Source organism: Muntiacus reevesi, chromosome 3 (assembly GCF_963930625.1).
Source record: "Muntiacus reevesi chromosome 3, mMunRee1.1, whole genome shotgun sequence".
Taxonomy (NCBI): Eukaryota; Metazoa; Chordata; class Mammalia; order Artiodactyla; family Cervidae; genus Muntiacus; species Muntiacus reevesi.
The window spans coordinates 172,770,100-172,990,426 of NC_089251.1; the positions used below are offsets into that span (position 1 = coordinate 172,770,100).

Here is a 220,327-nt window from a genome sequence, read left to right on the forward strand (position 1 = left end):
GAATGCTGTTAGCACCCTTCTCAATTTCCAGCAGTAATGTAAATAATTTCTCTTGATTGTTATAGTAAATAATCGGTAGAGGGAGCAAACCAGGCTTATAGGCTTAGCATACTAGCTTGGACTGGAAACAAGTTTGAAGTTTGAAGCTTTGATTTGATTTAAGGGTATTTGTAACCATAAGTAAAAGAAAGTACATTTGAATAGTGTTACATTTTCTATCAGTTGATGAGTTCTGCCAGATGTAATAAGAAACATAAGCTTTATGTAGTATAAATAAAACCCTTATTTATGAATTTGTTCATTCTCACTGCTTTCATTCATGCAAGCTATCAAATAGTTTCTTTTGAGGGCTCTAGGATCTCCAAGGTGAACGATATCTCTGAAGGCATCTCCAACCTAAATTTAATCATCACATCCACAGATTCCCAATGAAAAATTTTCATCCAGCCTCTACTTGAAAATACATGATGATAAAGTCTCCCATTTCCCAGTGTAGCCTCCTCGTTTGGACAGCTGTAAGTGATATAGCACATGGCAAGGTTTTAATGTGTGAGTGGGGTCCTAAACAATCCTATAAAAAAGGTAGAATCATTATTGTGTGTTAATGAAATGATCATGTGAACCTACTACATAGTAGTAGGAACTACTACATAGTAGGTTCACTATGAGACAGTCAACCACCAGTCATTTGATGGAATTTCCATTGTGTTGGAGTACTTTACTGTAAGTTTCCACTAAATAAATGAATTTTCACATACTGAACTGAAATTTGCTTCCATTTGTCGTCTTTACTCGGGAGCCACAGAAAGCAAATTTAATTTCTTTCAGCATATATTCAGATATTCAAAACTACATATTGTAGCTGCTTTGGGGTAAACTTTTAAAATCTCTTTAGTGGTTTCTTGTGGGCAGGTTCCCTGTCCCACCTTTTCTGCCCTTTTTGGCTAAATCCGGCTTACCTTTCTGAACTCCTTTTAGGTGTCATTTTCTCGAGAAACCCTTCGCTGGCCTCTTAACAATCTGGGCTAAATTGTACTGTGCATCAAAAGCCCATTGTGCAGAGCTTGTACTGTGCTTACTGCCATCTGCTGAGCAGCCTGTCTCCCTCTACTGGACCATAAGCCCAAGAACAGGGCCCATCTCTGAGTTAACACAATATCTGATAATAGTAAGCCCTGAATCAGTCTGAACTAAATTAAATTCACAATTATGTTCTCCCTTTTTTAAAAAAATGCCTCGTTTGCCAAAGACCACCATTAAAGTGTGACTTCCAAAATTAATACTTTCTCAGTGGAATCTGCCTTGACTTGCTAAGAGTATGACAGAACTCTATCTTGGTTCTGGGTACAATATTCCTTTGTAGTGGCTGTCTCAGCCTTTTCTAACTATTTTGACACTTGTTCGATTAGACTGCTAATTTAACTTACACCTTTAATTTTTCACACCTGATACTCCCTAAACCATACTTCCCTATTCTAAAGTTGATGCCAATGGTTTTGATTCTTGGAATGGGTACATCCTTTCTGGTTAATAAGACATGTGTTATATCACTTTACAAAAGAGCTAATGATCACCTTTCAGTCCTTTCTGCAGAAGCTGATCATTTTAGAATTGCCCAGCATGTTTGTTGCACCTTCATCCCCTTGGGTTAAATGGACTATAATGCTTACGCACACTCCTAGAGTCTTCCCAAGTATCAGTGACACGCAAGTCATTAGTATTCGGCTACAGTTGTTGTTGATTTTTGACATTTGGCCCCATTCATTTATCTTGTTCACAAGGCTACTGTGAGAAAAACACCTGTGCTGTAGCCATCATCCCAGCCAAATTTTGGCATAATTGAAAAATTCCTTGTCCCTTGAGAATAACACTTCTATTTCACAGTAGTGTGGAAACGTCATCCATTTAATAATCCATTCTAGAATTTTGTCTAAGAAGCATACTAAGTTCACTAGTGTATAATTTATATCAAGCCTTCATTTAAGCTTATGGTGTCAAGATATCTAGCTCAGGCTAGTTAGATGATCTGAAGCAGTAGATGTGCTCTTGTTTTACAGATAATGAAATCTGGGTAGAGCCAAATTATGATATGCAACTGTTAAACTATTTCATTGGTGTCATTCTGAACCATAATGTTAAGTGGCAATACAGAATAAAATAACTGAGACTAACAGTCTCAGTAGTAAAGAATCCACCTGCCAATGCAGGAGACACAGGAGACTCAGGTTTGATCCCTAGGTTGGGAAGATCCTCTGGAGGAGGAAATGGCACCCACTTCAGTATTCTTGCCTGGAAAAATCCCATGGACAGAGGAGCCTGGCGGGCTATAGTCCATAGAGTCGAAGAAAGTCAGACAACTGAGTAACTGAGCATGTACACACATACTTGACTACAGTCATCTTAACATCAAAACATTTTCAACACTTCACTATATTAGAAGAGAAAGCCACAAAGGAGGGGGTGGTGAGAAGACGGAATTAGGGAGAAGAGACTAAAATCTAGCTGATCAGGTAAAAAAATTTAATTATAAACAAACTCATGACTGGACTTGGGGGGAAGAACAGTTGACAGCCCAACATAGCCATCAGATATGCATCAGTTTTCAAAACAATTTTTGTACAGACCATGGAAATAAGCTAAACTGTAATTAATACCAAACTAAAATACTAGCTGCAACAAATCAAAATACACTATACTTACTCCTGTATAGTATGGAATCAAAATTTCTTAGCTAGAGATCCTACAAGCAAGGATACCTCAGTAGTAAGGAGCACAACTCGAACCCAGATTTGGTTTCTAACAACATTCTCCCAATAAAAGGAACCAAGACTCCTTGGAGGGCAAGAAATAAATCAGGTAGTTTAGAGCATTTTGCAGTGCCAGAAAGTGAGAAAGGTTTTTTGTTATTGTTTTTGTTTTTTTAAGCCCACAATGATGGGAGTATGTCACAGGGACACAGAAGCTAACTGGAAGAGCTCTTAACAGCCAAAGCTGGAAAAATTTGATCAATTTTAAAAACTCCCAAACTATTACAGAAATATCCATGAGTCCACACTAATAATGTTTGAAAAAAACTGGAGAGACAAATCTGCTCAGAATTCCAAATAATTTATGTAGATTCTCTGCTCTCAAAAAGGTGGAACACAATTCTCCACTCCTAAGTGGAGAATACGACTACTCAGTTTAGAACCTTCCCCTAAGATATTCTGAACTGGGAAGGCCTGTGTTCTCAGGACCACAGTGCTCTGCAGACTTCTTCCACGTGTGCTGCCTCTGTTCCTACAATCCCAAGCATGACATTTGACCCCTTACATCTGTTGATAAAAACAAAATGAGACAACTTACTCTACATAAAATAAATAAGCAACAAGGATTTGCTGTATAACACATGGAATTACATTCAGTATCTTGTAAAAACCTATAATGGAAAATAATCTGAAAAACATACACATTTAGAACTGAGTCACTGCCGTACACCTGAAACTAGCACAATATTGTAAATCAACTAGACTTAACAACAACAAAAGCAAAATAACCTTCTTCCATGAAGCACTGAAGAGCTGAATAGGCCAAAGCTGGACCCAGGGTTTTCCATCACAGCGACACAAAGACCTTCAAACACAATGGCGTGTATTGTCATTCTTAAGACATCCAGCACTCCTGGTAGGTATTTCCCTTGTCTTTCGCTTCCACCCCCTCCCAGTCTCTGCCACTTTTCATGTTGTTGGTTAGTTCTTCTCTTCTGAGCACTCCCTCTCTCCTTCCCCTGCTCTTTTCTCCCTTGGCTTCACAGGAGTAAACCTCTTAATATATAGTGAAATTTCCTGAGCTCCTTGAATTATCCTGGAGTTTTCCCAAAGACAGTAGTTTTTGGAGATATCCACCTTTAGGTTTAGAGAGATGAAGAGCTTAAGTTCTGAGGGTTGGTGACAGAGGTGACAAGGTTTAGAGAGCAGTCTGCTCTTTCAGATACATAATCCTTCTAGAAAGGGCAAGCAGGCCCGTGAACATATTAGATTGACAGAAGTCATAGAATGTTGAGGCTGAGATAACCTGCAGGTTACCTAGTTCTCCAGTTGAAGACAGTTAAGACCTAGGGCCACTTTGGCTCATATTTTCTACAGACTCTGTGATTGTGGAATATACATTTTCAACCAACCTCTCCTGGAATGTAATCTTTTAACAGAGGGTTTCACATTTGAACTTCTGCATACAGTAGCCAACAACGAATTCAACATCAGAAAAAAAGTCTTAAAAACAAATAGTCTCCTCTAGTTAAAAAAGGATGAGATATTTGAAAATACTAACTGTATATATTTTTTAGAGGCAGAATCGGCAAAGAGTCTCTGTACAATGGGTGGAAAGGACCTTTAAACATCATAAACTCAATGATCCTATCTGAAACTTTTAATTCAGTCTAACAAGAAATAAAGCCTCTTCTCGCGGTCATCATTGTCCCAATTACGGCAATAATGACTTCCTCTTCTACCGATTCGGTTGGCCGATCAAAATTTCTAAACTCCCTAGTCTGTCCTGGTTCGAGAATATATTAATCCGGCTGATTCAGCAAATTCTTAAACTCAAGAATTCACTCGGGGATAGTGCTAAGCAAAAATCTACTTATTTCAAAGTCTCTAGAAATCCCGAATCCCAAATGTCCACAGCTAGGTTTCAGAGCTCACTGCTGTTTCCTTTTGAGAATTAAACTCCTTCAGATACGCATCTTTTGTTCTATATTCGGCCTCAGAAAGAGCTCAAATTAAAAAAAAAGAGAGACACTGAAATACATGAGTGGGCTTGGGAGGAGGGAGCCTGACGCCACCAGACTGGGCGAGTCACCTGGGCAGCGCGAGGCGGGGGCGACGCAGCTGGCGGACACGCAGACTAGCGGGCGACCGCAGAAGGAGGGAGGCCGCAGGCGGCGCGCTCGCTCCTCGCCGCCAGGCGGGCAGAAGCCCCCAGTCCTCGGCCCCCGCGCAAGCGACGCCGGGAAATGCCCACATCCGGGAAACCTGCAAGGGAGTGCGGCGGCGGCGACACCGAGTGAAAGGCAAAATGGCGGCGGCGGCGGTGGCCTGGTGCTGAGGGGAGAGCCAGGTCCCCGCGACCTCCGCGACGGGCCGCGCTGGCCCGCGGCAGCCCCCCGGCGCCTCTGTCCGCCCTGCCCCCTCGGGGATACTTGGGATCCCCGGGAAGGGCTCCGGCCGCCTCGGCGCCCGCCCTCGGGCCCGTGGCCGCTGTCCAGGAGCCCCGCTGTCCCCCTGCAGGTAGGTCCGAGGCTGGCGTAGCGGGTGGGGCGCACTGTCTCCTCCAGAACCTGAGTTGGCGGGGCGGTGGCCGTGGGGGCCCACGCCCATCCCCGCTGGCGGGGGTCCAGGGGCTGCTGTGGACGGGCGGGCCGCGGTGGCCCAGTGCGGGCCCGATTTGGCTGGTTGCACGGACCTGAGAGGAGCCCTGCCCTGGGGAAGCGAGGCTTGGCCGCACCCGGGTCTGCAGGAAGAGCCCCGGGCTTTGAGGCCTTGGAGGTTCAGGTTAGGCTGGGAGGGACCTGCGCCGCTGGAGGCCTTGCGCGAACTGTCTTCTCTCACTCCACCCTTATCCCCAGCGCGCTCGGGTCAGCGGTATTTAGGAAGGAGGGAAAAGCGAAAAGTGGTTCTGAAAGAAATGTGCAGCAAAAGAGCCACGGTTCTTTCATCCCGGAGGAACCAGATGCTATATACCTTGAACAAATTTCTGTTTACAGTCCTCTGTAAATAAGGTACTGTACATAGTTGGAAGGGGTAGGAGAGCTGGAGAGATTATTACGGAGGAGTGTATATATAAACACAGAAAAGGAAGGAAAGGAAATTAAGGGGACACTGTTTATTATAACTGCAAAAAGAATTTGTATCACAAAGAATGACTTTCAGGTGACTTGATTTCACCCCATTCTCTCCGATTGAAAGTTGTTTTCTTCAGTTGAAAGGACTTCTCTAAGGGAGCAAAATTTAATGTCTGTTGACCCATATGTTCATATTACTCAAAATATATCGTCGGGTAGAAGTTATTCATAAATCTGGTGAGAAATAAGTATAATCTCACACACAAATAATATTGTTTCAGTCCAGTTTGGGAAATGGATTTGAATCAGAAGCTTGTCAGGCCTTTATGGATTATATATTGGAGATTAAGAATTTTTTTTGTCAAATTAACTCCATGTGGAAGAAGAGGTAGGACTCATCGTTGGAATGAATATTCTCTGCTAAGGTGTCTACACTTGTGATTTAATAAGTTGACAGACAGGTAAAATGAGCTTGTTGATTCCCTAAGGCAGTGGAGGAATTTGACTGATTTAACAGTAAAACAAGTAGCATTGTGTTCCCTCGATCAGCTGCTACTGCAAGAAAGTAGATCATGGTACACGCCAGGGAAGGCACACTTTCTTTGTGCTTGAATATTTATTGAATGTGACTCAGCACTCTTCAAAAGCAAATCATAAATGCTTCTGCTACATATTTTTGATATGATATATAGATTTCCTTCTGTAGGTTCTTCGGTTTTCTTTTTTTTAAGTTTTCGTTTGTTTGCTTTTATATTTCTGGTTGTGCACGCGGGCTTTCTCTAGTTGTGGAGAGCGGGGGCTACTCTCTAGTTGTGCTGTGCGGGCTTCTCATTGTGGTGGCTTCTCTTGCTGAGATTCTAGAGCATGGGCTTCAGTAGTTGTGGCGCTCAGGCTTAGTTGCTCTGCAGCATTTGGAATCTTCCTGGACCAGGGATCGAACCTGTGTCCTCTGTGTTGGCAGGCGGATTCTTATCCACTGTACCACCAGGGAAGTCCCTTTGTTTTTGTTTTTAATGCTTCTCCTTGTTACTCTGCATAAATGTATTATTGGAATAGTTTCCACTCTGATGATTTAGTTTTCCTTCTAGATATTATATTTAGATTAATGGGGGATTTTTGTTGACTGCAAAAGTAATTTAGTCATTGGTCAACATTTTTATCAAGTATAAATGGCAATCCTTTTTCAGCATGAAGATAAAATATAGTGATTGTTTTCCCTTTTAATAAGTTAGTTCTCAGAAAGTGAGTTGGAGAAAACGTCATCAGTATGCAGAGATTCTTGAATATTGCTGTGTGAGCAGCTAAGGCTTTGCTGCTAAGATGGTACATGTTACTGTTTCTGTTCTCATAGCTGATTTAGTCAAAGTATGGAGACATGCTGTCTTTTTATAAAACTAATCCCACCTAAGGTAACACTTTGAAATCTCCTACTGTAATGGGATCTGTTCGTCTTTAAAGCTGGACAAGATATCAGTGATATTTTTTGAGACTTACATTTGTACTTTTTTTAAAATAAATGTGATAATTTATTGTAAAAGGAAGAAATCTAGGGCACATTATTGTAATGCAGCCCTTTTATCCCTGGAAAATGGAACTCATACTAAGCTTTGAATCTCAAGGGGAAAGGTATGGGGGAAGGGTATGGAAGGAGCTCATTTTGTTCTCTGTGTACATCAGAAAACTCTCTTAGCAAGCTGGACTTCCAAGTGTTGAATAATGGGATAGTAGGAACAGTTATGATCCACAAGTTTTTTTTTTTTTTTTTTTTTTTTAAAGAAAAACCTTCTAATTTTGTATTGGGGTATAGCCAGTCACCAGTGTTGTGATAGTTTCAGGTGAACATGGAAGGGACTCAACCATTCATAAAATGTATCCATTCTCCCCCAAACTCCCCTCCCATCCAGGCTGCCACCTAACATTGAGCAGAGCTCCATGTGCTACACAGTAGGTCCTTGCACATTTGATCAAGGTCTGGACTTCCTAAGAAATGGAGGTTTTGTCTGTCCAGTCTAACAAATTGAAGATTTCCTTCAGAGAAAGAATCATAATCCCTTAGGAAGACTCAAGATGTAGGTATGATAAAAAGAGCCTTGGACTGGTTAAGGTTATGGTGAGTCCATTTCTAGCATGACCTCCAGCTGGCTGTATGATCTTAGGCAGGCCACTTTACCTCTCTGATCTTATATATATATCCCCAAGACATCTTATGCTCTTGTGATTTAGCAGGAAAAATAAATTTTATTTGACTGTGCAAAGTGCGTTTGGATAGGATAACAACTAACATTTCAATAATAACTTCATGAAGGAAGCATTTGAATGGTACCTTAAAAACTGGGTATCATTTCTACAAGAAATACGGCAGAGGTTTTCCCAAGAAGAGTGAACAGGAAGAGTAAGAACGTGAAAGTAGAAAAGCACAAGGTACATTAGCTGAGAGCAAGTAATTTGGTTCGATTAGAGTGTCTGTTACATCCAGGAGTATCTGGGTGGGTAAGATGGTGAAAAGAGTAAGAAGATAATAACATTTATTGAGTCAGGCACTTATTCTAAACATTTGACGTGTATTAAACTTATTTAATGCTTAAAATAACCCTATTTAAATAGGACTGTTGCTCACGTTTGAAGATCACAAAGCTAGTTACTAGTAGAACTGGGATTTGTACCCTGCTCTTTGACCCAGATCTCTGGCTTTAATTACTAAGCTAAAGGAATCATTGAGGGCTCTGGAGTAGTGAGGTAACATGGTCAGAACTATATATTAGAAAGACTCATCTGGCACCATTGTGGTATGGGTTAAAGAGGTAAGCTGTTTAGTGTTGAAGAGTTGTTTTAAAATTTTTCTCTACTTCTTGAGTTTTCACATATCAGTTTCACATTTGTTAATGCCAGGGTCAACTATACATTGTTGGAGGGTTTGTAAATTAGTATAGCTTTCTGGAAGGCAACCTAAATAATAAGTATCAGAATTTTAAATACGCATTCTCTTTGACCCAGCAATTCCTTCCACTTCTAGGTATTCATCTTAAAGGAAAATGCTCAATAACTGGCACACAAAGTGTTTTTTATTTTTTTTAAATGGATTGTTTCAGTGGTTACAATTCTGTAAATTTACTTAAAATGATTGAATTATGCACTTCATTATTTATTTATTTTTGGCTATACGACCTCATGGCATATGGAATCTTAGTTCCCTGACCAGGGATCTAACCCGTGCCCCATTGCAGTGGAGGTCCCAACACAAGAATTTTTATTGCCACAATTTTTATTAACTTTTATATGTACAAAGAACATGTGTATACATGTAAGCTATGAAACATAATAAAATGAATACCCATGAACTCATCACCCATCCTCAGAACTGGAATATTACCAATACAGTTGAAGTTACCAGTGTTTAAAACATTATAATAGCACAATATTGGAAATAACCTAAAGGATCATCAGTAGGGGATAGGTAAGTTATGATACATCTACATGATGTAATTCAATATGGTTATTTTAAAAGATGAGGTTGAATTGTCAGTTTCCTCCATTCCATGATACCGTTAATAAGTCTAAAACAAGCAGTCTTTTTAGTAAGTTTTTAAGGGCAAAGAAAATAAACATGGTTTTTTTAACTAACCTTCAATGGCATACATTTATCCCTTCTATGCCTTTCAATTTTTTGAGCTTCAGCCTTATTCACATTCAGAATCTAGAATTCCTCTCATTTACTTTGGGCTTCATATAACATCATGATGGTGTGTTACTTTTTATAACCCCAGCTAATAATCTTCAACCTCTTTATTGTCTTTATGATTGAGATATAATTTGAGGCATATTGAAGAATACTGGAGTTTTGTCTTCCTTTTCTCTTTTCTTAAACTCTTAGTTTTTTTTTTAATCTGAGTTGAGTGAGTTATTGCTAGAAATTAAACAACTTCTGAAGGTAACTCAAAAGGTTTTAACAGATATTTCATGTCTGAGTGCTTGTCCTTCATAAAAGACTCTTTCCTTTGAAAATTCTGTGATATCACTGAAATTTGACAGCTGTTTATGCCTTTAATTGCATTGCATATTGCATGACAGTTTCTGAATACATAATGCTACATCATAATGAAATGTCTTCAAAGACATTTTGAGCATTAATCAAAGGTCTAGATTCAACCACATGTGGTGCTGCCAGTGAAAATAATGCAATTGAAGTGACAAGGAAATTTGACCTTTTACTAATGGTCAAGTTACATGTGTTCTCTGCTGTTCTAGATCTTCTCTGCTTTGGGGCTGGCAAATTCCTTTTAATATTGATTTTAAGATATGCTCAATTTCAAAAGTGTTAAAATGTGGAAAAGCATCTATCTTGGAATCAAGAAAACACTATACTTTCTATCCTAGAAAGACATTCATAGTACTGTGTTACTCTGTTGCTAGCAAGCTGGGCCCTAAGCAGCAGTAGTTAGATTCACACACAGGTCCTGTGTTCTGTATGTCCAGTAATCTCTCCATCAGGTCCAGATATAGCTCTTCTGGGTCCAGAGATTTGTGAAATTATCCTCACTCTTGTTGTCTGTCATCCCCTCTGTTACCCTTCACTCACCGTGTACACAGTGGTAGAACAAGGACAGGAGGGCCATAATAAGCACTATTAGAAAAGAAGAATGGGGGACTTCACTGGTGGTCTGGTGGTTAAGAATCTGCCTTGCAGTGCAAGGGACACCAGTTCGATCCCTGGTCTGGGAAGATCCCATATGCCAGGGAGCAACTGAGCCCGAGCTCTAGAGCCCACATGCTGCAACTACTGAAGCTATGTGCCTGGAGCCCTTGCTCCACAGCAGAGGAGCCACTGCAGTGAGAAGCCCTTGCAGAGAGTAGCCCCTGCTTGCCACGACTAGAGAAAGCGCGAGTACAGCAATGAAGACCCACCATAGCTATAAATAAATAAATCTTTTTTAAAAAGAAAAGAAGAATGGGAAATAGCAGTTTCTGATAAAATAATTTTAAAACCTCCACAGGCAGATCTTGTGAAAGCAACCAGCCCTGGAGGAAGAGGAGATACCTGGGAGGAACTGCCTCATCCTTTGTTCTCTGTTACTGTTGGCCATTGTTCTCCAAGAGCCAGGGAGTTCTTTTTCATTTTCCATCCTTGGTCACCTGTGAAGCGTGAGCTTTGGGGAAATATTCCTCTTTGGAAGGTGCAGATCTTTTTTTACTAAGTTATTGCTCAAAGAAGTTAAGAGCCCAAGGGTTTTTGTTTTGTTGCCCAAGAGCTGAAAGTTTTTTTCATTTGAGCTTGAATGGTTAACAAAACAGTTTCCTCAAAGTTAGAAAGCCTCTGATGTGTTTAGTTCTAGTCAGTTCCATGTGTCAGTAACCATACAAAAGTTCACATGTGTTAGGAACCTCATCCAAAGATTTAAGAACTCTCGTTTCTCTTCTCAACTGGTTATTTGAGTGAAGACCATACCCTTAATGTTTGTTTTTTGTTGTTGTTGTTGTTGTTGTTTGTTTGTTCTAAGCCACTGAGGTACTTTAGGTAGCTAAGAGGTTTCAGAGAGCATCTGTGTTCAAAATCTTTCACTTCTATCCCTTCGTGTTTCAAACTAGAAGCAAGCTGCTTTTCCAGTTCTGCAAGACTTTAAATTTCTGGACTCTTATCCCTTTCTATTTTTGTTTACAAATAAGCTGCTGCTTTCATGGCATTATCCTTTATTTATAATGCTTTCCCAGATAGCCAATAGCAGCCTACATATATTTCTAAGATTCTCTTTTCCAAACTCATTTCGTGGAACTACAAGTTCAGTAGGGCTCCTTGTTACCTTGTAAGTTATAACAGGCAAATCACTTTGTCAAATATTTTGCTACTGTGAAACATGGTTCTCCATTTGTCCAGCCTCCAGTATCAGTTCCCTTGAAGCCCTCAGCCTGACCACTCAGCCAGTACCGTATTATGTTTATGTTATAGCAGCACCTCACTTCTAGGTACCAACTTCTGTATGAGGATAATGAGAGACTAGGTGTACAGATACACAGTGGCCAGACCATATGTGAGAACAGAACTGGGACGCACAGTCTTAGTGGGGGTAGTCCCAAAGCGTCAAGTCTCGATCAGTAGTTGCCACCTTGCCTCAGGACCAAGCAGAGAAAACCAAATATGCTCCCCAAAGCAATCAGGATGCTATACTTCTAGGTAGCTGGCCCCCGACTTCCCTGCGGTAGAGCATACCTGAAGTCTTCTCTCTTTTTTCAGTATAAAGTTTTTTCACTCCCATGCCTGCCTTTGAGTCTCTGCTAAACACAAGTGATAGTGGCTAACTGCCTTCCTGTAGTAAGCTCTGAATAAATAGACCTGCTTGTTTTGGATGGTCTTTATTGCCACATAATACTAAACTGTTTTGTGGTAACAAATCCCAAAATAATCAATGACTTAACACATCAGAAATCCTATCTTGCTCACACAGAGCCCCATGGGGGTCAGTTCTAAGTCATTCAGTGGCTTAGGGACCTACAGTGCCTCCATAAATAGGAAGCTACCGTCTCAAAGTGTCACCTAGATTGTCACTGAAGCAGAAAAATGACAGATGGAGAACCTCACCAGCTTTCAACTGCCTCGGCCCAGAATTGACTCACAGACATCTACTTGCAAGGCTTTGGCAACTAATCTGGGAAATAGAGGGCAGTATGTCAGTATAGTCTCTGCCACAGAGATTAATAAACAATGATTGGAAATAAACATATGCCATATTTCCTCCATTTCACCATTTCTGAAGTCAGGTGATGCACATCATCTTGTGGTTGAAATGAACATTTAAATACAGAAAGTTTGTAAAGCAATTATATTCCAGTTTCTGTTATTCTCCTTGAAAAGCTAATGTTCTAATGTTGAAACAATATTGTTACATGAAATCGATAGGTTCTTTAAAGAAATCCTGTGTGTTTTAGTGTACTTTGTATTTGAATAAGAATAATTTGTATCAGAATCATTCCAAGATCCAGAGTCATTTCCTTTTCTTTATTTTTTAACTTTCTGTTTTGGAAAATTCAAGTGTATACAAAAGTAGAGGAAATAGTACAGTGAACTCTCGGGTACCTGTCACCCAGCTACAACAATCATCAGTTTATCACTACTTTTGTTTCACCCAAATCATCATAAAATCAGATTATTTTGAAGTTCCAGGCATCATATTTATTCACAAGTATAATATTTCAATGTGTATATGAAAAAGTGTAAACTAATTATTCATTTATGTAAACCTAAAACACATTATTACACATATCCCAGAACTCAGCCATTTCTATGACTATTGTGCACTCACTTGGATGTTAGGAATGTTAGTGACTACATTTGAGTAATTGTCAAAGTACAGAGTTAAATATCAGTTCAGTTCAGTCACTCAGCTGTGTCCGACTCCTTGGAATCCCATGGACTGCAGCACGCCAGGCCTCCCTGTCCATCACCAACTCCCGAAGCTTGCTCAAACTCATGTCCATTGAGTCGGTGATGCCATCCAACCATCCCATCCTCTGTTGTTCCTATCTCCTCCTGCCCTCAATCTTTCCCAGCATCAGGGTCTTTTCCAAGGAGTCAGTTCTTTACATCAGATGGCCAAAGCTTTGGAATTTCAGCCTCAGCATCAGTCCTTCAGTGAACGTCCAGGACTGATTTCCCTTTGACTGGTTTGATCTCCCTGCAGTCCAAGGGACTCCCAAGAGTCCTCTCCAACCCCACAGTTCAAAAGCATCCATTCTTTGGCACTCAGCCCTCTTCATAGTCCCAACACTCACATCTGTACATGACCACTGGAAAAACCATAGCCTTGATTAGACACACCTTTAAATATAGTCCTTCATAAATAAAAGACTAGAATGAATCTCTCTGGTTCAGCATTTTCTAAAGTATAGTACACAAAGCACCAATTTCATAAAATGCTGTGGAGGAAAGAGTTCTTTGGTCATTTCAGTTTGGTCAATATGATGTTCTTTTCTTGTAAATTCACACGATAAGGTAAAAGAATAATGTATTTTGCGTGTTGTGATCCCATTTTGATTAAGAGTAAAAATATTATAATATGCAGTATTATTAATAATAGTGATTTTTAAAAATAGTGATTGTGTTAGTTTCCTTTGCCTTATATACTGGATTGGCCCAAAAGTTTGTTTGGGTTTGGGCCAACCCAATCACATTACTATAAAACTGAAAGCTTAAAACAGCATGCTTTTACAGTTCTAGAGGCACGAATTCCAAAATCAGTATCACTGGCCCAAAATTAAATCATCGGTGAGGCCACTGTTCCTCAGAGGTTCTAGGAGAAAAGCAGTTCCTTGTCATTTCCATCTCCATTTGGCTGCCGGCATTCCTTGGCTTCTGGCTGCACCCTCTAGTCCCTGCCTCTGTGGTCACATTGCCTCCATCTCTTCTGTGTATCAAATCTCCCCCTGCCTCTCATGCGTGTACTTGCTCAACCGGATAATCTGTGATAATCTTCCCATTTGAAGATCCTTTAATGATATCTGCAAAGTCCCTTTTTCCAATTAAGATAACATTTGCAGATTCCAGGGATTAGGAAGTGGTTAGCTTTTGGGATGTTATTATTCAGCCTACTACAGCAATTCTCTGTTGAGGGAGGGAATTATGAGGGACTTCTACCTTACATAATTACATGATATTTGGATTTTTTCAGTAGGGTGCATTTTTTTTTTTATAACTGAAAGAAACAAAATTATATTTTCTTAAGAGTAAAAAGGAGTAAATCACTTGCATTTGTTAGTTTAACTGATATTTATGCACTGCCTATATTTACCAATTTCTGTGTTAGGGGAGTGGAAGGCAAATGTATCTTGACATAGAGAAGCAAAACTATTCCTATTTTGTTTTTTTCCTCTCTATTAAGGACAACCATCTTTGGAATGGTAAATAATAATAAAATGATGGCTAACTTGGAGTTGAAACCCAAACTAAAGGAATGCCTAGATGGCTGTAAGTCAAGTGCACCTAGATACTGAGAGAACTTAATAATGGCCCCAAAGCACAAGAGTAGTGATGCTGGCAATTCAGATATGCCAAAGAAAAGCCATCAAGCACTTGTTTAATGTGAAAGTTCTCAGTTTAATAAGAAAAAAAATATGTGCTGAGACTTTAAGATCTACCATAAGAACAAATCTTCTATATGCAAAATTGTGATTGTGCAGAAGAAAAACAGAAATGTGTACTAGTTTTGCTGTTGCACCTCAAACTGTGAAAGTTATCACCACAGTATATGATATGTGCTTAGTTAAGACATAACATTTATACAGTAAGGTATTTTGAGAGAGAAACTACATTCATGTTGTATGTTGTTGTTGTTATAAATATATGTTATTATAAATCTTTTTGGAGGGAGTGGGGGGCCACATGGCTTGTGGGATGTTAGTTCCCTGACCCGGTATTGAACTTGAGGCATCTGGGGAATGAGAATACAGAATCCTAACCACCGGACTGCCAAGGAATTCCCATAGTTGTTCTATTGTATTATTAGTTGTTAGTTTTTTTGCTGTGCCTAATTACTAAATTAAACTTTATCATAGTTATGTATGTATAGAAGAAAATGTAGTACAGTTGACTCTTGAACAGCTCAGGGGCTGGGGTGCCGACCCTTCGTGCCATCGAAAATTTGAGTATAACTCTACAGTCAGCCCTCCGTCTGGCATCCTTGGAATCAACCAACCACCAGATTGTGTTGTACTTTAATACCTATTTGTTGAAAAAAATCCACATGAGTGGACCCATGTGGTTCAAACCCATGTTGTTCAGAGGTCTACTGTATATATAGGGTTGGGTACTATCTGAAGTTTCAGACATCTACTTGTGGTCTTAAAACGTATACCCCTTGGATAAAGGGATACCTACTGTGCATGGCACTGCTTTATCAGTCAGTCACTTTATAGCTTTGTTTATTTTTTTCTTTTATTTAGATTGTAAAGAATTATAACATTCCTGGGGACTTCTGCAAAAGATTTTTTTAAGTTTTGCTCAAGGGAAAGCTCTGAATCCAGTAGCTGTTACAGAAGTCTTTTGTGTGGGTTATACGTATAGATGTTTTCATGAAGAGAAGTGAAAAGCCGGAAGGATATAGACAAATGAGGCCTAAGACCTTTCCTGCCAGTAACTACACTGGCAGCAGTCGGCAGATGCTGCAAGAAATTCGGGAATCCCTTAGGAACTTATCCAAACCATCAGATGCTGCTAAGGCTGAGCAAAACATGGGTAAAATGTCAGCTGAAGATCCTCGGCAAGTCAGAAATCCCCCCAAGTTTGGGATGCATCATAAAGCCTTGCTGGAAATTCGAAACTCTCTACAACCATTTGCAAATGAAACAAGTCGAAGTCCTTCAGAAGTTAATCCACAGATGCTTCAAGACTTGCAAGCTGCTGGATTTGATGAGGTAAGCACTGTTAAAAACAAAAGAATTTTTCTTACCTTACACTGTGTAGCTCTTTAGGTGATCTCCTACCTAAATGTTGCCTTTGAGAATTTATGTTATGTATACAAATATGTAGGGCTTCCCTGGTAGCTCAGTCCCTAAAGAATCTGCCTGCAATGCAGGAGATGCAGGTTCGATTCCTGGGTCGGGAAGATCCCCTGGAGAAGGAAATGGCAACCCACTCCAGTATTATTGCCTGGAGAATCCCATGGACAGAGTAACCTGGCAGGCTACAGTCCATGGGGTCGCAAGAGTTGGACACAACTTAGCGACTGAACCACCAATTACCATCAGTTCAGTTCAGTCGCTCAGTCATGTCCGACTCTTTGTGAGCCCTTGGACTGCAGCACACCAGGCTTCCCTGTCCATCACCAACTCCCAGAGCTTGCTCAAACTCATGCCCACCAAATTAGTGATGCCATCCAACCATCTCATCCTCTGTCGTCCCCTTCTCCTCCTGCCTTCAATCTTTCCCAGCATCAGGGTCTTTTCCAGTGAGTCATACAAATATGTACCTTCTACAAGCAAAGAATGTTGTTCACAATTTCATTAGTTATTGAAGCAAAATAATTAATATGTCTTTATTTTTTTCTGTGGTTCTGAGATTTAAAAGGTTATGAAGTCAGAGCCAAAGTGCAGGTGAGGAAAGCCACAGGTGGGGTCAGGGTAAGGACATCTGCTCGTGTGTCATAGCTGCTATGGTGAGCTGAGTGGCTGTTGAAGTAATGATAGCCCTCAGGATGTGAAGTTTAAGCTTATGTTACAGAGAAGGAAGTACAGTCAGAGATATCATTAAGCAGTTATGTTCACATAACTCTCAGACCTTAAATTCACAGAAACTAAAAATTTACTTATTGATCAATCTCCAAGAATTTCAGTTTTTTGATGAAATTTCAGTTCATGTTAATTATACTAACTTTAATATTTTTACCTTTAGAAGTCATTTTGAAAGTTTTCATAGCCATTATTATTTAATCATATTTTGTTTTAAGTTACTAATAAAATTTCTTTTCTGTGATTATATTCTTGAGATGAGTATTTTAAATGGCAGAAATCATTCTAGGTAAAAACTGGCCATGGAAATTATAACTAAATGTGAATAATAAGGCATTGATTACATTTTCTTTAAAAATTATAGTAACTTTTTTCCTGATTTTAAAAGTATTATCTATTCCATGTTAAAAATTAAACTACATAAGGAAAAAACTAAAAATTACCTTTAGCTTCACCACACAAAATTAATTACCCTTAAAATTTCTTTACCTTGTTAATATTCTAGTGACCACATTTTCAACTATCTCTATGTTTAATTTTAAAAATGAGAACCTAAGTATGCATTATAGTAATGGATTTGAAACAGGAAATTTACAACAAAACTAGGAAGAAAAAAGATTCTTTCTGGCCCATTCTCTTCATTTGATTAATCTTATTTCCTATTAATTTTGTATTTAAATATTTTAAAAATATTGAATTTGCACCAGAAAATATATGTAGAGGAGAGGACCTGGTTAATAGTTGGAGGATTAAAGAAATGGTTTGAATGGAGATTTTTTAGAGTACTTTCTTCCTAACCCTTTAGTCACAAGGCAGAGAATAAAGAGAAGGCTGAATCATTGATCTTTTACTTTCCTCTTACATAGTACTAGGAAGAGGAAGTTTAGGAAAGCACATGGCTATATGATAAAGGCCTTTGAGTGATAATGTGTGTGTCAGATTAAGTCACATCATTAAATATGTATTTATGGAACTCTTACTATGTGTGAACCCATCAGTTGAGATAGGGAATCATAACAAAAATGCTCCATACCCTTAGTGTGAAAGTTGCTCAGTCGAGTCCGACCCTTTGTGACCCCGTGGACTATACAATCCATGGAATTCTCCAGGCCAGAATACTGGAGTGGTTAGCCTTTCCCTTCTCCAGGGAATCTTCCCAACCCACGGATCGAACCCAGGTCTCCCACTTTGCAGGCGGATTCTTTACCAGCTGAGCCACAAGGGAAGCCACCATACCTTTAAGGAACTTAAAATTTTTTTCTAACGTAGACAGTTTTAAGAATTGTAAGAAAAAAAAAAGAATTGTAAGGCATTAGTCAGTGCCCTATTCTTTATCTGTTGGCAATAATAACAAGAATTGCTTTGCATTACAAAGATGTTAGCTTTACTGCAATCACACATTTCAAAATTGTTTACCTTATGACATTAGTATCCCCTTAAGCAAGGTTGCTTTACTAAAAACATTTAGACATTTATCAATTCTCATTTATTCAAATAAGGAAGTAATGGTATTATTTATATTTGCAGTGATACAAAGAGTATGGCTGTTTACTTCTTCTGCCTCCTGAATCATTCTTTCTGATAGCTTCCCATTGTATTGCAGAATTTGTTCAAGATCCTAACTTGGTACTTCAAAATTCTGATTCAGTTTTCACTTACTCTTTTTTTTTTTTTTTGCCTTAAATATTTCAAGATTAATTTCCTCATAGGAATAAATATTAAATAGGATCACTGTGTTCTTGGGTCACATATGGCTATAATCACTGGAATATATTTTTGCTTCTAAGCATGAAAAACCAAAGCACAGCAATATGGACATAATGTTTTTGTATCATACAGGACTTCTGTTCCAAAGTTACTGATTTGAGGGTGCTCTTTTTCACACGGGCACTAACACCCCCACATAAGGAGTACTTGGTTGATATTGTTACAGATGTAACAAATATTTTAACATATAGCAATAAAATTCAAAAATAAAGGCCAGCATAATTATTAATCTTGAAAATCACAGGCTGAAATTCTAATGCGCTTAAGGATATGGTTTCCACAGTGTTGAAAGAGAATGGTGGGCATCAGTGTTCTTACAACTGAGATGGCACTGCCATGTGATAACAGCATAAATACAGTTTGCAGTTCACTTGGTTTAACCAGTTTTAAAGTTAAGCCCTCCCTGATGAATTTTAATTTGAATGATTTGTATTATTTAAAATTCGCACATAAAGTGAGACTTACTAATCCTTTGTATCTCACTACAAATTTGCAAAGTCTGATCACATAAAATGTGACCACACTGTACCTTTTTATCTGTTGTCTAAGAAACAGGATACAACAAGGACCAGTACCTAAATCAGGGATAGCAGTGTTCCTCCAGAAATCCTTGTGTTTTTGTCTCATTGGTCAGAATTGTCACATGGCCACTGTAGGTATAAGGAAAACTTCAGTCAAAATCCTTTTTAAACTTTTTAAAGAGCTTTTTAAAGAAAGACTAGGTCTTGAGTAAGCAGCAAGTCTCTGCCACAGCCTTTTTTACTTGGCCTCACAGTCATCTCTAGTCCTTTTGTGTAAGACGATTGCCTAACTGTCTGTTCAACCCATTAGTCTTACTAAGCCGTTTTTCATTTAAAAATAGTTTTTGAAATAGTAAATCCTATGGGACAAGTAAGTAGCTGCCTCCCTCTTGAAAAATGCGTATCAGTATACTTTCTGCATGTTAGTGTATAATTTATGTTTACATAACATAAAGGATAAAGAACAGAGCAGGAGAACAACCCATATCTGAGCTCCAGGCACTGTGCTTCTGTGCTTTTACATACTTTCTTGTGTAATCCTCATGTCAATTCTGAGTGAATTACAGATAAAGAAATTGAGCTCTGAGATGTTAAATTAAGTTGCCAAAGTTTGCTCAGTTCTAAAGTGAGGCTCATAAATCTCCAGTCACTGGAGTGTATTTTTGCTTCTAAGGATGAGAAAATAATGCAGGGCTGCTGGAACTCAGACTCTTTGGTTCCAGTTGATCTCAAATTCCTTTTTTTTCTGTCATACCACCTAGTCTCCTAAAGTCTTTCGTGACATAATCATATAAAGTATGAGTGTTTTCCCTCTACCATTTGTCCTGTATTTGTGTCCTTAAACGCTTACGAAGGTAGGAACCAGAACAACATAGCTCTTTTACTAATAAACACAACAGAGATGTTTAATAAAGTACTTCCCATGATGCAAAAGAGTGGTTTCCAGTATGTTGATTGATACTGTTTTTAATAATCTGATAATCTCTGTTTATATAAAATGAAATTAAGAATGAGAAGTTCAGAAGCATGTTATTATGACTGTATCTGGGAAAACCCCTAGAAGAAAACAGAATACATAAAGGTGAAAATATTAAAGAAACATTTGAAGGATTTGAGGGTTTGTTTTGTTTTCTTCAGTAATCTGAGATTGTATGGATTTTTATAGTTTTACTCTGCTATACCTTGTAGCTTATTTATTTTATCTCTGGTAGTTTGTATCTCTTAATACCCTACCCTTATCTTGCCCCTCCGCCTCATAGTAGTTTTACAAACAGGACATTAGTATTATGGCTTGAGGCCTTGTTCCTCAAAATTATGAACTTCTCTAGTGGAAATTATAGTATTCTTTCCTTATTAATGATATGATTTAAATTTTATTAAACTTCATGTCAGGATATGGTTATACAAGCTCTTCAGAAAACTAATAACAGAAGTATAGAAGCTGCAATTGAATTCATCAGTAAAATGAGTTATCAGGATCCTCGACGGGAACAGATGGCCGCAGCAGCTGCCAGACCTGTTAATGCCAACTTGAAGCCAGGTGATTAATCATTTTTTTTCCTAATCTCTTATTTTATAATATTTATTTATTTATTTATTTTTTATATTGTAGTGGTTTTTGCCATACATTGACATGAATCAGCCATGGATTTACATGTGTTCTCCATCCCAATCCCCCCTCCTGCCTCACTCCTCATCCCATCCCTCTGGGTCTTCCCAGTGCACCAGCCCTGAGCACTTGTCTCATGCATCCACCCTGGGCTGTATTTAAAAATATTTAAGTATATAAAATGTTTTGTCTTAGGAACTGTTAAAAACATCACAGTAAGTGAGAGTCTCAAGCCAGAATAATAACATTATAGTTGTTATACCAAAATGAATTTGCTGGGGCCCTAAAGTTCCGTAGTTAATTCTGATAAGCAGCAATCTAGGTTGAGAACTGCTTGATTGGTTATAATGCAACTGAAATATTTTTCTTTTTAACCATAAATATCATCATTCAAACTATTCCTTTTTCATGTATATAATTTTCTCTTATTGTGAAACATGTTCGTCATAGATTTAGAAAGTAAACGAAATAAAGCACCACTATAAATACCCACCAGACTTTGGTGTGTTTTATTTCTTAGTCTTTTTTTCCTGTGGATTTATATGTCTGTATTTTGTTTATTGTTTAAGTGAAAGCAGGGGGCATATTAAAACCTGCTTTTTTCACTTACTTCACTATGTAAAACTTTCATTGTTATTAAATGGCCTACAAAACCCTTAGCTACAGTGAGGTGGATATATCACATATGTTATTTAGCCAGCCTCTCATTTTTTGACATTTGCCTGGCTTCTTTTTTTTTTTTTTGCCATTACAGACATACTGAAGTAAATGCCCTTTTACCTAAATCTTTGTAAATTTCTAATGATTGGGTAAAAGTAGATTTTCAAAGACTTACGGAGAGTTTTTCTTATGGGCATACTTCATGTTGTTGTGCTTCACTTCATTGCATTTTGCAGATACTGCATTTTTTTACAAACTGAAGGTATGTGGCAGCCCTGCACCAAGCAAATCTGTTGGTGCCATTTTGCAAGCAGCGTTTGGTCAGTTCGTGTCTCTGTGTCATATTTTCGTAATTCTCAAAATGTTTCAAACCTTCCACCAGTAAAGAATATGATTCTCTGAAGGCTCAGATGATGGTTAACCTTTTTTTTTAGCAATAAAGTATTTTTAATAAGATATGTACATTGTTTTTTAGATGTAATGCTATTACCCACTTACTATAGTGTGTGTGTGTGTGTGTGTGTGTGTGTATATTCATATATTCACGTGTGTGTGCGTGAATAAGGTAAACATAACCTTTCTATGCACAGAGAAATGAAAAAGTCTGTATGACTCACTTTATCAAATTATTCACCTTCCTGACCTGGTCTGGAACTGAAGCCACAACCTTCTCCATCCAAGATATGCCTGTATTGCTGTCCAGAAAGGTGTTACCAACTTATACTGTCCCAATCAGTTTAATATGATAATGCCTGTATTTGTAAATGCTAGGTATTATCCTTTTCATATGTTTAATGGTTATGAAAATGCTATCAGTTTACATCCACATTTCTTTGATCACTGGTCAGCTTGAGCATTTGTTTATTGCTTATCTTTAAATTGACATTTTAATTTTTTCTTAATCTTGTGTTTATCTTTTTAAATTGATTTGTAAGAGGCCTAATTTTTTCATTCTTTCACTCAACAAATTTTTATTGGCCAACTTCTGTTTCAGGCCCTTTGCTTGGCACTGGGTATAAAGTTGTTGCCCTTTTTTGGAGCCGAGATTCTAGTAAGGGAGATCAAATACAGAAATACATGTAGAATTACAAGTGCGAATGAAGAGAGGAGAGTTATGTGATTCTGTGGACTTACACGATAGAGGGGTTTTTGACCTGATCAAGGACATCAGAGAAAATCTTCCTGTTAAACTGATAATAGAGCTGATATCTGAAGAAAGAAAAGGGTTAGTGGGGATGGGTTTCAGTGAGGAAGTTTGTTCCTATGCCTGGCTTGTTTGGCAACGCGGGAGACCTGGGTTCAGTCCCTGGCTTGGGAAGATCCCCTGGAGAAGAGAAAGGCTATCCACTCCAATATTCTGGCCTAGAGAATTCCATGGACTGTATAATCCATGGGGTCACAAAGAGTCGGACACAACTGAGCGACTTTTGCTTTGACTTTTCTTTCAGTAAGGTATGTACATTAGAAGAAATGAAAGTGGCTCAAACGCTGAAAACAAGAGTATAGAAAGTGCATGAATGGAGAAGTGCATAGGGGCCCGACTATGCAGGACTGTCTACTGATTTTATCCTAAGTGCAATAGGAGGTTGCAGACACATTTCAAGCGGGGTAATGACATGATTAACTTTGTGTTTCAGAAAGATAGGTGCAATGGATGAGAATGAATTAGAGCAAAGGAGGGTGTAGACTTGATAAGAAATACAGAATACAGGAAATGAAGGTAATTTGAACTAGGGAGATGGTGTTGGAGAAAATGGAATGAATTAAGAAAGAGATAGGAGGAATAAAATTGATAAGAACATAGATACAGATTGCATGTGGTGGGTGATAACAGAGTAGGGTGACTCTTAGGCTTTTAGTGTATAAAAATGGGTGGTGATGCCTCACGTTATGGAAGGGAATGCTCAGAGGACAGAATTTGGTGGAGAAAAATCATAAGTCTGGTCTTTCACATAAGGTTTAGTTAGGTTCATTGAGTTATCCAAGTGAAAGTATCCCATTATATTGTAGAATTTGTTGAAGATCCTAGCCTGATACTTCAGAATTCTTATCCAGTTTTCTTTTGTGGGGGGGTGGGGCTGTGCCACACCACTTTCAGGGTCTTAGTTCCTTGACCAGGGATTGAACCTGGAACCAGGGTGATTCATGGTTTGTGTATGTGGATGTTGAAGTTATAGAATGTCATGGCTTAGCGGAGAGCATCAAAGTTAGAATTGATGGGTGAATGAAGGTGAGCAAGTAGGTGTTCATTAAGCGAACATTAAAAGAATGAATGTGACCTCCCACAGATAGCATGAGCTTCTAAAGAACTGGCTTTTTAAAAGAGAATGCAGAAATAACCATGATCTAGAAACATAAATGGAGAGCAAAGAAGTGGAGCTCCACCTTTTAACCCAGTTTATTTTTTAAAGAAAACCTTAATTGTAAAGGGCTGAAACGGAAGTAATGTCAGCAGATGATAATATGCTTTAAGAAGGTGGGGGAGAGCTTGGAGCAGAGGTTAGTAACGGAGGAACATTTGCTCGTCATAGAATAAAGTGTGTCTAGAGGGCAGTAGTGGGGGGTTTGGGAAGTAGAAGAACACAGAGGTCTTCATGGGCGGTTCAGAGCAATAAGGGTCGCAGTGTACTTGGGCCTTCCTGGTGGCTCAAGATGGTAAAGAATCCGCCCGCACCGCGGAAGATCTGGGTTCAGTCCCTGGATTGGGAAGATTCCCTTGAAGGAGGGCGTGGGAACCCACTCCAGTATTCTTGCCTGGAGAATCCCCATGGACAGAGGAGCCTGGGAGGCCAGTCCATGGGGTCGTAAGGAGCTGGACATGACTGAGCAGCTAGGCACGGCTAAGCACAGTGTACTCGAGGGTTGCAGGGATTTCGTCTTAACTGGTAGAAGTGGGAGAGTGGCTTGGTGCATTTGGCTTCTGCTGGTAGAAGTGGGAGAGTGGCATGGTGCATTTGGCCTCTGCTGGTAGAAGTGGGAGAGTGGCGTGGTGCATTTGGCCTCTGCTGGTAGAAGTGGGAGAGTGGCGTGGTGCATTTGGCCTCTGCTGGTAGAAGTGGGAGCGTGGCGTGGTGCATTTGGCCTCTGCTGGTAGAAGTGGGAGCGTGGCGTGGTGCATTTGGCCTCTGCTGGTAGAAGTGGGAGCGTGGCTTGGTGCATTTGGCCTTTGCTAGTAGAAGTGGGAGCGTGGCGTGGTGCATCTGGCCTCTGCTGGCTCTCCAAGGAAGCTAAGAGTCCTCTGGTCAGAGGAGTTGTGTAACTTGCCCAGAGTGATTACTGTCCCAGAAGTCATAGCCCCAGGATGCTGCCAAGCCTCGATAAAATAGAGTGTTAAACTGCACGTTCTGAATACTTACCAGTTTCTTTTTTCATGTGTTTTTTCCCCAATTATTTTTATTAGTTGGAGGCTAATTACTTTACAATATTGTGGTGGTTTTTGCCATACATTGACATGAATCAGCCATGGGTTTACATGTGTTCCCCATCAGGGTGATGTGGTGTTGACCTTTCAAATTTATGGGTGTTTCTTATTTGTTTTGTTTTGAATGGTGCGAAGTGTTTTATGTACTTAAATCTATCAGTCTTTTACTGTATTGTTCTCTATGTTTGTCATACTTGGGAAGACCTTCCCAGGAGGTGCAAAGAGGTACCCCAATGTTAACAAATGTTCCCTGCTTTTTTCCTAGTATACTTGTATGGTATCATCTCTAACATTTAAATGTTAATCCTTCTGGAATATATTATTTATGTATATTGTATTTTATACAAATGTATTTTACATATATTTAAAATACATTATATCTGCACTTTTCTAAGTGACAAAACTATTTTGAACACATCATTTTTTTTTCCCTTGGTAGCATCTGTTTTCTTGCCTGTTTATTTGGAAATTGCATTAAATAGAGACTTTGTAAAATCTCTACCTTATTTAGTGTCCAGCTAGTTATCCCTTACTTTTTTTGTTTTAAAAACCATACTGAACTATATTTAAAATTAGTGTTATATTTATCAAAACTACAAATGGACACATCCTTTGGCTCAATAATGCCATTTCCAATAATTTACCCACCTAACTTATCTATGAAATGATATCTGTACAAAATTCTTCATTGTTTTTGGAGGGGAGGGGTAAACCAAAAGATTCGAAACCACTTTAATAGCCATCAGGGAAACTAATTAAATAAATCTGGGTACAACCATATAGTGAAAAACTATAATAACCTTTTTTTCTTAAGTAAAAAACTGCTTTATGTACTAATACATGTACTAACTGCTTTATGTACTAATACAGAATCTTCGGTTTTTTAAAATGAAAAGACCCAGGCACAATAGTATATATAGGGGGTATATTGTTTTTTTAATTGAAGTATAGTTGATTTACATTGTTTCTGATGTACAACAAAGTGATTCAGTTTTATATATATATATTCATTTTCATTTTTTTTTCCATTATGGTTTATTGCCATAATGGATATTGAATATAGTTCCCTATGCTATACAATAGGACCTTGTTGTTTATACACCCTATATATAATAGTTTACATCTGCTAGCCCCAAACTTCCAATCCAACCTCCCCCACCTCTACGCTCACCCCCTTGACAACCAGAAATCTGTTCTCTATATCTGTGAGTCTGTTTCTCAGATAAGTTCATTTGTGTCATATTTTAAATTCCACATATAAGTGATATAAGGTATTTGTCTTTCTCCTTCTGACTTACTTTGCTGTATCTCTGGTTGCATCCATGTAGCTACAAATAACATTATTTCATTCTTTTTTTGTGACTAATATTCCTGTGGTGGGGTGTGTGTGTGTACAGTTCAGTTCAGTTACTCAGTCATGTCCGACTCTTTGCGACCCCATGAACTGCAGCACACCCAGGCCTCCCTGTCCATCACCAACTCCCGGAGTCCACCCAAACCCATGTCCATCAAGTCGATGATGCCATCCAACCACCTCATCCTCTGTCATCCCCTTCTCCTCCTACCCTCAATCTTTCCCAGCATCAGGGTCTTTTCAAATGAGTCAGCTCTTCACATCAGGTGGCCAAAATACTGGAGTTTCAGCTTCAACATCAGTCCTTCCAATGAACACCCAGGACTGATCTCCTTTAGGATGGACTGGTTGGATCTCCTTGCAGTCCAAGGGATTCTTCAAGAGTCTTCTCCAACACCACAAAAAGCATCAATTCTTTGGCGCTCAACTTTCTTTATAGTCCAACTCTCACATCCATACATGACCACTGGAAAAACCATAGCCTTGACTAGAAGGACCTTTGTTGGCAAAGTAATGTCTCTGCTTTTTAATATGGTGTCTCAGTTGGTCATAACATTCCTTCCAAGGAGAAAGCGTCTTTTAATTTCACGGCTGCAGTCACCATCTGCAGTGATTTTGGAGCCCAGAAAAATAAAGTCAGCCACTGCTTCCACTGTTTCCCCATCTATCTGCCGTGAAGTGATGGGACCAGATGCCATGATCTTAGTTTTCTGAATGTTAAGTTTTAAGCCAACTTTTTCACTCTCCTCTTTCACTTTCATCAAGAGGCTTTTTAGTTCCTCTTCACTCTGCCATAAGTGTGGTGTCATCGGCATATCTGAGGTTATTGATATTTCTCCCGGCAATCTTGATTCCAGCTTGTGCTTCCTCCAGCCCAGTGTTTCTCATGATGTACTCTACATATAAGTTAAATATGCAGGGTGACAATATACAGCCTTGACATACACCTTTTCCTATAGGGAACCAGTCTGTTGTTCCACGTCCTGTTCTAACTGCTGCTTCCTGACCTGCATGCAGGTTTCTCAAGAGGAAGGTCAGGTAGTCTGGTATACCCATCTCTTTCAGAATTTTCCACAGTTTATTGTGATCCACACAGTCAAAGGCTTTGGCATAGTCAATAAAGCAGAAATATATGTTTTTCTGGAACTCTCTTGCTTTTTCGATGATGCAGCGGATGTTGGCAATTTGATCTCTGGTTCCTCTGGCTTGGAGAATTTTAAGCATTACTTTACTAGTGTGTGAGATGAGTGCAATTGTGCGGTAGTTTGAGCATTCTTTGGCATTGCCTTTCTTCAGGATTGGAATGAAAACTGACCTTTTCCAGTCCTGTGGCCACTGCTGAGTTTTCGTTATTTGCTGGCATATTGAGTGCAACACTTTCTTAGTGTCATCTTTCAAGATTTGAAATAGCTCAACTGGAATTCCATCACCTCCACTAACTTTGTTCATAGTGATGATTTCTAAGGCCCACTTGACTTCACATTCCAGGATATCTGACTCTAGGTGAGTGATCACACCATCGTGATTATCTGGATCATGAAGATCTTTTTTGAACAGTTCTTCTGTGTATTCTTGCCACCTCTTCTTAATATCTTCTGCTTCTATTAGGTCCCTACAATTTCTGTCCTTTATTGAGTCCATCTTTGCCTGAAATGTTCCCTTGGTATCTCTAATTTTCTTGAAGAGATCTCTAGTCTTTCCCATTCTATTGTTTTCCTCTATTTCTTTGCATTGATCACTGAAGGAAGGCTTTCTTATCTCTCCTTGCTATTCTTTGGAACTCTGCATTCAAATGGGTATATCTTTCCTTTTCTCCTTTGCTTTTCGCTTCCCTTCTTTTTACAGCTATTTGTAAGATCTCCTCAGACAGCCATTTTGTTTTTTTTGCCATTTCTTTTTCTTGGGGATGGTCTTGATTCCTGTCTCCTGTACAATGTCACGAACCTCCATCCATAGTTTATCAGGCACTCTGTCTATCAGATCTAGTCCCTTAAACCTATTTCTCACTTCCACTGTATAGTCATAAGGGATTTGATTTAGGTCATACCTGAATGGTCTAGTGGTTTTCTCCACTTTCTTCAATTTCAGTCTGAATTTGGCAGTAAGGAGTTCATGATCTGAGCCACAGTCAGCTCCCGGTCTTGTTTTTACTGACTGTATAGAGCTTCTCCATCTTTGACTGCAAAGAATATAATGAATCTGATTTTGCTGTCGACCATTTGGTGATGTCCATGTGTAGAGTCTTCTGTTGTGTTGTTGGAAGAGGGTGTTTGCTATGACCAGTGCATTCTCTTAGCAGAACTCTATTAGCCTTTGCCCTGCTTCATTCTGTACTCCAAGGCAAATTTGCCTGTTACTCCAGGTGTTTCTTGACTTCCTACTTTTGCATTCCAGTCCCCTCTAATGAAAAGGACATCTTTTGGGGGTGTTAGTTCTGGAAGGTCTTGTAGGTCTTCATAGAACTGTTCAACTTCAGCTTATTTGGTGTTACTGGTCGGGGCATAGACTTGAATTACCGTGATATTGAGTGGTTTGCCCTGGAAACGAACAGAGATCATTCTGTCGTTTTTGAGATTACATCCAAGTACTGCATTTTGGACTCTCTTGTTGACTATGATGGCTACTCCATTTCTTCTAAGGGATTCCTGCCCACAGTAGTAGATATAATGATCATCTGAGTTAAATTCACCCATTCCAGTCCATCTTAGTTCGCTGATTTCTAGAATGTCCATGTTCACTCTTGTCATCTCCTGTTTGACCACTTCCAATTTGCCTTCATTCATAGACCTAACATTCCAGGTTCCTATGCAATATTGCTCTTGACAGCATTGAATCATGCTTCTATCACCAGTCCCATTCACAACTGGGTGTTTTTGCTTTGGCTCCATCCTTTCATTCTTTCTGGAGTTGTTTCTCCACTGATCTCCAGTAGCATGTTGGGCACCTACTGACCCGGGAAGTTCCTCTTTCATTGTCCTATCTTTTTGCCTTTTTATACTGTTCATGGGGTTCTCGAGGCAAGAATACTGAAATGGTTTGCCATTCCCTTCTCCAGTGGACCACATTCTGTCAGACCTTTCCACCATGATCGGTCTATCTTGGGTGGCCCCACATGGCATGGCTTAGTTTCATTGAGTTAGACATGACTGTGGTCCTGTGATCAGATTGACTTGTTGTCTGTGATTGTGGTTTCAGTCTGTCTGCCCACTGAACCCCTCTTTCAGTGCCTACCGTCTTACCTGGGTTTCTCTTACCTCGGACGCGGGGTGTCTCTTCCCGGCTGCTCCAGCAAAGCGCAGCCACTGCTACTTACGTCTGATGTGGGGGAGCTCCTCTCGGTCACCGCCCCTTCCCTCGGGTGCGGGGTAGCCTGTCTCGGCCATGGGGTGGCCCCTCTCGGCTGCTTCCCCTTCCCTCGGGTGCAGGATAGCTCCTCTTGGCCGGCGCCCGGACCTCTGGCCATGGGTAGCTCCTCTTGGCTGCTGCCCCTTCCCTCGGGTGCAGGGTAGCTCCTCTTGGCTGCCTCCCCTGACCTTGGGCGTGGGGTGCCCCTCTTGGCCGCCGCCCCTGACCTCTGGCTAGGGGAGCTCCTCTGTGCACTATGTTATTTATTCACTTGTTAGTGGACACTTAAGTTTCCTTATTGTATTTGCTGTTGTAAATAGCACTGCTGTGAACACTTGGGTACACATCTTTTCAGATTACAGTTTTGTCTAAATACGTACCCAGCAGTGATGTTGATGGATCATGTGGCAACTCTTAGTTGTTAGATTTTTGATGAATCTCCACAGTGACTGTACCAGTTTACATTCCCACCAACAGTGTAGGAGCATTTCCTTTCCCCTTTCTAGTACTGTTTACTTGTGTATTCCTGAAATATCTTACTGATGACCTTGGTTACCTCCAGTGACATTGGTTGCCTAAGGGACAGAGATCAGTGTCCTTTTGTACTGCCTGAATTTTAAGCTCTGAGAAAGTATTACCTAGTCAAAAATGTATAAAATTTTAAAATATAAAACCACAAGCTGAAATTTTATTTTTGTAATTCTTGAAAGAGTATTATCTTTTAGTAGCCTTAGAATTCCAAGCTAAATTTTTCAAAAGTAGGGGGTTAAAAAGCATGTTTTTTTGTTTTGTTTTGTTTTATTCCCATAGGGAGTGTGCAACAATCAATTAACCGCAAACAAAGCTGGAAGGGTTCTAAAGAATCCTTAGTTCCTCAGAGACATGGTCCACCACTAGGAGAAAGTGTAGCGTACCGTTCTGAAAGTCCCAACTCACAGACAGATGTAGGAAGACCTTTGTCAGGATCTGGTATCACAGCGTTTACTCAAGCTCATCCTAGCAATGGACAGAGAGTGAACCCCCCGCCGCCTCCTCAAGTAAGGAGTGTCACTCCCCCGCCACCTCCAAGAGGCCAGACTCCCCCTCCAAGAGGTACAACGCCGCCTCCCCCATCATGGGAACCAAACTCTCAAACAAAGCGCTACTCTGGGAACATGGACTACGTCATCTCCCGAATCTCTCCCGTTCCACCTGGAGCCTGGCAGGAGGGCTATCCTCCACCACCTCTTAACACGTCCCCGATGAATCCGCCTAATCAGGGACAGAGAGGCATTAATGCTGTTCCTGTTGGCAGACAGCCAATCATCATGCAGAGTTCTAACAAATTTAATTTTCCACCCGGGAGACCTGGAATTCAGAATGGTAGCGGTCAGACTGATTTCATGATGCACCAGAATGTTGTCCCTGCTGGTGCTGTCAATCGGCAGCCACCCCCTCCATATCCTCTGACGCCAACTAATGGACAAAGCCCCTCTGCTTTACAAGCAGGGGGTTCTGCTGCTCCGTCGTCATACACAAATGGGAACATTCCTCAAGCTATGATGGTGCCAAACAGAAATAGTCATAACATGGAACTTTATAACATTAATGTACCTGGACTGCAAACAACTTGGCCTCAGTCATCATCTGCTCCTGCCCAGTCATCCCCAAGCAGTGGACATGAAATCCCTCCTTGGCAACCTAACATACCAGTGAGGTCAAATTCGTTTAATAACCCATTAGGAAACAGAACAAGTCATTCTGCTAATTCTCAGCCTTCGGCTACAACAGTCACTGCTATTACACCAGCTCCCATTCAACAGCCTGTGAAAAGTATACGTGTATTGAAACCAGAGCTGCAGACTGCTTTAGCACCTACACACCCTTCTTGGATACCACAGCCCGTTCAGAGTGTTCAACCTAGTCCTTTTCCTGAGAGTACCTCTTCAAATATGACCGTTATGCCACCTGTTGCTGAAGCTCCAAACTATCAAGGTCCGCCACCACCTTATCCCAAGCATCTGCTACACCAAAACCCATCTGTTCCTCCATATGAATCAGTCAGTAAGTCTAGCAAAGAGGATCAGCCAAACTTGCCTAAGGAAGATGAGAGTGAAAAAAGTTATGACAGTGTTGATACTGGAGATAAAGAAAAGAAACAGATTACCACTTCACCTATCACTGTTAGGAAAAACAAGAAAGATGAAGAGCGGAGGGAATCTCGTATTCAAAGTTATTCTCCTCAGGCATTTAAATTCTTCATGGAGCAACATGTAGAAAATGTGCTCAAATCTCATCAGCAACGTCTACATCGTAAAAAACAGTTAGAGAACGAAATGATGCGGGTAAAACTTTTTTATATTATTATTTTTTATTTTTATTGGAATGCAGTTGATTTACAATGTTGTGTTAGTTTCAGTTGTACAACAGAGTGAGTCAGTTATTCACATACATACGCCCACTCGTTTTTAGACTCTTTCCCCATGTAGGCCCTTGTGGAATATTGAGTCGAGGTCCATGTGCCCCACAGTAGGCCCTTTTTGGTTCTCTGTGTAAAATGTAGAGTGTGTCTATGTCAGTTCCAGTCTCCCGGTTTATTCCTTACCCTGCTGGTAACCGTAGGTTTGTTTTCCACATCTATAACTCTAGATCTGTTTTGTAAATGAGTCCATTTGTAGCATTTTTTTTTTTATTCCACATATAAGCAGCATTATATTTGTCTTTCTTTTTCTAACTGACTTCACTCTGTATGACAGTCTCTAGGTCCATCCATGTTGCTGCAAATGGCACTGTTTCATTCCTTTTATGGCTGAGTATAAAACATTTTAAATTTTCTGTTTTTATACTTGATCATGCATTTGCTTGGTGTTTATTTTAAAATACTGTGGTCTAGTATTTTTCTTTTTATGCTAAATGTATTATCATTTAAAAATCAGTAAACAGTACTTTAGATTATACCATTTTATTTTAGCATTTCAGGATTTACTCAGAATTTTCTATAATAAAATTGTAATAAATTAAGTAAAGTATAATTTGCAGTATGCAGTTTAGGTATACATGATCCCTTTAATGGAAACCGAAGCAAGAGTTATTTTCTAGAGTTTATATATTATCTTACATTTTAAAATAAACCAGAAATATTTGAGCCCTATTTCTTGATAAAGTTATGAAACATTTATTTTTACTTACAGTTGTTTTGGGGCTTAGGGGTTTATTCATCAGGCTGGTCTTATAAAAAGTGTCAGAGACATCTCCTTTCAGTTATTTCCCCTTCTAATTTTATTTTTTTAATGTACTAGAAAAATGTCCTGAAATTATTAAAATCTACTAAAAAGGAGATCAGAATAATTAGACACTTTAGATTAATATCTGTTGTGATTCCATGTAACTCTCTTCATTAGATTCTACGGTGGTACTGTTGTTACTTTTATCACATGTTTAAAGTCAGAGGTTTGACTCCCAGTCTTACATCTACTGCCCCAAATCCAAGAGGCTCATTTGTGTTAAAGTTTCTCATGACATTTGAGAGAGCTGTTCTTTTAAAATGATTTTTCTAGATCTGACTTCACGGTATAGTTACTCTTGCTATAAACTGAATTTTATTGTGAGAAATACCATAGTAACCTATATGACTTATCCGTATTTAGCTCTTAGGATTTCTTACTAAAGTCTGTCTGTATGTATTTTCTTAGTTTATTTTTCCTTTTTCCTCTTCACTTTCACTAATAGCTGATTTAAACTTTTATGGTGTTGGAAGCTTTGCTGACTTCTGTAGCCTCCATTACTGTGTAGGCAAGTAAGATTTTAAGAGAAACAGTTGTTTACTAAGTCTGGCATGCCACCCTTCTTAAAAGATTTTGCATGCAAATGCTTATTCTAACAGAAGCATGAGGTTGCTGTATTTTAATTAGTCTTGTGTTTCTAGAGTTATCTACTTTTCAAAACAAATTCCTTTTCTATTTAGATTCTTAAATTAATCCTTTATTAACTAGTCATAAATAGACTGTTCTTTCCTTCTAAATCCAGGTATTCCGTGTCTACTTAGATATTGGTTTTTGGTTTTTGTTTTTATCTGGGGTTTGTTTTGGTATCTTCATAAGTCATACTGACTCTTCTTTGAAATGTTCCAAAATATCTAAAAGATACCTTATAATCAAACAAGTAGTCCCTTTGAATTAAGGTAGGACATACTGTGCATTTTGTGTTAGTGATGGCTGTGAGTCCTACCCTTTCTCTAATGCCCTGAAAAAGATAAAAGACTGACTTATTAGTGAGTGGGTAGATTAGAGAAGATATTCTTTTGTTCTTAATACATCAGTTTTTTAGAATAAATGAACCTGGAGTGAAGAATTTCTTTTCATGAAGACCAAAATGAGAATATTTGAGACATAGGCATTCCACAAGTAGATGCATATAATAAAAGCAATCTGATTATGTAGTTTGGGATGAATGTGCAGGGAGAGATAGATGAGGGTGCATGTTAACGTGTTTGGTGATTGCACATTGGGAGCTTTCTTAGTGCATTAGAGAGGAGTAGAAAGTTGACTATTGATAGCATCTTCTCTTTGCTCTCCACAGCAGACTCTGCATATGTATTCACCTTGTGGATCTGTTAACTATCCCTTATGCTGCACTTTTGATAATTAATTTTCTCTGAAATATATTCTAGATTTCTAACATGCTTTATTAAAAATTATTATGCATATAACCTTTAAATATATGCCTGAACTTTTTCCAAGCAATTTCTTAATATTTAGTATAGAAGATAATTCCTCATTTAATATTTAGTTTATTTGCCTAGGTTGGATTATCTCAAGATGCCCAAGATCAAATGAGAAAGATGCTTTGCCAAAAAGAGTCTAATTACATCCGTCTTAAGAGGGCTAAAATGGACAAGTCTATGTTTGTGAAGATAAAGACATTAGGAATAGGAGCATTTGGTGAAGTCTGTCTAGCAAGAAAAGTAGATACCAAGGCTTTGTATGCAACAAAAACTCTTCGAAAGAAAGATGTTCTCCTTCGAAATCAAGTTGCTCATGTCAAAGCTGAGAGAGATATCCTGGCTGAAGCTGACAATGAATGGGTAGTTCGTCTTTATTATTCATTCCAAGACAAAGACAATTTATACTTTGTAATGGACTATATTCCTGGGGGTGATATGATGAGCCTATTAATTAGAATGGGCATCTTTCCAGAAAATCTGGCACGATTCTACATAGCAGAACTTACCTGTGCAGTTGAAAGTGTTCATAAAATGGGTTTTATTCATAGAGATATTAAACCTGATAACATTTTGATTGATCGTGATGGTCATATTAAATTGACTGACTTCGGCCTCTGCACTGGCTTCAGATGGACACATGACTCTAAGTACTACCAGAGTGGTGAGTAAAATCATAAAATTTGTACATTGTACATATGACTTATTAGTGTAATAAAATATAAGATGATATTATCCCTGGATGGGAGCCAGAAGTCCTGGGTCAGGTCTTAACTCCATTGGATAAATGTGAGTGAATCCTTTAGATACTTAGATTTATAAAATGAAAGTGTGTGTTAGAATTAATTATTTCTAAATGTCATTAACATTTTTGAGTTAATCTCCTTACATTTTGTTAATGTGAAATGTGTCAGACAAATAACTATTTGAAAATAATTTTTAAAAAATTTTTAATTGAAGGATAATTGCTTTACAGAATTTTGTGGTTTTCTGTCATACACAATTTGAAAATAATTTTTAAATGAAGCCCCCTACACACCACTCAGCTTAAGAACTAGATTATTAGTATTTTTGAAGTCCCTAAACAATCACTTCACTTTCTTTCCTCCATAGAGTTAACCTTTATTTCAAAACTCCATAATCAGTTCTTTCCTTTTCTGTATACTTTTATGCATATCCCTGAACAACATATTACTTCATTTTGCCTACTCTTGGACCTTTATTTAAATGACTGCAGTCATTCTTTATGCTGACTTCCTGTATTTGTGTGAGGTTCATCTGTGTTCCTGCGTATAACATTTATTTTCACAGCTCTTTAGGATTCCATTGTATGACTGTTAGAGTTGTTTAAACACTTTATGTACATGATACTCTTCAATCCTCACAATGTCATTGTGAGGCAGAGTGAAGAACCTGAGGCTAAGTTAGAAATTTGCCCATGGTCGGACAGAAAATAAGTGTAAGGGCTAGGCTTTGAACCCAGGTTTGTCTGCTTACAGGGCCCATGTTATTTCTGCTATACCACACTGCCTCACCAAGACCCCTCCAAGCACTAATGGAAGTGTAAGTCAATCTAACATTTGTTGAATACTTACCATGATTAGGTGCTGTATATATATTCTGATTTAATGTTCACAGCAATCCTCTGAGGTAAGTATTATTGCCTCCAGTGTTTCTTGTGAACACAAGCAGATTGACATTAAATGGATACAACTTAAGATAGCTGAACCTACTTTAATGTTCAGGTTAGCGTAATTTAATATCTTCCCAGATTTACCTGAATCTTATCTGGGGCTTATCTTAAAAATATGATTCTTAGGCTCTATTCCAGTCTTCTGATTGAAAAATCTCCACTGGAGGGTAGAAATTATATTTTAATCAAACATCCCAGTTGTTTATTACAGTTAGGTTAATTTCAGATTTTTTTCCCCTAGGTGATTTCATCCAGTCGTAGCTTTAATTACTATCTCTGCATCAATGACTTCCAAATCTCTCTTCAGAAATGTCCTCCCCCTTTCACAAGGATTCCTAATAGGCCTTTCAAACTTAGCACTGCTAATAAAAGAGTCTTAATTCCTCCCCTCCCTGTTTGCTCCCCTCCCTTTTGGTAAATTGTACTACCACCACCCATCCTTGATTCTGAATGTGTTCACTTTTCTCCATCTGCACTATTATCATAGTCCAAACTTAACTGTAACAGCCTCTTACCTGGTCTCTTTTTCACCTTTGTCCTCCCTATAATCTATTCTCTATATAGCAGTTAAAAGTTTTCTTTTTAAAACATATATCAGACCTTTTCATCACTTCCAAGAGAATGAAAAGGTCTGATATGTGTTTAAAAAGAAATGCCTTCATTTAATACTTATGTATATATGTAAGTATATTCATATGTATAAATACATATATATATATTCCAGTATCTTCACTGTACTTGGGAGTAAAAGGCAAACTGTTTCTTTTGCTTGTAAAACCCATGTGCACTGTCTCCTGCTCCATTTCGTTCCATTCTCCCCTTTACTAACCATACTGGTCCTCTCTAGTACTGTTGTGTATAGAATGCCTTGTCTGGTTTTCATATTGTTGAGTTCCTCTTTTTTTTTTCTTTTAAACAAATGTCACCTCAGCACATTTGCCATAGCAGTGCATGTTGATTCTCCGTACGGGACGCATCACTGTTTCTTACATATATATTTGTTATATTTTTCCCCTACAGATAACCTGTCTGAGAGAAGAATATTGTCTTTATTGTTATTGTTGTCATTTGCTGAATAAATGAAACACAAATCTAATTTGTTTGAAACTTTGTCCAGCATACTATTGGAGAGCAGCCTGAATAACAAATTCTCAGTCCTGCCTACTCAATAACTTTCATTGTCATCATTTATCGTTGAGTAAATTACTGCATCTTAGGCTAATTTTTCCTAGTGTAAGACCTTGTCCTCTTGGTATTTCAAGAGTACAGTCTCTAGTTATTAATAAGCACACCATCAGTGGTTTGGCATACATTGTGTCTTAGCTTGTCAACACGGGGAAGTGTTGTTAACTCTAAACTACGATGTCTAAAGATTAAACAGAGAGGTTTACTCTTGTTGTTTTTATTTATGTATTTACTTTACTGTACAGGTGACCATCCACGGCAAGATAGCATGGATTTCAGTAATGAATGGGGTGACCCCTCTAACTGTCGATGTGGCGACAGACTGAAACCGCTGGAGCGGAGAGCTGCACGCCAGCACCAGCGGTGTCTCGCACATTCTTTGGTTGGGACTCCTAATTATATTGCGCCTGAAGTCTTGTTACGAACAGGTAGAACATTTGTCTTATAAAGAATCTCAGTGTGCCTGTAGACCAGCAGACACTTACAGGAGAATATGGCTAATGGTTCAGGTTTACAATAAAAGTATTAGTTCTATAGTATAAATTGGTGATTTAATATTAATTTTGATTGTATTCATTCTGAGCAGTTTTTTCAAAAGTGCTTATGAATAACCATAAATTTGGTGTCTAATTTTAGGCTATACACAGTTGTGTGACTGGTGGAGTGTTGGTGTCATTCTTTTTGAAATGTTGGTGGGACAGCCTCCTTTCTTGGCACAGACACCATTTGAAACACAAGTGAAGGTAAGGTGTAGAATCTGTACCAAAATAATTGTTATGAAGCCCCATTACCATACACCTTTATCAGTCCTTTATTTAGAGCATCTTAATTTATAATTAAAGAATGAGCTTGTAAGGATATAGGAACCCAGTAAAATTCCACGTGTGATTTCCACCATGTGACTGTTTACCACCCTTCCTCATTCATACACTACATTCATGGTTCTTCCTCATACAAGTTTTTAGTACCTTTTGAAGATGTATTCCAATTTATTCTTTCTACTGACTACTCGCTTTGTTTCCTTTCACGTACATTCTTGCCCCAAACTACTAACAAATGTCTGTATCTCCCTAGCACTTAAATGAAAAGGTGCTCGCAATTTTGATCACAAATTATCCCATTTAAGAAACCTTTTAGTGGCCTTGTCTATAAAGTCCAAGTCTTTTCTCTGTTTCTTTGTTCATACCATTCCCTCTGTATGGAATGCCCTTCTTTCTCTCCCATGTTTCACAAGTTTCCCTCCTTTCTGTTTCACTTCTGGTCATTTTTAATCATTCTTTGAGCATGTCTTGACATACTGTCTTTTCTGTGACACTCTCTTCAAGTTATAACTTCTGTCTGTTACTTCATTTAATAAATTATATTTAAAACTTCCTTCAGAATTTCTTTTGTTAAAGGTTTACTGGTAATACATTCTCTCAGGTTTGCGTCAGATTTTTCTGAAATTATCTTTATTTTGCCTTCATTTTAATACATATGTATATATGTAAGTAAATGCATAGGTAGAAATATATATATGTTTGTGTGGGTGCTGTGTGTGTGAAAAATTGGATGCTTGATTAAGAACAGGCAAGGATGTCTGGTCTGAGTCTTATTCAGCATAGTTCTGGATGTCTTAGCCAGTGTAATACAGCAATGAAAGAAAAAGCATAAAGGTTAGAAAAAAATAAAACTTGCTTTATTCACAGGTGGCATAATTTTCTATATTGAAAATCTCAGGCAATCTGTGAAAACCTCCATAGAACTAATAAGTGAGTTTAGCACGGTTGTAGGGTATGAGAGTAATATGTAAAAATCAGTCGAATAGGTGAGCCAATTCTAAAATTCATTTGGGTGGACAAAGAAACTGATAACAAAAGCAAGTTTTTAAAAGAACAGAGTCTGAGGAATCAGTTACTTGATTTTAAGACGTACGAGGAAGTTACACTAATCCACATGGTATGGTATTGGCAAGAGGACAGAATCAGTGAACTTAAAGAAAAATCGATAGAAATTATGAAGTCTCAACAGCAGAGAGAAGAAAAGAGTTTGCAGTACGATAACTTCAGGGACTTCCCTGGCAGTCCAGTGGTTAAGACTGCACTCTCAATGCATGGGTTTGATCCCTGGTCAGGGACCTAAGACCCCATAAGCTGTGTGGCGTGGCCAAAAAACAAACCAAAAAAATAAAGGTAAGGAATGTGAAATACCATGCAATTTATTTAAAAACACACAAGCACAAATAGTCGAGTAAGACTTCTTCACATAAAACTTGGAGGAAATTTTTCTTACCTCTTTCCTTCTAACTTTTAAAAATCTCCTTTAAAGGTTATCAACTGGCAAACATCTCTTCACATCCCACCGCAAGCTAAACTGAGTCCTGAAGCCTCTGATCTTATTATTAAACTCTGTCGAGGACCAGAAGATCGCTTAGGCAAGAATGGTGCTGATGAAATAAAAGCTCATCCATTTTTTAAAACAATTGATTTTTCCAGTGACCTGAGACAGCAATCTGCTTCATACATTCCTAAAATCACACACCCAACAGATACATCAAATTTTGATCCAGTTGATCCTGACAAGTTACGGAGTGATGATAATGAGGAAGAAAATGTAAACGACACTCTCAATGGATGGTATAAAAATGGAAAGCACCCTGAACATGCTTTCTATGAATTTACCTTTCGGAGGTTTTTTGATGACAATGGCTACCCTTATAATTATCCAAAACCTATTGAATATGAATATATTAATTCACAAGGCTCAGAGCAGCAGTCAGATGAAGATGATCAGCACACAGGCTCAGAGATGAAAAATCGTGATCTAGTGTATGTCTGACATGCTAGGAAATAATTGTAATGAGGATTTGCAAAAAGGCCTGAAACGCAGGGTTTTTTGAAGCTCTGAGAGTAAAATTATGCAAATGTGACAGAGCTATGTATGTTTGCTCTGTGTACAATATTTTATGTTCCTAAATTATGGGAAATCCTTTTAAATATTAATTTATTCCAGCCTTTTTAATCAGTAATTTAGAAAAAATTTGTTATAAAGAAAGTAAATTATGAGCTGAATATTATAGTCAGTTCTTGGTACTTAAAGTACTTAAAATAAAAAATAGTGCTTTGTTTAAAAAGAGAAGCCTGTTATCTATTTGTACATAATGCTAAATAATTTTAAAAAACAAGAATTTTTGAAAATTTTTTGAAAGACAGTTTTAGTTTTATCTTGCTTTAACCAAATATGAAATATACCCCACATTTACAGAGCTGGTGTTTTGTTTTTTTTTTCCCCTTTCCCCGTAACGTTATTCTTGGAAAAAATAAGCTATAGAAATGAAGGCATCATGGTGGTGAGTGTTCCTAGGCTAATGATAATCTGTATAATTCACATTTGATAAATAAGAAATACAAAGTTGAATATGAATACAAATATGAAATACAAAAATGAAATATAGTATGCTCATCCAAATGAAAAATAGTGCAGCTTATCTTTTTCCCCTTCTATAGAATATTTAATTTTTTAACATATCTCAAAAATTAATGACTTTGAAAGAAGCAAATCACTACATTTTTCTTTCTATACTGGTATTTGTAATGCTGCTTTCAGTTTTTAAAGGGAATAAAGCTGCCATAAATTAGAAGTTTCAGTACTAAAAGCTAAGATCTTTCATATTTTGACTCAAATTAGAAAAGAAATAATTCCACATGTTAAGCAGAGAGATTATTTTCAACTTCATATAAAACTTTGATTAGAACTTACTTGTGGGCACTTTTTCTATATAGTGATAGTTTGGATTATGTCATCAATAATGTTATAGATTTCCTCTTTCAAAACAGTGCTGCACACATGGACTCTTACTGGCAAAGGAAAGTCTGGCTATTTGGCAGGATTTTACCTATGGTCAGATTAATTGGTGAAAAAAATTATTATTATGTAACTCCTAATTAAGGTGGCCATTAGTAATTAGGAAAAAATACATAGTGGTCATAGTAGAAAATTCAAAACCTCATAACTTATTTAAAATTAAATAATATGTTGTTCAGCATTACTATTATATGTAATACTTAGGTTTTAAGGACAACTTGTTGTTTCATACCAAAATACATTTAGCTTATCTTTTAGGAAGGGGAAAAGGGCTCTATTCTAACATTAGTAAAATTTATATTTTATTTGCTTTTCTTAAGCTCCACTGGTAGGGAAGTTTTTTTTATCAAAACTTAGTATCTGTGGATAAGAGGCATAATTTTAGTGATTTTCAAACTTATAAAAGCTAATGGAATCATATATGTAAGTAAAATTAAAGGCAAAAAAAGAAGGCAAAGCTGTTCCAGTTGAATTGGGGAGGACAAAGATTAATTAACTCACACTTAAAATGTTTTCATAGGTGGCCTTCTCAGAGCACTGCATAACCCACTATGTAATGGTGGGTCTTTGGCAATTATTGATCATTTCGAGAGTCTGATGAAAATTTGCTCTCTTCCCAGGAAAATGCACATCAATAAACATGCCTAAGATGTCGCATGCAGTTGGATGTGTTGAAACCTGTCACAAACTCTTGGTTATGGACCTCTGTCCTGTAAGAACACTGATATATTAAATTAAGAACTTTGCTTTAAATTTACTGATTAGTGCTCAGATTAGCACATCTTGTATAAACACTGATAATTTATGATGAGAAAGGTCTGTACCGTGTGATAAGATATCCTTATGAATGCCTCTCTTTCTGGAACAGCGCTCCACTTTAAACACACACCCTTTTAAGGGCACTAACAAACATGTTTGACTTGTTACAGGCTTAATATAGAAATATTTTGAAGGACCTCTACTCAGAATTGTGAGAAAATGCACTGTGTAAGATGGCAGTCTTCACTTCATGGAGCATTTGATTAGTCCTATAAAATTCTATGCAAAACAAATTAGTTCAAGAACTTTTGTTGTTACTCCCTTGCTCTTCAGGCTTTCTCAGACTTATTGAAATTTCCATTTAGTTTTTATTTCTGGACTATGGTGCAATACAGTACAGAACCAACTTTGTTACAGTTACATTGCAGAAAAACTAAGGTGCTGTCTTCTCCCTCTCCCCACAAAATCTGTGTTGCCCTTATTCCTCAAATGTAACAGACACTACAAATATTGTATCCTTTTAAATTTTCTCTGACAGTATAAACTTTTTGTATTTAAATGAAACAGTGTACAAGCTTTTAGTATCTGCATTTTTTTTAACAGTTTGGATATACTGTCATATTCCCAAACTATTAAAACTACATTGAGCTGACTTATTCCCAAACTATATCCAGTCTTCCAGTAGGAATCTGGTGCTTCCTGCCAAAAAGATGAGAACAATGTCAAAAATCTATATGCTCTCAGTTGAAATAGAGTGAAAACACTGATGAATCATGTTTTCTTTTTAAAATAATTTTGCCACTCATTAAAAAAAAAAAACTTGCTGTCTTTCTTATACTTCCCCTTTTATGCATATCAATGGTATTTATGAAATGTGTTCTGTAATTATGTAATTGTAGATACAGTTATGTATTGTCCAGTGATGTCTGAAGGCAGGCCCTGTTGCTATATCTTTTCTACCTTATTTGTAATAGAAACTATAGAATGTATGACTAAGAAGTCACTTTGAAATTGACTTTTTTAAAAAGTTATAACCTTCTGCTGTTGCAAAGTGCAAAACTGTGAGAGGAAATGATTTATTCTGACTTAATAATATGTTGAAATTAGAGAATACAGTGGGAGGATTTTTAGATATTGCTGCTGCTGTTACCTAAGGTACTTTAGACATTTTTCTTTAATAAACAAAAATAAACAAAAATCCCTTTGGTATTTAAAGTAAAACATTTAGCCTGTTTGTTTTAATCTAAAACAAAAAGTAATTTTGGTCAATATAATGGTATATTTGTAAAGCGCCTTAATAGATCCCTTGTGAAGGCACTATATACCACAGTTTACTTTTATATTGTATTATGTATATAAGTATTTTGTATTAAAATTGAATCAGTACAACACTACAGTTTTATAAAGTAATGCTTTGTTAGGAAAAGGAATTACAGCTTTGCAATATAACTGAATTGTTTTGCATACTTATGAATGTAGTAGAAATGAATAATCAGCCTGTGTTTTTAATGAATCTATTTGTATTTTCCCAATCATTTTCTCTAGTGTAACATTTGCTGGGATCATAATAAAAAAAAAAGCAAAATTCAAATCTTTAAATTATGTGTGGAAAGCTTTTAGGGTAAGTTGACTTTTTTAATTCAAATATTTAATCTTTTTATTCTCAGAAAGTTTATGGTCAAAAATCTGATACTTTGGAATTAAAATATATATATATATAGCTAATGATAATTCCTACTTAGATTAAGGCAAACTGAATGGAGTTAGTGTTAGTAAAATGTTTTCATTTTGTCCAATATAAGTACAATAAATAGTTCATGTTAAAGGCTTCCTTTAGGTCAGTACAGGTTTAAAAAATTAATAATCTTCAATTATTAAACTCTGCTTCTAGTATCATTTGAGTCCAGTTTATGATTTTTAAAATGTGAAGTTATTGGCTAATATCTTTTTCTTTATTTACAGTCTTTTACTTTATCACATGAACTGCCTACCAAATATATATGTTGATGTTATACCTTAAATCCATTTTACATGGATGAACAAATATTTAGGGTTTGTTCCCCCACTTTTTTCAAGTATTACTATCATTCTTAGGTCTCCTTTTATCCTCTTGTCTGCACACACTTTAAATTATATTTGGTCTGTATGAGACTGTTGTGTAGCTGATGGAAACTACATTATGCTTATGATTCATTTTACTACTATTTTTTAAAATTTCCTATTAATTATTTGTCCTTTTAGTTACCTAGCATATTTTTTTGGTGGGTGAGAGGTGATAAGGATTCCATGCAACCCATTTTCCCTTTTAATTCTGTTAATTCTTGTATACAGTGTGTTTGCCCTCATATGTCATTACCATCATCATCCAACAGCTCTCCACCAGGCTGGCTGTGGTTTCAGCAGGCCTGCATCATAGTTTAATTTCTCTTTACCCAAGCTTATTTCCCCTGACTCCCACACCATCTTGCTGACAACTGAATGGGAGACATACACTGCTGGTCTTGGAGAGTCTCCCATTGAGGTGGGGGGCAGCTACAGCCATTGACACTGTGGCAGCCCTTCTTGGGAGCTCCTTCTACCACATGAACCGTGGAGCTGGCCAGTGCCATTGTGGAACCCTCCTTCTAGTTAGTTCATTAGCTTCGTCATTTTAATACATTTTGGATCCATGTTTGGCATGGTTAAATTGTGACCATACCTTGTTATGCCAGATGCAAGTACACAGACAGTGTATCCGCTTATGTGTATGAAGGCTGAAGGGAGGATGTCAAATTTATGTTTGGAACACAGGCAGTTATTGTTCTAACAAGTAGCCAGTCTTCTCCCTTCTGTAAAGTCACCCAGAGATCCTGAAATCTTGGTGGATTCAGAATCTGGGTGGGACTTTGAGTTGCATTCCCTGGAGAAGGGTTAAATCTGTTCTGTTGAGGAAAGGGGGATTCTTGAGGGTACCTAGCTTCCAGAGGGGCTGACGTAGGCTGCTCTTGTTCTCCAACTTCCATTCTCACTTTTCCTTTTACTAACACAGCACGCCCCAGCCCCTGTTCATGTTTCAACTGTGTCACTAACGCACGTGTTTCTCATATTCCCTTCTAATTAGTTGTGCCACGTGACTAGGTTTTGACCAGTGGGGTATGAACAGAAGTGATATATGCAATTCTACTTCATACCCTTAAAATTAATATTGCTAGCCTGCTGCTCATTCCTTCCTGTTGCTGAATTCATAGCCTAATATAATGTACACTTCATGTTAGTATATAATCTGATTTCCAAAATAAGCAGGTCATTTTATCCTTTGACTATTTCCCATGTAATGACTCATGAAATTCAGTTACTTAACTAGTACATTTTCTGATTCATCATCTTCACCCCTCGTTGTTTGGCTAAACTAATTTGGTTGAGACCCCCATCAACTCACCTGAATTATTGTAAGAACTTTCTAACTGGAGTCTTTAACTTCATTCAGGTGCTTCAAGTTTATTATCCAACTGTCAACCAAATGACATACTTGAAAGATAGTTCTAGATTCTGCTAGTATGACCAAGTAAGCTCCTGATGGCTTGACTATCACACAACTACAAACTTGGGGGCAGAATAAAAATCTACCTAAAGATACTGAGGTGGAACAGAGAACTGGCAGATTCTGGGTGGAAGGCATCCTGTCTCACAACTAAACTAATCTGAGATGCTGCCCGACAGAGAATCAAACCAAGTTAACTGCCTGGCACTTGTTCAGTCGCTAAGTCATGTCTGACTCCTTGCGACCCCAGGCAGTGTGCCCGGCTTCCCTGTCTTTCACTATCTCACGGAGTTTGCTCACATTCATGTCCATTGAGCTGGTGATGCTATCTAACCATCTCATCCTCTGCCACCCTCTTTTGCCTTCAGTCTTTCCCAGCATCAAGGTCTTTTCCAATGAGTCGGCTCTTCACATCAGGTGGCTTCCCACTATGTAATCTTTTATACATTTGAATTTGAACCATGTGAATGCATTGCCTATCCGAATATAAATACATAAAATGGAAATAAAAAATAAAATCTTGGGGATTCCCTGGTGACTCAGTGATAAAGAATCTGCCTGCCAATGCAGAAGACATGGGTTCAATTCCTGATCCAGGAAGATCCCACATGCCAGGGATCAACTGAAGCCATGCACCACAACTATTGAGCCTGTTCTCTCTAGAGACTTGGAGCTGCAACTGCTGAAGGCCACATACCCTAGAGCCCGTGCTCTGCAATAAGAGAAGCCACCACAATGAGAAGCCTGCACACTACAACTAGAGAGGAGCTCCCGCCTGCTGCAGCTTGAGAAGAGCCTGCACAGCAACAAAGACCCAGCACAGTCAAAAATAATTAAAATTTTAAAAATAGGATCTTTAAGTCCAAGTGGAGGACCTGGGCTTAGACTAAGCAAGATATACTTTCCATGAGACAGGCCAAATGAAAGAGCAAGTGCGAAATAGAGACGTTTGTATGTTGGCCAGAGTATTAGGATTAGGTTATGTGGCATAAGAAACCCAAAACAAGGACTGTGTAGACACATAGTATCGGTTCAATTCCCAGGAAGATCCCCTGGAGTAGGAAAGGGCAACCCACTCCAGTATTCTTGCCTTCTAAATTCCATGGACAGAGGGGTCTGGCGGGCTACAGTCCATGGGGTCACAAAGACTCGAACGCAACTGAGCGTGCACACATACACACACACAAAATCCAAAACAACAATTGCTTAGACTGACTAGAGCTGGCAGTCATCACCTGGTATTGCAGCTCCACAGCGCCAGTCCACACTTCTCTGTACAGTTCTGCTATCTTCACATGGCTTACATCCTAAAGGTCATTTATGATCAGAGTTGACTGCTCATACTCTATCCAGTTTTTTCGATGTTCTAACCTTCTGAAAAGAGGGGATGGTGTGACTGGAAGGGGGATTTTCAGGGCCTCTCCCTGTAAGGTACCTTCCTAAAAGTTCTACATGACACTTCCACCGGCCAGAAGTTAGATCCATGGCCACACCTAGCTGCATGAGAGTCTTGGAAAATGTAGTCCTTATTCCAAGCAGCCCAACTTAATCAAGGAAGACTTTGTTACTTAGGAAAATGAGGACTTGGTGGGCAGATGGTAGTCTCTGTCTCAGTGAGCAAGTTGAGGGAATTTCAATCTGATAGCTCCCATTTTCTCTAATAAACATGGACATCACTTTGCCAACAAAAATCCATATAGTCAAACCTGTGGTTTTTCCAGTAGTCATATATAGATGTGAAATCTGGACCATGAAGGCTGAGCGCCGAAGAATTGATGTTTTCGAATTGTGTGCTGGAGAAGACTCTTGAGAGTCCCTTGAACTGCTAGGAGACCAATCCAGTCAATCCTAAGGGAAATCAATCCTGAATATTCATTAGAAGGGCTGTTACTGAAGTTGAAGCTCCAATACTTTGGCCACGTGATGCAAAGAGCTGACTCACTAGAAAAGACCCTGATGCTGGGAAAGATTGAGGACAACAGCAGAAGGGGACGACAGAGGATAAGATGGTAGAATAGCATCACTGACTCAGTAGATATAAGTTTGAGCAAACTCTGGGAGATAGTAAAGGACAGAGTAGACTGGTGTGCTGCATGCAGTCCATAGGGTCACAAAGAATCAGACAGGACTTTTCTCTGAAGGTGGAGATAAAGTGATCTGCTGAAAGGTCAGAAAGGGGTACGTGGCTGGCTTGAGGACAGTGGTGCAAATCTGAAATAAGTGAAGAGTAAGAGAGAACTGAGCACATGCAGAAAACTGTGTGTCAGGTGGGGGAGATAGGCAATTGTGCATCAGCCTTCAAGGTGGTGTGATTGGTTTTTCCTATGGCATTCAGCAACCTGGGAGTAGCCAGTCTGTGATGGAAGCTATTATTTAGGAAGGAAGAAGCTATTATTTAGGAAGAATATTACTTAGGAAGAATGGAAGCTATTATTTAGGAAGAACATTCTTATCACTAGTGAGATAGTGATATCTCACTATCCTCAGATAGCACTAAGGATCTATCTCAGTTTGTTCCTTCAAATACTGTGACATAATCTAGTAATAAAAATTCAGCAGATTCTTTGTGTGTGTGTGGCTGCACTGTGTGGCATGTGGGATCTGTTTCCCAACCAGGGACTGAATCCAGAATCCTAACCAGTAGGCTACCAAGGAACTCTTTTTTTTTTTTTTTTTCTTTTTTCTTTTTGGAGATTCTTAATCATGGTTACACTTTTCTAGTCTTATACATATTCTGTACCTGAAGAGATGGCTCAAATTTTTGAAGGAGAACAGCCAGATGCAATAGACCAGATGAGTGAAACTAGTCCTGACAGTCCTTTAGATTTCTCTGATGAAATGTAAAAAGTGTCTCCAAATTCTTTTTTTTTTTTAATGACAATGTATTTATCCTGCAAGTATCTAAGTAATGCCTACCATAAGCCAGACATTGCCCTAGCCAAATGGAGGAAATATGTAACTTTATATCATTTACCTACTGGGGCAAAATGAAAGTGAAAGTCGCTCAGTAGTGTTCAACTCTTTGCGACCCCATGAACTATACAGTTCATGGAATTCTCCAGGCCAGAATACTGGAGTGAGTAGCCTATCCCTTCTCCAGGGGATCTTCCCAACCCAGGAATTGAACCAGGATCTCCTATGTTGGAGGTGGATTCTTTACCAGCTGAGCCATCAGGGAAGCCCAACAGAGGGCAAAGAGACAGCAAATACATAATGTTGAGAAGTAGTCTTCATGTTGTCCCCTTCTGTGTAATTCTCTCTCCCCTCCAAACCTTTCTACTCACAGTTATCAAATTAATCTTCCTATTCCTTTATAAAGTATGCCTTCATCTGAACTTTCAATGGTTCCTTGATACCTACTGAATAAAATTTAAACTCTTCACTGGCACCTACTTTTTAACCTAATTTTTGTTAACTTCCCTGTATGTATCTTATGATCCTACCAAATCTATGTCACCATACACCAGGGAAAAACTCATCTCCGTTTCTCTGAGCCCCAGTTTGGATATAATCATTTTAGAGGGGTGGTGGTTGTAGAAGCCACACTGTAAAAGAAGAAATGACTAGTGTAGTACTCATGAAAGTGGTACACAAATACGTTTCTCAATGTCCCATCACTTTGAAGACAGGTTTGGCCACATGACCTGCTCTGGCCAATGAAATGTGGGCAGAGGTGGTACCTCTCATACCCAGGCAGAAGTTGGACAAATCACTCGTTTTCTTTTTTCAACTGTTCCCAAGTGCCTGTTTCCACTTTACATGAACATATAGAGGAAATAAGAAGAAAAAATTCCTAGTGTTTGAAACCTCTTCAATGTAGAGGTTACTACAGAATACCCTTAGTGACTAAGACAACAACAGAAAACCCTAATCTCCCTAGAATAGTACAACCAATAAGAAACAGTAGTGTAAGCCACTATTTGGATTTTTTTTTTTGACTTTTTTATTAACTTCATTGAGGGACAAATTATGTACAGTAAAATGTATCCATCTTATGTGTACTGTTCAATGAGTTTTAATGAACATACACACCTACTTAACCACTATACTAATTGAGATACAGAACATTTCCATCACCTCAAAAACATTTCCTCAAGCTTTCTGGTAATATAATCTTTTCCCTCATTTCTCCCAGCCCCCAGTCCAGCCTCTTTCTATTAATGTAGGCTAGTTTTGCCTGTTTTAGAATTTCATATAAATGAAATCATGTAATATGTATTCATTTTGTGCCCTCTGAGAAGTTTTAAAACTAAATTATAAATTGCCTGTATAATTCAACATATCTTTTCACTCTTAGAAAAATTAAAGTTTAATTCAGTCTAACTAAGGTAATTAATCTGTACCTTCTTGAATATTTTTTCATTTCAAAAAGATACACTGTATTTTCTTATACTAATTATACTTTAACATTATAATAGAGTTTACATGCATCATAGCAAAACTGTTATTTTCTACTTAGTTGAGAATTTTACAAGACTTTAAGCTTCATGAAACATCCTATTTTGTTGACCATGTATATACTGAATGCCTACAATGCCACCTGGCACGTAAGTACTCGATTAATAAACACCTGTGGACTGAATGGATGTATTTCCCTTGAATTGCCTTTATATAAGTCTGTGTTAAATTAGGGGATTTAAAGTCAGTATGTTAAATATTTTTAAAACAGGGATGCTTTAAAATCAGAATTTTAATTACCAAGCCCTTCTAGAGGAAATCGCGTCTTAAGTGCGTCTATTTCACCTCAGGTGAAGGAAAAGGCTGGAGATTTAGACTGGAGGAAGCCTGTCCACAAGTACTAACTGTCCATTACGTGTATTTCTAAACATCGTGGAACATCATAAACTGTATTTGTAGTTTGGTTGCATTAAAACGTTGACTAAAAAAAGAAAATAAAATTTCACCAGCATTGTGTCCGAATATCTTTGGTCACTTATTCTCTATTTTACAGTATTCATGTTATATCGCTAGAAGCGCCGCAGCCAAATTCTGAGTGGTTCTAAAACCGGATCTGTCATAAACGAACTCTATGACCCTTGGCGGTCACCTGTAAAATAGAAACTATAATTCTCCTAACCTCTGAGCAGCGTGATGAAAATCAAGTAGGAGGAAAAGTGAGCAAAGCACTTCGGAAAACATCGAGGAACTGGAAGGCGTCGTGCTTATTTTACTCATTACCACCTCTCGGCCAGACCTGTCCGCAGGGAAGGCGGCTGCCCGGGACTGCGCAGCCGCGCCCGTCGGCCCCGCCCACGCCGTCGGTCCCGCCCGCCTCCGTCGGCCCCGCCCAGTTGGCGCCCGGCGCGCGCACGCCGCCTGGCGTCCTCGCTCCCGGGGCGTCACCCCGCGTGCGCTGGAGTCACCGAGGCCACCCTTGGCACCGGAAGTGACCCTGGCGGGTCCGCTTTCAAATTGTGGACTACTTGAAACAACATCTGGGGCTCGTGACGGTTGGACCAGGCAGTGCTGGGTCCGTGAGCACAGAGCAGGGTGGCTGGGGCAGGACAGGGCAGGGCCCTCCTTCCTCGCTGCCCGGAGCCCCGCTCGGCCCTCCCCCTGCGCCCGGCAGTGGGCGGTTTCCCGAGAGCCTCTGCGCCACAGGTGAGTGTCGCGGGGATCCCGGACCCCCGTGATCAGGGCTCGGAGGGACTCGGGAGCCTGTGATGCGATCCCGCTGCGCATTCCGCTTGTGAGCCTGCCGGTGCCTGCGCCGAGGTTCTAGGTCCTCGCTGTTGTCGCTGACACCTGTGGCTCGGGTGGCGGTCCTCCTACCTGAGGAATCCTGTCTGGCCGGAGACTTTTGGGGGCCCCTGCCGATCCCGTTCTAGGCCTATGTCGTTAGAGACGTCTCCGGTCGACGAACCTGTTTTTATTTCTTCGCTTTTTTGACACGTTCTCCGCCCGAAACCCTCTCTCCTGGGTTGGGGGGTGGGGGGGGGGAGCAAAAGCCTTGACTTTGGGGATTACATTTTGTTAGGTCGCTGTGATATTGTTGAGGATGTTATTTCTTATTTTGGAGCTGGGCATCCTCCAGGAGGCTAACGACTCTTTTTGTTTCAAGTTGGTACCTTTTAGAAAAAGTATCCCTCGAAACTTTGTTTCATATTGTGTATTATGTGGTGATAAAAGTTAGAGATGGACGTGGATCCTTAATGCCTTGTTGGGGGATAGACTCAAGCCCTCGTTTACTCAAAAATAATTTTCTCTTTTAAGTGCCAAGTGCCATTTTTATATCAGTTACCAACTTCTGACAACACACTGTTCCACCTCTCTCTTTTGAAAGCACTCATGTGTGTCTTCCTCTTTGAAACCAGACCCTTAGGTACTGCTGAGGACATTCTTAATGTTTTAGAATGTGCGCGATGTATCTTTGCCACATAGTCACAATGCTAGAACACCAAGGTATCAAGAAAAATTCTTGTGATGTTCATACAGGCCAAAATATCTCAGTGTGCAGTCCTGTTTTCTTTTCCAAAGGCTATGGTTTTTGTAATCAGTGAGTTCACACACAAAGAAACAGTGGCAAAACTCTTTGTCTTGCATTATTAATACAAGTATTAACTTGTGACTTGTTTCATGCCTTAAAAAAAAAAAAAGAGGTAGTGCCAATCAATGTTTTTTTATTCACGTTTTCCTTTTTCTTATTTTCCTTTCAATGCCAGTCAACTTTCCAACATTCTTAGACTATGAAAAGCTATATAAAGGTCCTTCATGGCATTAGTTACTCAAGTAGCTTTTACATTTTGAAGATTCCGTGCTAGGCCCATAGTCTGCAATGGATTCTGCATCTTATTTTGAAACTGGTATCCCGGTTCTGACAAATACAAATACTTGTAGAATTTACTGTGTTAACAACAGTGTTGAATTTTGGTTTACAACAATGGTCTGGGCTTGTTTGGTTTTTAGTGCTTGACTAGTTTAAAAGATAGTGTGTCAAATCAGTATGGTCAATATTGATAACATGCTAAATAGGTTCAACTTGTTGTGTTTATTGATATGGCTTGAATATGGCTTTTAAGTTACATTTTAATTGTTATATTCACTGATTTGTTTTGTTCGAGGTAAACTGAAAGTTTACCAAATACATATATATGTTTTTGTTTTCTTGACCGGGTATCTCTTGGTGCTTTTTTTGTACTGATAACATTTTTTTGCTTCTTGAGTATTTATCATATGATGATTAGAAAGGTATGAATGTATGCCATGCTATAATTGGTCATTGGTCACTATTTACTGTACTTATTTGTAATCATCAGTGACTGATTATAAATTAGCATTATGGTTGCTTTCATATTCCAGAGATGAACATTCTGAAAATTGCTTCACAGTGTATTGTCACTGCTGAAGTTACACACACTCAGCTAACTGAAATGCCCGCAGGAAAATGCGTAATTGAGCCTCATCTGTTTTTAATTTAGGACATTAGTTTTGCAGGTAAATATTTTTTAACATTGTTACTGATTTTTTAGCGTGTGCTTAATAATGTTCTGTGCTTGTTTCCTCCTACTTAGCAAAGAAAAAAAAAACACTGAGGATAAATAAAATGATATCCCACTAAACTTCAAGGATTTCAAAGTCTGTCTTATTTTCCTTGCACCTCTGTGTGTGTTCCGTAATATTTCTTGAATGAATGACCTTTGCACATTACAGTAAAAAAACTGTAGTGAGAGTGGAACCCTGTCTGAGATTCCTTTAAAATTTAAGTGGACATGGTATCCTGTTTAGGTGTGGAATTGGGAAGGCCCAGTATTTGTTCTGGGCAGAGAACAGAAATCTTAGAACTCAGATATTTGGGTCTGTAACCTTTTTCAGTCTCTTTGAATGCTTCTTTCCCTAATCCTGGAGGAGTAAAGATACCTTGTCTCTTTATAGAGATACTATGGAGAAGGAAATGATAACCCACTCCAGTATTCTTGCCTGGAGAATCCTGTGGACAGATGAGCCTGGAGGGCTGCTGTCTATGGGGTCACACAGAGTCAGACTTGACTGAAGTGACTTAGCATGCATGCACTGGAGAAGGAAATTGCAACCCACCCCAGTATTCTTGCCTGGAGAATCCCAGGGACAGAGGAGCCTGGTGGGCTGCCGTCTGTGGGGTCGCACAGAGTCGAACTTGACTGAAGCAGCTTAGCAGCAGCAGCAGCAAAAATACTACACAGCATCGCATCAAGTTTGCTAGAAATTTTGTTGTAATACTGAGTTTTTACTGTTTAAAATAATTTGACTCTATTGTTCAGTTGCTAAGTTACGTTTGACTCTTTGTGACCCCATGGACTACAGCACGTCAGGCTTCCCTGTCCTTCACTATCTCCCGGAGTTTGCTCAGACTCATATCTTTTAAGTTGATGATGCCATCCAATCATCTAATCCTCTGTCGTCCCCTTCTCCTCAGTTCAGTTCAGTTGCTCAGCCGTGTCTGACTCTTTGCGGTCTCATGAAGTGCAGCATGCCAGGCTTTCCTGTCCATCACCAGTTCAGGGATCTCGTGTCCATTGCATCGGTAATGCCATCCAGCCATCTCATCCTCTGTCATCCCCTTCTCCCACCTTCACTCTTTCCCAGTATCAGGGTCTTTTCCAGTGAGTCGGTTCTTGGCATCAGGTGGCCAAAGTATTGGAGTTTCAGCTTCAGCATCAGTCCTTCCAATGAATATTCAGGGTTGATCTCCTTTAGGATGGACTGGTTTGATCTCCCTGCTGTCCTAGGGCCTGTCAAGAGTCTTCTCCAGCACTGCAGTTCAAAAGCCTCAATTCTTCAGGACTTAGCCTTCTTTATGATACAACTCTCACATCCATACAGGAAGACTGGAAAAAATCATAGCTTTGACTACACAGACTATATGACAAGCTAATGACTGCTTTTTAATATGCAGTCTAGGTTTGTCATGGCTTTTCTTCCAAGGAGCAAGTGTCTTTTAATTTCATGGCTTTAGTCACAGTCTGTAGTGATATTGGAACCCAAGAAAATAAAATCTGTCACTGTTTCTACTTTTCCCATCTATTCGCCATGAAGTGAATGGGACCAGATGCCATGATCTTAGTTTTCTGGATGTTGAGTTAAAGGCAGCTTTTTCACTCTCCTCTTTCAGGAACCCTCATCAGGAGGCTCTGTTACTTGAATTAAAATTTCATGTTGCATCTTACTTAGGTTAAATGAATGGATTTCATCATAAACTAAAATAAATACTCAGGACATTTAAGCAAAAGGGTGGTTCTGACAGGAAGGATCATATAAAGGAAAAACTTACATTTTTTATCCAGATAAGGCATGCATAACCTATACTTTGGTTATTTTTCTTTTTAATAATCTCTCTTTAAAAACCAGCAGTGTGTTTTTGGACAATCTCATTTTTATAATTTTACAATCTCATTTGGTATTAATTGAATCAATAGGTAGTGTTTTCAGTTGATTGTGGTTAAAATTTGGTTTAAGGGCTTTTCTTCATATATATTCATTTCTTCAAGTATTCCCAGACACTGTGTCAGGTAGACCCAAATTCTGTCTTCCTGAAGTGTAATTTTGGCAATGGTAAGGATATATTGTTGTTGTTTCTTTGCTAAGTCATTTTCGACTCTCTGTGACCCCGTGGACTGTAGCCTGCCAGGCTCCTCGGTCCATGGGATTTCCCAGGCAAGAATGCTGGCGTGGGTTGCCATTTCCTCCTCCAGGGGATCTTTCTGACCCAGGGATTGAACTTGTATCTCCTGCATTGACAGATGGATAGGATTCTTTAACCATTGAGCCACCAGGGCTTCCCAGGGGCTCAGCGGTAAAGAATCTGCCTGCCAGCACAGGCTCGGACATGACTGAGAATGCAGGCACTAACTAAGGATGTATTCTTGGGAATTGAAGATTCCTGTAAACTTAACAATGTTGACATTCATTTGAGAAGAGTGTCTTTGACTTAGAGATGGTAAAAGAATTGGAAAATTTATTTTTTGTCTGACATTAAGATTTTGAGTGGTATTTTGATACATTTTCAGTAAATCCATCTTTTCTTTGATAACCAAGGATTTTTAGGTCATTTTTAATGTGGCCTTGGGTTGACTTTACATTTGTTAGGAAATGCCCATTCATTGACTCCTTAGGAATTTTATCTGAGTAGAAAGAAGTATCCATAACACAGAACCTTCATAACAAAGAAGGCCTGGAGTGACGTCTTTGAGTTTTGGGACAGTGAACCCTGGCCCTCAGAAAAACAAAAGGGCAGCAATTTAGATTTTTTTTAAGTGGGGGGTGGGGTGGGGGCGATCAAAGAGCCGAAAGGAGTGTGTTAAAGAAAGGAAAAGACGTGCGAGGTTGGCTGTCCTTGCTTGTCCAGATCAGGGATGTACTGCTGCTGCAAGCAGTATGGCCTTGAACAGCTTCTAACAGGCCCCAGCTGTGGTTACATTGTTCCCAGACTGGGTGTCACTCTAGGGCATGTGTAGCTTCAGAGCCAGCAGTCACACAGTTTGTAGTAGGGATGAGTTGAGGATCAGGGAATGTGAGTGGCTGTGGGTAAGAAACTGGACAAAGGTAAGAAATCTTAGTAGTTAGACAAACCCTGGCAGCACTCATTCTTCCAAAGATTGCTGAGTGTCTGCTGAGTGAGAGGCTGCATGGTGCTGGGGATTTATCCATAAAATAACAGAGAGCCATGTCCCTGACCCAGAGCTTTCATTCAGGTGGAATATTACCCATGGTCATGACTCCAGAAAGCCATGGGATTTTTTTTTCCCCTTTTCTTTTGGACCTCAGATGATCAGTCTTGAATTACTTATAGACCCAGTTCATAGCTGTACTGCTTCAAAACAAATTAACCGAAAACTAAATGCCTTAAAACGGCAAGCATTTATTATCTCACAGTTTCTTCGGTTAGGCTCTGGGCATATCTTAGCTGGGCGCTTCTGATTCAGTCTTTCACAGGCTGTAGTCAAGGTACCAGTCAAGGCTGCAGTTATCTCAAGTTTCGGCTGAGATCCACTTCCCTGCTCCCTCATGGCATCGTTGGCAGGATTCAGTGTCTCTGAACCATTGGACTGAGGCCCTCAGTTCCTCACTGTTGCCCTTGGGCTTCCGTCAGATCTCTGCCACATGAGCCTCTGCATGGCCAACTCACAGCATGGTAGCTGGGCTTCCTTTGGAGTGGTCCCACCAGAGAGCAGAAGACGGTGAGCAAGGCGGAAGTCACAGTGTAATCTCAGAAGTGACATTTCGTTATTTTCGTGCATTCTGTTTGTTACAAGCTCACATTCAGGGGGAGAATGGACACCAGGCGGCAGAGGTCATTGAGAGCCATCTTACAGGCTCTCGGTGATTATTGCTGGATATAAGGCACTTCTTTTGTTGTAGTTCTTTAACCCTGACACTACCCTTCATCCTCTTTCTCCACTCATATTTCCCTATCTTACCCTCCATAGACACTGTAATATATTTAATATATGTTCTTGGATGTGTATGTATCCTTTGAAAAAGAGTGTTTTATATACCACATATATAGCATATTTTTAAGTTTATAAAATGGTATTGGGGATTTAGACCTTGTTCTGTGTCTAAGTTTTTTGGTTTTTGTTTTTTTTTTCACCCAACCCTGTATTTTTTGTTTTTTGGCCGAGCAGCTTGTGGGATCCTAACTCCCTAACGAGGGACTGAATCCCCAGCCCCTCGGCAGCTAAGTGTCAAGTCCTAACCACTGGACTCCCAGGAAAGCTCCTTAACCCTGTATCTTGACAATATATCCATGTTGCTATTTGTACATCTTCATTGCTTCCATCTGTTACACAGTATTCGTTAGTGCAGGCACCATACTTCCTTATCTTTTCTCTAGCAGGAAATAGATAGGTTGCCCCCAACTGCTGGATATCTCTGACAGTCTTGTCATTAACATCTGAAAACAAGTTCTTTTGTGGATCTGTGTGAAACTTTGTTTGGACTATTTATAGAAAAGTAGGGTGGCAGCATCATAGGATAGCTGTGTACATGATTTCTCTAAGTACTACCAGATCGCTCTCCAAAATGATTGTAGGAGTTTATGCCCACAAATTTATGTGAGGGGTTTTTTTTCCCCAAATTCTTGCCAGTAGTGATTTTTTTTTTTTTAATCTAGTTAATGTAAAAGAGGTCTCACACTTTATTTGCATTCTTCTGTTACTAGTATCTGTACTTGTTAACCATTTGGGTTTCCCCTTCATAAATTGCCGTTCATGTGCTACTCGTTTTTGTATGAAGTTCTCTTGTCTGTTAGTGTGAGGAATTATAAGGTGGATTTTCTGATCTTAGGTTATCCTTACATTCCTGAGATAAACCTTCTTGATCGTGGAGTGTATGTGTGTGTGTGTGTGTGCGCGCACACGCACGTGCATGGGTCTCCTTGCTGATACATTGTTAATTAGCTAATCTTTTATTTAAGATTACCACATCGTGGTCCTCAGTGAAGTAGGCTTTGTATTGTTCTTAATGAGTTCTGAAAATTGAGATGGTGGCTCCCTGGAGGCTCAGCAGGTAAAGAATCCACCCGCAATGCAGGAGACACAGGAGATGTGGGTTCAATCCCTAGGTCAAGAGGATCCCCTGGAGAAGGTAAAGGCAACCCACTCCAGTATTCTTGCCCGGAGAATTCCATGAACAGAGGAGCCTGGCGGGCTACAGTCCATGGGGTCGCAAAGAGTCGGTCACGACTAACACTTTCACTTTCTACCTCATAAAAAGTTGATCAGTTTTCCCTTATTTTCTGGACCAATTTTTATGTCATTGAAATTATCTGCTGTCTGGAGGGTAGGTAAAAGCCCACCTTTGAAAACCCCATATCCATATATCCACATGCTACTAAGTGCAAAGACTGTGCTTGGTTTTGCATGTGGAAAGTTTCAGGGAAGGTGCAGTTAGCGTTTATTAAGACCTACTCTTTGCCAAGCAGTGTGCTGGCTATTTTAAACAGTCATGTATTCCTTATAGTGCAACTCTTGGAAGTATGGTTACTTGGGCAGTCCCTGGCGGTCCAGTGGTTAGGACTCTGCATTTTCACTGCTGAGAGCCTAGGAGCTCAGTCCCTGTTGGAGGAACTAAGATCCCTCCCACAAATTGTGTGACGTGGTTAAAAACAAAAAGAAGTAGTAACTACCCAATTTACAGATTTAAAAACTAAGGCTCAGAAAAGATAAAGGGCTTGACAAAGGTGGCAAAATTAGAATTCTACCAAGATTTTTCTAACATCAAAACGTGTGTTTTCTCTGTTTCACACTGCCTTCCAAGAAAAGCATCTAACATTCTGCATTTGTTCTGCAGATATTCCATAAGACTTGTATTTCATGCACTGAAGTTACTAACTCAGATCTTTTCCTGCTCTCAGAGATTCACGGTAGACAAGTGCCTTGAGATGAAGGCCCCCAGTCAAGTACCAGGGGCCTTTAGAAGGGGGAGGGCTTTTTCTGAACTGCAAGTTTGGAAGGTAGACATACTGGGATAATTGCTACTTATCTGAGTGGGACTTTGACACATAGGTAGGGTTTGACTGTGGGAACTAAGAAATTTCTCTGAAGGAGTGGAAATTATCATAAGCAAATGTACGGAATGGAAAATGCAGTGTGTGTAAAAGCGAGCTTCTTCAGGGATCCTTGAAACGTATGCTTTTAAAGAAAAACTCTTTGTACTTATTTTTAAAAGACTTAATATGAAACTTTTCTTTTTTAGCTTGTAATTGAGCATGAGTCTTCTTATGATTAGTGAGAATGTAAAGTTGGCCCGTGAATATGCGTTGCTGGGAAATTACGACTCTGCAATGGTCTATTATCAGGGAGTTCTTGACCAAATGAACAAGTATCTGTACTCAGTCAAAGATACATACCTCCAGCAGAAATGGCAACAGGTAAGATTCATGACTGTTGTTTGTTTCAGTGGTTTAAAATACTCAGATTTAAATAGATAGTGCTTTTGCAGTTATGCATTAAGACTGTATAATTTATTATATGGATTTGTATATAAGGTTACTTAAAATGATGTGTCATATTCACCATCATCAGTATGATGAGTTCTACTCAGTTATTCTAATTTTTGGAATCTAATAGGAATGGTTTTGAAATTTTCTTCTAGACCACATTTTGACCTGGTAAAATTAGAATTGACTTTATTAAGCTGATGACACCTGAACCTCACATGTACTGTATTCCCTATAGGACATCATAAATCAGACCACACTTGAATCCCATGTGAGGAATCTTAGCCACTGAGGAGCAGTAGAAATTTCTGTGCTTGCTAAGTTGCTTCAGTCGTGTCTGACTCTTTGCGACCTCATGGACTGTAGCTCACCAGGCTTCTCTGTCCATGGAATTCTCCAGGCAGGAATACTGGAGCGGATTGCCATGCCCTCTTCCAGGGGATCTTCCCAACCTAGGGACGGAACCCAGGTCTTCTGTGGCTCCTACATTGCAAGCCGATTCTTTATTTTTGTTTTGTTTTGTTTTAATTAATTAATTTATTTTTATTAGTTGGAGGCTAATTACTTCACAACATTTCAGTGGGTTTTGTCATACATTGATATGAATCAGCCATAGAATTACACGTATTCCCCATCCCGATCCCCCCTCCCACCTCCCTCTCCACCCGATTCCTCTGGGTCTTCCCAGTGCACCAGGCCCGAGCACTTGTCTCATGCATCCCACCTGGGCTGGTGATCTGTTTCACCATAGATAATATACATGCTGTTCTTTCGAAACATCCCACCCTCACCTTCTCCCACAGAGTTCAAAAGTCTGTTCTGTACTTCTGTGTCTCTTTTTCTGTTTTGCATATAGGGTTATCGTTACCATCTTTCTAAATTCCATATATATGTGTTAGTATGCTGTAATGTTCTTTATCTTTCTGGCTTACTTCACTCTGTATAATGGGCTCCAGTTTCATCCATCTCATTAGAACTGATTCAAATGAATTCTTTTTAACGGCTGAGTAACAAGCCGATTCTTTACCACTGAGCCATGAGGGAAAAAATTTATAGGTAGAAACTATAGAACTTACATGTTCAGTTGGATGTGTCACTTATAATAAGGTTCAACAATGTCCCAGGAGAGAAATGTTATAGAAATTAATAGTCTTTTTGAGCTGATCTTCTAGATAGACTATTACCTCCAAGTTTTACTAAACTGCTTTTTAAATAATATTCCATATTTGTCCTTAATTTCTTTAACAGAGAAATGATCTACCTCTGTGAATTTAACCTTTCCTTAAATCTGCCTCTTCATATTTTACATTAGAAAGGGAAAATATTTCGTAAAGTGTCTTAAATTTGCCACTGAAAGACTTTTAAGACCTTTTGTTCTTAGGTCAGCAACTTTTACTTAAGAAGTCTAAACTTTTTTATAAGACTATTTAAATTGGAAACTCCCTAGCTGTCCAGTAGTTAATATTCCACCTTTCCACTGAAGGGGACACAAGTTCAATCCCTATTGTGGGAGTCTGCAGGGTACGTGCTGTGGCCAAAAATAAATAAAAGATTGACTGTATTTTTAAAAATCTTTATTGAATTTGTTACAACATTGCTTCTGTTTTATGTTTTGATTTTTGGCCCCAAAGCATGTTGGATCTTAGCTCCCCAACCAGAGGCTGAACCTGCACCCCTGCACCCCCTGCTTTAGAAAGTAAAGTCTTAACCACTGGACTACCAGGGAAATGCCATGATTAAATGTGTGGTTTTTTTTTTTAAAGTAGAGAAAAAAAAAGGATATTTAAATCATTTAGTTTTAAAACCAAACATTGCTAGCTTCATTTCTTTCACACACACACACACACACACACACACACACACACACACATATATATGAAATATATATCATTTTGAAGTTGAGTCAAGGCAGCTTTTTAAAAAAAATATACAGGTTGTATGTGAATTGAGCCATTTATCTTCTGAAGCTTTATTTTTCCAACTGTGGGATGCATTCCATTAGTGAATTGTGAAATTAGTCAATTCTGATGAGCATGTTTAAAGTCAGTTAAGTAATATAAGAACCATCAAAGCACAACTTGCAGAAGTAATATTTTTTACCAAACTTTAAAGATACAGGTAACTTTTAAACTTGTTATGCACTTTTAATAAGAACTATAAGTAACGATGGCCTAATTAGTCAGAACACATAATTCATTTTCTCAGAATTAATTTTGTACTTAAAAATAAAGAATTTATGATCTGTTATTAAAATTTCAACAAAACATTCTGATATGGTTTCCTGGATATCTGATGTCAAAATAGAGGCTTCTAGCATTCTTAATAAATGGCCCAACTTAATTTGGCAGTGATTTATTAGTTACAGAAATTTAAAGAACCATATTCTCCTTTGAAATCAGGTTTGGCAGGAAATAAACGTGGAAGCCAAACACGTTAAGGATATCATGAAAACACTAGAGAGCTTTAAACTAGACAGCACTCCATTAAAAGCTGCACAGCACGAGCTTCCAGCATCTGAGGGAGAAGTCTGGTCCTTGCCCGTACCTGCCGAACGAAGGTGAGTGGAGACCCTTTAAGAAACAAACCGACACAGAACTGGTAGCATTGGTCCTGTCTAGGAGGAGGACTGAGGGGCTGAGAGACAGGAATGGGAGAGGGGGTTGTTTTTTTTTTTTTTAAATACCATTTATAAATTAAATTGTGTATTGTGTGATTCTGTGACTCATTTCAGTAAATTAAATTTAGGTAGACATATTGTTCTGTGAATGAGCTCAAAGCAGTAGAGATACACCTTATGGAAGGAACATGGGGATGGAGACTGAAATATCTGGACTGTAAGTCTGTCTTTGCCACAATCTGTAGCTTTCGGAAAAGCATATAACCATTCTAGACTTCAGATTTTGTTATATAAAGTGAGGGAATTAGACTAAAACAGTAGTTCTCAAAAAGCTATCACAGAACACTGCTGTTTATCAAGCTACACTGCTGCTAAAATTGAAAAAGTGGGCTTTTTAGTTAACAGGGAAAAAAGATAAAATATTCTCAATTATAGGTTTTATTCTGACATTTTTTTTTCCAGATTCCTATTACCTGGTGCCAGCAAGTGAACGATTAGTGAAAGTTTATATTTACTGAAATGCTCAAAACAGCCAATTATGCTTAGTTCCATTGCATGTTTTTTTAACTGACAGGAGTGCAAGTGGATGTCATTTATCTGTTTTACTCACACAATAGATTTCCTAGTTTGTATTGTGTGTTTAGATATATTAATGTATAATAGCATTCTACAAAGAACAGTGACTTCCAGTTTCTTTGCCCCTTAACCAGTTTGAGAGCCTTGCATTAAAACATTGCTCAGGTGCTTTTTAGGTGTTTAAGATTCTATCATTGAAACTGTTACTCCTTGACTATATTTTATGACAGGTGCTAGATATTGAGTACTCATGTGGTTCTGAGCACTAATACAGAATACACACGCTATTTATTTTTCACAATAAGCCTTCCAAATAATTGGTTATATTTCCTCTGTGTTTCAGGTAAGATAGTTGAGATGCAGTGAAGTTAAGTAACTTCTCCCCATTATCACAAAACTCGTAACTGGTGGAGTTGAGATTTGAACCCAGATGTGTTTGGTTACGAAGCTGGCATACTCTGCCATACTGGTCATTCTCAAACTCTAGCACACAAGGATCTCTTGGGGCGCTCACTCAGAGTGTGGGTTCTGGGGTCTCACTCCCAGAGAGTCTGGTGTAACAGTAGGGGAGCCCAGGAATCTGCAGGCAATTCTAATCCAAGTGGTTGGTAGATCACACTTTAAGAAGTACTGTACCAAAGTGTTTTCCCTCCAGTTTAGGATTGACTAATGGGCATTGACTGTTTCTTAGCCACTTTCATTTTTTCAGCTCCAGATAAAAGTACGAATATTCTGTTATTGACTGTGATACTTTCTGAATATTTACTACATTTTACCATGACTCTTAAGTACTTTTATATATGTGTGTGTGTGTGTGTGTGTGTGTGTGTATTCTGTTTTATTTTAGAATTCACCAAAAAGAAAAAAAACCCCTCAAAACTACAGCAATAGGCTCATTAAAGAAAAACAGGAAAATGCATAAAAGTAGAGGAGAAATCATATAGTCATCCAAGTACAACTTCTAGTGCTTTATACATTGTTTATTTTCATAGTTGTAGTTGTGCTATACCCATAATATTTAACTTTGTATTATATTTTTTAAAAAAAATCCTAATAGTAGACAATTGCTATACATTTACTGTGTTGCCGAGTACCATGTCAGTCGCTTTACACATATTATTTAATCCTCAAAACAGACTTAGAAGATAGGTACTAAACTGTTAGCCCCAATTTCTGATGAGAAAATTTAAGCTTAGATAGGTAAAGTAACTTGCTGTTTATAGTGTAAACATTGGTAATTTATAAGCCATCTTAGATCCTCTTTGCTGCTTTTAAAGGATTGTTTGCTGCACTTTTAAGGGATATAACCTACAATAGTTAACCCCTTTTTTCTTATTATAAATAAATTGAAAAATTTTCCACATCTCTGTTTACTTTTTCTTAATTTCCAAAGTAGAACTAATAAAAGATGAGTGAAGTTGTGTTTTTATTTTATCTTGCCTGTAAATATGTTTTACTCCTGCTTAACTTTCTTTTAATCCCTCCTTCTTCAGAATCATCATTTGGCCCTTGTATTGGTCTGCTCTGTAACAAAATCTCTGGCTGCTGTAACAAAATCCCACAGACCGGGTGACTTAAACAACAGAAACTTATTTCTCACAGTTCTAAAGCTAGAAAGTACAAGCTTAAGGTGTGAGCCAGTTTGGCTTCTGGCGAGGAGTCTTGAGCAGCTGACCTCTTCTCTGCGTCCTCACATGGCAGAGGAAACCACAAGCTCTCTGGTGTATCTTAATAAGGACACTATTTTTTAGATCAGGACCCCACCCTTAGGACCTTATTTAACTTGAATTACTTCCTTACTCCAAATGATCACACTGGGGTTTAGGAATTCAGCATAATGAGTTTTGGAGGAATACAAAAATTGTCTGTAACAGCACCATAACTCCTTTCTCAAGTTACTGATAAGAACTTTCCAGTGAATAGATGTGCCCAGTGATTATTCAGGTGATTTCAGATTTAATGAACTGTTTGATTGACATAGTCTTAACAAGAGGAGGGAGGAGGTTTCTCTCTTTAGGGTAATAGAAAGTTGTTAATTGAGCTTTTCATCTTGAAAAGTCTATAATGATGAGCTGTAGGGTCCCTCCTTACTGCTTCTGGCTTTCTTCCATATTTTGTTCTGTCTCTGATTTTAAATGCCCTGATAGCTATTAGCTACAAAGTCCTCCTCTTTGACTTTATTTGCTACATCTTTCTATTTCTTCCTGTAATTTATTTAACTTAACTTCCTCAGCTGAATATCCCTCAAAACTCTTTATTTTTCTGTTAGTCTTAATCTGTACCCATACTTAAGAAAGCTTGTTCTTTCACCTCTATTGGGGATTGTAACCGTGACATCACCTAAGTTTTAATCCCATATAAAGAACGGAGTCAGCCGATCCTGCATTCTCTTCTAGTGCTGTGCACAAACATGTTTGTACAACGAGGTTCATTGAAGGCTTTCAGAGGAACGATGAAAAATAGCATAAAGCCATTAGGTATAATTCTTTTAAAATGTCTTTTAAAAGTCAGCTGGAGTCCCTCAAACATCTCATCTCGCTGAACAAAACCCAATGCTTTCAGCATGCCTCTCAGTGCCACGCAGTGAGATCCGGTCCCCCGCTACCTCTGTGACCTCAGTGCTCACGGTTCTACCCCTCAGCCTTCTTGAACAAGTCAGATGCAAATGCCTCAGTTCTCTGCACTCACCTTTCCTTCAGCTCAGGTGTGTGATGGCTTGTTCTCTCATTTCTTTCAAGTCTCAACTTAAATGTTGCCTCAGAAAGGCCTGCTCTGATCAGCCTACCTGTATTAGTCCATAACCCCTACCCTTCTTTGTTATATTTTCTTAGGTGGCACTTAGCATCGTCTGATGTACTGTTTGTTTCTTCATTGAAACCCCGTCTGCCCCCCACACACACTGATGTGTAAACTTGTGAGAGTAAAGGCTTTTATTAAAGTTATTTTCTTTTTAATTTTTATCTTGAATTCAGAGTAGTGCCTGTCAGTAGTAATAGTTCAGTAAATTATTTCTCGGATGGATGAATAGCAGTAAGAAGTGGATAGAGGGACTTTACTGGTGGTCCAGTGATTTGGACTCTGCTTCCACTGTAGGTGGCACAGGTTCCATCCCTGGTCAGGAAATTAAGTTTCTGCAAGCCACGTGGTTTGGCCCCTCCCCAAAAAGTAGATTAAGTGTGGCACATTTTATGTGACTGACTGCCATCTAGCCATTAAAAGTCATGTATGGGATAATGATAGAGGAAAGGATATTGAAAATGCTTCATGATATAATGAGGAGAGAAAAATATGAGTGTATGTATGTGTGTGTCTATCAGTCACTTAGTTGTGTCCGACTCTTTGTGACCCCATGGGTTATAGCCCGGCAGACTCCTCTGTCCATGGGATTCTCAGGCAAGAATACTGGAGTGGGTTGCCATTTCCTCCTCCAGGGAATATGTATGTATAATGGTTCCAGTTTTGTTTAAATGAAAAGCAACCACAAGAAAATAGCATGTTAAGTGGTTAACTCTGGATAGTGGGGATACAGGTGACTTTTACCATTTGAGCTACTCAAGCGGTAAAGAATCTGCCTGCGAGGCAGGAGACCAGGGTTCTAACTCTGGGTTGGGAAGTTCCTCTGGAGAAGGGAATGACAATCCACTCCAGTATTCTTGCCTGGAGAATCCCCATGGACAGAAGATCCTGATGGGCTCTAATCCATGGGATTGCAGAGTCGGACACGACTAAGCGACTCACACACACAAACACAGAGGTGACGTTTTCATATTCTTTATTACTGAAATATATTTCAGTGTGTTGTTTTTTTTTAAGGGGAAAAATATATATTTTAAAACAGTATCCCTACTTGGCTACCCAAGTTTCTAAATTCAAAGTTGAACCCCCATCATTCCTTTCACAAAAATCAGTACATTGGTTTGGCTTTATCATCCTCCCAAATTCTCATTTCTCAATATGAAAGATATCTAGGGGTGTCTGTTTTCACAGTGTGTCTTTTAGACTTTTATCATCACTCTGTAAGCTAGGCTCTCATCTTATGCCTTGATAGTGCCTCCCTGCTTTTTGTAATTCTTTCATCAGTATATCTTATTCATTGTGAGACTGGTCTTTGTAAAACCTTTTCAGTGACAGTCAGCTAACAACCAAGCCTCTTGAACTGGTGATATTTAGATCTACTTACTGAACCAGCTTATCTGTTCAGTATCATCTTTTTTTGTTGTTGTTTTTAGTTCATTTTTCACTTTTCAAAAAAGATTTATTTTTTTGGCCGTGCTGAGTCTTCGTTGCTGCGCGAGGGCTTTCTCTGGCTGTGGTGGTGGGGGCTGCTCTTCGCTGTGGAGTGCGGGCTTCTCTTCGTGGTGGCTTCTCTTGTTGCAGAGCATGGGCTTAGTTGCCCCGTGTCATGTGGAATCTTCCTGGACCAGGAATTGAGCCTATGTCTCTGCATTGGCAGGCGGATTCTTAACCACTGGACCACCAGGGAAGCTCCAGTATCATCCTTTAGTGTTTATCATTGTATCTTTACAATTTGTGTCTTTATGACCTTTATGTAGATTAAGCTCATCTTGCTTTCTTTGCTTTTACCCACTCATTTTCTTATCTGAAGTTGTACCATCTTACTTAGGTCGACTCCTAAATTAGGAGGGTATTTCCAGATCCAGTTTGCTTTCTGTCTTCAAGAGGCCATTCCCATTGCCACAGCACTAGGTCTCTTTCATACTTTCTAGTATATTTGCCTAATCTTGTGTATCTTGTTTCTTAACTCTACCTGTGGCATTTGAGTACAGGACTCGAGTACTATTTTTATTGCTCATCTTACCCCAACCAAGTCTAGAAGCATAACAGTAGAATCCTAATAAATATTTGAGAGCTCTAAATTCTGCCACAGAAATAAAGATGAAGTGATCTACATAAAGGCAAAGTACCATACATGAGTTCTTGTAACTATCCGTAGCCAGTGCTTGTGTCAGTTTTTTTTTTAATGGGAAAATGATTAAATTTTATTAATTAAAGCGTGAGAACTATGATACATTCTAAATAAAATGGTACCAAACTGTGTGTATGTTTGTACATAAATGTGATTCATGCCTGTGTTCTTTATCTTTTGATAAAACTCCCTTCTCTGATTATTTTGCTCTCTTTTCAGTTTTCAAGAATCAGCCTACTTTTTCATTTATCCTTGATATACAGCAGGTATTTCATTTCAAAAGAGAGGTGATGATCACTTGTCTTCTGTGTTTCTGCCATATAACCACACTGCACCACAGACAGTTATGTCCAGTTTCAACGCTAGACCTTAGATTTCAGTGAGCTGCAGTTCTACCTTGTGTTCAGTCATTGCCGTCGCTGCAAGTCACAGATTGATTCACACAGTGTGTGTTCATCCATGTTTGTACCAACTCCAAGCGCTGATTATGGTTTTCCTGATCTTGTCTTTGATTAGACCATCACCAGGACCTAGAAAACGCCAGTCTTCTCAGTACAGCGACCCTAAACCACAGGGTAACCGCCCAAGTACAGCTGTCAGAGCTCACCGTCCATCCACACACAGTCTTCACAATGACAGAGGGAAAGCTGTTCGTAGTCGGGAAAAGAAAGACCAGAATAAAGGAAGAGAGGAAAAGGTAAATGTTACTGATTTTTATAAATCTAAAAGTTATTTATTAACCCTAAAAGTGAAGAATTAAATCTGCTACTATAATAAAACCATAGTCACACTGCACCTAGGCTAGGATTTTTCCTACTCAGTATTCAACAAATATTTTTGGTTGCTTTTTGTAAGTTTCTATCTTGGTAATAAAGAACTTATGTATATTCTTTACCTGTTTTTACCAGTTATTAATATTTTACCCTTTTTGCTTTATCATTTACTCTCTGTGTATACTTGATTTTTCCTGAAGTGTTGAGGGTAAGTTGTAGAAATCATGCCCTGTTACCCTTAAATATTTTAGTGTCAGTTTCCTAAATACTGGGACATTCTTTCACACAAACACAAAGCAGTGATCAAAAATCATTAATTTTGCATTGATACAGTACTGTTATCTAATGCACAGACTTTTATAAAATTTTGCCAATCTCACTAATAATCTCAGTTGTAGCTTTCCCCCCCCCACCCCCATTCCATGCCAGGACCCAATATAGAAGCATTTGTTGCATTTGGTTATCCCATTTCTTTAGTCTCTTTTAATGTGAACATTTCCTCAGCCTTTACCTTTTTTGGCCTTTTTAAAGAGTTATTTTGTAGAATATTCCTAGGTTTGGGTTCACCTCATGTTTCCTTGTGATTAGATTATGGTTGTGCATTCTTGGCAGGAGTGCCACTGAAGTGAAGTTTTGTTCTGCTCAGCGTATCATATAAGGCACACAGGATGTTTATTGCTCTGTTACTCGTGATACATTGGATCACTTGGTTAGGGTGGCGTCTGCCAAGTCTCTCCACTATAAAGTTACTCTTTTTCCCTTTATAGTCGTTTGTGGGGAGATACTTTTGAGATTACATAAATATCCTGTTTCTCATCAAAATTTTATTTGTTTCAGCATCCAGGAGTTCTTGCCTGAATCAGTTACTCCTCTGACAATTGAAAAATCATTTTCTAATGCTATTATCTCTTCTTTAATAAATTGACTTTGAATTGTAAGAAAATGGTATATCTCTTCCCCTTTATTTAATTTTATCTGTATGAACTCATGGATAATTTTATTCAATGAGTTAAAATGTGTTACTATCTTTCTGATGCTTAAATTGTCCAGGATTTGAGGAGTGGGAGATCCTTGAAGCTGGATCTTAAGTCTTTTTAACATATACTCACCAACCTCTGACAAAATAGAGTGTTCTAGGCTCCTCCTGTATTTACTCTTGTTTCTCCAGGAAACCCTGGTTCCTGTTAGTGAGGAATGAGCTTTATAAACCAAGATTTCAGTGCTAGTTAATATTATTTGAGTGCTTATGCTCCCTTGCAGGAGCATATATAGGACTCTAGGAGTTTAGGTTCAGTCCTAGGAGTTTAGGTTCAGTTTTGTTCCACCTTCCCACTCTCTTGACTGAGGCACATGAACATTATTAGTCTAAGAAACATAAATAGTCTATGAAATGGTAAAGCACTGGATCATTTTTTGGCTCATTGTACCAAAAGGCCCCTCCACACCACCTGGGCAACGTAAAAACTGGGTTATAGCAAATGTAAAGTCCCCAGTGCTGTTCTTTTCAACAGTCTAACAGTCTATGCTGACTTAGTCTATTCTTCTAAATAGTAGCTGTACAAGCTGACTTAAAAGGAAATAACAGCACAGAACCAAGTCTCTTCAGAGAAACGTCTCTTCTATAATGGGCAGGTCTGTTGCCCATTATACAAATGACGTTTTTTTGTTACTGTTAAGTTTTAAGAGTTCTTTATATATTCTAGAGATTAGTTCTTTGTCAGATATGTGTTCTGCAAATTTTTTTTTAAGTATGTAGTTTGTCTTGTCATTGTTTTAGCAGGATCTTTCACAAGGAAAACGATTTTAGTTTTGGGTAAAGTCCAATATTTCCTTGTATATTCTTGTTGTCAAGTTCTTAACTCTTTGCCTATCCCTAGATCCCAATTTTTAAACATTTTTTTTCTTAAAAGTTTTATAATTTTATGTTTTACATGTAAGTCCATGATCTGCTTTGAGTTGATTTTTATGTAAAGTGTGAGGCTTAGGTCAAGGTTCAGTTTTTGCCCATACATATTCAGTTGTTCCAACACCATTTGTTGAAAAGGATTTATTATAGCTCAGGGAACTATATTCAGTATCCTGTGATAAACTATAATGGAAAAGAAAATGAAAAATAATATATATATGTATAACTGAGTTACTAGGCTGTGCAGCAGAAATTAATACATTATAAATAATATATACGTCAATAAAATTTTTATACCATTCTCAAAAATTTGGGGGGAATATTCGTGTGGGTCTGTTTATGGGCTCTCTGTTAGGTTTCATTGAGTTGGCAGTTCACCCAATGTTCAAATAGATGTTTTTGTGTTTCTCTCAAAAGTTTGAAATATCCTGCAGTGTGCTGTGAGTTTGTCATTGTGCCTTGGAGTGCTTTAGCATGCAGCTTTGTGGCCCTAATGACTGACATCACAGAGGATGGGAGGAAATCTCTTCTAAGGGCTGAGGTGTCTCTTGGGGGAATAGGGGAATAATCAAAAGGTGTTTTTGGAGCATCAGTAGGAACTGAGTAGGTGTTAAGGATTGACCTGTTATCTTACCTAAAGAAACCATCTGTCTTTAACCTTACCTCTTCTAAAGCTTTGATATAAATATACATATCTAATATTCACTAGTGACCACAATTTATCTCAATATTAATTTTTTCTGTTGTGAGTTCATATGCATAATATTTTGTTTAACACCATTGTCATACTTTTTATGTAAAAATAAAAATTCAGTATGAAACTCTGATGTTGATACAGAATGGTGACTTACAGTCTTTGATTCTGTCGTTATTACTTGTACTATTACATTAGCTTTTATAAAAATGTCACTTGAGTCCAATCTTTGTTTCTGATTCATAGAAATGAAATACAATGTTTGAGTTAATCATAAGCTCATGTTTTTTTTCCCTCTATTTGTGTAGAACAAATCACCTGCTGCAGCTACAGAACCAGAGACAAATAAATTTGATAGTACCGGGTATGATAAGGACTTAGTAGAAGCTTTGGAAAGGGATATAATTTCTCAGAATCCCAATGTTCGATGGTAAGTTATAGCACAACAAAATGATTGGATGTTGCTTTTTGGAACAGAAATGGGCATGTGCTGAAGATCAGTCTTTGAGGACAGAACTGGAAGACATAAAATCTGAGCAAGACACATAATGAAAAACTTCACTTTGATTCAGGCTATACCAGTTTTTGTTTAAAATTTTTAAATTTAATGAAATAAATAATAATAAAATTTTTATTAAATAAAAAAATCCTATGTACAGAATGTGAACAAGATCACAAAAATTTCATCTTCTTTTTGGGACATTCTTTAAAGGTAAAATAGCAGTCATTCTTATGCATATGTATTGCTGGTTAGGTTTATACAATACATATTGCTCCTATATCCTAGTACTTAAAGCAGTGATTCTCAACTTTATTAATATTAAGAAATTAGAAGTTTGGGATTAACTTATTACACACTGATATATATAAAATACATAACCAACAAGGACCTACTATATATTTCACAGGGAACCATACTTAATATTTTGTACTAATCTATAAGGGGAAAGAATCTAAAAAAAAAAAGGATACTCTATGTATGTTTAACTAGATCACCCTGCTGTACACGTGAAACTAACATAACATTGTAAATCAATTATACTTCAATAAATTATTAAAAAATAGTCATTATATCTAATCAAAGAACTATAATGTATCACAAGTTCTAAAGCTCCATTTCCCACAAAGTTAGGCACATTCAGTTATGTATTTTTTGTTAAAACTTAGGTATAGTTTTGGTATATATATATATTTTTAATTGGTATATATATTTTAATATATTTTAAAATATATTATCATGTTATATATCATAATTATTATTGTGCCATGTGTACTAGTAGTTGTAGAAGTGGTGGTGGTCTCGTGGTTGATGATGATTTTGTGGCAATCTCTATGATACTTTTTAACCTTGCTGTCCACCTCTTGGTAGAGTAGGGGGCAAAGCAGCTGAATTACAACCTGTGTCTGCTTTATGCTGTGTTTATTCTTATGTATGTTTGTTTGTTTGTTTGTTTTAGTGGGCTCATTATTTCTCAGCCATGGAATTTATGGAATGAACATTTTAAGAACAGAAATTTAAAATAAGATGGCATAATAATACTTAAAGAGTAGGCCTATAGACCTGTGTTCTCATCCACCAAGCTGAAAATCATTACTGCCAAGACTTGAAGATTCAGATTGTGCCCTTTCTATATACTGGCTGGTGTGGCAGAAACCTCCTCACAATGTGTTAGGTCACTCGTGCCTAGGAAGAAACTTCACATTCTGTCAGCAACATAATATCATGTGCTTTCAGTGACTCTCAAGAATGAATACACTGAATTAAATATGTGATCTAAGGTTTTAATCAAATATCTTCTCTTTCAGGGATGATATTGCTGATTTAGTAGAAGCTAAAAAGTTGCTTAAGGAAGCTGTGGTGTTACCAATGTGGATGCCAGAATTCTTTAAAGGCATTAGGAGGCCATGGAAAGTAAGTTTCTTACTGTAACAGCGTTGTCAAAGCAAAGGGCAAATGCATTGTGTAGAGAGCCAGTATTTACCTGTGTTGAGGGAAGGGGGAATAGAACGTAGAGCAGGTACAGAAAAACTTAAATATGTTGTGTTATTCAGACCAAAACCTGCTGCAAGGTTTCCAGAATAGGAAACAGATGCAGTGTGATCTTTGAAAAGGTATACGCATAGTAGATTTATAGTGAACTTAGATTTGCAAATATGAACAAGTTGCCTAAATACTAAAATACTCCATTTTACATGTTGTGTTGCAAAACTTGTGTATTTCTTGGAATTGTTCTTAAGAAATTAACAAGGCATATCTGCATCTAATGAGTACTCCTTTTTTTAAAAAATGTGTTTATATGTGGCTTCACTGGGTCTTCATTTCTGCACGTGGGCTTTCCCTAGAGAGGCAGGCGGGGGGCTGCTCTCTGGTTTCGGTGCACGGGCTTCTCGTTGCAGTGGTTTCCCTTGTTGCAGAGCACGGGCTGTAGGTAGGTGCTGAGGCTTCATTCGTTGCAGCCCTCAGGCTCAGTTGTTGCGACGCCCGGGCTCTGGAGCACAGACTTGGTAGTTGTGGTACGTGGGCTTAGCTGCCCTGCGGCATGTGGGATCTTTCCAGAGCAGGAATTGAACTCATGTCCCCTGCATTGGGAGGCGGATTCTTTACAACTGAACCATCAGGGATTCCTAATGAGTACTTCGTAAAAGTCACGTGCTGATCTGAAAAGTGTCCAGAAAACTCTTGGATTTGGGAAATGTGCTAATGGCTCACTCTGTACTTGTTTTTTGGAATTCTTGAAATGTAAAGTGATAAGCAAGATACAAACTTCTAGACATACCTTGAGTACAACCATGTTAAAAAAAAAATAATAATAATTTGTTTGAGCAAAAGGATTAGCAGGAAATATATCTAGATCCTAATGGTATAGGATATCAGTACTATAATATTGATTATATTTTTTCTCATCTCTTAGTTCCAAATTTTTAATAGTGTGTAATTACCTTACTTTTGTAATGTAAAAAGTAAATTTGTGATAAAATATCCTTCTGTTTGTCTTTTACATATCTCAATATTATGTATAAGTTGGTTGAAGATTGATTCTTAGTAATGGAATTCTTGTGAATTAGAACAAAGGCAGATAAACCCTTTACTGACATTGTTATATTCCCAACAGGGAGTGTTAATGGTGGGCCCCCCTGGCACAGGAAAGACCCTCCTTGCTAAAGCAGTAGCAACGGAATGTAAGACAACATTCTTCAATGTCTCTTCATCAACTCTGACTTCCAAATACAGAGGAGAGTCTGAGAAGCTTGTTCGTCTTCTGTTCGAAATGGTGAATGTTTGAGACAACTCTAATGTTTCTTTACTTCTAGAAGGGAAGAAAATGAGTTGTAACTAACTCCATGGTGTAGAATCGCCAGGCAGGATGCACTTGTGCCCAGGGTGTGGTTTCTGTGCCCTTGAAAGAAAGTGGAAAAAGAAAAAGTAAAGTCGCTCAGTCATGTCCGACTCTTTGCAACCCCATGGACTGTAGCCTACCAGGCTCCTTCATCCATAGAAACTTTTTACTAACATGAATTACTTGTGTTTCTTGTTAACTCCTTTTCTCTGGAGGACTGACTATCTGTTAGCTTATGGACATGCTCATGCTATGGGATCCGCATTACTGATCTGCTGTTATAGGAATGTGAAATTATTATGTTTTTTAAGCCAGGCTTTCTTATAGTAAATTCAGTATAGGTAAATAATAGGGAAAGGTGAAAATCACAAGTAAATATGGAACTGAGATTACCTCCGATCTATTCACTGTATCAAATACCTGGAGTTTAATATCATAATCTTTGAACCCAGTTCTTTGCTTCTTTCTTTGAGTTTCTTTTTCTTTCATCCACTGCCACAATTTGAGTATCAGTAGAAGAAATATAATTCAACAAGTTCTGATTGAGTGGGTTGAATTCAATAGCTTTTAGACTTTTAAGTTTCCCTTAACTGTTTCTATCTTAACTCATTTAAGAAATTGTGTAGTTATATGCATGAAGACAGAGTTGCATTTATTATATAAGTAGTAACAAAGATTTATATTCTTAGTCATGGTGGCCAAAATCTTAGATGATCATGCTAACATTATATCACATCTTTCTTCCTAGGCTCAGGATAAGACAAAACAAAAACCCTCATAATTTCATGTTATCCATTTCTGTAAAGGCTTCTTCCTGTTTCAGTTCCCTTTTTTTTTTCCTTCAACTGCGATAATTTATAAGGCAGAATGTAAATTCTGACAGGTTCTTATGGACTATTAATAGTCCGTTCCACAGTAGGTGTCTAATGGAGAACCTCTTAGATCATCTTGAAAAAATTTTTTGCCATTTGCTTCAGGGGTAAAAATTACCAGTATTCCAGAATAACTTGGTGTTTTAAAAATGTAAGTTCAGTAGAATGAATGGCTAAGTATGGGGTCATTAGAGTCAGATGGCCTGACTTAGATCCCACTTCTTGTCACTTTCCCAGCTAACTCCCTATGGGAGAATTCCTCTCCTGTTGCTAAGTTGCTTTATCTGTAAGAGGAGGACAGTAATTTAGGACCTACCTCTAATGTTTAAGTACAAGCTGAAATCAAGATTGCAGGGAGAAATATCAATAACCTTAGACATGCACATGACACCACCCTTATGGCAGAAAGTGAAGAGGAACTAAAGAGCCTCTTGATGAAATTGAAAGAGGAGAGTGAAAAAGCTGGCTTAAAAGTCAATATTAAAAAAACTAAGATCATGGCATCTGGTCCCATCACTTAATGTCAAATAGATGGGAAACAATGAAAACAGTGACAGACTTTATTTTCTTGGGCTGCAAATTCACAGCATGTGGTGACTGCAGCCATGAAATTAAAAGACACTTGCTCCTTGGAAGAAAAGCTATGACCAACCGAGACAGCATATTAAAAAGCAGAGACATTACTTTGCCTACAAAGGTCTGTCTAGTCAAAGCTATGGTTTTTCCAATAGTCATGTATGGATGTGAGAGTAGGACCATAAACAAAGCTGAGTGCCGAAGCATTGATGCTTTTGAACTGTGGTGTTGGAGAAGACTCATTTGAGAGTCCCTTGGGCAGCAAGGAGATCAAACCAATCAGTCCTAAAGGAAATCAACCCTGAATTTTCATTGGAAGGACTGATGCTAAAGCTGAAGCTCCAGTACTTTGGCCACCTGATGTGAAGAACTGACTCACTGGAAAAGACCCTGATGCTGGGAAAGATTGAAGGCAGGAAGAGAAGGGGACAGCAGATGAGATGGCTGGATGGCATCCCTGACTCGACGGACATGAGTTTGCGCATGCTCTGGGAGTTCGAGATGGACAGGGAAGCCTGGCGTGCTGCAATCGGTGGGGTCGCAAAGAGTCAGACACGACTGAGCGACTAAACTGAGCTGACCTAATGTTTGGAGGGTGAAATCAGCCAGTACACTTCAGCTGCTTAATATACAGCCTGACATAAATATTTACTATTACTTTCTAAGAATTATTTGATTATTTTTTAATATAGGGAGTTTTTTAACTTATTTTTTTAAATTGGAGGATAATTACTTTGTAACACTGTGTTGACTTCTCCCATACATCAGCATGAATCAGCCATAGGTACATAAGGTAGGGTTTTGTATTGAGGAAAAAGGACTGCTTTCTTCTACGAGGGAAAGCCTCTTACAAAGTGCTAATATGTAATTTTTTTTTTATAGTGCAGTTTATAAAGACATATCAAACAACTTATTTTTTACTGGCTTCCCTGGTTTGCCTAGGAAAATCTTAACCATCTTTAAATCTTATCCAGAGGGTGCTACCTTGAGCTGCTTACTTGAGCACAGGCTCAATCACAAAGCAGTGCCTGTAGTTTTGGAGCTCCTGCCTCTCTGAACTTTGTTTATGGCTCCTTTGAAACCAGCTTGATTTTCTCCTTTTCATCATGTGGCCTCTCTCAAGGAGTAAAATTGTACTACTGCCTCTTAAGTCATGGTTTTGACTGCTCTGCAGATGACTGCCTCTTATGCACCTGGCCCCACCAGAATCTTTCAAAGGGAGCATGGCTTAAGGCCTATATTATGAATAAGGCCACTTAAATATTACCATTACTATTTTTAATTAATTTATTTTAAATTGAAGGATGATTGTGTTACAGTATTATGTTGATTTCTGCCATACATCGACAAATACTGTTTTTAAATTATTTATTTTCAGCTGCACTGGGTCCTTTTTGCTGTTCCGGGCTTTCTCTGGGTGCTGTGAGGGGGCTACTCTCTAGTTACATTGGGCAGGCTTCTGGTTTCACTGGCTTCTCTTGCTGTGGAGCACTGGCTCTGAGGCTCAGTAGTTGTGACTCGCAGGTTTAGTTGCTCCATGAGCATGTGAAATCTTCCCAGACCAGGGATCGACCCAGTGTCCCCTACACTGGCAGGCAGATTCTTACCCACTGTAGCACCAGGGTAGTCCCACCTAAATATTATTAAAATCTGTCCAGAAGTTTTCACATGACTTGGTACAGACATTTAAAAATTTAACTGTATATTTTTTTGCTATATTGTCAAGAACTTTCATTTTCAGGTGTCAGAAATCTAATCATGGGACTTCCCTGGTGATCCAGTGGTTAAGACTCTGCACTCATAATGCAGGGGTCATGGGTTCCATCCCTGGTCTGGGACTATCAGCCCACATGCCACAGGTGCAGCCAATAAGGAAAACAAAAGTCTAATCAAATCAGTTTAAACAAAAAGAATAATATGTTGGGTGACATAACAGAATTATCAGGTTACATTTTATATTTTTAGGTCTAGCAGGATCCAGCAATTCAGATGTCCTTGGGAATTGTTTCTGTCTAAACATTTGGCTCTTTTTACGTCTGGGTTGACTTTGACGTTGGCAGATCCATATGGTGACTAAGATAGCTGTTAGAAGTTTAAATCTTATTTTTGTTGTCCTTATGGTAATCCCTAAGAATTAGTCCTCATTTCTCAGTTGTTCCAGCAAAACTCCAGAGATTAATGTTTGGCCTTACTTGAGTCACACTCTTGTGCCTGGACTCTCCTGGAACTCCAGCAGAGGTTGGCCTCATTTGAAGTAGTGGAGTAAGAATGAGAAAGAAAATTTATGTACAAATGAAAAGGAGAGCTTCTCTTATCAGAAGAAGGGGTGCTGTGCAGGCAGAAACAGTTGGTGTCCTCTTCCACATCTATGATACTTTCCCAGGTCATCCAAACCAAATTTTAAATGTGCCACATAGCCTCTGCTTTAATTTAGACCTTTCTATGTACCCGTAGTATGGGGGTAAACTCAAATCTAGTAGTTTTTGCTTGAAAGTTGATTTTTGTCATTGGTTCTGATGGTTGCTAGCTAGAATTTCAATTACAAATTTTCTTTTATGTTTGCTTTTTTCTTTCTTTCCCTCCATCCAATTTACTTTCCCCCTCTGTTTCTTGAAAAGAAAGCAGAAAAATGTACATAGTGCCTAAAATCCAAGTAAAAGGATACCTTAATTAAAAATGGTATTATCCTTTTGGAGGGAATAGATGACTTAGAATTCAGGTTTTTAACTAGAAAAGAAAGTGAGATTTAATATTAGGATTTTCCAAGTGAACAGACTAAAAGTACATCTGTACTTTGGAGGCAGTCTTTCAGCACAGTTAATCGCGTTTTAGAGGGGAATGGATTGTAACCTCATGGTCAGAATTGATGGACCTAGTACAATTGCATGTTCAAGTCTGTTGTGTTCATTTGCCATTGTGGACTTCTATTTTTAGCAGAACTTTAAAATGCTGTTTGTTCACTTAAGCTCTGTTTTGAGAAATCTTTGCCATCATTTAGTTTCAAGCTTTCTTGTGATGGTGATTCTGTAAGTTTGGATATTTCATTTAAAAAATGATTAACAGTAAATATTAATTACTATAATAATATCATTCTTATCAACTATACTCCGGTAAAAAAATAAAGTATACTAAAAACAAAAAAATAAAAATAAATAGATAAAATGCTGCTTCTGTCTCCTTAAGAAAACGGTGATACTACTACTGAGTCTTAGACAGCTGTTTATTAGACTAATACTTGACTGGTGGATCAATCTTCCCTGTCCTTTGATTTGAGGAAGAAGAAATGCATTTGAGGTACAAAAATAAACTTGGGGGATATTATTCAGCCATAAAAGAGAATGAAGTACTGTACATTGCTATAATATAGATAAACATGGAAAACATGCTGAGTGGAAGGAAGCAGACACAAAGTCCACGTATTGTTTGATGCCATTAATTTGAAATGTTCAGAACAGGCAGATGCTTAGGGACAGAAAATAGATCAGTAATCACCAGGGGCTGGGGGAAGAGAAGTGTGGGTTACTGGGCGGGGGGAGGCACTGAAATGTTCTGGAATTGACAGTGATGATGATTGCGTAATAGTATTAATATGCTGAATGCTGAATTGTATACCTTAAAATGGTTTAAATGGTGAATTTTTTGTTATATGAATTTTATCTTTAAAAAAAAGGCCATTTTAATTGACTCTTCTAATTGACCCTTGAACAATGTGAAGATTAATCTGCATGTAACTTATAGTTAGCCCTCTGTATCCATAATTCCTCTACACCCTCAGATTCAACCAACTTAGGTAGTAGTATAGTATTTATTACTGAAAAATATCTACATGTAAGTAGAGCCATGCAGTTCATACCCGAATTATTCGGGGGTCAGCTGTACTTGTATTAGTCAAATGAAAAATGGCAATTTAATTAGAATTCCTTAGAATTTATATTTATAAAATATATTTATATTTATAAAATATAAATATAAATATATTTATACATTATATATATTGTGTATATTTACATTAAAATAAATTTACATATAAATGAAATATTAAAATTTAAATATACTTTTAAATATTTATAAAAATCTATGTGATATTATTAATAAATAAGGTAATGGTTCTCTTTAACAAAATTTTTTTGAAACTTTAGAACACTTATCAGAATCTATAAATGTCTTCCCATTATTGTTATCTATACCATTGTAATGTACAGGATAATCCTGTATTTATATGACTTATGTATAGCCCATTAGAGTATTGAATAATATAGAAATTGCCATATAATATTTAAGTATACAATAAGTCTGTGTTAGAAGCTGTATTTTAGCTCTTCCAGTTCTCTCCTCAGGACAAGAGGGAGCGATGCGCAGTGTGGGCAGGCTCCTCCACTCTTTTCTAATTGCTTAACTGTAGATTACTTTTAAATGGAATTAAAAACCTGGTTGCCTGGTTTCTTCCTGCAGGCTCGATTTTACTCTCCAGCTACTATATTTATTGATGAGATAGACTCCATCTGCAGCCGCAGAGGGACTTCTGAAGAGCACGAGGCAAGCAGAAGGGTGAAGGCCGAGCTGCTGGTTCAGATGGATGGTACGCGTGTGTCTAAGCGTGAACTAAGCTCCACTCAGTGCTCACCCCAGCTCCAGTGACCAGGGCTGGCGAGTAGGTCCTGGAGATCGACAGCAGTAAATGGGGGATGCTGACAGTGGTGACACATCGGAAATAATGGCTATTCCTTCACTGGACACCTTTTGTCATACACACTGATCTCATTCTTACCCAGGAAACTGAAACAAATGCAGATCAATTGGCCTTAGAGGGGGATATGTATGGTTTTGAAGAATTTTTAAAATTGTTACACTGTTTTGCTGAACTAGTCTTTTTATTAAATCTGTTTTTGAGTCATATTTTCTGCATGCTACAAAAACTCGTTTTTCTTGAGCTGCAAACTCACACATGTACCAGTTTGCTTTGTAAGTCTTAAGGAGGCTTGATGATTACATTTCTTTTAATGTTGTGCTAAATATTTGAGGATCTTTTAAGTATTTGAGCTTTGCTTTGCCTTTTTTTTCACTATGTTCTTACCCTTCCTCAAGGTGTTGGAGGTGCTTCTGAAAATGATGACCCTTCCAAAATGGTTATGGTTCTGGCAGCTACTAATTTTCCCTGGGATATTGATGAGGCTTTAAGACGACGTCTTGAGAAAAGAATCTATATTCCATTACCATCAGGTATCTTCATTTGAATCAGGAAGCTCATGTTAACTTTTTAAAAAAACATTTTTATTTTATTTATTTGGCTGAACCAGGTCTTAGTTGCAGCATGTGAACTGTTAGTTGCCGTCATGTGGGACATAGTTTCCTGACCAGGGATTAAACCCAGGCTGCTTGAATTGGGAGCCAGAGTCTTAGCCACTGGACCACCAGTAAAATCCCTCATGTTAACTCTTAAGTAGTTTTGCTAAATTTTGAAGTTTGGTATTAATTAACTTTACTTTAAAAGACAAACCAGAGACCCAGAGGGATGGGATGGAGAGGGAGGCGGGAGGGGGAATCGGGATAGGGAACACATGTAAATCCATGGCTGATTCATGTCAATGTATGGCAAAAACCACTACAATATTGTAAAGTAATTAGCCTCCAACTAATAAAAATAAATGGGGGGAAAAAAAAGACCAGTTCAATTAAAAATGTAAAAACTAAAAAAAATTCAATTAAAAATTATTTTTCAATTAAAAAAATTTAAAAATAAAAATCCAATGAGGAATAGCTCTTAAATTGTTTAAGCAAATGAGCTCTAAGAATTGAAAAACAACTTCTTAAAGTAGACTGGAGAAAAATAAAACATTGTTTATGTTGGTATTTATATGTATGTTTATATTTGTTTATATTTATATGTTTATTTTTTTATATATGTTATATTTATATATATTCATTTATATTTTGTTTCTCCTGATAGCAAAAGGCAGGGAGGAGCTATTACGAATAAGTCTCCGTGAGCTGGAATTGGCTGATGATGTTGACCTTGCAAGTATAGCAGAAAACATGGAGGGTTATTCAGGTGCAGACATTACCAACGTGTGCAGGTATGAATTATTTTGAAAGTATGTCAGTAGTTCTCCTCTCTTTGATGTGAAAAGGGCAGCACAGTCATTTAAATTTGATCCACACTCTTTGCATCTTACAAAGTTAAACAGCTAAAAGAAGTAAAATAAGAAGGCAGAGCTTGTGGAATGCTTATTGGCGTCACATACCTTATAAAAACTTGCCTGCTTCTGTTCAGTCATTTGTTTTGAAAGCAATGGATTTGTCTCTTCCATTTGTTTCTGTCTTCAATTTTGACTTACCAAATTTGATAATCTCAGCCACTTTGGATGTGTCAGACATGGTTGCAGAGGAAGCCCAGCAAGGCGAGACTGAGCGGAGTTGTCTGCACGGTGACTGCTGCCAAGTGCCTGGGTTAGAAAAAGTAATGTCGGCGCATTCATTCGGCGTGTGGTTCCATAGGAGACGTAATCTGACGTAGATTGATTTGGCACATCAGAAGGAAATACAGTCTCATTTTCAGTGAAGTGTCATAAATGTGATAGGAATATCAGTAACAAGAAAAGAGGTCTCTTCTTCACGTGACTGAAGTAGGTTTGTCCTAATCTTGGTGTTAGTTTGGACATTTATTAGGAAGGTCCTTGACTGCACTGGTTTACTCACCTCCAAAGTAAGCATTCCGTGCAGGGCTGACGTGAGGATTAGCAGTAATGTGTGTATGAAACAGCTTTGTAGCTGTCGCTCTGCACGTGTGGTGGCTGCTGGTAAGGATCAAATGGGGTGAAAGCAAGGAGGTAGTTGAATCTTAGGTTTCTCCTTAAAAAATATAGCACTAATACAGAGGAGGGGAAAGGAGAGACCACTTGATTGTTTAGCTTTTCTTACACATGCAGTAGAAAATATTTAATTTTCCAGCTAACAAGTTCTCTCCTGTCCCTGTGATGCTTATTCTTTATTTTATGGTACACTTTAAAAAAAATTCAGTTGCCCTCATGTTATATCCTTCTACTTCTTGGGCTTTTTGCTCAGATTTAACTGCTAACAAAACAGCTCCAAAACAGGCCTTGTAGTTCAATACTAGATTCTGCGCAGTACTACTTCTGTATATATAATAAAATAATTGCAGAATAACACATGCAATGAAAAAAACCTTCTGTTCACAGTTTTTTATTTGACTAGCACATCACTTTGTGTGTCTTTTTAATTTAAAACCTAGGGATGCATCCTTGATGGCAATGAGAAGGCGTATTGAAGGTTTGACCCCAGAAGAAATCAGAAATCTTTCAAGAGAAGAAATGCACATGCCTACAACTATGGAGGATTTTGAAATGGCTTTAAAAAAGGTTTCAAAGTCAGTGTCTGCTGCAGACATTGAAAGATATGAGAAATGGATATTTGAGTTTGGATCATGCTAAATTCTCACATGTAAACTGTGAGCAACCTTGCATTAAGTGTTTGAATAATTAAAATAGTTATTTCATTGCACCAAGCGCTATATTTTTTTAAACTTTCGTTATGGTAAGAGTGAAAAAAAGTATGATTCTGAATAAAGGCAATTTTTTCAAGTTACAAGCAAACTTGTTTTGCTTTAGCATTACTGTATTTCACTGACAAATGTTATAGCACAAGTGCTATTACTTGGCTTGGAAAACTGTCTTTATGTGCACTTCTGAGTGTATCCTTTTCTCTTCCACTGCCTGTGGCTGCTGTTGCTTCTGAAGAATGAGACTGGCTCTAGCTCTGTAGGTGCCAGAGGATAACTGAAAATTCCTGAACATTTTTACTCAAGTAGCCAATTGAGTGACGCCCGAACCACACCCACTGTGCTTTCCTTCCTGCCTGGTGTTATGGCCGGTTTCCCTTCTGGTTCTGAGAGAGCTTTAAAGGCCCCTTCATTTTACTGTGCAGTTTAAAAGGAAAAAAATGTATATATACACATCTGAACAGTCCTGCCTGCCTGACTTTATTCTGCCCACATGGAAAAGGCTGCACTGTAGGCAAGAAGCTGCCTTTACGTTCGTGCTGCTCACTGTTCTCTAATGAGTCACTAACCCATCACTCATGGATGCACAGTGTAATTAAAATAATTAACAGTACAAATATAAATTAATGAAATAAACAGTAATGGTATAAAACTTTAGGTAAGATTTCTACTTATAATTCCTTGTAAAGTAATACTTACTGTATCACCCCAACCATAGAACACAGAGCCTCAGGAAGACCACATGACTTGCTATGGTCTCAAGTATCACAGGTAAGGAGAGAAGGCAGGCGAGGAGCTGCTGACTGCAGGGCCTGCACCCTCCAGTGAAAGCCTCCTGCATTGTTCTCACAAGAGGCTACAAGCTTATGCTTAAAGGATGAAATAAGACCCTGTCATTGTTTAAAGTTAGAACTGGTGATTTCTAGCAACTTAGTGAAGGACATAAAGTGTTAATTGCTGAGTGACTTTGGGATCAAATTGTATTATTATTTGTCTAGAAGATGGACACAGTACATTACACAGGGCTGTTATTCCTTATTAAAAACAAATAAGCAGAATGAATGACTCCTTTACTACCTATCATCCTTCCACTACACGTACCTTTTTAGTCAAAATTGAAGGTGGTTTTAAAATCCAGTCATTTCCCTCTAAAGTATTTTATTTTTTTTCCTCTAAAGTATTTTAAATGATGCTTGCTAAATCACTTCAGTCGTGTCCAACTCTTTGCAACCTATGGACTGTAGCCTGCCAGGCTCCTCTGTCCATGGAATTCTCCAAGCAGGAATACTGGAGTGGGTTGCCATTCCCTTCTCCAGGGGATCTTCCCAACTCAGGGATCGAACCCGTGTTTCCTGTGGCTCCTGCATTGCAGGTGGATCCTATACTACTGAGCCACCGAAGAAGCCGTTTAAATGATGGGTTACAATTAAAAAACTTAAAGAATTTTAATAGAACAGAAAGTATCACATGGAGTAAAGGTATGAATTATATGTCCTAGATCATATTGTAAAATATACGTCAATATGGGTGATGGTTAAAAAAAGACCAAACACTATTGTGGGGTAAACAGGATTATACTTAGAACCATGAGAGCAAAGGCACATTCTAATTAGACAACATTGATGGACTTATTAACTGATGTGACCCTTGGTTTTAGCCAGTGTTATGTGAAAGGAGCTATTATAAGTAACTCACATGGGCAAAGATTTTATTCCAAAAACATTGTACTTTTATCTTCAAAAAAAAAAAGTTTATTTTTAGAGTGAGAACATGTCACTATTTTAAAATCCTGGTTCATCCAAGGTAAGTAGTCTTGGTACAGGATACAATCAAATCATAATACACACTTCAGTGATTTTTATACTGAGTCACATACTTAATATTAAGGCACATTTTACTGAATAAAAAAATAAGTGTTAAGTTCTTGAGCTTTTAAATTAGAATTTCATAAAGTGCTTTTCATAAAGTCTTATATATTATAGTAATTAAATGTATATAATTTCCTTAACAAAGGCACCTTGAAAAGGATTGGCACGTGGCATTTTGTCTTGCCCCTTTTTTTTTTCTTTTTGGTAGTTTCAGTTTCTTCACATGTCTTCTCTTCCATTGCATTTAAATTTTCTTTAATAATTCACCACCAGAACAGGCAGCCCTATTATAGAATAAGGTGAACTTTAACTGTCACTTTAAAGATCAAGTTTTAGACAGCTTTAGGAGTTTAGCAATTTCTCAAGTGTACAAACTGATTCTTAATGGCTTAAAGAAAATTATATTTGAGTGGCAAATTTGAACCATTAAGCTAACTCAGAGTCCATGATTTGAGAGGGTGTTCTAAACACATATTTTATCTCCAGGGTTTTCTGCTGTTTTCTCAGGTCCATCTGGATATAAGTTGACAGCTGTCACAGGTATAACATTCACTTTATCCAACTGAAGAATTCCTCTGAAATACAAAAGTTAAAACTAAAGTAAGACAGGGCTACTTTGAGGTTGTAATTAAATGTATACCTGGGATTAGGTATTTTTGCTTCATTTTATTTATGATGGTTAGTTCACTTTAACCAAACTAATTGGTTTGGAGGAGTAAGAGGAAGTTCCTTAGCTGGTACTGTAAGAGATGACAAGGTAAATTACAGATCCCCATGGCATACACAGTCCTAGATTTGCACAAAGTGGGCAAGAAGACTAGGCCTGAGCAGCTTTCTAATCAGTAGTCCACTGGCATGCAACCACAGATCTTTAGACAGCATTTCTCCTGTTACTCATAGCTCACTTGGTAAAGAATCCACCTGCAAGATTCACTGGAGGAGGGATAGGCTACCCACTCCAGTATTCTCGGGCTTCCCTTGTGGCTCAGCTGGTAAAGAGTTCGCCTGCAATGCAGAAGACCTGGGTTCGATCCCTGGGTTGGGAAGATCCCCTAGAGAAGGGAAAGGCTACCCACTCAGTATTGTGGCCTGGAGAATTCTATATAGTCCATGGGATCCCAAAGAGTTGGACACGACCAAGCAACTTTCACTTTTACTTTCTTTTACTTTCTCGTGTTACTAAAATACCTTGCTAGTCTTCAAAAATTTACTGCATTTTAAATTGATACTTTGCGGTTGAAGATACATAGTGAAGCCCTCGTTTCATTTATTTCTTATTATACACAATGCATTTTCCATTATAGACACTTGTTTCCTTTCTCTCCAATACACTAAGTTCTTACAGAGCAGAGTTTGTCCTATCCACATATGAATTCCCAAGACAGGTGTCTTGAGCACAAAGGTATCCAATAAATGTCTTTTAATTTTGCTAAAGCTGAAAGATGGACTAGAAAAAAAGAGATATATTATTTTTCCCCCCACTTGTCTTATTCTTCCTAATTTTTATATTTTCTACTCTATAGTAAATACAACTACTTCTTAATCATTAAAAATACTAAAGTTGATAAAAAATGACAAATACTTACTTGTATTCACAAACTGGGAAAAGCACCTTTAAGATGGTTATTACTATAATTGCTCCTATAATTCCAACCACCATGACATTCAAAAACATAAAGAATATCGGGAAAATACTGTTCCAGAACCTGCATAGATCTTTTCTGAACTTTTCCATCCACTGACACATCACCTAAAAAAAAAAGTTTTTATTAGATATGCAAGTTTCATTTGAGCTCTAAGAAACTTTAAAAATTATGTTCTAGTTTTAGGTGATGGTAACATTTATACATCTTGACTGTAATGGTGGTAACATGGGTATCTACACTTGTCAAAACTTACCGAACTGCACATTTTAAATGGGTGCATTTTATTTTTTAAATGTACCTCAAAGTTATTTACAATTTAAAAATTATTTTCTAGCAAAAGAGGCATAAATGTTTGTTACATTACTATCCTTTACAGTTATTCATACGTGTTGTCTAATATAAAGGGCTTCCCAAGTGGCACTGGTGGTAAACGATCCGCCTGCCAGTGCAGGAGATGTAAGAGACACTGGTTTGATCCTTAGGTCAGGAAGAGCCCTGAAGAGGAAATGGAAACCCACTCCACTCTTCCTGCCTAGAAAATCCCATGGACAGAGGGGCCTGGCAGGCTACAGTCCCTGGGATCCCAAAGAGTCAGACATGACTGAGTATCTAAGCACACATGACAAGAAGGCTAGTCCACTTATACAGAATGGACCTGTCAGCTATGTGTTTCCAGTATTTGGGAGACAACAGAAGGAAAGCGTGACAGACATTCTGGAACCCTATGGGGAGTTCAGTTCAGCTGCTCAGTCATGTCCGACTCTCTACGACCCCATGGACTGCAGCATGCCAGGCTTCCCTGTCCGTCAGCAACTCGCGGAGCCTGCCCAAACTCATGTCCGTCAAGTCGGTGATGCCCGTTGGTGATGGGAGTTCACTGCGTACTTCAACAGTGACAGATGAAACTTGGGCATGCTTTGATGGCAAAGACTTTGAAGAGTCTGTTCTTCCTTGCTCTGACAGATATGGAGTAAGATTAGTAAGGGCACCAGAGTTCAGGCATTCAAAAAATGACCAAAGTTTCTCCAGTAACCCAAAGCAAGCAATCCTAACCTTCAGTGAGAACCTCTTCAAAGAAGCATCCCTGGAATCTTTTGTTACTAAGCACATATCCTGCTCACTTAAATGTAAATTATTTTGAGTAAGGGGCCGAGCTAGCATAGAGATTTCACCATACTCTCTGAACCCTGTCTTCCCAGTCAGCAGTATACTATTATTAATCATATGTGAGTACTTAACAGGTGCCAATGTATACTTACATTTGCACCCATCTTATTTAAATGCTTACAACAACCTCATAGAAAAGGCATCACTTATGGACCGTTGCTGTACACATAAAGAAAAAGGTTAGAGAGGCTAGGAACCTGCCCCAGCTGACACAGCTAGTCAGCGGCAGAACCAGGATTCAAACCTAGGCAGTCTGATTTCGGAAAGTGCACTCCACCAAGGGTGCCAAGTCACTGTACAAGGTCTTGAGGGGACTGTGTGTATGTGTCCATGTATGCATGCATGAAGTCACAGAATAAACAGACCAATGGGGATATGAGAAAGACCCCCAAACAAACTGAAATCTATACCTCCACCATCATCATCTGACCTACATTACTAAGAAGGAAGACAGGAATACCTAAAAATGTCACATTAAAGCAGTGATGAGTTCATTATTAACAACGTCCCATGGATGAAATTCTCATGGTTTCCACCTCATTTAAAACGCTAGCACTTATTTTCTTTGCCATAACCATCAATGCTTGTAACACATATAAAGATAATCCCAGATACCCGGTTTACCTTATATGAAGATGGAGGCTCAGCTCTGAGAGGAGTTTCGGGTAATTTGCCAGGGAGAGCGTCATTTACAGTGGTTTCCACATTCCTGATAAGATACTGGCTGCTGGTCTGCAGTGAACTAACACTGTCTGCTGAGAAGGAAGAGCCAGGTCAGCACAGTGCTAAGCACGTGCTGGTGACTCTCCCACCAGTTCTAGGGCTCTACCCCAGCAACAATTAGGATGCTGAGAACATCCATTTTTTCCGTGGGAGAAAAACAAACATTTGATTATTTAGATTTAAATGCCAGAAAGGAACCTCAAAATAAGACAGTAAGAAGGGAGCTACAGCAGTTACAATTCTGTCACATAGAAAGTCAAATTTTTTAAGTTCTTTGTTTCAGTGGAAAAAATGATATTTCCTCTTCTAAATGAACTTAAGTGAATGAAATTCTTATTATGTATTTTTAGATGATTTCAGCAAAATGTCCCTCTGTCGTCAGCAGAGACCACATTTTACAAAGTGGATACATAAAGCAATACATGTTATAAAGCATTTTTAAAAGAAGCTTACTTCCAAACTATGATGATAAAGTTACCAATTAAAGAAATCATTTCCTTAATACTTTAAATAATGGTCTTTGAAAGTACCTTTTTTGGAGAGGTTGGGAAGGGTGAATAGAATGTCACTGTCTCGGGAAATCGAGTAGAGCATGCTTTCTTCTAAAGGCAGGGTGTAGTTTGAACGTCTGACTATTCCCTGATTCTTAATTAAAATATCAATTTCAGTAACGTCTTTTTGTTGAGCCTATGAAAAAATAGATGCAATTACTCTTTATTTTGAATAATGACACAACCTGGTAAGAATCTAAAACTGAATTTTCTTCCCTGATTTCTGAAACTAAAAAACTTGTCCTATTCACAGAATTCCTCTTTAAGACAATTAATTTGCAACTTTAATCACACACAGTGTGCTTCAGCACTCACTATTAGAGGTTTGCTCTCAGTTTCGTTTCATTGACTTAAGAGAGACTTGGCCATAAGAAACAGCAGCAGAGTTACGAACCAAATTCAGTCTCTTCACTTACTTGCTCTGCTTAATAATGATCATAATTTTAAGGGATATAAACATGTATGAATATGATCATTTTTCAAATTAAGACTTCAAATTCTAAACAAGTAAATGCTAAAACAAGTAGACAATTCTAAATGATTGGATACATGCAACATTAATGTAGCTTCTTTCCTTATCAAGTCAGAAATAAATAACTGAACGTGTGCATAACACTGAACACAAATCTTTACAATTAATTCCCAGACAGTAAGTGTACTATCTTACCTGTTTCCCATCTATCTCTACTACCTCTTCTTGAATGACAATCAGTTGTAAACTGGAACCAGATGTCATAGGCCACTCATGAACTAAAATCCTTACACTGACAATTCCAAAATATTCTTTTTCCTCCAAGTTTTCCAGATTTTCATTCTTCACTGTTTAAAAAAAAAAAAAGTAGTGATAGCTTTGAACAAAAAATGCCACCAAATCAGTTACTGAATTTGATCATTCTGTTGACATTTATATGGAACAAGACAGTTGTATACCATTATCTTTACCTTTATTTCTGACCTCATTGATGTTTCAGATCGATGAAAACAAAGACAACTTGACAAATTCCTACAATTCTTATATTCATTTAAAGGGGAAAATGCCTGATGACTTTCAGATTTTGTATGGAATTTCACACTTGCCACATCTTTCCTATTCTTTTACAAAGATTGGCTATGAGGAACCAGTAGGTGCAACTGTTTACAAAACAAGGTGGAAGACACAGACAATCCCACGTGTTAGAGAGGTGAGCACATCCATTCATTCATTCATCCATTCATTCATTCACAAAATCCGTGATTAGAAAGGACACTAGCAGTATGGACACTTGAGGGTTTTTGTCAATTCTTTTCCCAGCAGGCAACCTGTTAATCGCTGGGGAGGGTGGGAATAGGGATGAGGGAGGGACAGCCCGTAATTACTCCCCACTAACAAACGACGGAGTGGGACCGGCTACTGGCCCTGTTCCTTCTGGCTGAGAAGCCCTACCCGCACCCCAGCAGCGATGGAGGGTGGCAGTCACAACTGGTTTATAAAGCTGAGCAGCGCTATAGAAAAAGATAACAGAAACCAATGAAACTGCTGCAAAAGCAGCATTTCGTTTCTGTTCCTCAGATGTTATTGGCTGAGAATCATCTGCCAAAAAGGAACCCAGATGGATATCCTGCATGCAGGCCCAGCTGCTTAAGCCGACACTGTGCCTTTACAGAGCTGTTCTCTTGATCCAGCATGCTCTCCATTACTCACTCTCCTCCCCTAAGTTTTTAAATTTTGTTATTTTTTGATGTGGACCATTTTCAAAGTCTTTATTCAATTTGTTACAATATTGCTTCTGTTTTGTGTTTTGGTTTTTTGGCCGTGAGGCATGTGGGATCTTAGACCCCCGCTAGAGATTGAACCAGTACCCCCTTTATTGGAAGGCAAAGTCAACCACTGGATCTCCAGAGAAGTCCCCTTCCATACATTTTTAATAAACTCCTACTTAATAGTTCTAGATACCGTATCCTTACAATGCTGAGTTCATGCCTTTTCTAAAAAAAATTTAAAGCACTAACAGTGTAGTTCTTAGTTTACAAATCTGTTTCAACTGGGCCGAGTTCCTTGAGAGGATGCATTAAGTTCTTATTCTATAGCCTATGTGAAGTAGTGATTCCACCCAGAATTATAAATACATAATTTAAAACAAATACCTGGTCTAGTGGTTCTAAACCCTAACTATGTATCAGAACCAACTGGGAACAGTACAGATGCTAAAGCTTCACTCTAGTCTTAAAATCTCAAGGGGTACAGACTAACATTTGTAATTTTTAAACAGGTACATACATTTTTATTGAGAAACAAGAGGCCTAACCCCTGGTCTCAATCTAAGTTCACAAACCTGTTCCTCCTTGACTTCTCTGTTTCTGTTAAGAAACCCCTCCCGTTCTCCAAACTACCAAGGACAAGAATGACTAGGTTACCTTTGACTGATTCACTCTCATCCTCTGTATCCAGTCAGTTGTTCCCTTTGGACCATTCCAGATCCAAAGTATCTCTTCCATGTGTCCTTTCCGGCTCCACCAAACCTCCCCACCCAACACCTAGTTCATTAGCTACTTACTCTTAACATATTTACCTAACTGTTCTCCCCTTCTGTTATCCCTCCCTCTTCCACCATGCACATGGTGCCAGATTAATCTCACCATCACATGGTTTTGAGTACACAGCGTCCTTGTTAGACGCCTTCAGCAGCACCCTGTGACCTCTCTGGTGGTTCTCTGCCGGGTCCTCCTTCTTCAGGCTCATTACGATGCCCTCTCTCTCGTCTGCCTAACCTCCCTCACATCCTCGAGACTTCTAACTGGAAAACTTCCCTTCTCTCGTGGTCCATTTCAGTGTTTTCACTGTTTACCCAGTGGTCTCCTGGCTAACAGAGTTTTGCCAAGAGAACACACTGGTCATAGCAAACACCCTCTTCCAACAATACAACAGAAGACTCTATACATGGACATCACCAGATAGTCAATACCGAAATCAGATTGATTATATTCTTTGCAGCCAAAGATGGAGAAGCTCTATACAGTCAGCAAAACCAAGACCAGGAGCTGACTGTGGCTCAGATCATGAACTCCTTATTGCCAAATTAAGAGTTAAACTGAAGAAAGTAAGGAAAACCACTAGACCATTCAGGTATGACCTAAATCAAATCCCTTATGACTATACAGTGGAAGTGAGAAATAGATTTAAGGGACTAGATCTGATAGACAGAGAGCCTGATGAACTATGGATGGAGGTTTGGAGGTTCATGATATTGCACAGGAGACAGGGATCAAGACCATCCCCATGGAAAAGAAATGCAAAAAGGCAAAATGGTTGTCTGAGGAGGCCTTACAAATAGTTGTGAAAAGAAGAGAAGCAAAAAGCAAAGGAGAGAAGGAAAGATATTCCCATTTGAATGCAGAGTTCCAAAGAAAAGCCAGGAGAGATAAGAAAGCCCTTCTCAGTGATGAATGCAAAGAAATAGAGGAAAACACTAGAATGGGAAAGACTAGAGATCTCTTCAAGAAAAATTAAGAGATACCAAGGGAACATTTCAGGCAAAGATGGGCTCAGTAAAGGACAAAAATGGTAGGGACCTCACAGAAGCAGAAGATATTAAGAAGAGGTAGCAATACACAGAAGAACTGTACAAAAAAGATCTTCATGATCCAGACAATCACGATGGTGTGATCACTCACCTAGAGCCAGACATCCTGGAATGTGAAGTCAAGTGGGCCTTAGAAAGCATCACTATGAACAAAGCTAGTGGATGTGATGGAATTACAGTTGAACTATTTCAAATCCTGAAAGATGATGCTGTGAAAGTGCTGCACTCAATATGCCAGCAAATCTGGAAAACTCAGCAGTGGCCACAAGACTGGAAAAGGTCAGTTTTCATTCCAATCCCTAAGAAAGGCAATCCCAAAGAATGCTCAAACCACCGCACAATTGCACTCATCTCACACGCTAGTAAAGTAATGCTCAAAATTCTCCAAGCCAGGCTTCAGCAATACATGAACCAAGAACTTCCAGATGTTCTAGCTGGTTTTAGGAAAGGCAGAGGAACCAGAGATCAAATTGCCAATATCCGCTGGATCATTTTAAAAAGCAAGAGAGTTCCAGAAAAACATCTATTTCTGCTTTATTGACTACGCCAAAGCCTTCGACTATGTGGATCACAATAAACTGTGAAAAATTCTGAAAGAGATGTGAATACCAGATCACATGAACTGCCTCTTGAGAAACCTGTATGCAGGTCAGGACGCAACAGTTAGAACTGGACATGGAACAACAGACTGGTTCCAAATAGGAAAAGGAGTACGTCAAGGCTGTATATTGTCACCCTGTTTATTTAACTCATATGCAGAGTACATCATGAGAAACGCTGAGCTGGAAGAAGCACAAGCTGGAATCAAGATTGCCAGGAGAAATATCAATAACCTCAGATATGCAGATGACACCACCCTTATGGCAGAAAGTGAAGAGGAACTGAAAAGCCTCTTGATGAAAGTGAAAGAGGAGAGTGAAAAAGTTGGCTTAAAGCTTAACATTCAAAAAACTAAGATCATGGCATCTGGTCCCATCACCTCATGGGAAATAGATGGGGAGACAGTGGAAACAGTGTCAGACTATTTTGGGGGGCTCCAAAATCACTGCAGATGGTGACTACAGCCATGAAATTAAAAGACGCTTACTCCTTGGAAGGAAAGTCATGACCAACCTAGACAGCATATTAAAAACCAGAGACATTACTTTGCCAACAAAGGTCCGTCTGGTCAAGGCTATGGTTTTTCCAGTGGTCATGTATGGATGTGAGAGTTGGACTGTGAAGAAAGCTGAGCACCGAAAAATTGATGCTTCTGAACTGTGGTGTTGGAGAAGACTCTTGAGAGCCCCTTGGACTGCAAGGAGATGCAACCAGTCCATCCTGAAGGAGATCAGTCCTGGGTGTTTATTGGAAGGACTGATGCTGAAGCTGAAACTCCCATACTTTGGCCACCTCATGCGACGAGTCGACTCATTGGAAAAGACCCTGATGCTGGGAGGGATTGGGGGCAGGAGGAGAAGAGGACGACAGAGGATGAGATGGCTGGATGGCATCACCGACTTGATGGGCATGAGTTTGAGTAAACTCCGGGAGTTGGTGATGGACAGGGAGGCCTGGCGTGCTGTGATTCATGGGGTCGCAAAGAGTTGGGCACGACTGAGGGACTGAACTGAACTGAACTCCCTCAGCGAAGGGCAGGCTCCTCATTAGCCTACTCGTATGCCCAAAGGCCAGTCACTAGAACAGAGATTCAATAGATGAGAAAATGCAGTCACATCAATACATCAAAGAGTACTGATGTATATGACTCTTCCTCCAAATCTGTAATGGCTGCTATAGACTAAAACTAGTAACAACAAGAGCCCTCTATATTCTGACTTTCTCTACTGAGGGAGACCACTTTCCAAAATGGTTCTCAATGAATCTTGCCCCTCCAGCCTTCATGCCCCTTTGGAACTGCCTTCTACGGAGGACAAGCTGCACCTAGACACTTGTTTCAAACAGACAGAATACAGCGAAAGTGCTGGAATGTCACCTGTGTGATTAGATTATGAAGACTGTGACCTGTGTCTCGCTGGTACACTCTCTCTTGTTCTGTGATAAAGCCAGCTGCCACATTGTGAGGCGCTCTACAGAGAGGCCCACGTGGAAGAACATGGAGGGACTCCAGCTAACATCCTGTGAGGAACAATTCACAAGGAAATGAATCCTGTCAAGAACCACGAGTGCTAGGAAGCAGACCTTTCCCAGCTGAGCCAGTCAGAGCACCCAGCTAAGCCAAGCTCAAATTTATGACCTACAGGAACTAGGAGATAACAGTGTCACAGGCTACAACATTTGGGTTCAACTGTTAAACAGCAATACAACTAATACATCTACAAAGAAGAATTTTTTTAAAGAATTAAGGATAGGAGACTCTTGTTGTAGTTACATTTAATGTTTTAAAGATTCCTGTGAAATGGCAAGACAGGCTTTTACTTCAGCTTTCAAGGAAATAAACTCAACGCAACTGGGATGACTAGAAAGATGACTATAGTAAATAAAGCAGGCAGACTGTGCCCCACGTCAAATTCCTAATACATATAACATCAGTGGAATGTTATTCAAGCCAGTAACAGCACTTCTTTTCCCCGCTATGAAGGATTAACTTGCAGTACACCAACTCTCTCACTGAGAACCATAGGAAACACGTAAAAACATGAACACAAACACAGACACTGAAATCTGCACTGAATAGATACTAAGCTGAATTCTTTAGGTAGAGGGAAAATAACTCCAGAGGGGAATACAGATATTCAGGAAGGAATGAAAAGCAATAGAAAGAGTAAATGTGAGGGTAAGCACAAAGAACATTGGACTACAGGAAAACACCAAGAACAACTTATGGTGCTCAGGGTTTAAGAATCCAAAGAGTTAAAATTCATGAAAATAGCAATGCAAAAGCAGCAAGGGGGGGAATTCCCTGGTGGTCTGGTGGTTAGGACCCGGGCTTTCACTGCCATGGCCCAGATTCAATCCCTGGTCAGGGAGCTAAGATCCCTCAAGGCTCAAGGCTAAAAAAATAAAAATTAAATTAAAAAATTTAAAAGCAAAAAGAGAATAAACAGAGTTTAAGTGTTCTAAGATTTCTGCAGTGGTTGGGAAATGATAAAAGTATGAGTTTACTGATCTCAAGGGTAACCATTAAAAGAACATAAAACAATATAAAGAACGTAAAATAATATAAAAACCAACAAGATAGAAGGGGACAATGAAACAAAAAGTAAATAATCCAGAAGAGGACAAAAAAGAAAAAAAAGAAACAGAACAGGTAAGACACAGAAAACAAATAATCAAGATAGACTATCTAAATCTAAATATGTCTTTTATTACATTAATATAAGTAAACTAAAATTCCAATTAAAGACAGAATGATAGCCTGAATTAAAAAAAAGAAAGAAAAAAGAAACCACAAGTATATGCTGCTTGTAAGACATGCACCTTAATTATAACGACCCAGGAAGACTGAAAAAAAATGGAAACATACCACAAAACCATCTACCACCCTCCTCCATGTCCAGCCAAAAAGCAGTTACTGGGAAAATAATATATTTAGATAAAGCTGATTTTAAGGCAAGAACATCACTAGAGATAAATAAGGACATATTATAATGACAAAAGAGTGGATTTACCAGAAGACATAACAGTTCTAAATCTGCATGGATTTAGTAATACTGTATGTCAAAATATACAAAGCAAAAACTGACAAAACTGAAAGAACAAATGTTCTTAGTGCAGATTTTAACATACCATTCTCAGTAATTCAAAGGGCAAGCAAACAAACAAAAAAAATCAGTAAATCAAAAAAAGACTGAATGTGGTTAACAAATTTGACCTAACAGATATAGAACATAATATCCAACTAATTAAATGGTTAATGTTCTTTTCAAATACAAATGGAAAGCAACATTTATTAAAACTGACCATATGTTAAGCTATACAGCAAGTCTCTAAATTCAAAGGGTTAAAATTATACAGCTACATCTCTGATGATAGAGATGGAATCAGTAAAAAGAGAAAAAAAATCCCTCAGTGTTTGAAACTTAAGCAATATACTTCAAAATGACTCCTAGGACAAGGAAATATCACAATAAATAACTGGAAAACACTATGAATGGAATGATAATAAAGACACATAATGAATTAAGTAAAGGACACAAGTGGTCAGAGAAATACTTACTGCCTTAAATCTGTATATTAAAATAGGTAACAGGAATATTATACAAATTTCTCATATTCTTTATCTCATTCAAACAATGGGTATATTCTAATGTAACATGTTTGCTTGTCTTTAAACAACTCAAGATTCTAAAAGGTTAAAAAGGAAAATGTAATATAGACATAAAGGTAGAAGAATCAGAAAGACAATTCACTTCTCTTTGCTTTTTACAAATGTGAAGAGATTCTGCCTTGCTTGTAAATCCCTATTTACTACCTCGAGGCACATTCTTACATTGTTATTAACCTACCAGACATGCAGTTCTTTTTTTTACCCCCAGACATGCAGTTCTGAGTAATATCAATGCCATGATAGAAGAAAATGCCAGAAATAACCAATATTAAGTAGGAAAAGAGTTTTAAATCCATTAGTGTTATCATATACTGTAGTAATGATGTATTTTATTAATTTAAAATGGAAATAAATAACATCAAAGAATTGTGTTTCACTTAATGTTATTAAACACAGAACAATAATGGAAATAATTTAGCAGTACTCACCTATCAAAGTCTGACAGCTTATTCGGGTTACACCACTATTTACAGGGAAGTCATTTACATGTACCTGTCCACTCTCATAGGTTATGTTAAGAACAACCTTAAAATAAAGCAGCATATACATTAATTCCAATGGTTTACAAATGATGACAAACTCTTCATGTCAAAAATACTTTATCTAACTAAATGGGCTGTATAGATAAAAAATAAAATAGTCTGCATGATACTTAGCTAAGTGATATAATGAAAGCATAACAAAGACACACCTGTTCTTTAGACACCTTCCCATCCTCCAGGGTGGTTACATTAATTCTGATGCTGTCCTGCAAAATAAATACACAAATCAGGTAGGTATGCATTTGCTGAACTGAGAATAACTCAGTTCATTCTCTTCTCCCTCAGTTATACTTACTGTATGATCGCTTATGACTACAATAAAAGAACACTGTTAAAAAACTCATCAGGAAAAAAAAAGAAAACACGACTCATCAGTTTCATTTTTACAGCTCTTTTGTGTGTGTTGGGGGGGGGGTGGCTTTCAGGATCTTAGTTCCCCAACCAGGGATGGAACCCAGGGTCCCAGCAGTGAAAACACTGAATCTTAACTGCCTATAAAGGGAATTCCCTTTATAGACTTTTAAATGCCATTATTCACAATTTCAATTTTTCATAATCTATACACTTATCCATTTAATGTGAAATATATAATGTATCTGAGCATGTAATATGCAAATACAGAGTTTAAAAGAAAAGATAAACACTCATATATCTCCTACCCAGGAGCAAAGCTAAAATGTCATTCAGATCTTCTAAGTCCCCTGCATGATCCTTTCTGTCACATTTCCCACTGCCCCTCAGAAGGAACCCCTATACTGTCTTCCATGTTCACATTTCTTGCTTTCCTCTAGTTTAACTCCCCGTGTGCGCTCTCTCTCTAAACAACCTATTGTTTAGTTTCATCTGTGCCTGAACTTTATAAGTGGAATGATATTGCATGTATTCTTCTGGAACTTCTTTCATTTAAAACAGTTATGTGGGTAGACGTAGACACTTTTTTTTTAACAGCATTGTTTAATATACCATCAACTTATTTATTTGTTCCATGAGAGCAGACATCCATGAGAGCAGACATCAAATGTTTCCAACTTTATTGTTTTCACATACAAACTTGCTCTTATCCTTCTTAGAGGTGTCTTCTAATGCCCACGGACAAGGACTTGGGGTGCAGAGTTTCAGTGCCTCTCACGGGATGCTCAAAGACACTCTACTCAAATATTTAAGCTTATTCATGAGATGCTCACTACACAGAAGAAAGCACTATTTTAAGTGTTCAGGGTCACAGGAACTATAATTTATTATCTGTAAATGAAATTCCTTCTTAAGTGTATTCACAGACGTTGTTATCCTAGAACAAAAAGAAGACTCCTCTTAAATACCTTTGGGGGGGTATTCTTAATTTTCAAAGAGAAAAATTATTCACTTGTTCAGTCGCGCTGCGGGGAGGGCGGGGCGCTGCAGGCAGGTATCGCTGTGTGTGGGGAGACTCACGGGGTTCCGGCCACACTGGGTTTGCCCCGGCTCACGGGTGTGTGCTCTCCCCGTCTACGCTGCTCAGGCTCCCGGCTGCTCTATATGGAGCGGGCCCTGCGTTGCGTGCGGTTCGTTTTCGGGTACTCCACAAAAGCGTGGACTCAGCTTCGCCTGCGTCTTGTGCCTTCCCCGGCCGAGAAGCTCAGGCAGCCAGAAGCCTGACGGGCGCACTCTCCCCGGGTGCGGTGCGCCTTCTCCCCACCGTGGTTCCAGCCTCAGTTTCCGCCCGCGCCTTCTGCAGTTTGGTAGGGGATGCCGACTCTGGGGCCGAGTTTGCCCCTTTCCCCTCCCCCCTGCCTCCTGCTAGCTCTTCTCCGGAATTGCTCAGTCCCTTTGTTCTGTGAATGGCTGGCAGGTTAATTTTCTCTCTCTCTCTTGCTATCCCACAGTTTAAGTTGCTGTCTCACGTTAGCTCCCTCCGATTGCCCTCAGGGCAATCGGGCCCTGGTCCTTACCCTAAGCAATGCCTCCTGCTCCCCTCCGTTCTGCCCCCACTTGCTGGTGGCGGATGTGGGCGTCTGGGGTACTTTTCTGCTGGGAGTTGCTTTTAGGCATGTAATCTGTGAGTTTTATTTATTTTTCCTCCCAGTTAGGTTGCCCTTCAAGATTCGAAAACTTCCCCCAGACCCGCCCGTGAGAAGGTTTCCTGGTGTTTGGAAACTTCCTCTATTATGACTCCCTTCCGGGCATGGGTCTCTGTCCCTAGCTCTTTTGTCTCTCTTTTTATCTTTTATATTTTGTCCTACCTCCTTTTGAAGATGATGGTCTGCTTTTCTGGGCACCTGATGTCTTCTGTTAGCAATTAGAAGTTGTTTCGTGAAGTTTGCTCAGCGTTCAAATGTTCTTTCGATGAATTTGTAGGGGAGAAAGTGGTCTCCCCGTCCTAATCCTCCACCATCTTAGCTCCTCCCCAAGAAAAATTATTCATAAACATCAAACTAACACATCAGTGTATTTCTTGGCACCATGAGCAACCCCAATACTTTATATATTTCTAAAGAATGAGAGAATAAGAGTAATTTTATGGGCTGAGTTTATTGATTCCTGGGACAACTTGATAAAGAGGATACAAACATGTAAGTTCGTACCATCTATTCACGATGACTTTGGTCCACTTCCCAACTCCCAAAGGAGCCCAGAAAGCTTTAGGACTAGTGATTCCTCAGCTCCAGCCCAGTTTTCTTCTGGCCCATCCTTATCTAGAATTAAGTGTGGGTTAGAACAAGTGAACTCATCTCTTAGAACAAACTAACGTTCAATAAACCATCAAGTTGCTGGCTGTACTGTTTTATGCCCAAATTTCAGTCAAGAATTCATTCTTTCCAAACTAGACGATCTATTTGAAAACTGTAGAGCACTGTTCTTCTAACAGCCTGGAGATAAGTCTCCAGTGATGCTCTTCTGAGAAACCTTTTTATAGCTTCTGCCTTTCAGTAGAGAACATACCCTATATTGTGAGTAATTTACTGCACTTACATACATCACTTGCCCAGCAGAACTGGGCCCATTGTCTTTGGAAAAGACAGTGAATAGACACGAGCACACTATATTTTCCAGAGGGCCAACTTCAATTACATTCTTTGGGATCCTCTTGAATGACTTCACATCAGGAGAAACTCTCATCCCTTCCTGCCTCCTAACCCAAAGTTCAGAGCCAGGTCATATTTCTTGCTCTTTCCGAGAGCTTCTGACGGAACTGGAAGTACAGGCTTGTCAGCCAGGGCAGTGTACACTTAGAAATGGGTGGCAGAACTGAAGTCTCTCCCCACTCATTTTCAATTCTCCTCTGATTCCGTCACTCACAAATGCCCACCTGGGACAAAATGACTTCCTAAGAACAAAAGTGATAGATACCTGGTTTAAAGTAAATCTGAGGGAAATAAATGAAATAAATATTTACACACATAAGAAAAAAATATTTACACATATAAGAAAATAAGCGTCTTCTGGCTGCCCTCCTCTCTTTGGTCACCAAGTCATTTTAATATTAGAAAAATAAACTGTAAAAAAAATTTTATTACTTCACAATCTGTGTAACCTCAACAGCTGACAACTTACATATGTAAACAAAACAGAAAAATGCTTATAATCCAATAAATGAGTGACTGAAGAGATAGAGAATTTTCCTAACTTCAACCAAATTTCTTACATTTAGGTCAGGCGGGATATGAAGATAAACAGATGAAAACATGTGTGATAAAGCAAGTATAAAGTGTAAAGTGAAGTCGCTCAGTCGTGTCTGATTCTTTTCGACCCCATGGACAGTAGCCTATCAGGCTCCTTCGTCCATAGGATTTCTCCAGGCAAGAATACTGGAGTGGGTTGCCATTTCCTTCTCCAGGAGATCTACGCAATCCAGGGATTGAACCCGGGTCTCCCACATTGTAGGCAAACACTTTACCGTCTGAGCCACCAGGGAAGTAGATTAAAATACAAATGGCAGGCTGAGTTGGTATTATTCAACAGGGTATCCACTAACCACATGTGACTATTTACATTTAATTAAAACTAAACAACATATTAAAAACTCAGTTCCTCAGTCACACTGGCCACATTTCAAACACTCAATAACCACAGTAGTCCAGTGGTTACCATGATGCAGAGTTCAAACACACCATTGCTGCACAACAGTCAACAGAACAACTCCTATCAAATATGCATGACCACTCTAAAACTCTTTCAAACGTTCTGTACCTTTGAATTTTTCACAATAAAACTTTGAAAAATGTTTCGATTCAGAGGCCTCAGCTTCCCACATACACCTTCCAAGGAATGAGATTCTCCTCCTAGCTGCAGAGCATTCATTTAACCAATGAAATGAGTGTAGATCTGGACTTCCCAAAAGCAGACAGAAATCATAAGAAGAACTGAAATGAACAACTCACTAAGAACCCACAGTATGGTGTATTATCAGCCTGCAGTCTAAAGGCAAGCATATAACAGGAATAGACTCAAAGGTCTTTGGGGTTGATAAATAACTATGATAAGTCTCTAAAGTCTGGAAAAGGGGTAACCAATGACTCTATTTCCAGGACCCTAGGAATTACTTCATTTTAATTTGGTCTCGATCTCATATTCATATTTTCGAACAGCTGCAACTGTGGTCCACTTTGGATATAAGTGATTCTTAGAGCTTGGGATGGTGTGGCTTCTTGGAAAATCCCAAGAGAACTGAAACCGAGTTACGCTATTATTTTTGTAGCCAGGAAGGGTAACGCCATAACTCTTAAAACAGTGAAAGTAAAACAGTGACATCTATGGTGTCAGTCACCCCTAAATGCGGGGTATTCAGGTCTTGATTAGTAAGAAAAGGTGCACCTATGTCGTTTCTTCTCATTCTGGGAAAATCGCATTGTGAAGTCTTCAGACTTTTCCCCCATCACACATTCAACGACTGAGAAGCAAATACTGGTTAAGGGCAGCGAGAGTCCCCCCACCCGGGCAAAAGCGGTAAGAACCAGTCACCCTTCAGTAGAAGCACGCGGTGATGCGCAAACTTCAGTCCACCTCGGGATCACCTGAATGGAGAGCTTGCTGCAACGCTCTGCTGGGTCCTCACCCTCGAGCTTTTGATTGGAGCCTTTCTACCAGGTTCCCAGCTGATGCTGGCGCGCCTGGCCCCATCGCGCTTAGAGACCGGCTCCTCTAACACCGCCCGCTAAAGGCAGGCCGGCAGGGTCTGCGCGGGGTCTTCCCCGTCTCTCTGCCTCTGCGGACCCCGGGCACCCGGCTTGCGCGCACCCGGAGCCCCGCGCGCCGGGGGCAGGCATTCCTTCCCGCCACCCGCTGCAGCAGACAGGTGGCCTGGAAACGCCCTCGCTCTCTCTCGTTGAGCAACTTCCACGTTTCCCTAGCACATAAACACTGCCTCGCCCCAGAGACCGGCTCTACCCCAAGAAGGCGCCATTACAAAAGGCGGTGATCGGCGACTTTCGACGGCAAACGCCCGTCAAGACGACAACAGCCGAGACTACCCAAACAAGCAGTTTCGCTGCGCCGGGCTTAACCACACGTTAAAGATTCCCTTTCACTCTCTCGCCTCCCCCGTCCCCTGCCGCCCCCGTTTCCTTGGGTGCTTCTCCCCACCACTCCCCGCCCTTTGGGAGCCCGGCCCCCAGTCCCCGGCCTGCCGGCGGGGAGGTGGGAAGCGTCGATGCGGGCGCTGCCGTCCCAAGTCCCCGGTCCGGGCTTCTCCCCGAGAATCCCGGCCGAGTCGCGTCCGCCTAGCCCTACCTTTGGGGCTGGCAGCAGGAGCGGCGGCTCCAGGGTGCCGGTCGTCAGCCACCCGGTGGCTGGCAAGGCCGCGAAGACGAAAAGCCGGAGAGCGAGGGGCGCCCTCGGAGCGCCCTCCATCTTGGACAGGCCGGGGGCGGGCGGCGGGCGTGGGCCTGCGGGCGGGAGGCCGGGGCCTAGCCGGCCTGAGGGGCGGGGCTTTTCGTGGGGCGGGGTGGGGTGGGGAGCCTTTGTGGGGGCGGGGCGGGGCGAGGGCGGGGCGAGGGGAGGGCGGGGCGAGGGCGGGGCGAGGGCGGGGCGGGACCCGGAAGTCCGAGATCAGCCCCGGGTCTAAGGCTCTAGGCCACAGCACGACGTTCGGGGGCGGGGTCAAGTCACAGAAGGTCCGATTTCGTCATTAGACCCGCTCTCTGATTTGAGGAGAATTTCCTCACCTGAATGAGTGTAAACATTCTCCTTGCCGTTGTTTTTGATTTAGTATATACTGTATGTGTACATCAGTATGTCTCTATGTGTATATATTTACATATATCTACAAAGTGAACATGTGTTTGAGTAAACTCCGGGAGTTGGTGATGGACCCGGAGGCCTGGCGTGCTGCGATTCATGGGGTCGCAAAGAGTCGGACACGACTGAGCGACTGAACTGAACTGACAAAGTGAAAATAATGGTAATTTATCAGAACACTCTTGTACGTATCACATTTGGATAATCAACCCTAAAGGAAATCAATCCTGAATATTCATTGGAAGGACTGATGTTGAAGCTGAAACTCCCAATACTTTGACCACTTGATGCGAAGAACTGACTTATTGGAAAAGACCCTGATTCTGGGAAAGATTGAAGGCAGGAGGACAAGGGGACGACAGAGGATTAGACGGTTGGATGGCATCACCGACTGCATGAACATGAGTTTGAGTAAGCTCTGGGAGTTGGTGGGGGGGTGGTGGTGCTGGCGTGATCCAGTCCATGGGGTCGCAAAGAGTCGGACACGACTGAGCGACTGAACTAAATATCACATTTGGGGTATATCACCTAGCGTGCCCTGCTAGGTCGCTTCACTCCTTATGGCGTCTATGTAGCCCCCGCGGATCTTTCCTCCATGAGGGTTCTCCAGGCAATAATACTGGAGTGGGTTTCCGTGCCCTTCTCCAGGGGATCTTCTCAACTGAGGGATCCAACCGCTGTCTCTTCTGTCTCCGGCACTGGCAGGCGAGTTTTTTTACCTCATGCGCCACCTAGAGGAGGGGTTTATTAAATCGGGACTTTTCACCTTGGTTTGCACTTGGGAATTGTCTGAGCACTTTTAAAAATTGCTGTTTCTGGGGTCTTCCGGGGAACCTGAGTTTCTGTTTAATACGTCTGGGCAGCAGCTTGGGTATTCAAAGTTTTTAAAGTTCCCCAGGGATTTATTGTGCCAAGGCAAAAGACCAACCGCGCATTAAGTTCAACATTCATCTGATCACTGGAGAGGCGAGGGAGCAGCACTCTTCTGGAAGCCGGGTCACCTGGGCTCTCAGGGCTTTTCTAGTCAGTTTCTTAACCTATAAATTGACAATGACAGATTTTTCTTCCCCACTTCAGGTTAAAAAAACTTTTGGTTAAAAAAAAACGAAACCTTTGGTGAAACCCTCTAAAGCAAATGTGAAAATAAATTAAAGAAACCCTATTTAAAATAAAGTCCGGGAGGCAGTGGGAGGGGGGAAGTGGATGAAGGCAGTTAAAAGGTACAAACATCCAGTTGTAACATAAATACTAGGATGTAATGTAAAACACGATAAATATAAGCAACACTGATGTATGTTATATTATGCAATATATGAAAATTGTTAAGAAAATAAATCCTAAAAGTTCTCATCACAAGAAAACTTTTTTCTATTTTCTTAATTTTATGTACATATGAGATGATGGATATTCACAAAACTTATTGTGATAATAACTTCATTATGTTGTATACCTTAAAGTGAACTGAAGTGAAAGTTGCTCAGTCACGTCCAACTCTTTGAGACTCCATGGACTATACAGCCCATGGAACTCTTCAGGCCAGAATACTGAAGTGGGTAGCCTTTCCCTTCTCCAGGGGATCTTCTCAACCCAGGGATCAAACCCAGGTCTCCGGCATTGCAGGTGGATTCTTTACCAGCTGAGCCACAAGGGAAGCCCTGCATACCTTAAACATATACATAAACTTATATGTCAATTATATCTCAATAAAGCTGGAAGAAAAATTGATAAAAGCTTTTAAAAAGCAAATAAGTTAAAAAAAAAAAAAGTAGGGACTCCTCCGGCGGCCCAGTGGTTAAGACTCCAAACTTCCATTGCAGGGGGCTCGGAGTTCATCCTAGTTGGGAACTATGATCCCACATGCCACCCAGAACAACCAAAAACATAACAGAAAAAACAACTTAAAAAAATAAAATAAAATGATGGATGTCCGGAAGCCCCGACAGGGGAGCTCTCATGCCTTATCATTCCCTGTGCTGCAGAACCCCAAAACAAGAAGAGAGAGGCACCATGCATTTCCAAAAGGAAGAGGCTTACTGTACTGCTCCAGCATAAGGAAGGTTTTCTCCTTACCCAGCAATAGCCTGCCAATGAGAAACCACCACATTCAGTCAATGAGAAGTTTGAACTCCAGCTCTCTCCCCAGAGGTCCTGGTGAATCAGATGGTAAAGAGTCTGCCTGCAATGCAGGAGATTCAGGTTCAGTCCCTGAATCCCCTGGAGAAGGGAATGACAACCCACTGCAGTATTCTTGCCTGGAGAATTTCATGGACAGCGGAGCCTGACAGGCTACAGTTCGTGGAGTTGCAAAGAGTTGGACATGATTGAGTGACTAACACTTTCACACTTCTCTTCCAATGGATTTCTACTCAAAACCGTCCCTCCCAATAACCCCCTTTTCTCTATAAAACTATGTCCCTCTCCTTTGGTCTTCAGCTTAACCTAGTTTCAGTTCAGTTCAGTTCAGTTGCTCAGTCTTGTCCAACTCTTTGTGACCCCCTGGACTGCAGCACGCCACGCTTCCCTGTCCATCATCAACTCCCAGAGCTTACTCAAACTCATGTCCATCACATCGGTGATGCCATCCAACCATCTCATCCCCTTCTCCTCCTGCCTTCAATCTTTCCCAGCATCAGGGTCTTTTCCAAGGAGTCAGTTCTTCACATCAGGTGGCCAAACTATTGCAGCTTCAGCATCAGTCCTTCCAATGAATATTCAGGACTGATTTCCTTTAGGATGGCCTGGTTGGATCTCCTTGCAGTCCAAGGGGCTCTCAAGAGTCTCCTCCAACATCACAGTTTAAAACCATCAATTCTTCGGTGCTCAGCTTTCTTTATGGTCCTACTCTCACATTCATACATGACTACTGGAAAAATCATAGCTTTGACTAGACAGACCTTTGTCAGCAAAGTAATATCTCTGCTTTTTAATATGCTATCTAGGTTGGTCATAGCTTTTCTTCCAAGAAGCAAGTGTCTTTTAATTTCATGGCAGCAGTCACCATCTGCAGTGACTTTGGAGCCCCCAAAAATAAAGTCTGTCACTGTTTCTATTGTTTCCCCATCTATTAGCCATGAAATGATGGGACTGGATGCCATGATTTTTGTTTTCTGAATGTTGAGTTTTAAGCCAACTTTTTCACTCTCCTCTTTCACTTTCATCAAGAGGCTCTCTAGTTCTTTGCTTTCTGCCATAAGGGTGGTGTCATGTGCATGACTGAGGTTATTGATATTCCTCCTGGCAATATTGATTCCAGCCTGTGCTTCACTGAGCCCAGCATTTCTCATGATGTACTCTGCATATAAGTTAAATAACCAGGGTGACAATATACGGCTTTGATGTACTCCTTTCCCGATTTGGAACAAGTCTGTTGTTCCATGTCCAGTTCTAACTGTTGCTTCTTGACCCACATACAGATTTCTCAGGAGGGAGGTCAGGTGGTCTGGTATTCCTATCTCTTTAAGAATTTTCCACAGTTTATTGTGATCCACACAATCAAAGGCTTTGGTGTAGTTAATAAAGCAAAAGTAGATGTTTTTCTGGAACTCTCTTGCTTTTTCGATGATCCAGTGGATGTTGGCAATTTGATCTCTGGTTCCTCTAAAGCATTTTCTAAATCCAGCTTGAAGATCTGGAAATTCACAGTTCACGTACTGTTGACGTCTGGCTTGGAGAATTTTGAGCATTACTTGCTAGCATGTGAGATGAGTGCAACTGTGCAGTAGTTTGAACATTCTTCGCATTGCCTTTCTTTGGGACTGAAATGAAAACTGACCTTTTCCAGTCCAGGGGCCACTGATGAGTTTTCCAGATTTGCTGGCATATTGAGTGCAGCACTTTCACAACATCATCTTTTAGGATTTGAAATAGCTCAACTGGAATTCCATCACCTCCACTAACTTTGTTAATAGCGATGTTTCCTAAGGCCCACTCAACTTTGCCAGGATGTCTGGCTATAGGTGAGTGATCACACCATCGTGGTTATCTGGGTCATGAAGATCTTTCTTGTATAGTTCTTCTGTGTATTCTTCCCACCTCTTAATATCTTCTGCTTCTGTTAGGACCATTTCTGTCCTTTATTGTGCTCACCTTTGCATGAAATGTTCCCTTGGTATCTCTAATTTTCTGGAGATCTCTAGTCTTTCCCATTCTATTGTTTTCTTCTATGTCTTTGTGCTGATCACTGAAGAAGGCTTTCTTATCTCTCCTTGCTATTCTTTGGAACTCTGCCTTCAAATAGATATATCTTTCCTTTTCTCCTTTGCTTTTTGCTTCTCTTCTTTTCTCAGCTATTTGTAAGGCCTCCTCAGACAACCATTTTGCCTTTTTGCATTTCTTTTTCTTGGGGATGTTCTTGATCCCTGCCTCCTGTACAATGTCACAAATCTCCATCCATAGTTCTTCAGGCACTCTTGTCTATCAGAGCTAATCCCTTGAATCTATTTGTCACTTTCACTGTATTATCATAAGGAATTTGATTTAGGTCATACCTGAATGATCTAGTGGTTTTCCCTACTTTCTTCAACTTAAGTCTGAATGTAGCAATAAGGAGTTCATGATCTGAGCCATTTGCTGACTGTATAGAGCTTCTACATCTTTGGCTGCAAAGAATATAATCAATCTGATTTCAGTATTGACCATCTGGCGATGTCCATGTGTAGAGTCTTCTCTTGTGTTGTTGGAAGAGGGTGTTTGCTATGACTAGGTGTTCTCTTGGCAAAACTCTGTTTGCATGTCCCTTATTGCAGTTCCTCTGTTATTCCTGAATAAACTCATTCTGCTGGTAAAATAACTGGCTGTTTTATTTTTTAAGGTTGACACAGAAATGCTAAGAAATTTAGTTCTTTCAGGTTAACAAGATTGTATATTGATTAAGAAGAACTTGGAGATGTTGTCATTCAGACAGAGTAAAAAAAAGTCTTTTTTTTTTTTTAATGAAACTTTTGACACAAAAAAGAAATAGGTTTCTCTCTTAATCCTCTTCCTCTTTTATCAACCCTTCCCCCCATGCCTGTGTTTTTAGCTAGGGTAAACTATAAAATCTTTGGCCAAGATTGTTGTAGAGTAAACTAGTCATTGAACTAATTCCTTGCCTACTATGAGATACCCAACAACAATATTAACTGGCACACGGTTTCTGCAGTGATATCTCACCCACTGGAGGGGTCCAATGGCAACCATTGGCCTTTTCACTCTGTTTCAGACCACTGAGATTAAAAACAAATCAAATCTAACGATCAGGATGTAGGATATATGTAGATTTGTGTAATTTGAATAAATATTATGAGTATCCATACATTTGAAAGAAAAAGTAGTTGGGGAAGGTGAGCAACATAGTCTGTATTTCCCAACAGAGCCCACCCCATTTCCTGACCAGACATTATTCTTTCATTTATTTGTCTCCAAAGGGGTTAAATTTGCTGATAGAAACCCATTCTACTTCTGTGCACGTTAGACACTTTATGTTCCTTGAAGATAATCCTTCATATAGCAGAAGATAGCCTTGAAAAACTTTAATACAGGGACTTCCCTGGTGACCCAGTGGCTACGTCTCTGCCCTCCCAATGTAGGGGGACGGGGTTCGATCCTTGGTCAGGGAACTAGACCCCACATGTCGCAACTAACCAGAGTTCGCATATGGCAAATAAGAGTTTCCATGTCTCAACTCAACTAAGAGTTCACATGTTGCACCTAAAGATCCCGCATGTCACAACTAAAGATCCCACATGGCACAACTAAGACCCAAGCAGCCAAGTAAATAATAAATTTAATACATAGAAAACAAATTATATATGAGGTATAAAAAATACATCTTTATTCTCATGCAAGATAGTACTCTTTGACCCCAAACTTTAATAAGTTTTCTTTTCCAATGACTGATTCCATTATTTTTATTTTTCTCCCAATCAGAACTTGAATTCTGCTTTTTCTGTAATCCAAAAGCAGTCTTGGCACCAAAGGAAAGTCTGGGACATAATCTATGTCTGTTTCCAATTTCTGGGAGAGAGTGAGTCACTACATTTCTATTGCAACACAGTTCCACTCCATTATTTTCCAGAGTTACACAACCACACATTTTCAAACTTCTTGACGACCCCCAGGAGATGATAAAAAAGAAATAAAGAAAGGAAGATCTTCCTTTTACATCTCCAAAACCATTCACACATTTTACCTTATTTTTCCCCTAAGATGTTTTAAAACTGCTTTTACAGTATCATCCTTTTCTGTGTATAGAGATGAAGACTTTTGCCATGAGTTACGGGATAATAAGGGCTTCCCACGTGGCATAGTGGTAAAGAATCTGCCTGCCAATGCAGAAAATGCAAGCAACCTAGGTTTGATCCCTGGGTTGGGAAGATCCTCTGGTCTAAGGCATGGCAACCCACTCCAGTATTTTTGCCTGAAGAATCCCATTGACCGAGAAGCCTGGTAGGCTACACAGTCCATAGGGTTGCAAAGAGTCAGACTGAAGTGACTTAGCATGCATGCACAGGATAGTAAGTGATGGAGCTATGGTTTTTAACCTTGATGTACAGAATTAGTACATTCTGAAGTGCAGTGAAGCATACGTTGCTCAGTCGTGTCCAACTCTTTGCAACCCCATGGATCCAGGCCAGAATACTGAAGAGGGTTGCCGTTCCCTTCTCCAGGGGAAAAAGAATAGAATACATTCTATTGGGTCATAAAATATTTTAAACAAAATCATACTTTAACTTGTTTTTGTTTGTTTATAGAGATGATTACAAAATGTTCTGTTCAGCTGACCTTCTAAGGACATAAGCTGGGTTGAGAGAAGTAAAGAAACAGGAAAGTGTGGGAGATCTTTGCTTCCTTCTCCACCACAACTATAGTCAGAGGGGCCCCAGAGTCAAGAGACTGGCTCTGCTGTCTGCTCCCCGAGCTAACTGATGCCAGCAACCTGAACACATGCAGAGACATCTGTATCCAAGGATGTTAAATGAGATGTAAATGAGCATTTGATTGGTACTCTGACAAAAATTTTGGAGATAAAAGATTATAAAAACATCCAAAACATTTAAAAATACTATCCAATTTTGAAATTAGGACATCTGTGACAAATATTGCAAGAAAAATTCAATGGTGGAGGTAGTAATCTTTTTGAGTCTATTTAGGGATTTCACATTTAGTAACACAGATAAGCAGGTATTATTTTGCTGTAAGTCCCCATTTTTATTTGTCTTTTTCGACCTTTTAAGACTATTTTTTAGGAAATGAAGGGGCCTCCATGTGGAAGCAGAAGCCAGATTGCGGGATTTCTTTGCTCTGCCTTCATTGGGCTTCCAGTATTTGGCAGTGGGTTTTCTTCTTTTGAGTCAAGCTTCACTTTATTCGATTCATTAGAAAACAGGAGCCTCACTTTCTCATCCTCTGCCTCATTTGATGCCAAAATGATGGGCAACTTCATCATCTTTATGTATTAACCATATTTTCTCATTCTCTGTATGTTTGTTGTCCGGGGCCTGGCTGACCCTAGAGAGACTCCCAGGGCTGAGCTAACTTGTGTTGCTGTTGTTTAGTTGCTAAGTCTGACTCTTTACCACTGAGCCACCAGGGAAGCTTCGGGATAATTTCTAGAGCAAGTAAATTTCTCCTCTGTGAGCCTGCCTTTCATATGTAATCCAATCAATCCAGTGTCTGTACTCCAAATCACCTCCTCTATCAGGCCTTTAGGTCCTGGTGGCTCAGAAGTAAAGAATCCGCCTGCAATGCACGGGACATGGGTTTGATCCCTGGGTCGGGAAGATCCCCTGGAGGAGGAAATGGCAACCCACTCCAGTATTCTTGCCTGGGAAGTCCCATAGACAGAGGAGCCTGGTGGGCTACAGTCCATGGTGTTCAAAATGTTTGGACATGACTTAGTGACTAAACAACAACATCAGGCTTTTACTAAACTCCAAGAGGCAGTATTTCTCTGCCCTAATCATCCTAGGGCAGGCATCAGACAACTAAAGATAGCGTCCGTACCTCAAAGTCCGCTGAAATTATTCAAAGCAGCCAATGCTAGACCTACTTGTGTCTCGCCCATCTCTGTAAACCACAGTAAAGACTTCTTCCTGAGGACTTCCCTAGGGGTCCAGTGATTAAGAATCTATCTTGCAATGAAGGGGACTTGGGTTCGATTCTTGGTGGGAGAACTAAGATCCTCCATGCTGTGGAGCCACTAACATAAGACTGTGCCACAATTAGAGTCTCTGCACAGCAAAGAAAGACCCTGTGACCCTGTGTACCACAACTAAGATCGGATGCAACCAAATAATAGGTATTTATAGGTACAGATGGGCTTCCCAGGTGGTGCTAGTGGTAAAGAACCTGTCTGTCAATGCAGGAGACATAGGAGATACAAGTTCAATCCCTGGGTTGGAAAGATCCCCTGGAGGAGGGCATGGCAACCCACTCCAGTATTCTTGCCTGGAGAATCCCATGGACAGAGGAGACTGGTGGGCTACAGTCCATAGTGTTGCAAAGAGCTGAACATGACTGAAGTGACTTAGCATGCATGCATAGGTATAGATATTATAGGAGTTGGCGCGTGTGCTTATAGAAGCTAAGAAATCTTGTGATCTTCTGTCTGTGGGAACCAAGAAAGCCTCTGGAGTGAAAGTGAAAGTCAAGTTGCTCAGTCGTGTGTTCGACTCTTTGCTACCCCATGGACTGTAGCCTACCAGGTTTCTCCGTCCATGGGATTTTCCAGGCAAGAATACTGGAGTGGGTTGCCATTTCCTTCTCCAGGAGATCTTCCCAACCCAGGGACTGAACCCGGGTCTCCCACATTGTAGGCAGACGCTTTACCATCTGAGCCACCAGAGAAGTCTGAAGAACTGCCCCCTCTGAAGTAATTTAGTCCAAATCCGAAGCCCTGAGAACTGGAAGGCCAATGATGTCTTAAGTCTTGGACTGAGTCTGAAAGCCAAAGAACCAGCTATGCTGATGGTCTGTGGGCAGAAGATGAATATCCTAGGTCAAGCAGAGAGATCAAATGTGTGCCTTTTCTGCCTATTCTAGTCTAGTCCTCAAGGAATTGAATGATGCCCAAATAAAATGGTGATTGTAATCTTCTTTACTCAGTATGCTGATTAAAATGCCAGTCTCTTCCAAAAATAGCTTCACAGACACACCAAAAACAATACCTTACTAACTATCTGGGTATCCATTAGCCCAGTCAAGTGGACATAAAGTTAACCATCACAGGTATCTTTGGCAAAACATCATTCAGTATAATGCAGCAAAGCACTAGATTTTGGAAAGAAAAAATAAATGAAACCTCTTTTATTTTAAAGATTCTGCTACACTAAGGTTAAGATTTTTATATGAGTGAGGTTGGAGAGGAGTGGAAGGTTACTATCTTTGGGGACTCCATATTTAGAGGTAATTATGGAAAATATAACCATAAGGCCATAGAATATGTTAAGTGCTATATATTTAAATTTAACATTTAGGACTGTTTATCTTCTGAATCACTTAAGGTAAAAGATGGAAAATGGTAAATCTTTTTTTCTGTATACACACTTTTTAGAGCAATTTAAGGTTTAAAGTTAAGTTGAATGTAAAGTACAAGGAGTTCCTATATACCAGGGTTCCCCAACCTTTTTGGCACTAGGGACAGGTTTTGTGGAAGAAAAATTTTCCATGGATTGGAGGGGTGGAGGATGGTTTCAGTATGATTCAAACACATTACCTTTTCTGTGCATTTTATTTCTATTATTACTATATCAGCTGCACCTCAGATCATCAGACACTAGATCCCAGAGGTTGGGATCTCTCCACCCTTTCCACCACCTCCCAGCTTCCCCTATTATTAACATATTGAATTAGTCTGGTGCATTTGTTACAACTGATGAACCAATACTGGTACACTATTATTAACTAAAGCTCATAGGTTTATGTTAGGGTTCTTTTTTTTTTTTTTTTTTCATTTATTTTTATTAGTTGGAGGCTAATTACTTTACGGTATTGTAGCGGTTTTTGCCATACATTGACATGAATCAGCCATGGATTTACATGTGTTCCCCATCGCGATCCCCTCTCCCACCTCCCTCCCCACCCGATCCTCTGGGTCTTCCCAGTGCACCAGGCCCGAGCACTTGTCTCATGCATCCAGCCTGGGCTGGTGATCCATTTCACCCTTGATAATATACATGTTTCGATGCTGTTCTCTCAAAACATCCCACCCTCGCCTTCTCCCACAGAGTCCAAAAGTCTGTTCTGTACATCTGTGTCTTTTTCTGTTTTGCATATAGGGTTATCGTTACCATCTTTCTAAATTCCATATATATGCGTTAGTAAACTGTATTGGTCTTTATCTTTCTGGCTTACTTCACTCTGTATAACAGGCTCCGGTTTCATCCGTCTCATTAGAACTGATTCAAATGAATTCTTTTTAATGGCTGAGTAATATTCCATGGTGTATATGTACCACAGCTTCCTTATCCATTCGTCTGCTGATGGGCATCTAGGTTGCTTCCATGTACTGGCTGTTATAAACAGTGCTGCGATGAACATTGGGGTGCCCATGTCTCTTTCAGATCTGGTTTCTTTGGTGTGTATGCCCATAGGGTTCACTTTTTGTGTCCTAGTTTTACAGAGTTCTGCAAACATTGATACGTAATGTCATGTATCCACTAATACACTGCTGTTAAGTTGATTCAGTCATTCAGAGCCTTTGGGACCGTAGGGGCCATAGCCCACCAGGCTCCTCCAGGCAAGAACACTGGAGTGGGTTGCCAATTCTTCCTTCAGGGGATCTTCCTGATCCAGGAGTCAAACCTGCATCTCTTAAGTCTCCTGCATTGGCAGGCGGGTTCTTTACCACTAGTGCCACCTGGGAACCCACCAATACAGACAGCATCATACAAAATATGATGAGGCATAAGGGACATGGGTTTGATCCCTGGGTCGGCAAGATCCCCTGGAGTGGGGCATGGCAATCCACTCCAGTATTCTCTGGGGTTTCCCTGGTGGCTCAGATGGTAAAGAATCTGCCTGCAATGCAGGAGACCCAAGTTCAATCCCTGGGCCAGGAGGATCCCCTGGAGAAGGGAATGCAACCCACTCTAGTATCCTTGCCTGGAGAATTCCATGGACAGCGGAGCCCGGTGGGCTACAGTCCGTGGGGTCACAAAGAATCAGATATAACTGAGCAGCTAACAAATTTACTTTCACAAGGTGTGAAACAGGGCAAGTTTAGAAGGCTTCCCTTGTGGCTCAGCTGGTAAAGAATCTGTCCGCAATGCGGGAGACCTGGGTTCGATCCCTGGGTTGGGAAGATTCCCTGGAGAAAGGTAAAGCTACCCACTTCAGTATTCTGGCCTGGAGAATTCCATGGACTGTATAGTCCATGGGGCTGCAAAGAGTCGGACATGACCGAGCGACTTTCATTTTCGCTTGCCCCACCAGCTGTAGTGCAGTGGGTAATTTTATGGGCTCCATGATCAGCTCTCACAGGTTCAAATCTCAGCCCTGCCCCTACTGGTACTTGTGCTGTGGGTGGTGGTAGTTTAGAGCAGACCCAGTGAGAGCAGAAGCCCCATACATGGTAATAAACACAGCCATAGGGGCTTCCCTGATAGTTCAGTTGGTAAAGAATTCATCTGCAGTGCAGGAGGCCCCGGTTCGATTCCTGGGTTAGGAAGATCCGCTGGAGAAGGGAACGGCTACTCACTCCAGTATTCAGGTTGGAGAATTCCATGGACTGTATATAGTCCATGTGGTCGCAGAGTCAGATACGACTGAACTACTTTCACTTTCACTCATACAAGTAGTTTCTCTGCCCTAAAAATCCCTGTGCTTCAACTATTCATTTCTCCCTCAATTTGCCAGAAAATTGGCAACTACCAATGTTTCTACTATCTACATAATTTCCCTTTATCAAAAAGTTATATGATTGAAATTACACAGTATGTAGCTTTTTCAGTCTGGCTTCTTTCACTTACTTATATGTATTTAAGGTCTGCCATATCTTTTCATGGCCTGCTAACTCATTTCTCTTGATCTTTAAATAATATTCCATTACATGGATGTTTATCCCAGTTTTTTAAACCAGTTTGCATATTCATTAACCTATTTAAAATGTCTTGGTTGCTTCTAAATTTTGAGAAATATGAATTAAGCTGCTATAAACATTTGTGCACAGGTTTTTGTTTTAAAAGATTTATTTATTTATTGGATGTGCCAGGTCTTAGTTGCACAGGGATCCTTAGTTTCCTGACCAGGGATCAAACCCAGGCCCCCTGCATTGGGAGCACCGTCTTCACTGGACCCCAGGAAAGTCCCTTGTATGATGGTTTTTACATGAACCTGTCTCAGCTTCTTTGGGTAAATACCTAACTGTGTGATTTCTTGATATCAAGGTAAGATTATATTTAGCTTTGTACAGGGAAGAAACTGCCAATCTGTCTTCCAAAGTGACTGTATTATTTTACTTTCCCATTAACAATTTCATTGTTATTTTAATTTGCATTTCTTTAATTAATTGCCAATATTCATTCATTTAATAAATATTCACTTATTATGTGGCAGGCAGTCAGTCACTAAGGATACAGCAGTAAACAAAACAGACAAAACTGGCTTTCCCTCTGGAACTGACATTCTGGTGACAACATACAAATTTCCTAAATAGCACGTTAGATTGTAAAAAGTACTATGAAGAAAAATAGAAGTGTATGCTTGTGGGTTTAACTTGAACTGTAGCGGTCAGGGAAGGTCTCACTGAGGGGTGACTATGAGGAAGAGACCTACAGGAGGTAAAAGAGAGCCATGTGATAACTGGAAAAGAAGAGCTTCAACAAGATGGGATGGCCCTGCGGCAGAACCCTTCCTCCACAAGTAGTGTTTAAAGAACAGCAAAAGTTCAGTGTGACTTTTGGTCTAGTAGCCCAGATCTACTAGATTTGGCCTAGTAGCCTAAATCTCTAGACCGCCTGTCTTACTAGTCTATTATGGTTCAGGAAATGGTTCCCTCTTGTTGCTGCTTCTCATAGCTAGAGTTACTCCGTTATAAGCATTGATCTTCTAGCACTATATATTTGGTCAATCACTTCAAGTTGACTAGTCATCATAATTTTTATTGGTGGCTCTGTCACACATTTGATAATACAAGGTGCAATAACCTTGTAAAATAGGCAGAATACAAGTAATACAGCTAGTTACATTAATATGGTCTTAAGTAAGCACTTAAGCTAAGAACTTCCTTTAGATGCAACCCAGTATCTCCCCAGGTCATCTTACCAGTCTGTTCTGTACCAAAAATTAACTCTGATGGAAATGATACACTTGCATTGTACATAAAAGTTCACCAGATGTCTGCACACCTTAACCTTAAGGGGACCCCTTACAGGACTGAGAAAGCAATGTTATCTTCTAAGGAGTTACATGGTTGTCACCAGAAGGAGAAAAACTGATCTTTAGGATTTGAGCAGGTATTTTTCCCATTGGGGAGGAGGTCTGGGTGATGCACAACACAGCTGCACAATGCACATTAGAGGGAAGGGAGGAGGCCAAAGAGCAGAGAAAACTTTTTCAGTTTAAATTGTCCTCTTGCCTCAAAATAGTTTTCTCTTATTTCATCAAGAGTATTGATAAAACCAGTAGAGATATGAGCTGAAACCTACGATTTTTAGCTACTTGCACTAAGGACGCACCCACCATCAGCTGTACCTGTAAAAGGTACAGCCCTTGACACAACTGAGCTTCCCTTGCGGCTCAGCTGGTAAAGAATCCGCCAGCAATGAGAGAGGCCTGGGTTCGATCCCCGGGTTGGGAAAATGCCCTGGAGAACGGAAAGGCTACCCATTCCAGTATTCCAGCCTGGAGAATTGCATGGGGTCGGACACAACTAAGTGACTTTTACTTCGCTTCACTTGACACAATTAGCCAGGAAAGAACTACCTGTTAACTGTCTTTCCGAGTAGCAAATCCTACCTTTAAGGGCTAAAATTTCTGATTCGAGGCGATAAGAAGAGACCGACTAGGAAACTCGGCGTAGTTGTCCCAACAGAGCGGGGGAAGGTGGCGCCCCACATTCGCCTTCGAGCGACGAAACAGAGGGCCTACGGAGCATTAAAGAAAGGTTCGCGTCATTTTTGAGATGAACACAAAATGGACCACAGACCCTTCACAGAAGCCACTTTGAGTGACAGCCTTCCGCGCCAGTCCCCAGGGGCTTTGGAAGAGTCTTCAAAACGGCCGCGCAAGGGCCGGAAACCCACAGACGGCTTGGCTTGTCACCGATCAGACCCGCCCAACGAACCTCCCCCAGAGGGGGCGGTGTCGCCGGAGGGATGACGCAAAAGGCGTCGCGTCGAGGGTGACGCGTGGCGTAGATGACGTAGGGCTGCGCCTGTCACCCCAGGGGCTGGTTGCGAGGAGGAGCGGGCGCCATGGCGGTTCTGCTGGAGACCACTTTGGGCGACGTCGTCATCGACCTGTACACCGAGGAGCGGCCGCGCGGTGAGGCCCCGGCCCTGCTCACCTTTCGGCGGGCCGCGCTCTTTTCTTTCCCCCGCTTTGCCTTTTCTGCCCAGTCCCCGGCGTGGACTGGCTGGAGCTTCTGGTGCCCGCGACCGCGCAGTTTATCAGCGGGCCTTGGTTGAAAAGTTTGTTTCTGAGAAGCAACCCTTCTCCGCCTCTGGTGCTGGCCAGTCGGGTGGCGGGTGCTTGTGGTTATTAAATCCCTGTGTGTGTGTGTGTGTGTGTAATGCAGGCTGCATATTCAGTGCCTATAGCTCTTGTGGCTTTACTGCTTTTTACTAGTCAGACGAACATAGCGTGTAATCAGTAAATCTTGATGACAGCAAGGACGAAGGGCTTGGAGCAGTGAGTGTGGGCATCCCTTCCAGGTAGAGGGAGGGCTGTCCGGAGGTGTGCGCTCAGCCTTAGCAAACACTCGTTGATCGTACACTACGTGAGACTTTGTGCCAAGCCGTGGGATGGGCGTCTTGCCCTCGAAGGTCTAATTTTCCATTGGGGGAAGTAGGCGCCGCAACCCATTTAATTTCTTAAGCGATACAGTGGAAGAATGTGTAAGTTGCCATGGAAACCAGAGGAGGGAGTAATTCTTCCTGGCTGGGGGTGGGGAGAAGCAGAATGCTGAGCACTTGAACTCGCTCTTTTAAAAATGAGTGGGAGTGAGGGTGTTCTTGTTTGCTTGGAATTTTCTGGAAGTAGATCGGAGTGGCTTGACAGTGAAATGGCAGACCGTGAGTCTGGTCATATACGGTTTTTAGGTTAGGTCTGGTCCTGAATAGCCTTGTGTGCCCTACTGAAAACCATAATCTTTGAAGGGTTTGAAAGCAGGATTGAGAGAGGCGTTAACAAACTTGTTTTAGGACGATAATAGGCAGCAATATGGAGAATGCTTCAGAGTGGGGAGAAACTGTAACTAAACAGGAGAGTTTAGTTACAATCAGGGTCCTGCCCCCAAGGAATGCAGTTTGTCAAAGATGAAACAAACTATACAGTATGGTAACCATGAGTGCCTGCAGAGGTGCTAAGCTTTATCCCACACTGAGTTATCACCCCCATCCCAGCAACTCTCAACGAAACATCCGTTCCTTTCTTAGACTGATGCCTGTGCCCCACATTTCTCCCACTATTGTCCTTTTGGCAAACTTCCTGTTTGTTAATCAGTTCTCAGGTCAAGCATGATCTCTTCTGTGAAGCTCCCTGTGTCCCTAAGCAGAGTTAGATTGGTTTCTTTTGCTCTGCCTCAGGTCTTTTATAAATCACATAGTACATATTTTGTTATACATTTTCCTGTTGGCCTGGAATTATTTTCAAGTCTTGGTCTCCTCTTAAGAATGTAAACTTTAAGAGAGCAGGGACTATTCCTTAATTATCTCTATCTTGAGCACCTAGTGCCCCGCCTGACACTTTGAAGGTGCACACCAAAGTAATGGATAATATGTGTTGTAGTCAGACTCTTTGTTCAAGTGATAGAAACTCAACTGAAACTGCCTTAAAGAAAATAATGGATTGTCTTATGTTACTGGTGTAAGCTTTGGGCTTCCCTCAAAGCTCAGTTGGTAAAGAATCCGCATGCAGTGCTGGAGACCCCAGTTCGATTCCTGGGTCCAGAAGACTGCTAGAGAAGGGATAGGCTACCCACTCCAGTATTCTTGGGCTTCCCTTGTTGCTCAGCTGGTAAAGAATCTGCCTGCAATGTGGGAGACCTGGGTTCGATCCCTGGGTTGGGAAGATCCCCTGGAGAAGGGAAAGGCAACCCACTCCAGTATTCTGGCCTGGAGAATTCCATGGACTGTATAGTCCATGGTGTTGCAGAGTCAGACAGGAATGAGTGACTTTCACTTTCACTGGGGGTAAGCTTTGAGCATGACAGGATCCAGGGGTTCACAGATTCTTATAGGGAATTGTAGTTTTCATCTTTCGGTTGTGTTTTTCTTTGAGTTTGACACTCTCCATGTGGAGCAGCATTTGGCAAGGAATGGGCCTTTTTCCCTAGAATTATGAGGAACTGAAAGAGAGGTAGGATTATCTCACCTATTTAACACAGAATGTTTTTTTGTGTGTTTTTGCAGTGTTTCTGCAACGATAGCTTGGAAACACTTAAAACATAAATCCACGCTGTTTGTATGTATTTGTAATGTGTAAGTAGTTGTGATTGGATATCTATTTGTATGTATAACTACTTATCAATCTATAGTAAATATATCCAGACTTATTTTTTTTTCCTCACTCCCTCTCTCCCTTTTCCTTTTTATAAAAACTTTTTATTATAGAAAACTTTAAACATATACAAAAGTAGAGTCATGTGACTGAACTCTCCCATGTTGATGATCAGCTTCATGTAACAGCTGTTAATATATGTTTCATTTATTTTGCCACGTCCACTGAATTTTTTGTTTTTGGTTGTGCCGCGTAGCCTGTGGGATCTTAGTTCTCCGACCAATGATTGAACCCCAGGCCATGGAAGTGTAAGTGCTGAGTCCTAACCACTGCACTGACAGGGAATTTCTTTACATGACATTAAAGGGCTTCACTGGTAGTTCAGATGGTAAAGAATCCACCTGCAATGCTGGAGACCTTGGTTCGATCCCTGGGTTGGGAAGATCCCCTGCAGAAGGAAATGGCAATCCACTCCAGTATTCTTGCCTGGAGAATTCCATGGACAGAGGAACCTGGCGGGCTACAGTCCATGGGGTGGCAAAGAGTCGGACATGACTGAGTGACTAACACATGACATTTATTTAATCTGTAATTAATTAAAAGATGCTTGTTCCTTGGAAGAAAAGCTATCACAAACCTAGGCAGCGTATTAAAAAGCAGAACTCTTTTTAACGCTTTACTTTGCCAACAAAGGTCTGTATAGTCAAAGCTATGGTTTTTCCAGTAGTCATGTACGGATGTGAGAGTTGGACCATAAAGAAGGTTGAGCCACGAAAAACTGATGCTTTTGAATTGTGGTATTGGAAAAGACTCTTGAGAGTTCCCTGGACTACAAGGAGATCCAGACACTCCATCCTAAAGGAAGTTAACCCTGTATACTCATTGGAAAAACTGATGCTGAAGCTGAAGCTCCAGTACTTTGGCCAGCTGATGTGAAGAGCCGACCCTGATGCTGGGAAAGATTGAAGGCAGGAGAAGGGAACAACAGAGGATGAGATGGTTGGATGGCATCACTGACTCAATGGACATGAGTTTGAGCAAGACATGAGTTTGAGCAAGTTCTGGGAGACGCTGAAGGACAGGAAAGCCTGGCGTACTGCAGTCCATGGGGTCACAAAGAGTCGGACACGACTAAGCAACTGAACAACAACAAAAGATATTTTTTAAAAAAGATAACATAACCATAAGCGATGGCCACATCTAGAGAAATAAGCAATAATTCCTCTTTGTTGTTTAGTTGTTCAGTCCTGTCCGACTCTTTTGTGACCCAATGGGCTGTAAGCCTGCCAGGCTCCTCTGTCCATGGGATTTACCAGGCAAGAATACTGGAGTGGGTTGCCATTTCCTTTTCCAGGGGATCTTCCCAATCCAGATATTGAACCTGTGTCTCCTACATTTGTAGGCAGATTCTTTACCACTGAGCCACCAGGGAGCCCCAATAATTCTTTAGTATCATTCATGTTTATCTGCTGTCTCATAAACATTTAAAAGAATATTTCATCATTTGAAATAGGATCCAAACAAAGACCATGTATTGTATTGGTTGATATAGCTCTTAAATGGGGCTTCCCAGGTGGTATAGTGGTAAAGAATCTGCCCTCAATGGACGACACTCAAGAGACACAGGTTCAATTCCTGGGTCAGGAAGATCCCCTGGAGAGGGCAGGCTGTTCCACAATGTCTTCCCACCTTGAAATGGCTCCTCTCTACTCTCTGCCAGTCCAATTCTTTTAGTGTTTATTTTCAGCCTCCAGGAAGTTTTCTCTTTTCCCCAGGCAGAAACAATCTCTTTTTTCAATTCTTGTGGCATATTTATTAACAAAACCATACTATTTAAGTGCACCAATGGTATTATCAGGTATGCTCAGTATTATAACTGTTCAGATGTAAGGACCCTCATTTAGTGTAAGCTCCTTGAGGGGTAGGGATCCCTCATGTATCTTTCTGTCTGTCTGGTTTCTAGCTTAGTGCCTTGAAAACTTGCTAGAATGTTACTCTACACCTAGACTATGAACTTGTTAACAGCAGAGATTTACTGGCATTTGACCTTACAGAGTGCCAAATGCCTAGAAGATACTCAGTGTTTATTGGGCAAATGAGTGAACTTATTTTAAAAAGGTGGTACATGATTAGTGTATGGATATTTGTGAAGGGAATGGCTACCCCCTCCAGTACTCTTTGGGCTTCCCTCATGGCTCTGACGGTAAAGAATATGCCTGTAGTACAGGAGACCTGGATTCAATCCTGGGTTGGGAAGATCCCCTGGACTAGGGTAACAATTCCCTTCTCCAGAGGTACATGGTGAGTGTATGGATTTTAGTGAAGGGGTATTTAATCATTGTAAAAAAATTTGATCCCGGATTAATCTAATGTACATAAGCTGTACCCATTTTCAGATACTCTGCTAGATCCTTTCCCATTACAGTGCTCTGTTTAGTTTTTCTTTTTTCTCTTAATAAAATCAATTCATCAATAGATGGTTGCTGACTCAGGGAGCTCTAACTGGTGCTCTGTGACAACCTACAGAGGTGGGTTGGGCTGGGAGGTGGGAGGGAGTTTCAAGAGGGAGGGGATATATGTATACCTATGGCTGATTCATGCTGATACATGGCAGAAACCAACATAATATTGTAAAGCAATTATCCTTCAATTAAAAATAAATTACAAAATAGAAAAAAAAAGATGATTGCTTATCCCAGATAAGTTTTAGTTTCCTGTATAGCTCAGATGCTCAAAAAACCCAAAGAAAAAGAGAATAAAAGATAACTTAAAATAGATTGCATTTTTCTAGGCTTGCTGTGGTGGTTTAGTTGCTAAGTCGTGTCTGACTCATGACGTCATGGACTGTAGTCTGCTAGGCTTCTCTGTCCATTGATTCTCCAGGCGAGAATACTGGAATGGGTTGTTGCCGTTTCCTTTGCCAGGGGATCTTCCTGACCCATGAATCAAACCCCAATCTCCTGCACTGCAGTCTGATTCTTTACCAACCAAGTTACGAGGGAAACTTACTTATCTTTTTAAAATGACTTTGGACGTTTGACCATTTGGGGAGGTTTTTATATGGTAGCTTAGAACTTAAATTATACTAGCTGTGCCTTTACTTGATTGAAAATGTATTTGTGAACTGCTGTGGTAAATTTAGTATTTACTTTTTTTCAGCTTGCTTGAATTTCCTGAAGTTGTGCAAAATAAAATATTACAATTATTGCCTTATTCACAATGTCCAGGTGAGTTGGTAGATATTAGTCATGTTCTTTGTTATTGGAACTGTCTAACAAACTCTGAATTAACGAAGTCTCCTATATATTACAGAGGGATTTTATCATACAGACTGGTGATCCTACAGGGACTGGACGTGGAGGAGAATCAGTTTTTGGGTAAGTTTCTGTATTTTCAGATGGATAAAAATAGAAATTCCTCTTAAAAATGTTAAGTAGTGTATCTCAATCTGCATTTTTAAATATGGTTCAAATATAGATTTTTCCCAAGTTCCATAAATGTCTATAGCAAAAAAAGGAATATTCTGAATAATGGTGCCATTTCTATAAAGAAATGGTAACCTTATATGCTAACTCTAGTCCCCTTTATTTATAATCCTAGTATGTCTGTATTTCATGTTGAGTGTACTTATATTTTATAACCTTATTATATGTATTTTTAGTCAGCTGTATGGTGATCAAGCAAGCTTTTTCGAGGCTGAAAAAGTGCCAAGAATTAAGCACAAGAAGAAAGGCACTGTGTCCATGGTGAACAATGGCAGTGATCAGCATGGATCTCAGGTTAGGAACTGCGTGAGGAGATGAGTTTTGCTGGAGGGCACCCATGAAATTAACTATCTAGTAAGGAGAGAATTTCAACCAAAGATATTTGTTAGAATTTAAAAATGACAGTTTTTTCCTATGTTAAAAAAAAATCCTTATTATTTTGTTCTTTTGAATGTAAGGCATATCCTTTGGGAGGAATTTAGAAAATACAGGAAACTCGTAAAAAAAACACCAGAAAGTACAAAGAAGAAAATAGCATTATCTATAACCACAATTCATAGATCATCACTATTCAGAGACAGAAAGGCCTGTCCTTGCAGTATTTATTACTTATTTCAAAACAGGTCATGTTGAGCACATTTCATTCACTGTCACAATGTTCCCATTGGAGTAGATGCTTTTTTTCCGCAGAGTTTACTTGTGAAAAAACTTGAGATTTGATTTGTTCAAGTATTTTTTAAACAATCAAGCATCTGTGTATTTATTAATATCTTATATTTAAACTTTGTGCCTTTCACTTAGTACTAGTACCAAGTGGGTGAGAAATACTAGTAGCAAGTACTAAATGCAGTTAATGTAGAGTCTTTTGTAACTAATACCAGTTTGAATTATATATATATAGGTATATATTTGTATTTATTAAATGTCTTTTTATATAGTTTCTTATTACAACAGGAGAGAATCTGGATTACCTTGATGGCGTTCATACAGTGTTTGGTGAAGTGACAGAAGGCATGGACATAATTAAGAAAATTAATGAGACCTTTGTTGATAAGGACTTTGTACCATATCAAGATATCAGGTATGGTTACTATTTATTATTGGAATGGACTACAGTGTTTTCATATGTGATGTTTGCTAGATAATAGGGATGGTATACATAGGACTGGTTTTTGGATAATTCTAAAGTGTGAATTAATTGGAGACAATAAGAATCTTTTGGAGAAGGCAATGGTACCCCACTCCAGTACTCTTGCCTGGATAATCCCTGGACGGAGGAGTCTGGTAGGCTGTGGTCCATGGGGTCGCTAAGAGTCGGACACGACTGAGCGACTTGACTTTCACGCTTTCATGCACTGGAGAAGAAAATGGCAACCCACTCCAGTATTCTTGCCTGGAGAATCCCAGGGACAGGGGAGCCTGGTGGGCTGCCATCTATGGGGTCGCACAGAGACGGACACGACTGAAGTGACTTAGCAGCAAGAATCTTTATAACAGAGAAGACCATTACTGTACTAATTATAATTGCTTACATTGGGAGGAATTACTAATTTTTTAGTTTTTTTTAAAAAATTCAGATTATTGAGAGAGATGACAAGATTACTAAGATATTCATATTACATCTTAGCATAATGCAGAGAATTAATATATAATATCAAGCACTCAAAAGCAATAACACTCTCAAAGTATATCCTAGTGCAATAAAATTTAAGAGCTTATGGATTTTTCTTTTTTTTTTGGCATTAGGAATACTTAAGATACTTGTTATAATTTTTAAAAAATGAAACATGGATTCTGAAATATGAATGTAACATTTGACTTGGATTTATTTTATAAGGATAAATCATACAGTGATTTTAGATGATCCATTTGATGATCCTCCTGATTTATTAATTCCTGATCGATCACCAGAACCTACAAGAGAACAACTAGATGTGAGTCGAGTCTTCTTATGATTGAATGTACATACATATTAATGTTTTGCATAGATTTTGCTTTTTACCTTTTTGAAACTTATTTCTCCAGAATGATTATCTTACTTGATCAGTAATACTAAGCAAAGTTTGCAGTTCTTTTTCTCTTCCATGGAGACACTCATTTTTCTACTTGTCTTTTCCCTAATATTCTTTCTTCAGTTTCTGTTCTACCAGAACAGTCTTAGCTCTGGATACAAATACCTTGATAAAATGTTTCTCTTACCTCTTAACTCTAGATAGAGTATAGCTTTAAGACTAAATTACGTTGTCAGCTTGTGAGGGAACTTTTCAACTGGGGACACTTTTGAGCCAGGATGGAATGCAGAAATTTCTGTGACTTAGTGGAGACTTCCCCTCAGATCTTTTAAGGTATAAATTTCTGCTTAATGAGACTTCCTCAAAGCTGAGTTTATTTCTCTAGTTAGGATTTAATCCTTAATTTCTAAGATCATTTATCTTCTGTATTCAGCACTTACTTGGATACTGAATGTTCTTATATAAATGTTTATTTTTATTTAAAAACAGATTAGAAGCCTAGTTTAGCCCATATTAATGAATTAGCTTAAATCAGTTTTCAGAGGTTTATAAGTTTGTTTCACATTTGTGAAACAAATGTTTTAACAAATTTGATGAAACTAAGAATAAAGCATAATGTCTCACGTTTCTTAGATTTTTTTTTATATATATATATGTATATATATATGAGTAACTTCTGCCTTACAGAGTGGTCGAATTGGAGCAGATGAAGAAATTGATGATTTTAAAGGGAGGTCAGCTGAAGAAGTAGAAGAAATAAAGGCTGAAAAAGAGGCCAAAACTCAAGCTATTCTACTAGAAATGGTAAAGTAATTAATTTGTTCAAATAGTTGTTCAGCAGTGTGTTCAGTACATACTCATTGTGAGTTTATTCCTGACTTATTGATAGTATTAAAATATTGAAAATTTAGCTCAGAGTTCTTTTCTGGGTTAAATTTGATATGACATAATAACACACATGAAAGTAAGCAGTTTGGTTGTACTGTCAGTGTAGTGTCAAATGCATTTTAAGCAAGTGGGAAATGGGTATCTAGTTTATAAATATTAATTGGATTTCAGTTGCTTATACTTATCTCAGTTTTAAAGAGTTTCTTGGACTGAATTTTAAAAATAATAGAGAATAATGTTTTGTATATCTCTAGTATTGAGATTAAATAATAGAATAGTAATTATAGGATAAAATAAACCTGGGCAGAAATTGAACACTCTAAAATGTACTCCTTTTCTCTTTTACTAGCAATATGAAATTATTTGGGGAACAGTTATTCAGTACATGGTTATTTCACCTACTAGGCTTTTTTTTCCCATTTCTTATTTCTGTGGAATAGGTATACCTTTTATATAGTAGAGCTTTCAGATTCGTTATCTGTTTTAAAATTTGTATTAGCATCACTAGTCTGAAGGAACAAATATTAGAGTATAATTCAAGAAAACTTTACTGAATTAAAAAAGTTAAAAATGCACAGTTGAATGAACATACTGTGTTACCTGAGAATTCTGACCCAGAACAGTCAACACTAAGACAAACTCTAAGAAAATTATGGACTTAAAAATCTTTTGAACACCTGGCAGCAAGAGTAAGTGACTTAAAAGGGAGTGAACATTAGATTATCATTAGAGTGTTCAACAACAAATAATAGAAAGTTTATGCCAGAATTAAAGGGTTTAACATATTCCGTAAACTTTTTTTATTTTCAGAGAATTTCAAATTTACAGGAAAAAAAAAATAATGCAGAGAACTTCTATATACCTTTTACCAAGGTTCATCCTTTTTTTCTTTTTTTTGGCCACACCACACAGCAAGTGAAACTATGAGCCATGCCATGTAGGGCCAGCCAAAATTGACAGGTCATGGTGGAGAGTTCTGACAAAACATGATCCAATGGAGAAGGGAATGGCAAACCACTTGAGTATTCTTGCGTTGAGAATCCCATGAACAGTATGAAAAGGAAAAAACATGTGACACTGAAAGATGAACTCCTCAGGTCAGTAGGTACCCAGTATGCTTCTGGAGAAGAGTGGAAAAATAGCTCCAGAAAGAATGAAGAGGCTGAGCCAAAGCAAAAACAGTGCCCAGTGGTGGATGTGACTGGTGATAGGAAGTCAAGTCAGATGCTGTAAAGAACAATATTGCTTAGGAACCTGGAATGTTAGGTCTATGAATCAGGGTAAATTTAAAGTGGTCAAACAGGATGGCAAGAATGAACATTGATATTTTAGGAATTAGTGAACTGAAATGGACAGGAATGGGTGAATTTAATTCAGGTGACTATTGTATCTACTACTGTGGGCAAGAATCCCTTAGAAGAAATAGAGTAGCCATCATATTCAACAAAAGAGTCCGAAATGCAGTACTTGGACACAATCTCAAAAACGACAGAATGATCTCTTGTTCATTTCCAAGGCAAACCATTATCATAGTAATCGAAGTCTATGCCCCAACCACTAATGCTGAGGAAGCTGAAGTTGAACGGTTCTATGAAGACCTATAAGACTTTCTACAACTAACATCAAAAAAAGATGTCCTTTTCATCATAGGGGACTGGAATGCAAAAGTAGGAACTCAAGATATACCTGGAGTAACAGGCAAGTTTGACCTTGAAGTAAAATATGAAGCAGATCAAAGGCTAACAGAGTTTTGCCAAGAGAACGCGCTGGTCAGAGCAAACACCCTCTTGCAACAACACAGGAGACAACTCTGCACACGGATATCACTAGATGGTCAATACTGAAATCAGTTTGTTTCTTTGCAGCCAAAGATGGAGAAACTATATACGGTCAGCGAAAACAAGATTGGGAACTGACTGTGGCTCAGATCATAAACTCCTTATTGTGAAATTCAGACTTAAATTGTATGAGGAGGCCTTATAAATAACTGAGAAAAGAGAAGTGAAAGGCAAAGTGAAAAGGAAAGATATATCTGTTTGAAGGCAGAGTTCCAAAGAATAGCAAGGAGAAATAAGAAAGCCTTCCTCAGTGATCCATGCAAAGAGATAGAGGAAAATAATAGAATGGGAAAGACTAGAGATCTCTTCAAGAAAATTAGAGATAACAAGGGAACATTTCATGCAAAGATGGGCACAAGAAAGGACAAATAGCATGGACCTGACAGAAGCAGAAGATATTAAGAAGAGGTGACAAGAATACGCAGAGCTATACAAAAAAGATCTTCATGATCCATATAACCACAATGGTGTGATCACTCACCTAGAGCCAGACATCCTGGAATGCAAAGTCAAGTGGGCCTTAGGAAGCATCACTGCGGACAAAGCTAATGGAGGTGCTGGAATTCCAGTTGAGCTATTTCCAATCCTAAAAGATGATGCTGTGAAAGTGCTGCACTCAATATGCCAGAAAATTTGGAAAACTCAGCAGTGGACCCTGGACTGGATGGAAAAGGTCAGTTTTCATTCCAGTCCAAAGAAAGGCAATGCCAAGAATGTTCAAACTACCACACAACTGCACTCATCTCAGTGCTAGCAGAGTAATGCTCAAAATTCTTCAAGCGAGGCTTCAACAGCATGTGAACTGAGAACTTCCAGATGTTCACGCTGGATTTAGAAAAGGCAGATGAACCAGAGATCAAATTGCCAACATCTGTTGGATCATCAAAAAAGCAAGAGAGTTCCAGAAGAACATCTGCTTCTTTGACTATGTTAAAGCCTTTGACTATGTGGATCACAACAAGCTGTGGAAAATTCTGAAAGAGATGGGAATACAAGACCACCTGACCTGCCTCCTGAGAAATCTGTAAGCAGGTCAAGAAGCAACAGTTAGAACTGGGCATGGAACAACGGACTGGTTCCAAATTGGGAAAGGAGTTCGTCAAGGCTGTATATTGTCACCTTGCTTATTTAGCTTATATTTAGAGTATGTCATGTGAAATGCCGGAATGGGTGTAGCACAAGCGGCAATCAAGGTTGCTGGGAGAAATATCAATAACCTCAGATATGCAGATGTTACCACTCTTATGGGAGAAAGTGAAGAACTGATGAGCCTCTTGATAAAAGTGAAAGAGGAGAGTGAAAAAGCTGGCTTAAAATTCAGCATTCAAAAAATTAAGATTATGGCATCCGGTCCCATCACTTCATGGCAAATAGATGGAGAAACAATGGAAACAGTGAGAGACTTAATTTTCTTGGGCTCCAAAATCACTGCAGTTGGTGGCTATAGCAATGAAATTAAAAGATGCTTTCTCCTTGGAAGAAAATCTATGACAAACCTAGATAGCGTATTAAAAAAGCAGAGACATTAATTTGCCAACAGAGGTCCGTCTAGTCAAAGCTATGGTTTTTTCATTAGTCATGTATGGATGTGAGAGCTGGACCATAAAGAAAGCTGAGTGCTGAAGAATTGATGCTTTTGAATTGTGGTGTTGGAGAAGACTCTTGAGAATCCCTTGGGTTGCAAGGAGATCAAACCAGTCAATCCTAAAGGAAATCAGTTCTGAATTGGAAGGATTGATGATGAAGCTGCAATAGTTTGGTTGGCCACCTGATGTGAAGAACTGACTCATTGGATAAGACCCTGATGCTGGGAAAGATTTAAGGCACGAGGAGAAGGGGATGACAGGATGAATTGGTTGGCTGACATCAATAGCTCAATGGACTTGAGTTTGAGCAAGCTCCAGGAGTTGGTGAAGGACAGGGAAGCCTGGCGTGCTGTAGTCCATGGGGTTGTCAAGAGTCAGACATGACTGAGTGACTGAACTGAACTGAACATGGCAAGTATTTTCCCTGACCAGGGTCAAACCTTTACCCACTGTGTTGGGAGCACAGTATCTTAGCTACTGGACCACGAGGGAAGTCCCTCCCCCCCACCTTTTTTAAAGTGTGTTTATCCAAGAGAAGACATGTCACATGATAATCTTGCCTGAACTCATCTCTGAGAATTTTTTAATATATGTATGAAGGAATATTGTTTCCCCATCTAAAGGCTCATGGTAAATATATTTTTTTCACAATGAAAACAACACCATCATTAAATCATGGTTTTATCTTACTGTCACCCTCTCGAGTTCTTCAGCAGAATGTGGTTTGCTTGGTTCATTGTGGTAGTTGACTATGAAGTTGACTTTGGTTTGCCTGAAGTAGAAGATGATAATGTGAGGTTAAAAAGCTCAAAACTGTATCCAGGAATTGGTGTTCCATACTGCACAATACTGTGGAAGAGAATTGGGCATTATTTACTTAAAAGGCTAGATTCAATGTAATAATGTTTCAAAAGTTTAAAAACAAGCAAAACTAAACACTATGTTAGGGATATATACCTATGTGGTAAAACTAAATCTGTAAGGGAATGGCCAGGAATGAAAATCGAAGGCTCATTTGTGGTGAGAGAGGAAGAAGGATAATGGAATCAGGGAACATTTTACTGGTAGTTCTTAGGCTGGTTGGCATCATGGGGTCTTTTTATTTTCATGCTACTTAATTTAGATATACTTTTTGTAAATTCTTTAAAAAATAGATCAAGTACTTGAAAAAAGAAAAAATAGAGATAAAACTGGGAGTTTAAAGCCAGTAGACAGCCTGTTACTGTTACTGCCAGGAAGAGTGGAGTTTTGAATTTTGAAATCTGTTTAGATCTCTTTCCCAGAGCCCACAGTTAATAATGTAAATTTAGATATTTTAGGGAATCAGCAATGGGAGCTAACTTCATGGTATTTATGTTGGAAATTAAATAAAAGAGTTAATTTATATTCTTGTTTATCATTTAGGTGGGAGACCTACCTGATGCAGATATTAAACCTCCAGAAAATGTGCTGTTTGTTTGTAAATTGAATCCAGTGACCACAGATGAAGATCTGGAGATAATATTCTCAAGATTTGGGCCAATAAGAAGGTAGTCTCTAGAATTAGTGAAAGATTTAGAGAAACTAGGTATTGGTGGTTTTCTAATGACATTTATGATGAATCTCTGAACTATAGATGAAATTTATATTAGTGAGTTTTACAGGTGAGTGTGTTGAACAGTAGGGAAGAAAAACACGTGTGTATGCTTATGTGTAGATATGTGTGTGTGTGTGTGTGTTATAAATTGAGTGATTTTCTTACAACACATACATTTCAACTGTAAAACAGGAAGTGAATGAAACAGTTTAAGTGTAATTCTATAGTATTTTCAAAAACCTTCTTTAATATTTTAAATGTCTGTCTCATTTAAATTCTCCCTAGAATTTCCAGCAACCTCTTCCAAAATTAATTTTAATCTAAATTTTCTAAAATTTTTCTTTTGGTTAATTATGCCTGTGTTATTAATGCAAAAATTTTGAAGCTAGTATTTCTTTGAGAAAGGGAAGTATTTTATAATTGATTAAAAGTATTATGTTTAGAATTTCCTTTTATTTCATGTTTTTTCTTCTGTGAAGCCATTCTTTATTATTCCTATTGAAAGAAAAATTTTTCTTTAAAAGACTTCCTGACTTTATTCTTCCACTCACTGATAGTATATCATCTTTATAAAAAAAATTCTTATGCTGTTACATCTTATTTTTAAATTGGACGTTATATACTCATTTGTTCTCCCTGCCTGCTCCTTTGGTTGTATCGTAACTTTGGTTAAGTCTTTGTTCAATATTTACATTTTAATGTGTACTTAAATATTGCAACAGCTGAACCATGTGCTGCAATGTGATTGCTTTTCCTTTCACAATTTTTTTTTCCTCTCGCAATGTTTTATATTCTTGTTTCATATCATGTTTTTAAAATGAGTCTTAAGATATATGAACAAAAAGGGTTAAACCAAGTTCGTCAAATTCCACCTTACTGGCTATTTCACTTGGTTATTAAGATGGATTGGTTCTATGTAATAGCTGTACTTATGGGATTAAATTTGAGCCTTGTTTATATTAAAAAAAACCCCAATCATAAGTTTACTAATAAGCATGCATATATATATGAATATGTGTGCATTATTCTGTAGTGACATTAGATAATCTATAATTCATTTGTATTTGACTAAAAATAAATTATGATTTAAAAGAATTTCTGGCAGTAATTTCCCTTTGCTAAAGAAAAATTAAATGTTTTTATTTTGTTCTCCGTGTTTTAGGAATTTAGCATTATAGGCCTGTATGGGGCATTTATAGTAGAATCTAGAAAACTTAGTTACTAGACAGGTCAGTTATTTTTAAAAAATAATTATTATTGAAGATATTTGGAGGAATATAACTCTGTGAATTTAACTTTGCCTTTTAATAATTGGCTTATTTTGTTTTTTACTTTTGAGAAGTAACAGTGAATGCTCTTTCTTTCTTTCTTTTTCCACACTTACTTTCAAGTTGTGAAGTTATCCGGGATTGGAAGACTGGAGAATCCCTGTGTTATGCTTTTATTGAATTTGAAAAAGTAAGTCATAGTATAGCTATCTTAAATTTGTATTTTTTTTTGTTCTATGGTGCGAAACACTTTTTTTGTTCTAAAGTGCGAAAATGTAGAGAACTTTTTCTAGTCTGAAAGATTAGGAAATTAGTTTGCCTTTTCTTTAGCACCTAAGAAAAATAACTTTAATTATATTCAAATAGAGAATAAGTTAATATCTGTTAACGTTAGTATATGTACTTTTACTTACATTGGGTTCAAGACCAACCTGTGTGAATGTATCTAAAACTTTTTTAAAGTTTTAGGTAAAGTCCTTCACATTCTATAAGTAAGTTTTCAGTGTTATTTAGGTAGATATAACAATTGAGTAGTAGAAAGAAAACCAGTTTGAGTGTTATTATGATCTAGATACTAATTTGAACTCTGTCACTGACCAACTATTTCTTTGATATTTGGCAGTTTATTTATAATTCTTTTTTCTAGGCATTATTTTTCTTATAAATAAAATTTGAGGTTTGGATTAGATGGTACTTTCTAGATCTATAATAGGAATGATAGCTTATATTACTCAAGTAATTTTCTTTAAGCAAGTGTTATGCTCACATTTAGGTCTCATAACTCTGAGATAGGTACTATCCTCCTTTTCTAAATAAGTAAACTGGGACACACAATGGTAGCATGACTTGTTTAAAATCGTGCACCTAGGTAATGTCATAGCCTTCTGTCCTGCTGTTTTATTTTCAAAGAAATAGGTAATAACTCAGTTAACACTCTTTGTTACAAGTATTAATTACCACCCATATTTGTATAATTGTTCAGATTCAAAGCATTGTAAATACTCATATATTTAGTGTAATTCTTTTAAAAAAATCATCAAATTTAAATGTGACTTATACAGTGGCTAGAAATATTTGTATTCTAGTTCTTCTCTGTACTTTTCTTCATCTGATAAATACAAAAGCTGTTACTTACCCTTAGGATTTGAACTTAGATTTGTCTAGTGCTGTTCCTGCTACTTTTGGCCATTTAGCTAGGCTGTGTTATTTCTTTTTGTAACTTTGGACTGATGTATGTCCAATAGTAGCTCATTCTGAATTATAATTGTTCCGAAGTATTTGTCATATACCTTCTGTGTTTCAGGCAATAGGCACTGCAGTAGGCCCTAGGGGTTCAAAATGTATACTGGAGGGTTGAGGAACACAGACACATAACAGATTATACCTAGACACTGTGTCAAGTGTACCAGAAATAATATTTACAAGGTACATCACTGTCAGCAGAAAGGAGATCTCGCCTACCTTTAGTTTGCTATGAATGTTTTTCTCATAGGGTTGTTATCAGAGTTAATTGAGGTAATAGATGCAAAGCATTTAGTACATAAGTATTCAAATTTTAGTTTTAGTAACAAGGAACTTTTTATATTTTCAGTATTTATTCTAGCTGCAGAAATCTTTTCCATAAAGATTTATGCTTGAGTTTTTATGATTACTCTCAGGAAGAAGATTGTGAGAAAGCATTCTTCAAAATGGACAATGTGCTTATAGATGACAGAAGAATACATGTGGACTTTAGCCAGTCTGTTGCAAAGGTTAAATGGAAAGGAAAAGGTATGTTGTTCATCTTCATTTGTTTCTGTTCAGCTTTGCATTCTTGTGTGCGTGTGTGTCTCCTTTGACAGTGCTATTAATTAGAAATGTTCAGAGATGTAACTCCTGCTGTTTGATTTTATGTAGCTGCTTTCTAGCATCTAAGGTGGGTAGGGTGGGTGTGTGGGGGTGTGTGTGGTGTGTGTGTGGGTGTGGGGGTGTGTATTTTAAACTAATGATGAATGTATTTTCTACATTTGACTGTACTATAAATTACTTATAATTACCCATTGCAGACATGACATGTTTCCAAAGTAATTATTATGACTTTGGTGGTTTGGCTCTTCTAGATGCAAAACTTTCTTTTGGCCACACCGTGCGGTGTGCAGGATCTTAGTTCCCTGACCAGGGATCAATCCTGTGCCCTCTGCAGTGGAAGCAGAGTCTTAATCACTGTACTGCCAGGGAAGTCGATGATGCAAACGCTTAATTCTTCCTTCTAAAATTTGTTTTACTTGTTATATGTATATAGCTCAGATGGTAAAGAATCTGCCTGCAATGCAGGAAACCTGGGTTTGGTCCGTGGGTTGGGAAGATCCCCTGAAGAAAGAAATGGCAATCCACTCCAGTATTCGTGCCTGGAGAATCCCATGGACAGAGGAGCCTGGTGGGCTATAGTCCATGGGGTCACAGAAAGTCGGACACAGCTAAGTGACTAACACACACATACGGTGCAAAATTGAAAAGATCAATGAAAAGGTGCTAGAACAAAGTCTCTTCCACTCCTGCCTCTCATCCACCCAGTTTCCCTTACCAGAGGTAACCGCTATCTGAGGAGGCCTTACAAATAGCTGTGAAAAGAAGAGAAGCGAAAAGCAAAGGAGAAAAGGAAACATATTCCCATTTGAATGCAGAGTTCCAAAGAATAGCTAGGAGAGATAAAGCCTTCCTCAGTGATCAATGCGAAGAAATAGAGGAAAACAACAGAATGGGAAAGACTAGAGATCTCTTCAAGAAAATTAGAGATAACAAGGGAACATTTCATGCAAAGATGGGCTCAAGAAAGGACAGAAATGGTGTGGACCTAACAGAAGCAGAAAATACTAAGAAGAGGTGACAAGAATACACAGAAGAAGTGTACAAAAAAGATCTTCATGACCCAGATAATCAAGATGGTTTGAGCACTCACCTAAAGCCAGACATCCTGGAATGTAAAGTCAAGTGGGCCTTAGGAAGCATCACTATGAACAAAGCTAGTGGAGGTGATGGAATTCCAGTTGAGCTATTTCAAATCCTGTAAGATGATGCTGTGAAAGTGCTGCGCTCAATATGCCAGCAAATTTGGAAAACTCATCAGTGGCCACAGGACTGGAGAAGGTCAGTTTTCATTCCAATCCCAAAGAAAGGCAATCCCAAAGAATGCTCAAACTACCGCACAATTGCACTCATCTCACACGCTAGTAAAGTAACACTCAAAATTCTCCAAGCCAGGCTTCAGCAATATGTGAACCAGGAACTTCCAGATGCTCAAGCTGGTTTTAGAAAAGGCAGAGGAACCAGAGATCAAATTGCCAGCATCTGCTGGATCATCGAAAAAGCAAGAGAGTTCTAGAAAAACGTCTATTTCTACTTTATTGACTATGCCAAAGCCTTCGCCTGTGTGGATCCCAATAAACTGTGAAAAATTCTGAAAGAGATGCGAATACCAGACCACATGACCTGCCTCTTAAGAAACCTGTATGCACTTCAGGAAAGAAGCAACTTGGAATAAAATCTGGCACGCCTCAGGTGTCTGAGGAAAGGGGGTGTTCATTTCCTTTGCCTGCCTTTGGCTGCCTACATGTATGCTTAATCCTGGATAGGCTTGTGCTTTCTCATTCGCACACTGAAACTGCCTTCTTTCTTTACATAGGCCAGAGGCATTGATGTACAGCAAGTTTCCTTAGTCATCAACTATGACCTCCCCACCAGTAGGGAAAACTATATCCACAGAATCGGTCGTGGCGGACGTTTCGGCCGTAAGGGTGTGGCTATTAACATGGTGACAGAAGAAGACAAGAGGACTCTTCGAGACATCGAGACCTTCTACAACACCTCCGTTGAGGAAATGCCCCTCAATGTTACTGACCTCATCTGAGGGGGGCTGTTGTGCTACCTAGCACCAGCCAGGGACAAAACCTTGGAGGGGGATGAGGAGCAGCAGGAGGGGGGAGGGAAGGGAGCCAAGGGATGGACATCTTGTCATTTTTTTCTTTTTTTTTTCTTTGACTCTTTGAATAAATGTCACTTTTTGAGGCAAAAAAAAAAAAAAGAAAGAAACCTGTATGCAGGTCAGGACGCAACAGTTAGAACTGGACATGGAACAAGAGACTGGTTCCAAATAGGAAAAGGAGTATGTCAAGGCTTTATATTGTCACCCTGCTTATTTAACTTATATGCAGAGTACATCATGAGAAACGCTGGGCTGTAGGAAGCACAAGCTGGAATCAAGATTGCCGGGAGAAATATCAATAACCTCAGATATGCAGATGACACCACCCTTATGGCAGAAAGTGAAGAGGAACTGAAAAGCCTCTTGATGAAAGTGAAAGAGGAGAGTGAAAGAGTTGGCTTAAACCTCAACATTCAGAAAACTAAGAACATGGCATCTGGTCCCATCACTTCATGGGAAATAGATGGGGGAACAGTGGAAACAGTGTCAGACTTTATTTTTTGGGGCTCCAACATCACTGCAGATGGTGATTGCAGCCATGAAATTAAAAGACGCTTACTCCTTGAAAGGAAAGTCATGACCGACTTAGATAGCATATTAAAAAGCAGAGACATTCCTTTGCCAACAAAGGTCCGTCTAGTCAAGACTATGGTTTTTCCAGTGGTCATGTATGGATGTGAGAGTTGGACTGTGAAGAAAGCTGAGCACTGAAGAATTGATGCTTTTGAACTGTGGTGTTGGAGAAGACTGTTGAGATTCCCTTGGACTGCAAGGAGATCCAACCAGTCCATCCTAAAGAGTTCGGTCCTGGGTGTTCATTTGAAGGACTGATGCTGAAGCTGAAACTCCAATCCTTTGGCCACTTCATGCGAAGAGTTGACTCACTGGAAAAGACCCTGATGCTGAGAAGAATTGAGGGCAGGAGGAGAAGGGGACAACAGAGGATGAGATGGCTGGATGGCATCACCGACTCGATGGACATGAGTTTGGGCAAATTCCAGGAGTTGGTGATGGACAGGGAGGCCTGGCGTGCTGCAGTTCATGGGGTTGCAAAGAGTCGGACACAACTGAGCGACTGAACTGAGCTGAATGGAACTGACTAACCACAGCTACCTGTTTCTTTTGTAACCTTCCACATATATTCTTTGAATATATCTAATTATACATATTAATATATATATATGTAAGAAAAGAAAGCATAACTGTTAGTCACTCAGTCTTGTCTGACTCTTTGCCACCCCGTGGACCATAGCCTACCAGGCTCCTCTGTCCATGGAATTCTCCAGGCACGAATACTGGAGTGGGTTGCCATTTCCTTCTCCAGGGGATTTTCCTGACTCAGGGATTGATCTGGGTCTCCCGAATTGCAGGCAGATTCTTTATCATCTGAGCCACTTATTTGATGTTTAGGATTTCATTTCATGTTTTCCCACATAATTATTATATATGTGTCTGTGTGTGTATGTATATATATGTATACATATATACATATATATACATAAAATTTTCTCCTTTAAAAAAGAAACACACACACCTGTATGTTTTCTCCTTTAGAAAAGGGAAGCAAATGACTGCAGGCTATACATAGTGTTTCTGTACTTTGCATTTTTCATTTAACAATGTATCTAAGAGATAGTTGTATCAGTATCTGAAGTAACAGTTTATCTTTTCAGTGACTGTGTCCTGTTTGATTGAATTCTGTATCATAATTTACTGAACCAGTTCTATTAAAGCACAGTCACGTTTCTAATCTTTTGTTCTGTGTACTGTGTCCTATTCCCATACATATTGACATTCCCCACAGATGCATAAATATGTCAAATAAATTCCTCCTAGTAGTAGCTTATAAAACTTAGGTAGAATCTGTGTATACTGAAATAATATGGGTTTTTGATCACTGATGCAGTGTTTTGGCAGTTATTCACCATGTAATGCTAAATTTTACTAGGAATTCTAGGATTATTTTCTTTTTCTATATAACACTCCGTTTCTCATGGTTCTTAGGAACATTTTTTCCCTCCCCACATATGATAATTGTAGCTTTATGGTCAAAAGAATCAAGTATATTCAGGAAATATAGACAAACCATGACCTAATGCATTATGGTTCTGGTCCCATGGTACTGCCAAGTAGCTCTTCTGTGGAGCTCTTTTCCTAGAAAGCTAATTTAATTTTGTCATTTGGGATACATATGAAACAAATATTATTATAATTCCTCATTACAGAGAGGGAACTTGAGGCAACTTCTTGTGAAGTGATTTACCCAGGGTCGGGTTTACCCAGATTTAAACCACTCCTGAATCTGAATAGTTTTTTTTCTCTCTCTCAATTTTCTTTTCTTCCTAACGCATCTACCCGCTTTAGAAATAATACTGCCTTCCTAAGTAGTTTCAGTATAGCTTATTTATAGTAAAATGTCATAAGAGACATGCTTCAGTTTCATGTGTGCTGTCATAAACATGTGATTTGTTGTTAATCTCAGTTCATGTTGTGATAATTTTATGTATTATGTTTTCACATTTAGAAAATTGAGTGGTATCCTATGCCCTGGGCTTCCCAGGTGGCTTAATGGTAAAGAAAATGCCTGCCGTTGCAGGAGCTGCAGGAGACTTGGGTTTGATTCCTGCGTCGGGAAGATCCCCTGGAGGAGAAAATGGCAACCCACTCCAGTATTCTTGCCTGGAGAATCCCATGGACAGAGGAGCCTGGCAGGCTACAGTCCATGGGGTCGCAAAGAGTTGGATATGACTGAGCGACTGAGCACACATCCTCTATACCATTCACGGTGCTGATTACTTTTCCTTATAGCCTTATGAGGTGATTCCAACAGCTCTCTGAAATGTTAATATTATTTTCAGTTCCTAAATGAAGAGCGTTTCAGAAAATTGAAGTTTCTTACCTACGACTTCTCACTGGAGTCAGAATTTGAATCCAGAACTTCTCACTTTAATCTGTTGCTCCTTCTATACTTCATCCATGGTGAGACTTCTAATGGCAAGCACATGGCAGACACCTTTTCAGTGATGAAACCATGCCTATTTGCTAGAGTTACCACTATTTTAACTCTTTATGTGGTTTCACATTTATATGAAACATTGTCTACTGGCTATTTTTGTTTCCAGAGTGTCTGAAATTGCCAAATAGATTAACCTTGTCTTTAATGCTTACCCCTCTTTTTACTTTTCTCTTTTGTTTAAGTACCCTGGTGGCAGTCAAGGTGTATATAGGTGTACCTCAAGTCGGCTTTATTTGCACATGCAATCTTGGACTCTTGTGTAGCAGGCCTTCCCCTCTGGAAACCTTTCCTCACAGTAGTTGAGGGGGTGGGTCAGGCAGGTTAGGCAGCAGGTCTAGGAAACAGACAGGAGCGGGATCCTCATCTGATGGAGACTAGGTTTGAGAGTAGAGAGGCTCCATGGGATGCTCTCTCCTTTCATGCCCTGCTGCGGTAGGCCAGTTAACAGTCCTGTTTTTCTGAAGGAATTGTTGATTTCATTTTTGGCCCTTGGAAACAGTAGAGGTGCTCTTAAGAATTTCAAAGCAGAGATAGTTTATCTTTAGTGCTCTCTTCAACCCTTCCCTCTCACATCTCTTTAGTGGAAGTCTGTACATTTCCTGCTATCCCCTATCTGCCTGGTGCTCTGTTGAGATTTTGAGCAGTCTCTCTTGACACGTCGGAGATCTTTAAACTCTCACTTCTTCAAAACGTATAAGCCTCTCGGATCCCAGGTACAAGTCCTAAGCCCTCAATTTCCTTTGGGCCTAATGTTCTCATAGACTTAACGGCTCTACTTAAACCCTGCCTTATTTTCCAGTGGTTGTATCCTTTGTGTAATTTAGGATTTGAAAATTTGGTGGTGTAATATTCACATATATCATTAGGGGGCAGCATATCACTGCCTAACTAAATGGATTTCTGAGTTCAGCTAAAATAATGGTGAAGAATGAATTGCCATGGTTCTTTTGTTTTCTTCTCAGCCTTTATTTCCTCTGATATATTGCTTAGTTGCTCAGTTGTGTCCGACTCTCTGCAACCGCATCGACTGTAGCCCACCAGGCTCCTCTGTTCATGGGATTCTCTAGGCAAGAGTACTGGAGTGGGAAGCCATTCCCTTCTCCGGAGAATATTCCCAGCCCAGGGGTCAAACCCCGGGTCTCCTGCATTGCAGGCAGATACTTTACCGTCTGAACACCAGGGAAGACACCTCCCCCGCCCCCACCCCGATATATATGCCACTTATAAAATAGTTCTTATGTATTATATCTCTTACAATTGTTATCCTTGTTTAATTGGGTGATTTTTCTAAGCTCCTTTTTCTTTTTTAAATAGGTGGGAAATACACCAAGAGTGATTTCAAGGAGTATGAAAAAGAACAGGATAAACCATCCAATTTGGTTCTGAAAGATAAAGTAAAGCCCAAACAGGAGTATCCTTCACAAGAACTAGTTGGCCCGTATGTGTTGACCTTCTACTCTGGAGAGTACCATGTCATATCTTATGAAAAGAGTATAGAAAACAAGGTACCTGAATTCAGATGCTCTGTGACGAAGTCAGTTTATCTCTTTTCACCATTTTATATATGTACACTTTGTTTTTTCAATATATTCTTTGTTGTGGGGAGAAAGTTAGGGTTGAGAAATTTTAAGACTAATTCTTTTACCTCCCTACACTTAAGTTAAGGTTACCACTTATTTTCAGAAGATCTGCAGGTAAGAGTTGTATTTTCTATATATAATCGTCATGTTTTAAATGTCTCACAGTCAGAAATTTTTTTATTATAGCTAAGCTAAACCCTCTGTGGTAGTGGTGTTAGGTCACTAAGTCATGTCCGGCTCTCTGTGACCCCATGGACTGCAGTGTGCCAGGCTCCCTTTCCCTCTTTCTGCAGGATACACTGTCAGTCTAGCAACACATATTTATTGCACTCCTACTGTGTGCAAGAGTTGACTTCTATAGGATTAAAAAGAAATCCAAAGACTTGATGCTTTATAAGTTTGTCCAAGTTTTAGGTTGAGACAAGAAAGAAGCAATGCAACATACTTTTCATATGATGTCATTTTAATTTGTTCATTGATACTCTCATTATAAACCTATCACTCCGCCCGTGGTTATTTCTTTTGCAGTTCTTTCTGGTGAATGGTTTCTTTGTTTCCTAGTTTCTGTTGGTGTTTTAGGGATACTCGTTCCCCATACTGTGTAAACATTTTTTTCCCAAAGAATTCATCAAGGAAAGATGAATATCAGGTTGACCTGTTGTGTGTTTGTTTCTTATTGTATTAGCTGTCTGCAGTGCACAAAGCATTGTAAGGTGTTAGAGCTGGATAATGTCTGGAGTGTACTGACATAATCAACACGAGGGAAGCTTTCATATTCAGACTCTAAACCAAACACTAAACTAAGGTTGGTCTGAGAAGATGAACATTAGAGGGCGTTTGATTGAAATCTTAGTATCGTAAAAGGTATGGATAGATACACTTGAGGTTTATTCACCAAATCTTTGAAATTAAATTGAGGCAAATCACTAGAAACTGCAGCTGGAAGAGGGGTGTGTGTAGGACAAATGAAAAGAAAGTCACCATGGAGTATAAAGTAGAAAGAGCATCTTCTGCTGAAAAGGAAGGCTACCTGGTATAAGAGTGTTTTACATTCAAGGTGATAGATTACTATGAGTTAAGAAAGAAACTCGGCATATTTGAGAAGCAGTCCCTAGCCCAGTGCTGCCTAATAAGACTTCCTGCAGTGATGGAAGCGTGCTGTACCTCCCCTGTCCAGTGTGGCTACTAACCACATGTGGTTCGTGAGCGTCTGAAGTGGAATGAGGAACAGGGTTTTATAGCTTGATTTTCATTAATCTAAATTTAAGCCACTGCCTGTAGCTAGTATTGAACAGTGTTGCTTTAACCCTTTGAAGTTGATACAGAAGACAGGCATGTCCTGGTGCAAACCACGTGTTCAGATACAGAATATTGAACAAGAGAAAGGAATTCATGAATCTGACCTAGTGGAATGATCTTTATGTTTTTGGTAATTGATAGGTTTTGTTTTAGCAAGACATTTATTGTTTTAGGTACATTAATAGAGGGACAGGACATATGTTTTCATATATGTTTTCACATATATTACTTTATTACTGTGGTGAACAGGGGGGATTCTGAGGATTATCTAAGTACTGATAAGTCAGAAAGACATGAGAAGTACTTTATAGATCATGAGAGAGAAATTGCTATAAAACTATTAATAAGATTCAAAAATAGAGGTAGAAGATGGAAGTTTAACTTTGCTAGACTAGACCTTGGTAAGTAATTGGAGAAGAGGTCAGGGGGATCACGAAATAGGGTTTTGGAGAGATTTGACATCTTCTAAGTCTTGATGGTAGTAGTGAGTAGAAGATAGTGGATGAGCTAGGAAGGAAGAGATACAATGAGTGTCTTAGTAATTAGCCAATACTTACTTGGCTGTTACATGCCCAGAGAAATTTAGCTATGAAACATGGCCCCTGCCCACATGGACCTTGTGTTGTATTTTGGAGTTGGGGGAAGAACAGACATTAAATAGTCACCATTAATTAAATATGTATAGAATGTTGCAAAGAAGTGCATCTGTGGAATAGTTCAGTTCAGTTCAGTTGCTCGGTCATGTCTGACTCTGCGATCCCATGAATCGCAGCACGCCAGGCCTCCCTGTCCATCACCAACTCCTGGAGTTTACCCAAGCTCATGTCCATTGAGTTAGTGATGCCATCCAACCATCTCATCCTCTGTCATCCCCTTCTCCTCCTGCCCTCAATCTTTCCCAGCATCAGGGTCTTTTCCAATGAGTCAGTTCTTCATGTCAGGTGGCCAAAATACTGGAGTTTCAGCTTGAACATCAGTCCTTCCAGTGAATACCCAGGACTGATCTCCTTTAGATGGATTTATTGAATCTTCTTGCAGTCCAGGGGACTCTCAAGAGTCTTCTCCAACACCACAGTTCAAAAGCATCAATTCTTCAGCGATCAGCTTTCTTTGTAGCCCAACTCTCACATCCCTACATGACGCTGGAAAAACCGTAGCCTTGACTAGGAGGAAGTACTTGTTGACAAAGTAATGTCTCTACTTTTTAATATGCTGTCTAGGTTGGTCATAGCTTTCCTTCCAAGGAGTAAGCATCTTTTAATTTCATGGCTGTAGTCACCATCTGCAGTGATTTTGGAGCCCAGAAAAATAGTCAGCTGCTGTTTCCACATCTATTTGCCATGAAGTGATGGGACCAGATGCCATGATCTTAGTTTTCTGAATGTTGAGCTTTAAGCCAAGTTTTTCACTCTCCTTTTTCACTTTCATCAAGAGGCTCTTTAGTTCTTCTTCACTTTCTGCCACAAGGGTGGTGTCATCTGCATATCTGAGGTTATTGATATTTCTCCCGGCAGTCTTGATTCCAGCTTGTGCTTCTTCCAGCCCAGCGTTTCTCATGGGATATGGGACTCATAGTAGAGGTGAGGGGTCAGAGGATCCTCAAATGATACTGTAAGTAGTGACATTAAAGCTACAATGAATATGGGGAGATGAGGGCTGAGGTGGGGTACTGTTTTCTTTAACTCTGGTCTATTATTTAAGGAATACAGTTTACATCTTCCCCTTGGACAGTCCAAGTATAATCATACACATACACGCAGAATTGAAAGACAAGTTTGTAAAATAATATTTTTATTAGATTCCATGTACTCTGTTTTCTAGTCTGTGTTATTTTTAAATGCTGGCTTTCAGTAACCCACTAAATGGATTTTATACCCTGTTGAGTAGCAACTAGAAATACTCAGGAGCTCTGCCGCACTTTGAACAGAGCAGCATGTGCAGAGCAGACACTGAGGTGAAATCATAGGCAAGGGCTACTGGATTTGTATCCGGAAAAGGAGACCCTCCGGAGGGTACTGTGGAAACTCTTGTTACACGACTAAAGGAAGAAAGAAGTTGGAGAAAGTGGGGTAATGGTAGGATGGCACAGGCTGGCTCGCTGGCGTCAGCCATCTTGTGCCCGGCCGGAGGGTGCGGTGTTCCCTTACTGCACGGGACGCCCCTGAGGGGCCTCGAGCTGTGGCCTGGCGCAGACAGACCCGAAACCCCAGTCCTGAGGGAAGTGTGTCTGCTTTGCCTCTAGTGCCGCACGCCACTGAAATGGTTCTGTGTTTGGGGCTTCTTCCTAATCTTTTTTTTGAAAACCACTATTCTAGTCTTGCCTGTTTAGGGTTTAAGATTCTTGTTAGAGAGGTCTTAATAGTTTTACATTTTTTCTCATTCTCAGATACTGAAGTTTATGGAACACTTATTTCTAAATTAAAGCATACGTTATTATAATTTTTATAATATATTTATGTGAGATTAAAAAATATTCACTCATAGGTCTACCATTTAGGCAAAGGACATGTTTTATTTTTCCTTATTCCTTTCAAATCTTGATCTTTTATGAAGTTTTATGAAGTCATATACAATTTTTGCTTCAAGCTGTTTTTTTTTTTCTTTTTTTTTTTTTTTCGCCCCCCCACCCCTCAAGTTGTTTTAGCTTATAATTTTTTGTGAACACCATGCCAGGTTATTTAACAGCGTTCATTTGTCATTGTTAATAACTTCCTCTATAATTCCATGTTGCAGTACTCTGATGTGTTTATGTATATCTTTATTACTAGGCTGCTTATTGTTCTTAGTCTCTGTTATTTAAGATAAACCCTATTATGTATGCAGTTGGCCCTCTGCATCTTCAGGTTCTGCATCCATGGATCTCTAACTGCAGATGGAAAATATTCTGGAAAAATATACCAGAAAGTCCAAAAAAACAAAACTTCAATTTGCTGTGGAGGCGGCTATGTATTTATGTAGCATTTACATTGTATTTACAACTATTTATATCACATTTATATTGCAGTAGGTTTTATAAGTAATTTAGAGGTGATTTGAAGTGTAAGGGAGCATGTGTGTAGGTTTTAGGCAAACACTATGCTGTTTATATAAGGGACGTGAACATCTGTGGCATTTGGTCTCCCCAGGAGGTCCTGGAACCAACCCCTGTGGATAGTGAGGGACAGCTGTGCCGTTATTCATTTAACTTACTGTCATTTCAGTTTTTTATGAATTATTTGAATTTCAACATGGTAACTTTGATATGCCTTGCTAAATTTTCTCCTGTGGTACTGAACTTAGACTCAAAAGAAGAGTCATGTGAGTGTATTTTCATCTTAACATAGCTTCTCTGGCATTGGGGTTTATAATGTCTTAATATTTTCAAGTTAAATAGTGCCTCATTTTTTAAGTTTAAATTTTTTCATTATTGACAAATAGGTTTCCTTATTTTTTTAATGCTACTTATATTTTTCATTTATGAAATCAATTTTTCCCCTGTGTTTTTTGCCCACTTACCCATTGTAAACTGTTTATTTGAAACAAGAGTTCTTTCCCTTTTTCCTGCCAGTGTAATCAAGTAAAATATGAATTAGTTTTGTTTTAGAAGTATATTCTATGCTCTGAGATGCTTTTTGCTTTAAAAAGTTGTCTGCAGCCTGATGGCCTCCTTGTTGACCACACCCTCATGTTTTGATGTGTTATCCGGGTCAGTTCTCACATTTGTCCTTAACTAGCTGCCCCAGCGCCAAATACGAACTTGTACTGGATGAGCAGGCAGAAGACGCAAAGCCGAGTCACTCACACACAAGTAAGAAACACAAGAAGAAGACCCGCCACTGCTCTGAAGAAAAAGAAGATGAGGACTACATGCCAATCAAAAGTACCAACCAGGTACGTACTGCTGTTCAGACTCCGCTATAGAGAAACACGTATTTCATCCATCTTTCAATTGCATCTTAATGATGTAATTTAGTAATAAAGGTATGCTTCTGAACAGGGAGGGAGGCATTCTTAAGATGTAGAATGGTTTTAGTTGGGTAATGAAACTTTAATTTTGAAGAATATATATAACAAATGATAAAAGATTGTTTTCAGAATAACTTAATATGTCATATAGTTCCACATTGTGAAGCAGGAGTGATTTTCATCTCTATGAACACTTACTCATTCCCATCAAAAACAAGTGTGGTTATGGTTAAAGAAAAAAATCCTTCTAATTTATCATGTTAACTTATAACCAGGTGTTATGTACAGCATTTATAGCTCTTGAGGTTTTAGAACCTGAAGAAAACATTTATGCCCTCACATATGGTATATATGAAATAAAAGCCACATTAAATAAATAGTTAACTTGATCATCCCCAAAGCTTTCCTGAACAGTAAATTTTCTTAGCCAATGATAATAAAAATTCCCCAAAGAAAGTAAATTAAAGAGAAGAAATCATTTCCAACCTGCAGTTTGGCTCTGAGTTAATTGAAAAGCAGATTACGTTATGGCTCCTTGCTCTGGTTTTTACCACATGAGGACCTTTAAACTGGACCTGGTAGATGAGGAGGCATGCAGTTGGCAGGGAGGTTGCGGGGACTCACGGCAGTGGGAATGTCAAGCAAAGACACAAAGATGGAGAGATGCAGTGTGACTGGCAGAGTAAAGGGTTTGTCTGTCAGAGGAGCTAGGTTTGGATTCTTTACCAGCTGAGCCACAGGGAAGCCCAGATTTCTACATTGCTGGTCATTGATGTGACCTCATCACATGGCTTCGCTTTCTTGAGCCATGGTTTCCTCCTCTGTGAAACTGAGATAATACTTGTCTCCCAGGCACGTTGTAAGTGGAAACAAAAAGTGTGTGTGCAAACATGTTCTACATTGGCTGTAACTATTATTTTTACAGTCAATATGTTTTAAATCACTTGGAATCATTTCTCTCTGTGGTAAGGCCATTAACTGGATTCACATTTCAGTTTTTTCCTTTTGATGTTTACAAATCACTTAAAATATTTTCTGTTGTAGTTTGAAAAATTGTGTGGTTCCAAAGTAAAGTCTACAGAGTGGTACACGTAGGGCACCTAGCTGCTGTCCCTGTCCTCTCCCCTTTTTCTTCTTTCCCCAAAGGCAACTGTTTTGTGTTTCATGGTTTTTTCTTCTTTTTTAAAAATGACAGCAAATGCATGTTTTATCTGTATTAGCACCCTGTTCTCTAGACAGCATATCTTCCTACTCCTTGCTGTCATCCAGCAAGGATCTAATCTCTCTTCTTTCAATTGCCCTTTATTCATGCCCTGCTCTCTGTTTTTAAGTTACACCCTTGTCAATCCCTCCAGTAATCCTCACATGAATCAGTAATAGTAACATCTCTTGCGTCCTTGTAATGCAAGGTGGATGCTATTGTCTCTATTCAGAAGAAAGTAAAAGATAAAAAGGTTAGGCTGCTTGCAGTGGTCTTAATGCAGCTAGTAAGTAGTAGAACCACAGTGTAAATCTGGGCCTGTACCCCTACTGCTGTTCCTCTTAGCTGGAGTGTATTCCTGTCAAATTCTTTCACAAATCTCCTTCCCTGAGATATATTCCTGTCAGCAGTTTTCTTTCCTAAATCCAATTGGGAATTCATGTAGCTTGTCCCATAGTATAATATTCCAGTGTCATCTAATAGGAACATCTCTCTGTTAATTTTTATACTCTTATTAATTTAGCCAATGATCATCTCAACATCTTTTTTAATGGTAGCTATGTCACATTTCTATGAATATTTAGCATGTTTTCCACTAAAACTCTATAATCATGCCAACTCCCATGTGTTGCCACAGCTCCTCATCTTACACTTGTACACAGAATCTGTGATGAATTTAGGCCTGAAATACACATTGATGTGTTTGACATAATCAGCAGTCTTAAAAAAATTCGAAGATGGGCTGCATTTCAAGTCTGTGGTTCCCATCTTTGCACCCCTGCCTTTTTGTGAATCTTTCTTTGTCTTGCTGTTTGATTACTTAAGACTTTACAGTAACAGCAGTAAATGTCCTTCTCTTTTGGCAATAATATTCTAACTTTATCCCTTCCCTTGAAGTGTATTAAAGCAGTTGTTTTTGGTTTTATACTTTGATTTAATAATACAGCTGCACTGATTTTTTTTCCTTCTTTTTTTAAAATTTTATTTATTTATTTATTTTTTCTTTTCCTTCTAATAAAATGGCATCCATATTTAAGATTTCAGTGGGCCCAATTTTTTTCTCTTATTCTGCTTTTTATCCTTTTGATTTTAATCTCAAAAGTATTACATAATCATTAAAGGAAATTTTCAGTGCTAGGTAATTTTCAGGTACAGCTCAAATTTTCCTATTTCTTGGTCTTCTTGCTTGGTGAGCTTAGTTTCCTAAGAATGCTTTATTTCTTCAAGTGCTTTGTTTTTTATTGACCGACAGCCTTACTGTTCAATTTGAAATCTGTTTATATATATTTTTCTACCTCTTGTCTTAAACCCAGAGATGGTTACTGTGTTCTTAAAGTTTGAGTTTTACTGGGGTTACAGGAAATGAGTACTCCGCCGTGGGCTGCCTGGCTGAGAAACATCAGGCTGCTTGCCTGTCCTCCTCTGTGGCTTTCATGGGTGTTCAGTACTCTTATCATCTGGAGCTCTGTTTTTGTCATTTTAATCATTTAATATTATTTTAGTGATTTAGATGTGACTGAATCTCCAGTTTACTGCTGCAGACCTCATCAAAGGTTGATTTTTTAATTTTTTGACTACTGAACATGATGTCATTGGCTCAGTTGATTGCCTTAAACTGGCCATTTTATGGTATTCTTTCGTTTTTCTTAGCTGTATGCTTGTTTAATCATCATGTCTTATTTCTTAAATCTATAAAATGAGTAGGATTTCTAAAAGTCCATACTGGAAATGACTTAGAGCTTATCTAAGTTGTTTCCCTTACCTTAGATAAGAAAATCCTGACCGTGCAAGCCCCCATGGACCTTATAGTTTAGTAGGAGGACTGAAACTTTAATGTTTTAAAAAATTCAGTCAGATACGGTATTATTTTTTCATTACTGCCCCCTTTTCAGTTTTATTTGTAAAGTTACAGATCAGTTAAATAAGAGTCTCAGTTTCCTTATATCTAGAATGAGGTTAGCATACTCCACGCGCACTGAGCACTGTGCAAACACATACTTAGATCTGTTCTAATTGGCTTCACGTAAACTTTTCTCCTTCATGCAGACAGTACTGTCTTCCTTGCTTTCAGTTTTCACATACACTTCTTGCATTAGCCTTCTTGCAGCCAATCCAAGCCCTAACTCACTCATCTTTTGAGACTCAAGTCCTTTTTAGCTTCTCTGTGAACCTTCACTGATAAATCTAACCTCAAGAGGATTTGTTTGACACCTTTCCTAAATGGCAAAGACCATTTGAACCTAGAACTACGTGACTTCAAAGCTTATGTAGCTTTGAAAACTAAGCCAAGTAGGAGAGGCTTTAAGATTTCAGTCCATTTCAGGTTTTCAGCTTCCTCAGCTTTGTTCAAAGAAGTAAGTACTATGTAATCTCTCTTTCTTATTTTATTTTTTTCTCTTTCTTATTTTAAACACTCAAAGCATTTAAGTGCTTGTTGGTATAATAATGTGCTGAAGACTATAGGATTATCCATCAGTTAAAACAGTCTCCATTTAAGAAGTTTATTGCCTCAACCAGAACTTGCTGTACAGTCAGAATAGTACATACATATTTACATTTTGTGTATGTTACAGGAAGAACAAAAAAAGTCTTTTTCCTAGGGATGTCACATTTTGCTCAAAAATAGTTGGTAAAAGTTTAAGTTGAAACACCTACTCATTTTCTACCTCTGGGACTCTTACAGAATGATAGGAACTATTGGTATTGTGGGAATTAATGAATCAGTTTATAGGAGGTCTTCCACAAATGTTGTGGCATGTAACAGTCTTGTTAGGTCTGTTTTCCCATACTGCAATCCCTGTAATAAGCATAATGTATGGTATCTAGACATTATATGGAATAATTGTGAATCATTTCCTTAAAACCCAGGCCATAACCATGGGTATTCATCACTTGGATTTTAAACTTTGACATTTACATCTACTGTAATAATGTCTAAGGTAATAGATTTGGGCACTTGGGAGTTCAGTCCTCAGAATTTCCCCTTTGTTTTGAGAAATCTTCTAAGAAAGTTGAATTTTATCAATTATTCTTAAAAGAGCATTGGCTCTGATATCTTTAGATTTCAGCCACTTGCTGAGGTACTTGTTTTGATCAAGGATAAGACATGAGCAGAGGCAGAGTGGTGCTGTAACTAGCCCTTTTCTGTATGGGAGGTACTTCTACTCCTTGAGGGGCTTCTCTGTTGGCTCAGATGGTAGAGACGGTAAAGCAGCCACCTGCAGTCCTGGAGACCTGGGTTCAGAGCCTGGGTCAGGGAGATCTGCTGGAGAAGAGGATGGCCACCCACTCCAGTGTCCTTGCCTGGAGAATCCCATGGACCCTGCTGCTCAGTTACTGAGAACAAAAGTGAATGCACCCGCTTTGTGGTCTTTGGGGCAGTGAGTTGTTTATTAAAGGACTGTGTCAATAATGGTTGTAGTAAAACCTTTATCGGCTATGTTAATAATGAGTCTAATAAAAAACATTTAGTCTAAACAAGAAACTTTAAAGATTTAGAGAGGAGCTGTTATAAAAAAAAAAGTACTTTAAAAAATAATTGCTCAGACCCAAGTATTCAGAATCTATTTTCTCTCCTCTTTAGACTGATTGACCTGTCTCAAATCTCCTTTGGATATGTTATTTAAATGACGTCGTCTTTATAGCATTCTTAATGGGGATTTTAGTAGTTTCATTGTGGATCAGTGATGGAACTACATTTTGGGGGAGTGGGGAAGGGGAGAGTGGAACAATGGCTATGCATAACCAGATTTCTTGGTATTGCAATTTCTCCCAAAGACTTATTTCAACTGGGCTATTTCAGTTGCTTGTTTTGAGATGTGGTCTTTCAGTTCAGCTGAAAGAGTAGGTACAAAGCAGTGAGATCAGTCAAAAAATGGTTCAGTCTTTTTCTGAATTAGTTTTGCTTTTTAATTTGCAGAATTCTTGGCGTTAGTGGTAGTGTTCAAATTTGACCTGTTAAAACTGCTTGCTAATGGGGGATATGTCTTAAGTTTTGTGAATTGATAGTCCTACAAAATGATTATTTTACTGATTCACTTATACCTCTCTCTCTTTCTTTGATAGGATATCTACAGGGAAATGGGCTTTGGTCACTATGAAGAAGAAGAAAGTTGTTGGGAGAAGCAGAAGAGTGAAAGGAGGGACCGACCTCAGGACCGAAGTCGTAGCCGATCTCGAGAAAGGGATGGCCACTATAGTAACAGTCACAAATCCAAATACCAGGCAGATCCCTATGAAAGAGAAAGGAGCAAAAAGAGAGACCGAAGCAGGAGTCCCAGGAAATCCAAAGATAAAGAAAAATCCAAGTACAGATGAGAGTGGATCAAACAGACATGAGTGCTAATATATTTACTCTTGTATAACTTGGAGTACCAGATGTTCAGATTTCGTGTCAGAGCATTTAAAGACTCTGCTTATTATTTTTTTTCACAGTAGTATTTTGGCCCTTTTAGATTAATACTGATTGTGTAGGGCGCTGAAAGACAATAAAGAATTGAACATTTTCTTTGTATACTTTTTTACACTAATTTTATTGTTATACATAAATCTGTAGTTTTCATTTTTAAAGTCTTTCATATTTTCAGTCTTTATTTTTAATGAAGTATTTCATACCTGCAAAAATACACAATCATGTATATATAAGGTATAAAGAATAATAAATGTCTGTGTACCAATCAGCCAACTTAGGAAATGAATATTGCTGGCATTTTAAAAGTGCCCTCTCCTCAAATAATTATTATTTTGAATGTTGTGTTTGTCATTCTCTTGCTTATTACAGTTTTACAACATATGTAAGTATCCCTAAATGAAGTACTAAGTTTTGTATTTTTTTGAATTTTATATAAATGGTATAATGTGTGTTTACTTCTGTGACTGGCTTTTTTCAACTTAGTGTCTTCTCAAAGTCATCCACTTTTATTGCTATACTGTATTATATGACAAGTTGTAATTTATCCATTCTTCTGATGGTGGATGTTTGGGTTTTGTTTTGTTTTGTTTTGTTTTTTGCTGTTGTACACAGTGCTGCTATAAACATTCTTTATCTAGGAATAATTTACTTGGTTATATGATATGGATATTTTCATCTTTATAAGATAATGCCAAATTATATTCTGCAGTGGCTATACCAGTTCATACCCCTAGGCACTATTTGAATTACCTTTGTTTCATATGATATTTCATACCATATTTCACATCTAGTACTTGCTAATTTCAGACTTTAATTTTGTCAGTCCACTGGCTGTTAAGTGGCGTATCATTGCAGTTTCCAGCAAGAACACTACTATTTTTCTTACATTTGTTCTTCTATATAAAATTTTTTTTTATTCTTTTTCTCTGGTTGCTTTAAAGGTTTCTCTTGATCACTGCTATTGAGCACTTTGATTATGATGTGCTTGGTATAGTTTTTGTTTGTTTGTTTTCCCCTTCATGTTTCTTCTGCTGGGACTGTTTATCTGTAGGTTTATGGTTTTCATGAAATTTGGAATTTGGGGGGCTTTTTCATGACTTTTTTGGTCTCTGTCCTTCATTTCTTCCCTCTGGGACTCTTCATTGTGTGTTAGACCACTTGAAACTGTTGCAGCAAGCGCTCTTGTGCTCTGTTTTGTTTTCTGTCCTTTTTTCCCTCTGTCTTCCAGATGGGTTTCAGTCACCATGTCCTCAAGTTCATTAGCCTTTTCTCCTAAAGTATCTAATTTCTTGTTAATCCCATCCAGTGTATTTTTCACCTCATATATTATATTTTTAATCTTCAGAAGTTCCATATGGGTCTGTCTTGTATCTTCCATGTCTCTCCTTCCAGACTCCTGCTTTCCTCTTTTTTTGTTTTTTGTTTTGGACATCTGACATGTAATTACTATTTTGACCTTTCTATCATCTACCATTTCTTGTATGTTTCTATTGATTTTTTCCCCTCTCTTTATTAGGTTGCAATTTCCTTCTTTGCATGCCTGATAATTTTTGGATTTTACATTGTTGGGTGCTAGAGCTTATCCCTTTAAATATGTTGAGTTTTGTTCTGGGAGATAGTTATTTAGAAGCAGCTTGATTCTTTCATAGCTTGCCTTTACACTTAATGATCTAGGACCAGAACAGCCTTTAACCTAGAGCTAGTTGGGCCCACTACTGAGGTAATAACCCTTCTGAATAATCCTCCTTCTGCCTGGTTTATAATGAGCTTTCTCCACGCTGGCTATGGAGAATGAGAACTGTTCTGAGCCCTGTATGAACTTGAATTTTACCACTTACTCCTTTCTGGTGGTTTTTCCCCACCTTTGGGTCGTCTTCTCCAGTGTATACACTGTTTAGCTGAAGCCTCAGGGGACTCTCTGCAGAACTCTCCCTTTGTAGCCCCTCCTCTCTCCCATGCTCTGTGTATGTATGTATGAGTCGCTCAGTCGTGTCCAACTCTGGGACCCCATGGACTGGGGCCTGTCAGGCTTCTCTGTCCATGGGATTTCCCAGGCAAGAATCTGGAGTGGGTTGCCGTTTCCAGTACTCTGTCCTACAGATTTTACCTTGGTGTCCCAAATGCTCCGCTAGGGGAACGCCCAGGCTCTCCCTGCAGCTAGTCCGGGCAATGGTAGGACTTTCCTGTTTGTTCTCCTCTCAAGAGTCACTGTCCTGCACAGTTCTCCAGTGTCTGAAAAGGTCTGTTGTATATATTTTGTACAGGTGTTGCATTGGTTAACATGGAGAAGGGAAATCCTGGCCCTGTTACTCCATTTTGGCCAGAGTGGAAGTCTTATTGTTTGAATGTGCGTTTCCTAAATGCTAATAAGGTTGAGCTTCTTTTCACGTATATTCATTTCCTGAATGCTCTCAGTGAAAAGCTTATTTCATGTCTTTTGTGCATTTTATATTATGTTATTGTCTTTTTATTTTATGTTTCCTTAAGGAATTAAACAGATTGTGGATACTAGTCCTTTTTTATTACTAAATGTTGTAAACATTTCTCACCGTTTGTGGTTACATTTTCACCTATTGATGTCTTTGGAAGAGCACAGGTTGTAAATTCTGCCTCCCCCCACCGTTCTCCCCTGAACTTTTTAATATGAAAGGTTTCATACATGTGTAGAAACACAAAAACATAACAAACCTCCATATATATTCCGTCCAGATTAAACAGTAACATTTTGTGGTTGAATAATTTTAAAGTAAATTGAAAACATATTTCACCTTTCAGTATTTCACCATGCATTTTCTAAAAAGTGTCCTCTATAACCACGATAGTATTGTCACACTGAAAACAAACAGCTATCTCATATTATGTAACACATACTCAGATTTCTCCCATTGTCCCAGGGATGTCATTTTTTGATGTTGATTTGTTTTTAAACCCAGTCTCAACCATGCTTCATGTAGTGCTTGTCATTGTCATTTTATTCTCTTGATCTAAAAAGAGTTCTCCTGCCATCCTTCCACCTCAACCACTTTTTTTTTTTTTTTAATTTTTAGATGACATTGAAGAATTCAGGCCAGTTGCTTTGTAGAGTATTCCACATTCTGAAATTATTTGATGATATCTTCATGATGTCCTTCCTCCTTTCTACTTTTTATAAGCTGTGAGTTAAGTCTAGATATTTGATTAAAATGAGGTTATGCATTTTAGACAAATTTTTAAGTTTAGTGTCAAATTTATTAACATTTCCCTGTATGTTTTGTGCTTTTTGTATTTTGTTGAAGAAATCCTTAATAAAGATATTCTGCTATATTCCAAAAGTATAAAGTTTTATTTTTTACATTCAGTCCATATTGAATTGTTTGTGTGTTATGTGTATGGTGTGATAAGAGGGATTTAAATTCACTTCCCCCCCCCCACATATGGCTCTAATCAGTTGTCCAAAATCTATTATGAAGTGAAAGTCGCTCAGTTGTGTCTGACTCTTTGCAACCCCATGGACTCTACAGTCCATGGAATTCTCCAGACCAGAATACTGGAGTGGGTAGCCTTTCCCCTCTCCAACCTAGGATTTGAACCGGGGTCTCCCACGTTGCAGGCAGATTCTTTACCAGCTGAATGAGCCACGAGGGAAATAATGTTTTTTAAAAACCTGTTAGGAATGGTTCATCTATTTCCCATTGATCTGTCATATAAGTTTCTATAGATTTGTGTGTGGGTTTTATTTCATGGGCTCTCTGTTCCATTGGTTTATTGTTTGTTCCAACACAAATACCAAATATCTATATTTCTATGGCTTTAAAGAAGTCTTGGTATTTAAGCAACACCCTCCCGCCCCGCCCACACCCGCCCCCCACCCCCCACCATCTGTTTCATTAGCAATGCTGTGGCAATTTTTTCTGTGTATTTGGAACCAACTTGTTAGGTTTCCCAAAGGATTCTGTTAGGACTTCAACTGTATTTATATTCAAATAGTAGATCACTTTGTGGCAACAATATCTTCATGTATCTTCCTAGTCATTCAGGCTGCATGTGTGTGTGTGTGTATGCGTGCATGTGCTCAGTCGTGTCCAACTCTTTGTGATCCCGTGGACTGTAGCCCCCCAGGCCCCTCTGTCCATGGGATTTCCCAGGCAAGAATCCTGGAGTGGGTTGCCATTTCCTTTTCCAGGGGATCTTCCCCATCCAGGCATCAAACCTGAGTCTCTGGCATCTCCTGCATTGGCAGGCAGATTCTTTACCCCTGCACCACCTGAGAGGCCCAAAGATAGCGAACCCCTCCATTTAATTCTTAGAATTTTCTTTTGAAAGCTTTTGAACATCTTTTGTTAGATTTACTGCTAGTTTATCATTTATGTTCTATTATAAATGATATCTTACAAATGATTTTTTTCTGTTTCTTGACCAAAGAAGTTAGATTTTTGATTAAATATCTCTGAAATATCCAGCCATTTTACTAAAAGTCTTGTATTTAGAATTTGTATGGTTTTCTTGGGTCTTTTATGTGGACAATAAGTGACAGTGGTATTCGTATAGTGCTTGTTGGCTAAAATTTCTAGTACTGTGATAAAACTTTCCCGTAATCTTCTTTCTCTGTGTTATTCTTACCTGGATTTGATGTCCACATTTTAGAGTAAGTTTGTGACTGTTCTCTTTTTTTCCTATTAGAAGAGAAAGATTGAAATAGCTCTTCCTTGAATGTTGGACAGACGGTGCCTACAAAATGGTCTGACCTTAGCATTTCTTTCGTGAGAAAATTTAACTAATGATTAAATTTCAGTGATTATAGAATTCTTAGTTTTTCTGTTACTCTCAAAGAGTTTATTCATTTTTGTTACTTTGTCTTTCTGTAAATTTTTTGTTCATTGATGTTTTCAGTTTGTGTGAAGATATTTGCAGTACACCTAGTTGGTTTTTTTTTTTTACTGCCCTTTTAATTTTGTCTTACTTGGTCGTAATGTTTTAGTGTCTCAGAAACAGCACATATAGCAAAATGGGTTATGTTTAATCTGATCATAACTGATCAGTTTAGTCCTGATTATTTACTAATGTATTTGGATTTATTCCTACCACCTTATTTTGTGCTTTTTTGGGTTTTTGTTTTCATTTTCTTTTCGATTAAAACATTAAAAAATATTCTGCCCTCTTCCCCCTCATCATCTTTGTCCTCGGGAATTGCCTTTGAATTTCCCATCCATATTTAAAATGTGATATTTTCACCTTCCTTTCTAACAGAAGATATTAGACATCTTTAAATCACCACTTTTCTAATTTTGTGCTATAATTCTCCAGTGTTTTAGTTTTAGCTTGTGATTTTTAACCTTAGAAATTAGTCTGTATTGTTATTACCGTTTTTATACAGGTAACTAGATTTACGCATGTGTTAAACGTTTCTTTTACCCTCCATTCTTCTTGCATCTCAGATCTTCCACCTAGTATCATTTTCCATATTCCTGAAGCACAACTTTTGATATTTCCTTGTGTGTGCATGCTAAGTCACCTCGTGTCTGACTCTTTGTGGCCATAGGGACTGTGGCCCACCAGGCTTCTTTGTCCATGGGACTTCCCAGGCAAGAATACTGGAGTGGGTTGCCATTTCCTGCTTCAGGGGAACTTCCTGACCCAGAGATCAAAACCTGTCTCTCTTATGTCTCCTGAACTGGCAGGCGGGTTCTTTACCACCAGTGCCTCCTGGGAAACTGGCCATAAAAACAAATTAACTGCTGATACATAGCTTCCCATTTGAATTTTTTGAGAATTTGAATCTTCAGTTTTCTTCTGCTAACTTATGTATAGTGGCTTCTTTTTTATGTTTTTCTGGGGTTTTTTTTTTTGTTTTTTTTTTTTAACTTAATTTGGGACTCTTAAGGTATCTAAACCGAGGATGCTTTTCTCTAAAGATTTACATTTGTTTTTTAGACTTCAGGTGATGCTGTCACCTAGGGCCACTTTAATTTCTTGGCTTACCATTTCCATGTGCATACACAGTGTAATTTTGAACCATAAAACATAGGTTATACAAAATGTCACAGGAAATAAATCTGTTATTATGATCTATCCCCATTTCCATCCTTGCAGAGCTGGGAAGATGCTTGCAGATTATTTTTTCCCCCCCTGGCCTAGACCTTCTCTGATGGAGAGCCCTTCTATTCTCCTGGCTTCATGTGAAAATCTTAGATTCCGTTTTCCAACTTTCCATCAATCCTAAAGATTAGTCTTCATCAACGTCTTTCAACACTGTAGTCTGAGGCCCTTAGTCCCCAAAGCTCTACTTTCATGGCTGGTGGTTTACTTATCATTTTGTTCATATATTTTCGGTCTTGAGGAAATTCCCCAACTGTCTTACAGTCTCACCAGTGCACTTAAAGTATGATTGCTGTAACTTATCTTGATTTATCTGGCATGTGGATGTTTTATAGAGAGTAGCGAGAAGGAAATGGAAGTGTAACAGTTCAGAATATCCAGACAACTATACTGCTAAGAGCCGGTATCTCTCTGGTCGCATATGTAATTCTTAGGCATCAATAGAAGAAAGCTGTATAGATAATGCATAAAAAACTATCATCCTGAATATAGAAAGATAAGATTCTAAATTACAGAAGATAAATACAGAAGATTCTAAATACAGAAGATTCTAAATTTGTTCTGAAAGAATGAATGAGCAAGAAAGAAATGATGGTTGACTGTGGTAGGAGTCTTGAGAAGAAATAACTGACAACTGAAATTTGAATTCAGTAAGTTCAGTGGGAAAAATAAAAGTAGTAAAAATTTCTGAACCTATTGTTTCAAGGAAAAGCTATCCTTAATTGCCATAGATGACATTTTAGGTATGAAAGACTCTAGTTTTAGCAAAGATGTGTGTTTGGAAATACTAAGTCCTATTAATCAGAAACTGTTTTTAATGGTGGTGACCTCTAGATATAATGTCCATCAAGTCTCCTTGACTAGATACAAGGCTATCATTGTGCTATGTTACTACTACTAACATCTAGGATAAAGTGACTGTGTTTCCTGTTTCTGTTTTGCTTCTCTAGGTTTTAGGTGAACTCTTAAAGCCTGCCTCCAGTAATATCTTACTTTTCTTTGAAAAAGCAGCTATAGGTATATATTTTTATCTTTCAGAGGGAAAAAATAGCCATTTGAGACTAAAATTGCTCATTCCTTATAACTTTGCTGTAAATTGTCAGATTTGATCTCCCTTACCAGTTGAATTTTCAAAGATTTTGAATAGAACTATTAAAGGCTAACAGAAGAGAAACTTTAAGTAGGTCCATGCTTTCACAAATGTCTCTTAATGTATTAGTTGCTTTTTAGTTACTGAAAGATGTATTTCATACCTATGTTTTCCACTCATCATAAAAAATTTTCAGTCTCAAGTTTGACATTTCTTCCTTGCATCAAGACTGAGTCACAAAGAATATATTACAGATAGTAAAATCGAAATCACAGAAGACTTACCTTTCAGTGGCTGTTGCTATGAAACCATGTTTTGATGGGAAATTTTAGAGAAGTTTGTGCTTCCTGTTGTTAAATGATAGAATATGGAGATCCCCTTAATTTTCAAAATTGCCCTTTTTTAAAAGCAACTAACCTCAATTATTCTTTATAATGGGACAGACACTTTCTTCTTACCCTATCTTACTTACCCAGAACTGCTAATTAGGTTTAATTTTATCTTTGCTTCCTCTCCTTGCACGTTGAAGGGGCCTCTGGACAGAGTTTTGGAGAGATGTTTTATATGCAATTACAAGGTTGTATTGCTATTATTTATTTTTACCTAGGACACTGGGATGCTCAAAATACCTAAAAGATTGAAAATATGGTAACTTATGAGCAAGAGGACTTGGATAAAATGAGAAATTAGAAAAGTGCTGTTTTGTTGTTGTGAATCTGGAACAAGACCACAATGACCTCTGGTTCCTGAAAGAGAGAAAATTTTTTGTTTAATTTTGTTTCCTCCAGGCAGTGTGATCTAGAGAAGAGAACTTTGGGATTCCAAGTCAGAAAATGACTCAAAAGGAAAAAGGGGGACTTCCCCCGTGGTCCAGTAGCTAAGACTCCACACTGGCAAAGCAGGGGGCCCGGGCCAGGGAACTAGATCCCATGTGCCACAGCTAAAGGTTCCGCCTGCCACAACTAAGAACTGCCGCAGCCAAAAAAAGAAATAAAACAGAAAGGCAAGAGGGAGAGTAAAATGGTGGTCTGGCTGACGCAGAGGACCACACAGTAGAGAGCATGGAAAGGCGAGAGAAGGAGTGAGCTGAATGCAAAACTGGGACTTGATTTTCCAGACAGAGGAAAAGCAGAATATATGTCTAACAAAGGCAGTTGAAAAAGTCAACTGGACTTTGGAAAAAGTCACTCTGGCCATTGTGTATAGTTACCCAAGGGTTAGCACCAAATTCCTCGGATGGCCGTGCATGCGACTCATTTGCCATCTATCGACACACAGCCCCCAATCCAGATTTACATCAAAGCGGGCTTCCCAGAAGAGAGGATGTATAACGTGACAGCTTCTGCGTTTGATATCCAGGTCGGTGCAGTGCTAGGATGTGGAATGGGCCACACAATAACAATTGGGAAAGTCATACTATCTTAGCGACACAATCACTCATTGGACATTACAGAGCACACTTCAAATATCTTTGGCATGGTGGGAGCTCAACATGCTTTGAATGAAAGTTTGATCTGGTAAGGGCTGGAATGGAGACCAACCCCTCCCCACCGCACCGGCCCGGTTTTGGGGCGTTCACTTTGTACTGTGTTGGTGGGATGTGTGCTGAGGACTAGCCTGGAATTGTCCAGATTCGTCTTTGCACATCGGACACACAGGAGAGTGCCTCACCTCGGGAGGAGACCGGCCCCACTGATTCCGCCATCTCAGCTGATGGCAGCACGCATTTGTAACTTTATTGTAAGTGGTGTTTCATTATTATGTGGATAATTATCTACTACTCATTCTCTGAAAATAAACCAGAGACACACACTCGTGGCCTCTACCCCGAGCGTATGCTTATGGGAAAGGATGTGACGGGCTTCCCTGCTTGATCTCCGGGCTTCTCTCAGCTGTCCTCTCGCGGCACACCCCGGGCGTGTGTAGGAGCAGGCTGGGCAGAAGTAGGTTCAGACAGCAGCTCCTCGGTCGGCCGCCAGCCCCTGGGCCCAGGGACTCCCTCTGGCCCCTTCCTGTCTTCCCGCTGCAGAGGAGCGGGGAGCTTAGCGGAGTCCATGGTGACCTTGGCTGAAGGCTCCGAGGGAAGGCGTTGCGGGGGTTATTCATTTCCTAGGGCTGCCATCACACGGTATCACCAGCTGAGTGGCTTAAAACAACAGTCATTTTTCCTTCAATTAAAAGTAAATAATTACAAAAAATTAAAAAAAAAAAAAAACCAAAACAACAGGCGTCGATTCTTACAGACCTGGAGTCCTGAAGTCAAGAGGCAAAGGATTAGCAGGGCCGTGTTCCCTCTGAAGGCGGTAGGAAGAATCTTCGCTCGCCTATTCCTAGCTTCAGGTGTGGGCCTTGACTCACAGCTGCATCGCGCCTATCTCTGCTTCTCTTCACCTGGCCTTCTTCCCTGTGGCTCTTCTGGGTCTCTCGAGGCTAACCTTTTCTCTTATAAAGACACTAGTCACAGGATGCTGTGGCCACCCTCATCCAGTCTGATAGCAAATCAGCTTGATTACATCTGCAGAGACCCTATGTCCAAATAAAATCACGTTCACAGATATTGGAGGTTAGGACATTTGAACATGTCTTTTTAGAACACATCGTTTCAACCCACTGCAAGGGGTGAGGTATTTACCACATTCAAGAAAAGCCTCTGCAGCACTTTGGCCAGAGGCCAGCAAAGATGCTGTTGCGAGGATATGGAGCTGAGCCCTAGAGAGCAAGTTTCTAGATGTAGAATGTGTTGCAAGTGTTCAAATGTGACCACTTACAATCTGCTGTCATTAGCCCTGGAGAAATACCTGATCTGAACAGAGCTATCATCACTCCTTCTGTGCCCTTAACCTGGATTTCTCTACCTGTTTCCCATTAACTTCACACCTGTTGGTTCATGGTCTTTCTTCCTAACAATGACTAGTGTGTTAGACCATCTCATAATTCCCTCAAGGCTTTTTGTGAGAGAACTACAGACTCCAGAAAAAGTGGGTTCTCCAAAGTCAACTTCAACTGAAACTGTGGTTGCAGCAGATTTAGGGAACTTTGCAAAATGCCAACTTATTTTAATTACATAGACACAATCTCACAATCCAAGTAGAGACAGTCTCCAGCCCTCAGTCAGCAACTCAGATACTAAACGATAGGGCGGCGAATTCTGTAACCGAGCTTGGAGAAAGAACAGAGTCAGTTGGACAGCACCCTGGAAAACTGTTACTTTTCTTACTGTTGGTTGGTAAGAAGGTCTGAGATGCTTCAAAGGCTAGACGACCTTTCAAAGGCCAGACCCCTCTCGTGATAACCTTGAGCACTCTGAGTCTCAGTTTTCCCAACCTGGTGTCTTCATGATGACCCAGAAATTAAAATCACAACAGAACTACCCACGTGTGAAAAACATATTAATGATTCAATTAACTGTTATTTTTAAAAATGAAAATGCTTTCTAAACAAACAAATAAAGCTTGCTCAGTTCCTCCTGAGTTGAGTTGTTCTGTGAACCTCAGCCACAGTGAGTCGACCATGTCCCTCTGAGCCTCTGCCTGGGTTTCCCTCCAGGAACCCCAGGAACCATCTGAAACATTCCAAAGAACCCAGCCTTCTCCCAGGACATTTCAGACTCTCCTTCAAAGTCCATCAAGCCACCCTTTCCTCCGCCGGCCTCCTCTGCCCCTCATGCAGTCAGCATTTCCCCTTTGATGGGACTTCTGATCCAGCACTTCTGAATCGGGAGATTTTACACCCAGGGGACATTTTGCAATGTCTGGGCACACTTTTAGTTGTCACCATGTGGAGGGTTGTGCACTCGTATGGAGTGGGTAAAGGCCAGCTGCCATCCTACACTGCACAGGGCAGCCTTCACAGCAAAGAACCCTCCAGCCCGAAGCAGCAGTGGTAGCAAGTTGCTTTCATCTAGGTCTGCCTTGGGCTTCCCTGGAGGCTCCGTGGTAAAGAATCTGCCTGCAATGCAAGAGCCATAGGATACATGGCTTCAACCCCTGGGTCAGGAAGATCCCCTGGAGGAGGGCCTGACAACCCACTCCAGTATTCTTCCCTGGAGAATCTCCACGGACAGAGGAGCGTTGAGGGCTACAGTCCAGAGGGTCGCAGAGTTGGACACGACTGAAGTGACTTAGCATGCACGCACGTGGGTCTGCTCCACACTCATGTTTACGGTGACTGTCACTCTTCGCTGACAGTCATGTCACTAAGGGGCAGAAACTTTAGTTGGTGTTTATGTTCTCAGGCTGGTGGGTGGTGTGAAATGAAATTGAAATGAACTTAGCAATGGTCTCATTGCCTTGATCCCTGCAGTTGCTTGTGGTTACATCTCAGGTGGAACTCAGAGAAAGTAGATTTTAATAAACAAAAATTGTTTTAAACGCACAACTGTTTTAAGTTAGACTGTGGGGCAAAGCCAATAATAACTGGTAAGATTACTGGCTAAGCAAGAGAACAATGAGAGCGGCTTTCCCACTTGCTTCTGTGTGGGTTGTGGGTGTGCATGTGGCTGCCCAAGGTCCAGAATGTTGTTCTGCCTGTCTCTGTAGCCCTGGTAGTTTCGTGGTGTTCCCTGGGTCCTAAGCTTTCCATTAGAAGTTCTAGTTATCCCATCTTCATAAAAGTTAGTTCTCATAAAAACAACAGCTAACGATGAAACACTTACTTTAAGCCAAGCACTATTCTAAGCACTCTATGTGCATTAAGTAAATTCTTAGGATATCCCGATGAGACAGATATAATTATTTTTTAAAGCATTTTTTATTATTGGCCATTTTATTTTTTTTTAATTTATTTTTGGCCAGGCCGCGTGACTTATGAGCTTTCAATTCCCTGATCTAGAATTGAACCCAGGCCACTCCGGTGACAGCACAAAGTCCTAGCCACTGGATCACCAGGGAATGCCCCAGCCATTTTCTTTATGATTACTATTTGTTTTTATTTTTCTTTATCTTTTGGCCACACTGCATGGCACATGGGGTCCTAGATCCCTTACCAACAAACCCGCACCCCCTGCATCGGCAGTGTAGAGTCTTAACCACCAGACCATCCTATTTTACATACGAGGAAATGGAGGCATAGGGGTGTTAAAAAATTTGCTCAAGGTTGCATAGCTAATAATTGGCAGGGCAATCTGACTTCAAGTTCATGACACCACACTGGCCATCCTGATAAGCTTAGATCTTTTCTCATACCATTTATAAAAAATTCCACATCGTCATAAAATATCTGCTCACAAAAAGGGGAAACTTAACAAACTTTAGAGATAATATGGGAAAATATCTTTAGAGTCTCAGGATAGGGGAGGACTTCTTAAACAAGATTCAAAAACCACAAGTGAAAAAGGAAAAAAACCAAGTTTTGACTCCATGAAAGGAAAGACATCCACAGGCCCCAAAACGTCATAAACAAAGCTAAAAAGACAAGCATTTGACTGGGAGCTGAAACTTACCAAGGATACACATATTCAAAAGAGAAAGGACTGGTGTGAAGAATACCTGAAGATCAATACCAACTAATAAGAAAAAGACTACACAGTAGGTGAATGGTTAATAGAGGGAAAAAAGAAGAAAACTGGATGCTCCATAAGCATGTGAAAAGATCCTCCATTTTACTGCTTCTGAAGGTGTTCAGTCGTGTCCGACTCTTTGTGACCCTTTAGACTATAGCCCATCAGGCTCCTCTGTCCATGGGATTTCCCAGGCAAGAATACTGGAGTGGGTTGCCATTTCCTTCTCCAGGGGATCTTCCCGACCCAGGGACAGAACCCATGTCTCCTGTGTCTCCTGAATTGCGGGTGGATTATTTACCACTGTAATCAGGGTAATAAAAGTTAAAACAACCATAAGAAATGACTTACCATGTCTCACACATCAGGCTGGTAAAAAGCAAAAAGAATCACAGGCTCAAAATTTTGTGGGGTGACAGAGAAAAAAGAACTCCCACACACTGCCAGTGGAGGAGTCGATGGGAGGAAGCTGGTGACAACCACCAGAGCTACAAATACCTACACCCTGTTTTAGTTCACCGAGAAAACAGATCATGCAATCCAGACGGTTCTTGGTGCTCACCGATGCTGTTCGTACACGGGAGTAGCCAAGCCAAGGATTCTGCCCTGGGTCCGTGAGCCACTGAAACAGCCCACGCCATCTGCCCACGTGTTCCTGCACAGGGTCCATACCCCACATTTAGGAGCCACTGTCTCAGCATCTCCAGCCTGCTTCCTGAAAGCACAGACCTCTGTCTCTCACCACAAAGGGCCAGAGTGGAGAAAAATAGCCTCGGGGCAGACGCCATGCCCATCTTCAGCACAGCAGAAGAGGGAAGCATGCCATGCTCATGGTCCCACTCTTCTCTAAGTCTAATAGCTTTTTTTTGTTGTTAGCCACCCAGCATGTGGGCTCTTAGTTCCCCAACCAAGGGTGGAACCTACGACCCCCGCACTGGAAGTATGGAGTCTTAACCACTGGACCGCCAGGGAAGTCCCCTAGCTTTTGGAGACATGTAAACATGGGCCCAAGTTACTGCTGCAAGTGGGAAGCTGCTGTTCTCTTTTCAGCGTCTCCTGGGCAGAGTCTAGTTTGGGGTCAATGATGCAGTAACTAAAACTGTAACCTCTCAGTTCAGTTTAGTTTTTCAGTCGTGTCCGACTCTTTGTGACCCCATGAACTCCAGCACACCAGGCCTCCCTGTCCATCACCAACTCCCGGAGCTTACTCAAACTCATGTCCATTGAGTCAGTGATGCCATCCAACCATCTCATCCTCTGTCATCCCCTTCTCCTCCCGCCTTCAATCTTTCCCAGCATCAGGGTCTTTTCAAATGAGTCAGTTCTTTGCATCAGGTGGCCAAAATATTGGAGTTTCAGCTTCAGCATCAGTCCTTCCAATGAATATTCAGGACTTATTTTCTTTAGGATAGACTGGTTGGATCTCCTTGCAGTCCAAGGGACTCTCAAGAGTCTTCTCCAGCACCATAGTTCAAAAGCATCAATTCTTTGGTGCTCAATTTTCTTTGTAGTCCAACTCTCACATCCATACATGACTACTTGAAAAACCATAGCCTTGACTAAATAGATGAACCTTTGTTGGCAAAGTAATGTCTCTGCTTTTAAATATGCCATCTAGGTTGGTCATAACTTTTCTTTCAAGGAGTAAGCAGCTTTTAATTTCATGGCTGCAATCACACCTGCAATGATTTTGGAGCCCCCAAAATAAAGTTTGTCACTGTTTCCATTGTTTCCCCATCTATTTGTCATGAAGTGATGGGACCGGATGCCATGATCTTAGTTTTCTGAATGTTGAGCTTTAAGCCAACTCTTTCACTCTTCTCTTTCACTTTCATCAAGAGGCTCCTTAGTTCTTCCTCACTTTCTCCCATAAGGGTGGTGTCATCTTCATATCTGAGGTTATTGATATTTCTCCCAACAAACTTGATTCCAGCTTGTGCTTCCTCCAGTCCAGCATTTCTCATGATGTACTCTGCATATAAGTTAAATAAGCAGGGTGATAATATACAGCCTTGAAATTCACCTTTTCCTCTTTGGAACCAGTCTGTTGTTTCATGTCCAGTTTTAACTGTTGCTTCCTGACCTGCATACAGATTTCTCAGGAGGCAGGTCAGGTGGTCTGGTATTCCCATCTCTTTCATAATCTTCCACAGTTTATTGTGATCCACACAGTCAAAGCTTTGGCATAGTCAATAAAGTAGAAATAGATGTTTTTCTGGAACTCTCTTGCTCTTTCGATGATCCAGCGGATGTTGGCAATTTGATCTCTGGTTCCTCTGCCTTTTCTAAATCCAGCTTGAACATTTGGAAGTTCATGATTCAGTTGTTGTTGAAGCCTGAATTGAAGAATTTTGAGCATTACTTTACTAGTGTGTGAGGTGAGCGCAATTGTGTGGTAGTTTGAGCATTCTTTGGGATTGCCTTTCTTAGGGATTGGAATGAAAACTGACCTTTTCCAGTCCTGTGACCACTGCTGAGTTTTCCAAATTTGCTGGCATATTGAGTAACCTCTGTTACCTCTGGCAGGTTACAATTGGGGATAAATAGGCTAAACAGTGCGTTCAATCCCTGGGCATGGAAGATTCCCTGGAGGAGGAAATGGCAACCCACTACAGTATACTGGCCTGGGAAATACCACAGACAGAGGAGCCTGGCGGGCCACAGTCCATGGTGCCGCAAAGAGCTTGACACCTGAGCGACTGAACATGCACACACACAGGCTGGCTAAACAGCGGTTCAAATCTTTGAACTTCTGACAGTCATAGCAGCTAAGTCATTTCAGTCATGGAGAAACCAAGATGAGTTTTCTCTAAATCAGATACCATAAAGACACCAGATGGTGGTTCTTTTCTTATGAAGACCACAGAATAGCTGTTTTTCAGGTCTATATAATGTCTCTGAGAGTTCAGGCACAGAATTCTGGGGTCTCTGCCAAATAAATGCTGGCTTGTCTGACAGTTGAGCAGGTTCTAATGTCTTTTTTGCATTTGCTGCTGGCCACTGCGTTCCCTGATCTGTGCAGAGGTGTCCATTACCCTGGACTGATACAGATCAGGATTCAGAAATTTCATTACTCAGGTTCATCTTTTATTAAGTGCACAGCATGGTGGCACCTGGCAACCTCCGCAGATAATTCCTTCCTTGACTGGTTGCTATTCTGTACATAGAAATATTGTGCCTCAGAATCTGGTATTTGGGCAAGAGAGTCCAAGGAGCCTCTTGGCAGTGATTGGCTCTGAGTTCTGTGACTTTATTCAGCCAGACAGCCAGAGAACAAGGCTCCTGGACAATGTCAGGTCATTTCCACACAGAAACCTTTCCTTGCATTAAGGTGCAACAACACCGCTTGGACAGAGGCTTCCAGTGAAGAATGGACACTTGATGCCCCTGCATCTACTATGGCGTCCCAGGTGGGGCTAGTGGTAAAGAACCCGCCTGCCAATGCAGGAGACGTTAGAGACATGGGTTCGATCCCTGGGTCGGGGAGATCCCCAGGAGAAGAGCATGGCAACGCACTCCAGTACTCTTGCCTGAAGAACCTCGTGGACAGAGGAGCCTGGTGGATGACAGTCCATGGGGGCAGCAAAGAATCTGATACAACTGAAGGGACTTAGCGTATATGCATGCATCTTCTGCAGAACTGGAGCTGAAAATATTATCTGATAAATTACTCAACATTAGGACTTAGATTTCTCCTAATATTTCATACCAGGAAAATCTTTATTTTTCTTGAAAACTAAGCATGCTTTACTAGGTGTTTGAGAGCTGAGAGGCTACCCACAGCCAGATCTCTGTGTGTGTGTGTGTGTGTGTGTGTGTGTGTGTGTGTGTGCTCAGTTGTGTCTGACTATCTGCACAACCCCATGGCTCCTCTGTTCATGGAATTTTCCAGACGAGAATACTGGAGTGGGTTGCCGCTTTCTCCTCCAGGGGATCTTCCCAATCCAGGGATTGAACCCGTGTTGCTTGGGTCTCCTGTATTGGCAGCTGGCTTCTTTACCTGGCTTCTAGCACCACCTGGGAAGCCCTTCAACACCGATGACCTCAGCTCAAAACTGGGAAGAATAGTTCCTGTGCTGTAGAGCTGTTGTACGGATTAGGGAACTTTGATGGAAACTTAGCAAATATACTGGAGGAGTGAACAAATGGTAGTTGTTATTCGGAAAATCCATTGTGTCCCAAATTTCAAAGCTAGGATCAGCACTCAAGTGAAGTGACTATGTTAACCCAGGTTCTAGTACAATGTTCTTTTTTTCTTTGAATGGTTTCTGATTGTAGTTTTTGTTTTTAATTTTTAAATTATTTTAAAAAGTTTTTAAATTGTATGACTTTTCATCATTTAAAAAGAATTGGAAAAAAAAAGAATTGGAGTATGTTGATTCACAATGTTGTATTAGTATGAGTTGTTTAGCAAAGCGATTTAGTTACACACACACACACACACACACACACACACACACATTTGTTTTTCAGATCCTTTTCCCTTATAAGTTATTTCAAAATATTGAGTGTTTTGTATACTGTGCTATACAGTGGATCTTTTTTAGTTATCTATTTTATTTTTTAAACATCTCAATTTATTTATTTTTAATTGAAGGGCAGTTGCTCTACAAGACCGTGTTGGTTTCTGCCATACAACAACACGAATCAGCCATAGGAATACTTACGTCCCCTCCCTCCTGACCCTCCCTCCCACCCCCCACAACCCCCCCACCCCCAGGTTGTCACAGAGCCTGGGTTTGAGCTCCCTGAGTCATACGGCAAATTCCCACCAGCTGTCTATTTTAAACATAGTAGTGTGTTTATGTTAATCCCAAACTCCTAATTTACCCCTCGCCCCCTCCCCACTGTACTTCTAATCTCTATTCAGATAATCCATTCTATACGTGCGTTAACATAGAAGACTGCCTCCCATCTTCTGTGTGGCACAGATGGGAAATAAAGAAGCGGAGCATCGGAAGTCTGGCGACTTGTGGCTTCTTATTTCCTCAGCACTAACGCCCAGGCTCTAAACTCAGCTTAACTAACTGGCTGACTGTGTATTTCTGGACTGGTCACATGCGGGGCATTGGCATTTGCTGTGCAGGTGGGTTGCTGTGGGGTTTGATTGTGTTCTTTCCTCTGGTGGGCATTCCCCGATGCTGGAAATAATCACAGAGCTTGGGGTCTGTTGCCCGTACCTGTTGAGGCTGCAGCATGCTGGGCTTCAGGATGCTGGGGTCAGGCTCCTCCTGCCATTGTGAGAGAGGAGACCGCCCACCCCCTGCGAGGCGACAGAGAGGGGAGCCCAGGGCTGTATGATCTCCTGACCGAGGCCAATGCCCTGCTCCTCCAACAAGAAGGGCTGTGTGACCTGCCCGGGACCCCTGTGCTGGCAGGGAAATGCCCACACCCCCGTGCACCCAGGTTCCGTCCCTGCCCCGCCCCTGCCTTGGCTCTGTATAACTTGTAATTTTGTGTATGAAGTTGTGAGCACCCACCCTCCTAAGGAGCATCTAGGATCAGATGCTGTTCTCAGCTGGCGGCCGCCGTGGAGCAGCTGCGTCCACCGTGTCCACCGTCGAGGGCGGGGGTGGGGAGGCGGAGAGCTCACACTCTCTCGTCTGCCCCAGCCCTGCCCTCACGGAGTGTGTTTTGCATGTGGTTGTTGAACTTTGATTCAGTGACTCATGCTGAGGTGCAGGCTTCATCTCCCTCCCTCATCTGATTGCTTTCTTCCTTTCCTTTAAAAGGAAAAAAGAAAAAAGTAAAGCAAAACTACCTTTGCAGCTGAATGTGAATGGTGAAAGGAAGTAGAACTTCGGCCTGAAGTGACTCCCCGGGCCTCGGGGACACCTGGACAGCTGGGAGGACAGCTGAGGGGAGCGGGGTGTCCGCTGCGAGGGCCCTCGGCACTCCCCGCTGGTGAGTGCATGTCCCCTGGCATGGGTCAGAGTGACAGAGCGCTGTCACACTTGCGGCCGGGGGTGGGAGGACAGGGACAGAGCCGTCGGGGAGGCGGGGACCAGGATGGAGGGCGTGTGTTCTTGGATGGGAAGCAGCCTAGCAACAATCTCATCTCCCTCAGATACTCTGAGGGCTCGGTGGGGGAAAAAAAATAGGTAAGCATCTTTAATTTCCTTTGGGTGAAATCTAGCAAAATTGTATTTAATGTCAAGAGGGCTTTTACTGGAGAAAGATTAATCAGAAGAAACTCTTCGGTTTACAGAAAACCTGCTTTAAAGATGTCTTAATTTTATGAAATCAGAAGGACTAGGATCCCAAAGAGTCGGACATGACTGAGGCGACTTAGCACGCACACACAGAACTCTGGGGCACATCTGAAACCTGTCTCCATGCTTTTGAGAGCATCTTGTAGACGAGATGGTGACTGGTGGGTGTCTAGTTTCCTGGCAGATCGAGAATGTTTGGCAATGGCCCCAAACGCCACGTCCTCTAGAGGATGGCCCCGTGGGCTTCAAGAAGGCCTATGAGGATGTTGAAATAAGTCTTCACCTGATGGCAGTGAATATAATCTTGGCTTATGCCCTGGGGCCATTTTAGAATGCTTGGCCATGAACTCCAAGAGGTGACCTCTTCTCCAGGGCCACATGTTGCCAAGTCAGGAGTGCCAACACCTGGCAGGTGAATAGGTTGGGGGGGCGTTGAGCGGAGTGTTTTGTTTTAAACTTTGCTTCAGAGTTGCCCTGGGGTATTGATCAGGGCTGTAAATACTTGTGTGTACACCTGAAGCAACCTACAGCAGTACACAAGGGCAGGAGAAAACAAAAGGCCAGCCCAGTCCCCCCAGCCTCAGAGCAACATTACTCACAACAGCCCCCAAGTGGCAGCAATCCAAGTGTCCATGGATGAATGGAAGGATAAACAATGTGGTTTTTATGACACGGATGAACCTTGAAGACATGACAAATGAGACAAGCCAGTCCCAGAAGGATGAATACTGTACAATTTCACTTGCATGATGCAGCTAGGATCCTCAAATTCATAAAGATACAAAGTAGAACTGTGGTTACCAGAGTTGAGGTGGGGGGATGGGGAGTTAGTGTTTAATGGGGACAGAGTTCCCACTTGGGAAGATGAAAATGCTCTGACTATGAAGGGTGAGGATGGTTGCTTAATGCTGCTGAAATGCACTCTTAAAAATCGTTAAAATGGTAAATTTTATGCTATGACTCATTTGCCACAATTTTAAAAAATTATAATTCTGTTAAGGAAAAAAAAAAAAAGGTCAGGCCAAAGCCACAAATCTCATGGGCTGAAGTCTTTGCCTCTCTGTGACTTCCTCAAACTCTGACAACTCCCCTGAGGGCTCCTAGATCTAAGCCGAACCAGAAAACTTCTGCAGGGACTCTGTTTAGAACCGTCCCCTCACCATGGTGGGTGACTTCCAGTAGGCGTGTGCGGGAGATTTCTCTGCAGCTGGCCAAGGCAACCTGGGAACGGACTTGGAGGTCAGGGTCCAGTGTTGAAGGCGGGCTGGCCCTGCTCTGTGGCCCCCGAGTGGCCCTGGGCCGCACCCTCTGGCAGGAACTGCCACCCTTGGGAGTCTCCCATCCAGCTGTGAGATCCTGGGTAAGTCAGCCAAACCTCAGTCTTGTCACCTGCAACCTGAGTAACTCTTCCCATGTCGCAGCGACTTTGGGATTTCCCAAAGATGACACAGAAGGAGATACTTTGTAACCAGAAAACATGGTGTGAGCCGCTGATTCTCTGCAGTTCTTATTGCTCGTATTTGCTCATTCTTCAGTTTGCCGTGTGTTGTTTTCTTCCCCTAGGGGCTCCTCCAGCCAGACTTTTTGGCCCAGGGCCCCTCCTTCTGGATTGACTGATGCTAAAAAACCAGATCTGACCCGCCTTGTTCCACCTGCGAGGGTCCCCCGTGCCCCTTCCCCCTTCTCCCTTTCTCTGCTGCTGGGTCGTCAGGTCCGGAGCCCACCCTCCGCAGCCTTGACTCTGAGCATCGGACAGCATGCCCTGCTGACCCTTGTCAGCGTGCAGGAGACTTGGGAAGGTTTCAAAGTGTTACTAGCCATCTGTGCTGTTTGTGACTTCCAGTCAAGATTGAGGAAGAAAACCAAGATGAAATTGTTCGTACTTTCAGGTCTTAAAAATAGAATGGAAAAAGTAGCTGCCGGCAGCCCTGTGGCTCAAAGACCATCACAGCTGCTGGTGGGGGGGGGGTGAGTGGGGAAGGTGGGGGGCGGGCTGTGACTTGGGGCTCCAGAAAGCAGCCCCCCACCCCAGCGTTCTCCCTTATTTAGAAATTTTAAAAGGAAATGAAGTTATTTTAGAGTCTCGGGGCGGGGGGGAAGCCTCTGAAGTAGGTGAATTCTTTCAGTTAATTTCGTGTGAAAACAGCCCTCCCGGCCCACGCATACCCTGCAAAACTCCGCTCAGAAAAGGAGCTCTGTTGAAGCCAGAGGGTTCTGCGGGGTGCTGCCACGGCAAGGGCCCTCCTCCCAATCCCCAGGAGAAAGGTTTTTCACTTCAAGAATGTTCATGCTTCTGCCCTACCAGAATGCAAAGTGACAAAATGAACTCGGACTCTCCTCGTAACTGTTACGAGGTGACTCAAGAGAAGTCACCTGACCCAGTCATATTTAGACTTTTCCATTTCTGGGGTGATAAGGTATTGCTGCTGTCTTGAACCACAGCTCAAAGCAACCCATTATTTGGAGCATCTACTTATGGTCAGTCTCTGCCATTTGCTAGCTGTATAGTCCTCACTCTGTACCACTCTGAACCTCAGTGTCTTCATCTGTGAGCAGGGAATACTTTTTTTAATCCACCCTGTCGACCCACCAGGGATAATGGGCAGTTTCAAGTAAGCCTCTGCAAGAAAGTGAGTGGAAACAATGAAGAAAAACGTGAATATAAACTTTTATGTTCATGCTGTCTATACTGTCTTTTCTTTCATTTTAGTTCCCTCCCTCTTTTCTTTCTCCCACCCTCTTCTCTCAAGCTTCCTGTCTCTTTCTTCCACATCTAAATGAGAGCTACAGTGCATGCACAAAGAGCAGGGGACGGTGGGGGGGTAACTGAAGCCATCAGGTCTGGGAGGACTTCTCGGAGGAGGTGACAGTGAGATTAGGTCTGGTGGAGATGGGGCAGGGGCTCCACAGAGGGAAGAGCCCGGGGTGTGGTCTCCAGGTCTGAGACACTAGGGTCTTTTGGGATAGCACACAGTCCCTGGTGTGAGCTGGAATACCACGTGGGTGAGTGTCTCCTTCCTCTATGGAGATGGGGTCAAAGCTGGACCCTGGTCCGAGGAAATAATCACCCTGAAAGAAAAGAATGGTACTGGTCAGGGAAAAGGTGAGGCTGGACTAGAGGTATGTGGCCGTGGAAACCAGAGAGGAACTCGGTCCTGGGTGTGATCAGTCTTGCTTCTCATGCTGAGGGGCTTTGATATATGCTCTGTACAGGATAGAGGGACATGGACATTTTGGGGGGACACGGAAGTCTTGATCAGCGACCAACTTGACTAGAGCGGTTGTGGGTGGGAGTGTGGTGAGGGGGCCCTCCCGGGATCCCTGGGGAGTTGACGATGTGGCCTGTTTCTGGCTGGGAGAGGCCTGCTCGTCCTCAGTCGTCCAGCTCTGCACAGACCCCTCTGGCCTTGCCTTTTTCTCCTCCAACGAGTATAAGTCATTCCTCTCTTGAGTTTTAAAAGCACATTTTTCTAATAGAAAGTATTGTGCTTATCATCATGATGTATGACTTGTTATTTACATTTTTTGTCTGCTTTCCTGAATAGACTATAGAGAAATCAGACTGTGGATTATTTTGTCTTTATAGAACTTTGTCCCAGCACAGTGCCTGGTGCTTAGGAAGTGATCAGTAAGTATTAGTTACATGAATGAAAGAATGAATAAATGGATGAATGAGTGAACTTGGATGGTGGTGGTGTGAGTGTAAGGGAGAGCATGATTATGGAAATTGTCAGGGAAGTAGAATTAATGACTCATTCGATGTTGAAGTGTGGGAAAGGGATGAGTCAAAGCTGACCTCATGGTTGCTTCTATGGATCTCCGGGGGATGCCATTCAGTGAGACGGGAACTCAAGAAAAAATATTCCAGGAGGGAAGATAGTTTGGGCATTTATTAAAGAAAAAGCTACTAAACTCTTCACATATATGAGGCACTATGCCAGGTGCTGACTTCCCTGGTGGCTCAGATGGTAAAGAATCTGTCTGCAATGCGGGAGACCTTGCATTGTGGGTTCGATCCCTGGGTTGGAAAGATCCCCTGGAGGAGGGCATGGCAACCCACTCCAGGATTCTTGCCTAGAGAATCCCCATGGACAGAGGAGCCTGGCGGGCTGCAGGCCATGGGGTCGCAAAGTGTCAGACATGACTGAGCGACCACAACACACAAGCCCAGTGCTACTGACTCTGAGACAGACAGGTCAGAATGCAGGTCACAGTCTGAGAAGCAGATGCTTGACAACTCAATATGCTGTTACAGAGGTGTGTGCACATGCCTGGGAGCTGAGATGCCCAAGTCACTCATTCGGTCAGCAAGTCGGATGACCACTGTGAGCGCGTTTGAGCTGAATATTTTTTTTAAGCCGAATCTTGTTTTTCGCTAAACCCAAAAGATCACCCTGGGTAGACAGGACATCATATGCAGAAGTGCAATGATAAGAATATAATGGAGTGGGGAGCAGAAAGAGCTTCAGTGTAGCTGGAGAGAAAGGGCCAGAGGGCAATTGTGGGTGAGAAGCAGACGGGGGCCTGCAATGCATCCTGACAGCTCAGTCATCTGCTCAGGAACTTGGTGTCTTTCTTGAGGTCAACACGGGGTAAGAGGGTGTTTCTAAGCAGGGGGTGACATGATCAAATTGGTTCTGGAAACCCAGTGCTGGCTACAAATGGGAGCTGGGCCAGATGGGATGGAGGAGGGGCCTCTAGGAGGCTGTGGCCCGCACGGGGGGTGGGATGCAGAAGGTGGGCATGGAGGCTTGGGTGTGGCTGGTGGGCAGGAGGTGGGTTTGAGAGGGGCGACACTGAAGGAAGGAAAGACATAGGGCCTCTGCCGGGGGCCCTGGATGATATGTCTCTAGGCCACCTACACGGAACTGTCTACATGGAAAAATCTGTTGAGAAGCTCTGGATTTAAGAAGAGGGCTTTTGGTTTCAGAATTCCTTTCCACTCTCACAAACTATTAAGGGCCACTCCCCTCCCATTTTGTTTATGTGGTTTATATCTATCTGTCGATATGTACTTTATTAGAAACTAAAACTATGAAATTTAAAAATAATCATTTACCTTCAAAATCAGGGTAAACCAATCATGTTAACATAAATGATGTATTTTATGAGAAAGAATTTTATTTTCCAAACCTCCAAAATTTGTAAGAAGACTGGCACTGATTTATATTTTTGCAAATCTCTTTAATATCCAGCTTAATACAAGACAGCTGGCTTCTCATATCTGCTACCATGTTCAAGCTGTTGGCAATATCACAATGACATGTAGCTCCTGGGATACTTCATGATACACTTGTGAAAGGATGAGTGGAAGAAAAAGCAAATTATAACTTAGCATTTATTAGGGAAATGGTTTTACCTTATACACTCCCTGGGAGGGTCTTGGGCTCCCTCTGAACCACACTTTGAGAATCACTGAAGCAAATGTTCCGAGTTCCCACAGTGCTTTACCAAACAGCACGCAGGGCATTTATCTCACAGGTTTATAGCTGTGTGTGCCTGGTGCTTAGCAAGAATCTGAGCTGAAAGTGCAGTTGTGGGTTCATGGATCTAGGGGGCTGGTGGAGAGCATGAGGGGGAGGGAAGATGGCCTGGGCAGGACCCCGACATTGAACAAGGGACCAGAAGCTAAGCAAAGAGCTGGAAAGAAGTAGGAGACCTGGGTGAAGTTGTGCAACCTAAGGGAGAAGAGAGTTTCAAGAAGGAGGTGGTCCAAAATTTTTGGATTTAAAATCCCAAGTAAGGATGTGGGCCACAGAGCCAAAAGCAGCAGAGACGCTGCCCAAGGCAAGCAGTGGAAAGATGCTGCTGGCTCTGGCAGTCAGGAGGTCACTGGTGACCTTGAGGGCAATTTCGGTATGGCAGTGATCAGTAGGCCAGGTGGGTAGCAACTGACAAGTGCTGGCTGCAGCAGAGGCCTCTCTATTCAGGAGGCAGTTCAGTCGCTCAGTCGTGTCTGAATCTTTGCAACCCCATGGACTGCAGCACACCGGGCTCCCCTGTCCATCACCAACTCCCAGGGTTTGCTCAAACTCATGTGCATCGAGTCGGTGATGCCATCCAACCATCTCATCCTCTGTCGTCCCCTTCTCCTCTCGCCTTCAATCTTCCCCAGCATTAGGGTCTTTCCCAATGAGTCAGTTCTTTGCATCAGGTGGCCAAAGTATTGGAGTTTCAGCTTCAGCGTCAGTCCTTCCAATGAATATTCAGGGCTAATTTCCTTTAGGATTGACTGGTTTGACCTCCTTGCAGTCCAAGGGATTCTCAAGAGTCTTCTCCAACACCACAGCTCAAAACCATCAATTCTTTAGCGCTCAGCTTTCTTTGTAGTCCAACTCTCACATTCATACATGACTACTGGAAAAACCATAGCTTTGACTAGATGGATCTTTGCTGGCAAAGTAATGTCTCTGCTTTTTAATATGCTATCTAGGTTGGTCATAGCTTTTCTACCAAGAGCAAGCATCTTTTAATTTCATGGCTGCTGTCACAATCAGCAGTGATTTTGGAGCCCCCCAAAATAAAGTTTGTCACTGTTTCCATTGTTTCCCCATCTACTTGCCATGAAGTGATGGGACTGGATGCCATGATCTTAGTTTTCTGAATCCTGAGTTTTAAGCCAACTTTTCCACTGTCTTCTTTCACTTTTATCAAGAGGCTCTTTAGCTCTTCTTCGCTTTCTCCCATAAGGGTGGTGTCATCTGCATATCTGAGATTATTGATATTTCTCCTGGCAATCTTGATTCCAGTTTGTGCTTCATCCAGCATTTCTCATGATGTACTCTGCATATAAGTTAAATAAGCAGGGTGACAATATACGGCCTTGACGTACTCCTTTCCCGATTTGGAATCAGTCTGTTATTCCATATCCAGCTCTAACTGTTGCTTCTTGAGCTGCATACAGATTTCTCAAGGGGCAGGTAAGTTGGTCTGGTATTCCCATCTCTTGAAGAATTTTCCACAAGAATTTTCTATCCAGGAGGCTGGTTGACAAATGTCTGTGACCTGCCAGCCCCAGGCATTGTGAGTTCTACTGAGGTTCTTGCATTAAGGGAGAGGCTCTGCAAGAAAAGAGGAGGCCATGCTGGGAACCTAGAAGATAGTATGTTGCAGAGGATTCCAGTAGGAGGCTAGGAAATGAAGAAGAAGACAGGGTGGAATGATAGATGTGTGTGAATGTGTGTTGAGCACCGTTTGTAGGGGAAACATCAAAGACCACCTGAATTTCCATCATTTGCCATATGGATAAACACCATACATTCTTTCATTTGTTCATTCATTTGACAAATATGCATTGAGATTCAGCTGTGCTGGGCACTATTCTAAATATGGTGGATAGGGTGGGCAGCCAAACAGCTAAACTGGAAGGGAAAGATTTCCAAAATGAATCTTTAATAAGAAAAGTGACTTGCTGAACAATAAATCCAGTATGATACTCTTTGTGTAAAAACAACCTCCCTTAAACAGTATGTGCATGTATCTGCTAGACATGCAAGAAAATGCATAGAAAAAGTGCTAGAAGCAGACAGGAGAGGCAAGTAGGATTTGGGGTTTGTAGGAAGAGACTTTATATCTTTTCATACATTATACTTCCACATTGTTTCAATTTTTCATAGTCTATAGATTTTCAGGATTATCTCTGTATTTTAAAAGTTTTTTGAAAGATATAGGTCTTTGTGAGTAGAAAAGAGAGATCTAGTCTGTCCAGAGTGTTCCTTTTGACTCAGTCATATTTTTCTTGTAAACATCTGTCAGGCTGTAGCCTCCTGCCCCCAACTACCCCAAAGGTGCAGGCCAGGAAGTGACGGTTGGGTGGAAAGAATCAAATGTGAATTAGGACCTCTTATTTTAGAGATTCAACACTATCTGAATTAACTGCTATGGAAAACTGTGTTGGGGCACAGATCTGAATTTCGGTCAAAGCATGTGTTTCTGGGAATAGAATTCACCAGAGGGTGTTTTCCCCTGTTTAACTCGAGGAGTTGTATTAATTTGCTATGGATGTCATAACAAAATACCACAGAGTTGGTTTTTATTTTGGGTATATATGGGCTTCCCTAGTGACTCAGATGGTAAAGAATCTGCCTGCAATGCGGGAGACCCGGGTTCAATCCCTGGGTCAGGAAGATCCCCTGGAGAAGGGCATGGCAACCCACTCCAATATTCTTGCCTGGAGAATTGCATGGACAGAGGAGCCTGGTGGGCTATAGTCCAGGGTGTTGCAAAGACACGGACACTACTGAGCGACTACCACTTTTAAGACCTATATATAATATGTAAACAACTGGCCCTCCATATCCTCGAATTCAACCAAATGTGGATTAAAAAAAAAAAAGAATCCCAGAAGTTTCCTAGGCCCTGGGAGGCCTGGCCGCTCACCTGCCCTGGGCCCTGGAGAAGCCACGCTGCCTCCTGTCCCCCTTCCCTGGCCTGGTGGGGCCTGATTGAGGGGCAAGACAGCCATGGGGGAGGGGGAATCCCTACCTGCTGCTGCTTCCTCTGTCGTCCCTGACCCCCTTCTCCCCTGAACCCCTAATCATACCCAAAGAGTTCCTAAAGCCTGAGAGCTGGGCCATACAAGCAAAATTTGACTTTTCCGTGTCACAGCAACTATTTACATGGCATTACACTGTATTAGGTATTAGAAGTAATGTAGGGAGGCTTTAGAGTCCTGGCGGATATGCTTAGGTTATGCATAAGTACTAAGCCATTTTATATAAGGAACTTGAGCATCCATTCAGAGTTTGTATCTTCAGTGGTCCTGGAACCTTTCCCCCAGCTGAGGGATGACTTTGTGTTCGTGGCTCGGTTGTTTCCAACCCTTTGTGACCCCGTGGACTGTAGCCCACGAGGCTCCTCTGTCCATGGAATTCCCCAGGCAAGAATACCGGATGGGTAGACGTTCCCTTCTCCAGGGCATCCTCCAGACCCGGGGATCGAACCTGGGTTCCTGCATTGCAGGCAGATTCCACTGTTTTTAAAATTTAACATTATCTCCATCATCATCATCACCTCCTCGAAGTTCTGGTGGCTGGAAGCCTGAGATCATGGTGTTGGCGGGCTGGTTTCTTCTGAGACCCCCTCCTCAGCTGGCTATTGGCCTTTTCCCGCCACTGTATTTCCTCACTGCCTACGTCTGTATTCATCTGTGTCCAACTGTCCGGTCACAATCGATTACAGCCCGCTCCGCTGACCTCCTTTTAGCATAATCGCCTCTTTAAGACATTATCTCCAAATAGTCACACGCTGAGGGGTGGGGTGGGGATAGGGCTTCAGCTTGGTGGGACACAGTCCAGCCGTAGCAGAGCCTCAGAAGCACTTCTGTGGCTGGGCACGAATGTCCCGAGCTCTGGGTGGCCTGCTCAGGCGGGTGACCCTCATGAGGGCCGGGAGTGGGGTGAAGGCCTGGGAGAGCCGGCTAGGAAAGGCAGCGAGATTGCATCTGCGGCTCGCCAGCCACACCGGTAACCGAAACTCCCCAGGGCACAAGGCCCCGATGTGACTTCCTGACAGACGGGGCGGGTGGGGAGCACGCATAATCGGCCTCCAGCGGCCCAGCAAACACCTGATGGATGCCTCTTCTCTCTAGCTCATGCCGGCGGGGCCCTGCCAGGAGGAAGCCGGCGGCAGGACCCTCGCGGGGGCCCCGGCTGGAGCAGCATGGAGCGCTCGAGCAAGATGGAGTTCTTCCAGAAGCTGGGCTACAGCCGAGAGGACGTGGTCAGGGTGCTGGGCAAGCTGGGCGCGGACGCCCTGGTCAATGACGTGCTGCAGGAGCTGATCCAGACTGGCACCCGGCCCAGCGCGCACGAGGGGAGCGCCGCACCCCTGCTCGTGCCCAGGGGCTCCTGCGGGACGCCAGACTCTGCCCAGTGCGGGCTGGGAGCGGACCCCGGAGAGGACTGCGGAGGCCCCGCCAGCTCCTTGAGACCCATAGTGATCGACGGCAGCAACGTGGCCATGAGGTAGCGTCCTTCACCCCTTCTTGTTGGTGGTTTGGTCCAAGGAGCTTTGGAGCCAGTGGGTGGGGCTCGGAACCCCCGGTTCATCCCTCAGTAGCCCTTGACCTTAAGTCAGTCAGTTAACCGCTCTGAGCCTCACTTTTGCCATCTGTAAGGTGGGTCTACAACCTCCCTAGAAGGTAGTCCTAAGAATTGGAGCTGCCGGACGTGCCTAGGGCAGTGCTGACACAGAGTAAGTGTTCAACAGAGAGCAGCTATTCTCACGTTAAGGCAGAGGGGGCTCTCCTCCCCCTTTTATCCCAGCAGGGATAAATGGTGAGGAGTCTAGAGCTGGGAGAAGGTGGCTTCCGGTCTGGAGTCTGTCCCTAACCGACCGCATGACCCTGGGAAAGCTGGGTATCTCAAGTTTCCCCTTCTGTGACACAGGTCAAGAGACAGCTCTTTTGCTTCCCTCAAGGTTATGAGAATCAGGTGGAAAATGGACTTGAACCGCCTTGAAAGCCCTCTGCTGGGGGTGGGATGCAGTGGTGGAGGTGGTGGAGCTCCCTAGCTCGGGTCGGGGGCGCTGTTTGTGGTCCCCCAAGCTGCAGAGGCAGTAGTTACACTGGTGCGTTGGCATCTTTGTATGATGCGGGGATGAGAGCTCCACGCCGGGCCTCATCTTTCCTGGAGAGGTTAAGTTCTGCTGAGACAGGGATTCTACAGCCTCACTCACACCCACCACTGGGCTCGGAGAAGCCTTTGCCCAAACAAGTGCTTTACTTTACTGTTTGACTGAGCTACAGCCCAGCCGAGGGCAGAGCCATAGGAAACCAGTCATTCAGAGCCGCACATAGATGCACATCCCTTTCCAAAAGCTGAGCCATGGTGGGCATGGAGAAAACCGGTGTCACCACTGCTGAATATGTCAACAGGGGATTCTTTGGCTGAGGAGCTGAGTGGCGTTCCCTGGGAATTTGGGCTCACTCTGGATTGGGTGCTGCAGGACAGAAGTTTGGAAGGGTTAACTCAAGATGGCCCAGCCTTGGGGGTGGTTCCTTGCTTGTGTGTAGGGCAAGATTGTTCAAACATTCTTTCAAGTTTTAGCCACCCAGGTCTCCCTGAGCTTGATTATATCAACAGGCAATAGAGCCCTGCCCTCTCCCTGTGGCCTAGGAGCCGGTCCTTGGGTCTGGAAAGCATTCTCACACATGCTCTGTGTAGGCACCAGGTGGGCGAGCCTCTGAAATCCTGATAATTCAAGATACCTGAGGGAGTTAAAGGAATTTTTAAGAATTCAGTAGTTTCTGAGGGTCCTAGGAAGAAAGTCTGCTGGGTTCTGAGAGGTGGCCTGTCCTCTGTCTGGTCTGGATGAGGCATCTCTTCTTCTGGACATCAGTAGGAAGGTATCCGCTTACATTTAAAGTAAGATGGTTGTTGTTCAGTCGCTCAGTCATGTCTGACCCTTTGTGACCCATGGGCTGCAGCACCCCAGGCTGTCTTTCACTGTCTCCTGGGGTCCGCTTGAACTCATGTCGGTGATGCCATCCAACCACCTCATTAAAGCAAGAACTACAATCCCATAGCCTCCAGAATGAAAACCACAATCACAGAAGATCAACCAAAATGATCACATGGATCACAGCCTTGTGTACACTGAAGCTATGAGCCATGTCATGCAGGGCCATCCAAGTCAGATGGGTCACGGTGGAGAGTTCTGACAAAATGAGGTCTGCTGGAGAAGGGAATGGCAAACTACTCCAGTATTCTTGCCTCAAGAACCCCTTGATAAAGTGAAAAGATACTGTTTAAATCAAAGACCTTTTCAGCCTTAAGATTATATGAACTCTCTGATTCCAGCTCAGAAAAGCAGAGTGGCTATAGGGTGAAAAAACTACTTCAGGTACTACAGGAAAGCATTCTCTCTTTGGGGGCCAGACATTTTTTAGGAATGGTTACAATAGGGTGGTGGTGGAGCATTTTCTATTGATGAAAGTATCTGTTGCTGCTTGGAATTCAAATTTAAACCACGTCCTCTATTTGCATGTGACCTTGAGGTGTTCCAGGTAAATTCTGGGAACATGGGGGTTTAGTCTCACCCCACCCCCACATCCTACAGCTGTAATTGGTCTAGTTTATTCATGCTCAGTCTGTGTGGGTAACAGATAGAAACCATCTCTCAGGTTTATTCTGAAGAATGTGTAAGAACATTAATTATTTCACACATGCTGTCTTAAAACCACCTCAAATGCCCAGAACACGTGTATCCGTGTGTGTTCTCATTGTGTGTGTGTACATGTATGCACATATACACAAACATCCCTTCCCCTGCCCCCTGCATCCCATCAGTTAGGAAAAAATTTTCACAGCTACCACCTATGCATGGGACTTCATTGGTCCAAAGGCACATCTAGGAGAGAGTGGGTCAGACATTCAGCTCCAGCCCTGTTCCTTCTCCTGCAACAACGCCTCCTGGTCCTCCAGCCAGAGTTCAACAGGATCCCTTGACCTCAGACTTTGCCTGGTTCTCAGTTATGAAGGATCGATCCCAGAGTGGGGTGCACCTTTAGCAGGGCTAGGTGGTTGAAACCCAGTGTGGAGTTTAGTTGCTATTTCTTGACCTCAAAACTCAGTTAGCCTGAAAATCCTCCTTCGCTGAGGTTTTGTAGTATTGCAGGCGTTGCCATTCTCTGCTTTTGAAGATGCTTCTGCTTCATGTGCTGTCTGGTCCTGGAAGTAGGGGGAGGAGCTTAAAAGAGGTTGGGATGCGTGTTCCATTCTGTCCTGAGCAGGCGGGAGGCATGTCTTCTGCTGGCAGTAGCATCCTCTAGGGTGCCTGTTGCAGACTTGTTGTCTGGGATCTGTCCTCTGAAGTCTGCCTTTGCTCACGAATAGCCTCATTTTTTCTTTTCTTTAAACATTAGCTCAGGGCTACTTTATTTTTAAAGTTTACCTTCACTTTTCAAAAAATTTCTAATTGATTTATTTTTGACTGCACTAGGTCTTCGTTGCTATGCAGGCTTTTCTCTGGTTGCAGCGAGAGGACTTTTAGTTGCAGCACGAGGACTCTCACTGTGGTGGCTTGTCGTGTTGGGGAGCAAGGGCTCTAGGGCTCGTGGGCTCAGTAGTTGGGATTTCCAGGCTCTAAAGCACAGGCTCAATAGTCATGGCACACAGGCTTAGCTGCTCCGTGGCATGTGGCATCTTCCTGCACCAGGGTCAAACTCATGATTTCTGCATTGGCAGGCAGATTCTTTACCACTGAGCCATCAGGAAAGCCCCAACCTCACTTTTCAGACACAGTTGTTGTTTTTCCTTCTCATTTTCTTTTGGAAGTTGTGTTTCCTTAAAGATCAAAATCTGTATTAGTTTCTATTGCCGCTATAATAAATTACCACACAAATGTAGTGACTTAAACAACACTAGTGTATTGTCTTGTAGTTCTGGAGGTCTGAAGTCTGGCCTGAGCCTCCCTGGGCTGAAATCAAGGTATTGGCGGAGCTGTGTTTCCTTCTGGGAGCTCTAGGGGATGATGTGTTTTCTTGCCTGTTTTGGTTTCTGGAGGCCATCTGCATTCCTTGGCATGCAGCCCCTTCCATCTTCCAGAGTAGCAATGGCTTGAAATGATGTACACAATGTGAAATCAGTATACATATCTGTGGTTTCCTGGGGGGAAGATCCGCAGCTTCCAGGAGATACTTAGAGGGTCTGTGATCCCCAAAACATAGAGAACCATGGATGTAGAATGAACAGTGTCATGCTTTATGGGAGGTGCTAAGCCTCTCCATTAGCTCAGAGAACGTGAGAGGGGGGTCATCTGTCCTTGCCTCTGGACATTTAGGTTCAGAGAAGAAGCACAGGAAAGACCTAGATGGGCTTGGCCAAGGTCAACACTGACTCCATCAGACCCTGGCTCCATCCTTGTGCTCTGACCGTGCCACCACTGTAGAAGTTTCCATGGGCCCCTCTCCCCAGGTCTTCAGAATGTGTAGCCCAAGGCTATCTGTCGTGGCTGAACCCAGCCTGGGGTGGCTGCTCTCTGAAGAGTGGCAGCGAGGGTCACTGACCAAATGCTTTTTAAAAGAAGTGGGAACGTATTTGCTCTGAGCACACAGCTCTGTTCAAGGCATTTCAATAGGACCATACCACCCAATTCCAAGAGTCTTCTGTCTCCCCACTGTAAAAACAAAAGGAGTCTGTTTGGCTCTCAAAAGTGGGAACATTCATTTCGTTTATCATTTCCTAAGTGGTAGGTCAACTTCAGTGAGAATTCTATCCATAAGTTGCAGGGGTGCAGGCATAAGATGGCGACCTGGGAAGCCAGACCTTATGCTTGCCCCTAGTTTTGCCTAGTTTGGGTTCCCTGGTGGCTCAGATGGTAAAGAATCTGCCTGCAAAGTGGGAGACCTGGGTTCGATCTCTGGGTTGGGAAGATCCCCTAGAGGAGGGCATGGCAACCCACTCCTGGATTCTTGCCAGGAGAATCTCATGGAGAGAGGTGCCTGGCAGGCTACAGTCCATGGAGTTGCAAAAAGTTGGACACGACTGAGCAACTAAGCGCCGTTTTGCCAAATCCCTTGTATTTCACGTAGGAAACCAGGGAGGTGAGAAGCAGGCAGCAGAACATGGGGCTTAGAGTCTGAAGACCTGAGTTCTGGCCTCTAACCTCTGTGTGTGTGTGTGTGTGTGCTCAGTCGTGTCCGACTCTTTGCAGCTCCACTGACTGTAACCCCCCTAGTTCCTCTGTTCATGGAATTTTCCAGGGCAAGAATATGGAAATGCATTGCCACTTCCTACTCCAGGGGATTTTCATGACCCACAGATCAAACCTGTGTCTTCTGCATCTCCTATATTAGCAGGCAGATTCTTTACCTCTAGCATCACCTGGGAAGACCTCTAGCCTAGGACTGCCCAATAGAGATCCCTGTGAAAGTGGAATGTTCTGTACCTGCACTGTACATTGTGGTGGCCACTTGCTTCACGGGGTGACCTCACGCTGGAAATGTGGCTGGTGTGGCAGAGGAGCTGCACTTCCAATTTTATCTCTCTTGAATTCACTTGAAGGGTGAATAGCCACATGTGGTGAGTGGTATGGTACATAACGGCTGGTATAGCTCCAGTTTCTCATCTTACCCACTGTGTGACCTCCTCGTGAGTCATCTGACATTTCTGAGTCCTGTTTATTACAATTAAGTGGCTGCGCTGAGTAATAATGGTCTCAAGTAGCTTTTCATTTCTGACATTCTAGGATTCAGGTGATTATTTTATGCGTGCATGAAAGAAATAAAGGCTTTTTCTTATAAAGGAAGTTCTCTTCTTCAGCAGAGGTTCAGAGAGAGTAAGTAACATGTCCAAGGTCACAGAGAAGTAAGTGCCAGGCTCAGGATTCAGTGGTCTTCCCATTTCCTCCAGCATCGGCTATATTTGGGCCGCAAATTCTGTACTATCTTTGGTCCTAGGGCAGACTACCCTGGGACCAGAGCCTGCCCGTGTTCCACTGAGCTCTCCCCAGGTGTGATGAGGCCCAGACAAGCCTAATCCAGGCAGGAGGTGCTGTGTCTCACTCCTTCCCCAGGGGCCAGCACGCTCCTCCTGGGGCTCCTAGCCTGTTGGAAGCCCACAGAAGGTCAAGGTGCATCTCATGGTGGCTCTGCCTGGCCAGAAGCACAAAGACTGGTTTCCAGGCACAATCTCTACACCTTCAGGGGGGTGTACCTGGGTGTGTGCACATGTGTGTATGTATAGGAGACAGGGAGATGTGAGCTGAGCCCTGGAGTCGTTGTACGCTTGGCCTTTGGGAAAAGGCCCAGCAGGTTTTAAAAAGATGCCATTAAAAAAAACGTGACCATTGAAAGCCTGTGACCAGCTGCACCGTGATGTTCAGGAAGAGTGTTAATTCTCACTGCCAACTCTTGTCAGCATTTTTCTTGCCTGGCAAACTCACAAATACCCACACATGCGCTCACAAGTACAAGTGGTGAACGCTCTGTAGGCAAATACAGAAAGGAGCCATCTGAGGGCTATCAACTTGGGGGAAAACCACCTGGTAATTTCCCATCCTTTTACTGGCCTTGACAAGGGTTTCATCTGAATGTGTCCTTGCCTTGGGCTGTACAGGATTTTTCATTTAACTTGTTGTTGTTGACCTTTTTAAACTCTTAAAAACCTGAACAGGCTCTGGCATACGGTGGAGAAACGAATCTTCAGTGATGATAGGGCTCAGATCGGCAATGAAAGTTTTCACCAAGGGCTACCGATGGGGTGGTGGGGAGCACACTCCTGGGCAGGGGGTCCGACCTGGTTTTCAGCCTCTGAGTGGACTCTGACCAGGCTGACCTTGGGTTCTAAGTCTGCACCCATTTCTCCTATTATGAGATAAGGGAGCACTCTCTCTCAGAAGTCACCCACCTGGATCTGAGCTGGGGAGAGATTTCTTGGTGAAATGGCTATAATCTCCAGCTTCAGAGCATTTGCAGTTTAACCCCAAATAAGAAACACGATTCAATCAGTGTTCCACCTTTATCTCACACCACAAAGGAATCACTGCTTAACTTTTCCTTTCGTCCCACCCCAAAACCACCGGCTCGCTCTTCACAGGACTGTCTTGTGAGCTGCTAATTTCTGCAGAGATTTTTTTGGGCAACAGTTAATGATACAGAAGTGTTCAGTTGGATTGTCAGTTACTGTAGATGGCTGCACGCTGATGGGTGGGTGCCTCCGGCACATTTGTCACACAGGCAGCACCAACCCACTTCCCTCACCACCTCCCTTTATTCAAAACCCACCACTCCTCTCGCCTTTCCCAGGGCCCGCTGCTCAGCTTGCTGCCTGATGAACTGGTTCTCGCTGACTGTTAATAAGCACTAGGATCCTGCCCTCAGCTTGAGCATTTTACCAGCTGGTAGTTTTTGTGCTGAAGGAGCTGCTGTCTGGATCCCAGGGGTGGAGATTGGAGAGGGGCAGGAGTAAAGGGGAAAAAAAATGGAGACGGGGTGGGGGGAAGAGTTTGCAGCCCAACAGATCAGGCTGTGAGGTCAGCTGCAGGATCAGTGAGCTGGGCACACGGCTTTGCTTTAGTTTCCTCAAGGGTGAAATGGGGCCACCGTCACGTCCTCAAGGGTTCCTTGCAGTGGTTGAATCAGGCGCATGTGCAAAGTGGCCAGGTACGCAGACTCTGTTAGAAATGAGCTCTGAGAGGCTGGGGGCAGGTCCGTTCTTTCACTGCTCCCCAGGCCCCCAAGCACAGCGCCCCATTGATGGAGATGCTTGCTCGTGGCTGGATGCTGAGTGAGCGGAGGAGATGCACAGGGGAGGGTGCCTCTGGCTTACGTCCCTCCCTCTGAATGCAGGGCCTGGGCTACCAGGGTGACCGCTGAGCTTTATTACCAGAGCTCTACTGCTCCCACGTGGCGAGCAGGTCATCCCTGTTGTGGCATCAATCCTTCCATTGCCCAGGGTGTTCTGTGGCCAGATCTAGGGCAGCCATGATGGGGTTGGTTTAGGGGAAAAAAAAAAAACCCACATAGTAAGGACTGAACAATAGATAATCTTCACATTTCAAGAGGCCAGAAGGCTTTTGAATTTGGGGTAGGGTCTGTGCAAGAACGGGAATGAATGAATGAATGAATGAATCCTGAATGAAAATCCTCCATTCCAGAGAGGGCCAGTGCCTGACCTCCCTGAGCCTGGAATTCCAGCTGGAAGAGAAGGCGCTTCTTAGGGAGATGGGGAAGGTCCTGGTTGCACTGATGGACAAAAAAGTACCTCCTCCATCCTTGCCTTGGCCTAGCTGGCCTAGGTGGTACTTAACCTGATCTTCAGAGATTCTTGGTTGGAGTCTTGTGTCCGAGAAGCTGTGGGGCCAGTTTTTGCTGTGTGAAGCTGTTGTGGCTCCATTCCTTAGCTCTTCTCTTCCTGAACTCCTGAACCTCCAACCCCCTCCCCTCCACCTGCCTCCAGCCGGGGTCACTGCAGGCTGAGGTCCCGTCCAGAGTCACTGGAACTGGTCACACCTCTCATCTTTATCCCCTCACAGGCGCTGGGTTCCCTTTGCCCCAGTCCCTGCCCCAAATCACACACCCATCGAAGGCATCAGGGATGGAAAGCTGGCGTTTGAACAGTTGAACAGATACATAGACGTAGTCACAGGAAAGACAGCAACCAAGGAAAAACTGCAGGGACTTCTCTGGCAGTTGGGTGGTTAAGGCTCCACGCTCCCAAATGCACAGTTTCCATCCTTAGTCAGGGAACTAAGATCCCCCATCCCACATGGCATGCCATAGAAACAAATTTTAAAGAATTGTGGCAGCGATTTGTTTTCCTGAGAAATGACTGAGGGTAGACATTGCTGCAGGGCTTCCCCACTGACTCAGTGGTAAAGAACCTGCCTGCAGTGAAGAAGACGCAAGAGACATGGGTTCGATCCCTGGGTTGGGAAGATTCCCTGTAGGAGGGCACGGCAACTCACTCCAGTATTCTTGCCTGGAGAATCCCATGGACAGAGGAATCTGATGAGCTATAGTCTGTGGGGTTGCAGAGTCAGACGCGACTGAAGCGACCAAGCACGCATGCACAGACTTTGCTGTAGCCAAGAGATACCTGTGCTGGGGGCAAGGTGGGAGTGTGGGTGTCATCAAATGTTCACACCACTGCTGCAGCTGCTTAGAACGTAGAATTTATTTCCTGCGATACATGAAATCTCTTCACCACTGTTTAGGAACCAGGAGGGAGCAAGCTTCACACTTGCCCATGTGTGGTGGCTCAGCCTCTTCTGTCTTCTGGACGACTCCAGCTTCGTGCTTCCTCTCCCTTCTCCCGCTCCTCTCCTAAATGGCAGCTGGAAGCTTCTGAGACCTGGTGCTGGCTGGGAGAAGGGCCTGGGACCCTCACTGGACTCTGCTGCAGAGTGACTGGGCTGGCCAGGCTTCCGGAATGGTCAGCAGAGGGACGTGGGTCCTGTTTGGCCTTTGGGGGAGCCATGCTGGCTTTAGTACTGTCCCCCTGTGCATGTGTGGTGCTAATCCACTTCAGTCGTGTCCGACTCTTTGCGACCCCATGGACTGTAGCCCGCCAGGCTCCTCTGTCCATGGGCATCTCCAGGCAAGAATACTGGAGTGTTTGCCATGCCCCCCTCCAGGGGATCTTCCCGACCTGGGAATCAAACCAGTGACTCTTATGTCTCCTGCAGTGGCAGGTTGGTTTTTTTTCTTTTTACACTGCTGGTGCCTCCTGGGATCCCCCCTGTTCGTCCACTCCCAGGCCACACACCAGCCTCCAGGGGAAGCAGGGAATCCAGGGGTGTTGCCTCGGGCTCACCTAGATGCCACTTTTCTTCACGATGGCCCTGCAGTCCTGGGGGATGCTGCATCCGCTGAAACCAGGATTTCTCTGAGAGGCTTGTGACTTGCGCAGGCCGTGCCAAGAGACAAGCCTTCAGCCTCTTGTTCACACCTGTCCCCGTCTTTCCAGCCTCTTCAGCCCCTCATGGCTCAGTGGGTGGGGGTAGGCCTGGGAGTTGTGAGGTAAGGACCCTGTGAATGGCCTCCACATTCTTCCTCCATCTCCTTTCTTTTTTCAATTTCTGCTGGGGCGGAAGGGACTAGCTTTCCACTTCCTCTTCCTTTTTTTCCACGGATGGCCCCATTGATATTTTTCTGCTTACTGTTTGCAGAAGCCTCACAGTCTAGCCTCAACGGCCAAAGGGCTATTGCCCTAAGCTGGAAGACCCTATGGACCTAGGGGTTGAGGCCTGATCCCTGATACGTTCCTGGGGTGTAGAGTCCTCTTGAATCTCCACAAAGCCTGGCTTCCAACACTAGTGATGAGCGTTTCCAGACTCCCCTTTTCTCTTGACAAACCCTGACCCCTCCTAACCCCCTCTGAAGAAACAGCAGAAGGAGCCACACACCAGTGAAAGCACAGATATGAGGATCTGATGTGCTGGCCTTGCTTAGATGCGGAAAGGGTGCAAGAGTCGTGGGGACCCTGGCTCTCTGAGCACCCAGCCGCGCCCCCTCCCGCCTCCCCACCTCCCCTTCACTCACTCCACACGCTCCAGCCACACTGTCCTCTTTTTGGTCCCTGGACACGCACACCTTTCCTACATCAGGGTCCTTCCAGCCAGCCCTTCTGGACTGCTTCTCCTCCAGCTGCTCACAAGACCTGTTTCTTCTCAGTCATTCATTCCTTCGACACGTTCTTACTGAACCCTTATCAATGATCAGGCACCGCTGTGTTAGGTGCTGGGAATTTGATGGGCAGCAACAGGAACCTGTGATCTGGAAATGCATGCATGCATGCTAAATCGCTTCAGTTGTGTCCAACTCTGTGACCCTATTGGACTGTAGGATTCCATGGAATTCCTCTGTCCATGGCATTCTCCAGACAAAGATACTGGAGTGGGTTGCCACGCCCTCCTCCAGGGGACCTTCCCGACTCAGGGATGAAACCAGAGTCTCTTATGTCTCTTGCCTTGGCAAGTGGGTTCTTTATCACTAGTGCCGCCTGGGAAGCCCGTGATCTAGAAAGGGGCAGGGTGCGATTCATCCCGTGGGTGGATGTGCACGATTCATCCCGTGGGTGGTAAGTGCAGGAAGGACCAGGATGTGTCCTTGCTGTGAGGACTCATAACAGGGGAATCTGCTGGAGTTGCTTTTCATAAGGAAGTGGCAATGAAGCTGAGATCTAAAGGAGAAGGAGGAATAGACTGGGTTAAGGGGGGAGAAAATAGTTGGTACAAAGGCCTTGCAGTGGGAGTGGAGGGAAGCGCATGGCAGGATGAAGGCCTGAGGGATTGCGATAGGGTAGAAGTTGTAAGCAGAGGGTGGTTGATCTAGTCTTAAGCTGGTCTGTGGCCCATCCATGGCTGAGTTCCATTGAGCATGCATTCTCAGTATCTCAAATCCATGCCCTTGTCTTCCTCTCCAGCAAAACACTGCTGACCTCTACTGACTGAGTCTGAGGGATGTTTTAAGGGATGCTCTGGCTTCTCAGAGCAGCATTTGACTGCTTCTTTCTCGAGGTTCCCACAGTGCAGTCTCTTTGGTTTTACCCCCCTTCCTTTCTTTTCTTTACATTTAATTTTTAATTTTTCTTTAAAATTTTTAATTTAATTTTAATTAAATTTAAAATTTAATTTAAATTTTTAATTTATCTGGATCAGGGACTGAACCTGGGTCCCCTGCATTGGAAGCGTGGAGTCTTAACCACTGAACTTTTCTGAATGATGCCTCTTGTCTCTTGTGTGATTGTCCTCCTCTGCTTGCGACCAGCTGCTGAGCTCCGGAGCTCCTCCACGCCCAGTTCCCCGGCCACTCACTCCCTGTCCAGGCGATCAGGCAATTCTCTCCACGTGGTGGCTCCAACCAGTACTTAAACAGATGACTCACACGTTTTATCACTCAGACCTCTCTTCTGAACCCTGGCTGTTTATTTAATATTTCCACTTAGAGGTCACCAAGGCTCTTCCCATCTCAACATGTGTCCAAAACCAAACTCAGGATCTTTTTCTCTAAATCCTGTCTTCCTCCAGACCAGGGTCTGTCTCAGGGCCCTCCATCCCCTTATATAAGCTGGAGATCTAAAAGCTCCTCAGTGTCTTTTTCGCTAGCATCCCTGTATCCAACTGATCACTGCATCTGGAGATATTACTTCCTGAGTATCTGTCTCTCAAGTTCACTCCTCTTCATTACCACCAGCTGGGTCCAGGTCACCATCAGGTTCTGCTTTGATAGCCACTGCAACAGCTTCTTAACTGCTGTCCACCTTCCATTCTTGCTCCTTCCAACTTATTGTCCTCTCTGCTGCCAGGTGGAGCTCTGAAACAGATATCAGATCAGCTCACATCACATAAACATGCCTGCTCAGTTGCTCAGTCACTAAATTGTGTCCAACTCTTTGTGACCACATGAACTATAGCCTACCAGGTTCTCTGTCCATGGGATTCTCCAGGCAAGAATACTGGAGTGGGTTGCCATTTCCTTCTCCAGGTGATCTTCCCAACCCAGGAATTGAACCCTTGTCTCCTGTATTAGCAGGCGGATTCTTATCTCCGAGCCACCACACACCACATGTACCCCTAGTCTTAAAATCCATCTATGGCTTCTTATTCCTCTTATGAGCAAGATAGACCTTCAGTAACAAGCCCCTGCCTGGTTCTGAGCATCCTCTCACACCGCTCTCTCCTTCCTGCCTCCATCGATGATTTCAGTGGAATTTGTGGGGCATGTGACCTTGTTACTTGGACTTGGGAAGCCCACTATCACGTTGACAACCCTCTCTTGATCCTTATAAGCTTCAGTTAATAAGAGGAGCTTGTCTTTTCATCCTTGGAATGAATGTACTCCCCAAGGAGCCCGAGACCCCCTACATGTTATCACAAGCTAATTGGTTCCGATTAAGGGATATATTTTGTGTTAAGAATGGCCTATTTTCAAAATGCAGATTTGCCTGATTCCCTTTGATGATGAGACTAGGATCCAGGCTATTCCCAGGAAAAATCACTCTTGAGGAACCCCATCTGCTTCTCTACAGATCCCTTTGTTTTCTCATTGTAGCCATGGGAATAAAGAAGTCTTCTCTTGCCGGGGAATCCAGCTGGCTGTGGACTGGTTTAGGGACAGAGGACACAGCTGCATCAAGGTTTTTGTCCCCTCCTGGAGGAAAGAGCCACCGAGGCCTGACTCCCCGATTAGAGGTATGCTGGGGCGGCTGCGCTCTCAAGACGCACTGCACACCTTTCCTCTGCGGCGCTCCTCACAGTTGCAGTTGTCTGCTTATCGTCTGTTTGATGATGTCTTTCTCGCTGAACTCTAAACTCTATGAAAGCACAACCAGAGCCCTAGCATCTAGTGTATTATCTGGCATGCCGTAGGTGCCCAATCAATAGTTGTTGAACAGGTGATTGGGTGAATTTACTCTTATAGTGTGAAAGATTAAGTTTCAAAAATAGCTATTTTATAAATTTCAACACTCTGCAGAAAAAGTCTGTCTGCTTCCCACCCCTAATAGAGTGTAGGAAATGAAAGAGACATCCATTTGGTCCACTGAATATCTAGTCCAATCTCTTCATTTAAAAAAAAAAAAGGAAGTTGAGATCCAGGGAATTCTTTATTTTTAATTCTTACATCAGCTAGGAATATTTTAAGCTACGAAGAACAGAATAAGTCATTTAAATAAACAGGTCTTTTTTTTTTTTTTTTTTTTTTTTGATTCGTTTGTCTGGCTTTCTTATAAGAAGAGGTCCCATCCTGAGATATTATTGGTGTTGTTTCAGCCACGTTAGTGATGGTATGACTGACCTCTAGTGATCCTGGGAGGTTTCATTGAGTTTTTCTTCCAGTCTTTTAACTGAAGGTTTTTGGTTTTGTTTTCAGTTCTATCAGTGTTTACCAATTGCTTCTTCTCTTTCTGATTCTATTTTAAATAAAATGCTTTTCTTGTTTTATTGTGTCCTCTTGAATATTTCTATAATGATACAGGCTTTGAAAAAGTTCTCTGAAGGTCCATGAATCATATTTCTTTTCTCTGATTCTCTTGTTCCCTTCTCTTTTTCTCTCTGTGCTCTTAAATCTTCTTCCCCAAAGTCTGGTGATCCTTTGCTTGTTAGTGTTTACTTGTGAATAAAGAACCAGACTGGTTAAATATACACCTGTGCAATTTCCATGGACTTTCTCTCCTGGCGTTTGGATCTTTCCCCAAAAGTCAAGGCTGACCTTTGACTATGTTGACCAGCAGGGTTTGCTTCATCGCACCCTGCGTTCAACAGGCAAGAGGCAGCTGTTGGAACTGAAAGTGGCTCTGCCACAGGGGTGATGTTTTACTGTAGGCGGTCAAAGGCCTCCTCCTTTGTAGTTACATCTTCACTTCCCTTATAGGAAAGGGTGGATGCGGCTGCCCCATAGTAACCCTTCAGTTAATCATCTGACTTCTCCCCACTCTCCACCTCTACTGGAAAGCGGGGCTTTGCAGAGAACGGGCTCCACCTCTGCTTCAGCTTCTCTACACCTTCGGGGGTTATGGCTCCCTCTTTAATGTAGGATCAGTATGATCCTACCTGCTTTCTGTCTTCCTAAATTTATCAAAATGTGGTTTTGCTGCTGTTTTTTTAATGTGATTTTTAATGTGATTATGGATCTCTTCCCCCTTCTATATTTTTTCACTGCTCTTTCAATGAGGTTTTGAGAAGCCAGGGAATGAACACTTGTGTTCATCATGGACCACTCAAACCAGATTACTCTTTATGGTCTGAATGTGGAGGATGGTGTTTTTCAACAGTTGTGCAGTATTGTGCAATATATATTATGCAACACAGAATGGGTAAAGAGTAGGGAATTCACTTTGGGGTAGGGAAGAATTTTTAAACAAGCCACAAGAAGTGTCAGGAGATGGGAAAGAGTCATAAATTTGCCTACATTAAAATAAAAACTTCTGCTCATTAGTGGATACCACAAAAACAAGAGCATGAAAAGACAAGCCTCAGACTGGGAAAGGCCACACATCACATATCCCTGAAGAAGGATTACAGTCCAGAATCTACAGGGAACTTCTCCAAGCTAGTAAGACTGAAAGGCCAGATAGAAATATGTGCTGAGGCATGAATAAGCCTTTGATGGAAAACACAAATGGCCAATAAACATATGAAGAGATGTTCAGTTGTATTAGTAACCAGAGAAATGCAAAATAAAACCACAAGAGGCTACTTTATACCCTATCTATCTATCTATCTATATGTATATATGCCCAATCTATATATAGATTGAGAAAAACTTAAAAACCTGCAAATGTCAAGTGCCGGCAAGTTCGTCTTAGATGCTGTGTTGAGTAGTAACTTGATATAACTACTTTGGAAAATGATTCAGCATTGTCTCGTAAGGCAGCTTTCCCTACAACTCAGCAATATCACTTCTTAAGACAGACCCTGGAGAAATCCTTGTCTCCTGTACAGGGAGACGTCTGTGCAAAACTGATAACCCTGACGTGGCCAGACCTCCCCCAAACAGTGTTCAACGAAGAAACAAGTTGCATAGGATATATGCACGATGAGTTCATTCGTGTAAAGTCTGGAGGTTCATAATCACGTTGGAAATAATCCTTTTGAAGGGTACATATGTATGCATCCTAAAAAGTAAAAGCAAGGGAATTATAAAGACAAAGTTCTAAAAATTGGGTTATCTTAAAGGGAGTGGAGGGAGAGTAAACTTCGAGCTGCAGTGGGGACTTGAAAGCACGAAGTGTGCTGTTTCTCAAAGGGAGTGCTACACACATGGCATTTAACAAATTAATTATAAATTTAAATTGAAGTATAATTGACTTACAGTATTATATTCGTGGGCTTCCCAGGTGGTGCTTATGGTAAAGAAGCCACCCACACTACAGAAGACATGGGTTCAGTCCCGGAGTCAGGAAGATCCCCTGGAGGAGGGCATGGCAACCCACTCCAGTCTTCTTGCCTAGAGAATCCCATGTACAGAGGAGCCTGGCGGGCTACAGTCCATTGGGCCGCAGAGTCAGACATGACTGAGCACATTTACATTAGTTTCAGGTATATGGCACAGTAATTTGATATTTTTATATGTTACAAAATGATCACCATGCACACATGTAATTTTTTAAAAGTGATTTTTGTGCCATTATATGCATTATGCACTTTTTAAAAGTCTGGGAACCACGTCATATAGCAAAGGACTTAGACTTGAGGGGAGAAATGATTTGTGAAGAACGTGCTCATATTCTTCCACATTGGGAGTAACTGTTTCATGTGGAAGGAATTTCTTTTGTCTCCAAATTTGAAACTAAGATTACAGAGTAGACCTTCCAGGTATGCAGATTTCAGCTCCTGTTAAGAGACCTTGTAATGCCTGTACCACCTGAGACACACTCTCTCCTCCCAGGTTTCGTGGGGGCTCACCAGCCCCCCATGGGCCGGTTCAGTGTCCCCACAGACGCTGTGAGGCAGGTGCAGGAGTCATTTTCTTTATTTTATAAATGTAAAACTTGATGTTGAGAGAGGGGCGAAGCACCCCCAGTGTCAAGTGTTAATTGCTCAGTCGTGTCCGACTCTTTGCAATCGTGGACTGTAGCCCGCCAGGTTCCTCTGTCCCTAGGATTTCCCAGGCAAGAATACTGGAGTGGGTTGCCACTTCCTTCTCCAGGGGATCTTCCCGCCCCGGGGATCGAACTTGAGTCTCCTGCATTGCAAGCAGAGTCTTTACCGTCTGAGCCCCAGAGCTGGAGCTAAGACCAGAATCCAGGCTGCAGATCCCGGCCTTTCCCTGTGACATTCTTGTGTCCCTCAGAGCTGCCAGTTGTGGGTTGCTCCTGCCTGAAGTGTCTTGGCAGACGCTTGTATCACAGGGGATCATGGTTCTCTGGTAAAAGCCCCAGCAGGAGACTTCCCGGTGGACGCGGAACTCCTGGTAATTCCTCAGGCAGTGCCAGGATGCTAGTTAAAACAGGGAAGATGTCTTTCCGCAGAAACAGAACTCGTGTCTACTGTGGGAGGGGCATCGTGGCAGGTGAGAAGGACAGAGCCGGAAGTGCTACTCTCCTTCCAAAGTGTGTCTCCCTGGCTGGGTACCATCCTCAGGACGGAAGCCAAGAGCCCACCTCACCTCAGGCTGCTGGCAAACACCTCTGCTTATGGCCTGGGGGGCTGGGCCGTGGGGCGGGGGGAGGGGTGCGGAGTAGAAGCGGGTGGGGAAGGGGGAGGAAGAGCGGAGGAGGGGGCCATCGGAGGAGGAGCCTGGAGTTGCTGGACCTGCCCCGGGTCTCAGGCTGGTTCTGGGGGTGGGGAGCCCCCCCACCCGGAGAAGACGCTCCATGCGTCCCCCCTGCGGTCTGCAGAGCAGCACGTGCTGGAGGAGCTGGAGAGGCAGGCGGTGCTGGTGTACACGCCGTCCCGCAAGGTGAGCGGCAAGCGCGTGGTGTGCTACGACGACCGCTACATCGTGAAGCTGGCCTACGAGCAGGACGGCGTCATCGTCTCCAACGACAACTACCGCGACCTGCAGAGTGAGAACCCCGAGTGGAAGTGGTTCATCGAGCAGCGGCTGCTTATGTTCTCCTTCGTCAACGATCGGTACGTGGGGCCCACGGGGCCCGGGGGTGCGTGGGGCGGGGGCGGTGACCGGCAGAAACCACCCCAACTAGCTCGGGCCCGCGGGGCTCTAAGACAACCCTCCTCCACCATCTCTGTCGCCCTCTCGGTTCTCCTGTTTCGCGACCAGCTTTCCCCTTGGGGCTGTTTCGTCCCCACTGCCTGTGACCTTTCTGTTCCCACGGCCACATCCGGCTGACCCAGCACCCAGTTGGCTGACAGGTATCCAGGCACGGGCAACATCCCCTTTTCTTTAGGGCTGTTAAGACCTTAGAACTGACTGTCCCAATACGGCTTGGTGGACATTTTCCAGAGAATCTGATTGATTTCATCTGCCCGCCCTGGGTCAGGTCCACCCCGGACCAACTAGCGACAGGGCGGTGGGTGGGACGGGGAGGGTGTGGTCAGGGTCACAAGGTACATGCCAGACAACAGGTGCAGGACAAGGGCCTCCTGGCAGAGCTACGGTGGGAGGAGTGATGGCTGGTCCACGGCCGCAGGTTGAGGGGGAAAGGGGAGGAGCCTGGCCGGGTGGGCGTGGCCACAGGGTGGGACGGCTCGGCCGCTGAGACCTGGCTCCCATCTCAATTTCTGTTCCAGGGATGACAGCTCGGTGCTCATTCCTGGCTCTCCCCTTGGCTGTTAGGAATGTGGTCGAGGACAAGCTGCCCAGTTCTGTGAGGGCAGGGCGTGTATGTATGTTATCTGCCACGGCCCCCAGCCAGCCTGGCACATGTGGGCACCCAACGGCTAGGAATAGTTGTAGATAGTGAGTGACTGTCCCTGGCTGCAGCCCTGGGGAAGGGACGCTGGGGACAGACAGGCCACATTGCCGCTGTATCAGGATGCCTGCAGGGGGCAGACCAACTTGACCCTGGAGCCTGGGGGGGCTGGGTGTGTGGTGGAAAGAGCTGGAAGCAGCAGATGAGGTTTCAAGCTGAGGCGCTGCCATGTACCGGCTCCGTGCTGTGGGCGAACTCTCAACCTCACTGGTCTGAGCGTTCTTCACCTTGAACTTACCACGCTTTGGTTTAGTCAAGGGGCTTCCCAGGTGGCGCTAGTGGTAAAGAACCCACCTGCCAATGCAGGAGGCATAAGAGACGCGGGTTCAATCCCTGGGTCAGGAAGATCCCCTGGAGAAGGAAGTAGCTACCCACTTCAGTGTTCTTGCCCGGAAAATCCCATGGACAGAGGAGCCTGGCAGGCTGCAGTCCATGTGGTCGCAAAGAGCCAGACACGACTGAAGCGACTCAGCACGCACGCACTGATTAGTCACTCTTACCTCTTAGGTGATCTGGAGGATCAGAGAGGCCTGTACCCCGTAGAGGCTGTGGTTATTCTTAGGTCAGGCCGGGACATGTGCCTCTAGGGGGGCGCTGGTGCCCCCACTACCCCCAGACTCACAGCAAAGGAGGCAGAGGTTAGCTCCTAAGCCCCAGGGCAGATGGTCACAGCAGCTACCCTGCAGTAACCCCCACGGTCATATCCACATTCACAAGGCTGGCAGCTCCCACTCTCTGGCTCCGCCCTGGAGGAAATCTGGCATGGCTGGTCATCATGGGATCCAGAAAATCCTCACTGAGGTCTGATGGATCATGGCCGCCTCTGGCCTGGCGACAGCCCGGGGTCCAGGCCAAGTCCTCTTGACGCACTGGCCTCCGCTCAGGGCCTGCCCGGAGGTCCCCAGCTGCCAGAGTGCAGAGCCTGCCGCCTGCCCGAGGGCAAGGACGCCCTCCCCGAGCCCAGGGCATGTCCACAGGGCCGTCTTGGCCCAGCTCCCGGCTATGAGGCCCGGGAAAGAGCAGGAGGTGAAGCCTCAGGGAACTTTTAATAACTGCACTGGGTGGCTCCCCAGATTCTTGGTCAGGGCCCAACTCTGAGAAGCCGGCTGTGTAGCTGGGATCTCAGCCACGGAGGCTGTCCTCGGCCGGGGATCGCCCAGCTCAGGGCCGGCCTGGTGGATGTGGTCTGCAGGGCGGGACCCCAGCATGACCCTCCACTCTTAGGGGGAAGCCAGTCTGTAAAAACAGGCCCCGATTAGAATCCACACCCTCTCTAGTGGAACCTTTGTATGACCTTCGAGTGTCTCCTGGGAATGAAAGCATTCATATAAAAAAAAAAAAATGGGTTGTGCTAAATGAGGGAGTTTTCCTTCTGAGAAATGTTTTCCCCCTTGAGCCCTGGGCTCTGTGGATATGTTCCCTTTTTCCTTAAAACCTGGGAAGGGAAGGGGCCGGCAGGGGGCAGGGTGGTGTCAGAGAGTGACAGAGTGACTTCCCCCCCAGACCCCAGGTTTTTGGGGGATGGGGTGGAGCCCAGGCCGCACCTGTGTGCAGGCCGCACTTGTATCCTCTGCCTCACTGACCCGCTGACTGGCCTTTCAGACTCTGTAAATTTTTTATCCTGCACCGGAGAGGCCCAGAGCTGTGGGGTGACACGGGGGAAATGAAATTCACAAGATGAGAGGCCGTTTGTGGCCCCACGGAGGTCTCTAGCCATCCATTGAGGACTCTGGAAGGCAGCATAGAACCGCTTTCAGACTAAGTTCCGGGGAGACCTGGTGCACTGCTGTTTCAACTTTAGTGGCTAAAATCCACCTGGGAAATTGTTAAAATGCAGATTCCTGAACAGTCCGAGCTTCTGTTTAAGCAGGTCTCTTGTGAGGCCCGGAGTCTGCCTTTTTCGAGGAGCTGCCGAGTGAGTCTGACGCTGCTGACTCAGCAGGAGAAACACCTGGACGGGGCCCAGGGCCGCTGTCCTGGGAGCTGTCCATGCTGGGCTCTGTACCGATCAGTGTGGACAAAGGCTGCGCGTCTCTAACACGCGGCAACTCCCGGGTGGGAGAAAGAGCCCGGAACCGAGAGGCCAGGCCAAGGCCAGGCCTGCTGCTGCCTCAGCCCCCTCCCCCAGCTGCCAGTGGTGAGTTTCTGGGAGGCTTGCAGTCACCCACCCCCATGCTTGTTTTCCAGGTTCATGCCTCCTGATGACCCCCTGGGCCGTCGGGGACCCACCTTGAGCAACTTTCTGAGCAGGAAGCCAAAGCCCCCAGAGCCGTCCTGGCAGCACTGCCCCTACGGTGGGTAGCGCCCCCATCTGTGGGCCCTGTTCAGGTCAGAAGTGCTGGCCTGGGTTCCGATATTTCATGTTTCTAGAAAGGTGTAAGGCAATATAGGCCGCGTCCTATGTGTATTAATAAGCAGATGAAGAATATATGAGAGCTCCGTTTGGATGTATAGATCACATGATTCATCCGTAATTCACGTATTGGCATATGTGTGTAACTGATGAGAAGGTTGTTATTGTGTCTGATGTGTAGTGTATTGCTAAAAATAGGCCTGTTAAGATTTGTGAAATTAAGCAAATGCCTAAGAGAGAACCAGAGCTTCATCCTGATGAGATGTTTGGTGGTCAGCTGTAGTCCGGATTCTGCCCTTAGTCACCTGTGTGACCCTGGGGAGGTAACTGAGCCTCTCTGGATGGCACTCAGAAAGCTGTAATTATTGTCATTGTAATGATGAACTGCCATCCCAGACGCCTGTTGCATAAGGCTTGTGAGGGCTGGATGCAGGGGTCACCCACAGAGCAAATCCACGTCCAGGAAGCAGGATTGCTGTCTGTGTGCACCCCCAAGCTCTCCTTTCTCAGGCCCTTCCCCTGGCGCCTTGTGCCCCCATCCTGCCCCAGTCTCCCCCACCCTCCTGCTTTGGTTGGTAGGAGACTTTGGTTGGTGCTATCCACTAAGAATTGAGGATTCTATCCCAGAGCCCTCTAGCTCTGTTCTAGAGCTCTGTGGACCTCTAGAACAGCCTTCTAGCCAGTTTTTTCGCTAGCTTGTTTTGGCAAGTTATTTAATGTACCCAGGTCTCGTTTCTTTGTGCCTATAAAAGTTAAGGACACCTTAAGTGATACTGAAGGGGCTTCCCTTGTGGCTCAGGTGGTAAAGAATCCGCCTGCAATGCAGGAGAGCTGGGCTCGATGCCTGGGTTGGGAAGATCCCCTGGAGAAGGGAAAGGCTACCTACTCCAGTATTCTGGCCTAGAGAATTCCATAGACTCTATAGTCCATGGGGTCGCAAAGAGGTGGACACGACTGAGTGACTTTCACTAAGTGATAACTGAAAGTCATTTCTTGTTAGAATTAAGGTGCTCACACACACATTCTGGTGGCCCGTTCTTCTCCCTTCCACTCTCAGAGCGGCCCTGGTTTGGATGATAAATTATTTGATCATCTCTGTTAAAACTGTCTATAAGGAAGAGGGCAAGGGTTGGCACAAGGGATGTGGACCCCAGAGGGTGTGTGTCGGGGGCGGGGAGACACGGAGGGTGGAGGGAGGGAGGAAACCAAGTTAACAGTGGAGGCCCATCCATATGCACCTACTCTTCACCTCTGAGGTTGGCAGGATCCACAGGATCCCTGGGAAAGTAGAGGCTGAAGACTGGACCCAGAGATTTGGTCTCAGTTCCTGGTTATGGAGTCCGTAGACAAGACCTTGCCTTGAGCTGGTAACGCTGGGGTACCGTGTGCAGGGCCCAGTACCACGAGGAGCAGAGTGCTGCGCCCGCATCCGTCCTGTCGGCGCCCCAGGACACTTCTTGCCCTCCACCTCCTCTCGCCCCAAACCTTATAAGGCTGCAGCAGGCCTGGGGGCCTTCCCCCCAGGAATTGCCGACAAGACAGGCGGGGCGAGGCGGCCACTGCCGGGACCCCACGGGAGTCCTCACTCAAGGTCTCACCAGCCTATCCCCTTCACCCCCACTCTGTCCCTTCCAGGCAAGAAATGCACCTACGGCATCAAGTGCAAGTTCTACCACCCGGAGAGGCCGCACCAGGCGCAGCTGGCGGTGGCCGACGAGCTCCGCGCTCAGACGCAGGCCTGGCGGGGCGCGGGCGGCGAGGAGGAGCGGCGGGGGAGCGCGCACGCGGCCAGCCTGGCGGAGCAGGGCGGCTCCCGGGACGCCCCTGCCGCCCGGCCCGGCCCCCGGGAGCCGGGCACACGCAGCCTGCCCCCGGCGCGGCGGTCGGCGGGCGTGGCGACTCTCGAAAGCAGCTTCTCGCGGCTCTTCCTGAGCGACGACCCGGGGCTTCTCCGGGTGCCCCCTCGGGGTCCCGGCTGTGGCCTCGCGCCCGGGCCGCCTGGTCCCGATTGGGTGGCACCCGGGTCCCTGTCGCCCCTGCCAGCCCCACCCGGCCTCCTGAGCCAGCCCGGCCGGCGGGGTGGGTATGGCGCCTGCGCCCCGCAGAGCGACCGGCGCTCCCCGCGCCAGCAGCCCGGCGACCCGTGGGTCCTTCCTCCAAGCGCTGGCCAACTCCCGGGCCGCTCGGCCTGGGCCGAGTCGGACTGGGACGACGGTGCCTTCAGGGGACCCTTGAGGCCCGCGCCCCAGGGTGTAGCTGGCGAGGTGGGCGCGCGCGCCCGTGCGCGCACCGCGCTCTGCAGTATCTTCCCGCCCCACGAGGTGGACAGCATCATGGCCCTGTTCCCCGAGCTCTCCGACGTGGCCAGGCTCATGCTCCTCATCCAGAGATTCCAAAGGTCCAGTGAACCCGTGGGGAAGCGCTGAGGAGCTAGTGGAAGCCACCGCGTGTGATTACCCAGTCTTGCCTTGTACCCTAACTGGGCTGGTGGCGAAGATCAGCCAGCACCTGGGCCGGCCCACCCTGTGGAGCCAGCCCCTTTTGCTTTAAAGATGGTCAGTTCCCTGGAGGAGGCCAGCTTCATCACCCTTTGTGGCGCCCATGGTGGCGCTTGATGACCTTCACTGATGACACAGGGGTTGCTGCTGAAAGTCCATGTCCTGCAGAATATGGTTGACCTTATGTGTCAGGAGTGATTTCTCCTGCCTGAAGACTAGAAAGCCCACTAGGCCCCCAAGGTTTTGTCCAGAGCACTCCATGGCTGTTTTTGTTCTGCTACAACTGGGAGTCCTAAGTTGGTCACAAGATCAATTTAGTGAGTGACACCTGAAATAGAGTGAAATAGGAAATTGCAGAACATACCCCGCTTAAACAGGCTAAGTAGGAAATTCTTCTGTTAGCTACCAGTGTGCCCGGTAGCTAGCTATATATATTCTTTGCTTCCATGGACAGAGGAGTCCGGCTGGCCCATAGGGTCATATAGAGTGGGACAAGTCTATACAAAGCTACTTAGCACACACACACACATAGAGCCATGTGAACTTAATGTGGGACGTGGGCAAAAGGGGGAATACTAGTAAAAGGCCTTGGATTTCATTGCAGCAGATCAAGTGTGAAATCTGTCGTCAGTTGGCCAGTGGAGATGTTGGCACCTGGAGGTTTTCATATGAGCTGTTTCTAACCTCTGAGGGGAACCCAGAGTTCTAGCTTCCATGTATGGGCCCTGCTTGTCACTCTGAGATTGTGTGGCTGTGCTGGATTGTGGAGGTGTGGTGGGTCACCTGGTACTGGGCCCTCACACCCACACACACCCCACTTGACTCAGGGCTAAGTGTCCTCGTTTTTCAGCCAGCTGTCCATCATGGTAGTTTCCAGCCCAGGCCCTCTACTGGCCAAGCCTTCTGAGCCACACCTCAGAGTTGAGCCCAATCCCGCTGAGTTAGGACTTTTGCTCAGAAACCTCCAGGGGGATCCGAGGAGAACTCGGATGAGCCTCTCAGTCTATGAGGTTTCTTGCCACCTCAGCCATTGCTGTTTCTCCTAGCTAGCTACTGCTTTGAGTTTGGGGAGGGGAGGGGAGGGCTTACCTATTTGCAATAGACAGAGATGAGGCAGTGCTGCCAGGATGCAGGCCCTGTGTCCTCTGGAGCCCTGGCAGCTCTGGGTGGCACCTACCCATTCACTCTGGGGTACCAGTCCAACTCACAGATCTTGGCTGCTTTGTTTTTGAGAAGACCTGAGGCACCTCCCAGTGGAAATCCACCTCCCAGACCCCGGCAAGACTGCAGACTGGCAAGCAGAACCAGGGTTTCCCCTGGAGAATCTGCTGCTGTGCCCTTCAGTATGGTCCATGCTGCCTTTAGAGATACAGAGATGATGTATTTCCTGCAAACCCTTTCATCTTTTTAAACCAGATTCTTAGTGTGGTTTCAGTCAGATCTCTTCCCCGCCTCTTTTTTTCCAAAGAGGAAACACACAGAATTGTACCTTAGTATTTTGAGACCATGGTCCTGAAGAAGACCTAGTCTTTCTAGACAAATTGGATTTCCCTCGCGGTGGTTTATATTTTCTTTTCGACAAGACAAGCTTTCTGGTAGAGCTGCTTTTGTCTCTTGGGCCTGTGTCCTGACTTGGAATTGTTGTGTTGCCGATATACAGTGAGGAATGTTTAAACTGCTTCCTTCGAGGACAAGTTTGAGTTTTAGTAAGCTGTAAAGCTATTTTATTTGGTTCACTGTGATTAAGACAAGCACAAAAGCATGTGGAGAAACAGCACATTTCAATGTAATCCCCTTTGGAATTTTTTCCAAAGTCTTGGTATGTCTTTGTGACACAAAACATGAATGGGATGGGAGTGAATAGAATGTTCCTAGTTGCATAGCTGTTATTGTGTTCCAAGAATAAATCATTTTTTTCCTGCACCTGGACTCTCCATTGTCAAACTGCATATCAGTTTCTCTTGTGGTAGCTTCCCACCTCCCCCATGCCCAGGGCTGGCTTCTCAAGTTAGATACTGTGCGTGTAAAGGCTGAGGCTATAGTTGCTTTACTGTTATTTCCCCCTTAGGGGAGGTGGGAGAGGGCTGGAATTCACCTTTTCCAGGAGAAGCAGCAAGGTCCAAGGTGAGACAGCCTTTGCTGTCCCGAGGACACCTGCAGAGTTCTCCATCGCTTGAATCTGAGCCTCCCAGGGCTGGACCATGTTTAACCACATGGTGTAGCTTTCCCAGAGGCCTCTAGGAGGTGGTTTGAGACACAATCACAGAATTCTGGAGGTTGAGGGGTAGATGCTAGAGAAGCCACTCATGTCAGCATTGTTCTAGATCAAGTGAATCCCTGCTCTCAAGATTTTACAGAGAGCTTGGACGGGAAGCAAGAAGCCAACTGCAAGCAGGGACAGGTATGACTCCCTGTCTCTGGGAAAAATAGTCTCCTGTTGGGGAGAGCAGGATAGGGGAGGGGGTGAATGGAAGGGTCATTAAGGAGTGGGTGATGGAAGAGTGAGCTCTGGGAACTGGAGCAATAAAGTGGAATCACAAATCCCACCAGGAGGGTCTGTGACCCTGTGCAAAATTAACCTGTGAGGCATACACAAAATCAAAAAGCAGGGCTCTGTGTTTAAAAGTGATCAAGAATTTCAAGACATTGGGACTTCCCTGGTGGTCCGCCTGCCAATGTGGGGGACCCAGGTTCGATCCCTGGTCCAGGAACTGAGGTCCCACGTGCTGCAGGGTAACTAAACTTGTGTGCCACAACTACCGAAGCCAGCGTGCTCTAGGACCTGTTCTCTGCCACAAGAGAAGCCACCGCAATCAGAAGCTTGCACACTGCAACTAGAGAGTAGACCCCAATCACTGCAACTACAGAAAGCCCATGAGCAGCAACAAGGACCTGGCGCAGCCATAAATAAATAAGTAAATACTATATATATATAAAAGAATATCAAGACATTGCCTACTACGTATTGAAACAAGACTTTCTAAGTGCCCACCTCTGATGCAAGGGGCTGAAGAAGACAAGTTGGGAGGCTTGGGCAAACCACACACTGGATCAGCCACTTGCAAGTGCATAGGAGATGTAGGTAGGGATAGCTCTAACAGGGCAGCAGTCACACTCATTGGTATCAGGTGAGGTGGTTTTTCACAAGCACTGCTCACAAACCTAAAGGTGGGAGCTAGGATGGGGGTAACTATGGGGCCGAAATTAGGGGCTTGAACCCTGTCAGGACTCTCTCATCTGCTTTCCATATGTGGAATTATCCTCTCCTTTTAAGGACTTCCCTACACAATGAAGGAGAAGGAAACGGCAACCCACTTGTGTTCTTGCCCGGAGAACCCCATGGGCAGAGAAGCCTGGTGGGCTACGGTCCATAGGGTCGCAAAGAGTCAGACACGACTGAAGTGACTTAGCACATAGCACATAATGAAAGCCATTCTGTTGGCACACAGGCACGTATCCTTCTGGCTAAAGGACTCAAGAGGCAGCCTCAGAAAACTTTTGGGAAGAATTCTGGTTGACCAGACTTGGATCACGTGTCCACCCCAGCCGGTTGCCTAGAAGTTCTGCCCTTGGTCTAGCTTGGCCTCGGGTCCACCTGTGGGCAGAGTGAGGGGGCACACTGATTGTCAGTTCATACCTGAATCCACAAGGTTTGTGGGGAGTTGATGGTCAGAGCTTCCATCAAACATGTGGGGTCAGTGTCCAGGCAGACAAAGCAAATACCCGATGCACAGGAAAGCCAATCTGCTGAAACTGTGTGTGCTAAGTCGCTTCAGTCGTGTCTTTGCGACCCTATGGACTGGAACCCAGGTTCCTCAGGTCCATAGGATTCTCCAGGGAAGAATACTAGAGTGGGTTGCCATTCCTTTCTCCAGGGGATCTTCCTAACCTAGGCATCGAACCCAAGTGTCCTGTAGCTCCTACATTACAGGCAGATTCTTTACCACTGAGCCTCTGGGGAAGCCCATGCTGAAACTGGGTTGTGGGGAAAGAAAGTACAGTTTTATTGGATGGAGCCAGGCAAGGAGAATGGGCAGCTGATGCTCAAAACACCCAAACTCCCCAATGGCTTTCAGGTAAGGGTTTTAAAAGGCAACATTAGACAAATTTTTGATTGGTTGGCGATGAGGTAACAGTGTGGTGTTTTCAAAATCTTAGTCATCAGACTACTAGTCCAGCTCGTCTAGGATCCACCTGTTTGTGATCAGCAGTTTTCACCTGGTGGGATCCTGGCTTCTGTGAAGACAACTTAAAAATATGATCAGAAGTTTGTCTGTATCCCTCAAGGAAAACTAGAAGTCTTATGATTCTTTTACAGCTGATCTATTATTTAGGTTATCATTACTTTTTTTTGAGTTGACTGCTTTTCCAGTGACTCAGTGGTAAAGAATGCACCTGCAATGCAGGAGACGTGGATTCGACTCTTGGGTTGGGAAGATCCCCTGGAGAAGGAAATGGCAACCGACTCCAGTATTCTTGCCTGGAGAATTCCATGGACAGAGGAGCCTGGGGAACTACAGTCCATGGGGTCACAAAAGAGTCAGACACAACTGAGTGACCAAAGGACAACAAAAATCACTAACTGCTTTGAGTCTGTTCTTTGGGACTCAGGGAAGCCTCGGAGACTAGGGCATTTTCTACAAGCAAGAGATGGCGAACACACCAGGTCTGCACTGAGGAAGGTCCCTGTGCCTCAGGGCTCAGAACGGCCTCACCCTCTAGTACCTTCAACGATGTCCCTACCCGAGAAAGAAGCTGCTGTTTATTCTGTCCCCGTTAGTCACTTCCACAGACAGCAGAGAGCAGAGCTTTCTGTGGGAGGAAGTGGGGAGGGCCTGCTGCCACAGCGCCTGAGGTATCATGGTGTTTGTCCTGCCAGTCCTGGGACTGCGGCCAGGTGAGTAGTTAGGTGAGAGATTGCCAGAACCCCTGCGGGGGAGGAAGCGGCTCCTCAGGGTCAAAGGCGACCTGGTTCCCTTTCAGTCACTTACTCCTCAGCTGATGCCCTCAGGAAGCTCTCAGAATCACGGCAGCTCAGCCCAGCAGCTTATGGCTGGGCTGAAAATGAGGGCTGAGGGCCTGACGCAGCTTGGCAATTGCTTTGTTCTGGATTCCTGGGGAAATAGGTCCCCTAGATGTCCTCATGGAGGCAGGGCACACCTGTCTTCATAATCAGAAACAGGAAAGGTGCTGGGTAAATAGAGGCAAACAGGCACGGTGCTCAGAAGCCAGCTGAGTGCTGTCCTTGTTGACTGGCTGACTGACTGACAGACACTGACTGGTTGACTGACTGACATTGATTCTTCTTGTAAGTTTTTTGTTTTTGGATGTGGGCCATTTTTTAAAGTTTTTATTGAATTTATTACAATATTGCTTCTGTTTTTTTGTGTTCTGGCTTTTTGGCCATGAGACATATGGAATTTTAGCTCCCTGACCGGGGATCGAACCTGTACTCTCTGCTTTGGAAGGTGAAGTCTTAACCACTGGACTGCCAGGGAAGCCCCTGACTGATTGACACTAATGGACAGACACTGATTAAGAAGGTGACTGACTGGCTGACAGATACTGACTGGCTGACTGACACTGATTGATTGACACTGTCAGACACTAGTTGAGACTGACTGACTGACCGTCACTGGCTGGCAGACAATGACTGGCAATGATTGACGGATTGACTGACATTGGGACACTCACAGGCTGACTGACTCTGACTGACTGACACTGGATGAATGAGAAGTGGAAAGCGTGGTCAGCGCCTGTAGCCGTGGGCAGAGATTACTCAAATAGGATTTGAAAACCCACAATAGTTTTGACTTTATCTGCAGTCACCTTACTCTTGTTTTCAAGTCAAGTGGATGCTTGACTAAAACAAGCCGTATTAAGCCTCCAAAGGTCAGTTTGACCGATGTCGTTCCTGATGACGCAGCTTACGGAGGCAGTTTTTTCTTCAAAGGAAGGATAGGAAGCCCAGGAAGGAGACAGAATGTCTCTTCCAGATGGGCTATTTGTCTCTCTCTCAGACTGTTTTTATCTCTCATTTTCTCAAAACACCTGTTTCACATGAAATCACCTGCTAGGCAGCCCTCTGGGCTCCGTGTTTTGCTCAATCCTGGCTCCTTAGCTCTCACCTCCTTGATCTCTTGCCCCCACCCCTGCCCTCAAACCTCCCAAACCTTCAAAGTCCTCTCCTCACACTTCCTCCACGAAGCCTCCTCAGGCTGTCCAGCACTGGTGAGCAGACTTTCTGCTCAGATCACATCATGCTGTCTTTCCGGGGGCTGAACGTTTTCGGTCGGCTCCATGGCACCGTGCCTCTGAATGGTGACTGGTGGCTCATCATTGAACTCTTCCCTGGTATCCAGGCTGGACATCCCCAGCACGACTGTGCACACTTGGATGGTTGGGAATCTGCCTTTAACCCTGTCTCTCCGTCAACTCTGAGTCCAGGCAGTCAGGGTCAGCAAGGTAATGCTACAAAAACAAAGTGGCCCCTAATCCCTGCTTCCTGAGAAGTCTATATGCAGGTCAAGAAGCAGCAGTTAGAACCGGACATGGAACAACAAACTGGGAAAGGAATACATCCAGGCTGTATATTGTCACTCTGCTTATTTAACTTATATGCAGAGTACATCATGCGAAATGCTGGACTAGATGAAGTACAAGTTGAAATAGAGCCTGCTGGGAGAAATATCAATATTTCTCAAAACCTCAGATATGTAGATGACACCACCCTTATGACAGAAAGTGAAGAACTAAAGAGCTCTTGATGAAACTGAAAGAGGAGAGTGAAAAAGGGCTTAAAACTCAACATTCAAGAAACGAAGAGCATGGCATCTGGTCCCATCATTTCATGGCAAATAGATGGGGAAACAATGGAAACAGTGAGAGACTGTATTTTTGGCAGGCCCCAAAATCACTGTAGATGTTGACTGCAGCCATGAAATTAAAAGACACTAGTTCCTTGGAAGAAAAGTTATGACCAACCTAGACTATATTAAAAAGCAGAGACATTACTTTGCCAACAAAGGTCCATCTAGTCAAAGCTATGGTTTTTCCAGTAGTCATGTATAGATGTGAGAGTTGGACTATAAAGAAAGCTGAGTGCTGAAGAATTGATGCTTTTGAACTGTGGTGTTGGAGATGACTCTTGAGAGTCCCTTGGACTGCAAGGAGATCCAACCAGTCAATTCCAAAGGAAATCAGTCCTGAATATTCGTTGTAAGGGCTGATGCTGAAGCTGAAATTCCAATACTTTGGCCACCTGATGTGAAGAACTGACTTCTTGGAAAAGACCCTGATGCTGGGAAAGATTGAAGGCAGGGGGAGAAAGGGATGTCAGAGGAAAAAGATGATTGGATGGCATCACCGACTTGAGGGACGTGAGTTTGAGCAAGCTCCGGGAGTTGGCAACGAACAGGGAAGCCTGGCGTGCTGCCAGGGGGTCCATGGGGTCGCAAAGAGTCAGACATGACTGAGCAACTGAACTGAACTGAATCCCAGTAGCTAAGAGCACGGAGCTCGTTTCCCCACTGTGCTCCATGTCTGTTGGCTGGCGGGGGCTGTGTGTGTAGAGGCTACTCTCAGATGGGTACCTTCCCTTAAAGCTCCTGCCCAGGTTTATGGCTGTCCACGTTCCATTGGCCAAAACAAGTGACATGACAACACCTAACTCCCCAGGGGCAGGAAAATGCAACTCTTCTGTATGTCTGTATATGAGAGGTATATTTGGAGAACAGCACTACAAGCATTTGCCTGTGGTGACTTAGAGAGACATGTTTGGTGATTGGAAACCTCAACCGAAGGAATGAATTAAATGAATCATGGTGCGTCCATTTAATAGTATACTATAAGCCACTGAAATGCTATCAAAGGAAGATGTTGATGACCCAAAAAATGTTGAGTCTATTATGAAGTAGAAAAGTAGATTATAAAAACAACAACCAAAATGAAAGCATATGGTCTCTTTTTTCAAAAAAATGCTTATACTTATAGAAAAGAACCAAGGGAAATTTAGCAGAAGGTCAAGGGAATATATCTGGGTGGGGTGATTATGATTACAAGTGACCCTCTTTCTTCTTTGGTCAGTATAGTCTTCTAAATATTCTATAGCTACTAATTTTGGTAACAAGAGAAACATTCCTTGATAAACAATGCTGCCTTTAAAAAATGATAAAATACACATTCATTATAAAAGATCCAGGAAATTCAGGCCTCTTAAATTAACATCTGATAACACCAAGGTGTAGATCCTTCCAGACCTCTTTCCCTACATGCATGCATATTTAACTGAAAGAGAATCCTCATGGGTTAGGACCTGGGTCACACCTGGCTGAGGTCAGTGACGTTATAGTCCAGATAAGCAGAGCCTCATACTGGATCCACTGCTAGAGAACAGGCCCTGGACCCCAGGAAGGTTGAAGGTTCTTGGGAGGCAACCCTCACCCCAGCTGTATGTCTGTCAGCTGCAGTAGGTGGTCCATGAAGACCGATCACCTCTGGCACCCGAGTCCATGAACACTCACATCTGGATCACCCCCTTGAAGGGTAAAGGCGGCAGCTCTCACTGCGGAGGTCTCTCGGGCTTATCGCCTGGGAGACGAGGAAGATGGACATTTCCCATTCTCTATTTGTGTTTGTTGAGTTGATTCAGTGCCAGGGATTTATTTTTTTTTTGCCATTTCAAAAATAACCCTTATGATCTACTTGGTGCAAATACGGTTGATTTATGGCTTTGCTGACCTTTGCCTTGTTGCCTGGGGCCCCGGAAGCCTTTCCTTTGCTTGTTTACCCAGAGTGATTTAGGAGTTGCAGCGCCAAGAAGGGTTCCCTGGTTCTTCCGGCCCACGGCCCGACCGCGTGCGTGGCCCTTGCCCTCGGGCCTCACGCCCTAGTCGGAGCTTGGCCCCATATCTCAGACAGGCCATGATCCTTTGGACTCCCTGGACCATGTCACTCATGGTCTCTGGCTTTTAACCCCTTTCCAGAAATCCCCAAGGAGATTCCCGTTGCGATGTGTCTCACTGCACAGCCACTGCCGTCCCTAGCATTCTTCCCCAGCAGCTTACTCTTTGCTTGCTGGTGGGCTGAGTCAAATAACCTCATATTGACTCTGATGGGCCAGCTCGTTACAGGGTCTGTGAGCACAGCTGGGCCCTGTGGACCCTGGGAACTCGGGCCTCCTTCTTGGGGCCCGTAGCTGCAGGCTGTGCATGAGACGCTGCAGCTGGTAGACCAGACTCAGTGCTCTCCCGTCAGGATGGACCCAGAAGGACACTCCCAGGGGCCTCCTTCCCGGGAGGCGCACTCAAGGCCCAGGGGAGCTTCCAGCCCCAGGACCAGTCCAGGCAGCCACTGATAGTTCTTTTCTTTGTGAAGCAGAAAGCATGGCTGTCTGGTGGGACTTCTGGGGATGTGGAGGCCATCAGGAGTGGATGGAAGCTGTGGCAGGGCTGGAGGGAGCTTCTTAGGAGCCCGCAGGGTGGCCATGGCAGTTTGTTTGACAGCAACTGCTTTCATCAGGGGATGTGCTGTGGCGTGGAAAACTGCCCTGTCCTCACCGGGGGAGTGCGGGGAGCTGGGGTCGGAAGAGACCTGGGCGCGGGTGAATGGACAGGTCAAAAGACTCCTGAAATGCTGCAAGAAATGGCTACTGCTTTCCTTCAGCCCTGATATCCGCAATGACTAGAACGTCTCCTGAGGAAGGGAAACAAGAGGGGCTTTTATTTTTTTTGTTTGGTTTTGGCCAGGCCATGAGGCTTGTGGAATCTTAATTCCCCGACTAGGGGTTGAACCTGTGCCCTTGGCAGTGAAAGTGTGGAATCCTAGCCACTGGACTGCCAGGGAATTCCCAGGAAGAGGGTTTTGATATAAACCTGGCAACCCATTTTCCAGGGACAGAAAACAACGAGAAGCTGGACCATTAGGAATCAGGCCCTTGTCCAGGGCACCTGTGGGGCCCGTGGGCGCTTGCCTCCCTCAGCTCCCACCCTCGCCCTGGAGGGACTTAACAGCTTCTGACTGTGATGATTAATTTCATGTACCAACTTGACTGGGCCACAGGGTGCCCAGATGTTTAGTCATAGCATCCCGAGTGTGTCTGTGAGGATGTTTCTGTAACATTTGGGGACTGAGTAAAGCAGATTGCTCTCCTAGTATGGGTGGGTGTCATCTGATCAGGCGAAGGCATAGACAGAACCAAAAGGCTGGCCTTCCCCTGAGTTGGAGAGTTCTTCCTCCTAACAGCCTTCTGACTAGCATCATCTCTTTCTGGATTTCAAGCTTGCTGGCCTTTGGACGGGAACTACTCCTGGGCTCTGCTGGTTCTCAGGCCTTTGGACTCAGACTGGAACTGAAGCATCAGCTCCTGTGGGGCCCAGTTCTATATAGTAAATCTCTCTCTCTCCTATCAATCCTGTTTCTCTGGTGAACCCTTCCTATACTGATGAATTTAGCTCTCCCTGCACTGATTACTTAACACCCTTCAAATTAAGATGCTGACTTTTAGTAATTTTGAAAGACTCAAGCTGTTGATGATTCCAATGTCAAAGCAGATAATAAGCAGTAAGTTTTGTTGGTGGCCTGTTACTGTGCAGATTTAGAGGCTTTATAAATGACTGTGGAAGGAGAAAACTGGCTCATCTCGGCATGTTTGCTGTTTGGGGGATGCACGCTAAGGCCAGAAATTGTCATCGTGTGGTGCTAGAAACTTTAGTGTTATTGAGTCATTTCTGTTATTGGTCAAGAGTACGTTCTCAGGCATCTCAAGATGTCCGGTGTCTGTGGGGAACTGATAAGAACGAGCTCCAAAGTCTTGTCCGGCCCCAGCACTCTGTGATTTTTAAACTACTTCCTCCCCATTTATGTAGCATCACTAGGCAGCTTGCTTTGAAATGGGTAAAAAGACATGTGCCCATGGAGTCTTTCCTATCCAACTGCAGAAACATTTCTTCCCTTCAAATCTCACTCCACATGTGGGCTGGAGGCATCCTTTTAAAAGGGCTCCAGGCGCTGCCCTGGTGGTGCTGAGGATGCCTGGAGAAAGCTTCTTCAGGACTCAGAGCTTGGCTCCCTTACCCCTGAAAGGAGAGAAAAAGCAGCATCGGAATTCTCCAAATTAGTTCCTCTATTCTGGGGGGAGTGTTCATCTGAGTCGGCTAAGGGACCTGATCAACTACAGTCCACTCTAGTCCAGAATCATTAGTTCTGTTTCACTTTACAGCCACTGGAAGAACACGCCCCCACATATGGTTGGTAGTAGTCACCTGTCACCACCCAGCCCTTAGAGGCTTCCCTGGTGGCTCAGTGGTAAAGAATCCGCCTACCAATGCAGGAGACACAGGTTCGACCCCTGGGTTGGGAAGATCCCCTGGAGGAAGTGGCAATCCACTCCACTATTCTTGGCTGGAGAATCCCATGGATAGAGGAGCCTGGTGGGCTATGGTGTCGCAAAAAAGCCGTCCACGACTTGGAGACTTAAAACAACCACCACCACCCAACCCTTCAACACCCAAGAACACAGGGAAGTACCTTGTCTGACCATTAGGTGTCACTGTTGCACACAACTGGCATTGACCGGGACTCCAGGCGATTGACGGACCTCCAGTTCAACTATTCAGCAGTGGCCGGCCTGAGGCCAGAAACCAGTAAGCCGTGCGTAAAGTTCATAGAATATGCGTAAAACTCTTTGTCTTGCACTCTGGCAGTTACATTCTTTGTTAATGGAAGATGTAAGAGCTGTGGGTATCACGAACTACTGAAAAGGAAAACAAATTTTGTTTTTATTTTGTAGTTTTAAATACATTGTAAACTAGTTTGAATACACAGAAAATTGCAGACTATTATGAGAAACATTTGAGTTGAGTTGTAATATCTTGCCATGTTTTTTTTAGTGTTTGTTTTAAAGAAACAAAACCCTGAAGACACATTTCTCTGGTTCTCCAGAGATAATACTATCTTAAATTTGGTGTTTATCATTCCTGTGTATTTTTACGCCACCACTGTATTTATATGTACTCATAAACATTATATAATATCTTTCTGTGTGTTTTCAATTTTTAGGTAAATGCTACCATCCACACTATGTGTATTGTTTTGCAAGTTGCTTTTACAACCTCAGTCATTATTTTTCATTTCGGAGGTTTGCTCATGTTGATATGAGTAGCTCTGGTTTATTTATTTGAACCACTTTATTGTATTCAATTGCATCTCTACAACAATCAATTTATAAAATTATTGGCTGATTTCAATTTTTTACTCATTGCAGAAAATGTTACGATGACAATTTTCAAACAACTTTACTTAGGTATAACTTGCATACCAAATAGTTTACTGACTTTAAGTGTACAAATTTAAGGACTGTTAGCAAATTTACCAGGTTGTGTCACTATTACTATAATTCAGGTTTCAAATATTTTGCTATCATTCCAGTAAGGCTCCATGCCTGTTTACCATAAATCCCCAGACTCAGGACAACCAGGCAACTGCTATTATATTTTCTGTGCAGTGATCATCCTTACCTGGGTCTCTCTCTGCTCATGTGCAAAGAGTTTCTCCCATGAAGGGTAGAATTGCAAAGGCCAGGAGCATGTGTATTTCGATTCTCAAATTTTGCCTTATTTTCCTTGTGTGATTGAATCAATTTACACTCTTACCAGTGGTGTGTACCCTTCTTCTTTGTCTATGTTCTTTAATTTTGTTCTTTTCTTTGCCAATCTGATTTGTGTAATCATTTTGTTGTTTTAATTTGCATTTTCCTAATTTCTCTCTTTTGGTGCTTACTGACTTTTTGAATTTCCTCTTCTATAAATTGCTTATTCATATTCTTTGCTCATCTTCTGATGTACTGTCCTTTCCTACTGATGTGTAGCAGTCCCTTATATATGTGCGTGTGTGTGTATAATAATTATTTTTTTTCCATTACATGCTTTGGAAATATCTTCTCCAAATCTGTGGCTTACTTCAACTCTAGGGATTTTTGTTGAAAGAAGTTGTAAATTTTGGGGGGGGGGGGTGCTGTGCTGGCTCTTCATTGTGGCATGTGGGCTTTTCCAGTTGCAATGCCTGGGCTTAGCTGCCCCACCACCTGTGGGATCTTAGTTCCCCAACCAGGGATTGTGCTTTTGTCCCCTGAATTGGAAAAATCAGATTCTTTACCACTGGACCACCAGCGAAGTTCCAAAAGTTATACATGATTGTGTAGTCAAATTTATCAACAATTTGGTAAGGGTGTGTGAGTTTTCCATCTTATAAGAAATATTTTCCTACCCCGAGATCACCAAAATGTCTTTCTATATTTTCTTCTAAAAGTTTTAAAACTTTACATTTCACTTTAGATTTTCTTTTTTTTCACTTTAGGTCTTTAATCCACCTGTACTTGGTTCTTGCATGTGACGAGGAATTTTTTTTCTCCGTATAGACTCCTTTTCCTCTTTCAAATCACATCCCATGTCAAGTTGCTGTTTCTGGGCCTCTCTAGTCTGTTCCTCTGGGCCTGTGCCTATACATAGCATCTCCATTATTACAGCTTGAGAGCAAGTCTTGTTATTTGGAATGTTACCAAGCTCTCCCAGGGCACAGATCAATGACTGTTCTACTAACTTCCATATTCCCAGCATCTAAAGCTCTAGCACATAGTAAGTGTTCAATAGGATTTATTGGACGAATGAATGGTGCTGGGGCAAGTCTCTTTTCTCCTTTTTCTTCAGGAGAGTCTTCACTATCTTTGGTTCTTAATCAGTTCAGTTCAGTCGCTCGGTTGTGTCCGACTCTTTGCGACCCCATGAACCGCAGCACGCCAGGCCTCCCTGTCCATCACAAACTCCTGGAGTCCACCCAAACCCATGTCCATCGAGTCAGTGATGCCATCCAGCCATCTCATCCTCTGTTGTCCCCTTATCCTCCTGCCCCCAATCCTTCCCAGCATTTGGGTCTTTTCCAATGAGTCAACTCTACATATGAGGTGGTCAAAGTATTGGAGTTAGTTTCAGCTTCAACATCAGTCCTTCCAATGAACACCCAGGACTGGTCTCCTTTAGGATGGACTGGTTGGATCTCCTTGCAGTCCAAGGGACTCTCAAGAGTCTTCTCCAACACCAGAGTTCAAAAGCATCAATTCTTCGGTGCTCAACTTTCTTCTTAATACTTCTGGATAAATGTTGAGATCAGCTTGTCAAGTCCCACAGAAAACCTTAATGGAAATTTTAATAGAATTGCTTTGAATTGATAGATGTGTAGAATAGTTCATGGAGAACTGAATATCTCCATCTAGGAACATGGCATATATTTAGATTTACTTAGGTTGTCTTTTATTTCCTTTAGTAATAATTTGCAATTTTCTCTACAAAGGTATGGGTGCATTCACTATTGAAATTATTCCTGAACACCTTGTAGTCTTTATTGTTACTATAAATGGATTCTTTTTTTCTTTCCATTCTCCCATAGTCTATTCTTTTTTTCCCCATAGTCTATTCTTGGTGTATTTATTTTTGTATAAATAAATCTTGAATTCCCTGAATGCTTTGTTGACATCTATTGAGAATATTCAATTTTCCCCTTTAATCGGGGAAAATTGTGCACATGCATTTCTTTTCTATTTATTTGGCCACACCACACGGCTGGTGGGAAGTTAATTCCCTGACCAGGGATTGAACCAGTGTCCCTTGGTTCACCAGCTTAGAAAGTCACCAAATCCTAACCTGCCAGCCAGGGAATTCCCATATGAGTTTCTTTTATAATATTAACGTTGAGTCATCTCTGCAAATGGGAGAAGCTGGTTAATTTTCTCTGTTAACTGTGGAGCAGTGTGGAAGTTTCCATAATGATGGAAATGTTCTGCTTTGTTTAAGAGAGTAGTTACTACCCATGTGTGGCTACTGAGTGTTTGAAATGTGGCTAGTGCGGCTGAGGAAGTGAACTTTAAATTTTGTTTTGTTTGCTAACTTAATTCTAAATTTAAGTGGCCACACGTGGCTCACAGCTGCTGTCCTGCACAAAGTCCAGTTGTGAGCCTGATGCTGGCCAGCTTGTGACGCTCCTCGGGGTTCATCTCGTGTTCTCCTCCCTTGAATGGGCTCTTCGGGAAATGTGATAAAGACTACGCGAGACCATTGCTTCCCCTGTCATTGTTCAGTCACTCAGTTGTGTCTGACTCTTTGTGACCCCATGGATTGCAACACACCAGGCTTCCCTGTCCTTTGCTATCTCCTGGAGCTTGCTCAGATTCATGTCCATTGAGTTGGTGATGCCATCCAACCATCTCATCCTCTGTCATTCCCTTCTCCTCCTGCTCTCAATCTTTCCCAGCATCAGGATCTTTCCCAAGGAGTTGGGCTTTCCGTGGGGAAATATAAAAAGGCAGTTGAACCCAAATCATGATGCAGTGAAAAGTCACATGACGGCCAGAGCTGCCTCCACCCCACGCTTTTCTGCTTCCTGCTTCTTCTCCCAAGCAGGGGAATGGTCCCCACCCACCACACGTCACCAGACGGACATCGCAGATATCCATGTCCTGAGCGCAATGCCTTAACGCCAAGTGTTCTTGGGAAAATACTGTGCACATATGTTATCCCACTGTTAAGGAGATACATACTCACTATAGACAAGAAGGAGATACAGAAAAATGACAAGGAAAAAAGTCAAATCAACTACATAACATTTTGGTGTATTTCCTTCTGATATGCTCTCAAAAGTTTTTGTTGCTATTGTTGGTTTGCAGATGTATAGTTGAGATCATTCTCCAGATACAACTAAAAATCATATTCTTTCCTATAATATTATAATGAGCAATTTCTCATCTTATTACATGCTTTCATCTGTTAGAGAGACTATAATTTTCTTTATTGCACATTATTTATTTGTCTTTTGCTATCAATATAAATATCTTTGGCATAAAGCTTTTATCTCTAGTTTATTAGGTGCAAGCTAAGAAACAGGTATGCTGAGGCCTATTATCTAGTTCCTGGAGAAGGAAATGGCAATCCACTCCAACATATCGTGGAAATCTCATGAACAAAGGAGCCTGGCGGGCTACAGTCCATGGGGTTGCAAAGAATCGGACACGACTGAGTGACTAAGCAAAGCTGCCTTAAGGCCCTGCAGAAGGATAATAAATATTACTATTACTATTGTTGTTAATAGGCTCTTAATGAGCAATTAAAGGCTGGGTGGGAGGCCCCTTGCTAAAAGCCTTTATCTTCTGCAGTGGAAAAACTGACACAGCTGAAGAGTAGATTGAGGACCTGATAGACACAGAATGCCTCAGCCAAGGCAGGTCTATCAGGTTGCTAAGGGCATCGCCCTGGATGGGACACGTGACCCCTGAGCATGTGATGGGGACATCTGGACCGACGCCTCTGAGGGTGTTGGCTCTGCAGATCCCCGAACCTCGGAGCTGGCAGAAATGGCCACTCGCCAGGAAGAGGTGGC

At 41.7% G+C, this 220,327-nt stretch overlaps 5 protein-coding genes and 1 non-coding gene across 12 annotated transcripts; 5 read left to right on the forward strand and 1 right to left on the reverse strand.

The window, feature by feature from the left end:
- Nucleotides 1-5,042: 5,042 nt before the first annotated feature.
- Nucleotides 5,043-50,490, forward strand: LATS1 (large tumor suppressor kinase 1). Of its 3 annotated transcripts, XR_010662468.1 has the most exons (9): nt 5,043-5,267; nt 15,749-16,219; nt 20,713-20,860; nt 30,520-32,033; nt 34,490-35,072; nt 37,532-37,714; nt 37,923-38,029; nt 39,594-43,509; nt 50,360-50,490. XR_010662468.1 is itself a non-coding variant. In XM_065931158.1 (8 exons), exons 2-8 carry the CDS (start codon nt 15,878-15,880, stop codon nt 40,101-40,103), a joined length of 3,387 nt encoding a protein of 1,128 aa, XP_065787230.1. In that variant the 5' UTR covers nt 5,043-5,267; nt 15,749-15,877; the 3' UTR covers nt 40,104-43,797. The 3 variants fall into 3 exon arrangements, 2 of the variants coding, with proteins under 2 accessions (XP_065787230.1, XP_065787231.1); XM_065931158.1 differs by lacking the exon at nt 50,360-50,490 and having other exon boundaries at nt 39,594-43,797; XM_065931159.1 differs by lacking the exons at nt 5,043-5,267; nt 50,360-50,490 and adding an exon at nt 10,890-10,992 and having other exon boundaries at nt 39,594-43,797.
- A 247-nt stretch (nt 50,491-50,737) lies between these two features.
- Nucleotides 50,738-84,228, forward strand: KATNA1 (katanin catalytic subunit A1). 2 transcript variants are annotated; one of them, XM_065931161.1, is made up of 12 exons: nt 50,738-51,009; nt 52,708-52,842; nt 59,080-59,254; nt 61,723-61,880; nt 67,960-68,140; nt 71,125-71,246; nt 72,623-72,728; nt 73,930-74,088; nt 80,055-80,181; nt 80,688-80,822; nt 81,550-81,676; nt 82,852-84,228. In XM_065931161.1, the coding sequence occupies exons 3-12, from the start codon at nt 59,093-59,095 to the stop codon at nt 83,048-83,050; spliced, it is 1,476 nt and encodes a 491-aa protein (XP_065787233.1). In that variant the 5' UTR covers nt 50,738-51,009; nt 52,708-52,842; nt 59,080-59,092; the 3' UTR covers nt 83,051-84,228. The 2 variants fall into 2 exon arrangements, with proteins under 2 accessions (XP_065787233.1, XP_065787232.1); XM_065931160.1 differs by lacking the exon at nt 52,708-52,842 and having other exon boundaries at nt 82,852-84,225.
- Nucleotides 84,229-85,208: 980 nt separating this feature from the next.
- Nucleotides 85,209-103,329, reverse strand: GINM1 (glycosylated integral membrane protein 1). Of its 2 annotated transcripts, none has more exons than XM_065931164.1 (8): nt 103,152-103,329; nt 97,595-97,651; nt 97,332-97,428; nt 89,741-89,892; nt 89,053-89,209; nt 88,424-88,551; nt 86,573-86,736; nt 85,209-85,561 (listed from the first exon to the last, which is right to left on the reverse strand). In XM_065931164.1, the coding sequence occupies exons 1-8, from the start codon at nt 103,269-103,271 to the stop codon at nt 85,450-85,452; spliced, it is 987 nt and encodes a 328-aa protein (XP_065787236.1). In that variant the 5' UTR covers nt 103,272-103,329; the 3' UTR covers nt 85,209-85,449. The 2 variants fall into 2 exon arrangements, with proteins under 2 accessions (XP_065787236.1, XP_065787235.1); XM_065931163.1 differs by having other exon boundaries at nt 88,424-88,554; nt 103,152-103,328.
- Nucleotides 103,330-103,602: 273 nt separating this feature from the next.
- On the forward strand, nt 103,603-155,657 carry PPIL4 (peptidylprolyl isomerase like 4). 2 transcript variants are annotated; one of them, XM_065931165.1, is made up of 13 exons: nt 103,603-104,069; nt 123,456-123,523; nt 123,609-123,673; nt 123,958-124,075; nt 124,720-124,862; nt 125,619-125,715; nt 126,481-126,597; nt 131,510-131,634; nt 133,073-133,139; nt 134,608-134,719; nt 141,241-141,337; nt 146,528-146,675; nt 152,017-155,657. In XM_065931165.1, exons 1-13 carry the CDS (start codon nt 103,946-103,948, stop codon nt 152,266-152,268), a joined length of 1,533 nt encoding a protein of 510 aa, XP_065787237.1. In that variant the 5' UTR covers nt 103,603-103,945; the 3' UTR covers nt 152,269-155,657. The 2 variants fall into 2 exon arrangements, with proteins under 2 accessions (XP_065787237.1, XP_065787238.1); XM_065931166.1 differs by lacking the exon at nt 103,603-104,069 and adding an exon at nt 117,993-118,121.
- LOC136165808 (small nucleolar RNA SNORA67) lies at nt 136,407-136,542 on the forward strand. The gene has a single exon (XR_010662778.1). It is a non-coding gene; the product is annotated as a small nucleolar RNA SNORA67 (small nucleolar RNA).
- Nucleotides 155,658-170,761: 15,104 nt separating the features above from the next.
- ZC3H12D (zinc finger CCCH-type containing 12D) lies at nt 170,762-205,821 on the forward strand. Of its 2 annotated transcripts, none has more exons than XM_065931168.1 (6): nt 170,762-170,928; nt 180,826-181,201; nt 193,732-193,871; nt 198,020-198,254; nt 201,242-201,348; nt 203,043-205,821. In XM_065931168.1, exons 2-6 carry the CDS (start codon nt 180,897-180,899, stop codon nt 203,831-203,833), a joined length of 1,578 nt encoding a protein of 525 aa, XP_065787240.1. In that variant the 5' UTR covers nt 170,762-170,928; nt 180,826-180,896; the 3' UTR covers nt 203,834-205,821. The 2 variants fall into 2 exon arrangements, with proteins under 2 accessions (XP_065787240.1, XP_065787239.1); XM_065931167.1 differs by lacking the exon at nt 170,762-170,928 and adding an exon at nt 172,342-172,596.
- Nucleotides 205,822-220,327: the final 14,506 nt, after the last annotated feature.

What these genes read in the sequence shown, in the direction of transcription:
- LATS1 (XM_065931158.1), top strand. Translation starts at nt 15,878, where the DNA reads ATGAAGAGAAGTGAAAAGCCGGAAGGATATAGACAAATGAGGCCTAAG. An exon ending in AAGCTGCTGGATTTGATGAG is followed by an intron (nt 16,220 to 20,712) that starts GTAAGCACTGTT and finishes ACTTCATGTCAG; the next exon opens with GATATGGTTATACAAGCTCT. An exon ending in TAGAGAACGAAATGATGCGG is followed by an intron (nt 32,034 to 34,489) that starts GTAAAACTTTTT and finishes TTATTTGCCTAG; the next exon opens with GTTGGATTATCTCAAGATGC.
- KATNA1 (XM_065931161.1), top strand. Translation starts at nt 59,093, where the DNA reads ATGAGTCTTCTTATGATTAGTGAGAATGTAAAGTTGGCCCGTGAATAT. An exon ending in TCCAGCAGAAATGGCAACAG is followed by an intron (nt 59,255 to 61,722) that starts GTAAGATTCATG and finishes CTTTGAAATCAG; the next exon opens with GTTTGGCAGGAAATAAACGT. An exon ending in GACATTACCAACGTGTGCAG is followed by an intron (nt 81,677 to 82,851) that starts GTATGAATTATT and finishes TTTAAAACCTAG; the next exon opens with GGATGCATCCTTGATGGCAA.
- GINM1 (XM_065931163.1), bottom strand. Translation starts at nt 103,271, where the DNA reads ATGGAGGGCGCTCCGAGGGCGCCCCTCGCTCTCCGGCTTTTCGTCTTC. An exon ending in TCCTGCTGCCAGCCCCAAAG is followed by an intron (nt 97,652 to 103,151) that starts GTAGGGCTAGGC and finishes TTTATTTTGCAG; the next exon opens with GACAGCATCAGAATTAATGT. An exon ending in GGAAGGTGTCTAAAGAACAG is followed by an intron (nt 97,429 to 97,594) that starts GTGTGTCTTTGT and finishes CTTTATTTTAAG; the next exon opens with GTTGTTCTTAACATAACCTA.
- PPIL4 (XM_065931165.1), top strand. Translation starts at nt 103,946, where the DNA reads ATGCGAAGAACTGACTTATTGGAAAAGACCCTGATTCTGGGAAAGATT. An exon ending in CTACAAGAGAACAACTAGAT is followed by an intron (nt 125,716 to 126,480) that starts GTGAGTCGAGTC and finishes TCTGCCTTACAG; the next exon opens with AGTGGTCGAATTGGAGCAGA. An exon ending in CTTTTATTGAATTTGAAAAA is followed by an intron (nt 133,140 to 134,607) that starts GTAAGTCATAGT and finishes GATTACTCTCAG; the next exon opens with GAAGAAGATTGTGAGAAAGC.
- ZC3H12D (XM_065931168.1), top strand. Translation starts at nt 180,897, where the DNA reads ATGGAGCGCTCGAGCAAGATGGAGTTCTTCCAGAAGCTGGGCTACAGC. An exon ending in GGCAGCAACGTGGCCATGAG is followed by an intron (nt 181,202 to 193,731) that starts GTAGCGTCCTTC and finishes TTCTCATTGTAG; the next exon opens with CCATGGGAATAAAGAAGTCT. An exon ending in TTCTCCTTCGTCAACGATCG is followed by an intron (nt 198,255 to 201,241) that starts GTACGTGGGGCC and finishes CTTGTTTTCCAG; the next exon opens with GTTCATGCCTCCTGATGACC.